This window comes from Oncorhynchus masou, chromosome 25 (genome assembly GCF_036934945.1).
Source record: "Oncorhynchus masou masou isolate Uvic2021 chromosome 25, UVic_Omas_1.1, whole genome shotgun sequence".
NCBI classification, from domain to species: Eukaryota; Metazoa; Chordata; class Actinopteri; order Salmoniformes; family Salmonidae; genus Oncorhynchus; species Oncorhynchus masou.
This window is the reverse complement of record NC_088236.1, coordinates 41,704,153-41,930,568: the sequence shown is the minus strand read 5'-3', so window position 1 is coordinate 41,930,568 and position 226,416 is coordinate 41,704,153. Positions and strand designations below refer to the sequence as shown.

At 42.2% G+C, this 226,416-nt stretch overlaps 13 protein-coding genes across 17 annotated transcripts; 3 read left to right on the top strand and 10 right to left on the bottom strand.

The window, feature by feature from the left end:
* Window positions 1-21,793: 21,793 nt before the first annotated feature.
* On the bottom strand, window positions 21,794-27,341 carry LOC135514371 (caspase recruitment domain-containing protein 9-like). Of its 2 annotated transcripts, none has more exons than XM_064937812.1 (11): window positions 27,050-27,341; window positions 26,685-26,822; window positions 26,012-26,337; window positions 25,653-25,823; window positions 25,113-25,265; window positions 24,652-24,777; window positions 23,666-23,854; window positions 23,092-23,137; window positions 22,795-22,904; window positions 22,541-22,614; window positions 21,794-22,374 (listed from the first exon to the last, which is right to left on the bottom strand). In XM_064937812.1, exons 1-11 carry the CDS (start codon window positions 27,219-27,221, stop codon window positions 22,275-22,277), a joined length of 1,605 nt encoding a protein of 534 aa, XP_064793884.1. In that variant the 5' UTR covers window positions 27,222-27,341; the 3' UTR covers window positions 21,794-22,274. The 2 variants fall into 2 exon arrangements, with proteins under 2 accessions (XP_064793884.1, XP_064793885.1); XM_064937813.1 differs by having other exon boundaries at window positions 26,685-26,836; window positions 27,054-27,111.
* A 2,724-nt stretch (window positions 27,342-30,065) lies between these two features.
* LOC135514370 (snRNA-activating protein complex subunit 4-like) lies at window positions 30,066-50,737 on the bottom strand. Of its 2 annotated transcripts, none has more exons than XM_064937811.1 (25): window positions 50,681-50,737; window positions 49,889-50,023; window positions 47,770-47,810; window positions 47,583-47,688; window positions 47,433-47,464; window positions 47,161-47,301; window positions 46,932-47,057; window positions 45,215-45,293; window positions 45,008-45,089; window positions 43,272-43,373; window positions 42,985-43,057; window positions 42,729-42,893; window positions 42,305-42,455; window positions 41,903-42,009; window positions 38,434-38,528; window positions 38,184-38,275; window positions 37,992-38,077; window positions 37,440-37,901; window positions 36,990-37,079; window positions 36,402-36,582; window positions 36,186-36,256; window positions 34,020-34,076; window positions 33,828-33,867; window positions 31,709-33,351; window positions 30,066-31,612 (listed from the first exon to the last, which is right to left on the bottom strand). In XM_064937811.1, the coding sequence occupies exons 2-25, from the start codon at window positions 50,007-50,009 to the stop codon at window positions 31,511-31,513; spliced, it is 4,245 nt and encodes a 1,414-aa protein (XP_064793883.1). In that variant the 5' UTR covers window positions 50,010-50,023; window positions 50,681-50,737; the 3' UTR covers window positions 30,066-31,510. The 2 variants fall into 2 exon arrangements, with proteins under 2 accessions (XP_064793883.1, XP_064793882.1); XM_064937810.1 differs by lacking the exon at window positions 50,681-50,737 and adding an exon at window positions 50,369-50,530.
* Window positions 50,738-61,216: 10,479 nt separating this feature from the next.
* Window positions 61,217-65,853, bottom strand: entr1 (endosome associated trafficking regulator 1). The gene is made up of 8 exons (XM_064937809.1): window positions 65,533-65,853; window positions 64,834-64,955; window positions 64,205-64,630; window positions 64,027-64,100; window positions 62,259-62,370; window positions 62,011-62,073; window positions 61,784-61,923; window positions 61,217-61,608 (listed from the first exon to the last, which is right to left on the bottom strand). Exons 1-8 carry the CDS (start codon window positions 65,576-65,578, stop codon window positions 61,518-61,520), a joined length of 1,074 nt encoding a protein of 357 aa, XP_064793881.1. The 5' UTR covers window positions 65,579-65,853; the 3' UTR covers window positions 61,217-61,517.
* Window positions 65,854-65,907: 54 nt separating this feature from the next.
* chek2 (checkpoint kinase 2) lies at window positions 65,908-74,917 on the top strand. Its single transcript, XM_064937807.1, has 15 exons — window positions 65,908-65,978; window positions 67,536-67,781; window positions 69,356-69,480; window positions 69,593-69,725; window positions 69,921-70,011; window positions 70,145-70,244; window positions 70,327-70,380; window positions 71,143-71,207; window positions 71,392-71,491; window positions 71,690-71,776; window positions 71,962-72,125; window positions 72,358-72,476; window positions 72,656-72,741; window positions 72,887-72,979; window positions 73,193-74,917. The coding sequence occupies exons 2-15, from the start codon at window positions 67,562-67,564 to the stop codon at window positions 73,280-73,282; spliced, it is 1,527 nt and encodes a 508-aa protein (XP_064793879.1). The 5' UTR covers window positions 65,908-65,978; window positions 67,536-67,561; the 3' UTR covers window positions 73,283-74,917.
* On the bottom strand, window positions 74,892-77,456 carry LOC135514368 (glutathione S-transferase theta-1-like). Its single transcript, XM_064937808.1, has 5 exons — window positions 77,267-77,456; window positions 76,200-76,287; window positions 75,955-76,105; window positions 75,599-75,775; window positions 74,892-75,399 (listed from the first exon to the last, which is right to left on the bottom strand). The coding sequence occupies exons 1-5, from the start codon at window positions 77,394-77,396 to the stop codon at window positions 75,253-75,255; spliced, it is 693 nt and encodes a 230-aa protein (XP_064793880.1). The 5' UTR covers window positions 77,397-77,456; the 3' UTR covers window positions 74,892-75,252.
* Window positions 77,457-80,564: 3,108 nt separating this feature from the next.
* On the bottom strand, window positions 80,565-99,297 carry LOC135514365 (solute carrier family 2, facilitated glucose transporter member 11-like). The gene is made up of 12 exons (XM_064937806.1): window positions 99,101-99,297; window positions 98,459-98,557; window positions 97,511-97,671; window positions 97,216-97,340; window positions 96,925-97,054; window positions 96,663-96,811; window positions 95,917-96,104; window positions 85,468-85,578; window positions 82,344-82,445; window positions 81,614-81,689; window positions 81,355-81,482; window positions 80,565-80,937 (listed from the first exon to the last, which is right to left on the bottom strand). The coding sequence occupies exons 1-12, from the start codon at window positions 99,167-99,169 to the stop codon at window positions 80,740-80,742; spliced, it is 1,536 nt and encodes a 511-aa protein (XP_064793878.1). The 5' UTR covers window positions 99,170-99,297; the 3' UTR covers window positions 80,565-80,739.
* A 3,057-nt stretch (window positions 99,298-102,354) lies between these two features.
* si:dkey-98f17.5 (uncharacterized protein LOC569123 homolog) lies at window positions 102,355-120,319 on the top strand. Its single transcript, XM_064937805.1, has 12 exons — window positions 102,355-102,499; window positions 103,801-103,912; window positions 104,473-104,566; window positions 106,970-107,024; window positions 112,497-112,637; window positions 113,107-113,267; window positions 115,862-115,960; window positions 116,958-117,103; window positions 117,345-117,516; window positions 117,748-117,860; window positions 118,014-118,101; window positions 118,251-120,319. Exons 1-12 carry the CDS (start codon window positions 102,358-102,360, stop codon window positions 118,302-118,304), a joined length of 1,377 nt encoding a protein of 458 aa, XP_064793877.1. The 5' UTR covers window positions 102,355-102,357; the 3' UTR covers window positions 118,305-120,319.
* Window positions 120,320-122,229: 1,910 nt separating this feature from the next.
* Window positions 122,230-166,662, bottom strand: LOC135514362 (apoptosis-inducing factor 3). Of its 3 annotated transcripts, XM_064937803.1 has the most exons (21): window positions 156,342-156,647; window positions 136,464-136,687; window positions 131,108-131,324; window positions 130,859-130,968; window positions 130,614-130,723; window positions 130,459-130,503; window positions 130,270-130,366; window positions 128,756-128,868; window positions 128,177-128,263; window positions 127,879-127,970; window positions 127,610-127,740; window positions 127,318-127,433; window positions 126,717-126,788; window positions 126,161-126,224; window positions 125,905-125,981; window positions 125,534-125,651; window positions 125,049-125,147; window positions 124,562-124,637; window positions 124,255-124,359; window positions 124,012-124,032; window positions 122,230-123,769 (listed from the first exon to the last, which is right to left on the bottom strand). In XM_064937803.1, the coding sequence occupies exons 2-21, from the start codon at window positions 136,492-136,494 to the stop codon at window positions 123,727-123,729; spliced, it is 1,824 nt and encodes a 607-aa protein (XP_064793875.1). In that variant the 5' UTR covers window positions 136,495-136,687; window positions 156,342-156,647; the 3' UTR covers window positions 122,230-123,726. The 3 variants fall into 3 exon arrangements, with proteins under 3 accessions (XP_064793875.1, XP_064793874.1, XP_064793876.1); XM_064937802.1 differs by lacking the exons at window positions 124,012-124,032; window positions 136,464-136,687; window positions 156,342-156,647 and adding exons at window positions 166,361-166,431; window positions 166,577-166,662; XM_064937804.1 differs by lacking the exons at window positions 124,012-124,032; window positions 156,342-156,647 and adding an exon at window positions 166,361-166,450.
* Window positions 166,663-167,620: 958 nt separating this feature from the next.
* Window positions 167,621-168,205, bottom strand: cldn26 (claudin 26). The gene is given in 6 exon segments (XM_064936511.1): window positions 167,621-167,804; window positions 167,806-167,885; window positions 167,887-167,950; window positions 167,952-168,018; window positions 168,021-168,177; window positions 168,179-168,205. Coding segments are annotated over 6 exon segments (579 nt in total).
* Window positions 168,206-170,982: 2,777 nt separating this feature from the next.
* Window positions 170,983-182,949, bottom strand: lztr1 (leucine zipper like post translational regulator 1). Its single transcript, XM_064937801.1, is given in 21 exon segments — window positions 170,983-172,239; window positions 172,737-172,817; window positions 172,931-173,036; window positions 173,214-173,363; window positions 173,652-173,935; window positions 174,059-174,228; window positions 174,551-174,701; window positions 174,703-174,750; window positions 175,158-175,253; window positions 175,592-175,684; window positions 175,883-175,993; window positions 176,771-176,815; window positions 177,812-178,013; window positions 178,175-178,314; window positions 179,371-179,428; window positions 179,522-179,605; window positions 179,722-179,830; window positions 179,921-180,000; window positions 181,972-182,028; window positions 182,130-182,192; window positions 182,333-182,949. Coding segments are annotated over 21 exon segments (2,535 nt in total). The 5' UTR covers window positions 182,623-182,949; the 3' UTR covers window positions 170,983-172,122.
* Window positions 182,950-184,608: 1,659 nt separating this feature from the next.
* On the bottom strand, window positions 184,609-197,591 carry LOC135514360 (galactosylceramide sulfotransferase-like). Its single transcript, XM_064937800.1, has 3 exons — window positions 197,260-197,591; window positions 190,268-190,415; window positions 184,609-188,653 (listed from the first exon to the last, which is right to left on the bottom strand). Exons 2-3 carry the CDS (start codon window positions 190,393-190,395, stop codon window positions 187,498-187,500), a joined length of 1,284 nt encoding a protein of 427 aa, XP_064793872.1. The 5' UTR covers window positions 190,396-190,415; window positions 197,260-197,591; the 3' UTR covers window positions 184,609-187,497.
* A 3,079-nt stretch (window positions 197,592-200,670) lies between these two features.
* On the bottom strand, window positions 200,671-217,252 carry pes (pescadillo). The gene is made up of 15 exons (XM_064937797.1): window positions 217,099-217,252; window positions 216,453-216,532; window positions 216,045-216,198; window positions 215,790-215,899; window positions 214,126-214,297; window positions 211,425-211,514; window positions 206,922-207,038; window positions 206,527-206,604; window positions 206,243-206,332; window positions 205,618-205,748; window positions 205,321-205,446; window positions 204,379-204,563; window positions 203,161-203,303; window positions 202,489-202,674; window positions 200,671-201,255 (listed from the first exon to the last, which is right to left on the bottom strand). Exons 1-15 carry the CDS (start codon window positions 217,120-217,122, stop codon window positions 201,172-201,174), a joined length of 1,770 nt encoding a protein of 589 aa, XP_064793869.1. The 5' UTR covers window positions 217,123-217,252; the 3' UTR covers window positions 200,671-201,171.
* A 2,058-nt stretch (window positions 217,253-219,310) lies between these two features.
* On the top strand, window positions 219,311-223,660 carry p2rx2 (purinergic receptor P2X, ligand-gated ion channel, 2). Its single transcript, XM_064937798.1, has 12 exons — window positions 219,311-219,563; window positions 220,328-220,463; window positions 220,779-220,850; window positions 221,132-221,207; window positions 221,321-221,417; window positions 221,547-221,627; window positions 221,747-221,894; window positions 222,173-222,303; window positions 222,575-222,665; window positions 222,800-222,865; window positions 222,975-223,052; window positions 223,476-223,660. The coding sequence occupies exons 1-12, from the start codon at window positions 219,424-219,426 to the stop codon at window positions 223,578-223,580; spliced, it is 1,221 nt and encodes a 406-aa protein (XP_064793870.1). The 5' UTR covers window positions 219,311-219,423; the 3' UTR covers window positions 223,581-223,660.
* The last annotated feature ends 2,756 nt before the right edge of the window (window positions 223,661-226,416 follow it).

The window sequence follows — 226,416 nt, the reverse complement described above, 5'->3', positions numbered from 1 at the left end:
AGACAGATAATGAGAAGAAAATGTGCCTCCAAATATGCCTCAACTGTTACCCATCAATGGAAATGCATTGAAAAAGTCAAACTTGACAAAGTGCTACAAAAGTTCATGCTAACCTTGCAGACAGTTGTGGTAGTCCTGAGCTTGGCTTTGGTAGATGAGCAGCCTTTTGTTCATCTCATCTGCACATTGTTCAAATGTTTCCTGGGAGGTACTGAGGCCTTGTGATAGAACTTATAGAACTCCTGCTCATCACACACATTCAAACTAGTGTTACTGGCAATTACTTTGGAAAGATTTAGAAAATTATGAATATTAGACTTTACTACAAATAATATATGATCAAATGGCACATCACAATATTGGGTTTAACTGCAGATCAGAAATAAGAAGCTGTTACCTCAGGAACCAGGAGAAGAATACCATTGGTCTTCCACAGAATGCTGGCTATCAAACTTTGGAAGGCAGTCCTGAAAGAACGACAGAACTTATCTTGCTGTCAGAGGGAATGAATGAAATGTTATTTTTGTGTCAAATCACCAATTGGCAACTCATCCCTTATGGGATTAAGTTCAGTCAGACTCTTGAAAAAGGTTGGACATTTCAGTTGTCCAGGCTCCCCGTATGGATAGATCCCATAGCAAAACTTGACTAGCTATTCTGTCAGTTGGCATTTCCAACAGTCTATTCCAAAGTCTCACCAGACACGCCTTCCATCTCACCTCACAGGCTCCCAGCCCATATCCCCAGTTATTGCAATTATAAGTGCAAACTTGTGGACACCTAAAAAGTAACGTACTGCTCCGTTATGGACATGTTCGTTTTTAAAATACCTCTTAGTACCCCACACTCCTGCTGAATCGTCCAGAACAGGACACACACGTCTGATAAAGTTTGGAATACGTAGCAAAACCAATATCTTTGAGTGTTTTTGTTTTCCCTATAACTCCTTCAAGAGCTCTACTTGCTGAGTCAGCCAGGGCAGATGTTCCGTATCGAAAGGTCATAGGTTCAATAAAAATACCCACATTTTTATATTTGCTAGTAAAACTCAAGATTGTCTTCACCAAAACAAAACTGAAAACCACTTCTCTTAGTAGCTGGTTTTCTAAAAATGCGTTATCTGTGTTCTTGTCTAGTTGATGATGTGTCTCCATCTTTTACACCAATTGACAGCACATAATAACATGTTCTGCAGATCTTGTTCAGTTGATACCATCAAAATAATATAATCCGCATATAAAATGATACTTAGATACTTATTGTCATCATATCCTACGCCAATATTTAACTGTTTAAATGATTTTGCCAGATCATTCATAAACAAAGCAAACAAAGTCGGTGATAAGGTGTCTCCTTGTTTTACACCCGAGGGTGTCGGAAACCAATCTATACAATATTCATTAACACGCACTCAAGCAATTGGTACTTTATAAAGAGACTGGATTGGGTGATCAAATTTCATATCAAAGAAAAGTAAGAGAAGTGTCTTTAACAAACTACAGGCTAAAATATCCCTATTTATGCAATCAAAAGCTTTCTGGAAATCAATAAAACAAAAGTTGGCTTCACAGAGAATTGAAATCAGTATTGATAGGCAAATCATAGATCTCAGTAAGGCTGGTTTTTGTGCTGTTAAGGGTTCTATAAGGGGGTACTCACACCCTGCTCCTCTGGTTTGGGACCAAACCGCTGGAATCTCTTGTCAAACGAGTGGGTTTGGAAAACTTCACAGCAATACTAATCTATTCATAAGCTATACAGTAACTTTACTGTTACTACAAGTGATGTCTGCGTGATTGTGCACCACTGATAAAGATAAGAAAAGGTGTCCTCTGACCTTTGCGCACTGACAGATTCAGCAGATGAGCTTTTCTGACTTTTTCCCAATAGGAAATTACAATTTAAGTAGAGAGAGCACAGACTAGACAAAACACTACATCTTACTGGAGCCAGCACAAGTTTTTCTTGCATTTGTTCTTGGCTAGCCTGGGAGACAGACAGATCACATGGTACGTTAGCTTAGCTAAGAACAAACCGCAAAATGGCTCAGAGACTGAGCACCAGGCTAGTCCTGATCAGTGGTGGAAAAAGTACACAATTGTCATACTTGAGTAAAAGTATAGATACCTTAATAGAAAGTTACTCAAGTAAAGGTGAAAGTCACCCAGTAAAATAGTATTTGAGTAAAAGTCTAAAAGTATTTGGTTTTAAATATACTTAAGTATCAAAAGTAAAAGTATAAATCATTTCAAATTCCTTATATTAAGCAAAGCAGACGGCACCATTTTATTGTTTTTAAAATGTATGGATAGCCAGGGGCACACTTCAACCCTCATGAATCTTTTGTAAATCATGTCTTTGTATTTAGTGAGTCCGCCAGACCACAGGCAGTAGGAATGTTATCTTGATAAGTGTGTGAATTTCACCCTGTTGTGCTAAGCATTCCAAATGTAATGAGTACTTTAGTTGTCAAGTGAAAGTACAATATTTTCTTTAGGAATGTAGTGAAGTAAAAGTTGTCAAAAATATAAACAGTAAAGTACAGATACGCCCAAAAAAACTACTTAAGTAGTACTAAAGTGTTTTTACTTAAGTACTTTACAGCACTGGTCCTAATAGGCTAGATTGAATTCCGTTTTCTTCTGAAGTGGATGAAATCATTGTAAGCCAACACGACCAGTCATTGTGACTGCCGCTGAGCACCTGTCTGTTGACTGAATGGGTCTGAGCAATTTTAGGCTTGCTTAACCTGAGGAATCAGAGAATATCAGTTCTACTTTTTACTCCATTTATCAAGTTAAAGGTTAGTCATTATTTTTGGACTTCTACAGAATAAATCTCCTCTTTGACCAGGGAGTTCTGACAACTAATATCATACATGGATAATGTATGAACAAGATTATCTTTGGCCATATAAACAGATATTTGGATTGCATTATCAGAGACTATGTGTGAGTTTCTCACTGACCTCAGCAATCCCCTGATGACCCGCACAGCCACGTCATTCATGAAGGGCACCCACATGCGGCTAGGCTGAAGCAGACGGTCTGTGGCCGGGCTGCCCGTCTTGTCCATGGAAGGGTCCTGCAAACAAAACCCGCTGCATTGAACCCCAGCTGAACTTCAGTCATTGTCAATGCAACCATATAAACAAATGATCAACATAGTAAAAATCGACTACAGTCCATTTAACATACAATATGTAGGTCTCACCAGTAATCAAAAGAGGTCCATCTCTCTCTCAAGAGTTTGTTTGCTGCATAAAACCCATAAGCAACAAACAAAAAAAGTGTGAAGCGGCGGCACTTAAAAATATCTCTTTATTTTTGGTTAAGTTGTTCAGGTCTGTCTGTATGTTTATATAGAAGAGAGTGTTTAAATCCACTGCAACAGACTTACCAAAAAGCATGCAAGGTAATGTCATTGTGCCCCCAATTGCGCGAGTATAGACCATGTAAAAGTGAAAATATAATCTGTCGTCACTGTCTACGAGAGGGGAAATGAATGAACTTCATTTGGATTGAGTTTATAACCTTTTCTGGATTGCTTCTGGCACAAATATCTACTATACTTTTTAACCCGGTCAGGAGGCTGTTGATGGTTTCTCTTGTGCATGTTGCTCTTTGTTGCCTGTAGAGAGGCACATTTTGATCTGTGGGTGCAAATTAAGATATGAGCAATGGCAAGAGGGGCATGCAAGAGAACCATCATGAGATTCAGGCTGACCAGATATATTAATGTACCTCTGTTTTTATCTGAACCTGTATATTTGTGAGCATTGTTTGGATTTTGTCCAGAAACATAAATTCGACTGAAATTTCTCCTTCAATAATGTTTCACATCCTTCGCCTAAGGGGGAAATGCCATACCAATTTTGCTCCCTGTTGCAACACTCAGCACAAATATGCAACACTGAAATAATTCATCTGGGTCAAAACAAAATCAAGTAATGTGACTACTCCTTGGGTTTCAGTTACAGAACTGTTCATTGAATCAATGTGCATACAATCTGAGGAAACATAGAAATGTAAAACGCTGTACAAGAACAGAACGTAGGAAAACAAACAATAGTAAGAAACAGTATAGAATGTGCGTTTGCTCACCAATTTACTAATTGACAGATGAGAGTTATGGAACTCAAGGATAAGAACCTTACTGCATCTTGGAGGTATCAAGGTACTACAGATACACCCAAACATATCAATACTGTAATGTATCCCTAACTAAATGTGACACCCTGACTTGTCCGCTCATACTGTCTCTGCCTGGCCGGTTCCCCTCTTTCCACTGGGATTCTCTGCCTCTAACCCTATTACAGGGGCTGAGTCACTGGCTTACTGGGGCTCTCTCATACCGTCCCTGGGAGGGGTGTGTCACCTGAGTGGGTTGAGTCACTGATGTGGTCATCCTGTCTGGGTTGGCCCCCCCCCCCCTTGGGTTGTGCCGTGGCGGAGATCTTTGTGGGCTATACTCAGCCTTGTCTCAGGATGGTAAGTTGATGGTTGAAGATATCCCTCTCGTGGTGTGGGGGCTGTGCTTTGGCAAAGTGGGTGGGGTTATATCCTTCCTGTTTGGCCCTGTCCGGGGGTGTCCTCAGATGGTGCCACAGTGTCTCCTGACCCCTCCTGTCTCAGCCTCCAGTATTTATGCTGCAGTAGTTTATGTGTCGGGGGGCTAGGGTCAGTTTGTTATATCTGGAGTACTTCTCCTGTCCTATTCGGTGTCCTGTGTGAATTTAAGTGTGCTCTCTCTAATTCTCTCTTTCTCTCTTTCTTTCTCTCTCTCGGAGGACCTGGGACCATGCCTCAGGAATACCTGACATGATGACTCCTTGCTGTCCCCAGTCCACCTGGCCGTGCTGCTGCTCCAGTTTCAAATGTTCTGCCTTATTATTATTGGACCATGCTGGTCATTTATGAACATTTGAACATCTTGCCCATGTTCTGTTATAATCTCCACCCGGCACAGCCAGAAGAGGACTGGCCACCCCACATAGCCTGGTTCCTCTCTAGGTTTCTTCCTAGGTTTTGGCCTTTCTAGGGAGTTTTTCCTAGCCACCGTGCTTCTACACCTGCATTGCTTGCTGTTTGGGGTTTTAGGCTGGGTTTCTGTACAGCACTTTGAGATATCAGCTGATGTACAAAGGGCTATATAAATACATTTGATTTGATTTGTCACACAATAGGGGAAATCAACTGAAGAATTTTGAAGCTTCATTCTCGAAAAGACTGCTGAGCGGCACATGTTGTCCAGAGTAGCTTGTACATCCTTGGGACATTGATTGGAGGGCTTCCCAGGAAATCTCTAATGTCAAAAGGTTAATGGGATTTAGAAGTTGGTCAGCAATTATCACGGGCGGGCAGACTGGCCATCAGGCAATTCTGGCAAATGGCAGATGTGCCCAACCATCATTTTGTTGGGTTGGCTGGTCAAAATTGACAACAACAAAAAATCTATTCACAAAAAACATTTTTTTTCTCTTTTGTCATTATGTACAGCTCCAAAAGTATTGTCACAGTGACAAATGTTTTGTTGTTTGGGCTCTGTACCCCAGCACATTGAATTTGAAATGATACAATGACTGTGGTTAGTGCAGACTGTCAGCTATAATTTAAGGGTATTTTCATCCATATCGGGTGAACTGTTTAGAAATTGCAGCCCCTTTTGTACATAGCCCCCCCCCCCCCCATTTTAGGGGACCAACAGTATTGGGACAAATTTGTAAGAAGTTAGGTATTTGGTCCCATATTTAAAGCACACAATCAACAAGCTTGATGTTGTCACTCTACAAATTTGTTGGATGCATTTGCTTGTTTGTTGTGGTTGTTTCAGATTATTGAAAGGTAAATAATGAATTGTGTCCTTGGAGGCATTTTTATTGTAAATAAGAAGTGTTTCTGAACACTTCTACATTAATGTGGATGCTACCATCATTACGGATAATCCTGAATGAATTGTGAATAACAATGAGGGAGAAAATTAGACGCACAAATATCATACCCCCAAGACATGCTGCTAACCTCTCACCATTACAATAACAGGGGAGGTTAGCATTTTGGGGGGGTATGATATTTGTGCATCTGTAACTTTCTCACTTATTATTCACATTTAAATACATCCAACAAATGTGTAGTCAAAAGCTTGATGTAGTCATTGCGTGCTATAAATATGGGAACAAATTATTAACTTTTGACTACTTTAATTAATACACAAGTGAATTTTGTCCCAATACTTTTGGTCATATAAATTGGGGGGGACTATGTACACAAATTTCTGTAATTTCTAAACCGTTCACAAAATATGGATGAAAATACACTCAGATTAAAGCTGAGTCTGCATTTTGACCGCAGTCTATCATTTCAAAGAGAAAAAAAAAAGAAAAAAATTTGACTGTCCCAATACTTTTAAGTTCATTGTATATTTCAACGTTTGCCTGATCAGTGAACAACGGCCCGCCCCGTTTTCTGATTGGCTGAGGTTGTGCAAAAATGCACATTCACATTCAAACACGCATCAGCAAACAGACCTGCATTGACTCAATGTCATTAGTCAGCCCAGATCAAGGATTGTAAAAAACTGAAAAGGTGGTACCAAAATGGTTAGAGACGAAAAATAAAGGATCTTGATACCAATGCTGCTAAGTGTGTGAAATTAACCAACTCCTTTGGTAAAAGTTCTGATTCTGCTGGTCCAAGTGATGTGACTGACTGTGCTGAGAAATGATGCTAGGCTTAGCACCGATAGATCAGCAGTTGCTGCAGAAGACAGTGTAGTCGAGGTAGGGAGAAAATCAGGGGCGCAACTTCGGTTTTAGAAGTGGTGGGGGATGTAATAAAAAAATATATATACACAGTTTAAGTCGGAAGTTTTACATACACCTTAGCCAAATACATTTATACTCAGTTTCACAATTCCTGACATTTAATCCTAGTAACAATTCCCGGTTTTAGGTCAGTTAGGATCACCAGTTTATTTTAAGAATGTGAAATGTCAGAATAATAATAAAGTACATGATAATCTTTTTCAAGTTTGTTTACTTGGTTACCATGGACATGAATAGTGACAGTGGAGCACATGGATGTCATGAGGGGAATTCCAATTTTGATGCCAGGAAATTATAGAAATATAAAGATAAATATGACTTGAGAACACAATATTGTTATTGTATGTGATTGGCAAATAGGCTATAATTTCAAAATAAGTTAGATTTTTTAAATTGTGTTTTAATTATGTGTATTTTAGGATACATTGTATGCTAGCACTTCAACTGGAGTTAGCACGCTAGAATCCCTGCTTATGACCAAATACTGTTCAAATATCATTCCCACCAGATGTCATTACCACCACATAATGAGCTGTGATGTAAGGGCAGAATGTGGTGGTTAATGACAAAATGTACTAGTTCATACATTTTTACTTACCTTAAGACCTGAAAAAAGACCTGAAAAAAAATTGTCTGTCCTACTGTCCTACCTGTCCTACCTTGTAACACTCACTACCGTTGCTGCCTCTGGAACCAACGTCGGAGGCTTTATGAAATGGGTTTCCATGGCCGAACACAAGCATAAGATCACCATGCACAATGAGTGGTGTAAAGCTAGCCGCCATTGGACTCTGGAGTAGTGGTAACGCATTCTCTAGAGTGATGAATCACCGCTTCACCATCTTGGCAGTCCGACCGACAAATCTGGGTTTGGCGGATGCCAGGAGAACGCTACCTGCCCCAATGCAGAGTGCAAACTATAAAGTTTGGTGGAGGAGGAGTAATGGTCTGAGGCTGTTTTTCATGGTTCTGTCTAGGCCCCTTAGTTCCAGTGAAGGGAAAGCTTAACACTACAGCGTACAATGACATTCTAGATGATTCTGTGCTTCCAACTTTGTGGCAATAGTTTGAGGAAGGCCCTTTTCTGTTTCAACATGACAATGCCCCCGTGCAAAAAAGCGAGGTCCACACAGAAATGGTTGTTGAGATAGGCGTTATCACATCTACTCTCACTCCTCCCCTCCAGCGTTCGACATCGCCGGTTTACTAACCACCGGTCCTGGCATTCATCATTAGGCACACCTGTACTCCATCACTTCACTGATTACCTCCCCTATATCTGTCACTCCCTTAGTCAATACTGCCTGGGGAATGGAACTGTGTGTTTTATGTCTAGACACTACGCATGTTTGTTGTATTGGTCCGTTTATGATTAAACTCACCACTTGCATTCCAACTCCCAGCGTATACGTTACAGGTGTGGAAGTTGTTGACTGGCCTGCACAGAGAGCCCTGACCTCAACCCCATCGAACACCTTTGGGATGAATAGGAACAAATGGTCTGTTCTAGATCTTTAATCAAATGAAACATGTATAACTGTGACAAAATGTTTAAAGATATTTTTCAACAGTTTTATATGAAATGTAATTTCCACCACACTCAGTTATTACCACAATGCTTAGTCATTGCTGTCACAGTACATATTTTTGAGGCAAAGGTGTATTAAATTCTAATTGATATTAATTGTTTTTCACATGTGCACCTTATAATATTGTTCTTAAGATAATTTCAAAAGTCATGTTAAATACATGTTTCTGAGTATCATCAAGGCATATGTGGACATTTAGACATGACAATGATGAATATGTATAATTAAGAACAACAACAAAAAAGACTTAATGTGAAATGTTATATAAAATAGCTTTGGTGTAAGAACTGACGCTGGAGATGAGCAGGTACAGGGAGTGATTTTATTTTTGTTTAAAAAATATATATATATCCCCCCTTTTCTCCCCAATTTCCTGGTATCCAATTGTTAGTAGTTACTATCTTGTCTTATCGCTACAACTCCCGTACGGGCTTGGGAGAGATGAAGGTCGAAAGCCATGTGTCCTCCGAAACACAACCCAACCAAGCCGCACTGCTTCTTAACACAGCGCGCATCCAACCCGGAAGCCAGCCGCACCAATGTGTCGGGGGAAACACTGTGGACCTGGTTAGCGTGCACTGCGCCCGGCCCGCCACAGGAGTCGCTAGTGCGCGATGAGACAAGGATATCCCAACCGGCCAAACCCTCCCTAACCCGGACGACGAGGGAGTGAACATTTAATGAACGGACATGTGCCAGAACAGGGGGGAACAAAACGACATGACGACAATGTGCTGAAGCGGGGAACAACCTCGTGAACAGACAGACTTAGGGGAGGTAATGAAAGCTGGTGATTGAGTCCAGGTGAGTCCACACTGATGCGTGTGACGAGGGAAACAGGTATGTGTAAGGTGTGTAAGGATGGTGGCAGGAGTACGTAATGCTGGGCAGCCTGGCGCTCGGTGTGACATTTGCACAATTTATGTAATTTCCATTTCAACAATAATAGCAAATTTTATAATGTTGTGGTAATGACATTTCCTCTCTGGTATTTGGGAAAACCAATAAAAATCTTGATATTCTTAAATTATATGGTCTCAGCCACTATTAGGATCTTGTTTCCAGACAGAGTGAAGAAAAGTGAAGAAAATATTGATATAGATAAAAAGCAGTTTCAAGAGGTTTCATTTTCCAAAACATTTGCCCGTATTTGTAAAATCAACCAAACTATATACATTTTACAGACACAGTATATTTTACAATAGTTATCTTATGTTTGTTTTTAGTTCCATCCTTCAGCTCCACTCAACCCCTCCCATCTATCTCTGAACACCATCCAGTTTTGATATCAATTTGCCATATAATTTTCAACTGTGCTGTGACGTTTCACAAACATTCTGAACCATTCTATTCTCATAGATTCTACATATTGTACATTAAAAAAAACAAATGTTTGCTAAGACTGTCATATTATTGATTGATTGTCTATGACTTTTTAAATCACCCAGCAGCGCTATTTGCAAAGGGGGACATAACTTGACAGGGGGGCCGTCCCATATTTCGGGGCATCTAAAGCACATTTCCTGAATTTCTACACAATCTAATATGACGGCCCTTCTAGCAGTCTCTATGTAGAACAACAAGAAGTAAGCAAAAATGCCCACAGTCATCAAGCTAGGTAAGAGATTATTAAATATGTTAAAGTGATTGATAAGACTGAAACAGATCCATGATAATTCAATAATCAATAGTGTTGCATCTTTAACCAATAGCCTAACAAATGAACAACTCTTACAAATAAAGTACAAAGACAACTTTTGATTGTCTTTAAGACATCCTCTATAGCAAATTGCAGCCAGACCGCCCAGCCAATCTGAGCCACCTACACGCCTGACCCCCACCAGTCAAGTCAATAACTCAACTCTCTCCCAACACAACTTCCTTCCCTTGAGCCCCACATTAAAAAATAATAATAATAATACAAAAAATGTGTGTGGGGGGGGGGCTTGCCTGTTTTGCATGTTATTTTGGCATTAAGACCTGGTGTCCCATATCAGTTTGCAAACAATGTTAAAAATATATATATCATTGAGTTAATAAAGCCGCATACGAACATGGTCTCTTTTTTATTTTCTTGAGTAAGGCAGCTCCAAAATGCAGGTGTTTCAGCCCAGCTCAGTACTTTCTGTGGTGGTGGGGCAAGCCAGCAGAAAATACAGTGTTGCACCGTGATTGGCTCAGTGTTCTGTCAGTCATGGGGAAACAATGTCACCGCAAAGTCTAAGGGGTGACCGCGAGAATTTGAGTCCTTTGGGTATTGACATAGAGATACATAAGAAGTGCCCATCCAAGATGGCTCAAGGTCATTGGCCACAGATAAAATGACGTCAAATCACATATGTACAGTAGCTTTGATTGAACTGATCATGTCAACATCATACTTTCAAAATCTTAGCTAGCGGTCATCATCATGTCGACAATCTACTGGCAAATCCTTTTCAATCCTTGTCATATGAAGAGAAATAATGAAGAGAAATTATAGATAAAACGCATCGGTGCTCATCGGCCATAAACTTTGTTGTCCCTCTCTGTGGTCGCAGGTCCGTCTGCTGGATAGTAGTTCATCAGAGAGTCTCTGGTTGCGTTCTCCATAAGTCCCAAGGTCTTTCGTGGTTTTAGTTGTTATAATGGATACTTCAGAATACCATTTGGAAATGTTCTTAGATCGACTGCGTTTACCAGACTAAAGTATTTAAACAGCTGCAGTTTGAATAATTGTGCTTTAGTTTGTAGATTTCTTAGCCATTTCAACGCTTCATGGTTTCTGATCTCTTTAACCATTCAAGACGTCCGGCTTACCGTGGGTCTCTTTGGCATAAAATGTCAATTTTGTCACGATGGTTTTAAAAGGGGGCTTTCGATGAAAATGTCTGTGCTCACGGGGGCGTGGTCACTGACTTGTTAAACTTTATTTTTATTTTTTTATTTTACCTTTATTTAACCAGGTTGGCTAGTTGAGAACAAGTTCTCATTTGCAACTGCGACCTGGCCAAGATAAAGCTTAGCAGTGTGAACAGACAACACAGAGTTACACATGGAGTAAACAATTAACAAGTCAATAACACAGTACAAAAAAAGCGAGTCTATATACATTGTGTGCAAAAGGCATGAGGAGGTAGGCGAATAATTACAATTTTGCAGATTAGCACTGGAGTGATAAATGATCAGATGGTCATGTACAGGTAGAGATACTGGTGTGCAAAAGAGCAGAAAAGTAAATAAATAAAAACAGTGTGGGGATGAGGTAGGTGAAAATGGGTGGGTTATTTACCAATAGACTATGTACAGCTGCAGCGATCGGTTAGCTGCTCAGATAGCACATGTTTGAAGTTGGTGAGGGAGATAAAAGTCTCCAACTTCAGGGATTTTTGCAATTCGTTCCAGTCACAGGCAGCAGAGTACTGGAACGAAAGTCGGCCAAATGAGGTGTTGGCTTTAGGGATGATCAGTGAGATACACCTGCTGGAGCGCGTGCTATGGATGGGTGTTGCCATCGTGACCAGTGAACTGAGATAAGGCGGAGCTTTACCTAGCATGGATTTGTAGATGACCTGGAGCCAGTGGGTCTGGCAACGAATATGTAGCGAGGGCCAGCCGACTAGAGCATACAAGTCGCAGTGGTGGGTGGTATAAGGTGCTTTAGTGACAAAACGGATGGCACTGTGATAAACTGCATCCAGTTTGCTGAGTAGAGTGTTGGAGGCAATTTTGTAGATGACGTCGCCGAAGTCGAGGATCGGTAGGATAGTCAGTTTTACTAGGGTAAGTTTGGCGGCGTGAGTGAAGGAGGCTTTGTTGCGGAATAGAAAGCCGACTCTTGATTTGATTTTCGATTGGAGATGTTTGATATGAGTCTGGAAGGAGAGTTTACAGTCTAGCCAGACACCTAGGTACTTATAGGTGTCCACATATTCAAGGTCGGAACCATCCAGGGTGGTGATGCTCGTCGGGCATGCGGGTGCAGGCAACGATCGGTTGAAAAGCATGCATTTGGTTTTACTAGCGTTTAAGAGCAGTTGGAGGCCACGGAAGGAGTGTTGTATGGCATTGAAGCTCGTTTGGAGGTTAGATAGCACAGTGTCCAAGGACGGGCCGGAAGTATATAGAATGGTGTCGTCTGCGTAGAGGTGGATCAGGGAATCGCCCGCAGCAAGAGCAACATCATTGATATATACAGAGAAAAGAGTCAGCCCGAGAATTGAACCCTGTGGCACCCCCATAGAGACTGCCAGAGGACCGGACAGCATGCCCTCCGATTTGACACACTGAACTCTGTCTGCAAAGTAATTGGTGAACCAGGCAAGGCAATCATCCGAAAAACCGAGGCTACTGAGTCTGCCGATAAGAATATGGTGATTGACAGAGTCGAAAGCCTTGGCAAGGTCGATGAAGATGGCTGCACAGTACTGTCTTTTATCGATGGCGGTTATGATATCGTTTAGTACCTTGAGTGTGGCTGAGTTGCACCCGTGACCGGCTCGGAAACCAGATTGCACAGCGGAGAAGGTACGGTGGGATTCGAGATGGTCAGTGACCTGTTTGTTGACTTGGCTTTCGAAGACCTTAGATAGGCAGGGCAGGATGGATATAGGTCTGTAACAGTTTGGGTCCAGGGTGTCTCCACCTTTGAAGAGGGGGATGACTGCGGCAGCTTTCCAATCCTTGGGGATCTCAGACGATATGAGAGAGAGGTTGAACAGGCTGGTAATAGGGGTTGCGACAATGGCGGCGGATAGTTTCAGAAATAGAGGGTCCAGATTGTCAAGCCCAGCTGATTTGTACGGGTCCAGGTTTTGCAGCTCTTTCAGAACATCTGCTATCTGGATTTGGGTAAAGGAGAACCTGGAAGGGCTTGGGCGAGGAGCTGCAGTGTGGGCGGAGCTGTTGGCCGAGGTTGGAGTAGCCAGGCGGAAGGCATGGCCAGCCGTTGAGAAATGCTTGTTGAAGTTTTCGATAATCATGGATTTATCGGTGGTGACCGTGTTATCTAGCCTCAATGCAGTAGGCAGCTGGGAGGAGGTGCTCTTGTTCTCCATGGACTTCACAGTGTCCCAGAACTTTTTGGAGTTGGAGCTACAGGATGCAAACTTCTGCCTGAAGAAGCTGGCCTTAGCTTTCCTGACTGACTGCGTGTATTGGTTCCTGACTTCCCTGAACAGTTGCATATCGCGGGGACTATTCGATGCTATTGCAGTCCGCCACAGGATGTTTTTGTGCTGGTCGAGGGCAGTCAGGTCTGGAGTGAACCAAGGGCTGTATCTGTTCTTGGTTCTGCATTTTTGAACGGAGCATGCTTATCTAAAATGGTGAGGAAGTTACTTTTAAAGAATGACCAGGCATACTCAACTGACGGGATGAGGTCAATGTCCTTCCAGGATACCCGGGCCAGGTCGATTAGGAAGGCCTGCTCACAGAAGTGTTATATGAAAATCCATACTCTCATTTTGAAGGCACATCACATTTAATCTTTTCACAAATAGTTTCACATGTAATCATATACGTTTCATAGCATTTAGATGTAAACCCCATAATTGAGAAGTGGACACAACCAGAGACACAGTAATGTGTGTTTCCTGTCCTTCATGAGATCGCCAAATGAAACACACTCGACATGACTGTCCCTTTAAGTGTCCACGGACCACTCCCACATTCTCAAAAATAGAAATACCGTTTAATTATTCAAACTTTTGATGTCCAATGGTCTCTCTGTGTTCCACAGTTTACCTTCCAATCTCGAACACTACAGAGCATAGAGGCAGCGTCTTTTACGACCGCCATAAAACAACAGACTTCCCTCTCTCCCCCTCTACGAGAGAGAGCACGCTGTAGAGCGGACCCACTGTAACCTGATCCTTCAGATCGTCACGGGAGAGTTATGACAGTGTACAGGGAGAATACTGTTAGAACGGCCAATGTTCTGAGTTCTATCGCCGTACATTTCAAAAGTGCTGAACAAATAGTTATATTGACAACGTCCGTCCAAGCTCGCTCATTAATGTCTTATCAAAATGACGGATTGCCTCTTATCCGCTCGTCGTTCCCTTATGCCATAGTTTGTACATTCAATTGTCATTAGAAACCACATTTGTTTAAATAATTCAGCCATATCAGCTATGTTTTTTAAAAAGGCAGTAAAATGAGGCTGAATTAAATGTTTCGCTGCCAGACAAGGCTCCGCTGAAAGCCAGGTGTAACAGTGGTAAGGTGTTGGGACTGCTGTTGGGACTCAGCTGTTGGGACAGCTTTATGTAGGCTCTAGCAGTTTGTGGGCACCGTTTGTCACCGTTATAGTGCAATTAAATGTATTGTTTTGTGTTGTGGCTTTGCTGGCATGCATAATCATGTTTTGTATTTTTTTGGCCCCAACAAGATTTGCATGCTAAAATCGCAACTGATAGCTTGACATTTCTTCTGTACATTGTGGGAGGATAACCAACCTTTCAATTAATGGTAATGCATGTATTAGACACTATAAAACGCTAGGTTACACAAGTTACACAACATGTTTGGTGTACTTAGACGACATCATAGTGTTTGGTCGTACATTCCTAGAGCATGTGAAGCGTTTAGACAAGGTTTTCAGCGGACACATCATCTCGGGCTGAGGGAGGGTCCACTGACCCCATGAAAACAGAGACAGTCAGGTCATGGCCTAGCCTCGAGTCACTCACAGAGGCAAGAAGCTTTTTAGGCCTGGCGTCATAATACAGGAGGTTCACACCAGCTTTTGCAGCCATGGCGGGGGGCCGTTGTACAGATTGACAGATAAGGGGAACATTTTTGAGTGGAAAGCAGCGTGTGAAAGGGCTTTAAATCACTTAAAGTCTGAGCTTACCACATCCCCCATCCTTGATTTCCGGACCCAAATCTAGATTTCGTAATAGATACTGAGGCATGTGATACAGGCATAGAGAATAGTAGCATATGCTAGTCGGGCACTGTCAAAACAGAAGAGGAAGTATTCAACTACCAAGAAGGAGCTTCTTGCTGTGGTAGCATTTCTTCCTCTCCACACTTTTTGCTGGAGAGGACATTTCTACTGAGAACTGATCCAAGCTCACTGAGGTGGCTAAGTAATTTCAAACAGCCCGAGGGACAGTTGACTACATGGTTAGAGAAACTGGATCAGTTCGACTATGATATTGTCCACAGGCCAGGGAGACTGCACAGTATTGCAGATGGTGTATCACGCCGGCACACATATACAGAGAGTGTAGACACAGCCGTCTCACAGGAGGCCACTGTCAATCTGAGAGCCGTCGTCAACAAGCCTCAGGATGTCACTACTTAGCCATTAGTTGGAGCTCAAACAAGCCCAGGCAGTACCCAAAAGTGCAGCTTTCCTTCTGGAAGCACAGGATAGAGACCCAGTGGTCTCCCAGCTAAAGAAATCAGAGCCAAAGTTCAGGCCTTTCAAACAAGTGTGGGGGGCATTACATGTGAAGAATGGGGTGTTATACCTTAAGAGTCAAAACTATGAGACAGATGACACCATCTAGAGAGGAGTTGTACCAGATGAGCGCATACATGAGATATTCACATTAACACAACAGGACGCCATTTGGGAATTGAAAAACTCACCAGTAAAATCAGAGCAAGATTGTATTGGCCAGGCTGGCAGAGGGCCATAAAGCGGTTGTGTAAGGGCTGTGTTGTGCACTGCATACAAGTTACAGGGCCCAGCCCCCAGAGAGCCCATGACAAGTTCTGTCACAGGCCGCCCTTTTGAAAGGATAGCTGTAGACTTAATGGGTCCGTTTACAGAGATGGCTTTACTAGGTGGTCAGAGGCATATACCATACCCATTCAGGAAGCAGTAACAGTGCCCAAGAAGCTAGTAGAGGAATTTGTGTTGAAGCTAGGCGTTCCTCGCTCTATCCATAGCGACCAGGGGCGACATTTTGATTGTAGTATTTTTTCTAGAAATGTGCAACCTTTTACAAATGAACTAAACACGAACCACTCCGTACAACCCACAATCAGGTGGTTTAGTGGGAAAAAAACAATTAAAAGAACTTTGATCAACATGCTGTCACTTTTTCTTGATGACAATCAAAGAAATTGGGATGAGATACTCCCATATGTGTTGATGGCATACAGGAGCAGTGTTCAATCTTCCACGGGGTTCACACCATACATGGTGCTGTTCGGCAGGGAAATTACTTTATCGGTTGATGTTGTTATGGGAACACAATATGAAAGAAACAGTATGTTTCTCAGTATGTGCAAAAGGTGCAAGGGTATTTAAGCTGTAAAGAGAAATTGCCTAAAAGCCACAGGTAAACAAAAGCTATACTTTGATCTTAAGGTGACACCCCAGAGGTATGAGGAAGATGAGTGTGTGTGGTTTCGAGACTACCAGAGGAAAAAGGGGTTGTCACCCAAACATGAGAAAGAAATTCAAGGGTCCTTTGAAAATTGCAAAAGAACTGTCAGAGGTGCTGTATGAAGTAGTACAGTGTAATGGACTGGTGCCGTGGTGCACTACAACAGGCTCAAACCTTACTTTGGGGTTGTTTCAGAGCATGAGGTCACTGGCACGGGACCAGAGACTGAGTTGAGCACTGACTCATTTATGCCTAGTAAGACATTACTACACCCCCCCCCCCCCTCCCCCCGAGGAAAAAGCAACCAATGCTTCCTAGGTTACCCTTCAGGAGAAGGCTGGGGGACATTGTGACACTGTGGGCTCCAGGGGATGTTAATGCCTCAGTGGAATGGGAACTGGACACTGTCAGGACTGAAAGCTCAGTCAAAGACACAGACTCGTACCACGCAAACGGATGTGAACACTGAGGTTCCCTGTGCACCTGAAGAGAATGTGTCTCCTTTGAGACGGGTCAAGCACCTGAGTCAATTGCAGCAGGAGATCACATGGGTCAAATAACTATTAGGAGGCCTGTTTGGCAAGAGGGTTTTGTGTTGAACTTGGTCAATGCATTCTGAATGTGTTTGGTTACTGTACACTTCTCAGCGGTTATTTTTTTGTGTGTTTATCCAGTTTAAAAAGCGGGTAAGGTTTTACACATTCTAAAGTCTCTCAGCCTATCACACAATGTTATGCAAATGAATTACTGTATGTGAGGATGCGGAGATATGCTGGGGGAGTTATTGGGAAGGCGTTTTGTGCGGTGGGTCTGTTCTTCCAAATAAAATACAACTTGATTATTTCGTGGGAAATCAGTCTCCTCGACTGTTTACGCTAGTCAACAAACAATGTGCGAATTTCGGTGGCTTTACAGTTTAGTTACAATAATAGTAATAGCCACTCCATTTTGCTATCTGCCAGATAACTAGAGGCTAGAGCTGACCTGGCTGTGGTAGCTACTCAGTAGCTTATTCATTCACGTTGGTCGAGAGCTAACTCTGCTAACTAGTTCAGCATTACGAATAAACACACATTTTCTTTCAGTTAAGTTAAATAGCAGTTGCCTTGCCAGCTACATCAGTCAACTAAAGATTAGCCCGTTTCTGTTCCTGTTTCAACTCGGTGGTGAAAGAGCTTATCGAGTACAGTGATCTATGCTCAGCTCTCACTGCTGGTCCAACCAGCCTTCCAGAAGCTTAGCCGTCACACAGCCTGTCAGCCCGCTCTGTGGTGTCCACATGGTCCTAAATCCAGTCGAATTGACACTCCAAAACAACCTATCCGACGCTCTGAGTCGTTCGCATGGCCCTAAAGCACACCGCTGCCTTGGTTTGTAATCACATTATAATGATAAAACTATGGGGGACAAAAATGCAATTTCAGAATGTCCCCAGTGAAAGTTGCATCCCTGGAGAAAACATAGAAAGACACACACAATGGCACATATTAAGCCTACTGATGCCAGTTAATATTTGGGCTGTATTTTATGTGTAGGCTAACTAATTAGGGAAGGGGGAATTCAGGGGAACACGTATGACAGGCACTAACTTGCAATAGCTTAAAAAGTTGTTAGATTGACTTTTAGAACACATAAGCGAATAGCCATCTATTAGACTTTAAATACAGTGCTACTGCTTTTTATTAAATGCAAGTCATCATGTTTTTACAAGAAAACGTCCATATATTTAGCAACAAAAAAAAGACAACGAATGGGTCGCATCTCTGGCAACCGAACCGATAGAATGAACGACCAGACGGCTTGGGTAGCAACCCTAGATTTGTGTTGGGACTATATCTCGTAAAGTATTTTTGCAGTCCCTAATCACAAAGTGAGTGCTATTTATACTCTGTTGTTTTGAGTGACCAGTGTAATTCCTCACAAAAAGATGTGCACGCCATTGATAGATATTCCTGCTGTACCTGGTAAAAGAATAAGCACACCACACAGGATGTTTAAGGTAATATCCCGCTTTAAATGACATGCAGCTCATAAAGCCTTCATAAACACTACATAAATGTGTTATAAATCTATAACCATATGTCATGGTTTATAAAAGGTTCATAAATCTGGCATAACTGTGTGACATAACTACCAATGTCAAATGTGACAACCCACTATGTCAAATATAACTTAAACCTGTGCTTTATAAAGGATGGCATAAGCACTTCTTAATAAAGGCAATATAAATAATACTAAATTGAGGCTTCACAAAGCATTTATAACCCTGTCATGCATCTTGCATTGCATTGCCAGGATATTGGGTCCGATTCCCAGCCATAAGTAAAAATGCTTTGGATAAAAGAGTCTACTAAATTGTATATATTATATTACATGTCACTAAAATATTTCTAGGATGGCCCAACCTATCTTCACTCTTGGGTGCATTTTCAATATTGGCACTCAACTTGCCCCAAAATGCTGTCCTGCAAGATGACACTTTCTAAAGTGCTGTCATGCACAGCAAAAAAACATACTTTTTTTTTTTTTGCCTATTTATGTTTTCTTCCCAAATTCAATTTTCTTAATTTTTCCAGGTTTCAGATGTCCCCCATTTTTTTCTGGGTTATCAAATTTTTTTCACACGTTTCTCTATAGAAAAATGCTTAAACCACATCAGGGGATGACTTTTGAGGTCTGTGAAACCACATCTGTGGATGACTTTTGAGGTCTGTGAAAAATCGAAGAAACTTCGATTTTTGAGTGTAGTTGCCTTATAATTCAGTGAGCCCTGCACTGTTGTTTGGTTAGCAGATTTTCTGTAGTGCAGTAAGCACATGTGATGTGATTCTGCTGCCAATGGAATGGGTGGCGTAAAAGGGGGCTCCTGAGTGGCAGGACACCTTACCCAAACCGGTCGTGCACGTGCGCCATCTTGCACAAATTGATTTCGTCCCCCCACACCAAATGCGATCACGACGCGCAGGTTGAAATATCGAAACAAACTCTGAACCAATTATACTAATTTGGAGACAGGTCGAAAAGCGTTAAACAATTATGGCAATATAGCTAGCTAGCTTGCAGTTGCTGGCTAATTTGTCCTATTTAGCTAGCTTGCTGTTGCTAGCTAATTTGTCCTGGGATATAAACGTTGAGTTGTTATTTTACCTGAAATGCACAAGGTCCTCTACTCCGACAATTATTCCACACATAAAAGAGCCAACCGAATCGTTTCTAGTCATCACTCCTCCTTTCAGGATTTTTCTTCTCTGGACTTTATATGGCGATTGGCATCTAATAGTATTACCATGACCACGACCGACCTCAGTTCGTCTTTCAATCACCCGCGTAACCAATGAGGAGATGAGGAGATGGCACGTGGTTATTAGCTTCTATAAACATGCACCGCGATCAGTGTCACAAATAGAACGGACTTCTATTTTAGCCCTTGACAACGCAGACGCTCGTTGGCATGAGCGAACAGTGTGGGTGTAATAATTGAATAACATGTATGTTTAACTTTATTTTGCAACGCTCGTACACACGACGTGAGCGGTGCGGTCAGTATGTGAGGCAGTGGATCTCAGTGCTAGAGGCGTCAATACAGAGCCTGGTTCGATTCCAGGCGGTATCATAATCGGCCGTGATTGGGTCCCATAGGGAAGCGCAAAATTGGTCCAGTAATGTCCAGGTTAGGGTTTGTCCGGGGTAGGCCGTCATTGTAAATAAGAATTTGTTCTTAACTGACTTGCCTAGTTAAATAAAAGGTTAAACACATTTTTAAAAATGACACCATATAATATTCAGTGTATACAGTGTTTTCGGAAAGTATTCAGACCCCTTGACTTTTTTCCACATTTTGTTACATTACAGCCTTATTCTTATAAAATTGTGAGTGAGCCCACTCCCTTGACTGAGAAGCAACCCCACACATGAATGGTCTCAGTACGCTTTACTGTTGGCATGACATAGGACTGATGGTAGCGCTCACCTTGTCTTCTCCGGACAAGCTTTTTTCCGGATGCCCCAAACAATCGGAAAGGGAATTCATCAGAGAAAATGACTTTACCCAGTCCTCAGCAGTCCAATCCCTGTACCTTTTGCAGAATATCAGTCTGTCCCTGATGTTTTTCCTGGAGAGAAGTGGCTTCTTTGCTGCCCTTCTTGACATCAGGCCATCCTCCCAAAGTCTTCGCCTCACTGTGCGTGCAGATGCACTCACACCTGCCTGCTGCCATTCCTGAGCAAGCTCTGTACTGGTGGTGCCCCGATCCCGCAGCTGAATCAACTTTAGGAGACGGTCCTGGTGCTTGCTGGACTTTCTTGGGCGACCTGAAGCATTCAAAACAACAATTGAACCGCTCTCCTTAAAGTTCTTGATGATCCGATAAATGGCTGATTTAGATGCAATCTTACTGGCAGCAATATCCTTGCCTGTAAAGCCCTTTTTGTGCAAAGCAATGATGACGGCATGTGTTTCCTTGCAGGTCACCATGGCTGACAGAGGAAGAACAATGATTCCAAGCACCACCCTCCTTTTGAAGCTCCCAGTCTGTTATTTGAACTCAATCAGCATGACAGAGTGATCTCCAGCCTTGTCCTCATCAACACTCACACCTGTGTTAACGAGAGAATCACTGACATGTCAGCTGGTCCATTTGTGTCAGGGCTGAAATGCAGTGGAAATGTTTTGGGGGGATTCAGTTCATTTGCATGGCAAAGAGGGACTGCAATTAATTGCAATTTATCTGATCACTCTTCATAACATTCTGGAGTAAATGCAAATTGCCATCATACAAACTAAGGCAGCAGACTTTGTGAAAATTAATATTTGTCATTCTCAAAACTTTTGGCCACGACTGTAGAATTGCAGGAAATTAACCACTAAAATGGATTGGGCAACAAAATTATTTGGGCCCCTAAATGGCTAGTGCCGGCTCTGACTGCATATGTGTGGGTATGGATGTGGGTTCGCAGACCCACGAGCCACTGCAGCCCCTCATGATGAGTTCAGCCCCTACCCCCATCAAAGTTGCTCATCCCTGCTCCAAGTTATCCATTTGCAACATGTAACATTTTGTGAAAACATTTTATTCCGTGACACAAAATGCAAAGATTGTAACTTCTTGTGTCCATAAATTCCAAACAGTGTCTGCATTTTGTGGACAATGTGCAAGTGTGCCTCTTTATCAAAGATTTCTATACAAATTGTATCTTTACTTTTCTTTGCCATTCATTATCCCCACTTTCCTCTGCTTTTGCATTTCTTCTAAAATGCACATGAAGAGATACAAGAAAAGACATCAGAGGAAGGTGTTGATACCGTCTCTCGTACAAATAACTTGAATACAGAAACACATTCATCATGCAATCACAGTTCAAAATATAAAAATATTATTGGAAAAATATAAAGATTAAATGTATTCATGATACCAACAAAATGATTATTTCAATTGATTTAATAATGAAACATGTTTTGTTTAAGAATGTAAACTAGCCTGTGTCTCAAGGTCCTTGCCATGTCACCCAGCCCCTCCTCTGTTCCCCCTCTCTCAGTCACATCCCATCCGTGTCAGTGTTGTCACTTCCACTGCTGTTGTCCAGGTGACAAGGTGTGTGTTCCTTCCATGTGGGCTTTGACCTAAGGACACGTTTCCTGTTGTTGAAGAATTCAATTATTATTTTTAAAAATTCTAAAAACAAGCAGCATAAAACAAGCCTCTTTGCCATACCAAAATCACTCCCATGGATAACCCCTATGGAGACTATGACAAAATACAGATTTCAAACAAATGTTCTCTAAAACATATGAACTTGCCAACCTTCTGTAGTAGATGTTACACCTCGATCTGGGCTTGCTACAACCTAAGACCTCATCCACTGATGGAGCTCTTTCCTGGCACAAAGAAAAATACATTTACAATACACATTAACTTCACATCGGTTTCCTTTTAAACTGAAACAACATTTGACATGTGTTCCATCCAGATGGAGAGAAGTGAGTTCAGTTGGCGCGACTACTGATAAGTGGTCAAGACCTCAACTCGTCAGCAGATAAACAATTGAAAGTACTTACTGCTGAGATATTCTCCTCCCTGGGCCCTCCTGCACACAACTGGTGGTCTTGCGAAGCAATGCACACATCATACTCCCCTGATGTCGGACTTTGCAGCTCCACGCTACTAGCTGTGATAAAAAAATAAAAAATGTAAATAGCTAACATAGAATGCTAGGATTTCAAAAAAGCACAGTCAAATCACATCTTAAGCTAAGCTCATGATTAGCCAGAGCACAATAACTAGAACTAGACTGTTATTGAATATCTTTTTTTTGTGCTGTGATGGTTATTTGTCACTTGTCATAGATTTCTTGCCTTTGGTTAATTTATTTTTGCAGTCTTCCTCACTGGTCTGGCTTTTCTGTGGCAGAGAACACACAGGGGAAAAAACACACTCAAATCTAAAGTGGGTTGCAGAGACAGGAAAACACATGAGTTGCCAAAGCAGAAAAACAGAGTTCAAAAGTAATAATACCACATTGTTATAAATCAGGAAGCACATTACATTTAGTCTCTGCAAGGAACCATCCTCAAAGTCTGACGTCTGAGAGCGAAAGACGTTATTTCATGTAAATATGTTTCCAAAATCAAAAGGCTAACCGAGGCTATCCTTTCCCCAAAATCAAAAGGCTAACTGAGGCTATCCTGTCCCCAAAATCAAAAGGCTAACCGAGGCTATCCTTTCCCCAAAATCAAATGGCTAACCGAGGCTATTCTTTCCCCAAAATCAAAAGGCTAACTGAGGCTATCCTTTCCCCAAAAACTTTTTATGGAAACAATTAACGGAGAGAGAATCTGAGAAGCTTGCAATTCAGTGAATCCAGTAACATTCTAGGTTTTGAATTAAAACAGATCTGAATGGAAGCGGTGTGGTGGAACCCATTCTCACATCATGTTGGGAGCAGGTGTGTCTGTGAAGCCTGGTCTGTAGCGCAATAACCTCTCCCTCTGTCCGGAACAACTGGACCTGCAGCTCATCACAGCGCTCACCCAGCTCCCGAATCTGTTTCCGGTACTGGTCCTTCTCCTGGAGGCCCCGGCAATTGTCCTGGTGGTACTCCTCTCGTGAGGCGATGGCCTACCGCAACAATAGATGAAAGACGAAACAGGGGCTTTGGTTTGCTTTGCTGTAGTGGTTTATATGAAACAGATGGCAAGTGCGGTTGGATGAACATCTGATCACAACCAAAGCAGATAGTTCAATTCTTTCATTTTGATCAAAATAGAAGTAAACTCCTTTCCGGATCAAATTAAAATAAGCACTATGGGACGAATCTTTTATTTATTTTATTTAAAAAAAAAATTTTTTTACCCCCTTTTCTCCCCAATTGTTAGTAGCTACTATCTTGTCTCATCACTACAATTCCCATATGGGCTCGGGAGAGACGAAGGTTGAAAGTCATGCGTCCTCCGATACACAACCCAACCAAGCCGCACTGCTTCTTAACACAGCGCGCATCCAACCCGGAAGCCAGCCGCACCAATGTGTCGGAGGAAACACCGTGCACCTGGCAACCTTGGTTAGCGTGCACTGCGCCCGGCCCGCCACAGGAGTCGCTGAGCGATGAGACAAGGATATCCCTACCGGCCAAACCCTCCCTAACCTGGCCGACACTAGGCCAATTGTGCGTCGCCCCACGGACCTCCCAGTCGCGGCCGGTTACGACAGAGCCTGGGCGCGAACCCAGAGTCTCTGGTGGCACAGCTGGCGCTGCAGTACAGCGCCCTTAACCACTGTGCCACCCAGGAGGCATGGGACGAATCTTAACCATCGCTTGAATGTTCACTTAGTCTTGCATTGATGCCAATGGGAGACAAAGTGAAAGGGGAAGTTAGTCCTAGTATGACACGGTCCTAGAATCACACCATGTTCACCTTGTCTCTCTCCCTGATAACCTCATCCATCTGTTTCAGGATGCCCTCCATTCGGTCACGATACATTTTGGCATCCTTCTTCAATGTCGTGCATTTCAAGTCAAGAACCTCGTTCGCCTCCAAGTACTGCAAGAATAAATCAAACCTACTTGTTACAATTGGAACAACAGAACTTGCTCCATCATGGGAAAACCCAACTTGCACAATTTAACACAGCTATTCCAATGAATGAGGAACAAGCCAGGGCAGATGACAAAAAAATAAGGACATTTATGAATTCCGATGGTGAGGATCAGCATTCTGAGGAAATAACGTGATTTGTGATATACATTTTGCACCTGTGTTGAAAAATCAGTTGAATAACTTATATTTTAAAGATGCTAATATAATCAGTAGTCTTCGCTACAACTAACCCTAAACAGTGCTCATTGTTGTGGAAAATATCAGGCTGTGATGTATACCCTATCCCGCAGTGCCTCAGCATCGTGCAGATCTCTACGCAGGGTGTAGATGTTGTTGACCAGCTCCTGGTGCTGAGCCTGAGAGTGCTGCTTGTAGTCTTCCAGACTTTCAGCGCTCAGCCTCTCTTGATCCAAGGGGGCTGGAGCTGTCCCCTGTTGGAACATAGATGAATCCTGTCACACTACTCAAGACAATACTTTTACCACACTACTGTACCGGCCTGAATCACACTGTGCAGATTCAGATATTTTCTTTTCATTTTGTCCTTTTCAGCAGAGTTCCCTCAAAGTATAGTGGATGCGTAACCAAGCCAGCACAGTACAGCTCAGCTCAGCTCAGCACGACTTGGCTCAGAAGTGCAAAAAGGGTACAATTGTGCATCTGAAAAATCACTTGTACTTTATTTGCAAATACATTTTTCTTGCGGCGCACAAAATGGCACTCCTAGCTGTTATTCCAAAATGTGTCCAGTGCAGCGCATTGTCTTTTTTATTTCACTGCATATCCAAACATTTGTTGAGAAATGATCACAAACGTACCTGAGCAGACGCCTCCAGTTCCTGGATGCGTGCTGCGAGCAGATGATTGTGTCTCTGGAGCTGCAACATCCTGTCCTGGCTGGGTCTCTGCTCCATGGCGTTCTTCAGTTTCACAGTTCTGATTTTTGAGTCGCTCTCCGCGTTCATCAGGCAGTGCTTCAGCTTCTCTATCTATTGATCAATAAAAATCCCATAGAAACTGTATTCGCTGTTGCTGATTGAGTTTGTGCTGTCCTCTAACAAAATCTGTCAACATGTATGACTGCAGAGGTCTTTTTATATAAAAACATTGTTAATCATTTGTCATAAGTTGTTGTGTTTGGGTTTGCCAGAGCTGTAACCCCCCCCTCCCTTCTCACCTCCAGCTGCAGATCACGGTTGGACATGAGGGCACTGTTCTTCTCTTCGCTCAGCTTGGTAACATTGTGCATCAGGCTGTAGTTTTCGTCCTTCAGGTGGCGTACCTCCTCCCACAGCCGGTCTTTCTCTTCCCGCATACGATGTACGCGCTCCTGCTGCTTGCGCAGCTCCCTCTCCCTAACCTGGTGCTGGCGGACAGTGTCCTCCTGTGTGGCTGCAGCCGCAGCGGCCTCTTGTCTGCGCCGGCGTTCCTCCTGCAGTCCCTTCTGCAGACGTGTGACCTCATTCATCAAGAACTGAGTCAGTCCTGACTCACCCACCGTGTCTATGATGTCAGAGAGAGTATGTTATGCAGTGGAGGCTGCTGAAGGGAGGACGGCTCATAATAATGGCTGGAAAGGAGTAAATGGAATGTCATCAAACACATGGAAACCATGCGTATGATGTGTTTGATACCATTCTGCTACAGCCACTACCACGAGTCCGTCCTCCCCAATTAAGGCGCCACCAACCTCTTGTGATGTTATATTATGGACAAATCCATTGTCACAGTCAGACATTGGCACTTTGAAGGATCTTAGCAATACATTTAACTCGTAACTTACAAAAATGCATAAAAGCTTGAATGGAAAACACAACTATTCTACAGAAAGATGGTTCATAGCTACTCACCAACTAGTATGGAGAAGACCCGGGCAGGTTCTTTGCCAGTAATTTTGTGATACAGTCGAGGATAGTCCAGCTCCAAGCTCTCAAGGAATGCTACATAGCCTTTGTGTCCAGTTCTTTGAAGAATATCCAATAGTGCACCTGTGAGCATGAATCTGAGGTTTAAAAGTAAGGTATGGACATTCATTTCAGGTCATCGTTATTTAGCAGATTATCACATCTCTTGATATATATAGCAATCGTCTGAGATGCGCAGTGCAATTGCAATAAGGATGACCTGGAATGCAACTTAATTATTGTAGTTCAAAGTAAAAAGTGGAACACTTGACCGTTTTCTCAATAACCTGAAATAGAAGAGAGTGCCTTACCTACTTTGCGTCGGCGGACGACCAGATTGGGGTCATTGAATATCTGCTCCTCATCATCACAGCTTAGCACCTTGCACTGCCGCAGGTAGGGAGTGATTTGCGACGGCTCAATGGTCTTTGTCAGCAGCAGTCTGTATTCCTCCAGCTGGACCCAGCACTCATCATCCTCCATATCTGACACACTCTGACTGTCAGTCCCAATTGTCTCTGGGTCCTGCTGGTCTAATAACTCCTTCACTGAGGGTTTATCAACTTGGAGCGAACTCTAGTTGTTAAAGTGGCTACAATCCAAATGTGGAACTGTTATGTGGAACTGCTGTTTTATGATGCAAGAGTCAAGTTCCTTTTTTTTGTAGGAGTTATTTCAGTTTTTCCATTTCCCCCATTTCACAAGTATTTGTGCTGAGACAAACTCTTCAAGAAAATGTTTAATAGTGGAAATGTAACAACAGTGGTGACTTCTTGAAAAGTTGTGAATAATCGACCTACCAACATACAGCATGTTCCTTTTTTCCTAATAAGCCAACACAGACTTATGGAGTGATTAGAGTGATAGAGTATTGGCAGTAGTACGGACATCTGCAGTTACTCACTCTCTTCTTTAATGACTTTGAGGCAATGGCTGACTGACTCCCTCAATCCTTTTCTTCCATCTTGTTTGTTGCTAAAAACAGTTGTGGTGATAAAACGACTTAATTACACTAGTTTTGAAAGTTAAGGTAAAAACATGGATTTTCTTCATTGCAAAAGATATTCAAAACAAGTTCCTCATTAAGTATTGTCTAGTTTATATACACACAATATATAATATTAATACATTTATTAACTATGATTACAAAATTCCCAGGTTTTCCCAGAAATCCTGAATAGAGAATGTCAGATTTCCTGCTTATTCCCTCCTGATCCCGGGAATATTTCAGCCAGGATTTTTGGGAAAGTTACCAGAATTTTGCATCACTATTAGCTCATGAAAGTGCACAATTGTTAGTTTTAGGCTAATAAACGTTTGCATCCTGGATAAAAATAAAATAATTGTTCACAGGCAGAGAGGTGTGGCCCTTTGAGGATATTTCTGGCCAAACTTTGACCACAATTAAACCAACCTGCCAGATGATTGGTTTAATGAGTGTTATAAACCAGGTGATTTGAGCCCTGAATGTAGATTGCCTGAATGCCCTATTATTTTAGACCATATAATGGTTGTGGGAAACAATTACTATTTACTTGTCTAATTACAATGGTAACCAGTTTATAATAGCAATAAGGCACCTTGGGGGGGGATATGGCCAATATTCAGTGCATTCAGAAAGTATTCAGACCCCTTAACTTTTTCCACATTTTGTTACGTTACTGCCTTATTCTAAAATGTATTAAATAAAAAAAATCCTCAGCAACGCAAAGTACCTGCCCAATCAATTGAATTTACCACAAGTGGACTCCAATCAAGTTGTAGAAACATCTCAGAGATGATCAATGACAATAGGATGCACCTGAGATACATTTCCAGTCTCATAGCAAAGGTTCTGAACACGTATGTAAATAAGGTATTTTTGTTTTAAAAAATGTCTAACAACCTGTTTGATCAATGGAAACAGGATGCACCGGAGATACATTTCCAGTCTGAGTGTTCAGAACCTTTGCTATGAAACTGGAAATGTATCTTTGGTGCATCCTATTTTCATTGATCATCTTTGAGATGTTTCTACAACTTGGAGTCCACCTGTGGTAAATTCAATTGATTGGACATGATTTGGAAAGGCACACACCTGTCTACAGTACCATGGCTAAGGGCAGAATCCAGGTACTTTGGGTTGCATGGTGCCCAGGAAGAGGACTTATCCGTGGTATATTGGCCATATATACACCACACCTGTTCGGGCTTTATTGCTTAATGAAAGTCTTTTTTGCAGACTTATACTACACTGAACAAAAATATGAATGCAACATGTAAAGTGTTGGCCCATGTTTCATGAGTTGAAATAAAAGATCCCAGATATGTTCCATACATACAAAATCTTATTTCTGTCAAATGTTGTGTTTACATCCCTGTTAGTGAGCATTTCTGCTTTGCCAAGATAATCCATCCACCTGACAGGTGTGGCATATCAAGAAGCTGATTAAATCGCATGATCATTACACAAGTGCACCTTGTGCTGGGGACAACAAAAGGCCACACTAAAATGTGCAGTTGTCACACAATGCCACAGATGTCTCAAGTTTTGAAGGCGTGTGCAATTGGCATGCTGACTGCAGGAATGTCCACCAGAGCTGTTGCCAGAGAATCGAATGTTAATTTCTCAACAACAATCCGCCTCCAACGTCATTTTAGAGAATTTGGCAGTAAGTCCAACAGGCCTCACAACCGCAGACCATGTGTATTGCGCCGCGTGGGCGAGTGGTTTGCTGATGTTAACGTTTTCAACAGGTTGCCCCATGGTGGCGGTGGGCTTATGGTATGGGTAGGCATAAGCTATGGACAACAAACACAATTGCATTTTATCGATAGCAATTTAAATACAGAGATACCGTAAAGAGATCCTGAGGCCCATTGTCACGCCATCCATCTGCTGCAATCACCTCGTGTTTCACGACAATGCCCCGTGTCGTAAGGATCTGTACACAATTCCGGGAAGCTGACAATGTCCTAGTTTTTCCATGGCCTGCATACTCAGCATGTTTGAGATGCTCTCGATCGATGTGTACGACCGCGTGTTTCAGTTCCCGCCAATATCCAGCAATTTGGCATAGCAATTGAAGAGGAGTGGGACATTCCACAATCAACAGCCTGATCAACTCTATGCGAAGGAGAGTTGCATGAGGCAAATGCTGCATGAGGCAAAGGGTGGTCACACCAGATACTGACTGGTTTTCTGATCCACGCCCCTACTTTCTTTGAAAGGTATCTGTGAAATACATAGATTAGGGCCTAATAAATGTAAATTTACACCATTTCCTTATATGAACTTTGACCTTTTTGCATGTTGTGTTTATTTTTGTTCAGTATATTATGGACCATGAAAATGGGTAAATGGACTGTGATATGCAAATACATTGACGGTCAACCTGAGCCAAGTGCTCTGAAGACCCATCCAGATATTTATTTTTTAAACAAGTAGAATGATATTACAAAATATGTACAGGTCAACATAACTTTCTCTTTTCACAATATGTATAAGAAAATTTCAATTATGAACAAAAACAAGTACAAATATGAACCATTAGTTTAGTGCAGTGGTCACCAACAGGTCGATTGTTAAAAACTAAGCCATGCTATTTGTTTTTTTCCCCCACTGTTGAAAGTAGGTGCACTTGATTCAGCAGCCCTAGCACAGGGAAGACTGTGTTCCCATTTTTAACAATTGAATGTGTCTGAAGGTAGAGCAAATCAAGTGAACCAATAGGCCTGCCACTGACCAATCATAGCTCAGACCGCCATGTCTGCAGTTTCCTTGTGCCTGAGACTTCTTTTTACAGTCTTGAACTCACAGCAAAGTTGATACTGTCAGATTTAAAAACCATGACTAGAGACTCAACGAGTACAGCAAAGAGCTGCAGTTTTTATAAGTTCATGTTCAAGTTATTCAGCCCTGTCAACACTTTTATAAGCCATCATAGAATGCACATTCCCCCTACTTCCAATCTCGCCACAATCAGCACTGCAGCTGCAATGAATGAGTATAGAAAAGCATTCCGATAAGCTTGTGTTATTATTAGCTGCTTGTCTTTAATATTGAGGAATATTTCACTTTCTCTGGTCATAGGAGTAACATTAATTTGTGCACGAGGCAGAAATAATGCAGTGCAACTTGACTTTTGCCATCAGCTGGAAGACTGTGTCCCCCTTTCTCAGCAGAGGGATGGCGAGTCAGGTGAGAGGAAGCTTCAAGAGCTGCTCCTTCTCCTCAGATTGACCATCGGATGCAGGCCATCAGTCCAGTAAAAAAATAAAAGCAAATTTTGCTCACTCAGCTGTGCCTCACAAACAAATTATCTATTACCAGTGGGATTATATACCAAATGTGTGTTTTATATATATTTATTTATTTTCAAAATGGTCTGAGAAGAACATAGCCAGGGCAATTCAAGCAGAACAAATATGCAGTGATAATGTATTGGGGCCTATAGCCTACTGCACTAACTTCATGGCTACAGATCTGTTTTTAACTGGCTAATGTTGCGTAGGCTTACATTTCTTAAGTCACGTTTATTTAAAATATGAGCGGTAGATCGGCTTGCATTTGGACTCAGTGATCTTGACTCAGAACAGGTTGGTGACCACTGGTTTAGTGCAAATTCGACAGCTTAAAATTCGTCTGAACTATTCTGTACTGAGTGACATAGAATACAGCTATCCACTGCCATCTTCTATCAATTCCAGTAACATCACAAAATTGGCAAGAACTTTCAAACACAAAACCTGGTTAACCCGTAAGACCACACGTCACTCCAAAACGACTCCATTTACTCTGTGTCCGTGTTGAGGTAGCGACTTTTATTTCTTGTGGTGATTCCAGAGTAGGAGGTGGCAGGAGGTCCTTTTCCGTCTGTGCTTAGCAGAGGGGCCTGAGAAAAGAGCATAACACAAGCGCAGCGGTTCAAGTGAGAGGAGGAGGACGGCATGGCAGTGTTTACGAACACATGGTTTGAGACTGAACTCACCTGGAGTGTTGTTGGCTGTTCATACCCGGTATCCGTCTGCTCCACTGGACAGTTCCTGAAAGGTTCCTCCTCCACCTCACCGTGGTCCGGGGAGGGAAACTTGGAGACTTTCACCGGATTGATAGTAGCCAAAAGAGCAGGCATGGTGAAACAGGACAAGAACCGAGCCTTCAGGAGCAGGTAGCCTGGGTTATGGCTGAAGCGCTCTGCCACAAAGCTCCGCACTGCAGCTACCTGCTGCTGTTCTTCCTGGTTCTCTTTCTCCTCTGGAGGTAGGAGCTGCATTGCACGAACTGCCAATGTCTTTTTACATTTCAGGAGACCCGATAGGGTATTAAGACTGCTGACAAAAGGGGGTAAGTAGGGCAGAGTGACACCCAAATCCGGAAGCGCAACTCCTCGCTTGCCGCTCAACCACTCTCTCACTTGTGCCGGGTCCTCCATGAACATCAGGTTGGGATCAAACTGCATTAGCTCCGGATTGCGGGGTGGAGGGACACTTTTAGGGTGGTTAAGCTGCACGATTCGGAGGGCTCCCTGTGGGAATGAGGCTGGAAGGGAGCCTGGAGGGACGTTAAGGACTAAAGCCTGTGGAGGGCCAGTCTGCGGTCTGATGGGAGCCGAGATGACCGTGTTCATGGAAATAGGTGAAACTGCATTGAGCTGAGGACAAGTGGTTGCCACAGCCTGCATGACTGGGTTAGTTATTCTCATGCGTTTTACTGGGTTGGCCATTCTTAGAGCAGTGTTGCTTGTGATGGTAATGGAGGTGGAGAGAGAGTTTACAGATGGGGAGGCAGTTCCCTGTGCTACAGATGAGGCAGGAGATACCATGAGGGCAGATGGTTCTTTAGGGGTAGAGGGAGATGGGCAGACATAGGTCATATTGGGAGAGGCTTGTGTTGCAGCAGCATTTAGTGTTAGAGGGACTTGCTGGTTGATAATAATAGGAGATGGACAAGAAGGTGCAAGAGTATTTCGTGGTAGAATCTGAGGTGTCATCTGGATGCCAATGCCACTGATTGGCACAAGTCCAATGGGCGTCAGGACCCAGGCAGTTTGTGGAGGGGACATAACCACGTTAGAAGGCTGGACAACTAGGCTCTCTTTGGTACGGGCTTTCTTGCGTTTGGGTGACTCTTCCACTGACTTTTTAGCAATCGCAGCATCCTTGAGGGCCTGTGCTTTCTCAGTAGGTTTACGATTGCGTTTTCTCCCTAAATTATTCTCATTAGCCTCCTCATTCACCCGGTCTATTGTAGTTGAGGATTGGATGGAAAGGGGAGCAGGGAGTATAGGTTGGTTGGGGGTCGAGGGTATAAGTTGACCAGGTGTGGAGGGTATGGGTAGGCTGGGGGTAGAGAGTACAGGTTGACCAGGTGTGGAGGGTATAGGTCGGCTGGGGGTAGAGGGTCTGAGTTGGGTAAGTGCGGAAGGAACGAGTTGTTGTCTGGAAGTTGGAGTGGAGGGGACCGCAGGACGTGGGATGGACTGTACTACAGGCGGTGCAATGACAAAGGTCTGAGGGATCATCATCACAAGTTGACTGTTCTGCTTCCTCTTCTGCTGCTCGTTTCCCTTCTGGTTTAGCATACTGGCCACAGTTCTGGGACCATGGCATTGCTTTGGGATTTTCAATGAAGCTAGAAAAAGTAAATAAAACAGGGGTATTTACATTAAACTCACATAAAATGTAATATTGATGAATAGATGTATTTAAGACAAATAGAAAAATACTGTGCAGTTGACCATCACTGATCTGAGTACTGAGTCTCTTAGCTAATGTATAAGTTATTTTGGGTGGTATAAATACACTGAAAGTAACCAGGAAGTGACTGCCCCTAAGCACTGTAGTTTTTAAACGTTTAAAAACAATTTTTCAAATGTTCTTCAATGCCCAAAGACGTAGCGCACTGGTCTTCATAAAAGGCATCTTGTAGAAGTATGTTCCTCTACAAACACACAGCATTTTATAACTGACATTGTTAACATGAATTTCATTACACAATCACGAAGCCAATTCAAAACAGCATGGTAAACGATACGGAAGTACAGCGGAAGTGACCGTCACTTTCACAGGGTATGACATATTCAAGGCCATATACAAATATAATGTTACCCTGTTTCGCTTCCCAAGATATATTTCCCAGGTGTACAGCCTGAAACAGATAAATTGACGTCACAATTGTTACAATAAGCACTGTTCAAATTGATTATAAGTAGAAATGACTTTAGATGCAAAAATGTAAAACCGTATGAAGGTTGTAAAGTACGAGAACCTTTTGTTTATAGTGTAGTAAATTATACTCACTTGGTTGTTACGCATTTTAATGATCTGCTTACAGCCTTCTGCATCTAAACGGAGGACCTGTTTCAGATCACAACATTAGAAAATGAGCAATGCATTATATATTGGTCATACTATCAGGATCGCTGACAACGGCTTCAAAATATGGTATTATAATCAGTTAACCTTTTTCAGAAATTCTGGGCTGATGTTATGACGCATTAATTGTGTACCATAATAACTAGTCATTTTCTCTTGATATGCCAATAAAGAAAAAAAAGTGTTCAATCTTTCAAAAGTTTGGGGTCACATAGAAATGTCCTCGTTTTTGAGAAGAAAAAACATGGCAAAATGTTTTGAGAATGACACAAATATTAATTTCCACAAAGTTTGCTGCTTCAGTTGTCTTTAGATATTTTTGTCAAATGTTACTATGGAATACTGGAGTATAATTACAAGCATTTCAAAGTGTCAAAGGTTTTTATTGACAATTGCATCAATTGATGCAAAGAGTCAATATTTGCAGTGTTGACGCTTTTTTTTCAAGACATCTGCAATCCGCTCCTGGCATGCTGTCAATTAACTTCTGGGCCACATTATGACTGATGGCAGCCCATTCTTGCATAATAAATGCTTGGAGTTTGTCAGACTTTGTGGGTTTCTGTTTGTCCACCCGCCTCTTGAGGATTGACCACAAATTCTTAATGGGATTAAGGTCTGGGGAGTGTCCTGGCCATGGACCCAAAATAGATGTTTTGTTCCCCGAGAAACACTTGGTTATCACTTTTCCTTATGGCAAGGTGCTCCATCATGCTGGAAAAGGCATTGTTCGTCACCAAAAACTGTTCCTGGATGGTTGGGAGAAGTTGCCCTCGGAGGATGTGTTGGTAGAAGGCCAGCATCCCGGAGTAGCCGCTTCACTGTTGCCGTTGAGACTGGTGTTTTGCGGGTACTATTTAATGAAGCTGAAGACTTGTGAGGCGTCTTTCTCAAAAACAAGGACATTTCTAAGCAACGCCAAACTGTTGAACGTTAGTGTATGTTACTATACTGGCCAGAATATCTGCATAGGCCTACATCAGGGGTTCGCAAACCTTTTTGGCCCACGACACCATTTGAATATAAAAAAGTGAATGTAATCAACAGCGAAAGTTTACTTTTTAATTCTATTCAGTCTATTACAAATCAGTCTGACACTACTTTTGACAGTACAGTATTTCAATACGAAGGTAGTATGGTTTAAATGACTGAAATACATCAGAAAGGTATTGGGAATTACAGACGATCATCAGGCAAGAATTTATAATGATCTTTTGTGTAGAAAAGAACATAATTTATGTTATTTTTCCCCCCAGTCCGAGTTAGTGCCTGGTCTGTTCACTCTGTCCTAATGAGTCCTGCTTGGCTTGTGGGTAAATATACACTGTGTACAAAAAACACTAAGGACACCGTCCTAATATTTGAATTGCACCCCCCCCCCCTCCCTTTTGCCCTCAGAACAGCCTCAATTTGTCGGGGCATGGACTCTACAAGGTGTCGAAAGCGTTCCACAGGGATGCTGGCCCATGTTTACTACAATGCTTCCCACAGTTGTGTCAAGTTGGCTGGATGTCCTTTGAGTGGTGGACCATTCTTGATGCACACAGGAAACTGTTGAGGGTAAAGAAAAAACAGCAGCGTTGCAGTTCTTGACACAAACCGGTGTGCCTGGCATCTACTAACATACCTCGTTCAAAGGCACTTACATATTTTGTCTTGCCCATTCACCCTCTGAATGGCGCACATACACAATCCATGTCAACAATTGTTTCAAGGATTAAAAATCTTTCTTTAACCCATCTTCGCTCCTTCATCTACACTGATTGAAGTGGATTTAACAAGTGACATCTATAAGGGATCAGTTTCCACAGTCAGTCTATAGCATGGATAGAGCAGGTGTCCTTAATGTTTTGTACACTCAGTGAATGTGTTCCTGAAAGTCTTTCAGTGTTGGGGTCATAATATGAACCAAGCACAATTTTATTTATTTATTATTTTATTTATATCTATTTTCAAATCAGGCAATCTCGACCACTGGTTTGGGAAACGCTGGCCTAGGAGCTTGCATCCTTAAGTAAAACCTGACTGGCATAATATGAAATAATTGTGGACATTCATAGAAAGTGTTATATTTGTGGGTTCATTCCCTACCTGCAGAAAGAACAAGAACACTGGGCTATTGGTGAGTCCAATGCTCTCTGCTCTCTCTCGCACCATGTCCGCTAAAAAAAAACAACAAGAGATCATAGGATCAAGTCATCGGTTCAGTCCTGAAAGAACCATTATGAAACCACGAAAATGCAAATTGTCGTTTTCTACAAGTGAGAGAGGAGTTGTGACTTATTGCCTTGACATCTTGTAAAGTACCTTCACGGCGCTTGTTTGAAGAGGGTGGTGGGGGCATAAGCACATTGCCCACCCAGGGAGTGACTGCCAACTGAAGGGAATAGTTGAGAGTGACGCAGGTTTCACTGTTGGCAGAGGACTCCTTTTGTCTTGAGGACTTGTGGGCTGTCCCCTGGTCACCACTGATAGGCCCACTGTTTTTCTGCAGAGACAAATGCATGGGACAGAAAACAGAAGACCTGTAATCACAGACTTCACAAGGAGAAGACCTCTGTATAAAAAAAGCTCAATATGTGTCATAGATAGAGCTGGATGGGCCATGCAACTAAAGCGTTGAGCACACAACTATGACAACATATTTTGTTCACTCCCTTCTAACCTTGATTCAACAGTTTATATCTACGTATTTGTATGAAACGGTCAGATGCATTGATGGATTGTAATAATAATAATAATAAATAAATAATAATAATGCAACATATTTTTATTATAATGTATACAGACAAATTAATAAAAATGTACCCACTGGAAACAACTTTGTTTTGGATTTGTTTTAAAGCAATTGAAACACCTGTTTCAACACAAGGAGAGTGTCACCTGGCGACTTACGTGTTTTCTGGCATTGGTTTTCTTCCAAGCGATCAGGTTTCTCACCTCTCCGTAGCACACCTTCAGCATGGCCAGGTCACTGTTGTAATCCTTTAGAAGGAACACATACAGAGAATGTCACATGCTACTTTATGTCACAAAGCCGGCTCAATGGGTTAGCTTGCTAACTTTCCAACATATTCTAAAATCATCATCTTATTTCAGGAGGTCATAAACAGTGACACCCACTTCAAAATGAGCACTGTGTAATTGACGCCACACTCCAAACCGCTGATTAAAGTTAACTGCCTCGCTTAATGATCCTTTTCTGTGATACACTGATTAAGTAAATATTTATGGTTACCGATGCAGGTCCACAGTATGCGTTATGATGAGTGCTATTTAGGAACAAAATGACAATAGGGACAGGTGTTGAAAATGTGCATAAGGGAAATAAATAAATGCCGGTACCTTCTTTGCTAGGATTGGGGGGTTTTGTCCGATGACAGTGGCAGCAGGCTTGCCGAAGCGGTCCAGGATAGTGGAACGTACCACTATGACCTTGCGTGCCGCATCCTGGCTGTCCGTCGTTGCCTGCTCTTGCGTTGTGTTCTTGCTGGGCCGTTCAACCATCATGCTCCTCACCTTCCCCAGCCCTTCAAACTCCTTCTCTAGCACGGGGATCCATTGCTCCATGTCTGGTTGGGTGTAGTCTTTGATAATGTCACTTTCCTGATCAGACCAGTGCGGTTCAATGAACGTCTGTTTCTTCTCGTCGTCACTGTCCATAAACTCAATCTCGACGTTCTCCTCCTCATCGGAGCTTGAGTGCTCATCATCGTCTAGCCTCATCAGCTTACTCTTGATGCTCCTCACAGCCGCGATCTTTCTCCTTCGCTGCAATGCTCTTTTACTATTGTCCCTCTGTCTGGGCTGTTTACAAAAACAAAGAGAAGAATTAACTGTGTCCAGTGTCACAGATTGAGTTGAGAGAGACGTGAACGCTACATAGTCAACACTGACCTTGTACCCGGTCATTCTCCTCCACTGATGAAGGACCTGGCAGTCAATTCTGTTGGGAATCTCGGCAGCTATCTTAGACCATTTACCTATAAAAAAGGACAAAATGAACCGTTAGACGATTAATATCAAGAAAGACGATGGATTATTTTGATATAGTTTCTGTGCGAGACAGCTTTATATAACAGTTCCTACGTCCATATTTCTCCACCAATCGTTTGAGCTGTGCCTTTTCCTTCTCGTCAAAGGGCCCCTTCTTCACGTTCCCAACCAGGACGTCCACGTACCTACAGGGTAAAACAGAGTTTGTCAGTGACAGTATGTTCTAACACTTTTTAAGTTTGAATTAACTAAAATGGGTTGGCCAACAGGGAAATGGTCAGGGAATGTGGTGAGAGTTTGGTCAATGTATTAGCTCTATCGATCAGTCCATATTAGTCCTCACCTGTCCCGACACTGGCCATCATTTCTGCCAGGCACATCCTGACGGATCTTCCACCACTTCCCCGCCCCGTGTTTAGCCACTGCGCTCAGCAGCATCTGCAACAACCAAAAATCGGAGCACAACTTATATTATCAAATAACTATACACTACCGTTCAAAAGTTTTGGCGTCACTTAGAAACGTCCTTGTTTTTGAAAGAAAAGCACATTCAAATAACATCAAATTGTCCATTAAAATAACATCAAATTGATTAGACATACAGTGTAGACATTAATGTTGTAAATGACTATTGTTGCAGGAAACGGCAGATTTTTTATGGAATATCTACATAGGTGTACAGAGGTCCATTATCAGCAACCATCACACTTGTGTTCTAATGGCACGTTGTGTTAGCTAATCCAAGTTTATCATTTTAAAAGGCTAATTGATCATTAGAAAACCCTTTTCCAATTATGTTAGCTGAAAACTGTTGCCCTGATTAAAGAAGCAATAAAACTGGCCTTTAGACTAGTTGAGTATCTGGAGCATCAGCATTTGAGAGTTCGATTACAGGCTCAAAATGGCCAGAAACAAATAACTTTCTTCTGAAACTTGTCAGTCTATTCTTGTTCTGAGAAATGCCAAGAACATTGCTAAGAAACTGAAGATCTCGTACAATGCTGTGTTCTACTCCCTTCATAGAAAGCGCAAACTGGCTCTAACCAGGATAGAAAGAGGAGCGGGAGGCCCCGGTGCACAACTGAGCAAGAGGACAAGTACATTAGTGTCTAGTTTCAGAAACAGACGCCTCACAAGTCCTCGACTGGCAGCTTCATTAAATAGTATCCGCAAAAAAACACCAGTCTCAACGTCAACAGCGAAGACGCGACTCCGGGATGCTGGCCTTCTAGGCAAAGTTGCAAAGAAATAGCCATATCTCAGACTGTCCAATAAAAAGAAAAGATTAAGATGGGCAAAAGAACAGACACAGGACGATTGGAAAAAAAGTGTTATGGACAGACAAATCTAAGTTTGAGGTGTTCGGATCACAAAGAAGAACATTCGTGAGATGCAGAAAAAATGAAAAGATGCTGGAGGAGTGCTTGACGCCATCTGTCAAGCATGGAGGCAATGTGATGTTCTGGGGGTGCTTTGGTTGTGGTAAAGTGGGAGATTTGTACAGGGTAAAAAGGATCTTGAAGAAGGAAGGCTATCACTCCATTTTGCAACAAAATGCCATAACCTGTGGACGGCGCTTAAATTGGAGCCAATTTCCTCCTTTTATTTATTTATTTATTTTATTTCACCTTTATTTAACCAGGTAGGCAAGTTGAGAACAAGTGCTCATTTACAATTGCGACCTGGCCAAGATAAAGCAAAGCAGTTCGACACATACAACGACACAGAGTTACACATGGAGCAAAACAAACATACAGTCAATAATACAGTATAAACAAGTCTATATACGATGTGAGCAAATGAGGTGATATAAGAGAGGTAAAGGCAAAAAAAGGCCATGGTGGCAAAGTAAATACAATATAGCAAGTAAAACACTGGAATGGTAGATTTGCAATGGAAGAATGTGCAAAGTAGAAATAAAAATAATGGGGTGCAAAGGAGCAAAATAAATAAATTAATTAAATACAGTAGGGAAAGAGGTAGTTGTTTGGGCTAAAATATAGGTGGGCTATGTACAGGTGCAGTAATCTGTGAGTTGCTCTGACAGTTGGTGCTTATTAAAGCTAGTGAGGGAGATAAGTGTTTCCAGTTTCAGTGCTTTTTGTAGTTCTTTCCAGTCATTGGCAGCAGAGAACTGGAAGGAGAGGCTGCCAAAGAAAGAATTGGTTTTGGGGGTGACTAGAGAGATATACCTGCTAGAGCATGTGCTACAGGTGGGAGATGCTATGGTGACCAGCGAGCTGAGATAAGGGGGGACTTTACCTAGCAGGGTCTTGTAGATGACATGGAGCCAGTGGGTTTGGCGACGAGTATGAAGCGAGGGCCAGCCAACGAGAGCGTACAGGTCGCAATGGTGGGTAGTATATGGGGCTTTGGTGACAAAACGGATTGCACTGTGATAGACTGCATCCAATTTGTCGAGTAGGGTATTGGAGGCTATTTTGTAAATGACATCGCCAAAGTCGAGGATTGGAAGGATGGTCAGTTTTACAAGGGTATGTTTGGCAGCATGAGTGAAGGATGCTTTGTTGTGAAATAGGAAGCCAATTCTAGATTTAACTTTGGATTGGAGATATTTGATATGGGTCTGGAAGGAGAGTTTACAGTCTAACCAGACACCTAAGTAGTTGTCCACAAATTCTAAATCAGAGCCGTCCAGAGTAGTGATGTTGGACAGGCGGGTAGGTGCGGGTAGCGATCGGTTGAAGAGCATGCATTTAGTTTTACTTGTATTTATGAGCAATTGGAGGCCATGGAAGGAGAGTTGTATGGCATTGAAGCTTGCCTGGAGGGTTAACACAGTGTCCAAAGAAGGGCCAGAAGTATACAGAATGGTGTCGTCTGCGTAGAGGTGGATCAGAGACTCACCAGCAGCAAGAGCGACCTCATTGATGTATACAGAGAAGAGAGTCGGTCCAAGAATTGAACCCTGTGGCACCCCCATAGAGACTGCCAGAGGTCCGGACAGCAGACCCTCCGATTTGACACACTGAACTCTGTCAGAGAAGTAGTTGGTGAACCAGGCGAGGCAATCATTTGAGAAACCAAGGCTGTCGACTCTGCCGATGAGGATGTGGTGATTGACAGAGTCGAAAGCTTTGGCCAGATAAATGAACACGGCTGCACAGTAATGTTTCTTATCGATGGCGGTTAAGATATCGTTTAGGACCTTGAGTGTGGCTTGAGGTGCACCCATGACCAGCTCTGAAACCAGATTGCAGATTGCACTCCTACAACAGGACAATGACCCAAAGCACAGCTCCAAACTATGCAATAACTATTTAGGGATGAAGCAGTCAGCTGGTATTCTGTCTATAATGGAGTGGTCAGTACAGTCACCGGATCTCAACCCTATTGAGCTGTTGTGGGAGCTTGACAGCAGCTTGACCGTATGGTATGTAAGAAGTGCCCATCAAGCCAATCCAACTTGTGGGAGGTGCTTCAGGAAGAATGGGGTGAAATCACTTTAGGTTACCTCAACAAATGGACAACTAGAATTCCAAAAGGTCGGCAAGGCTGTAATTGCTGCAAATGGAGGATTCTTTGACGAAAGCAAAGTTTGAAGGAGACAATTATTATTTTAACTAAATGTTTTATTTATTTATAACCTTGTCAACATCTTGACTATATTTCCTATTCATTTTGCAACTCCTTGCATGTATGTTTTCATGGAAAACAAGAGCATTTCTAAGTGGCCCAAAAACTTTTGAACGGTAGTGTACATATCGGCACATCTCAAACTGCCCTTGTAACAGATTCGATGAATCAAATCAATTTCCCTACAAAAAATCCACAAACCCTCCTGACCATACCTCATCTTCTTCTTTAGACCAATAGCCTTTTTTGAGGGTGGGGTCCAGAACCTGAGTCCACCGATACATCAGCTGGCATGAATCCCGGCCCTCCATGAAATAGGAGACTGGAGTAAAACAGAAAATCACAGAAAAGGCAAGTGAAATTTCCAAAACCAAACACACAACGCACTACAACGACAAGCTACAGTATCTTGTATTGAACAAGCACCTTGTCTAGAGAAACGAGTTAGTAGACTTGAACAGTGGACAGTAAGTAGTATCCCGAGAGCTTCTCGCCCCACTGGAGCATAACAGTGAAGGGGACATCAATAATAACAACCGTCATCGATGTGCACAAACAATAAAAAAATATGTTCACGCGTAAAACCCCAGGGTGTACACTGGGAGGCGGGAACTTACTCTGGGTGTACGGGATGTAGTTCCCGATACGCATCTTCTCCACCAGCTCTCGAAGGATCTCGTCCTCCACGCCGCCCCACTTCCTCCTCCTGAAGTCGGTACAGATGTAGCGCTGGTACGTCTGGAGACACATGAAGGCTGTCCTGTTGGTCTGTGTGTGACAGACAGAGGGGGGGGGGGCATGAGTTCAGAATGGATAACGCTGAATCGTTTACACATTCAAATAAATGGTTTGTGTTAAGACGTTCGGGGAATTACACTTGATCTACCTACTACCGAGAAACTTTAACCGTTCACTTATCTCTAAGCAAAGCCCAATCAAACTGTGCAAATCAGGCCTGGAAATCACGCCTCTGGATCCCACTGATAGGAAGGGGTAATGACCATGATTCATGATTGGCCAATACTATACATCTGCTCTTACCCCAAGTTTATCAGCAATCAGATCCCAGTTGTGGTGCCCATGTTTTAAAGCGACTTTCTTGAGCATTTCAATTTCGTTTTCCTTCCAACTGGCTTTGTTAATGGAGGGATGCAGGTAGTTCTGCCAAAAGCTTTTTATGTGTTCAGCTTCACGGATGCCTTCAAACTGGATAGGAATACGATTTCAGAGTCAACACTTAAGCCTTTTTAACAATAGGAAAACAAACGGGGGAGATGACCGAAGTTACACAACCCACATCAATATTGGAAATCTTTTGCCAATCATGGTCATCATAACGGCCACCCATCAGCTCATCCTCCTTCAGTGCGCTGCAAGGTAAAGCAGATCCGGAAACAGTCATACAGCAATGGTTTGACTCAGGGATGAACGTGACAGTACATATTGATTAAACAATTCAAATCCATTTAACCGCTTTGCGTTAAGTGAGAACAAAACAGACCTGTCTGACAAGATAACCTGACGCATCTTGGAATTAATAGGCAAGGTCATTATTTCCCATTAAAGAGTTATGACGGTAATCACCTGATGGCCTCAATGTCCTTTTCAATTTCAGTGATTTGTTTCCGCAGGATTTGCTTTTCCACATTTTCAGAGCTGACCATTTTCTGTGTAAGGTATTCCACCCTATGAGACAAAAGAAACTTCATGTCATTCATGAAGGCCATTGGGTTAATAATCCTAATCTATTCAACTTCTACAGCGCTTTTCTTTACAGAAATAATCTCAAAGTGCTTGAAAACACAAAACAAAGAGAAATAAAATACAACAGCTATCATAGTAGGTCTACACTACTATTTTCAGCCAGAGTAGAACGTTTTCAGTTGTGAAAGCCTCCAGATGGGCCGACACCAATCCTCAATAAATGTTAAGCTACATTTCATACACCCTGTGTAAAAATCAGAAGTTTTGCTACATTTTGAAAAGCACAGGAGCGAATAACACATTACCATTTCAAAATCCATCTACACTTTGACATTTTGTTGCTTTACAAAGGAAGATTGATATTTGCAGATTATTATTTTCTAAATTCTTCAAGCTTTGTCAAGATGTTGGGGATCATGACTAGACGTACATTTTCCTGTCTTGCTATAGATTTTCAAGATTTAAGTCAAAACTGTAACGAAGCCACTCAGGAACATTCACTGTCTTCTTGGTAAGCAAGTCCAGTGTAGGTGCGGCTTTGTGTCGTAGTTTATCGTCCTGCTGAAAGGTGAATTTCTCTCCCAGTGTCTGGGGTAAAGCAGACTGAAGCAGATTTTCCTTTAGGATTTTTGCCTGTCTTTGTTGATGTCAAGCATACCCATACCATGATGCAGCCACCACCATTCCCTAAACATTACGCTTTGCATTTAGGCAAAGCGTTATTTTGTGCCTTGTTAAATACACATTCATGTTTTGGCATATTTTTTAAATTCTGCATATTTTTCTTTTTGTATTTTAGGTCATTATTTTTGAGTCACTACAATGTTGTTGATCCATCCTCAATTCCCCCATCACAGCCACAATCTGTAGCCTTTTTAAAATCACCTAATTCCCTCATGGGTGATATCCCTAAGAAAATATCCTTCCTGTCCTGAAGCTCAGTTCAGAAGAACTGTATGTGTCTGGGTGGTTTAATATATCATCCACAACATCATTATTATTAACTTGACCATGCTTAAAGATATATTCAAATGTCTGATTTGTTATTGTTACCAATCTACCAATCACTGCCGTTCTTTATGAGGCTTTCGCAAATCTCCCTGGTCTTTGTAGTTGAATGTGTGCTTGAAACTCAATACTTGACTGAGGGACCTTACAGATGTTGGATTTATGGAGGACAGAGGTAGTCATTCAATAATAGGGGTTAACATGATTTTTTCACACAGAATCCATATAACTTTTGTGATTTAAGCCAAATTTGACTTCTGAACTAATTTAGTCTTGCCTAAACAAGGTGGGTGACACTTATACAACAACTATAGTTGAGTTATTTATGTTTAAAAAAAATATGCATTTTATTTTCGCTTTGACACTATGGTGTGTTTTATGTAGATCAATGCCAAAAAAAGAAAAAGAAAATCACATCTATTTCAAGCCGACTTTAAAAAGCAAAAAAATGTGAAAAATGTTCAAATGTTGCAGTTGAAATTTGTGTTATCGATTCTGCTTCCATAGGCTCAAGTGGGTGTCGACTTTCTACAGGCACTGTACATGATGAATTAAAAAAATATATAAAATACTCTTCAGGGGAAAACAACCCTTTACTCTTTACTTACTTGGACAGCTTGGGCTGTATCATGCGTTTCGTGCTGTCTTTCATGACAGCATTTATCAGCAGAGTCTTCTGCCAGCCTTCCCCTGAAAATAAAAACTGTCAATTTAAAAAGTAATCAAGACGTCACGTCACATTCTGATAGTGGTGATGTCACATAACAAGGGTGCAAGAAGCACTAAGGTCTAACAATTATTATTTTTGTACTCACATCTTTTCATCTTGACGTCGTCAGTCGGTCCGATCCTTTTACTCATCTTCTCTCTGGCTTCTGGATTAGCAGGTGGGCCCTGTGGGAATCGGAGAGGCAATGTAAAAACATGGAGATATACAGTACCAGTCAAAAATTTGGACACACCTACTCATTCCTGGATTTTCTTTATTTTTACTATTTTCTACACTGTAGAATAATAGTGAATACATCACAACTATGAAATAACACATATGGAATCATTGTTGTAAACCAAAAAATTATGTTAAACAAATCAAAACACAGTTTATATTTGAGATTCTTCAAAGTAGCCACCCTTTGCCTTGATGACAGCTTTGCACATTTGGCATTCTCTCAACCAGCTTCACTTGGAATGCTTTTCCAACAGTCTAGAAGTAGTTCCCACATATGCTGAGCACTTGCTGGCTGCTTTTCCTTCATTCTGCAGACCAACACATCCCAAACCATCTCAATTGGGTTGCAGTCCGGTGATTGTGAAGGCCAGGTTATCTGATATAGCACTCATCACTCTCCTTCTTGGTCAAATGGCCATTACACAGCCTGGAGGTGTGTTTGGTAATTGTCCTGTTGAAAAACAAATGATAGTGGGACTCAGCGCAAACCAGATGGGATGGTGTACCGCTGCACAATGCTGTGGTAGCCATGCTGGTTAGGTGTGCCTTGAATTCTAAATAAATCACTGACAGGGTCACCAGCAAAGCACCCCACACCTCCATGGTGGGAACCACACATGCAGCGAACATCCGTTCACCTACTCTGCATCTCACAAACACACGGCTGTTGGAACCAAAAATCTCTGATTTGGACTCATCAGACCAAATAATAGATTTCCACCGGTTTAATGTCCATTGCTCGTGTTTTTTGGCCCAAGCAAGTCTCTTTTTCTTATTGGTGTCGTTTAGTAGTAGTTTCTTTGTAGCAATTCGATCATGAATGCTTAAGTCACACAGTCTCCTCTGAACAGTTGATGTGAAGATGTGTCTGTTACTTGAACACTGAAAAGCATTTATTTGGGCTGGAATTTCTGAGGCTGTTAACGCCAATGAACTTATCCTCTGCAGCAGACGTAACTCTGGTTCTTCTTTTCCTGTGGCGGTCGTCATTAGAGCCAGTTTCTTCATAGCGCTTGATAGTTTTTGCGACTGCACTTGAAGAAACTTTCAAAGTTCCTGAAATTTTCCAGATTGACTGACCTTCATGTCTTTAAATAATGGTGGACTTTTCTCGTTGCTTATTTGAGCTGTGCCATAATATGGATGTCGTCTTTTACAAATTACGACTATCTTGTCACAACTGATTGGCTCAAACACATTAAGGAAAGACATTTGACAAATTAACTTTTAACAAGGCACACCTGCTAAATAAAATGCATTCCAGGTGACTACCTCATGAAGCTGGTTGAGAGAATGCCAAGAGTGTGCAAACCTGTCATCAAGGCAAAGGGTGGCTACTTTGAAGAATCTGAAATATAAATATATTACAATATATAACACTTTTTTGGTTACTACATGATTCCATGTGTTATTTCATAGTTTTTATGTCTTCACTATTATAATACAATATAGAAAATAGTCAAAAAGAAAAACCCTTCAATGAATAGGTGTGTCCAAACCTTTGACTGGTACTGTATCTTTGACCAAGGCTATATCCGCCTGACCCTGCTCATATTGTATTGAATCTGCAGTCTGATACCTACCAGACATGTGACTTTATCTCTGAAATAGGGCTTCAGAAAGCTCCCCAAGAAAAGCTTCAGTGTGGGTTGTCCAGATGTGGTAGCCTGGGGAGTTCCTGTGGCAGACAGCTGAGTCATAATCTCTTTCTGTAGGGAAAGACGGACATTATTACATCGCACAGCTTCATTTAACAGATTCCATATGGCACCTTTAAGAATAGCTGTATGCTTTTAGTTGTTGGCCTCTTACTTGTTGGTGTTGATTGTCTGATAACAGTCGCTCCAGCTCCTCTAATTTCTCTTTCAACACTTCCTGGTAAACAAGGTTCATTTGCAGACATGATTCTGTGTTCTGGGGTAGATCCAGCTCCTCAGCACTGTCCTCTTTGCTCTACCAGATGTGGGAGATAGGAGAGGGCAGGCATTTTACATACACCTTACTTTACATACTGTATTATTTAAATCATGTGATAAACTGAAAACTGGAGTCATAGAATAGTGAAAATGGTAATCAATACGAACCGATTCTGTTTCACTTCCTTGGACATCCTCATCTGTTTCAACACATTATAAAAGAAGTCACATGTGGTAGAACTGCATATTAGCAGGAAAACGTATTCATGAAACAATGCATAACCTGTTTAAAGAACACAAGGCAAGGGCAATGGCTACCTGACAGAATCTCAGCATTAGATGCATTTGGGCCAAGAGTGCACTCCAACTCTTCAATCTCTCTCTGTATTTGCTCCCGCTCTGCCTCCAGGTCCCCCGGAGGACCCTAGAAGAGCAGGTTAAGATTATTTCTCAATTCATCTGAGATAAATCACACGGTACTATTGGTGATGTCAATGAGTCTTACCAAATCTTCTGGTTGAGATGCATTATCATCTGATCCATCATCTGACAACAGTAAAAAATACAAATGTTAAAGTACATTTAGGAAGCACTTAGCCAAGCAAACACAGCCAAGGAGTTGTGGAAACTAAATTGCATTCTATGATTAGACTAAGGTCCAGGTTTTCAAGTTATCAATAGGATTAAAAGAATAGAAATAGAATTCATAGAATTGAAGTTCCCATTCATGTCAATGATTTGTAATTGCTATAGATTTAATACTACCTATAGACGAAACCTACATTGATAACTTCTGAAAAACTGGGGGTCAGGGTCTCTTTCTGCACGCTCACTGCAACAATAACGCAGAAACAACCCCCCGCCCCCCCTCCCAAAAAATAATAAATAAACATAATAGTTCTGTGTTTCATAATTTTCCTTCAATTCGCAAGAGGCTGAATGTACTTCACAAGAGAAAGCATCCAAGCGAGTGAAACAGCGCCCCTCTGTCTCTCTACGTGAAAGCCATCTATCTGATACGGTCTGGTCCAAACGAGTATGACATTGTTGTCGCCCTTAACATTGAAGGCATGGGAAGCCAGCGAGCACCTGGCCTCCCTTGATCAAAAATGTATTACAGAATGTGACAATCAGCGTTGAGCTAATCTGAGCGAGCACAACAGTGAATGGTCCTGGCACACCAAAAAAGTGTCAAGGGAATCCAGCTTGGATTTGGCATCACTCCTATCAAATCCCAATGAGAGCATACCTCATTGACAGAAAACCATGAATAGTTGCATCATTGTGTTGTTGTGCTCCGGTGGCTAGCTGGCTAGAATTGACCCTTTCCTAAATTAGCCATGGGGATAGGGATTTGGACTTGTGGTTTTACTTAATTCTCCGTACTGGTCAATGATTATAATGGCGATTCGGATCCAACCATTAATTCATACATTGTTGTTACATTGTTGTTGCCCTGGCCTTAGAGGATGGAAGTTCAATCTGTAGAAGGCTAATGTTAACTAGCTAACGTTGACCATGAATAGAAGTTCGGCTAGTGAGCAAGCACTAGCTAGTGAGCAAGCTGACAATAATTGGACTAAATAGTCACTATATTAGACTAAGCAGAGGAGATTTTATGATGTTGAAATTTGCAACTTGCGGTAACTCGGTGGTTCTAAATCAATAGTTATTTAGTGGTCCAAAGATTTCGTTAACATTAACTTGCTAGGTCATGTAACTGTCAATATGCTGTGTGGACTTCACAGGACAGAGGTGGCTACCGGTTTTGTAATAAACAAAGGTGTGGTTGAATTTATTCTGCAACTGTCTTCTTATAGTCTCGCCCAGCCCTATATATATTGTAACGACCCTGGGTTTATAAGCGTGGATATCGACTCCGCCGCTTGAGCATTATTTTGGGGCACAGTCGATAGCTCGCTGGACTTCGGGCTAGAAGGTTGAGGGTTCGAGACCTGCTCCCTACCGGTTTCATTACTAGATATTGTAATGGAACAGCAGGGAGCATGTCTCTAACCCCTGACCTTCTAGCCCGAAGTCCAGCACGCTATCGGCTGTGCCCCAAAATAATGCTCAAGCGGCGGAGTCGATATCAGAGCTTATAAACCCAGGGTCCTTACACTACTCCCTCCTTTCAAATGACATTCTATTTCACTTAAGATCTACGTGCTACAAACGACACTGCTGGAATATTAACTTAGGTTGCGACTAAGTCTTACAGGAACTCGCTCACCGGCCAAGCACACGCACTGTCGTGGATGCAAGGTCCGATCACTTCTGACACCAATATAATGAAACAGGCAGGGGGAAGGTCTCCAACCCTCAACCTTCTAGCCCAGCGAGCTATCGACTGTGCCACAAAAGCATGCTCGAGCGACAAAGTCAATATCCGCACTGGACTTCGGGCTAGAAGGTCAAGGGTTCGAGACCTGCTCCCTGCCTGTTTCATTACATTGGTGTGTGTGTGTGTAATATATATATATCATGGTCGCAAGGCATATGAATTAACAGGGTTATAGAGCAAACAACGCAGTTATCACAACACATAGGTTGTAATATGGCTTCCCTAATGATTTTACACACGCACCCCTAACTTCCTGCTTTAATATACTTCAGATACCCACCAGATGAACAACTGTCTGAAGATAGTTCAATGGAGTTGCTTTCGGGACCAAGGCTGCGCTCGAGCACCAAAATCTGGCGTTCGACTTTCTCCCTCTGTGCAAGAAGGTCATCCGAGGACATAATGGATGAGACACCTTTTAAAAAAAACAATGTAAAATGAATGATAACAAAACCAGGGATCAATTTATTATAGGACAATATGCATTGAAAATACAGGACGTTACAGTAGCTAGCTGACAACATTGAAAGGAATCAGGGGGAGTGTACTGGAATCCAAACCCATTCGCGAGCAGCAACACAACATTTGCAGGTAGCTAACGTAACTTAGTAACTAGCAAACAACACCTGAACTAAACCCAACGTGCAAAAAAAGCAAAGTCCCTCAACTTCAGCATCAGTCAAAAGTGTTCTAATGTAGCTAGCTAGCCATGCTGTCTTGACCAGGAGGAGCATCTGAAAGCTTGCTCAACGCTTCTTACCAAGACTGTCATCCAAGTTAACAGATGTGTCTTCTTATGTTATACATAAAATATTATGTAGAAACAAATATATTTAACTAGCTAAGTCCCAATGAAATTGTCTGACATTCTATTTCACTTAAGATCTCTACGTGCTACAAACGACACTACTGGAATATTAACATATTTCCCAGAATGCAACTGTGAAAGAATCAACGTTTATGTTGTTTTTAAAATTATATTATTGTTTATCATGCATAAACAATTTAGACACATATTCACCGAATATTCCTACTCAAATACTATTACTTGATTAAAATAATCAAATGGTACCTTGCAATATTCAAATACCCACAATGCAACGCGGGTATCACAGTAAACGTCACAACCTTGTACAGAGTCGCTCCGTTGTTGAAGACAAAGATTATCGATATACTGACAAGATCACATGTCTCTTCGCTATAACAATGGGAGTCGTTGTCCACAGAGGCACAGTGGGCTGTCCAGCTCCCGCCTTTCCTTTATTTGGATTGGTGAATGCATCTCATAATTGTAATCAGTTCTTGATTATTCGATAACGGTTTTTGACGCATGTATTCAATGGGAGAGATGATAGTATGCTACTAGCCTCAATTCATGAATACACATAGACAACTCGAATATACATGTTTTTTTTCCTCAAAGTTGCCGGGATATCACGTGTCGTACTTATGTCAGTAAACTCATAACGTAAGCATTACGAAACTTCTATTACTGCAAATAAACCTCAGGTAGCAAATAAGCCATTCATTACTTTGTTGACCAATTCGACTCTCGTTGGCCTCCATACAAACATCTAGGGAGTGTTCTGCCTTGTGGGAAATCTGTCGACGTGCCCTTGAGCAAGGCATTGGCCGTAGATGTTTCTGTGTGTCGCTCTGAATGGGAGTCTGTTGAATGACTGGTGTTGTGTAGTTGTTGAGCGGCTTCACTGCAAGTATACTGTATGTTTTGGATATTCAATAAAATAAAAAAATTAAAAGGAATGCTTCGGTGGGCGAAATGCTGAAAAAACGCCACATGCTAGAGAGAGACAGCCTCTCTCTTCCTCTTCCTCTCTGTTGCAGCACAAGCTTATCAAAGCCACCACAGGACTGTGACAAATTCCTAGAGCAGTTCAACCTTATTGGGCACAGGGGAGGGTAGTGTGATTTTTCCCTGGTTTACATTCACTCTTTTGCAGTTTTTACTACACCATATCTTCCATTCTAGCCAAATTCCTCATCTGCTTGCATGCGCCTCCCCTATATAGAAGAGGTTTGGTACTTCCCTTATGCGCTATGCTTTTCATTGTGCTAACTTTTATTGTAAACTGGGGGATTCGAGGCCTGAATGCTGATTGGCTGACAGCCGTGGTATATCAGATCGTATACCACAGGTATGACAAAACATTTAGTTTAACTGCTCTAATTACGTTGCTAACCAGTTTATAATAGCAATAATGCACCTCGGGGGTTTGTGATATATGGCCAACATACCACGGCTAAGGGCTGTGTCCAGGCACTCCGCGTTGCGTCGTACAAGGAACAGCCCTTAGTCGTGGTGCAGTGCCTTCGGAAAGTATTCAGACCCCCTTTACTTTTCCCACATTTTGTTACGTTACAGCCTTATTCTAAAATGGATTAAATGAAAACATCGCTATAACAATTCAATTAACTCAACATTCTCCACACAATACCCTATAATGACAAAGCAAAAACCGGTTGTCATTTTTGCACCTAAAAAACAACAACATATATAGATATATATATCTTATTTACATAAGTATTCAGACCCTTTGCTTTGACACTCAAAATTGAGCTCATGTGCACCCTGTTTCCATTGATTATCCTTGAGATGTTTCTACAACTTGATTGGAGTCCACCTGTGGTAAATACAATGAATTGGACATGTTTTGGAAAGGCAAACACCTGTCAATATAAGGTCCCACAGTTGAGTGCATTTCAGAGCAAAAACCAAGCCATGAGGTCGAAGGAATTGTATGTACTGCTCCGAGACAAGATTGTGTCGATACACAGATCTTCTGTATTGTTGTATGACGTTGGATTAACTTTCTAACGTTTTGTGAAGGCCTTTGCTGTGATGGCCGAGAACATCCTGACAAAGATGGAGTTTTTTTGTTTATTATTCTCGAGTTGTGAGGTGGACGGAATACTCTCCTCAAGTGGAGCCTTGACAGCTTTTGGCACTATTTGGCCTGCTAGATACAGAAAATCATCCGGGAACTTCTGTAGGCCTACAAAGATGTAATGTTTTTATGTTTCGTGTTCATCAAACATTTTTCTTACATGAACACGTTGCTAATGTTGAGGCACTGGAAAATATATAAAAGTGACAACATTATTGATTAGCTGATAGACTTGTATGTGTGCAATGCTCCTCCTCACAGGGAACCATAATGTGGTCTTGTGTTTCCTTTTCATGGCTGGACCTCCCTTTATGTTGCTCCACTTGAAGCACTAATTGTTTCAAAAGAAAAACAATGTAAATAATCACAAATGGAATTTTTAAAACACCATAACTTTTTCAACAAGAATTCAAAGGGTTGTTCATTGAAAACTAGTACAAAGTTTGATACGTTTCATAGTGTGGAGCAACATAACAAATAGGCCTACCTTCAACAATACTTAATAATGAAACTTAAACCAGAAACATTTCTGGTGTACATTGAGGTTGATTCTGAAAGTGGTGATCTTTGATAGAAATCTGAACCTCCCTTTGCCTTGTTTCACTGCCTGTGGAGACGTGGAATCACTCCAGGCCTGCTCCTCAGACCCAGTGGCTATGACAAATGCCTCTCTGTCAAGGATGTTGTCAGTCATTTTAACTGTGAGAACTTCAGCTGGGAAAGTCACTTTTCCATGGTGTTCGGCCTCCATTGTGGGACTAGAGGTCCCAGATACGTTTTCGGTCAGTGACAGATCGCCCTTGTGAACAGATCACGGTATTATTGTAAATCTGCGAGAAACTGCCAGACACTAGAGAGCTACAACCGTCAAGAACAGTCACGTGAGAGGTAGTGAAACTTGAGCTACAGTGGCTTGATGCTCTGGATGGAAAATCATGAAGATCTCTGCTTGTGGTGGCCAAAAGTTGAGAGTAAATTCCCTCAGCATATTCTGTGACCTTTTAGCAAGCCTAAGGGTAGAGATTTCACTTTTGTAAAAACTGATCGTGCGATACACTTCATATGGCTCACAAAGGAATCCATAATGCCAGAGGCTTCAGAACCCACATTAACTGTAGTAGTTAAATGTTCCTCGAGCATAGCTGGCAGATTTGTTTGACTGGCCAGATAACTTGTGGGAGGCTCAGGTGTGCACGCAGAAATTTGTGCAGGTAGACATCTGCTAGACCTAATGAGCACCTCGATAACTGCTTCACTGGCTTCTGACTTCAGGTCAACACTTAAGTTCCTTAATGGTTGACATTACAGTGTCACGTCCTGATCTGTTTCACCTGTCCTTGTGATTGTCTCCACCGCCCCCCCCCCCCCAGGTGTCACTTATTTTCCCCAGTGTATTTATCGCTGTGTTTCCTGCCTCTCTGTGCCAGTTTGTCTTGTATGTTCAAGTCAACCAGCGTGTTTTTTTCCAGTGCGCCTGCGTTTCTATTCGCTTTTACTAGTCCTCCCGGTTTTGACCTTTGCCTGTTTTTCTGGACTGCATTCCCGCCTGCCTGACCATTTTGCCTGCCCTGACCTCGAGCCTGCCTGCCATTCTGTACCTCTGAACTGGTTTTGACCTTTTGCCTGTCCATGACCATTCTCTTGCCTACCTCTTTTGGATTGTTAATAAACATCTTGGACTCTAACCATCTGCCTCCTGTGTCTGCATCTGGGTCTCGCCTTGTGCCCTTATATAGAAGAGATCCAATCCTTGTGTCAGAGGGTGATGGTATGAGCATGTTTAGACTCACCATGCTGCCAGAGGATACTGTCTCTTTTCGAAGATGTTTTTCTCTGATGCAGAGTCTACCAGATTAAGACCACCAACACAATCCCTTGATGCTAAAATAAATGTGTGTGCGAATCATGAAACCCATCCATTGTTCCTTGCTCTCTTCCTTGGAATTCTCCTGAGTCCAAAATGGCAGCAATGACTTCCCCTGTCAATGGTGTAAGGCAGGCCTCAATGTCCCTATCCTCTTTAGATGCAGTGATCTTGGTTTGAGGTGCAGTCTGGCCAGTGACTTCAAACTGCTGCAGAGACAACAGACGCCATCTTTTCAGTGGCTTGTATGGCATATTGCCTCCCAGTGTCACAACACACAGGGCTTGATTTACCTGAGCTGGAACAGGAGATGATCAGTGAGATGTCAAAGTTAACCCGACCCACGACATCTCTGTCCACAGTTCTGGACAATCCAGGTGAGCCAGAAGAGCTGGATTGATCACCCAGTGCCTGAAGAATTGTGTCCTCGGTGATCCCAAAGAGGGCATTCAAAGGATTTGCCAGGGGAGCCTCTCCTCCATGTACCGTCTGCAACGAGGTCTGGGAACTTGATCAGTCTTGTCTGATGTTTACATATTGATCTCTAACAATTGTTACTTTGAATTAACCAATACTTCATTATCTAACCAATATGTAATAGTTTGTTCTCAAGTGTTTATACACTGAGTGTACAAAACATTAAGAACACCTGTTCTCTCCATGACATTGAGTGACCAGGTGAAAGTTATGATCCCTTACTGATGTCATGTGTTAAATCCCCTTCAGTCAGTGTAGATGAAGAGGAGGAGACAGGTTAAAGAAGGATTTTTAAGTCTTGAGACAATTGAGACATGGATTGTGTGCCATTCAGAGGGTAAAAGGGCAAGACAAAATATTTAAGTGCCTTTGAACGGGGTATGGTAGTAGATGCCAGATGTACCAGTTTGTGTCAACAACTGCAACGCTGCTGGGTTCTTCACACTCAACAGTTTCCCGTGTTTATCAAGAATGGTCCACCACCCAAAGGACATCCAGTCAACTTGACACAACTGTGGAAAGCGTTGGAGTCAACATGGGCCAGCATCCCTGTAGAATGCTTTTGACACCTTGTAGAGTCCATGCTCCGATGATTTGAGGCTGTGCTGAAGGCAAAAGGGGAGGTGCAACTCAATATTAGGAAGGTGTTCCTAATGTGTGGTATACTCAGTGTATGTGGTGTCTGCATTCTTTACAATAAACATTTTAGTTTCTTCGCTTTGTAACCTTAACTGTCAAATGCTGTGTAATGTGTGAAAAAGTTCACCTGAATGGAGTACTGGGGAAAGGGGGATACCTAGTCAGTTGTACAAATGAATGCCTTCAACTGAAATGTGTCTTCCGCATTTAACCCAACCCCTCTGAATCAGAGAGGTGCAGGGGGCTGCTTTAATCAACATCCACGTCTTCAGCGCCCGAGGAACAGTGGGTTAACTGCTTTGCTCATGGGCAGAACGACAGATTTTTACCTTTCGATTACTGGCCCAACGCTCTAACCATTAGGTTACCTGCCGCCCATTTGGGTCAGGCACACCGTCGAGGTGTGGTTGGTGAACATACAGTCCCTTCTAGAAGAAGAATGTAGGGTGGGTGTGCGGGAGCTAAAATAATGTCTGCCGCTGCTGCCCTTCCTCAATTCTTTGCTGTGGTAACTGTGTTCACGGATCAACACCAAGCTCTGTTCAAATTCAGTGGATGAGGAGTAGGGAGTCTTGATCTCTTGACGGCACAGAAACTTTCCACTGCTAGGCTGTGTGGGTAGAGCTTTGTCATTAAACGTCACCATGCGTGACTGCTTCAAGTGAGTGGATGAGGAGTGGGGAGTCTTGATCCCTTGACTGCACAGAGACTTTCCACTGCTAGGCCTTGTGGGTAGATCTTTGCCATTAAACTTCACCATGCGTGACTGCTTAAAGTGAGTGGTGGAGGGGTAGGTAGTCTTGACCCATTGGCAGCACAGAGACTTTTCATTGCCAAGCCTCTTTGGTAGACCTTCTTCATTAAACCTCACCACACATTCCTGAATGCTTGTAATGGTGCAGCACTCTGATCCAAAAAGATAGCCCTTGATGCCGCTTGCTTAGCAGCGTCAAGCTTTAATATGTGTGCAATGTAATGAGGATCTCAATCATCATATGGGAAACAATGTTCGCTATCACATTTTGGTAAGGTGTACTTTGGTCATCTGTTTCAATACAAAACATATTTATTTTTGAGAGATTGTGGTGTCAAGTGCTTAGTAATCAACGTGATACACTTTGTCCAACTTTCTATGAAATTATCACAGATAAACTTACCCGATCTCTCATGCCCTCTTGAATCACCTTCCACTGCCTGATAAAGAAAACAAAAGTAAACATGTTCCGTTGTTTTGTCGTGATTAGCCAGGTTGTTGTATATAGAATGCATAGTACTGAAAGATTTTGACTCTTGCGTAATTCCTCCTCTAAGAGTTAAATTACTGTCACTCTGTTTTGGTATTGATCCAAAGACTGAGCTCTGGATGAACAGAATACTACATGGGGACCTAAAGGTCAACAAGCAAAATGACTGAGGTCTAATCCAAATACCTATACAAAGTTAACCATGATCTCAATACTCCCACTACTACTAGACCAAATCAATTTGACATTTTTGTCATTGGCTAAACTAGGATATTAATTGCATTAATGAAAGCCACCTGCCCTTTTATCAAATGAATCTTCCTTTGAATTGATTGTGTGACTTTTAAGTGGTTTTGATTGAAATACTGAATCTGCATAAGAAATGGCACACTAATCATACTAAACAGAGTAACATCAAGTCAAAGCAGCCCATTATTTAGCAAATCCATAGACAGATAGATTAAAACCTAGCAAATAACCCAAATGACCATAAAACCAATCTTACCTTCCCAGACTTCTCCTTCTTCTCTTATTTTAGCTGAGCAACTGGCTCTTTTTACTTTACCTCCTTCTCCATCTGTTTCTCCTGGTGACTATCTTCCAAGTCCTTTTATAATCAAGTGTTGTAACAATCATCATAGCCTATACAAAATGAAGCTTTTTTACAATGTTTGTAGACATTGTAGACCATTTTTGTTGAAAACACAAACTCCAAGCTGCCAAAATAGACCTACCTTCTTTTTCGTCTGACATTAAATCATGTTTATAAAACAAAACCAACAAGTGCAGATGTGTGCTAGTGCTAGTCCAGCTAAACATGTGCTGTATATACCGTGGACACAGCAGAGGGTCTGAACGGCAGAAACCAAAGTAGCCTAAGGATAAACCCATGTTGTTGACCTTGACATCATAATGATTGATGTCATAGTGGACATTGTCATAGTGGACAATAGTGGCCCTTGACAGGAACTTGCATGCATGCAACCATGTCCCATTAAATTAGCCTAATAATGTTGTAACAACTCAGCCTGTTGTAGGCATAGGCCCAATAACTGGTTCTACACAGTTAGGCCTATGTGACAATATTTCCTTCATCACTCGCAAGTCAACCTATTCTTAAAAGTTAAACTTGGTCATTGATTTTTTTTTTACTTATGCTATTCCTCACTCACCATTTTGTACATTCTGTCTTCATCCATGTTCATGCACTATTTTGAAGACCTGTGTGGTGACTTTGTCACAGGACTATGCTTAAAACAACAAATAGCCACGATCAGAGATTCAGCACCATTCTACCGGACAGCGACTGAATCAGAATGTCACGATCTGACTTTCAGCACCACAGTGCAGAGGACAGCGGCCCTCTCAAGCGCAGTCCAATTCCTGTTACAGCAAAAAAACAAAAAAGTGTGCTGGGGCTCCCGTGACCTTTGGCTGAAATAAGCATTGTAGCTTTAAGTCAAATGTGGGCAAAACAAAACAAGGACATGTGCCGTCCAGAGTAGGCTACAAAATCTGTAAGTTCTTATTCTTGGGCTACTTTTTACGAATATACAATAAATGGTAACGTGGGTAGGCTAACTTACTGGGTAACATGGGTTATAGGCGATTCCATAGCAAGACGAACCTACCAAGATATCAATGCACAGTTCAGTCATAAGCTAACCAAATTGGTATAGTTGTATTCAGGGGTGGAAATGGGAAGAAATCACCCCTGAAACCCTCCAATGTAAAATCCACGAATTCAACATAAAAAAACAATAATAATAATATATTTTAAAATTTAAACAATTATTCCACTCACAGAACCTAGAACTTCCTGTGGTTGGATGTATTAGATCAGGTAGTGATGGGGGGTACGCCAAATACAATGCCGTCGGGGGTACGCCAAATTCAAATGTGATTTTTTATTGTAAAAAAAAATATTCTTCACATTTTCAAACAGTCCGTTTATATTTTCCAACGGGTCTATACATTTGGGTGAGTTTTTTTCTCTCGTCTGATTAGCCTGGTTTTACTGCCAAAAATAAAATTAAACCATCTAGTGTTCAGCGAAATAACACCTCAATGTCAAATACAGGTTGCTCTCGAGGGAAACCTTAACTCTTGCGCAGACAATTTGAAATATAAGCCAGTATTTTGAGCGTGAATAAAGACGACTTTCAAGTAGTAAGACATGTATAAAAGCAACAGCTCCCATTAATAAGAAGGGGCTAGAAGCGTCTTATTTGGTGAGCTACCGAGTGTCTAGGACAGGCAAGCCCCATACTATTGTAGAGGTCTTAATTCTTCCTGCTGCCGCGGGGATATGGCTGGGACAATGCTGGGGGAAAAGGCCCAAAAAAACTATACAGACAATGTCTTCATCAAACAACACTGTTTCATGACACATCAATGACATGGCAGGAGATGTTTTGAAACAATTACTGCTTTGCATACAAGCCGTGAATTGTATGCGTTACAGCTGGATGAGTCAACAGATGTGGCGGGCCTGGCACAGCTCCTGGTATATGTCCGTTACTTTTAAGGGGGGTCAATTAAGGAAGACATCCTCTTCTGTAAAACCACTGGAAACCAGGACAACATGAGAGGATATTTTTTAAGTACTGGACAGCCTTGTGACATCAAATGACTTTGGTGGTCAAGATGTGTTGGTATTTTTACTGATGGCACAAACGCCATGGCAGGGAGACATAGTGGAGTGGTAACGCGCATGCAAGCAGTTGCTCCCGACACCACTTGGGTACACTGCTGCAGCATCCACCGAGAGGCTCTTGCTGCCAAGGGAAAGGCTGACAGCTTGACACTACATTGCAAATGATTAACTTTGTTAAAGCAAGGCCCCTGAACTCTTGTGTATTTTCTGCATTATGCAATGATATGGGCAGCAACCATGTAACGCTTTTACAACATACAGAAGTGCGCTGCTTATCAAGGGGCAAAGTATTGACATGTTTATTTGAATTGAGAGAGCAACTTAAAGTTATTTTTCTCACCTGAATAATCTGAATTACAGGGACTCTGCGCAACTATATTCAATGTGCGGGACAAAATTAAGGCTTTGATTAAGTTGGAGCTCTTTTCTGTCTGCATTAAGGACAACACACAGGTCTTTCCATCATTTTATGATTTTTTTGTGTGCAAATGAACTCAAGCTTACAGACAATGTCAAATGTGATATAGTGAAGCACCTGAGTGAGCTGGATGTGCAATTACGCAGGTACTTTTCCAGAAAAAAAAACAACACAAACTACTGGATTCGTTATCCCTTTCAAGCCTGCCTCCAGTCCACTTACTGATATCTGAACAAGACAGCCTCAACGAAATTGAAACAAGCAGTTCTGTGAAAATTCTATTAAATCAGAATCCACTGCCAGATTTCTTGATAGGACTGTACTCACGAGTATCATGCCTTGGCAAATTGCGCTGCTTAGACACTGATTACCTTTGCAACCACATACCTATGTGAGAGTGGATTCTCGGCCTGTGTGTGGAAAATGATTTAAGACTGAGACTCTCTCCAATACAACCCAACATTGCAGAGTTATGTCCATCCTTTCAAACACACCCTTCTCATTAACCTGTGGTGAGTTATTCACAATTTTTGATTAACAAATAAGGTTTTATATGTAAGATGGCTAAATAAAGAGCTACATTTATTATTATTATATTATTTGTGCCCTGGTCCTATAAGTGCTTCCCACAAGCCAGGGTGACACAAAAACTCACACTAATTCTTATGTTTAATAAATATATCGTATAGTGTGTGTGGTAGAATTACAACGATGGCAAAAAAAACAACATTTGAGAGTGCGCTGACCCTGGTGCTCGAGGGGGTAGGTACGCAGCTGGAGGTTGTATGTTTGAAGGGGTACAGGACTATAAAAAGTTTGGGAACCACTGTATTAGATGATGGAAAGTACAAAGCCAAACGTTTCCTTGTCATGTTACTGTAATACATCAGAGCAGAGGAGGCTGGTGGGTGGAGATTTGATACCATTCCAGCCATTACAATGAGCCTGTCCTCCTATAGCTCCTCCCACCAGCCTCCTCTGTATATGTGTTGGGGGTGGGGGACACAGAGCTACAGTAATAAGATCGAGGATTGAGATGTATGACCGTTTCTTGTTTTGCTCTCTGCCTCCCTCCAGTGGTTAAAATAATACATGATACCAGAGATGGTTTAGAGAAGCAGTATTCAACTCTAACCAGCAGGATCCGGACCTCGTAGGGTTTCTGTATCAAAGTCACTCATCGCAAATACGCTCATTGCTAACCAGACTTTCTGACAGTCTCAGGAAAAAGTTGATGAAATACAAATACATTAAAAGGGGATCAGTGGTCGGAAAACTTGGCCAGTAATTGAGCTAGCAACAAACGATCTCTGCTCGCATAGAATGGCTATGTTCAAGCAAAGTTTGTGGAACAAATGCAGTGTAAAATGCTCACAAAATAAAAATGACCAACTTTGAAGGATATCTAGTTTCACATGTTTATTAATCACAATATTTGAGTCATATTTGCCTCAGTGGTAAATACATCTGTTAGTATATATTGTTTTCAAATCACCTGTTAAAGTGATTTAAAACTAAACATTTTATGATGTACAAGTAAAAAAAAAATGTGCACTATTTTTTTTTTGGGGGGGGGGTCACAAATCAGTGCACCCACCACAACTTAAAATTCTTGTTTGAGTGTTGTGACACACCATAATTGCTTTCCAGTTCCTTGTTGCTGGATGGTACTAGATCTGAAATCTCTAGTGTCCTTTAAACGCCATCAGCCTTCATTATGAATCTCAGATAGGTTGTCGATGGACTGCAGCAGTTGAGATACTAGACAAAGACTCTCTGCACTTGTAAGTAATTGCCTGTGGACAGAATCAAACGGATAGCCTGAACTTGGAGCAAATACCACAATGTTTAATTAGGGCTTATGTAGAAAACACTGTGAAATTGCACATTACCCAATACCCACACAATCAATATGAGGGATTGTTTTTATCCCACCTGTATGTAGATGACACTATGGGAGAGAGAACTCACTTGATGGAAGTCTCTGCATTGAGTGCTGCTTTGTTGAGGTACTCTGAGGCCACTTGCGCATTATGTTTCATTGTATTTAAGGCAGCTGTCTCTCCGGCTCGAAGTCTCTCATTCTCATACCGGTACCCCGCTACTTGGCCCTGCAATATAAAGAGTCACATTATGCAATCATATGTCACTGAAGCTCACCATCCCAGTAACGCCAGCAACACCAGTAAAGGTCAAACCTGTAATTGATGCAGCTCCTGTTTGAGTTTTGATACAATGTTTTCAGCCTTAACTGCTCGTTTCTGTCAAGAAGAAAAAGGTCAAAATAATGAATTAAGACTTCATATCTCAACACACTTCTGTTTAGTAACCGATCATGACAATTTGCTTGAAATCCTATTGAGACATATTTCAGATAATCAGTGAACAAAAATGATTCTTCATCTTTGTCGAACAGATGAACTAGGAGAAAGGGACAGGTGCGCACGGTCATTAACTGCAGGTTCTGCTCGACGGAGTGGACCATGGTCTCTAAAGCCTGAGCCTCCCTCTCCTCCTGCACTCTTCTCTTGTGCAACTCATCTGTGACGTGGCGAATTCTATGGGGCAGTCAGAGAGACATGACGATGAGCATAGGTGAAACACTCTTTAAACAGCATTAACATACGGTCCCAGTCAAAGGTTTGGACACACCTAAACACTCAAGGGTTATTCTTAACTTTTTAAAACTATTTTCTACATTGTAGAATAAAAGTGAAGACATCGAAACGATGAAATAACACATATGGAATCATGTAGTAACCCCCCCCCCCCCCCAAAAAAAGTGTTAAATCAAAATATAGTTTATATTTTAGATTCTTTAAAGTAGCCACCACTTGCCTTGATGACAACTTTGCACACGCTTGGCATTCTCTCAACCAGCTTCACCTGGAATGATTTTCAACAGTCTTGAAGGAGTTCCCACATATGCTGAGCATTTGTTGGCTGCTTTTCCTTCACTCTGCGGTCCAACTCATCCCAAACCATCTCAATTGGGTGGGGGTCAGGTGATGGTGGAGGCCAGGTCACCTGATGCAGCACTCATCACTCTCCTTCTTGGTCAAATAGCCCTTACACAGCCTGGAAGTGTGTTTTGGGTCATTGTCCTGTTGAAAAACAAATGATCATCCCATCTGGTTTGGGCTTAGTGAGACTGTGTCACCAGCAAAGCACCCCCACACCAGGCTTCATGGTGGGAACCACACATGCGGCGATCATTCGTTCACCTACTCTGCGTCTCACGAAGACACGGCTGTTGGAACCAAAAATCTAAAATTTAGACTCATCAGACCAAAGGATAGATTTCTAATGTCTATAGCTCGTGTCTCTTGGCCCAAACACGTATTTTCTTCTTATTGGTGTCCTTTAGTAGTCGTTTCTTTGCAGCAATTTGACCATGAAGGCCTGATTCACGTAGTCTCCTCTGAAGAGGTGATGTTGAGATGTATCTGAAGCTTTTATTTGGGCTGCAATTTCTGAGGTCTGGGATTTCTGGGTCTTCCTCTCCTGTGGCGGTCCTCATGAGAGCCAGTTTCATCATAGCGCTTGATGGTTTTTGTGACTGCACTTATTTGTGACTGCACTCACAGTTATTGAAATTTTCCATATCAACTGACCTTCATGTCTTAAAGTAATGATGGACCGTCATTTCTCTTTGCTTATTTGGGGCTGTGCTTGCCATAATATGGACTTGATCTTTTACCAAATAGGGCTATCTTCTGTATACCACCACTACCTTGTCACAACACAACTGATTGGTTCAAATGCACTAAGGAAAGAAATTCAACAAATTAACAAGGCAAACCTGTTAATTGTAATGCATTCCAGGTGACTACCTCATGAAGCTGGTTGAGAGAATGCCAAGAGCGTAAAAGCTGTCATCAAGGCAAAGGGTAGCTACTTTGAAGAAACTCAAATATAAAATATGTTGATTTGTTTGACATGTTTCCATGTGTTATTTCAGTCTCCACTATTATTCTACAATGTAGAAAATAGTACAAATAAAGAAAATCCCTGGAATGAGTAGGTGTGTCCAGACTTTAGACTGTATGTGTACAGTTGACATCTTAAACGTACATCTAAAAAGTAATATTCAAAGCATTACTCCCATGCCATAACATAATATAGGCTTTAACACCGTCCCTTAAACAACTTCTCATGCACCGGGTAGGTCTGTACTCTGCAGACCATATCAACTGGCAATTCTATCCACCTACCTTCGATCATCATATTCAGACTTTTTCACAAGATCTTTAATGTGCTTCCTGAGCTGCGCATTTTCCTCCCTCAGCTTAAAAAGAGAAACAGAAATAATCAAAATAAAGGACTTGTGACTAATCCCACGTGATATCCAATCACACATCTGTAAGCAAAGCCTTGAGAGAGGAAAATGACCTTTTGTTGATCCCTATTGCCATTCTCGGTACTACTCTTCTTGGTCTTGTAGGTGAGCTCTGCCATTGATGTCTCGTCATCTCCCTCATAATTCACTGGGGCCCGTTTGGACTGATGGGCCTCTGGTGAGAATTCTTCATCCACCTGCCATAGGGAGGATGAAGTCTCCTCTTCTTCCTCTGTGCACAGGGAGGACTGACCAGAGTACGTGCTGCTGTCTGCTGCTGCAGTGCCACACAGTCCAAACTCATGTGCCTCCTCAATGGCTGATGGCTGGTAACTCCCAGCCCACTCCTCCTTAGTGTCATTTTCCAGAAATTGAGGAAACGGTGTGTGGTCCATGTAAAACTGACCCTGGAAGTCTTGATCGAAGCTCTTCGGGGCAGTATATTCCCCCTCTGCCAGGAATGTGCTCCCATATGCCTTCTACAACACAAGAAGCAGCAGTAAGGTAAGTCACATTCACACCAAAATTCCACCAAAAGTAATATTCTTAACAGTCTGACCAGGCCTTGTATATCATGCTGTGACATTTTCCAAGGACATAACACCTCATTTCATGCATAGGCTTTGCAACAGTTAATCTCTGGGGTTTAATGTAAGACTGGTTCATTTTAAATGTTCAGCACCTTTCTCGTTGAGTAATTCTTCTCATCTGGATCCCCTTTCATATCTGGGTACTGGTTTTTACTGCGGATGAACTCTTTGAAGGAGAAAGGATTCATCTCCTCTCCATCTTCTCTGACTTCATCTATGAAATAAGACATGTCGGTAAATATTTGGATGATAGTTATTTTCAAACTGTCTGGCTGACATTATTGGAGAAATACACGAGTTGGATTTTGTTGTTGATGTGTAGGGGCCAATACACCATCCTACTCCAGCAACAAGTGCCATGGAATTTGTAAATCCAGATTGTCTCACTTAAAGGGCAGCACTGTGCCAGGGCAGGGTGCCTGGGTCATGGAGTTCTTAGACCAGAGGTAAGAGTGCCTCACTAATGGCCCTCCAACACCATGCCAGCAGAAATAACTCTGATCCTGGTACCAACCATGCCAAACCCAGCACTAGACACTTGTAACACAAATTAATTAACCATTGCACCATCACTTGCTGATCACTCTTCGATGGTGCTGAACAGATGTGCCCCTGTCTCAGGTAGATGATGAGATGTGTGTTATTGCATCCAATTATGTGAATATCAAGTAGCCTATGTCTATGGTTGCATGCATCATGTCATTTGAATACTGGATCAGCTAGATATAGCTAGTCTATAACCTAGAACTGAATATTGGACAGATGGATTTGCTGTGGAAGTAACAACTTACCAACTTCGATTATATTGTTTTTTTCAGAGGTTTTATGCTTTGCCATGTTGACGGTGAACCAGTCAATCGGTGATGGTATGAGCGGTTGTCAGCTAACTTCAGCGGCTAACGCGTTGTTAGCTAGCTAACACGGACCGTTTACGTTACCTAGCTAGCTTGCTGAAAACAATGAAATAATGTACTAGCAAATTACTGGATGTAGACGAAATGACTAGTCATACGAAAGATAATTGATCAAAATGACATTTTAGATGTGGTTGTTGTTCGTCAGCTGTGTGCGTCGATGCGCCAAAGGTTTGCTAGCTGCTGAAAATCACGTGGACAATCCTAAACTTCTCACTGGCTACGATTCAGATGACGTTTTAGGGAAAATAAACAACATTTCCCAGGAGTCGATCCGATTTCCCGGCAAATTTTACACGTGCCGCGATTCATTCGAAATCCCGGTAAGTGTAAAAGTGTATTTGATTAAATTGTCATTCTCATACATGTTTAAAATATTGTCCTGATCAGTTGCACACGTCATAGTCTGCGAGTCGTCACCTTTATTCGGTTAGTAAACAACCACTTAATTTCGCTGTCGTGCTAGCTAGACTAGCTAGCTAACTACAACGGAAATAATTAGGGCACTTGTGAAACTGATTTTGATTTGCTTTATTTGGGCTTGGTGAGGATAAAAATACAGTTAACTCGCATGACAGGTTAGTCAATAACACTATGCACTGTTGGCAAGAAACGATAGACGTATTTGTAAATAGATGGAGCATGTTGAATGAATTACACACAGCTAGCTAGGTAGCCAGAAGATTCGGACCCTTCCTTTATGCTTGTTTACACTTAGCTGCACTACTGGGGTCGGAACGCCATCATGGTTATGAGTAAGACGTTACAGAGCTGGTGCGAGATATTTTCGGAAAATGTATTTCAATGCAGGGGTTGGATATGCCAATGTACTCCCAATTGGACCTTTATCCAAACTGATACTTAAGAGAAGATTGAAATACTGCTAGTTTTTCTGGAAAACGGACCTTTATCATCTTCAAGCTAGCTAACAGTAGCCACAGCAGCCATTATGGAATGGCATGTCACCTTGAACAACAAAGGAGCTGACTGGCTGAAACTGCCATTCCAAGATTGTTGTGGTGGCTACTAGCTGGCATGAGGACGAAAAGGACACTATTTTCCGTAAAAACTAGAAATATCTATCTGGGGCGGCAGGTAGCCTGGAGCGATTAAAAAAAAAAAAAAAAAATTATGATTATTTTTTAATTATTATTATTTGTATTTTTTTTACCTTGTCAGCTCGGGGATTTGATCTTGCAACCTTTCGGTTACTAGTCCAACGCTCAACCGAAAGGTTGCAAGATCAAATCCCCGAGCCGACGAGGTAAAAAATCTGTAGTTCTGCCCCTGAACAAGGCAGTTAACCCACTATTCCTAGGCCGTCATTGAAAATAAGAATTTGTTCTTAACTTACTTGCCTAGTTAAATAAAGGTTTATAAAAAAAAAACTTACTTGCCTAGTTAAATAAAGGTTTAAAAAAAAACATATATATATATATATATATATATATTCTCGATGTATCAGTTTGGATAAAGGTACAATTTGGAGGACAGTGGCATAGGGTTAGAAAATTCTGGCTAGCTACAAGTGTTGCCACGATTAGGGATTTTCCAGACTCAGTGTGTTTTAGAAATTTTATTTGACCTTTATTTAACTAGGCATGTCAGTTAAGAACAAATTCTTATTTTCAATGACGGCTTAGGAACAGTGGATTAACTGCCTGTAGTCCAACGCTCTAACCACTAGGCTACCCTGCCGCATGATAAATACATGGGCAGATCATTCATATCAATCAATCTTTCATTCATATTCATAATGCACAGGGGGGCTAGGATTCTCCGATGCAAGTTATACATGAGGACTTTGCTTAGTTTACGGATGTGGAAAATTGAAAGATGTCATGATAACCTGAATGATGTGTTATTATTTACTTTGATAGACTCAGACTGAGGAGAAATATTGACCATGTCCCAGGAGAAGCCAGATGCTGGCAGCCAGACGCAGTCGCAGCCCCAGACTCAGTCCCAGACTCAGTCCCAGAGTGGCTCCAGCTCCTCCTCTGGGTCAGGCACTGTCAGCTCAGTGGACACCATCCCTGTTCGGGACCTTGGCTCCATACCAGAAGAGCCTGAGCCACAGCCATGGGGTCGCCTGCTGCCTATGCAGAGAGGCTTCAGAGCCCACGGTGAGTGCAACCACAAGACATGCCCTGGTTTTCTGGGTAGATAGCCCAAACTGAAGGTATCCTGTGACAGTCATGGAATTTTGGATGACAGATATTGGGTCAGCCAAATGATCGGGGTCACCGTTTTAATCGTTTGAATAGCCAAAAGAATAGACGCACATTTTCGCCTCTGCTCTGCTCCTGACTGTATGTGCTACTGCAGCAGTAGGGATGGGGGCGTAGCCCAAGGAAACCGAAGACTGTTTGTTACGACACCTTGCTGTTTCAGCCATAGAGATTCATTCTAATTCCTAATTCTATGGTTTCAGCAAGGGGCAACTAGGTTTGATCACGTTGTAGAGTCCATGTTACAGCAGAAACGGACTCAACTGCATAAATGTTCGGCTGGCAATTTTTTTTTTAAGCCATTATGACTGTTCTTTAATTTTCATTAAGGTCTTCATCCATAACGGTTGGTTATACAGTGATTGTGCCAGTCTTACCTTCAGCATTAGCTACGGAATTGTAACACGATATGTGATGGCTCCATATCTATCTGGCGTTATGGCTTAGCTTCTGGAAAATGCTGCTCCACATTTTTCAACTAACCTGGTCTTGGAAATACTTTTTTCATTTTGATTCAGAAGAAAGGTGTATCTTATAAATGTCTGTGTCTAGTTACAGGTGGTTTTACCAACAAACACAAAAACGGGAAAATTCTGGAAGCTGTAAAAATCCATGTTTTTGTACTGTGCAAAGAGGTGAGCCGCTGCACATCTAGCGTTTCCCAGCATCTTTGCGCTAGTCGGTTCTATGCGGCCAACGTGTAGAAGTAGATGACCGTGCGTCACACAGTGCAGCCAAAACAAAGATCTACACACATGCCATTTTTCACTCGATACAAAACATGGATTTGAAAATCTTTCCGAATTTTCTCTGGTTTTTTTGAAGAACCACTTGCAACTGGACACGGACATTTCTAAGATACTTTCTTAGTTATCGATTTAGAAGAGAAGTGTATCAACAAGACTAGGTAAAGAAAAACACACAAAAAACATGTAGCAGTGTTTTCTATTAGCTAAGCTGTCAACCCAGATATGGAGCTGTCGCATATCGCGTTACAATTCCGTCGCTACTGTAGGCAGTGAATACAGGGGCACGTTTAGTTATTGAACGTTTTGCTACAGTTTGTACTGAACGAAACGTTTTCCCACCACGGTGCGCACCATTCCTCAACATTCTTTGAGGTATATTTGATCCCGTTTGGGTGTGGCAGGGTGGGATCTGCTCAATATGGGTGTGACCATTTGAAATGTCAAACTACTGCAGCAGCACACTGTACAAAATCGCCCTCTGAGCCGCCGTAATCAGTCATCAAAATGTTCTTCAACTGGTCATTCAGAACAGCACTGTTTCCGTTCAATTGAACAACGTTGTGTCCTGCTGAACGTGGTCCATGTGGGAACTGTGCGCGCCTGTGTGCGGTTTGCTTTGTTTGTGTGAGATTCTTTGTATTTCTCAACTAGCAGCATTAGCATCTGTGTATTCTCTTCTCTATTGAAGTGATGGTGTTTAGTTTGACATTTCTTTTTCAGACTGTGTTGAGGACGACACTTGGTTTGGCCGGGACAGTAAATGTAACTATTGCTTTGATGACCCCATACTGAAGAAATCGCCCAGATTTGCTACGTACAGCAAAAAACACTTCCGAATATTCCGAGTAGGTCTATTCATTTTGACAAAATGATGTATTTCATTTTGAGTTTAACAGTAGTAAAATAGTTTTGTTCAATGTTTGCTCAAGTGATGACGGTCAGATCGTTACCTTGCAGGAGCAGAACATTGTCTATGTCTTTGACAACAGTGGCAATGGCACGTTTGTTGACGGTACAATTCTTGGGAAAGGAAAAACTTTGCCTCTTGCAAACAATGCGGTGCTGTCCCTAGCTGAGGAACGCCATAAAGGTAACCTTGTTACAGAGTTTTATTTTCAAGTCAATTCTGTTTTAGGTCACTGATACTCAAAAGTCTTAGCATTCCACTATATTTATTCCCTGTCGCTCTCAGCATTAAGTATACAGCATCATTCCCTTATTGGTGATGCCAGTTTTAGTTTTTGCATTTACAATCCATGAGATTGATAGTTTCTTCCCTCATTAGTGTTTGTATTCATTGATCTCATGGCGGATGAACAGTCTAACCTCCCCAAAGAGTTCAGTGAGAAATACCTGATTACCAGAAAGATTGGAGCGTAAGTGAGCATTTTGATTCATTTCAACTTGTGTATTTTCTGCAAAAATCCAGATTTTCGTTTTGAATTACAGAGTGACATTCTAGTATGATCAATGTGTGTAAACGTGGCTGATAACGATTTGTTGTACCAGTGGTGTGTGCGGGGAAGTGAAGCTGGCCTTTGAGAGGGCCACTTGCAAAAAGGTGGCTGTGAAGACCATCAACAAGAAGGACTTCCCAGCATCTGTCGGCGTAAGACTTTTCGCCATTTTCCCCGTTTTCTAGTTGATGAATGTTACTGCAATAAAAGGAACTCTTCTTTGTGCAATTCTAGACTGCCACACGAAATGCGGAACGAGAGATCCAGATCCTCCGAAGGATAGACCATGTAAGTAAGTAATCATTGTCGTTTTTAATAGCCTGTTTATACACTGAGTTGTACCAAACATTATGAGCACCTGCTCTTTCCATGACTGATCAGGTAAATCCAGGTGAATGCCTTGATCCCTTATTGGTGTCACCTGTTAAATCTACTTCAATCAGTGTCGATGAAGAGGAGGAGACTGGTTAGGGAAGGATTTTTAATTTTAAGCCTTGAGACGTGGATTGTGTACGTGTGCCATTCGGAGGGTAAATGGGCGAGACAAAATATTTAAGTGCTGTTGAACGGGGTATGGTAGTAAGTGTCAAGAACTGCAACGCTGCTGGGTTTTTCACCGTCAACTGTTTCTTGTGTGTATCGAGAATGGTCCACCACCCAAAGGACATCCAGCCAAATTGACACAACTGTGGGAAGCATTGGAGTCAACATGGGCCAACATCCCTGTGGAACGACATCTTGTAGAGTCCATGCCCGGACGAATTGATGCTGCTCTGAGGGCAAAAGGGGGGGTGCAACTCAATATTAGGAAGGTCTTCATAATGATTTTTACACTCAGTGTACATCTATAATATATTATGCTGTAATGACTGCCAAGGAAAGGAGCCGAGTAAATGTTTTTTTGGGGGGGTAGTCATTTTCAACTTGTGTTTTCTACTGGACAAAGCCACAGTCATAACACTTAAAAAAATGTATTCAAAATGTATCAAAAACACCTGTAGTATTTGGCTGCAATTTTTCTGTGTAACTTTTTCCTCCTGTCTATTCCAGCCATGTCTGATCAAAACAGAAGACTTCTTCCAAACAGACGACTCGTACTACATTGTTTTAGAGCTGTGAGTTTAGTATTTCATTCAAGCAGACACTTTTTAATATATTTTTATCAATGGCAAACCAGTATCGTTACATTGCATGTAATATTTTCTGTAGCCCATCTCAGAAGTACAATTTTCACAAGCATCGTATTTCCTTTCCCCTTCGATTTATTCTGTTTCAACTGACCGCATGTATGTGTTTCAGCATGGAGGGTGGGGAACTCTTTGACAGGGTCAAAAGCAAGAACCAGATAGAGGAGTCAATTGCCAAGCTCTATTTCTACCAGATGTTGAAAGCAGTAGAGGTGGGTGGATTGATGTATTTCTCCATTTTTTTTTCCCCATTTGAATTTCTAGAAAAGTGGTAGGCTTTATTAAATAGGCTCTGCTGTGATGTCAAAATACGCCATAATTATCTTGTTTTATCCTGGAGATAGTTACTGTCACTTGAGTAGTTTTACACTGCTTCCTTATGCTGGTTTATTTCACATTCCTTCCACTAGTATCTTCACAACAATGGCATCATCCACAGAGACCTCAAACCTGAAAATGTGCTGCTTTCGTCTCAGGATGATGTTTGTGTCATCAAGGTAAGATTTGTCAAGTCATCATGTGGGTAATTTTCCCACAATATTTGAACATGGTAGATGAAGTGTAAGTGAGGGTAGATAGTTATCCACCTGGAAACTCATTGTCTTCCTGAAGTGGGGGTGGGGGGGACTGAAAGTTTGGTTGAAGAGTGACAGGCCTCTCTCGCTCTCTCTCTATGTGACAGATCACAGATTTTAATCAGTCCAAGATACTGGAGGAGTCTGCCCTGATGAGGACCCTTTGTGGAACACCCACATACCTTGCACCTGAGGTGTTCACCGACGCAGTCACCGTGGGCTACAGCAGAGCCGTAGACGCCTGGAGTTTAGGGGTCGTCCTGTTTGTGTGGTAGGGATCCATACTACTGATGACAGGGAACGACAGTGCTGCGTGCTCTGACTAGTAGGAAGTGCCATGTAACTTGTTTCTGTCAACATTTAAAGGGAATTGTAATGCAATTATTTCAATTAATTTGCAAATAACTTGGGCCAAGATTACTTTTCAACAGCACGCAAGGTTTTCCTGTTCACAGATTCACATAATTTATTAAACTGGAGCTTACTTCCTGTCTCCCTCACAGCTTGGCAGGCTATCCCCCGTTCCACCCTAATGAACAAACTGGTTTGTCAGTCAGGGATCAGATCACGCAGGGAATTTATACATTTATTCCATCCAAATGGGACTGCATCTCGGACGATGGTAAGAGACTACTGTCAATCCTGTTTGGCTCTGTCATGTGTGTTAGAGCACATAGAAATTCAAAAACAGATTCTTCCTGTCTCAGGTTGGGAAAGAACGTTGGGTACTTTACTACAGTCGTATTGATAATTCCGTAAATGCTGTCTCAATAGTTATTTTACTCATCCAATCATGTCTAGCGAAAGACGTCGTGAAGAGGCTGCTTGTAGTGGACCCCAATGCCCGCCTCACCATTGAGGAGGCTTTACACCATCCCTGGCTGATGGTAAGAGCTTTATTTCCGTCTCTCATTGCCTGGTCCTACTGCCATCAAGGCGGGTACGTTTACTGGATGGAGGGGTATTTGGGGCTAGGTGGTGTTGTAAGTGGCAACAGTGAATAATCTCTGGTCCCATCAATCTCCGTCTCAGGATGAGGCCATGAAGGAGACTGCAGAATGCATCATGTACCCCAAGGACTCCGGAGATGCCACAGCAGCTGATGCCACAGTAGACACCACAGTAGTGAGAAACAATGTCATTCTACTGCAGCAGTGTTTCCCACCCCTCTCCTGGGGGGGACCACTAGACAGTTTTTCTTGTAGCACTGCACCGACACAGCTGATTTAACAAAGGTCTTGGTGATTAGTGATTCCGTGTAGGGCTAGAACAAGCACACACAGAGAGAGAGAGAGGGGTGTTGCTAACAAAATTGAACTATGTCTCTTGTTACTTTAGGCTCCAACTACAAAGAGGTCAAGAGAAGATGATGATGATGAGCAGCAGCTGGCAAAGAGGAGACCAGGCCCATCCACAGAGGCAACATGAGTCACATTTCATCCTCATCACCACATTGGAGACCCCCCCCCAGGTAGTTTTCCACCGGCAATTTGGCCCCCTGGAAATCTACCAGTATATTGTATTTTATCACACTTCTATAGCTACATTTTCATTAACTTGTCAAATGATTTTAGAACGTTCGAATAGAAAAATAGATGTGACAATTGCCTGCTGCGGTGCGTTTCCATTGAACTCTTTTGACGATAGAAACAGCTATATGTAATGGTCACACACACATTTTTTTTTGCAAAAAAATAAGTTTATAATAAAACATTAGGTGGTTGAAGTGTTTCCATTAATAAATTGGCCACAGCCTGTATGCCCTCCCACCTATATGTTTTATGTCTCAGGTAGCCCGCAAAAGCCAGCATGGATAGAATGCAAGAATTGCCATATTTTTTATAATTCTCATGTGCCAACATATCGCCATGGTGAAACTTGCATCCAGCCAACCAGAATAGCAAGGCGAAGCAATTCAGGCTTTCTTGAAAGTACAGACAATTGTCCTGCAAAGAAACATCATTTTTATAGTTGAAAAACAGATTGAGCAAGCAGTAGGCATTTAGAATTAAATGTGAAGTGGAGCTTCCAAATTCAGCAATGGTCATTCATTCGAAAAACAACTTTTCCATCAAGTACGAGAAATGTCAAATCCACCCGTCGAAACAGATAAAAAGGTTGATCTTTAGAAGATGTCATCTATAGCTGCCGTTTCCATTACTTCATGGTGTAATCATCTGAAATGTACTTGATTAACGTTACTATACACTGAACAAAAATATAAACGCAACCATTTGATTTTACTGAGTTACAGTTCATATAAGGAAATCAGTCAATTGAAATGAGGTTATAATCTGGATTTCACATGACTGGGAATAGAGATATGCATCTGTTGGTCACAGATACCTTTAGAAATGTGGGCCTCAGGATCTTGTCACAGTGTCTCTGTGCATTCAAATTGCTATCAATACAATTTGATTTTGTTTGTTGTCCGTAACTTATGTCTGCACATACCATAACCCCACCGCCACCATGGGGCACTGTTCACAACCGCTCGCCCAGACACGTGGTCTACGGTTGTGAGGCCGGGTGGACGTACTGCAAAATTGTCTAAAACGGAGGTGGCTTTTGGTAGAGAAATTCATATTCAATTCTCTGGCAACAGCTCTGGTATACATTCCTGCAGTCAACATGCAAATTGCGCGCTCCCTCAACGGCATTGTGTTGTGTGACAAAACTGCACATTTTGGAGTGGCCTTTTATTGTCCCCAGAACAAGGTGCACCTGTGTAATGATCATGCTGTTTAATCAGCTTCTTGATAATCCACCCACCTGACAGTTGTGGTATATCTTGGCAAAGGAGGAATGCTCACTAACAGGGATGTAAACACCTTTTGAGGGAAATAATATTTTTGTGCATATGGAACATTTCTGGGATCTTTTATTTCAGCTCATGAAACATGGGACCAACACTTTACATGTTGCGTTTATATTTTTGTTCAGTGTACATGTTGATTCCCAACTTGTGGGCACATACTGAGCTATGTCTACTGGAAATGTCCTCCTGTTTTGTAAATAATTGTCTTTGTACAGCTACTGTTGAATAAACAATTTTCTACTGTTTTTTATTGTTATGCATCCATTCATTCTAGGCAGTTGTATGTCATTGAAAATATATTACTCTTCTAGATAATATAAAATATTATCTTACTCTATTCAACATTTCCCATCTCCACTCCAGATCAAGGTTCATAATGCTGAACCATCTAGCTAGTAATTTTGTAGCATATCACACAGAGGTTACTGTAAGGCACGGCTCACTCTCCCATTGAGCCTATAAACAACCTCAATCTCGAGGTCAACATGGACAGCACAAACATAATCAGTAAAGACATCTGGTAGTAGTGTTGCTTTCAAGCATTGTGCAAGCTTTTATATCAAACCATATTGAGATTATTTCATAGCTTTGCTTTGGACCTGTCCCGGAGACTGTACAGCACTGTGTGTGCCTTGCCAAAGGAATCACCCAGCGCAGACTGGACACGACTTTTCCAGCTCAACAGCTTGGGACGATCCTTCAGGATGTCTCTGCCGCCACCTAGGGGCTGAGAGCAAAGCAGTCAATTCATTTAGTAGGCTGAAATGGGTAGCAACCCATACATCAAAATGTATTGTAAGTGGTCAAACAGACAGTCTGAGATTTGACATATTACTGACTACATTGTAGGACCATTTTCTCAGCAGAGGTGGCTGGTTCGCCCAGTGGCTAAACTCTGATGGACCAGTTGACCCACTGCTCCTCACCTGCATGAGTTCACACATGGCCAGCAGGTCAGCCAGGCTGATGTCATCTCCACAGAGGAAGGGCTGTCTCTTGAGGAACATGTTCTCCAGCTTCTCCAGAGTGTCACTCAGGTCTGCCAACGCCCTCTCCAACTTCAGTGGGTCTGCTGGCTGCCCTGTCATATGGGGCAGTAAAACCTACAGCACAAAGCAGCAATGTGTGCCATCAACAACAACCACAGAACATGAGATATGACATGTTTCATTACAGTAAAATTATATTGCATAAACGTGCAATACCCTGCAAAAATATGGCTGTGGGGCTAGACTATATTTCACCTGCCAAATGACAGTAGTGCTCCATGAGCAAGCCGTACCTCCATGAGAAAGACCTTGGCCGCATGTGGCCGGGTGTTGGTATGGTGCCAGGCTGTGTATTCATCCACTCTCGCCCTCCTCTCTGGGTGGCGTGGGTACCAGTTACCTGGGACATCATATTTGGTGGCCAGGTATTTTAATATGGCATCACTGCAACAAGATGAGGGAGGGGAAATGCCCCTTTTATTTTATTTTCATTTTCATCATTTTGTTTTTAAACTACAGAGTGAATGAAGAGTGTTACCTCTCAGTCAGAACAAAGTCATTGTCGACCATCACAGGGACCTTCTGCATGGGATTGAGTTTTGTATACTCTGGTGTCCTATTCTCCCCTATATATAAACAAAGGTATTAAGATACAGTATGTTAATTACATTTCTTTGAGGTATTGGTTTATGCATGGAGCTATATTGAACAAAAATAAATGCAATATGCAACAATTTCAACGTTTTTAAGAAGCCGGATGTGGAGGTCCTGGTCCTGGCTGGTGTCGTTACACATGGTCTGCCATTGTGAAGCGGGTTAGACGTACTGCCAAATTCTCTAAAATGACGGATGCGGTTTATGGTAGAGAAATTAACATTAAATTCTCTGGCAACAGCTCTGGTGGACATTCATGCAGTAAGCATGCCAATTGCATGTTCTTTCAACTTGAGACACATGTGGCATTGTGTTGTGTGACAAAACCTAAACATTGTAAAGTGGTCTGTTATTGTCCCAGCACAAGGTGCACCTGTCAAGTGGATGGATTATTTTGGCAAAGGAGAAACACTCATTAACAGGGATGTAAACAAATGTGTGCACATAATTTGAGAGAAATAAGCTTTTTGTGCATCTGGAACATTTCTGGGATTTCTATTTTAGCTCATGAAACATGGGACCAACACTTTACATGTTGGGTTTCTATTTTTGTTCAGTGTATTTGTCCAAATTTGAAGGCATGGACGATTGTGAAATAATAGCATACTGGTGTCATTCTGAATAGATAGTTAGCTAGCTAGTACACATTCGGGACAACTATCAACAGAAAACACGCATTTTGCTGTGCAGAGTAGGACAAAGTTCAAGGTACAGTAGGTCTAAGTTCAATGCAGGACAGAGCAGATACATTTAGCTTTTTAAACAATGTGGCGCTCAGTCTGTTTATAAATATATCAAACCTATATATGCATTTCCAATTAACATTAACAATCTTGCTTTAGTAGAAACCAAAACGATAGATATATTGATTGCATGTTTAACGTTAGCTCGATGATGTTGGTAACTAATGTTAAACGTTAGCTCACATTCGCCCAGCCGCTTGAAACTCACCTTTTCGTATTGCAACTGTTTTCACCTTGTGTGGAATTTTATTGCAGTTAAGAAATATATGTATTGCTCTACATGGTTGAGACAATAAATCTAAATACACTTCTAGTTCTACGCCCTTTCTACCAGCCATGATAAATGTATTTGTATTGCTTGCCTGCGTACGCTAGGCACTGTAGACTAGTAGCACAAATTATGTCACTTTGTAGGGTAATGACGAAACCTTCCAAGTAAAAGCCCCCGTTTCAAACCATTGCAATGTGGATAACAAATTCAAATTGTATTGAATTTTAATCAATGGCCACTTTAATTGTGCCAACATGAAAATGCAAGAAGTAATTTATGAAAACAAATCAAAAATGTGCCTTGCGGTTAAGAGCGTTAGGCCAGTAACCAAAAGGTTGCTGGTCCGAGTCCCCAAGCCGACTAAGTACAAAATATCTCCCTGTGCCCTTGAGTAAGGCACTTAATGCTAATTGGTCCTGTAAGTCGCTCTGGATAAGAGTGTCATGTAAAAAAAACTATGTTGACACTGGTATGTTGAGAATATTGGGCTGTAGCGAGATAACTTTTCTACCTGTCAGCTAAAGTGGGGTGGAAAATACTCAGTAGGGTCTCTACTAAACAAATATGGTTAGTTTTGGATGGGGACTGTGTCGCACGGCCTGCTGCTGGCTTTTCACTCTGCCCATCCATAGCTCCCAATGCAATACACGGTAATAGACTGTACATGGGATACATACTGGCTTGTAGAGAGAACTGTTCTTCCTGTCTCAGCTAAAGTAAGGTGGGAAATACTCAGTTGGGTCTCTACTAAACAAATATGTGTCCCCCTCCAAAACTAACCATATTTGGTTAGTAAAAGACCCTACTGAGTATTTCCCACCTTACTTTAGCTGAGACAGGGAGAAACAATGTCTCTCTACAAGCCAACAAGTATCCCATATACCGTGTATTGCATTGCAGTAAATGGAGTGGGTGGAGTTAGGAGTCACCAGTACTCTGTATTCAACCTGTTGCCCAGCACAATTGACCCATTTAAGTTTTGCAGACTCCATTGAGTAATTCCAATAACAAATATTAGTATTTTATTAAAGTGTATTTCTTTAAATATACACTGAGTGTACAAAACATTAAGGACACATTCTTAGTATTGAGTTGCACCCCCTTTTCCCACCAGAACAGCCTCAATTCGTCAGGACATGGACTCTACGAGGTGTCGAAAGCGTTCCACATGAATGCTGGCCCATGTCGACTCCAATGCTTCCGACAGTTGTGTCACGTTGGCTGGATGTCCTTTGGGTGGTGGACCATTCTTGATGCACACGGGAAACTGTTGAGAATGAAAAACTCAGCAGTGTTGCAGTATTTGACACAAACCGGTGCACCTGGCACCTACTACCATACCTCAAAGGCACTTAAATATTTTGTCTTGCCCATTCACCCTCTGAATGGCACACACACACAATCCATGTCTCAATTGTCACAAGGCTTAAAACCCTTCTTTATCCTGTCTCCTCCCTTTCATCTACACTGATTGAAGTGGATTTAACAAGTGACATCAATAAGGGATCATAGCTTTCACCTGGATTCACCTGATCAGTTTAATGTTTTGTAAACTCTGTGTAGTCTACACAGTAGCTTTCAACATATAATTATGTGTAAACTTTCAAAATAAATGATTGCATAAATAATCCAATATACAATAAAATAGGTCAAATTATATATTTTTCAAAGGTGGTTGCAGTGCTGTTCAAAAACAGTTCTACTGCACTAGACTGCAAAAAAATAGATATTCCCAATTTAGTGTGTCTTTGCAGGTGACTCTTGTTTTGAAAAGAAACAACCGCGATCATGCTACCAGCACAATATTCTATTGCTTTGAGAACGGTAATCTGTAGGCTACATAGTCACCAACTGAGTCAAAACAAAAGTCGTGCCAGGGCGTGATCAATGGATGGTCGAGCGGCAGATTTCCCACAACTCTTTTTTTACATTTTAGCTTAGGGTTTAAGAAATTTTTTCTAGTATAAAAGAACGCTTAAAATTTATTTTGCAAGTAAATGTTTGTAGTTCATGCTCCGTTTTTTAAAGTTTACATTATGGCTGTAAAAACAACAACATTCTTAAAGTTATACACCGTCAATTAAAATTGTATATTTACTTTAACCTAGATAATGAATTTACGTGATAACGTCATGCGAATATTACAAAGGCGTGATTACGAGGCTTCTAAATGAGAACTAAGTTTCTTCCAGGACCGACCTAGGGGAGAGTTTCCGGCACATGGCAAAAAGTACCCTGCCGACTGGTAGTCATTCAGCTTGTGCTTTACCATCTTTAGCTGTGACGTACTTGCAGGTTGACTTTTGTCAGTGCGATAGGTATGCATGAATAGGACGGGGCTCATTCTCAGAATGTACTTTTACGAAAATTGACCATTAGTTTGTGAGATATCAGTTGAGATCACAGCTTTGCAAATGTCTGTATATATAGCAGCAAGCATGAAGCACAGACTGAGCATGGGGTGCATCAGTTTCTTGTTTTAATTGACAAGGAATATATTAGGTTTCGTGTTTTAATTCACATGGAATATATATCTCCCATCTGTGTTTTCAATATAAAATTGATCCCTCAATTTCTGTAGTAACTTATTTTATTTGTATCTATACCTGTTATGGCATTTTCCTTCCTCTTTACCCTGAGTTATTTGAACATCATAGTGTGGAAAAATATGTAAAACACAGGAAAATCACATTTTTGACTACTGGGCCTAATAGAATAATACGTATTTTCCACCATAATTTGCAAATAAATTCATAAAAAATCCTACCATGTGATTTTCTGGATTTCTTTTCTCATTTTGTCTGTCATAGTTGAAGTGTACCTATGGTGAAAATTACAGGCCTCTCTCATCTTTTTAAGTGGGAGAACTTGCACAATTGGTGGCTGACTAAATACTTTTTTGCACCACTGTATATAAATCATTGATCTGGACTTATCAGCAACATTAAAGGGATACTTAAGGATTTTGGCTTTGAGACCTTTTATCTACTTCCCCAGAGTCAGATTAGCATAATGTCTGGATTAGCATAATGTCTGTAAGTCTATGGTATCTGCTAGGAGATAAGTCATTGCGTTATTTAGCAATTACGCTAGCACTTGTTAGCAATTTCCGTTAAACTGCACACAGACACATAAAAATGGTACCCCCGAGTTCATCTGACTCTGGGGAAGTAGATAAACGGCCTTATTGCCAACATCCCAGAGTATCCCTTAAATGAACTAGGTACTGTTAAGTTGTTTCCTGTGTTCCAATTACTATGTCTACACTTCACAATCCCTGACAAAGAACACACATTCTGGAACTTTGTATCAATATGACAATGAGATATTCATAGCACTGCCAGTTGTTGAATAATAAGTAATGTGGTACAGGTTTGACAAGTCCTTTCAGCAAACACTGGAGCTGTGTTTCACAGAGGGGTTGACAACAATGTTGTCCTTGGGCCGTCATCTGCTTTTGAAGCCTTCCTCTTATCTCCGGACTGGAACTCAGTATGGATCTCCAGGAAGGTTTTGTTCTTGGTCTCAGGGACTACCAGGAATATGTATACAGCCACCAAGACAGATATCACCAAGAACACCAGGAAACAGTACTGCTGCAACTTAGTCTGTGGAGGTAAAAAAGCAGACCAAACCCATCTAGAAACAGCTCTCAAAACAGCCATCTCTCCTAATTTTATATCAATCGACAGTATGGATCAAACTACTCTAGTATTCTATAACCTACTGTTACACAATTTATTTTTATTTTTTATTTAACCTTTATTTAACTAGGCAAGTCAGTTAAGAACAAATTCTTATATACAATGACAGCCTACTCTGGCCATACCCGGATGACGCTGGGCCAATTGTGCGCCGCCCTATGGGACTCCTAATCATGGCCGGGTGTGATACAGCCTGGATTCGAACCAGGGACTGTAGTGACGCCTCTTGCACTGAGATGCAGTGCCTTAGACCGCTGCGACACTAACCATACTCCTTCATTTAAAGGTTAAGTACCACGGATGTAAACACTTGGAACCTACCACAATAAATGGAAACACCATGCCAATGACGAAGAAGCTGAGCCAGTTCACGGACCCTCCGATCATGTACGCGGCAGGCCGACTGGTTTGTGTGAATAACTCTGTGGTCAAGATGTTTGTCACCCCACCTCCAAGGACAAAGCAAAGGTATAGTGTTAGTTTCAAATACATTTATAATCAGATAATAATATTGTTGCCAGATCACACAAAGTTTGGCAATAATGGCATGAATGAGCGATAAGTAAGTTCTGTCGGTTACCTGGCCCCAAGCCAAAGCTGAGTATGAAAGCAAAGACGCATCCCATGCTAAGATAAGGCATCCATACGCCTGCTCCCTGCGTTCAACGAAAGAAGACAACAATTCGATCATAGAAAACTAGTGCTCTCAAAGTGGCCAGCCAAAGGCCCAATGCAGCCATTTTTATCTCAATATCAAATAATTTATGGGTAACAATTAAGAACCTTACTGTGATTGTTTTCAATTACAATTGTCAAAAAGAAACAAAAATAGCTTCTTAGCATAGAGCAATTTCTAAAGCAAGAATTTTGCTAGGACTGTCTGAGAGTGTGGAGTGGAAAACTGAAAACTATCTGTTATTGGCAGAGAGGTTTTGAACTTTCTTTTTATTGGTCTATTAACTAATTTACTGCAGGGTGATGTGACCAGGCAGGCTCCATCCCACCAAAACAGCCTAACATTTCAGGCGGTCTTTTCAAATGACTCTTACACCAAAAGGGCATTCATTATCCTCATTTTTCAAATGTCACCGTATTATTCCAACCTCATAGTGTGGAAATATATATAAAACGCAGGAAAATCACATTTTTGACTGCACTGGGGCTTGTTACCCAGAAATGATTGGATATTGAGATACAAATGGTGACATTGGACCTTTTGGTTTAAACAACCATAACTTAAGTACAACACGAGTCTCTTATTCTGATTAATAAGAGACCGAAATGGAATTGTTAGATCAAAGATACTTTACTTGGAAGGTGAGGGTCAGAGTGAAGCAAATGCACCAGAAAGCCATTAGGGTGTACCCTCCGATGATAAGCACTTTTCGTCCCAGAGTTTCGATCAGCACGCCCTGAAAGACACATCATCTCATATGGCATACCAGCAGAAGAATAAGATCGTGGAGAAATATAAGATCGGAGTTAAAATAACCTACAGATGTAGGATATTAATTTGATTAACCTGTTGCAAGAGAATTTTCCTTTAATGCAGGATTTTTAAAACGTAGTGTATTTGAGGGTTAAAAGGTCCTAATCCAGGCACTTGTCATCTCCCGTCTGGATTACTGCAACTCGCTGTTGGCTGGGCTCCCTGCCTGTGCCATTAAACCCCTACAACTCATCCAGAACGCCGCAGCCCGTCTGGTGTTCAACCTTCCCAAGTTCTCTCACATCACCCCGCTCCTCCGCTCTCTCCACTGGCTTCCAGTTGAAGCTCGCATCCGCTACAAGACCATGGTGCTTGCCTACGGAGCTGTGAGGGGAACGGCACCGCAGTACCTCCAGGCTCTGATCAGGCCCTACACCCAAGCAAGGGCACTGCGTTCATCCACCTCTGGCCTGCTCGCCTCCCTACCATTGAGGAAGTACAGTTCCCGCTCAGCCCAGTCAAAACTGTTCGCTGCTCTGGCCCCCAATGGTGGAACAAACTCCTCACGACGCCAGGACAGCGGAGTCAATCACCACCTTCCGGAGACACCTGAAACCCCACCTCTTCAAGGAATACCTAGGATAGGATAAGTAATCCTTCTCACCCCCCCCCTTAATGATTTAGATGCACTATTGTAAAGTGGCTGTTCCACTGGATGTCAGAAGGTGAATTCACCAATTTGTAAGTCGCTCTGGATAAGAGCGTCTGCTAAATGACTTAAATGTAAATGTAAATGTAAAAAGGCTTCTGAAGGTGGTAATTTCGACTTTAAAATTTCAAACTGGATTTTCCCTTACGAAAAATGTATCAACTCCTACAAAAATGGCCATTAATTATAAATCCAAATTTCCTGTTGCTGCAGGATTAAGATCCTACAGCTTTAGTCAACACATCTTAAATATGTTAATCCACTCTATGAATAGTAACATAAATCATAGCAGAGCATTCAATGAGAACAGTACTGTCATTCCAGCATAACATGATGAAATTAGCGATCAGTCATTAACGAAGATTCTAAAAGACTCATAAATCCATGCAAAGAGGCATGGGGTTGTATGACATTTCCGCTCTACGATGGACTCCATGCATGCTACTAAATACTTGGAAATATACAGTACCAGTCAAAAGTTGACACACCTACTCAATCCAGGATTCTTCTTTATTTTGACTATTTTCTACATTGTAGAATAGTAGTGAAGACATCAAAACTATGAAATAACACATATGGAATCATGTAATAACCCCCAAAAAGTGTTAAAAAAATCTAAATATATTTTATATTTGAAACTCTTCAAAGTAGACACCCTTTGCCTTGATGACAGCTTTGCACACTTGACATTCTCTCAACCAGCTTCATGAAGTAGTGTGACGAGTGCGCTGAGTCGCGAAGCAATTACAGGGACTGAATATTTAATAAATGGAACATAATACAAAACAAGAAACACGAACAGCACACAGACATGAAACTGAAATAATAACGCCTGGGGAAGGAACCAAAGGGAGTGACATATGTAGGGAAGGTAATCAAGGAGGTGATGGAGTCCAGGTGAGTCTGATGATGCGCTGGTGAGTGTAACGATGGTGACAGGTGTGCGCCATCATGAGCATGAGTGACAGTATATGTGACAAGAAGTCACCTGGAATGCATTTAAATTAACAGTTGTGCTTTGTTTAAAAGTTAATTAAGTAATGCGTTTGAGCCAATCAGTTGTGACAAGGTAGGGGTGGTATACAGAAGATAGCCCTATTTGGTAACAGACCAAGTCCATATTGGAGCAAGAACAGCTCAAATAAGCAAAGAGAAACAACAGTCCATCATTACTTTAAGACATGAAGGTCAGTCAATCTGAAAGTTTCTTCAAGTGCAGTCACAAAAACATCAAGCACTATGATGAAACTGGCTCTCATGAGGACCACCACAGGAAAGGAAGACCCACAGGATAAGTTCAGTAGAGTTACCAGCCTCAGAAATTGCAGCCCAAATAAATGCTTCACAGAGTTCAAGTAACAGACACATCTCAACATCAACTGTTCAGTGGAGACTGCGTGAATCAGGCCTTCATGGTTGACTTTCTGCAAAGAAACCACTACTAAAGGATACCAATAATAAGAAGAGACTTGCTCGGGCCAAGAAACACAAGCAATGGACATTAGACCGGTGGAAATTTGTCCTTTGGTCTGATGAGTCCAAATTTGAGATTTTTGGTTCCAACTGCCGTGTCTTTCTGAGACGCAAAGTAGGTGAATGGATGATCTCTGCATGTGTGCTTCCACCATGAAGCATGGAGGAGGAGGTGTGATGGTGTGGGGGTGCTTTGCTAGTGACACTGTCTGTGATTTATTTAGAATTCAAGGCACACAAAACCAGCAAGGCTACCACAGCATTCTGCAGCGATACACCATCCAATCTGGTTTGCACTTAGTTGGACTATCATTTGTTTTTCAACAGGACAATGACCCAAACACAACTCCAGGCTGTGTAAGGGCTATTTGACCACGAAGGAGAGTGATGGAGTGCTGCATCAGATGACCTGGCCTCCACAATCACCCAACCTCAACCCAATTGAGATGGTTTGGGATGAGTTGGACCGCAGAGTGAATGAAAAGCAGCCAACAAGTGCTCAGCATGTGGGAACTCCTTCAAGACTGTTGGAAAAGCATTCCAGGTGAATACCTCATCAAGCTGGTTGAGAGAATGCAAAGAGTGTGCAAAGCTGCCATCAAGGCAAAAGGTGGCTACTTTGAAGAATCTAAAATCCCAAATATATTTTGATTTGTTTAACACTTTTTTGGTTACTACATGATTCCATATGTGTTATTTCACAGTTTTGATGTCTTCACTATTATAATACAATATAGAAAATAGTAAAAATAAAGAAAAACTATGAAAAACGACCTACTGTTGAATGGTACTGTATGTACTATGACCAATAGTTGACACTCACACAGGTAAGGGCAGTGAGGCATTCACAGGCTCCTGTGCCCACAGTTACGTAGGGTATGTTGACATCTGGAATTCCGGCCTCCTCAAACACATAATCTGTATAAAAATAAATCTGCAAGAGAGAGAGAGTTATAGAAAACAAATGAAACACCGGTCCTTCACACTATACCCTATAGTGTATAACAGGGATGGACAAGTTTGATGGGGGTGAGCTCAAATCTGAACTCATCATGCAGTCAGAACGAGCCCTAGCCTTTTGGGGCCCTAAGAAAAATTTTGTTGGGGGGAGTTGATCCGCAAGCCTACAAAAGGGGGGCGGCAGCCAGTTGCCTATACCTGGTGTATTACATATCATACCACAGTTGAAGTCGGAAGTTTACATACACCTTAGCCAAATACATTTAAACTCAGTCTTTCACAATTCCTGACATTTAATCCTAGTAAAAATTCCCTGTCTTAGGTCAGTTAGGATCACCACTTTATATTAAGAATGTGAAATGTCAGAATAATAGTAGAGAGAATGGTTTATTTCAGCTTTTATGTCTTTCATCACATTCCCAGTGGGTCAGAAGTTTACATACAGTCAATTAGTATTTTGTAGCATTGCCTTTAAATTGTTTAACTTGGGTCAAATGTTTCAAGTGGCCTTCCATAATTTCCCACAATAAGTTTGGTGATTTTTGTCCCATTCCTCCTGACAGAGCTGGTGTAACAGAGTCAGGTTTATAGGCCTCCTTGCTCGCACACTCTTTTTCAGTTCCGCCCACACATTTTCTATAGGATTGAGGTCAGGGCTTTGTGATGGCCACTCCAATACCTTGACTTTGTTGTCCTTAAGCCATTTTGCCACAACTTTGGAAGTATGCTTGGGGTCATTGTCCATTTGGAAGACCCATTTGCAACCAAGCTTTAACTTCCTGACTGATGTCTTGAGATGTTTCTTCAATAAATCTACATCATTTTCCATTCCTCATGATGCCATCTCGAATCCCACCGTACCTTCTCCGCTATGCAATCTGGTTTCCGAGCCGGTCACGGGTGCACCTCAGCCACACTCAAGGTACTAAACGACATCATAACCGCCATCGATAAAAGACAGTACTGTGCAGCCATCTTCATCGACCTTGCCAAGGCTTTCGACTCTGTCAATCACCATATTCTTATCGGCAGACTCAGTAGCCTCGGTTTTTCGGATGACTGCCTTGCCTGGTTCACCAATTACTTTGCAGACAGAGTTTAGTGTGTCAAATCGGAGGGCATGTTGTCCGGTCCTCTGGCAGTCTCTATGGGGGTGCCACAGGGTTCAATTCTCGGGCCGACTCTTTTCTCTGTATATATCAATGATGTTGCTCTTGCTGCGAGCGATTCCCTGATCCACCTCTACGCAGACGACACCATTCTATATACTTTCGGCCCGTCATTGGACACTGTGCTATCTAACCTCCAAACGAGCTTCAATGCCATACAACACTCCTTCCGTGGCCTCCAACTGCTCTTAAACGCTAGTAAAACCAAATGCATGCTTTTCAACCGATCGCTGCCTGCACCCGCATGCCCGACTAGCATCACCACACTGGATGGTTCCGACCTTGAATATGTGGACACCTATAAGTACCTAGGTGTCTGGCTAGACTGCAAACTCTCCTTCCAGACCCATATCAAACATCTCCAATCGAAAATCAAATCAAGAGTCGGCTTTCTATTCCGTAACAAAGCCTCCTTCACACACGCTGCCAAGCTTACCCTAGTAAAACTGACTATCCTACCGATCCTCGACTTCGGCGATGTCATCTACAAAATTGCTTCCAACACTCTTCTCAGCAAACTGGATGCAGTTTATCACAGTGCCATCCGTTTTGTCACTAAAGCACCTTATACTACCCACCACTGCGACTTGTATGCTCTAGTCGGCTGGCCCTCGCTACATATTCGTCGCAAGACCCACTGGCTCCAGGTCGTCTACAAGGCCATGCTAGGTAAAGCTCCGCCTTATCTCAGTTCACTGGTCACGATGGCAACACCCATCCGTAGCACGCGCTCCAGCAGGTGTATCTCACTGATCATCCCTAAAGCCAACACCTCATTCGGCCGCCTTTCGTTCCAGTACTCTGCTGCCTGTGACTGGAACGAATTGCAAAAATCGCTGAAGTTGGAGACCTTTATCTCCCTCACCAACTTCAAACATCAGCTATCTGAGCAGCTAACTGATCGCTGCAGCTGTACATAATCTATTGGTAAATAGCCCACCCATTTTCACCTACCTCATCCCCACAGTTATTATTTATTTACTTTTCTACTCTTTTGCACACCAATATCTCTACCTGTATATGATCATTTATCAATCCAGTGTTAATCTGCAATATTGTAATTATTCGCCTACCTCCTCATGCCTTTTGTACACATTGTATATAGACTCCCCTTTTTTTCTACTGTGTTATTGACTTGTTAATTGTTTACTCCATGTGTAACTCTGTGTTGTCTGTTCACACTGCTATGCTTTATCTTGGCCAGGTCGCAGTTGTAAATGAGAACTTGTTCTCAACTAGCCTACCTGGTTAAATAAAGGTGAAATACATTTTTTTTTTTTTAAATCTATTACGTGAAGTGCACCAGTCCCTCCTGCAGCAAAGCACCCCCACAACATGATGCTGCCACCGCCGTGCTTCACGTTTGGGATGGTGTTCTTCGGCTTGCAAGCCTCCCCCTTTTTCCTCCAAACATAGCGATGATCATTATGGCCAAACAGTTCTATTTTTGTTTCATCAGACCAGAGGACATTTCACCAAAGATCATAATCTTTGTCCCCATGTGCAGTTGCAAACCATAGCCTGTTTTTTATGGCCGTTTTGGAGCAGTGGCTTCTTCCTTGCTGAGCGGCCTATCAGGTTATGTCGATATAGGACTCATTTTACTGTGGATATAGATACGTTTGTACCTATTTCCTCCAGCATCTTCACAAGGTCCTTTGCTGTTGTTCTGGGATTGATTTGCACTTTTCGTACGCTCGTCTCTAGGAGACAGAACGTGTCTCCTTCCTGAGCGGTATGACGGCTGCGTGGTCCAATGGTGTTTATACTTGCGTACTATTGTTTGTACAGATGAACGTGGTACCTTCAGGCGTTTGGAAATTGCTCCCAAGGATGAACCAGACTTGTGGAGGTCTACAATTTTTTTCTGAGGTCTTGGCTGATTTCTTTTGATTTTCCCATGATTTCAAGCAAAGAGGCACTGAGTTTGAAGGTAGGCTTTGAAATACATACACATATACTCCTCCAATTGACTCAAATGATGTCAATTAGCCTATCAGAAGCTTCTAAAGCCATGACATAATTTTCTGGAATTTTCCAAGCAGTTTAAAGTCAGTCAACTTAGTGTATGTAAACTTCTGACCCACTGGAATTGTGATAGAGAGAATGATGTGAAAAAATTAAGTGAAATAATCTACTTTGTGTGTCATAATCTACTTTGTGTGACATCTACTTTGTGTGTCATGCACAAAGTAGATGTCCAAACCAACTTTTTTTTCCACCTTTATTTAACCAGGTAGGCTAGTTGAGAACAAGTTCTCATTTACAACTGTGACCTGGCAAAGCAGCGCGACACAAACAACAACAGAGTTACACATGGAATAAACCAGCATACAGTCAATAATAGAATAGAGAAAGTCTATATACAGTGTGTGCAAATGAGATGAGTAAGGCAATAAATAGGCCATAGTGGCAAAATTATTACAGTATGGCAAAATAAACACTGGGGTGATAGATGTAAAAAAAATATGAGTGTGCAAGTAGCGGTACTGGGGGCGCAAAGGAGCAAAATAAATGAAATATATAACAATATCAAATCAAATGTATTTTATAGACCTTCTTACATCAGCTGATATCTCAAAGTGCTGTACAGAAACCCAGCCTAAAACCCCAAACAGCAAGCAATGCAGGTGTAGAAGCACTATGGTGATTGATAGGCTAGTTGGATTGGCTATGTACAGGTGCAGTGATCTGTGAGCTGCTCTGACAGCTGGTGCTTAAAGCTAGAGAGGGAGATATGTCTCCAGCTTCAGTGATTTTTGCAGTTCGTTCCGGTCATTGGCAGCAGAACACTGAAAGGAAAGGCGGCCGAAGGAGGAATTGGCTTTGGGGGTGACCAGGGAGTTATACCTGCTGGAGCGCGTGCTGAGGTTGGGTTCTGCTATGGTGACCAGTGAGCTGAGATAAGACAGGGCTTTACCTAGCAACGACTTATAGATGACCTGGAGCCAGTGAGTTTGGCGACGGATATGAAGCAAGGGCCAGCAAACCAGAGCATACAGGTCGCAGTGTAGTATATGGGATTTTGGTGACAATACGGATGGCACTGTGATAGACTGCATCCAATTTACTGAGTAGAGTGTTGGAGGCTATTTTGTAAATGACATCGCCGAAGTCAAGGATCGGTAGGATAGTCAGTTTTACTAGGGTATGTTTGGCAGCATGAGTGAAGGATGCTTTGTTACGAAATAGGAAGCTGATTCTAGATTTAATTTTGGATTGGAGATGCTTAATGTGAGTCTGGAAGGAGAGTTTACAGTCCAACCAGACACCTAGGTATTTGTAGTTGTCTACATATTCTAAGTCAGAACCGTCCAGAGTAGTGATGCTGGATGGCTGGGTAGGTGTGGACAGCGATCGGTTGAAGAGCATGCATGTAGTTTTGCTTGCATTTAAGAGCAGTGGGAGGCCACGGAAGGAGAGTTGTATGGCATTGAAGCTTGTCTGGAGGTTAGTTAACACAGTGTCCAAAGAAGGGCCAGAACTATACAGAGTGGTGTCGTCTGCGTAGAGGTGGATCAGAGAATCACCAGCAGCGAGAGCAATATCATTGATGTATACAGAGAAAAGAGTTGGCCTGAGAATTGAACCCTGTGGCACCCCCATAGAGACTGCCAGAGGTCCGGACACCAGGCCCTGACACACTGAACTCTGTCAGAGAAGGAGTTGGTGAACCAGGCGAGGCAGTCATTTGAGAAACCAAGGCTGTTGAGTCTGTCGATAAGAATGTGGTGATTGACAGAATCGAAAGCCTTGGCCAGGTCGATGAATACAGCTGCACAGTATTGTCTCTTGGTGGTTATGATATCGTTTAGGACCTTGAGCATGGCTTGAGGTGCACCCATGACCAGCTCTGAAACCAGATTGCATAGTGGAGAAGGTACGGTGGGATTCTAAATGGTCGGTGAACTCTCTGCTTTCGAAGAACTTAGAAAGGCAGGGTAGGATAGATATAGGTCTGTAGCAGTTTGGGTCAAGAGGGTCTCCCCCTTTGTAGAGGGGGATGACCGCGGCAGCTTTCCAATCTTTGGGGATCTCAGACGATAGGTTGAATAAGCTAGTAATAGGGATTACAACAATTTCAGCTTGTCTAGCCCTTACTGAATATAAGAGCAGCGTCAACTCACCATCAGTACGACCAAGAATAGGACTTTCGCGAAGCGGATCCTGTGTTCTGCCTTTCACCCAGGACAACGGAATGGATCCCAGCCGGCGACCCAAAACAACGACTTTGTAAAAGAGGGAAACGAAGCGGTCTTCTGGTCAGACTCCGGAGACGGGCACATCGCGCACCACTCCCTAGCATACTTCTCGCTAATGTTCAGTCTGTTGACAACAAGGTTGATGAAATCCGAGCAAGGGTAGCATTCCAGAGGGACATCAGAGACTGTAACGTTCTTTGCTTCACGGAAACATGGCTCACTCGAGAGACGCTATCAGAGTTGGTGCAGCCAGCTGGTTTCTCCACGCATCGCGCCGACAGAAACAAACATCTTTCTGGTAAGAAGAGGGGCGGGGGCGTATGCTTTATGGTTAACGAGACGTGGTGTGGTCACAACAACATACAGGAACTCAAGTCCTTCTGTTCACCTGATTTAGAATTCCTCACAATCAAATGTTGACCGCATTATCTACCAAGGGAATTCTCTTCGATTATAATCACAGCCATATATATTCCCCCCCAAGCAGACACATCGATGGCTCTGAACAAACTTTATTTGACTCTTTGCAAACTGGAATCCACATATCCTGAGGCTGCATTCATTGTAGCTGGGGATTTTAACAAGGCTAATCTGAAAACAAGACTCCCTAAATTGTATCAGCATATCGATTGCGCAACCAGGGCTGGTAAAACCTTGGATCATTGCTATTCTAACTTCCGCAACGCATATATGGCCCTTCCCCGCCCTCCTTTCGGAAAAGCTGACCACAACTCCATTTTGTTGCTCCCTGCCTGCAGACAGAAGCTAAAACAAGAAGCTCCCGCGCTGAGGTCTGTTCAACGCTGGTCCGACCAATCTGATTCCACGCTCCAAGACTGCTTCCATCACGTGGACTGGGTAATGTTTCGTATTGCGTCAAACAACAACATTGACGAATACGCTGATTCGGTGAGCGAGGTCATTAGAATGTGCGTTGAAGATGTTGTTCCCATAGCAGCGATTAAAACATTCCCAAACCAGAAACCGTGGATTGATGGCAGCATTCGCGTGAAACTGAAAGCGTGAACCACTGCTTTTAATCAGGGCAAGGTGACCGGAAACATGACCGAATACAAACAGTGTAGCTATTCCCTCCGCAAGGCAATCAAACAAGCTAAGCGTCAGTATAGAGACAAAGTAGAATCGCAATTCAACGGCTCAGACACAAGAGGTATGTGGCAGGGTCTACAGTCAATCACGGATTACAAAAAGAAAACCAGCCCAGTCACGGACCAGGATGTCTTGCTCCCAGGCAGACTAAATAACTTATTTTGCCCACTTTGAGGACAATACAGTGCCACTGACACGGCCCGCAACCAAAACATGCGGACTCTCCTTCACTGCAGCCGAGGTGAGTAAAACATTGAAACGTGTTAACCCTCGCAAGGCTGCAGGCCCAGACGGCATCCCCAGCCGCGCCCTCAGAGCATGCGCAGACCAGCTGGCTGGTGTGTTTACAGACATATTCAATCAATCCTTATCCCAGTCTGCTGTTCCCTCATGCTTCAAGAGGGTCACCATTGTTCCTGTTCCCAAGAAATCTAAGGTAACTGAGCTAAACGACTACCGCCCCGGAGCTCTAACTTCCGTCATCATGAAGTGCTTTGAGAGACTAGTCAAGGACCATATCACCTCCACCCTACCTGACACCCTAGACCCACTCCAATTTGCTTACCGCCCAAATAGGTCCACAGACGATGAAATCTCAACCACACTGCACACTGCCTTAACCCATCTGGACAAGAGGAATACCTATGTGAGAATTCTGTTCATCTACAGCTCAGCATTTAACACCATAGTACCCTCCAAACTCGTCATCAAGCTCGAGACCCTGGGTCTCGACCCCGCCCTGTGCAACTGGGTACTGGACTTCCTGACGGGCCACCCCCAGGTGGTGAGGGTAGGCAACAACATCTCCACCCCGCTGATCCTCAACACTGGGGCCCCACAAGGATGCGTTCTGAGCCCTCTCCTGTACTCCTTGTTCACCCACGACTGCGTGGCCACGCACGCCTCCAACTCAATCATCAAGTTTGCGGACGACACAACAGTGGTAGGCTTGATTACCAACAACGACGAGACGGCCTACAGGGAGGAGGTGAGGGCCCTCGGAGTGTGGTGTCAGGAAAATAACCTCACACTCAATGTCAACAAAACTAAGGAGATGATTGTGGACTTCAGGAAACAGCAGAGGGAACACCCACCTATCCACATCGATGAGACAGTGGTGGAGAGGGTAGTAAGTTTTAAGTTCCTCGGCGTACACATCACAGACAAACTGAATTGGTCCACCCACACAGACAGCATCATGAAGAAGACGCAGCAGCGCCTCTTCAACCTCAGGAGGCTGAAGAAATTTGGCTTGTCACCAAAAGCACTCACAAACTTCTACAGATGCACAATCGAGAGCATCCTGTCGGGCTGTATCACTGCCTGGTACGGCAACTGCTCCGCCCACAAACGTAAGGCTCTCCAGAGGGTAGTGAGGTCTGCACAACACATCACCTGGGGCAAACTACCTGCCCTCCAGGACACCTACACCACCCGATGTCACAGGAAGGCCATAAAGATCATCAAGGACAACAACCACCCGAGCCACTGCCTGTTCACCCCGTGATCATCCAGAAGGCGAGGTCAGTACAGGTGCATCAAAGCTGGGACCGAGAGACTGAAAAACAGCTTCTATCTCAAGGCCATCAGACTGTTAAACAGCCACCACTAACATTGGGTGGCTGCTGCCAACACACTGACTCAACTCCAGCCACTTTAATAATGGGAATGGATGGGAATGGATGGGAATTGATGTAAAATATATCACTAGCCACTTTAAACAATGCTACTTAATATAATGTTTACATACCCTACATTATTCATCTCATATGTATACGTATATACTGTACTCTATATCATCTACTGCATCTTTATGTAATACATTTATCACTAGCCACTTTAAACTATGCCACTTTGTTTACATACTCATCTCATATGTATATACTGTACTCGATACCATCTACTGCATCTTGCCTATGCCGCTCTGTACCATCACTCATTCATATATCTTTATGTACATATTCTTTATCCCTTTACACTTGTGTGTATAAGGTAGTAGATTTGGAATTGTTAGTTAGATTACTCGTTGGTTATTACTGCATTGTCGGAACTAGAAGCACAAGCATTTCGCTACACTCACATTAACATCTGCTAACCATGTGTATGTGACAAATAAATGTGATTTGATTTGATTTGTAGGGGTCCAGATTTTGCAGCTCTATCAGAACATCAGCTTTCTGGTTTTGGGTGAAGGAGAAATGGGGGAGGCTTGGGCAAGTTGCAGTGAGTGGTGCAGGGCTGTTGACCGGGGTAGGGTTAGCCAGGTGGAAAGCATGGCCAGCCGTGTAAAAATGCTTATTGAAATTCTCAATTATCGCGGATTTATCGTTGGTGACAGTGTTTCCTAGCTTCAGTGCAGTGGGCAGCTGGGAGGAGGTGCTCTTATTCTCCATGGACTTTACAGTGTCCCATACATTTTTGGAGTTAGTGCTACAGGATGCAAATTTCTGTTTGATAAAGCTGGCCTTTGCTTTCCTAACTGCCTGTGTATATTGGTTCCTAACTTCCCTGAAAAGTTGCATATCGCGGGGGCTATTCGATGCTACTGCAGTACGCCACAGGATGTTTTTGTGCTGGTCAAGGGCAGTCAGGTCTAGATTGAAACCAGGCGCTATATCTGTTCCTGGTTCTACATTTTTTGAATGGGGCATGCTTATTTAAGATGGTGAGGAAAGCACTTTTAAATAATAACCAGGCATCCTCCTATACTGACGGAATGAGGTCTATATCCTTCCAGGATACCCGGGTCAGGTCGATTAGAAAGGCCTGCACGCTGAAGTGTTTTAGGGAGCGTTTGACAGTGGTGAGGGGTAGTTGCTTGACCGCAGACCCATTACGGACGCAGGCAATGAGGCAGTGATCGCTGAGATCCTGGTTGAAGACAGCAGAGGTGTATTTGGAGGGCAGGTTGGTTAGGATGATATCTATGAGGGTGCCCGTGTTTACAGATTTGGGGTTGTACCTGGTGGGTTCATTGATAATTTGTGTGAGATTGAGAGCATCAATCTTAGATTGTAGGATGGCCGGAGTGTTAAGCATGTCCTAGTTTAGGTCACCTAACTGCACGAGCTCTGAAGATAGATGGGGGGCAATCAATTCACATATGGTGTCCAGGGCACAGCTGGGGGCAGGTGGTCTATAGCAAGCGGCAACGGTAAGAGACTTGTTTCTGGAGAGGTGGACTTTTAAAAGTAGAAGCTCAAATTGTTTGGGCACTGACCTGGATAGTAAGACAGAACTCGCCCCCTTTGGCAGTTCTATCTTGTCAGAAAATGTTATAGTTAGAGATGGAAAGTTCAGGGTTTTTGGTGGTCTTCCTAAGCCAGGATTCAGACACGGCTAGGACATCCGGGTTGGCAGAGTGTGCTAGGGCAGTGAATAAAACAAACTTAGGGAGGAGGCTTCTAATGTTAACATGCATGAAACCAAGGCTTTTACGGTTACAGAAGTCAAGAAATGAGAGCGCCTGGGGAACGGAAGTGGAGCTAGGCACTGCAGGGCCTGGATTAACCTACACATCACCAAAGGAACAGAGGAGGAGTAGGATAAGGGTACGGCTAAAGGCTAAAAGAACTGGTTGTCCAGTACGTTCAGAACAGAGAATAAAAGAGGGGGGGGCGCCCAGGGAGCCATACAAGCTAGATCCGTCAACGTGTATGCCCTATAACAATCTGTATGTCCTGCAGGTATATTAATTTAACATGAGAGTTCTGTGAATGGAATATTGTACATTTAAACCAACTTCTTCTGATTTGAGTTCATACTGATAAACATTGCACCCCCGAGGGGACATAGGGTCATGTGTGGAAATGTGGTCTGTTGCTAACATACAGCGTTGATGCCGTTGAGCTGCTGGGCAGCGTTGAGCAGGATGATGGTGAGGACTTGCCAGCGGAGGCTGCGGTCCATGAACAGCTGCCACGGCTTCTTGGGTTTAATGCCAATGGCGCTGACCCTCTCCCTCTCCATGTCCTCCCGCTCGCGATCAAAGTTATCCGTGCCGTGGAGTTGCTTCATCGCTGTCCACAGGAAACACAAGACACAGCTCACATGGTCTCTTTCCACTCCACGCTTCATTTATTATCCCTCACACTCATAACAGGAATCCACCCAGCCAGCGTAACCAAACCGGACAGACACAGTGGGATACACAGAGGTATTTATTTGATTAGCAAGGATTGTGTGACTAATGAGAGACATTGCCTATTCGCAGTGTAACTTGCTGTTACAGTATGCATTGCAGTCATGTGCTTGACCCAGTATGTCTCTCAAGGGGAAAGATTTGTATAATTTATGTTTCCCGTCCCTTCTGATCTCAGATAAAGGAAGAATCATCACCCCCTCTAAACTTTCCATCATGTCAAATCAATGTTCAGGTACGGAGTGACACAGGTCGGCTCTCTTTTTTTTAGATGAATGATCGTAGGTTACGTTACAATTTAGGTTTGCAGACTTGGATCCTGATTTTTCGCTAAAACAACTGTTTTCTGTCCCAATAGTTTTCAGCACGATGACTGTTGTCAGTCCTTATGTGGTAGATATTATGGTAGATATTTTGACATGTGATTGGAACATACCTTTTCTACATCCAACGTCATCCCCTCTGTCGATCAACAGGTAGCGAGGGCTCTCTGGGAACCAGGGCAGTATGAGGAGCTGCAGGAACGCTGGGATACAGGTGGTGCAGAGCAGGATGGGCCAGTGTTCTTCTTTACCGAGGAGCTCCCTGCAGGATCATAGACACTCATTATAGGAACGCACACAAGACGTTATGCACAGTCTTCATTTCAAAGTACTCTGGAAGTTAGTAGGCAATAGTCCAGGATGATCTAAACTTACTTAAGCCCAATCACCTGTCCAGTAAGGATGCCCCCGGTGATGAAAATGGAAGTCCCCATTGCCATGGCACCACGAAGTGCCCTTGGGGCGATTTCCCCCAGATACAGTGGCTGAACGCATATGCCGATACCTGGCAATCAGCATATTATTAGAACAAAGTGTGGCACATTAACTTACAGACAAGACAAAACCTTCAATAAATATACATTTTTCAACACATCCAGCTAAGAAATAAAGACCGCAAACTGCTGATGTCAACACTTCCCTTGACTAACACACTGACATATTTACCCGCATTTACTCCTGTGAGAAATCGTCCAACGATGAGCAGTTCAAATAATCCAGTGGGGTAGCTCAGGCCCATCAACAGAGCAGCCAGTAAGGCAAATGCGTTGTTCATCATTAGTGTCCCCTTTCTTTGACACAGAATAATTGCCGTTAATTAAACTTGTATTGAAAGTGCCTTGTTTGGCGGGAAAAAATGCATGCAGTCTAATGGCTATTGCCAAAACAGTAATAGCCTATGTGTAAACACAAATATCCAAATGAGGATTCAAGCCACTATTAACAAAACACTACTTTATACCTCCCAAATCGAATGGCCAGTGTTCCACCTATAGTTGCTCCAATGAATCCTCCTATTGTGAAAATGGACACGATGCTGGACCACAGGAGAGTGAGGTTTTGCTCTGAGATGTCCTCATCATAGCGCTCCTGCCAGGTTTGGTTGATGAAATTCTGCACAGACTGGAGAAAAAGCACCCCTAACTCAACATAGCCTTGAAAAGCTGCTGTGCACTGCTCACAGCTGAAATGGAATTGTAATTTGCATGACTTAAGAACGTATTATACCTCTGAATGTGTGTGAGAAATGTACCAACACGCAGCAGTTGCACAATACTGAAATGACACAGTAGAATTCATCTCTTTTTACTCAAAAGGGTTACATGTTACATGCTCGTAAGTGTTATTTTTTGTTGTTGTCATGATTCCCTTGTAAATGTGCCCTAATATTTACATGGAGCCTCCAGAGCTGTGTGTGACTGCTACAAATGATTATCCAATGTCAGTATCACCTTCTCATGAATTCAATAACACCAAAACATGTTCTATTTAGCCATCTAAGTATATTAAACTTAAAGGAGCAATCTGCGGTTGAAACAATGACAAAATGTAATCCCCTCCACTGTTTCAGTAAAAAGCTGAGGGAGGGGTCTGGATAAATGTAACCAAGCTCAAGTTCATAGACAGAGCTATTGATGCAAGGGCTGACCATCCACGACATACAAATGATAGTTTAAACCATGTTTCAAGGCTATACAGTGTTTACATTTACTTTGTTTACAAACATTGGAATAAAATGATCTCACATTTTGGGTTGTGACGGGGTACAGCAGTTGAACTAAGGGGCATTTACAAGTTACATTCTTAAGGAATAAGTAGGTCCATATCCTTAATTAAGTCCCAAAATGGATGTAGCAACTTCAGCCCCCCCCCCTTTTTAAGTAGACACATATTGACCATAATGTCTTACCTTGGTGGGGGCATTGATGATTGAAATATTATAACCATATTGAAAGGTTCCTCCAATGCAAGCTGCACAAACTGCCAGTAGAAGGGATTTGTTCGGACGCTGAAACCAATAACACACATAATTGGTGGTTTAGCATCAGATGATATGTTCAGATTCTGTGCTGTACTTTTCAACTTTCAGCATTGAACAGAAAAAGGAGAACTCTCACGGGTGTAGCCCATTACAATAGCCAAGTGTAGACAATGAAATAGGCTATTGGTTTCTTTAAATAACTTTGTAATAATTTGAGTCCCTGTTTGCAGGTGAAGGACACCAAAAACAGTGGGCTTAGTTAGTTTAAAACAAGATATGCATTATAATACATGTATTTATTATTTATCATTGATTAAATATAACTTATAATTCTCACTAATGATAATAATAATAACAACAACACCAATAATAATAATAACAATACATGTGAATTCGGGTCAGAGAAGATGGATGTCAGAAGGTGAATTCACCAATTTGTAAGTCGCTCTGGATAAGAGCGTCTGCTAAATGACTTAAATGTAAATGTAATGTGTTATTACTGTTGTTATTATTACTAATATAGCAATAACACTTCTTCTTCATAATTATTATTATTATTATTGTGCATACCTTAATTTTCTCTTTTGTTTCTTTGCTGCTTTCAAGCAAAAATTGATATTCCGTGTCTCCTTTAGTCATTTTGAGTCCTGCTTTTTGTTTTTATCTTACAGTATGTCCAACTTCAGATTGTACACAGGTTTTTCTGTCTAGCCAAAGGCAAAGTGCAAAAGTCGCTCTCTCCTAGGTTAATGTAGACCACTCATCCTCAAGTGGAATGCCTTTCGAGGATGTGGTCGGGCTGCCCCATAAATATGGTGAGGATAATACAATTGATCAGTTGTTCCTTGGATGACCCAGTGTCCCCTCATCGGAGCATAACATTGCATTACAGACTTCTCTATTTTTTACGAGTGGGAAACTCTGCACTCTTTAGACACAGTAACTATTAAATATGCCATGAAACACATTTCTCTGTCACACATCAGTTACAGATAATACATTTTGTGCAGATATCTTCATTAAGCAGTAGGCTATTTTTACCTTTCTCATGAATAAAAGGCCTACCTCTTTCTTTAAATCTGCAGACACTTCATTGCTTTCCATTTTGAATTTTGTTCATTGAGCCCAACAAATAAAAAGGCACTATTTATTCAAGTAAAGCAACTGCAGCCTACTTATGGATTAAACCTAGGCTATTTATGGTCTGGTCACACCCATACTAGTTGTAGGTGTGATGATTCCATTGTAGCCTAGGCTGTGTTATTATCACTTGTATGAAGGTGTTTAATGAACTCATGACAGCATTCCTTTAGGCTACTCTGTGCTATCAGTAGGCCTATGAAAGGTGCAATTTCAAAGGTATAGCCCAGATCTTATTTGAAAACCATGCACGAAAACGAAGAAGAGGTATATTGAGTTATTGGATTTGACCTATTTTATGGTCATCAGTGTGGCAATTTTCCTTTTTGATTATAAAGACCTCATTGTTTGTGAAGTCAAGTGACCAGAAAAGCTCATAAGCCCCTTCTTGGTCAGCAGGATGGTCATTCCACTGTTTCCAGATAGGCTACATGCCTTTGCTATAATTTCAATGATTTCCATTTCTACATTAATTTTCACAATGGAAAAAAACTGAAACCTCTTTCTTCAGTTTATTGACTATAGCCTATAGAGCCTAGCTAGCCCTAGGGACTACAGACCTTTCACTAGTCCTACAGTATACAGTGGGGCAAAAAAGTATTTAGTCAGCCACCAATTGTGCAAGTTCTCCCACTTAAAAAGATGAGAGAGGCCTGTAATTTTCATCATAGGTACACTTTAACTATGACAGACCAAATGAGAAAACAAATCCAGAAAATCACATTGTAGGATTTTGAATTAATTAATTTGCTAATTCTGGTGGAAAATAAGTATTTGGTCACCTACAAACAAGCAAGATTTCTGGCTCTCACAGACCTGTAACTTCTTTAAGAGGCTCCTCTGTCCTCTACTCGTTACCTGTATTAATGGCACCTGTTTGAACTTGTTATCAGTATAAAAGACACCTGTCCACAACCTCAAACAGTCACACTCCAAACTCCACTATGGCCAAGATCAAAGAGCTGTCAAAGGACACCAGAAACAAAATTGTAGATCTGCACTAGGCTGGGAAGACTGAATCTGCAATAGGTAAGCAGCTTGGTTTGAAGAAATCAACTGTGGGAGCAATTATTAGGAAATGGAAGACATACAAGACCACTGATAATCTCCCTCGATCTGGGGCTCCACGCAAGATCTCACCCCGTGGGGTCAAAATTATCACAAGAACGGTGAGCAAAAATCCCAGAACCACACGGGGGGACCTAGTGAATGACCTGCAGAGAGTTGGGACCAAAGTAGCAAAGCCTACCATCAGTAACACACTACGCCGCCAGGGACTCAAATCCTGCAGTGCCAGACGTGTCCCCCTGCTTAAGCCAGTACATGTCCAGGCCCGTCTGAAGTTTGCTAGAGAGCATTTGGATGATCCAGAAGAAGATTGGGAGAATGTCATATGGTCAGATGAAACCAAAATATAACTTTTTGGTAAAAACTCAACTCGTCGTGTTTGGAGGACAAAGAATGCTGAGTTGCATCCAACGAACACCATACCTACTGTGAAGCATGGGGGTGGAAACATCATGCTTTAGGGGTGTTTTTCTGCAAAGGGACCAGGACGACTGATCCATGTAAAGAAAAGAATGAATGGGGCCATGTATCATGAGATTTTGAGTGGAAACCTCCTTCCATCAGCAAGGGCATTGAATATGAAACGTGGCTAGGTCTTTCAGCGTGACAATGATCCCAAACACACCTCCCGGGCAACAAAGGAGTGGCTTCGTAAGAAGCATTTCAAGGTCCTGGTGTGGCCAAGCCAGTCTCCAGATCTCAACCCCATAGAAAATCTTTGGAGGGAGTTGAAAGTCCGTGTTGCCAAGCAACAGCCCCAAAACATCACTGCTCCAGAGGAGATCTGCATGGAGGGATAGGCCAAAATACCAGCAACAGTGTGTGAAAACCTTGTGAAGACTTAAAGAAAACGTTTGACCTCTGTCATTGCCAACAAAGGGTATATAACAAAGTATTGAGATAAACTTTGTTATTGACCAAATACTTATTTTCCACCATAATTTGCAAATAAATTCATAAAAAATCCTACAATGTGATTTTCTGGATATTTTTCTCATTTTGTCTGAAGTGTACCAATGATGAAAATTACAGGCCTCTCTCATCTTTTTAAGTGGGAGAACTGGTACAATTGGTGGCTGCCTAATACTTTTTTGCCCCACTGTATAGTAGCCTAACCTTACAAGTTTACACAAACATATTGGACTTGGAATGTCAAAATGCCTAAATTCTTACCCAATTTGTAGACAAAAGAGACCCTTCTATTTACTTATATTATGTGATGTATAGTCTACTAAATTAATACTACTGTAAACAGTGCTACTGACATAGGCCTCCTTGTTCTTTTGAGTTGTACTTCTACATTTTAGTCTCAGGGCGGCGCTGTCAAGCCTAGATGGGATACGGTTTATGTCAGATTCGCACAGAATATATTTTTTACGTAGTCGGTTCGAATTTATGCAGCAGGTTAGGATAATTAACGTAGCAGGTTAGGATAATTCAATTATGGTTCGGAAAACTGTTGAGTTAGCTAAAATCCGCACAAAACAAATCTACTTTAGACGTCAATTTGACAACTGTATTCAATCTAGCCGTAACCTCATATAAAACGCAAATGGCTCTATGTGAGCAAATCATAGACACTGTGCATCACCGTAAACGTTCCCCCTGTCATTTTAAAGATGGTGGAAGGGAGTTCTATAACTGTCATGTCGGGCGGTAGAAAGCCCCGTTCTGTGGCAAACCCTCTGGAATCCGCGATCACCACACCCAGTGAACGAATCTTGAGAGAATGCCACAATTTATATATCGACAGCGAAAACGGTAAATAGCAAGCTATTTCTGCACACATAGCCTATATGATCAATATAACAGCCGTGCATATTCGCCATGCCTGCTGCTCAACAAAGTAGCAATTCATTTAAAAGTTAATGCCTGTGTTTACACTTGCTCGAATATTCTACTCTGATCATCAAGCGTTGTCTGTCACTATCCACTAATATGTCAAACACCCCATACTAACAGGGTCTTTAACAGTGGCAAACTTCTTTGTATTGTTGTTTTAACAAGGTCTTTAACCAAGTGTTTGGGTGTGTATTTGGCATTAAAAAAAATACAATATTGGTCTTGTCATATTTTAAATAAGAAATATAGCATACAGTTTGTCAAGTGGTGGAAAACGTACTCATTTGTCATACTTGAGTAAAAGTAAAGATACCTTAATAGAAAATGACTCGAGTAAAAGTGAAAGTCACCCAGTAAAACACTACTTGAGTAAAGTCTAAGTATTTGGTTTTGAATATACTTAAGTGTCAAACGTAAATGGAATTGCTAAAATGTACTTAAGTATCAAAAGTAAAAGTATAAACCATTTCAAATTCCTTATATTAAGCAAACCAGACGGCATCATTTTCTCTTTATTTATTTATTGGCAAATAGCCAGGGTCACAATCCAACACGCAGACAATTTAAAAATTAAGCGTTTGTGTTTATTGAATCCGCCAGATTCAAGGCAGTAGGGATGACCGTTAAGTGTGTTAATAGGACCATTTTCCTGTCAAAATGTAACGAGTACTGTTGGTTGTCAGGGGAAATGTATCGAGTTAAAAGTACATTATTTTCTTTAGGAATATAGTGAAGTAATAGTTGGCAAAAATATAAATAGTAAAGTACAGATACCCTTAAAAACAATGTAAGTAGTACTTTGAAGTATTTTTAATGAAATACTTTACACCACTGCAGTTTGTTGGCCAGATCATGCTCTCAGGGCCTACTCTATGTTCATGGCCTATTCCCTGCGCTAGATAACATCATATGTTCATTTTTGGGAAATGAAGGCATAGATACATTTTTCAACCATTTTTTTTCTTTCTTAAAAATGTGGCATAAGTAAATGTTGTGATATCTGGATCAAGATGGAAAAAGGGGTCTTAGAAAAACATTGTTTGGTAAAGGACCCATAATAAGTAAGCATTTCACTGTTAGTCTACACCTGTTGTCAGCGAAGCATGTGGCAAATCAAATTTGATTAGATTTGATAGCACGGCTTACCTGACCCATACTGAAACGGTAGTGTCAGAAAGAAAGGAAAGCCACCTGACCTGTGTATGTTTGTGTGTGTTCAGGGCTGGTGAAGATAGCAAGCCGACTGGGTCTCCGGCTCCTTCCTCCACGGAAGAAGATCATTGTGATGATAATGGGGAACCACTCTGCGGGAAAAAGCTCATTTATTAATTGGTAATACAGCTCCCTAGTATCACTGCTAAGGATCGGCACAGGCTAGGCCACAAATCAAGAGCCGAGTCGAGTGTAGGAAGGAAGGAAAGAGGGCAAGAGAAAGGAAGAGGCAAATATGTTTGTTAAAATGTGGCTGACGAATGTGCACACAGGGACATGGATTGGAGGTGCTGCAAGATACAGTATTAGCCTCAACGTTGTGGTCTAACAATCCGGTGATTTATTTACCCGAGACCTTTCCTAATGGAAAGAAAGGAATCTAGCAATTTAGTGAGGATGTGAAATACCTAAGAATGTAGATGTATGAGTCTGTTTAATGAATATGACATGTAAAGATTCTGTTTTTGTTTTGCATTTGCTTTGTGTAAAGTTTTCATTATCACACGGTATCCTAAAGGATATCATGAATACACACATACATTTGAAATTAATAATAACTGTCAAGTTTGATTCTGTGATTTAAATATATATATTTTTAAAAAATCCCTAGTGATGGAATTTGTCAATGTGCAGTGCATTTCACACAATTGTTGACTCAATTTCACTTGCTGCCATTTCAGGTATGTGGAAGAACATATACAGAAAACAGGCGTTGCCATAGAAACGCAGGGATTCACGTTTATAACAAGTGGTCGGAAAAGAGAATCGCTGACGGTAAGTTCGTAGCACCACGCCACCGCTGCCGTGAATGTCTCTCAATGCTCTTTTAACCATGTTGTCAACAACTTGCTTCGTATTCAGCCAGTGGCGATTGAATACCATAACAGTAAGCCTTGTGGTATGCTAATAATTGCTTACCAATGGTTTCCTGTCGCTGGCGCCATGAATCTCATTCATTGCAGCCATAACTATGATCACTGGAGCCTGTTGTTGGTCACCGCTGATACATATTCAGGAAATCTTTACAGCGTTGTACACTCATTTGGGATTTAGGCATATAGCTGGATCTACACGTTGATGTACAGTGCCCTCCGTAAGTATTGAGACAGTGACACACTTGTTGTTGTTTTGACTCTGTACTGCAGCACTTTCAAGTATAAATGATATAATGACTATGAGGTTAAAGACTGTCAGCTTTAATTTGAGAGTATTTTCATCCATACCGGGTGAACCGTTTTATAAATTACATTACAGCACTTTTTGTACATAGTCCCCCTGTTTTAGGGGACCAAAAGTATTAGTAGAAATGAACCTATACCGTATATATTAAAGTAGTCAAAAGTTTAGTATTTGGTCTCATTCCTAGCATGTAATGATTACACCAAGCTTGTAACTCTACACACTTGTTGGATGCATTGGCTGTTTGTTTTGTTTGTGTTTCAGACTATTTTGTGCCCAATAGAAATGAATGGTAAATAATGTATTGTGTTTTGGATTCCCTTTTTTATTGTAAATAAGAATAGAATATGTTTCTTAACACTTCTACATCAATGTGGATGCTACCATGATTACAGATAGTCCTGAATTAATCGTGAATAATGACTTGTCAAAGTTAAGAAATGCTAACCACTCACTATAACAATAACAGGGGAGGTTAGCATTTTTGGGGGTATGATATTTGTGTCTTAACTTTCTCATTAGCATTATTCACAATTAATTCAGGACTAATATTATATTATGTTCTTATTTACAATAATTTACAAAAATTTCACTACATTATTTACCATTTATATTTATTGACTTTTGTATTTGTATTAATTAGGGATCCCCATTAGCTGTTGCCAAGGCAGCAGCTACTCTTCCTGGGGTCCAAACACATTAAGGCACTTACATTACATATAAAACAGCACATCATATAACATTATTACACCACTACATATCTACAATACTAAATGTATAATACCACCATACTACAATGTACGTGTGTGTGCTAGCGCTTGTGTGCGTTTGCAATGTTTCTGTACTTTGTGTGTGTCTCTTCACAGTCCCCACTGTTCCATAAGGTGTATTTTTATCAATTAATTTCTATTGGGCACAAAATAATCTAAAACACAACCAAAACAAACAGCAAATTCATCCAAGAAGCTTATAGGTTAACAAGCTTGATGTATTCATTGTGTGCTAGGAATATGGGACCAAATACTAAACTTTTGACTACTTTAATACACATAAGTGAATTTGTCCCAATACCTTTGGTCCCCTAAAATGGGGTTGACTATGTATTAAAAGTGCTGTAATTTCTAAACCGTTCCCCCCGATATGGATGATGCTTCACTATCCCAATAATTATTGAGAGCACTGTATTCACGTATGAATGTAAGTCGCTTTGGATAAAAGCTTCTGCTGAATTACATATGATATATATTCTGTATATTACATTGGGACGTGGTTGCATCTTGATATATTACTCTACTTTTGAGGTCTGAAAAAAAATCGAACAAACTTTCATTTTATGACTTGAATAATGTCACTGCAGTGAAATTGCGCTCGTGTGAGTTAGGTTAGTTTAAAAAAACAAGCGTGCAGGTACCATGTAACACGCAGATAATGCTTCACGCATTCAATCTAGTTTTGACATAATTTTAACTCTGTGTAGTTTTACAATGAGAGGCCACTTTTCTTGCTTGCTTAAGCGATGCATGTATGGCTGTGTAAACGTAATGGTACGTACAGTGCTGATGGCTCACTCTGCATGCTGCTCCATCCCCAGAGGGCCTGGGCTGCATGCAGAGAGAGAGAGAGAGAGCCGGGAGAGAGCAGAGAGAGAGCAGTGAGAGCGATTGGCATATTTGCAGTATCATCAGGCTAGGCAACAAGCTTCTCTCTTTCTTTCTCTCTCTCTCCCTCCCCTACCTTGGTGAAGGAGATGAAGATGAATAATGTAATTATAGTGAAGGACTGTAAGGATTATCTGCTTTATATACAGGAAGGGCTTAAAGCCATGCGCAAGCTGCAGCAAAGCCCCTGGCATTGAGACCAAGAATATCGCCTCGCCTGGCTACTCCAGGAGGAAGACATCTTTCTGACCAGCTGGGCTCCCAACAAGTCTATACGTAGCTAGACATTTTCTGTCTCTTCCTACCACCTCTCTCACTATCTGCTTTTAATCTTCCACAGGGAAATGCCACGCTCCATCTCTACCCCCATTTCCGACCACTCCTGGAGTTTAAAGGTAGGGTTTCCCCTGTCGTCGGAAATTCTTTCCAGTGTGCCTGGTTTACGAGTCCGTTTGTGGCACAATTTTATGTTTTTCTCTTGCGTGAGTAATTACGGCGTAAAATTGATTGCCGTCTAACTTCCACAGCTTTATATTCTGCCTATTTCACAGTTGTTGTTTTTTATGCTGTCTTCCTATTTTGAACCCATTGTCATTTTCACAGCGGCAGGAAAGTCTGCACACCTGTAACTTAATGGCACGTTTGTGTTCTTCTGTCCATTATTCTTATGGTAGGCACATTTTGGTGCACCTCAGAACCACCTAAAAGTGTTTAGTCTGGAGTAGATTTTGCTCCTTAAGTTTTCATCTATTCTGTTCAGGGAGGACTAAAACACACATGTTGGTAAATACAGAAGAAAATACATTTCACGGTAAACTGTTTTAATTGAATTAATGCAAACTTTACACTGGTGTAAAGGCTTAAAAGGGCAGTGCAGTCAAAAACATGATTTCCCTGTGTTTTATATATATTTTCACACTGAGGATGGAATGATTCTATGAAATTGTGAAAATTATGATAATGAACTTTTAATATAAGAGCTGTTTGAAAATAAGTTTTTAATAGACCAATAACAAACAACAGATAGTTTTCAGGTGACACGTCCCTCCCATTTGGCTCCTCCAATTAGGCCCCTCTCTCAGAGCACTCCCAGATAGTCCTAGCACAATTGTTGCTTGAGAAATTCCCTTTTTGCTAAGGAGTAATTTTGTAATAATTTTTTACACTTTTAATTGAAAACAATCACATTAATTGTTACCCAGAAATTATTTGAAATTGAGATAAAAATGGCTGCATTAGACCTTTTTTTAAAAAAAGTTGTAAATCTGATCCAAGTGACTTTGTCCACGGTATCAGAACATTGCATCAAATCTACTTGAAATGCATTGATTTCTTAATGAAGTCTTGGTTCAAACATGACCAGTGTAACCTACTGCTGCTTGGTTCCCTCCACAAGGTGTGTCTGTCTGATGGGAGCTAGACGCTAACGCTAACTCTCAATTCTGAGTCATCATAGTCTGGTTGCGTCTCAGATGTCTATAATAGTGCACACTACTTTTGACGAGAGCCCCATTCCCTATATAGCGAACGACTTTTGACCAGAGCCCTATGGGGCCCTGGTCAGAAGTAGTGCACTATATAGGGTGCCATTTGGGACATCAGTGTGGTTTATCACTTCATCTGTGCTGCAGACTCTGTGTGGTTGCTTCTCACTGTCATTTATATCTCGGAGAGGTGGAGATGAGACTGGGATTACATAGGACCATCAGACAAAGTCGTGCTGTCATCTTAGGAAAAGTGCCTGTTGAGTAGCTGCAGTAGGTTGGAGCTCCAATTTGATGGCTACAAGGTAGCTGGCAACATGAATGTAGATACGGTCTTGGTGGGTGTGTCTAAGGCCAGGGGCGGGCCTGTGCAGTGCGGATTCAGTGTGTCTCCACATTGACAGCGAGACGTGTACACAGAGAGAGAGGGGGGGGGTTCACCGGGTGCAGAGTGCACACTGCACTGTATGGAGCTGTGAGTCACACGCCCCGTCTACGGCAGTGCGGTGGAGTCAGAAGGACAGGAGGAGGAGCAGCTGAGAAATGTCACAGCCGTGAGAGATGGATTAGCCAAGGCACCAGCAGCAGCCACTGCCACTGACTGAGGAGCCACAGGCCGCCCGCTGAGGCGCTGGAGAATCATCATGGATCTGTTCTGGATACAGCTAGCTATTTATGTCCACATCACCACCGACACCAACGCCGTACTCCAACGACATGTTGAGATGTTATTAAGCGGTGGAGGATGACTCATCGAAATCTGTCCTCCGTGTGATTATTGCCATTTGTTTGCTGGTTTACACTGACTTTCAAGTCTAATTTCTCTATTTGCTTGATACTCTTGTCAGAACAAGAGTGTGTGCTCTTGAGGAACAGGTGTTTAATCAAGTAATGTGTTTAGTGTCATTTCCACAGTCTTTGAACAACAGTCTTTAATCAAAGTCTTGTCAAGAGGTTACATGTTCAGATCTCAAATTTGATGTACAGCATCAAAATTGCATGTCAAGTTATCCATTTTGACAGCCGTCAGTTTGGTCCAACTCTGGTTGGGCATACTATACTACAGTACTTGAGTTTGCCTGGATTGGGTTTAACACAGGCGGCTCTGGAGCCATATATCAAAACTAGTTCAGTGCCCCCTGTCCCTACAATCGTATTAATTGTGACCTAAAAGGCAAAACTGATCCTAAATCGGCACTTCTACTTCGAGACACTTGATCTAAACACCCCCCTGCCCTTTGCTGCCCCGCAGGGTCACGTTGTCTTGCAGCCTTTGACCTTATCCTGGTGCACCGGATATGCCGGGTATCTATCCCTCTGTCTGAGGTGGCAAGCCCAGCGCTAGCAGGGCCGGAATAGATTATCGTTCTCTTTACCTTTTCTCCTTTCAATAAGCTTATTGGGGGGGGGGGGGGCTCTTGCAATGAAGGAATCTATCCCATACTGGGGCAGCATGTCTGTATCTAATCTATTTGATTTGACTATTTTTAGATGTTCTTCTTGCATAATGACAATGGTAAAAGCACAAGTTGTCTTCTGTCTGTCAACCCCTATAGGGACGGGCACAGGAGTCTGCGCTGCACCCTTAATGTCTTAGAACCGAACCCAACTGGAGCGCAGTAATGGGTGCTGGACCTCATTAACTGTGTTTGACATGCCCCTCTGTTGTGCCTGCCGTGAAAGGGACCTTGTCCTTGAGTCTTGGTTGTGTTGTGATTGGAGACGGGGCTGTGTGGGTGGAAATCTATGGAGACGTCTCGTCTCGAGCCGCTAGGGAGATTGACGCATAAGGGAAGCGAGCAGCCGCGTTGATATAGGAGAATGTTGGGAATGCTAATGTGCACCAACAGCAAGAGCAGCACAAGGCTGTGATTTGTACTGGCTGGTAACACCTGCCTCTTGCAATGATAAAGCCCCAGTGTCATCCCAAGTGGGGGAGGAAGGTGGGTATGTGACTCAACAGTCATCCTGTTCTGATTCTGAGAGGGAAGGGGTTGGCGGAGGGGGAGGGTCAGTCATAGCTGCAGTGCATGGTGTGTTTGTGTGTGTGTCATGTAACCCCCACTGTGCGTTGCGTCACAGTCGTTCTTCACTGGCTAGCTTTATGTCTCACTCCCCTCTGTAAAGCTGCCAGTTGAAGAGCTGTTGTGGGTAACTATGACTACAGACCTCTCTACAGAAGGGGATGGTAAAGGCATAATTCAGACCTTACGATTCAAATTGAGTGTTGATCTGAGGCCGTGTTTAGTTTTTGTCTGAGTAGAGGGTTTTTAGTGAAGTAGCCTATTGCACTGTACTACTTGCTCTGGATCCAATCAAAATGTTATTGAAATTGTTTACAAATGGTTCATCCTAATTGTCTCTGCAGGCGTATGCAAAATCGTAGAGAAATGTAGAATAGACAGTCCTTGCAGACTAGCGCTGCGGGCATCGTCCTCAGCTTTCCATGTATTGACCGCACTGAAGTTTATGGGCAACAAATAAAACAGATTTTGGTGCCGACAGCCTTCAACGACTCCTCTTCTTATTTATCACCCACAAGTTCTCCAGAAGGGCCATACTTTAGTCCAGCCTCCTTTACAGCGCCTTCAGAAAGCATTCATACCCTTTGACCTTTTGCACATTTTATTATGTTACATCCTGAATTGAAAATTAATTAAATTTAGATTTTTTTTTGTCACTGGTCTACACACAATACCACATCATGTCAAAGTGGAATCATGTTTTACATTTTTTTAAACAACTTAATTACAAATGAAAAGCTGAAATGTCTTGAGTCAATAAGTATTCAACCCCTTTGTTATTGGCAAGCCTAATTAAGCTAGGAGTAAAAATGTGCTTAACAAGTCACATAATAAGTTGCATGGACTCACTCTGCATGCAATAATAGTGTTTAACATGATTTTTGATTGACTACCTCATCTCTGTACCCAAATTATCTTTAAGGTCCCTTAGTCGAGCAGTGAATTTCAAACACAGATTCAACCGCAAAGACCAGAGAGGTTTTCCAATGCCTCGCAAAGAAGGGCACCCATTGGTAGATGGGTAAAACATGAAAAGCCATTTGAGCCATTTGAGCATGGTGAAGTTAATAATTACAATTAGTGTCTCAATACACCCAGTCACTACAAAGATACAGGTGTCCTTCCTAACTCAATTGCCGGAGAGGAAGGAAACCGCTCAGGGCTTTTCACCATACCAACGGTGACATTAAAACAGTTACAGAGTTTAATGGCTGTGATAGAAAACTGAGGATAGATCAACAGCATTGAAGTTATGCCACAATATTAACCTAATTGACTGAGTGAAAAGAAAGAAGCCTGTGCAGAATTTTAAAAAAGATTTTAGAACATGCATCCTGTTTGCAACAAGGCACTAAAGTAATACTGCAAAGCAATTCACTTTTAGTCTAGAATACAAAGTGTTATGTTTGGGGCAAATCCAATACAACCCATTACTGAGTACCACTCTCCATATTTTCAAGCAAAGTGGTGGCTGCATCATGTTATGGGTATGCTTGGAATCATTAAGGACTGGGGAGTTTTTCAGGATTAAAAAGAAACGGAAAGGAGCTAAAAACAGGCAAAATCTTAGAGGAAAACCTGGTTGTCTGCTTTCCACCAGATACTAGGAGATGAATGCACCTCTCAGCAGGACAATAACCTGAAACTTAAGGCCAAATCTACACTGGAGTTGCTTTCTAAGAAGACGGTGAATGTTCCTGAGTGGCCGAGTTACATTTTTGACTCAAATCTACTTGGAAAATCTATGGCAAGACCTGAAAATGGTTGTCCAGCAATGATCAACAACCATTTTGACAGAGCTTGAAGAATTTTTAAAAGAATAATGGACAAATGTTGCACAATCCAGGTGTGGAAAGCTCTTAGAGACTTACCCAGAAAGACTCACAGCTGTAATCGCTGCCAAAGATGCTTCCACAAAGTATTGACACAGTGAATAATTATGTAAATGAGATATTTTAGGTATTTAATTTGCAAACTTAAAAAAACAACATGTTTTCAGTTTGTCATTATGGGGTATTGTGTGTAGATGGCTGAGGGAAAAAAATATATTTAATCAAATTTGAATTCAGGCTGTAACCCAACAAAATGTGGAATATGTCAAAGGGTATGAATACGGTATGAATACTTTCTGAAGGCACTGTATGCACACAGACAGTCCCAATTCACTCATTACCTCTTCCTCTTGGCCCGTTCAATGTTTGCAGATATGGAAGGCAGAAGCAATATGGTGGAAGCTCCACCATTACACTGCTTACACCTATCCAGACCTTACAGATCTGATCAAGTTACAGGGTTCGGGCCAAGGGGGAGGGGCCGGGAGCAAATTGGGTCCGGCTGACTTTGTCGGCGTGTGTTGTAGGTGTTACGGACTATCTGTCGGCTGAGATCTCCACCTCCAAGCAGAAGAAGTTTAGTCTGGTGACGTTCGTGGACACACCGGGCCTGGTGGATGGGGACATGATCTATCCCTTTGATGTCAACCGCGCGATCACCTCGTTTGGTATGACTCATTCCCTTCGCTGGTGTGGTTTGATATGCAGTTAACGCACACATTCTCACCCACGCACACACCCTGATCCCGTCACATAGGCAGGACTGCATCACCTTGTGTAATCATTCTGATATGTTGGTGCGTGGGGGAGGATGGGACAGCACAAAGAGGATCTTTTGTAATCACTCTGATGCCTAGTCACTTTACCCTGCTTTCATGTACATATCAACCTCAAATATCTCCTACCCCTTCACATTGATCTGGTACTGCTACTCCCTGTATATAGCTAAATGTTTGTGTATTTTATTCCTCGTGTCGCTATTTCTAAACTCTGCAATGTTGGGAAGGGCTCGTAAGCAAGCATTTCACAGTAAAGTCTACACACCAGTTGTATTCGGCGCATGTGACAAATATTCTTTGGGGGGACTTGATTGTATCTTTTTATAAACGCATTCTACGTGGGGGTGCCTCTTTCCAGGGGAGCAGGCGGACCTGGTCTTTGTGTTCTTCGACCCTATGGGCCAGGCGCTGTGCAAGCGCACGCTCAACATTGTGGAGAAGCTGAGCGATAAGGTTGCGGACAAGCTGCGCTTCTACCTCAGCAAGGCAGATGAAGCCGGGAGGGAGACGGACAGACAGGTCAGTTACTCTTTGACGATGTACTTTCCATTTAACCTCCATCTAGATCCCTCTGCTGTCCATGCAGTGACTGGATCGATGTCTGTGGAGAACAATGTGTGTTGGTTTATGCTTGTTGGTTCAGAATGGATTAGATTTTAAAGCACGTTATGGCAGTTGCTGTGTGGTATAACAATTTCATTTAACTTGGCAATTTTAATTACATCTACTATTTTTATCACATAATTAAGCAATAAGGCCCGAGGAGGTGTGGTATATGGCCAATATACAACGGCTAAGGGCTGTGTCCAGGCACTCTGCCTATGCCACAGTCCTTAGCCATGATATATTGGCCATATTCACAAACCCCCAAGGTGCCTTATTGCTGTTATAAACTGGTTACCAACGTAATTAAAGCAGTAAAAATAAATGTTTTGTCATACCCGTAGCATACAATCTGATACAGTGCATTCAAAAAGTATTCAGACCCCTCCCCCCTTTCCACATTTTGTTACGTTACAGCCTTATTCTAAAATGGATTACATTTTAAATTAAAGTCCTCATCAATCGACACACAATACCCCACAATGAGGATTTTAGAAATGTTTGCACATTTATTAAAAATTAAAAATATACATAAGTATTCAGACCGTTTGCTATGAGACTCGAAATTTGAGCTCAGGTGCATTCTGTTTCCATTGATCATTCTTGAGATGCTTCTACAACTTGATTGGAGTCCACCTGTGGTAAATTAAATTGATTGGACAGGATTTGAAAAGGCACAAACCTGACTATATAAGGTCCCACAGTTGACAGTGCATGTCAGAGCAAAAACCAAGTCATTATGTCCAAGGAACGTAGAGCTCCGAGACAAGATTGTGTCGAGGCACAAATCTGGGGAAGGGTACCAAAACATTTCTGCAGCATTGAAGGTCCCCAAGAATACAGTGGCCTCCATCATTCTTAAATGGAGAACGTTTTGAACTACCAAAACTCTTTCTAGAGCTGGCTGCCCGGCCAAACTGAGCAATTGGGGGAGAAGGGCCTTAGTCGGGGTGACCAAGAACATGATGGTGACTCTGACAAGCCTCCAGAGTTCCTCTTTGGAGAACCTTCCAGAAGGACAACCATCTCTGCAACACTCCACCAATTGGGCCTTTATGGTAGAATGGCAAGACGGAAGCCACTCCTCAATAAAAGACACATGACAGCCCTTTTGGAGTTTGCTAAAAGGCACCTGAAGGACTCTGAGAAACAAGATTTTCTGGTCTGATGAAACCAATATTGAACTCTTTGAATGCCAAGTGTCACGTCTGGAGGAAACCTGGCACCATCACTACGGTGAAGCATGGTGGTCGCAGCTTCATGCTGTGGAGATGTTTTTCAGCGGCAGGGACTGGGAGACTAGTCAGGATCGAGGGAAAGAGAGATCCTTAATGAAAACCTGCTCCAGAGCACTCAGGACCTCAGACTTGGGGTGAAGGTTCACCTTCCAACAGGACAACGACCCTAAGCACACAGCCAAGACAACGCAGGAGTGGCTTCAGGACAAGTCTCTGACAGTTTTTGAGTGGCCCGGGCTGTGCTCGGACTTGAACCGGATCGAACATTTTCTGGAGAGACCTGAAAATAGCTGTGCAGCAACACTCCCCATCCAACCTGACAGAGCTTGACAAGATTTGCTGAGAAGAATGGGACAAACTCCCCAAATACAGGTGTGCCAAGCTTGTAGCGTCATACCCAAGAAGACTCGAGACTGTAATCGCTGCCAAAGGTGCTTCAACAAAGTGCTGAGTAAAGGAAGTCTGATATTTCAGTTTTTGCCTTGTCATCATGGGGTATTGTGTGTAGAGTGATGAGGGGGGAAAAAACAATTTAATCCATTTTAGAATAAGGCTGCAACGTACCAAAATGTGTAAAAAGTCAAGGGGTCTGAATACTTTCCGAATGCACTGTATTCCACGGCTGTCAGCCAAGCAGCATTCAGGGCTCAAACCAACCAGCTTATAATATGTGTTATAGCACATGTTACTTCCCAAACTTAGAATATTGCATACATGAAATCTCTCTAGAATACCTTTGTTCTGGCCGTGCTGCTGCTCCAGTTTCAACTGTTCTGCCTGCGGCTATGGAATCCTGACCTGTTCACCGGACGTGCTACCTGTCCCAGACCTGCTGTTTTCAACTCGCTAGAGACAGCAGGAGCGGGAGAGATACTCTTAATGATCGGCTATGAAAAGCCAACTGACATTTACTCCTGAGGTGCTGACTTGCTGCACCCTCGACAACTACTGTGATTATTATTATTTCACCATGCTGGTCATTTATGAACATTTGTACATCTTGGCCGTGTTCTGTTATAATCTCCACCCTGCACAGCCAGAAGAGGACAGGCCGCCCCTCATAGCCTGGTTCCTCTCTAGGTTTCTTCCTAGGTTTTGGCCTTTCTAGGGAGTTTTTCCTAGCCGCCGTGCTTCTACACCTGCATTGCTTGCTGTTTGAGGTTTTAGGCTGGGTTTCTGTACAGCACTTTGAGATATCAGCTGGTGAAAGAAGAGCTATATAAATAAATGTGATTTGATTAGAGTTTTCATTTGTTGTTTTCCCATGAACAGCGTGTCATGATGCAGATAGTTCAGGAACTGTGTCGCCGACCGGGGCTGAACAAGTGTGGCTTTGAGATGCCCACCATATACATCCCTAACCCCCAGAAGGTAAGACACCACGGACTAAGGCTAGACAAGTCTGTCTCAGAGACCTTGTTCGATATATAGAGACCTCGTTCAATATAAAACTCTGCACAAAGTCACAAATGTAGGTTGAGAAGTATTCTCAAAGCATTTCCTGATATTTCAATGTGTACAATGAGAACAAAATGTCTTGGTGTTTTTTCACAGGATATTTCGGCCCTACCGCCCTCTACCCCGTTTAGCTTGCCTCACAGTTAATTTGACAAAGTCAATCAAGTAGTGGTAAAGCTGAAGAGTTCCTTTTCAGCTACTACTTTACCAGGTTTTTTTATATACATTTCTACTGAACTGATAATTAATAGGGCAAGTAGGATATACATGAGGCTTTTATGTGCAAAATAATTATATTTTGAAACCATGTGGATGGGATGTGAATAAATAAAAATGTTTTATTAAAATATTAAACCCATGACACTGTCCTCTGGAGGGAGGCTATGGAGTTGTTTCAGAGCATTTCCGTCAAGTGTAGCCTACTCCCTGGAATCGATCTTCAGCTGTTGAACGTAGTTTGGTTAGGTGTGGATTTAAGGCACTCTTGCTGTGGAAGGTAAATCCTCCTGATCAGGAGATCTGATGGCTGTGGATCGCTGAGAACAGGATGAATCACGTGTTATGACAGCTGGGAGAGTTACATTCCGTCTCAGTGGGACTAGGGGTTATAAACCACCAGGTCTGATCAGCCACCTTTAGCAGCTTCAGACCTGAGTAATCGCTCCCTCATCGGGTAATCAATGGTCGTCAGGCTGTGCGATGGATGGTCGGTGGATTTTTGCATTCGTCCTGCACCAATGAATTACTGCTGAGAGAGGGAGGCCAAACTTTCCAGTCTTTCCTTCTCAAAACTCCAAAACGCATACAGTAAATCAACATCAGAAGTGATCAAAATGCATTGTGTACTTTATGAAGGAGGATGTTGTGTGACCAAGAGGTTGGCTGCTTATTCCTCTGTCCTGTTGTCCAGCCGAGCCGGTGTGTGAACCAGATCGACGGAGTGTGTCAGACGATAGAGAAGACCATCAACCAGGCCGTCCAGAAGACACTGGACCAGCTGGAGAAGGACTGTGACCTCATCTCCTCCACAATCGACAGCAAATTGTCCCAGGACAGGTAAGAGAAGGAAACAGTAGGTATCCTAGTGGTTTGAGAGGTGGACCAGTAACCGAAAGGTTGCTCGTTCAAGTCCCGGGCCGGGTGACGGAAAAGTAGGGCTTGAACTGGCCACTGGAGAGCTGCTGGTGTCATTCTACCCTTGTAACCTTGAGCAAGGCACTGAACCCCAAAAATAGGGGACCAGGCTATTTTTCTCAAAGCTCCATTAACCCCTGGGCCTCTGTCTGTGTTCCTGCAGGGCGGATGTGAGTTTCAACAGCAGTGTCCGTCTGCACTCCTTCCTGTGTGGGGCACTGGGCATCCTACTGCCGTGCCTTTTCCTCCTCAGCTTCGTCGTCAACACCCTGACTCCAGAGGAGCTGCAGGAGCTGCTGGGAGATGGGCTGGCCAAAGCCCTTGGGCTCTCCATGGTAGGTAACCTCTGACTCCTAACCCCTGACTCAAACATTCAGACCCTGAATTTCAAATCGCCCCCTAGCCCCTCTTCCCTAGGCACTCCTGTAGATGCATTACGACGCAGCTCTAATGCATTTAAAAACTTGTCATGAGCATGACCAACCAAGACTCAGAATAAGAATTGATATCCCGTTTGCCTCAAAATACTGTTCTAAATACTGCTGTTGTTATGCTCGTCTCAACAGGGTGTCGTTGTCTTTCTGTGGACCTGGATACCAGAGGATTTCCAGATATTGTTTTTGATCATATTTGGTGTTCTCTGCTACTTTTTCTTTTGTCTTGCCAAGTATTTTGCCCGGTAAGCAGAATCACTGTTTCTCTCTTTTTCTCACGCACAAAAAACACACTTATCCATTGCTTACTCCAGTTTACCCCCCCCCCCCCTCCCCTCCCCCATGGAAAACATTTCCCACTTTGATTAACAGCCGTTGTCATGTGATTGTGTCCTCAGCCAAGGGAATAGGACTCTTACCAAGAAGGAGAAGAGAAGCCTCACAGAGTACAGCGATTACGTCCAGGATGTCGTCAAAGCCAAGAAGGTGCGATTTCATTGCAATAGTTCTCATTCGGCAATTCGGTCGAAGAAGTTGTGTATATCAAGTGTGTCGATTTTAGATATATTTCTGAGGCATGAAATGCGCTACTGGGTACATATCATCTGTATTCCATTCTCAACTTATTTCAACAGGGAAAACTATACGAGGAGTATCTCGCGCAGTGTGCTGCTGAATATGACTTCTGATAAGGGGCGGGCGGATCCATCGGGAATCTACATGCCGGACTTTCTCGTCGATTAATTGTTTTGTAGGACGTCTTCGTAAGTCTTTTCCTAATCACACCAATCAAGGGCTCACATGCCTAGAATTGCACAATTTGGGAAGCTTTCTGGTACATTTATATGCCACTGGGCGAAGGGAGAAGTATTTCTTTCTGTAATAAAACTAGTTCTGATTGGTTGGGCCTGGCTCCACAGTGTGTGGGCCTATGCCCTCCCAGGCCCACCCATGGCAGTGCCCATGCCCAGTCCTGTGAAATCTGTAGATTATGGCCTAATTTATTTATTTCTATTGACTGATGTCCTTATACCAACTGTAACTGAGTCAAATCTTTGAAATTGTTGCATTTTGCTTTCATATTTTTGTTCAGTGTATAACTCAATTTGTGAGATACAGTATATAACTGTGAGAGAAATATAAAGTGCCTTTTCTATTTGGAAAACTGTGATTTAAGAAGTATCTCAATCTGAAATTTCTCGTGACTTTTTCAGGATGTGTATGTATTTACATCTGAAAGCATGTATGGGACTGTTTACTTGTTTATAGGCTACCTTTCTTAAATGACTCTCTAAGCTAAAAAGCAAACAATTTGCTGGCAAGGTGTTTCTTGATGTCTTTTTGAAACATCTTAGATTCTAATGTTTGAACGTGCTTGGGGGATCCTTTGACATTTTGTAATGAATATGTTGTATTACAAACTACAGTATCAATAGAAGTGTCTGTATTCTGGACAAGAAATCAAAAATCTCCGTAATGCTGATTTACATTAACGTGTGTCCCGACTATGGCAATGCAAAGCTAGAGATGATCATGACGTGAGAACACTGTGTGTGTGGCAGGGAATGCTATTTTATGGCAATATATGGAGACACACCAACTCTATTTTAAAAGGCCAGACTTTTTTTACCAGACTGCTTCAACATGGATAGCAAATTAAATAGAACAGTCAGTTCGGTCAGTGCTTTCTCCTGCCTCCTATTTCCTTTCATGAGAAAGATTCCCAATACAGAATGTAGAATGGTTCACACAGCACAGTATAGTAGAAGTGAAAAGTGTGAGAAGTATTTTTAAGCAATAAGGCCTAAGGTGTGACATATTGCCTATATAGCAGGGCTAAGGGCTGTTCTTAAGCACGACGCAACTTGGAGTGCCTGGACACAGCCCTTAGCTGTGGTATATTGGCCCTATATCACAACCCCCTCCCCCAGGTGCATTATTGCTATTATAAACTGATTACGAATGTAATTAGAGCAGCACGAATAAATGTTTTGTCATACCCGTGGTATACAGACTGATATACCACAGCTGTCAGCCAATCAGCATTCAGGGCTCGGCCCACCCAGTTTATAATCCTGCTTGTGAAGTGAAGCCCTGACTAAGCACTGATGTGTATTTCACCTTCTGAATGTCTCATGTTGTTTGGTAGTACATGGTTATAATACTCATTATATGGATTAGTATGCCGTTTGTCTTACTGCTAGTCTTTGGATCAGTGAAACGTAAAATAACTTACCATTTAATGCCTTCAATGAATACAGTATATAGAATATATATATATATTTATTGGCCTCATAAGGTGCCTGTTTTGGGGTCATTTATACTTGTACAATGAAGAATACCTCCACTGTGTGCTGTTTGCAATAATGTTTCAAACTGTAAACACAAAGTTTGGGTATGTCTTCGATGTAGCTTTAGGGAATAATCACAACTGAAGTTCTTGTGAAATGGTGCTGGTTCCACATGTATTAGAGTTCTTGTTTCCGATGTTATTTATTTTTCAATATAATACACTTAAATTATGTAAATGTATCCTGTTTTTTGCTTTTTGCTTGTATAACTTCTAGAATGTTTTTCTTCAACCGTCTGATAAAGCTAGTTTACGTGTTGCATTTCCTCAAAGGAGGAGGTCTCTTATACATTAAGCTACACTCTGTAACAACAATGTAATATAAGGTAATTAAATGTTTTCTGATTAATCCTGTGTATTGTTCTGTGTATTTTCTACCACGATCACAAACCAGGGATCAGTTTGAGAACTAGAAAGTTGTATTTAAAACTGGTCCAGTGTCTGTATAGGTTCACACACTGCTTTGTATAAAGCCTTATTTGCATATTTCCCAGTGTGCCTTGCCTTTTGGGTGAAGTGTAGTTACTACCCATAACTGTATCCATTTTCAGTCTTGTAGCCTTGAAGTGAGATCCTAAGCAAGTTCAGAACAATACAAGTATTTCGTAAGGTGTAGTTGAGTGACGGGAAACTGAGGCTCTGTCCACAATGCACATTAGTGACATCAGGTCAGCGATATGGCAGTGTGATTTTAAAAATAAATAAAAATATCCACTGCTTTAATTAGAACTCCGTGGTGCAGTGGTAAATTGTCTTTAGTAGCCTGTAACCAGGTTCGCATCATGCTTCCCCTTTTTGCCTTCAAGTTACCTATTTTTCAAAAATGTATATCGATGGCATTATTTGGGATGCTTTAATTAAGCTATAAGGCACGAGGGGTTTGGTATATGGCCAATATACCACGACTAAGGGATGTTCTTAGTCACAGCCCTTAGCCATGTCGTATTGTCCATATACCAAACTCCCGAGGTGCCTTATTGCTATTATAAACTTGTTAGCAATGTAATTAGAGCAGTAAAAATGTTGTCATATCTGTGGTATATGGTCTGATATACCACGGCTGTTAGCCAATCAGCATTCAGGGCTTGAACTACCCAGTTTGTAAGACTAAATTAAATGAACAACAGTGCTGAATGTGTTTCGCATAAAACAATTTTCAAAATAGTTTGCCTTCAACTGGATCTGACCTCATACCGTCACATCCCTGAATTTCCATAGTTCCCTACGCTACCTTTTTGTACAAAATCCTAACTATATTTGTAAGTACGGTGTCCAGTAGCAGCTTGGACTCTAAGCGCCTGAACCAATCAGTGCAAAACATGGTTTGAAGAAGCACGTGATCAAATGAAGCGTCGGACGTCATTGATGACGTACATCTGATAAAGTGATACACGCTTCTTCGAATTAATGCCTTGATCACACCGACAGTGACCTTGCATTTTGGTACACCAGAAGTACATTCATTTCCAATGGGACATTGCATTTGGCTTGCTGCTGTGCATTCTGTGTGGCGCGTACGTTTGATTTATCGAAGTATGAGTCAAATTGTATGCGTAGACAGAAATGGTAGCAGAAGGTAAATGTTTAACTTTTGTTACACATATCCAGATGATGCTGCGTACCTTTCTGTGCAATGACACTGTGGGTGTGATCAAGGCGTTAGCAATTTTGACGCATGCCTCGGAGCTCTGGTATCAACCATAACATCACAAGTTTACAGGCCACGTTATGCTGGCTTGCAAAGTGATGTGTAATTCCTATTGGAATCCAGCCCGAGTTGGGATAGGCAACAATAAGAATTTGTATTACCCACAACCTGCATTTAGAATGAATGACTGGGTTGATTAGACTAAGGTAACCCACAAGGCTTAACAGGAAACCATCTTAATAACAGGAACAACCATTTCAGTAACGGTTGCAAAAGTCCAAGTAACCGATTGTATTAGTTTAGAAAAACATTTAAGTAGCATAAAATTAATGAATCAAATACAAGTAAGTACATTTAAATTGTACTTACGTGCAATAGAGCATGCTGGGAAATATAATGATGGTCATGGTTTTGGTTTAACACCACACAGAGTGAATGAAACACCTGAATCAACACTGGAAGTGTTACACTGAAAAATCAGCACTAGGTGTCTCTGGCCAATTTGCTGTGTAAAAAGAGCCTCTTTTGTAATTCTTGTAAAGGGCTTTGTGTCATTGTCTTTAATAAAATGTAATATAGCTTTAATTCCAATACATACTGATAGCAGAACAGGAAACATTATTGAAGACTTTTATTTCAAAGTTTCCATTATTAAAAAAAAAAAAAAATACCATTTAAGCTTCTCTGTATGAAGAATGTCTTTTAAAATGCGGTCTTGTTTTTTTTTTGGAATCTTCAACATGCCAAAATGGAGATGGAAATACTTCCTCCTCTACATATTTAAGGAAATTATAAACAAGACCTCTTCAAATACAGATAACCAATATATGGTAAGAAAATAAAAGCAACAAGTTAATTTTTTATTTTTTTGCAACAGGACCAACCCCAATGTGACCAGGCCTCAAACTTCAGTTCCCTGAGTTAGTAACAAAGAGCATTCATAGCCTTCAGCAAATATTACATGACCATATCTAAAAGAACAACAGTCATTTAAATTTTGTTAGAAAGCACAGACATACCTTTTCTATTGCGCAAGCATTAAGAAAGATTAAAGTACATTTCAATTTCTCGTTTGTGCAATCCACAGATGTAGTATCTTAATTTGATCACCCGATGCAGGAAATGCAAACTTGTAGCTAGTGTATTCCATTTTTTAAAAAGGCTTCTAAAAGTTTGACATTTCCACTTAAACGTTTCAGACTTGATTTGCCCTAACTAAAAATGTATCAAATTAAGATCCTGCATCTGTATGAGCAAGGCAACATAGGTCACCACCAATAAGAAGGGATGCATTGTATTCCATAAAAGAATGATTTGTAATCATATTGTGAGGATTTCATGTGCGCGTCAGGTGGGGAAAGGTACATTCAATTGCTGCAACTACGGATTATGTGCATTATGTGAAATTTATAGTTGAGGCAAACATTGCAGTTGAAGGTCTAATTGCAACGCTGACAAACCTAAGCGTCGTTTTTGTGTGGCTTCGATGGGTAACACTGTCTTTGCTTCTATAAAATTGGGGCTGAACAATCTATAAGAAATCCTATTATTTCAACTACCAGATACTGTACCTGGTCTGTTTTAGCCCACATGAGCATACTCAACTAAATTAGTTTGATCTCAACCTTAGAAAACTCCAGTTTAAAATTGTACAGCCCGGTTTTGTTACAGTGTATTGAGGATTATAACTATATACAAAGTTGCATATACAAAAAAAATGCAATACCCCTCTCCGGCCCTTTATAAACAAAGTGTACAGGTAGATGCATCATGCAGAAGCACAGAGACTGCATCCAGGATTGCTTTAACTGTGAAATCGCAGAACATAGCCATGAGCACACAGTTCTGCCATTACGGCATTGGAGCGTGTTAAAACCGTGTATGGCTCAGGTTATTGGTAAGAATACAGTATGTAATCCATCACCGTAGACGTTCTCTGTCGAAACATCTCAGTCTCGATTCCAAGGGGAGTGACTCCAACAGTCCCAGACAGGGGTCTGCTGCTGTATGTCCACAGTATGGCTGCACGGCATCTCACCAGCACCAAACGTGTCCATATTCTAGTGTCCAACAGACCCCAGACGCACGGAGAGCCTGAGACGTGGAGGTTCGCTCACTGCGACCCTTTGTCTATCAACCAAGACATGTCCCCTGTCCTGCAATGCAGAGGAAACAAAAACAACAACAAAAAACATCACTCAGAGTGCATATTATGCATGGAATGACATGGATAATGTAGTCTTGGCTCTGAACAACCGAAAACAAGAGTGTACGGCTGGAACTGAACTGCATGTATAGAATAAGCATGCCGAGGCAGATTTGTGTGGTCCAACAGTGTTTCACATGAGGGGATTGTTCGTGGAGGGATTGAGAAAGGCATGCGTCTTAGATTTCGTACTTGCGTTGTCGGGTTAACAGCCTTCATTTTGTGTGAGTGCACAATTAAAAAATGAAAGATCAACATTAGAGAAAGTAAGACAGTGTTTACAGTAAAGCATTGCAGTACACATCTTCAAACGGACAGACACCCACTGGCAAATGTATGTAAACCCTCCTCTGCTTATTAAAATAGGAAAATATCTTTCACAGTTATCACACATCATTTGGTAACAGTTGTAGAGGAGCATAGACATGCACTTACTCCACATCTCGCTTTCTAATCGTCTTTCCGGACCCTAAGACCTCTGCCACACGGGATACAATGGGGTCATAGTTCATGCTGGCAACAGCAACCACTTCCTCACTCCTATAGGCGGGAGAGATACCCCGAACAACTTTTAGACAACAAACTAGGTTTAATGGAGTTCATTCTATGGTAAGGATGAACTCTACTGGATTATATAAGAACTAAACATAACAACAACAAAGAGGATTTACTTTACAAAACAACCAGGATTGATGGCTGAAAGCATCTCAGTAGATAGCCACGATGGTGTTTGGACACATACCTGGTGTAAAAGGCCACAAACTTTAGTTCGTCCACGTCCCCTTGGATGACGACATCGTCAAAGCCCTCCCCGTAACCTTGGTGATAGAATAGATACACTTTAGGTTTGTAAACAGAGTGCCACACCACCACCATACATATCACAAATGGCCTACTTCTGAATCCTAAAATGACTGAAAAGCCTCAGTGTCTGACCTCACAGCTAGGTGGCAGTACTGGCGCTACAATCTCAGAGGCATTTGGAGGAAAGCATTGGTAGTAGTCTTACCAACTCACTATTTGCAGATTACTTCCTGGATTACTTACTTACAGATTACTTACTTGCTGGCAACACTATGGTTGAGGTTTTGAAACATGCACAGGCCACATATACTAAGTAGATGTGTCACTGTCACATTTGACAGTTCTGCCATGTGCTTTGGATAAAATCTGCTAAATGACTCTACCTGTATTAAATGATATTACTTGTGGAATGAGGCTCTGTTTACCTGCGTAGCGTAGGCTTTTCCCAAACATGGCTGACCAGAAATAGGGCACCGTTTTGATCTCAGTGGGTCTTCCCATCATGCCGAGCGCTGCCACTCTCCCTGTCAATCATAAACAAATAGAAAAAGGTCCCAGAAAAACAATCCCCTGCAAATCCAGCCCCATATACGCAGCAGAGTGTTTGACCCTTTAGGGCAGGGCAACTCCAGTCCTCCAGGGCCTGATTGGTGTCACACTTCTTCTCCATCCCTAGTGAACACAGCTGATTAGAATGTAATTTGATTAAACTGAAGATCATGATTAGGTGATTATTGGAGTCAGGTGTGTTAACTGGGGCAAAACTGTGACACCAATCAGGCCCTCAAGGACTGGAGTTGCCTTTAGGGGGAAATGTGAAAATTCTACCTCAAAATTATCTTTTGGTATTTGTTTCATTATGATGCATTGTTTCCTTTAACACTTTATTAACACAACAATGAACACTTACCGTGCACATGGGCCATTTGCCAGTGTGGGATGTTCACCTTCTTATTGCTCCGCCCCGGAAAAGGAAACGTCACAATGTCTCCTCCGGCATAGACACCATCAATGTTAGTCTGCATTGTCTGAGGGTTAGAGGGTTATCCAGAAGAATACAGGAGCCAATGTGGAAATCAGGAGGATCTCGTACTAGACAAGCCACCTGACATATTAGGCAACTGATGAAAAACTCACGGCTCTAGCGCTACAAATGACCCAGCAACACTTGTGCATCATTGCAATAGAGTGGCACTGAAATTAATTGCTTGACTGAAATGAGTGCATTCAAAGTATTTGTGCATCATTAGAGTTGTTGTGCGTCATCATTGTCGTTTCTACCTTGTTGACGGGGACGAAACCCTTGGAGTCCATGTGAACTCCGCTCTGTTTCAGGAATCCAGTGGCTGGGCCTGACCCTGCAGGTTGAAGAGACATCGACCGCCATGAATTCACCACCGGGAATCAGAGTAACATTAGTGGTTGAGTTTGTTGAACTCTACATTTACACTCCTGCACGGCCACTGAAATGAGCGAGTGTGCTAAAGTTGAGGCTATCGCGGAACGAGCGTTGGTGTCTCTGAGCTGGCCACCTCACCTGTGCCAATAATACACACGTCCGCCCTTAGTACTTTTCCACTCTTCAGAACCACCTCTTTCAACTGTGGAACATAAAACAAAAAAAAACATTGACAAAAACAGTGAGGCAACACACACGTAATATTACCACTAGATTACCCGCAGTTCTGCTACTTTACTGCTTGAGTACAAAGTATATATTTTTTGTTGCAAAACCAGTATTGGCACACGCTTCTTTTACTTAGTCACACTTCAAATGGAGGTTGTAACTGGTTGTTATCTGGGCTGCCTATCCTTTGCTTGCTGGCACTCTGTGGTCTACTTGGGTCAAATCACACCCATTCATCAGCGTTTAATGGCTGGATACCATTCTCCTCTTCTCCCCAAGTGTATACTTGCACACTTCCTCTCATAGATTTGTGTGTCATTCGCAAAGAGGGAGTTTCCACCATAGCGAAATCCATGGTAGAGAATCTAGGCGAAGCCTGAGAATGGTCTTGACTGGCCAGCAGTGCGAAGGAAGGAGAGAGCCAACTGTGCATAATGTCATGCTGTTTCTCTCACTTTCGGAATACCTGTCCATGATGGCCAACCATCTCCGACACTTCATTCAACATGTAGAACTTCACCCTGTTCGTCTCAAACAGCTGAAAAGACAGACAGAGCCAGAGAGAGCACTGGGTTAAGGTTCATAAGATCAAAGCTACTTCTCAAAGAGTTAAGCTTAACTGGCGGTGAGGCGGCAACCCTCCCTATAAATAGCCTCTTCATAACGGATTATTAACACGATGTATTATGGTACAAGGCATGACTGTTTCCACAGTCTCCCTCTGCTGTGTCTTATCAGCAGGGAACATGCAGTGTTACATCAACAACATGGTATACGGAGGCCCTACACACACATGGCCGTGCATGCATGCACACACCAGGGATACACCCGGTATACCCTCCCCTGAAAAAAAACAGGATTAAAATGGACAATATAGACCTGATTGACTAAATAAGTGCATGAGCACTGATAAGAATATACTGTACTAGACATATTCCCTTTTGGTGCCTGGTGCATTGAGCCCAAGGAACATGATTCACATTTATAGTATATGTTTCTATGTGTAGAAATGCTGATGAGGGTGTTCTAGAGGTATCAGGGCCATTTTCCCAGGGGCGGGTCCCTACCTTCATTATGGCTTTCCCTACTTTCTCCCCCAGAGCTTTCCGGAAAGGGACTGCTTCTATCCCAATGATGGAGACAGAGTGGGCCTTGTCAGTGAGAGCGGCAGCCACCTCCATACCTAATGCAGAACACTGATGATTACTCATTCACACATAGAAGTGCTACAGTACTACTATAAATACAAAAGATTCCACAAGCTACAACTTTTAAGGCTTAACGTAGCCTTCATGAACCCTTTATAACTATTGGACATATGTGAATTTACATCTACTGCATGGCTGTCATCTCTCTCACCAACAAATGATGTTCCCACAATCACAGCATTCTTGTTGTTGGCCAACCTGGCTACGTTATTAGCATCTTCAGGGGTCCTGAGGTGAAACACATTCCTAACGTCCTGGCCTTTATAGTTCAATGGCTTGGGTCTGGCAAAAGACACAGAGCAGTGGTATACCAGTGTCAATAGAACAATGACTCATGTCAAAACTGGTTATATCAATTACAACAGAATTTAATTCCATTTGATTGCATTCAACCAAAGACTATTTCCGGTCACTCCTCACTTGCTTCCTGTAGCAATGAAAAGCCTCTTGTATTCCATCCTAAAGCCGTCTTGAAAAGTCACAGCCTTCGCCTTGACGTCCACTGCCACAACCTATATGGCATCCAAACATCACAGTTAGAAAGAGAACATGGGCGTCACCAAGGGGATGCGTTCATTAGGGACACCGAACTAAACGTTTTGCAACGGAAAACTCAAATCTTCTATTTGGAAGATGTTCAGGTAGCCACTCCATTTCAAAACTCCCTACTTTACCTGGATTCAAATGTAGCCTATATAATCCGTGTTTCAGGTCTCACCTCCTTCTCCGTGAGAAGCTCGATGTCATGGGCTTGGAGGAAGTCTATGGAGCGCAGCTGGAGTTGCTCTGCTGTGCTCTCTAAGGACTGAGGGGGAGACAGTTAGTTACAGTACACCACAGACTGGATTTTACGGGGTGACGTTTGTTAAGTTGAAATGCTATAGGTGAAGTTCATTGAAGAAATAGCACTTTTATGATGCTAACGCAACGTTAAATTGGTTGGTTTCGCTTTCAACATTATCCCAATTTAAATCGCAACGTCAGCAAACCGTTTTCCCATAGATATCACGGCCAAATGTCAACATTGACCAGGACCAATATTATCCCAAGATTACAGGCTAAAGATGGGTTCAGGATGGGTTAATACTAGCAATAACAAAACGGTAAGTATTTTGGAGCATGACATCTCTGGGAAGAATATATAATCTGCTGTGAAACACAGTAGGGCATAACTGGTAGACCGTCGATCAGCAATTTCAACTATGTTTTTATCCAGAAGATCCCTCATGGACACTAAGTCTTTATGGGGATAGTCCTTGTGTAGTCTCTGTGGTGTGCTCTGGATCTCTGTACAAACCTTACTCAGTTTAGGCCTGTCATAGGGTGGGTATTTGTCCATGGTGCACATGACAATGCGATCAGTGAAGCCCTCCTGTCTCAACGTCTCAGCGCACACCAGCCCTGCTGGACCTGGAGGCACAAGACACTGGTTTAACGTCTATGTAGGATCTTAGATCCTTGCTATCCGAACTGAACCCATGCTCCGTTTACCAGAACTATTTGATAGGAAAAAATAATAGTGGATTCAGTTTAGATACCAGACACAATCTTAGAGCGGTGTAAACAAACAAAACTTGGCCAAAGAGCATACAGTAAAATATGTTGAATTTTTTTTTTAAAGAGCACCATGAATAGGGTTGCAAAGGGAGGGTATATTACTGGAAACTTTCTACGTTTGGTATTGCACCCCCTTTTGCCATCAGAACAGCCTCAATTGGTCGGGGCATGGACTCTAGGAGGTGTCGAAAGCTTTCCACAGGGATGCTGGTCCATGTTGACTCCAATGATTCCCACAATTGTGCCAAATTGGCTGGATGTCCTTTAAATGGTGGGCCATTCTTGATACACATGGGAAACTGTTGTGTGGAAAAACCCAGCTGTGTTGCAATTCTTGACACACTCAAACCTGGCTGGCACCTACGACCATACCTTGTTGAAAGGCACTTAAATATTTTGTCTTGCCAATTCACCCTCTGAATGGCACACATACACAATCCATGTCTCAAGTCATAAAACAAATCATTCTTTAACCCGTGTCCTCCCATTCATCGACACTGATTGAAGTGGATCATCAATAAGGGATCATAGCCTTCACCTGGATTCACCTGGTCAGTCATGGAAAGATGTCTTAATGTTTTGTACACTCAGAGTATATTAAATAATTTAACAAGAGGATTTTAAAATAAAAAACAGAATGACAATGCTGCAAAATATTATCCCAAATATAAACCATTAACTTAGTGAATACCAATGGTGTTTAATATGAGGGTTTCAGCATGACATATAATTTATATATTGTTTTATAAACTTGTATTTATTTTACTATGTCAATACGTATTTGTTGTCACTGTTTTGGCGTCAACCTGGTGGCAGTTGTGAAAAACGTCGATAGTTGGAAGAGTTGCAGAGTTAATTGAAAATAATGCCATTGTTGATGCTTTTTTCATTAATTAGGCTATCTACTAGAAACTCATGGACAATATTGACACAGATATAATAAATTAATACTGTATATGAATACCCTTTTGTAAAGATTTTTGTATAAATGATCAAAGTTACAATAAATTGCCATATATTTTCTGTTAATTACCAAAAATGTTGGTAAATTACCAGTAGCTTTGCAACACTAACCATCACCTAAAAACCTGGCTGTTGCGGTAATGTTTGGGAGCTGCCATCTATCCTTTTTTAGAATACTCAGGACCTATAATGAACCAAACACAGATGGTTCCAGTCCTAGTCGACAGTTTAAACAGACGTCTATTCACCAGCTGTGTGTGAGTGCAAGGAGATGCTCAATGGCCAACTCACCTGATCCAACGATGAGGATGTGGCTGAAGCCAGTGCTGGAGTTAACGACTGCTGAACATCGGGCCATGGCCTTTGACCTCTTCTGTGACTGAAGATCCTGGAAGATGAAAATGTTTGCCAGGTCAACAAAGGGGAATCAGTTGATTTAGAGCAAATGATCTGTTCTAGATCGTCCCAGAATATCTTTACCTGTTTATTAGCGCGAATTATCACCTTGTCCTTTTCAACTCGGACCTGAAGCAAACAGACATGAGCGATGTGTACACGGTTTTTGACGATGCTTAGAGACAGTATGTGAAGGCAGGGAATGTGAATGGCACGGCGAACCGAACGAGGAAGGTCACCTGGAATGTGGGCAGGCTGTCCAGCCCAGGAAAGTCCTCAATGTCTCCTGTAGCGATGTTGAAACAAGCTCCGTGCCAGGGGCAACGCACGTGCCCTTTGGACAAGACACCTGCAACACACAAAGATATGTATTCCACTGTATCATACACCAATCCATCTCAGAGCTTGTTTATAACAGAAGACAGCAAAAAGATACCATACCAATATTACATCAAACAAGCAAACAATGCAGAACCGGATTCACCTTTGACCAGCGGTGCCCCATAATGTGGACACTTGTGCCCAATGGCAGAAAACTCTCCATGTTCTTTGATGAGCAGCGCTCTGCCACTTCCCAAATCAACCTCTCGCATCCTATGCAGGGATGAGCACACACACACACACACACACACACACAGGAAGAGAGAAAATATCTGAGTGAAAAAAAGGACTGGTTACAGCCATAACAATTCCAGGTGATTGACTTTATATGTTGTCTTTTGTTTGGCCTTACTGTCCATTTTCCATGTCCTTGACATGACACACTGAGGCCTCCACGTAGTCGCGGGGTTTGTAGAGCCTCAGGGGTGCGGCAGCAGCATCCTCGTCGGAGCAGTGTCCCAGCGCTCCGTTTGGCCTGCAGTCAGAGAAGGGGCTTGCCTTTCCATTGGGTGACATCACATCTGCTTCCTTGTCTTTCTCCAAGAGGGTAAGCTCCACTTTCACCTCAACTGCAGGACAGACCATTAGAAATATGACACACTTTTCAGGCTGATCTTCGCCCAGTCACTTGTTTTTAACCTTATCATACGGTACTGTTCATCATTTTCACCCACATCCTCCTCCTCAACTTTTAAGCCACCAGCCACCCCTGATATTCTTATTCATTTTCCCTTTGATTACCATTCCCAGCAGACTCCAAATGGAGAAGGGGTTCTGTATCGAATGAAACCGACTTGACCATGAAAATGATTTTGCTGTGTGACAACCTGCTGTGTGACAACAGGTTCAGCACAGTCATTCTGGATTCACTGTAAAATACCCTTTTGAGTGACTAAAATGCACTACATACAAAAGTATGTGGACACCTGCTCGTCGAACAGCTCATTGCAAAATCATGAGCATTATAATGGAGTTGGACACCCCCCTGCAATAACAGCCTCCACTCTTCTGGGAAGGCTCTCCATTAGATGTTGGAACATTGCTGCGGGGACTTGCTTCCATTCGGCCACAAGAGCATTAATGAGGTCGGGCACTGATGTTGGGCGATTAGGCCTGGCTCACAGTCGGCGTTCCAATTCATCCCAAAAGTGTTTGATAGGGTTGAGGTCAGGGCTCTGTGCAGGCCAGTCATGTTGGAAGCACACCAATCGACAAAACATTTCTGTGTGAACCTCGCTTTGTGCACGGGGGCATTGTATTGCTGAAACAGGAAAGGGGCCTTCCCCAAACTGTTGCCACAAAGTTGAAAGCACAGAATCATCTAGAATTGAATTGTATGCTGTAGTGTTAAGATTTCCCTTCACTGGAACTAAGGGGACTAGCCATAACTGAGAAAAACAGCTTCTCCTGGCATCTGCCAAACGGTGAAGCGGGATTCATCACTCCAGAGTCCAATGGTGGCGAGCTTTACACCACTCCAGCCGATGCTTGGCATTGCACATGGTGATCTTAGGCTTGTGTGCAGCTGCTCGGCCATGGAAACACATTTCATGAAGCTCCCGACAAACAGTTCTTGTGCTGACGTTGCTTCCAGAGGACAGCAGATTTCTACTCACTAAGCGCTTCAGCACTCGGCAGTATGCTTGATTTTATACACCTGTCAGCAATGGGTGTGGCTGAAATAGCCAAATCCACTCATTTGAAGGGGTGTCCACATTCTGTTTGCCATGTAGTGAATCACCCATAATATTTTTGGGGAATAGAAATGCTCAAAATGTGAGAAAAATTTCTCTCTCTCTTATAGTTAATTACCAGGAAGTACTACCAGAAAAGACAGGCTGAGTGGGAGGAGAGCTTATATTTATGAGCTCGCTTGAATGACAGCTCCATGTCAAGCAACTTGGAAGCAGAGACCAGTGTTGCAGTAAAATCATCTCAAGCAAATTTGGTGATGCACAAAGCAACTCAAACAACATTTAAATTGCATCGATGATGTCAATTTGTTATATACATCTCCAGTTTGGCATGTCTGTTACGGTCGGTTCACAGCAGCACTGACGGCTGCGTTGACATGACAACTGCGTCAGAGTTTTGAATGACCCCCCCCCTTTTTATTCCATGCTGGCTGAAGACCTAGCTAGCCAACACCAGACACCGATGAAAAAGGAAACAGAAGTATCTTTGCCATAGACAAATAGTGTAAACTTTTCATTATATTTGCAGATAGCTATATAAACCACACCTCTCTGCAAACACACCTTCTCTGACATTGGTTAAAAGGCTGTACTCATTTAAATTAGGTAAGAGAATATCATGTTTCCATTGGTGTATTAACAAAAAAAAAGAGTTTGAGTGATGTCACTATCCCCTTAATAAACCCGCCTCCTGAATCCAAGTGTTGGACATGGGGGAGGGGACCAGTAACTTTATGATGACACTTTATCAAACGTAGAGGCAACAGTCACTGTTCATACTTTGGTCATCATACTTTGATCTGGTTTCATCCAAATATCATCCAATTTCATGAAAAACATGATTTTGACCGTTCAGATACAGTATATATTTAGGATCACTACACTATACATTAGATATGTTCCTGAATAACATACAAGCCGATGTGGATGTGTGGGTTTATTTGTTGTGAGGTGCCCAAGAGGCATTTGATGACAGTTGCCTCTGGGGTTTGTATTTCTTCATTCGAAGAAATGGTTTTGTGACCCGTTTTCACTGCAGCTAACTTTATCTCTTCGGCTGGAGAAATGTGCTGACCATCCGGTTCTTACATGGTAATCTGGCAGGAATGTTCACCTGCTGAGCGAGTCTTAATTAAAATCACTGGAAAATCATGAGAGTGACTGCAATCGCAGGAGAGGAAAGGGGAGAGGCTCCATCCCCAGACTAATATGAGATCTTTATTTTTGCGAGAGATATTATAGAATCTTACATAAGAGGAATTCACAATTTGTACATTAGAATTGCGGTAGAGATATATATTTTTGATGATCTTTCTTTTGATTTTAAATAGCATAAAATCACATCCACAGATCAGGACCATTCTGAATCCATAAGTTGATCCTCAACCATATGCTCCATGCTGAAGTCAGAATCTCTCCTAAAACATCATATTTGATAAGAGATATACAGTATAGAAATACAATGAAGAGTAACACCATAATTTAACATGAAATAACAAACTCAATCATTATTTCATTAAATCAATCTAATGTAAGCCGGCACAACCCATTCATGTGCATTAGCAATTTTGAAAAATATTTTAAAATTATCATTAAAATCATATAGAACGTGTATATTATGGTCCTCTGCTCATCTTCTCCTGGACAGGGGTTTATTTGTCAATGATTAGCAAACGATGTCAGATGACTCTGTCCTAAAACCTGTTACCTTTAACTGAGTCTTTGGCGATCTGCCCATGATGTGTAGCTGTGGAACCAAGCCATTGTTTTCATACTGTAAATAACATGCATGAAGTGTCATTTTTACCATCATACACATTGCTAAAAAAAAATATGGCTGCTTTGCAGTTCTATATATGACCTTTTCTTCTAGCAATGCAAACTGCTTTGTTTTTGGATTCTACCTGCTTAGTTAAGGGACCTTTCTCTCCACTGAGATTCTCCAATGCATCAACGAGGAAAACTGAGCGAATTGTACACCTCGGGACAAACATACCCTTTCTTGTCATTGAAGGAAGAGATACTCCTACCTAGAATGCAGTATAATCTCCCCTATCCCTCTCCTCTATCCCACACACTCACCCCTTCTGCTATTCTTTTCATTCAGAAGCAACATGTGCTGCATCTTTTTGAGTGGGCACTGATGGACTTTCCAGTCTTAGAAACAATTCCCCGTTTACAATATGTTGCTGAAATATTCTATTGGACCTAATTGAGGGGCCACGTGCATGACATCTCAGCTCCCACTAACACATCTGCTTTTCACTGATTCTGCAGAAACTCAGTGTTCTGGAATATTTTGACTAAGCCCACGTTTTTTTTCTGGCATTTGCAGCATCATGACAATACACTTAGAGAATCACCATCATCTTCAATGTTCCTCTTCACGATTGAATGTTTAACCCGAAATAGAGTGTAACAATAAATACAGGAGTCATTACAATACATGTTAATCTGTACTAACAGGAATAACTACAGAGTAAGGGCACTAATGTAAAGTTTTACAGATTGAGTGATACTGTGTTTTACAGATTGAAAACATGTATTTATCTCACATTGTGTAAAATCCGTTTTTGTCTGGTTCAGTGTCTGATTTTGTTGACTATACTGGTGCTCATCACTGCTGTGTCCAAGGTTCCATTCAGGGGCCCATTTGTTTCCTACAGACTCTGACTAATTAGACTTTCACAGTGAGGGGCATCTATTCCAACACACCACCCTCAAAACAATCTCCCTATAGTACTGGAGACAAGTCCCCTACACATTATATATTGCGGTGGTTGATTTTGTGAAAATTATGCTTAAAAAAACAACAACACAAAAACAAATTAAAAATCGCTCTCCCTATGCACTGTTGAAAGTCAAAGATTTAAGAACAACCAGAGATTGAAAAAAATAATAATAATAAAGTAATGCGTTTGATTTCAGCACTTACTGCCCCCCTCCAACAAGCTTGACTGCATTTAAACAGCGACGTGTTTGCTTTGAAACAGCCATACATCCGCAATCCTACATTTTCAGTTTCACTGCTACAGTATGCAGCCAAATCAGACGCGGTGACTGAGATAGTGTAGCTACCCTTCATAAGTGTCTTAAATGACATCAAATGTGGGATGTCGGACAAATTTCAATGATAAGAAATCAGAGGTCGTTCTTTTCGCCTGCCACCTTGCTCGAACCCATACTGTAAATAACCTTGCTCATTTGTCCACCGATGTAAAGCCTAGGGCCAGAAACGTTGACGTCTTCTTTAACCCTGACCTGAAGCTCGAGTTGCATGTAAAAAAAAAAATGAAATGCTGCAGCTCGGCGTTTAACAGGCACCAGGAAATGTAACCATGGCACATCTATTTTGGATTCTCTACATTCTCTACGTTGAGAATAGATTTTAAAATTGTATTAAAATGACATTTAAGGCTTTATTAGCTCCTTCCTATAACTCTGATCTTTTATCTCCCTACCAGCCAGGACACAGCCTGAGATCCTCTTTAAGGGCATTGTGGACCATTCTAAAGTCTAGGTTGAAAACGAAAGGAGACCAGGAATTTGCCATGAGGGGCCCTAGACTTTGGAATGGTCTGCCAGAGGACATCAGGCTTGCAGATTCAGCATCTCTTTTGAAATCCCTACTGAAGACACACTTCTATAAAGATGCATTTGAAATCCTACATTAAAAGTATGATTTTAACTAGCTATCTTTTTTTCATTCTCCTTCCTCCGGTCTTTGTTTGTACTTTTCATTTTATGATGTGAAGCACTTAATTACTTGTATTACACAAATAAAGTTCTTATTATTACATTGTGCCGTACATTTGAAACTCATGTTTGACTATGCAATCCTTTTGAAGGCAATGCAATTGAGAGCATAAGAATTCATCCTCCACAAAATGCCATGCTACAAAAGGCAGTCGGGAGGGGAGTTTGTATGACCTATATATATATAGCTGGAGAACAAGTGGCAATTATTCCAGGATTTTGAAGGAGGGAAGGAAAACAGGATGGGAAGGTGGGCACCTGGTTTGCTTTTGGAGAGGCATCCTCCCATGATGGGCCCAAGGTAGAGCCAGGAGGTCTGGCTGGAGGAAGCCCAGGGGAGGTGAGGGGGAGACAGGGTCAGATCCTGGGGTTGGGTTGCTGGGTTGGGAGGTAACGATGACAACGTTGAAATGGGGGTATCAGCACGTGCAGGTGTAGGTCCAGGCCAGCCATCGTAGACCTCAGCTCCTCCACATCACCACCTGGGAAGAGGGTGAGTGATAAACAACAGAGTGTCCGAAAATCCCAGTGTCGGCTGGGGCCGAAGTATCCAATCACATAGCGTCTGTTGGAGATAGACAGGTCGAGTGGCGAATGAGGTGAGCCACTCTCGAGTTTCAAGTTTTAATGTCACATGCACAAGTACAGTGAAATGCCTTTCTTGCAAGCTCTAACCCCAACAATGCAGTAATCAATAACCATGTAATACTAAAAATAACAAGGTAGAACAAAAACACATGAGATAAAAAGAAGAACACGATAATGTAAGTAAACATACTATGTACAGGGTCAGCACCATATTTACAATGTGCAGGGATACTGGATCAATGTAAGGTGTATAAGATAAACAGAGTAACAGCAGTGTACTCTATATGATGATTGTATATGAGTGGGTGTGTAGAGACAGTATACATGTATGTGCATATTATGTGTGTGTGTGAGTAAATGATGGAGTGAGTATGTGTGTTGGATTGTCAGTGTGCGTAAGTGTGTAGAGCCCTGTGAGTGTGCATAGAGACAGATAGTCCGTGTAGCCAAACTGGTCAATCTGGCCTCTCTTTGCTACAGCGCACCTTAGCAAGGGTAGCTGCTAGCTAGCTAACGCAGCACTAGCCTCGCGGCTGTAGCGTTCCCACTGTGCACATCCTAGCTAGCTTTAGCAAGGCTTCTACGAAGTATCTTACACCTAACTAAAGCCAGAACTTACACATTGTTTTTACAACAGGCATTTTCAGCATAGCCCTATTCTACACAATGGCCACTGCTGCCCCAACCCTAGACGAGCCTACCACAGCACTCAAACAACCACATTCTTGTGCTTGTGGCTAGTTGGAAGGATTTTATGCAACAATTGTCTGTTAAGGGAGCATGCTCAAGAAGCACTCGACAACCCAATGTCCTGTAAGCATGGTAAATTTCTCTCTAGAGTGTGTTTGAAAAGGAGGCTAAAATGCGCCACAATTTCTACCCCTCTCCCCCCCTCTCAGCCAGCGGCCGAGGCTCAACTCTCCACAACCCACCACAACGTCGAGTGGCCAGCTCCCTTGGGGGCCCAGGATCCCGGAAGGGACCAATACGATGGGAAAAGACTACCATCCCCCTAAGCAACTGCTTCCCGCATTCCCAGCCTGCATCAGAGAGGCTAGGAGCTCATGGGATAAGCCCCTTGCCAGTAATATCCTGGCTAGGGGTTTCCCGAGAATGGACATGAACAATATGGAAGAATCTGGGTTTTCCGACCCTCCCGTGGTGGAGCCGTCACTGGCTTACCACTTCCAACCAACACTACTGGAAGTTCCCTCCCTAGAAAGACAGAGCGTTTTTTCTGCCTCCATTTACCATAAGACGTACAAAGCCCTGGCCTTGTCAATCAGAGCACTTAACCTGACCTCTTTATTGTTGGCTTTCCAAGCAGAGTTAGTGAAGGATGTGTGGAAGCAACTGGATTCGGGAACCCTGAATAAGGGTGCTTGGGATGGGATCTGTATGATTACGGATCTAAACCTCCGGGCTTCACGTAATGCCATCCCTGGCTGTGGTCATACCGTAAGCCTGGCGGTGTTGGAAGAAAGGGCACTTTGGCTAAGCTTTTCCAGCTTAACAGACAAAGAAACAGCGGACCTCTTGGATGCCCTTGACACCCAAGGAGTTGAGATCTGTATGATTACGGATCTAAACCTCCGGGCTTCACGTAATGCCATCCCTGGCTGTGGTCATACCGTAAGCCTGGCGGTGTTGGAAGAAAGGGCACTTTGGCTAAGCTTTTCCAGCTTAACAGACAAAAAAACAGCGGACCTCTTGGATGCCCTTGACACCCAAGGAGTTGTCTGGCCCGCTGTTGACTCCATGCAGATGTGTGAAATGCGTATGAAAGAAGGCGAAGTCTCCCAGGCCCCGTGGCAACCTGTTGGTCACTGCAACTCGCCATAGTCTCACAGCAGGGAGGAGGCAACACGCCGTCTTTGGGGGCCTAAGACCCCTGGCGACTCAGCAGACTGCCAATGTCTTTGCTCACATGGGAAAATGGGGGGTGTGCACTCTTACCCCCAAGTGCTATCCCCTAGTCACCTTCTCATGTTTTAAGCCGGGACGACAGTCAGCATGTCCTGTCAACCTCCAGTCTCTTCTGACTGACGGAGCTGAATGACAGATTGCCATAACCACGGCTCCCCTTGCCTTGCGGCATTTTTGCCTCTTACCGTCTATTGTGCCAGCAACACGGTTTAAACAGGCTCACGAGTTCCGGGGTTCACATCAAAGATCGCCGTAACCCACTGGGTTTCTCTGGATCTTTTTGGGGAAATCCTATGGCAACTTAGCTCTATTGATTGAAAACTCTATCGAACTATAGGACAGTCAGTAAGGTTTTCCATTACTCATATTTTCTGGTCCGAGGAGATCTGGTACACCAAGTCCATTTTTCACTCATCTCGTTCCTACCTGCGCTTGATCACGCAGTCGGGGATTTGTCAGCTCTACTCTACCTTTGGGGAAATGTTTTGCTCTAATTAGCCCTCCTCTCCGAGGTAGGGCCAAGACAGACCAGACACATAGCTGATCTATTGCTTAGGATTGGGACATCTGGGTTACAAGCATGTTTCCTTCCACCTTTAAGCTACGCCGGTTGAAGCATTGTGTCATTTCATTGGCTGCTCTCTCGCGCAAAACCCCAATTCGGTGACACGGTATAGCCATACCAATTGCCACCTGCTAGGGACACAGTCCAAGAGGATCAGGCATGTTGTTTCGGATAAAACGTTATGCCCATATGCCTGGGACGCATTACGAGGATATCCCAGCAATGGAACACCCTCTGCCCTCCCCTGCAATGTTATCATGTCCTGGGGTGCGCATGACACGCTCTCGCTGGCACTTTAAACCAGTTCCTGAGAGGCAGCCCTCTGCATCTATCCAGACTGACTTGAAAGACAGACTGTAAAAAGCGACAACCCTATGGAGGGTTTTGGAGAACCCGTCCCTCTTTAGTGTTTTTGCACCAGTAGGAGTGGAAGCACTGGCACAGCCTCTCAATGGTAATGCCCTAAGCTTTTTTCTCTCTCCTCGGCCTGCCACAGGCTTATCCCTCATCTTCGAGCCCTTCAAATGACCAAGGATATCCTGGTTGGTGGAGATCACTCTCCCGCATTTAACCAGTCCTGGTAGTTACCGTTATGCAGGGATCTGCGGACCCAAATTACGTTTGCCTGCGACAAGCCGACAAGTCAAGACCTTTCACCAGAGTGACAGTGCCCCTCCCACACGCCCACTGTCTGGTAAAACAGGAGATGCGTTTTTGGAGAAGTGGTGTGACCTACACAGATCATCCCTTGGAATCAGAGGGACGATCTCCTAAAGGTCCAGTTAACTGCCAAGTTACCTGTCACACAGGCCTGGACATTTACAGTAGGGTAACACCCTCTGTAGTTGAGGGTGCATGTCACTTACATAAAACCAGTCTTCAAGCATTTAGCCCGTCACATGGGACTAGAGGTCTTCAAGGGTCCACCCGAGACGGGTCCTGTTTGATTGTCATCGGATCTACGTAACTACAGCTGATAGACTCGGTTGGAACCGAATGAACCGACCACAGCTCTGCATAGCCTATAGCATACTTTTTTTACGCTAGTTAGTTGACTTTATTGACTTGTAAAGGCTTAGCCAACATATAAAGATCTATTTGTTAACCAGAAGAGCAACTTGGCTGATAACCATCCTTTTTTTGTCACTCTGATCCAATTTGGTCTGATTGTCCTTGGGTCCGTTCGGGTCCTCTACATGGGACATGTTGTGCTTGAGGCTTTCCCATCGTGGCCTGTTGTGCCGCTGGAAAGCGGGGAAATGTCATGTTTCTTTTTCTAACCTGCTTTTCCGTCTACCCTATGGCTGCAAAGCGACCATTCCTGCCTTCAGTTTGCCACGGGGTCCTCCTGGGTACTCAAACCCACTCTTTTATGCCTATGCCCAGTGGCAATTGTGTTGTAGCACCCTGGAGGTTGTGGTTACACCCACCGCTCTTCCCGTTTATGGAAGTAGAATGTCTCCACCATTTGTGGCAATGACCCCTGCATTTTTTGGGCACCTCCCTGCAAGGGCAGGCCCCCCTACCTCATTAACAGCTATCTTTGGATGGTGGAGACTGTTGTATTGGAAAATATAATAGCAAAGGCTACAGCCCGGAAGGGCTCATTACACCAGAGGTATGGCTACCTCTTGGGCTCTGTTCAATGGCATCTCATTATAGGAGATTTGCATTTTGGCACGTACAGCCACACCTTATACTTTAATAAGGTCTTTACCAACTGGATGTCTCTGCACCTTTTTTTGTGGCATACTTGTGGCATCTGAGGGATGATGCTGTTGGAACTACACTGGCTTCGGAGAGCATGTCTGCATTATGGGAGTTGTCCCATAGTGAGACATCAAAACAAGTATTTGAAATAGAACTCAAGATTTCTTACGTAACCCCGATTCTATATGAATATGAGTGAGATCGCAAGGAAGATGTGCAAGGAGGAGAGGCATGCAGTTTGGCGGGTTAAAGGCTCTCTTTATGGAAAGGGGCTCTCATTCGCCACTCGACTTGTCAGTCTCCAACAGCTCTGTGATTGGATATTTTGAGCTTATGGACACACCCAGGCGCATCCTGTAAGTAACCTAGAGTTTTCGCAAGCCCTTCTCCTGTAGTGTGTGGTGTGTTTGCATGTATGTGAACCACTGCCCATTTTGGAAATTGAAATACAATACTTACAGTATATCAACCATGGCTCAACATTTTTACAACGAACCAATACGCTTTTCGAGCTATTCATGATGCTGAGAAACATGGACAAAGTCCTGGAAAGGCCACTGTGGTAGTTAAGACTAGCCTAACACTAACAGCCATTAGCATTCACCACACCATCCACAGTCCTCTCAGTGGCATTGTTAAAACATATTTGTTTTCCACCAACAACAAAAAACAGCCTCATCAACCACATATTTGAAAAGGAAAGGGTATGTAGTTGTCCGTCAACCTGCCCGTCTGTATATATTGGATCAGAGAAGAGAACTCCATATTTTAGCGATTTCATTAATACAGTATGTTCTGTGAGGCCCAAACTTGGTTCTATGAGGTTGTATAGAGCAGCTATTACTATTCCTGTGTGCTCTGCCCTCCAGCAACACTTGGCAACAATGTAAGGCTGAGAAAAGGTTGTCACTTGTTTTCAACCCTTCTCGCTCTACCATGAAGCTAGTGTGTGTGTGTGTGTGTAGGTGTGTGTGTGTAGGTGTGTGTGTGTGTGTGTGTGTGTGTAGGTGTCCAAATGCCCTTAAAGTGGAATAGGTGTTAATTGGTAACATTTTTCCACGTACATTGTTACTTAATAAATGACATGTTGCATACATAAGTGTTAACCATTAACAGCCTTTGCACCTATTCACTTTAAATGTCACTCTGTAGTGAAGGGAAGCAGAGGCCCCATGAGTTTCAAAACCACCTTTGTTTTGCTGCCAAACGCTGCCCACACACCCCTGCCAGAACTTGTGGTATTTCAACCCACTTGCTGTTACAATACAGCGGTTGATAGGAATACGAGTGCGGTACTACAGTAAGAAGCATAAGAACAGTATGATTCATCGTCAATAGCAAAAACATCCTTTGGGTGGTGCAACTGAAGGGAGTACTTAATATTCAGAGCACAGCTTAATGTCCATGAGGTAAAAAAAAGAAAAAAAAAGAAGAACAAAATAAAGCTAGAACCTGTTGAATGGAGCAGTGGTTAAAGTATTAGAGACCAAGTGAGACGTGGAAAGCTCGCTCTTCTGAGTGACAAAACACATTTTACGCAGTAAAAGGTTTGTGCCGTGTCATCACTCTCAAACTGTTTAAGACAAGTATTTACGCACACATATACTTCGCAATACATTCACCTCAAAAGGATCACAAAAGAAACATTGGAGTTGAAGGATATTTCCATTTCACTTATTTTGCAGCATAGAATTAAATGATCAAGAGTCAGTTTTCGTCGTCTTTAAAAAAAAAAGGTAATATACAAGCTGAGCATGATAAACAACTGGGTAAGCCTGGTTCTTTTTGGGAAGAATGTGGGCGTTTGTTTTTCCCTACACAATTTGTGAAAATCTCCATGGCAACGGTTCATAATTTCCACTCTCAATGACGCACAAACAAACAAACACACCTCAAAATGTTACCTCAAAATGTAATTTCGTATTAGAACGATGTTTCCCTATGAAGAAATCAACAACAGTCAAAAACTGTATTAAGACTGAACCCTTACAACAACAAAAAAATGCAATTTCACGTTTGAAAATTGTATTTTCACACATGAAATAGCTGTTTTCACATGCTGAGCTTAAGATGTCACGTGTACTAAATTATAGTTCACATGGTAACACCACCTTTTCACATGTGAGAAGAACAACATGTTGTTTTCCCCACACATGTGAAATGCAGTTTCACATTTGAATTTTTCATTTTCACATTAGAATACTCCAACTGTGAAAATCTCACTTCCACACGTGGAATTGCAGACTCACATGTGGGATTGAAATAATGTTATTCTCCTCAAATGTGAAAAGATGGTGTTCACATGTTACAGTAGCAATGTTTCCACCGGTGGTATTAGGGTGACAAAATCTAAAAAGCCCAAATGCAGGACAAGGGAACGATTTTGCAAGACATTTGCAAAACAGTGGACAGAATAATTGTTTTTGGGGCAGGTTAATGGATCACATTCAAATGGCGATATAGTTCTGCTGTCTGAAGGTCACTGCCTGTAAAAAGGGGCAATCTTTAGTTGCTACATCAGTTTTTGGACTTATAAATATGAACCCATAAATTCTTGAAGAATACACTGATTATACAAAACATTAAGAACAACTGCTCTTTCCATGACATAGACTGACCAGGTGAATCCAGGTGAAAGCGATGATCCCTTATTGATGTCACCTGTTATATCCACTTCAAATCAGTGTAGATGATGGGGAGGAGACAGGTTAATGAGGGAGTTTTAAGCTTTGAGACAATGAAGACATGGATTGTGTATGTGTGCAATTTCGAGGGTGAATGGGCAAGGCAAAAAAATGTAAATGCCTTTTGAACAGGGTATAGTAGTAGGTGCCAAGCGCACCGGTTTGTCTCAAGAACTGCAACGCTGCTGGGTTTCACGCTCAACAGTTTCCCGTGTGTATCAAAAACGGTCCACCACCCAAAGGACATCCAGCCAAGTTGACATAACAGTGGGAAGCATTGGAGTCAACATAGGCCAGCATCCCTGTGTAATGCTTTTGACACCTTGTAGAGTCCATGCCCCGACAAATTCAGGTTGTTCTGAGGGCAAAATGGGAGGTGTACAACGTATAAATGCCTCATGAGCTTAGCTTAACTCATACCCCATCAGAACACAAAACATAAGCTTGTTTACACCAATGCTTGTAAACAAAGTAGATGTAAACAACCACTATAAAGCTGGTCGGTCCCTGGATGGGAGACCAGCTGTAGCTGGAAGTAAGAAAAAATAAACATCACATGGGGATTTATTTTTTCACAAGGGAAAATTTCACAGGTGTCCAAAAACCACACCTGAAATTTCAACAACAACAAATTATATATATATATATACACACACACATACAAACAAATATGTGTGTGTGTGTGTGTGTGTGTGTGTCTAAGGGAAGAGCACTATATCTTCCATGTGTCCATATCAATAATTCCATGCAAATTCATATTTTATGAACATCAAAACTGCACGAGAAAGGCTGCTATTGTGAGGTTCAAGCAAGCCCGAGATATTTAGTGCTAACCCAAAGTAGGTTAAGCAGATTTGGTCCTCACAACATGATGCAGATCCCAGTCACTCACCATTGGGCCTGTCCCCAAGCAGTGCTAATGATCCGTCCTGCAAACAAGCTGTCAGTTTCACTCACTTCTCCCCACAAATGTAATATTTTTCACTGGAATGTAGCTGGGAATAAGCCATTATGGCTCAAACCTTAGGCAGTACCCCCCCCCCCCCCCCCCAAAAAATGTAAAAATGGATTTTTATTTTATTTTAATTAAATCGACAATAATGTTAAACAGAGGGCCAAATTCAAATCGATGGCCACCTCTATCTCTTAGAAAAGTGACTTTACTTTTTTTGAGCAGCCCAAGTAAACATACTTCACTTCTAAACGGACTCCAGTTAAGGACTCCAACTGCATGAACATTTGGGGCGGCAGGGTAGCCTAGTGGTTAGAGCGTTGGACTAGTAACCGAAAGGTTCAAATCTGTCGTTCAAATCTGTCGTTCTGCCCCTGAACAGGCAGTTAACCCACTGTTCCTAGGCCGTCATTGAAAATAAGAATTTGTTCTTAACTGACTTGCCTAGTAAAATAAAGGTAAAAAAACAAAACTGCACCACAGCCAATAGCACCTTACTTGATCACCGATGTGGCACTCCTGAGGGGTTGGTATCACACACACACCAGGTAAAATAAGGGGGGAAAAACATGATTCCCAGATATAACAACTTTCCACACCTGCACCTCCACCTTATACTACCAGGAGAATGTTGACCCATCCAGGTCATGATGAAGCCCACACACAAACAGATACAGCAGGCCAGGTAGTAAGTGACCCTTTTCCCTAAAGAGACAATAACAAACTCCACACAGACTATAGCTGCACTGAACTGCCTTGGGCATTCAGTGACATCAAGAGTCAGATGTACAGTAGCTTTAGTAAATCTGTATCAGAAATGATTTTGGTTCCTCAAGCAACCATACAGTAGTGTGCCATTTTCACCTTAAAGGCCCAGTGCAGTCAAAATGCAGTTTCCCCTGTGCTTTGTATCATATTGTACAACAGCTGATGAAAATAACACTGTAAAAGTTAGAAGAAAAATAATATTAGTGCTATTTCCAGCTGGTTGAAATTACAATTGAAACAGGATCATCTAAACAGCAGGTTTTGCATGGGTGGAGTTCTGGCTTGCCTGCTGACATCACCAGGCGGTATACGTCAACAGACCAATAACAAAGAGAGTTCCAAACCTCTTTGCCAATAACAGCTAGTTTTCAGGTTACATAGCCGTCCAATTGGGTCCTTCACTCAGACCACCTCCAGACAGTCCTCGAAAAATTATAAAATATTTAAAGGAAAACTATTCCAGTAAGGTACTTAATTGTTACCCAAAAATGATTTAACATTGAGATTCACTGCGTGCTCATAGAACAGGGCTGTGGAAAGCTGAACAAAAATGGAGGAAATCTAAACTTCCGGAGGACCTTTCCTCCTTCCACTCCTTCTCTACATCTGCTGCTATAGCTGCTTTCTACCACTCTAAATTCCAAGCCTCTGTCTCCTACTCTGGGCAAGTCTTTTCCTCCCCTCCTCCATCTCTTTGGAAAAAAAAGGTTGACGACATGAGCTCCTTATTTACACAGCCTACGGAGTCCACTGGTCCCACTTACACAAAACTACCCTAAAAATTGTATTCGTTGCGTACACAGATTAGCAGATGTTAAAGCAGATGCAGCGAAAAGCTTATGTTTCTAGCTCCAGCGGTGCAGTAAGTGTCTAACAGTAGAATACCAATACACAAATAATCCCAACCCACCCCCAAATGTAAAAAAAATTCTAAAAAATTCAGAACGAGCAATGTCAGAGTCCGGAATATAAATATGTATAGACAGTATGGACGATATAAAAGTAGGAAAATATACGTACAGCAGTAGTTCAGTAGGATGAGCTATGTCGAGAATACAGTGTGTACAGCGCCTTCAGAATGTATTCAAACCCCTTGACTTATTCCACATTGTTGTTATAGCCTGAATTCAAAATGGATTTAAAAAAAATTCCCCTTCACCCATCTATACAAAATATCCCATAATTAAAGTGAAAACAGGTTTTTAGACATTTTTGCAAATGTATTGAAAATGAAACACCAGTGTCTGGTGGAAAGCAGGTTTTCCTCTAGGATTTTGCCTGTGCTTAGCTCCATTGTGTTGTATTGGATTTGCCCCAAACATTTGTATTCAGGACAAAAAGTTAACAGCTTTACCACTGTTTTTGCAGTATTACTTTAGTACCTTGTTACAAACAGGATACATGTTTTTGAATATTTTTTTATTCTGTACAGGCTTCCTTCTTTTCATGGTGACATGCCTGAGCAGTTTCCTTCCTCTCTGGCAACTGAGTTAAGGAATCCTGTATATTTGTAGTGACAGTGTATTGATGCACCATCCAAACTGTAATTAATAATGTCACCATACTCAAAGGGATATTCAATGTCTGTTTATACCCATCTACCCCAATAGGTGCCCTTCCTCACGAGGCATTGGAAAACCTCCCTGGTCTTTGTGGTTGAATCTGTGCTTGAAATTCACTGCTTGACTGAGAGACCTTGCAGATAATTGTATGAGTGGGGTACAGAGAAGAGGTAGTCATTCAAAAATCATGTTAAACACTATTATTGTCGACGCAACCTATGTGACTTGTTAACCACATTCTTACGACTGAACTTATTTAGGCTTGCCATAACAAAGGGGTTGAATACTTACTGATTCAAGACATTTCAGCTTTTCATTTTTTATACATTTTTAAGAAATTCAAAAAACTATAATTCCACTTTGTGTAGGCCAGTTCCAAAACTCAATTCCATCTAAAGTCAGGCTGTAACAACAAAATGTGGAAAAATTCAAGGGGTGGGAATACTTAATACATAAACTCAGCAAAAAAAGTAACGTCTTCACAGTCAACTGCGTTAATTTTAAGCAAACTTAACATGTCTAAATATTTGTATGAACATAAAAAGATTCAACAACATACAAACTGAACAAGTTCCACAGACATGTGACTAACAGATATGGAATAATGGATCCCTGAACAAAAAAAGGGGGTCAAAATCAAAAGTAAGTCAGTCAGTCCACCACCAAATCGATCCCGCTCCAGAGTACAGGCCTTGGTGTAACGCTCATTCCTTCAACAATAAATGCAAATCCGACCATCACCCCTGGTGAAACAAAACCGCAACTCATCAGTGAAGAGCACTTTTGGCAAGTCCTGTCTGGTCCCTCAACGGTGGGTTTGTGGCCATAGGCGACGTTGTTGCCGGTGATGTCTGGTGAGGACCTGCCTTAGAACAGGCCTCCAATCCCTCAATCCAGCCTCTCTCAGCCTATTGCGGACAGTCTGAGCACAGATGTGCGTTCCTGGTGTAACACGGACAGTTGTTGTTGCCATCCTATACCTGTCCCGCAGGTGTGATGTTCGGATGTACAGATCCTGTGCAGGTGTTGTTACACGTGGTCTGTCACTGCGAGGATGATCAGCTGTCCGCCCTGTCTCCCTGTAGCACTGTCTTAGGCATCTCACAGTACGGACATTGCAATTTATTTCCTCGCAGCATGCCTAAGGCACGTTCACGCAGATGAGCAGGTACCCTGGGCATCTTTCTTTTGGTGATTTTCAGAGTCAGTAGAAAGGCCTCTTTAGTGTCTTAAGTTTTCATAACTGTGATCTTAATTGTCTACCGTCTGTAAGCGGTTAGTGTCTTAGTGTCTTAACAACCGTTCCACAGGTACATGTTCATTACTTGTTTATGGTTCATTGAACAAGCATGGGAAACAGTGTTTAAAGCCTTTACAATGAAGATCTTTGAAGTTATTTGGATTTTTATGAATTATCTTCAAAAGGTCCTGAAAAAGGGACATTTCTTTTTTTGCTGAGTTTATGAAGTCAGTAATTGATTAGCTTAATTTCTCAGATATCAAATAAAATTAACAAAATAATGTTGCAGGAATGCTAATCTTAACTGTTTTTAACTACAGAAACAATTTGTGACCAGTGTTCAATGAGTATATATACTGTGCATATGGCAGCAGTCTACAGTCGTGGCAAAAAGTTTTGAGAATGACAAATATTAATTTCCACAAAGTTTGCTGCTTCAGTGTCTTTAGATATTTTTGTCAGATGTTACTATGGAATACTGAAGTATAATTACAAGTTTTTCATAAGTTTCAAATGCTTTTATTGACATGAAGTTCATGCAAAGAGTAAATATTTGCAGTGTTGACCCTTCTTTTTCAAGACCTCCGCAATCCGCCCTGGCATGCTGTCAATTTACTTCTGGGCCACATCCTGACTGATGGCAGCCTGCAGCTGAATCAACTTTAGGAGACAGCCCTGGCGCTTGCTGGACTTTCTTGGGCGCCCTTGAAGCCTTCTTCACAACAATTGAACAGCTCTCCTTGAAGTTCTTGATGATCCAATAAATGGTTAATTTAGGTGCAAAATTAATGGTAGCAATATCCTTGCCTGTGAAGCCCTTTTTGTGCAAAGCAAAGATGACGGCACGTGTTTCCTTGCAGGTAACCATGGTTGACAGAGGAAGAACAATGACTCCAAGCACCACCCTCCTTGTGAAGCTTCCAGTCTGTTATTCGAAATCAATCAGCATGACAGAGTGACCTCCAGCCTTGTCCTCGTCAACACTCACACCTGTGTTAACGAGAGAATCACTGACGTGATGTCAGCTGGTCCTTTTGCGGCAGGGCTGAAATGCAGTGGAAATGTTTTTGGGGATTTCAGTTCATTTGCATGGCATAGAGGGACTTTGCAATTAATTGCAATTCATCTGATCACTCTTCATACCATTCTGGAGTATATGCAAATTGCCATCATACAAACTGAGGCAGCAGACTTTGTGAAAATTCATATTTGTGTCATTCTCAAAACTTTTGGCCATAACTGTACAAGATGCAGAGTAGAGTACTAGGCGGTAGCCAACTAGTAGTGATGACTGTCCAATCAATCAATCAAATGTATTTATGAAGCCCTTCTTACATCAGCTGATGTCACAAAGTGCTGTACAGTAACCCAGCCTAAACAGTTTGATGCCCTGGAGATAGAAGCTAAGGGTCTTAGGGACACAGCTGAATTTCTTCACAGTGTCGGTGTGGAGGGATCATTTCAGGTCCTCAGTGATTTGCACGTTGAGGAACTGCTTTTGACCCTCTACACTGTGACCCGTCGATGTGGGTCGGGTTGTGCTCTCTCTGCTGTTTCCTGTAGTCCACGATCATCTTCTTCATTTTGTTAACTTTGAGGTAGAGGTTATTTTCCTAGCACCACTCCACCAGGGCTCTCACCTCCCTGTAGGCTGTCCCGTCGTTATTGGTAGTCAGGACTACCACTGATGTGTTGTCAGCAAACTTGATGATTGAGTTGGAGATGTGCATAGCCACGCAGTCATGGGTTAACAGAGAGTACAAGAGGGGGCTGAACACACACCCCTGTGGGACTCCCATGTTGAGGATCAGCGTGGCGGAAGTGTTGTTGCCTACCTTCACCACCTGGGGTCGGCCGTCAGGAAGTCTTGGACCCAGTTGCACAGGGAGGAGTACAAACCGAGGGCCCTGAGCTTAGTGATGAGCTTGGAGGGCAATGTTGTTGTTGAAGGCTGAGCTGTAGTCGATGAACAGCATTCTCACATAGGTATTCCTCTTGTCCAGGTGGAATAGGGCAGTGTGCAGGGCAATGGCAATGAGGCATCCGTGGATCTGTTGGGGCGATATGCAAAGTGGAGTGGGTCTTAACTAGCCTTTCAAAGCACTTTATGATGACAGAAGTCAGCGCTACGAGGTGCTAGACATTTAGTTTAGTCACCTTCGCTTTCTTGGGTACATGAACAATGATGGACATCTTGAAGCAAGTGGGGACAACAGACTGGGATAGGGAGAGATCGAATATGTCCGTAAACACTCCATATCATGTCTGGCTTTCCCTTCATCTCCGGAAAAGTCTGGAGTCCCTGCCACATGCGTCTCATCACAGGAGTCACATCCCCTCGCTCTCCAGATGAAATCCTGCGACTAGTGAATTCCAGCCGCCCGACAACTTGCCCACTCGACCCCATATCCTCGTTACGACTCTCTCTGTAGACCTTCTTCCATCAGCAATTGACCACTGGCTGCATCCCCCTGACTTCAAGATGGCCAAAATCACTCCCTTCCTCAAGAAACCAAAACTCAAACCCTCTGATGTCAAAAATAGCAACTATCCCTTCTTTCTTTTCTTTACAAAACACTTGAGCATGCTGTCTCTCTCGTTATCACTCTGAGAATGATCTTCTTGAGCCCAACCAATCAGGTTTCAAGAAGGGTCACTCAACTGAGACTGCTCTCCTCTCCGCTCTGCCAAAGCCGACTCTCTCATCTATTCTCAGCCTCCAAAGATCTGCTGCATTAGCCAACGTGAACCATTAGATCCTCCTCTCCACCCTCTCAGGGCTGGGCATCTCAAGCTCTGCACACTGCTGGATTGCATCCTACCTGGCAGTTTGATCCTACCAGGTGGCGTGGAGAGGATCTGTGTCTGCAGTACGTGCTTTCATTACTGGTATCCCCCAGGGCTCGGTTCTTGCTCCTTTCCTCTATACACCAAGTCACATCCTCTCATGGTCTCTCTTATCATTGCTATGCAGATGACACTCAACTACTTTATCATTCCCCTCTGACACCCAGGTGGCGACACACATCTCTGCTTGGATGTCGGCCCACCACCTCAAGCTCATCTTGATAAGATGGAGCTGCTCTTCCTCTCATCACGGTTGACCACTCCAGTGCCCCCCCCCAAAAAAAGAGTGCAAAGAACCTAGGAAAGACCCTGGACAGTTCTCTGCAAAAAAGTGACTCGCTCTTGCAGGTTCAAGCTCTACAACATCTATATAGTATGGACTTTCCTCACACAGGAAGCAGCATAAATCCTAATCCAGGCACTCCTCATATTCCGTCTGGCCTACTGCAACTCTCTGTTGGCTGGGCTCCCTGCTTGTGCCATTAAACCCCTGCAACTTATCCAAAACTCCGCAGCCCGTCTGCTGCTGCAACCTTCCCAAGATCTCCCACGTCACCCCGCTCCTACGTACACTCCACTGGCTTCCAGTCAAAGCACACATCCACTACAAGACCATGGTGCTTGCCTAGAGAGCAGCAAGGGGAATTGCCCCTCCCCACCTTCAGGCTATGCTCAAACCCTACATCCCAAATCTGAGCACTTTGTTCTGCCACGCCTGGTCTCTTGGCTGTCCCACCTCTACAGCACGTCAGCTCCTGCTCAGGCTAGTCAAAGCTTTTCTCTGTCCTGGCATCCCAATGGTCCCTGCCCATCTTCCGAAAACTGATAAATGACTAAAATGTCAAATGCAAATGTAGATTTTAAAAACTGCTGCATTGGGCCTTTAAAGTCCTCGGTTCAAGTCAGATCTTCACCAGTAATTCTATGGCAAGAGTGTCTAACCTCGTTGTCTAACCTTGTAAAATAAAAAATACATTTTATTACATTTATTGAATGCAGTCACTCCCCTTAATGTATTCTACAGATTTTATGACTCTCGGAGAGCATTTATTCAAAATAGCTTCAGAAGTTTCCTAATTCTATGTTCGTTAATTGGAAAATGTACATTTTTTCCATTTCCTGAAAAGATTTTGGAGATGGTTTTCATCAGACAGCGATGGTATGTTTTCCTTCTGTAAGGATGTGGTTTCTCGATGCTGTAGATGAAGGAACAGGATCAATTGTCCCCCAAGCGCTGGTTATTTAACATATCAGTTGGTTACTATATTAATATGACTATATTAATATTTCATTCATCTAACACCTGTTCCAAAAGGTAAAAATCAGGCCTTGGTTAAAGATTAGGCCTCTCGCTTTCATCCATGGCTGATAAGGGCAGATGATCATGACAAAGTAACACCACACCTCATGTTTGACCACACCTCCCCTATTACTCCAGGTTTGTGAGATACAAGAATACCTAATCAAGCCTGTGAAGTTCTAATTTTGAACATTCTTGATATATTATAAAACCTGCACGACTGATTGAATACTTAGCTTGTTGCGCAACTTTGATTGATTTTTTTTTTGTTAAGCTGATGAAATAATAACAATTGTTTACACATAACAGTCTAAGCCGGGGAAGGGGGACTCTACTAAGCTACACGGAATTGTTAAGGTCATAACCAAGGATAATTTTGCTATTTTAAATCGATAAATCTTTTTATGTTTTGAGGAAACATTTATTAGCCCATACAAACGCATGAAATAATAAGGTCCCCTATCTGGAACAGAAGGGTTTTTCTTAAAATTGTAGTAATAGTAAAGACATCAAAACTATGAAATAACACATATGAAATCATGTAGTAACCTAAAAAGGAGTTAAACAAATAGCCTCCCTTTGCCTTGATGACAGCTTTCCACACTCTTGGCATTCTCTCAACCAGCTTCATGAGGTATTCACCTGGAATGAATTTCATATAACAGGTGTGCCTTGTTAAAAGTTAATTTGTGGAATTTCTTTCCTTCTTAATGTGTCTGAGCCAATCAGTTGTGTTGTGACAAGGTAGGGGTGGGAAACAGAAGATAGCCCTATTTGGTAAAAAAGCAAGTCCATATTATGTCAAGAACAGCTCAAATAAGCAAAGAGAAACGTCTGACGACGAGTATGAAATATAGGACCAATATGCAGCGTGGTAAGTGTCCGTCATACTGTATTGACTGAACGCACAAAACAAAATAACGAAATGAAATGGAAGAAACAAAACAGTTCTGTAAGGTGACACACTAAACAGACAACAAACACCCACAACCAAAATGGGGAAAACAGGCTACCTAAGTATGATTCTCAATCAGAGACAACGAACGACACCTGCCTCTGATTGAGAACCATACTAGGCCAAACACATAGAAAAAGGAAGATAGACTACCCACCCTAACTCACGCCCTGACCAACCTAACACAAAGAAATAAAAAAGGAACTAAGGTCAGAACGTGACACCATCATTACTTTAAGACATGGTCAGTCAACCCGGAAAATTTCAAGAACTTTGAAAGTTTCTTCAAGTTCAGCCACAAAAACCATCAAGCACTATGACGAAACTGGCTCTCATGACAACCGCCACAGGAAAGAAAGACCCAGGCTTACCTCTGCTGCAGAGGTTAAGTTCATTATAGTTACCAGCCTCAGAAATTGCAGCCCAAATAAAAGCTTCACAGAGTTCAAGTAACAGACATGTCTCAACATCAACTGTTCAGATGAGACTGCGTGAATCAGGCTTTCATGGTCGAATTGCTACAAAGAAACCAGTACTAACGGACACCAATAGGAAGAGACTTGCTTGGGCCAAGAAATACAAGCAATGGATGTTTGACCGGTGGAAATCTGTCCTTTGGTCTGATGAGTCCAAATTTGAGATTTTTGGTTCCAACAGTGTTGGAGCGAACCATTAAGGAAAGCTCAGCTTTACATATAGATAGGTTTGGTTGCTAGGCTGAAGTAGCAAGGACATGCACATTAAGAGAAGATGATACCCAGGCCATATGACACCCAGACCATACTCTATTTAAGAAAGAATACATTAACCAAGACCATACGTGCATTTATGACAGCTGAACATGCTATGGTTAGCAGGATACAAGAAGAAAGATGTAGGCAAGATAACTGATGACTAACACGTAAAACATAAGCATGCAATACATACATTATTTTTAGAACATGGAAAGAGTTCCTTCATCGTTGTAACCTAACCAAAAGCAGATATGAGCGTTAGTGGGCGTAAACAAGCAAAGAACTCAGAATAGGAATTTAATGGTGGCAGACGAACTAAGGGGGAGTAACTTTATTTACATATGTGATGTACACAAATACTATGTATGTATAAAAGCAGAGCCAGTGCTAAGAAGGGGCGGCTGTTCCGCGGACCAACACGGCTCTTAATAACTTGTATTAAAGTCTACATTGAATTCACAAAGTTCTTCTGAGAGTATTATATTTCTGAAACAATTATCCACGACAACAGTCGTGTCTTTGTGAGATGCAGAGTAGGTCACTCGGATGATCTCCGCATGTGTGCTTCCCACCGTGAAGCATGGAGGAGGTGGTGTGATGGTGTGGTGGTGCTTTGCTGGGGACACTGTCTGTGATACATTGAGAATTCAAGGCACACTTAACCAGCAAGGCTACTATAGTAGTGTGCAGCGCTACGCCATCCCATGTGATTTGCACTTAGTGTGACTATCTCTAGTTTCAATTGACCCATTTTTTAATGGGGATTTGTGTCTTATGCTAATTAGATTTACGAGGGGGCGTGGACATCGACTCTAGGTTAAAGGATGGAAAGAAGCTTGAGTGACTTTGTTTATTTCCAGAGGCTACCAGTTTTACACTGGGTGTATTATAAAACATTGCATTGGAGCTAATCAGATTCCCCAATGAGAGGCTCTAGAAGCATGGGAAACAATCCTACATTTGTGACTAAGTGCATTCACCCTTCGTCTTGCATATGCTGGCATGCTTGTTTAAGTTTGTTGTCCAAAAACTATAGTTATTTAAGGTCAGATCAAAATCTAACGTTTCTTTTTACGTGTAAAATGTGTCTTCGGTCTTGGCAGTCCCATGGAAACAGAAGGTTCATAATTGTACAGTTACGTTTCCTCCATCACAGTTAAATCATGTAATCATGCATATGTCCAAGATGAACAAGGTTCCATGTAGATACTACGCCTAAAAGACAGTTAAGTTGCCATTCAATAGATGCTGAAAGTTGTTAAGTCTGGAATGTAACATATGATCTCTGAAATGCGTTTTTTCCATGATCAGGCTGCAGAGGTCAGGTTGTTGAACTTGTTGTGGAAATCAGAGGGTAACCATTAGTACACTTGGTGAGATAAGGCAGGAATACCATGTGGTATACTACAATTAGTTGTGTTAACCATGTAACTTCACACCAAACTTGAAACTGAACGGAATTTACTTCAATTAAAAAAAAGACCCCTATCTGGGAAAAAAACATGCACATTAACATTGAGTCTGATGTTGAAGTTGGCAGATAAACAAAAAATAATGAAGAATTAAAGACATATATAACGTGGAGTAGCTGGCAGCGGCACTATAGAGATGGAGTGTCAGGGCATTTGTGCTACTTTCAGCATTTGCCTCCAAATTAGGCCAAAGGAGTTGTGATGTCATGGAAAACCAGAATAGAATTTTACAGAGGGGTGTCCACTCCTGCAGGGGACCAGTTTCCATGGTCAGAAACAACGATTGAAACAACCAATTTCTCAGGCATTTCACACATTCAGCACCTAGGTACACATGAATTGCACACGCTCACGTGAGCGCACACACACACACACACACAATATCAAAATGAAACGAAGCAATTGTTATCTCCCTCAGTGGACCTTTCATTGTGTTGAGGGCAGAATATCCCTCAATGAAAGACTTCCTAATTGAGGCAATATTCCTGTAATTTCCCGAACATAAACACACACTTGCCACTGTATAAGTGAACATATTTGTGAAGTGCCTTGTGTTTATTGGTGTACTGTGTGTCAGAGTATTTGATATATCACTGCACCACATTTCTCCACTTCTTTTAGCAGGACTGCAGAAATATGTGGAACTGGCCCAGAAACAAGGTACTTCCTTGGCTCTATAATGCTGAATGGACATAGTGCTGTACCACATGCTGAACACAGAATGTAGTATAGTCCATTTGATATACTAAGCACCACACTAAGATATATCAGCAGTAACAAGTACAATCCTAAAATCAGCCCTTGCCTACTGTAAAAGAGGAAAATAATTTTACCCAACAATCCAGTGTGGAGCAGGTGCACTGTCGAGTGCCTGTCTGTCAAACGTCCCAATGTTCAGCCTTCCCTGTGGAGCACGGTAGCATGCTATCAAACCAGTCCTCCGAGAATCCTGTCCCTCCTCCGGGATTGTCTCGCTCTTCTAGAGTATTCCCACTCCGTATCTCCCGTTCAGCTCTCCTCCTGTCCCCACTTCCTCCTCTGCAGCAGTAACGGCCGGTGCTCTAGTGGATGTGCTATCACTGAGAGAAACCTCTCGAGCAGCACAGTGATTGGGGGGGGGGGGGTCGTGGAAGCTGCTCTCTCTCACTGACGGAGCCTGCGAATGCAGCACCCAGGGACCTCTGCCAGTTTCCAAGCCGTATGCAGTATTGACGGAGTTGCTGGGTGGATGCTAACATGGCACAAATTCTCACAGTGCTCGGCTCTCTTCCCCCCCTTCCTCTTTCACTCTCTCCCACACACGCACACACACGCACACACACACACACACTCCCCCTCCTGCTTAGATCCTTTCAGCATCGCCTTCAGATGCTAAAGACCTGACTGCCAGTTAAGCCTGTTTAAAGACTGGCTGGGCTCCCCCCTGCACTGGCTGGTCTGCCTGGGCTCCCCCCTGCACTGCCTGCTTGCTCTGCCTGGTCAGACTGGTCTCATAAACTAAACATAACATAGTAAATGTAAATCCAGGACAGTGAAATGAGCATGATGTTTAATTTTTGTTATTTTTTGAAAACTTTTCACCCCTTTGTCGTGATATCTAAATTGGAATTATAGTCTTGTCCCATCACTGCAACTCCCATACGGACTCGGGAGAGGCAAAGGTTGAGAGCCATGCGTCCTCCGAAACATGACCGTGCCAAGCCGCACTGATTCTTGACACACTGCTCGCTTAACCTGGAAGACAGCCGCACCAATGTGTCGGAGGAAACATTGTACAACTGGCAATCGTGTCAGCATGCATGCACCCGGCCCGCCTGATGGGACAAGGACATCCCAACCGGCCAAACCCTACCCTAACCAAGACGATGCTGGGCCAATTGTGCGCCGCCTCCCAGTCTCGTCCAGCTGCAGCACAGCCCGTGACACCTCAGCACTGCGATACAGTGCCTTAAACCGCTGCGCCATTCGGGAGGCCCTAGCATGATATGTTGGTTACGTCCTCAAATCTCATCACTGAAAACTTTAGCATTATAGCTATTAGCAACTAGTTAGCATGTTAGCTAACCCTTCCCCTAACCGTAACCCTAACCTACAGTGGCAAGAAAAAGTATATGAACCCTTTGGAAATAGCTGGATTTCTGCATAAATTGGTCATAAAATTTGATCTGATCTTCATCTAGGACACAACAATAGACAAACACAGTCTGCTTAAACTAATAAGACAAACAATTATACATTTTCATGTCTTTGTTGAACACACCGTGTAAACATTTACAGCGCAGCGTGGTTAAAGTATGTGAACACTTGGATGTAATAACTGGTTGACCCTCCTTTGGCAGCAATGACCTCAACCAAATGTTTTCTGTCATTGCGGATCAGACCTGCACAACGGTCAGGAGGAATTTTGGACCATTCCTCTTTACATAACTGTTTAAACTGCAATATTCTTGGGATGTCTGGTGTGAACTGCTCTTGAGGTCGTGCATCTCAATCGGGTTGAGGTCAGGACTCTGACTGGGGTACTCCAGAAGGCGTATTTTCTTCTGTTGAAGCCATTCTATTATCTATTTACTTCTGCGTTTTGGGTCGTTGTCCTGTTGCATCACCCAACTTATGTTGAGCTTCAATTGGTGGACAGATTGCCTAACATTTTCCTGCAAAATGTCTTGATAAACATGGGAATTCATTTTTCCGTTGATGATAACAAGCTGTCCAGGCCAAGAGGCAGCCCAAAAACCATGATGCTGCCTCCACCATACTTTACAGTTGGGATGAGGTTAATGTTGGTGTGCTGTGCCTTTTTTTCTGCACACACAGTGTTGTGTTGTCCAAACAACTCAACTTTGGTTTCATCTGTCCACGGGCTATTTTGCCAGTAGCGCTGTGGAACATCCAGGTGCACTTTAGCAAACTTCAGAAATGCAGCAATGTTTTTTGGGGGACAGCAGTGGCTTCTTCCGTGATGTCCTCCCATGAACACCATTCTTATTTTGTGTTTTACATATCGTAGACTCGTCAGAGATGTTAGCATGTTCCAGAAATTTCTGTAAGTCTTTCGCTGATACTCTAGGATTCTTCTTAATGTCATTGAGCATTCTGTGCTGTGCTCTTGCAGTCATCTTTGCAGGACGGCTACTCCTAAGGAGAGTAGCAACAGTGCTGAACTTTCTTCATTTATAGACAATTTGTCTTACTGTGGACTGATGAACATCAAGGCTTTTAGAGATACTTTTGTAACCCTTTCCAGCTTTAGGGCATGGCAGCTCTAACAAACATATCCAATCTAATCTCGTTGATTGGATTCCAGGTTAGCTGACTCCTGACTCCAATTAGCTTTTGGAGAAGTCATTAGCCTAGGGGTTCACATACAGTTGAAGTCGGAATTTGCATACACTTAGGTTGGATTCATTAAAACTCGTTTTCAAACCACTCCACACATTTCTTGTTAACAAACTATAGTTTTAGCAAGTCGGTTAGGACATCTACTTTGTGCATGACACAAGTAATTTTTCACACAATTGTTTACAGACAGATTATTTCACTTATAACTCACTATATTAGCTTCTGATAAGCTAATTGACATAATTTGAGTCAATTGGAGGTGTACCTGTGGATGTATTAAGACCTACCTTCAAACTCAGTGCTTCTTTGCTTGACATCAAGGGGAAATCAAAAGAAATCAGCCAAGACCTCAGAAAAATAATGGAGACTTCCACAAGTCTGGTTAATCCTTGGGAGCAATTTCCAAACACATGAAGGTACCACGTTCATCTGTACAAACAATAGTACGCAAGTATAAACACCATGGGATCACGCAGCCGTCATACCGCTCAGGAAGGAGACGCGTTCAGTCTCCTAGAGATGAACGTACTTTGGTGCGAAAAGTGCAAATCAGCCCAGGACAACAGCAAAGGACCTTGTGAAGATGCTGGAGGAAACAGGTACAAAAGTAACTATATTCACAGTAAAACAAGTCCTATATCGACACAACCTGAAAGGCCGCTCAGCAAGGAAGAAGCCACTGCTCCAAAACCGCAATAAAAATGCCAGACTACGGTTTGCAACTGCACATGGTGACAAAGATCGTACTTTTTGGAGAAATGTCCTCTGGTCTGATGAAACAAAAATAGAACTGTTTGGCCATACTGACCATCATTATGTTTGGAGGAAAAAGGGGAAGGCTTGTAAGCCGAAGAACACCATCCCAACCGTGAAGTATGGGGGTGGCAGTATCATGTTGTGGGGGTGCTTTGCTGCTGGAGGCATTGTTGCACTTCACAAAATAGATGGCATCATGAGGCAGGACAATAATGTGGATATATTGAAGTAACATCTCAAGACATCAGTCAGGAGGTTAAAGCTTGGTCGCAAATGGGTAATCCAAATGGACAATGACCCCAGGCATACTTCCAAAGTTGTGGCAAAATGGCCTAAGGACAACAAAGTCAGGGTATTGGAGTAGCCATCAAAGCCCTGACCTCAATCCCATAGAAAATTTGTGGGCAGAACTGAAAAACCATGTGCAAACAAGGAGGCCTACAAACCTGACTCATTTACACCAGCTCTGTCAAGAGGAATGGGCCAAAATTCACACAACTTAATGTGGATGGCTACCCGAAATGTTTGACCCAAGTTAAACAATTTAAAGGCAATGCTACCAAATACGAAATGAGTGTACGTAAATTTCTGACCCACTGGGAATGTGATGAAAGAAAAGCTGAAATAAATCATTACTATTATTCGGACATTTTACATTCTTAAATTAATTGACCTAAAACAGGGAATGTTAACTAGGATTAAATGTCAGGAATTGTGAAAAACTGAGTTTAAATGTATTTGGCCAAGGTGTATGTAAACTTCCGACTTCAACTGTACTTTTTCCAACCTACACTGTGAATGTTTAAATTATGTATTCAATATAGACAAGAAAAATAAAATAATTTGTGTGTTATTAGTTGAAACACAATATGTTTTGACTTAGATGAAGATCAGATCAAATTTGGAAACCAATTTGAAAACCAACCAATTTATGCAGAAATCCAGGTAATTCCAAAGGGTTCACATGCTTTTTCTTGCCACTTTACATGCCTGTCTGTGTGGAAATTTTCTGCCCACTGTAAATACCTATGTGACTGCAACATGTAACGTGTTGGTCCCATGTTTCATGAGCTGAAATAACATATCCCAGAAATGTTTCATACACACAAGAAGCTTATTTCTCAAAAATGTCAACTAATTTGCTTACATCCCTGTTAGTGAGCATTTCTACTTTGCCAAGATAATACATCTGCCTGACAGGTGTGGCATATCAAGAAGCTGATTAAACAGCATGATCATCATTACACAAGTGCACCTTGTGTTGGGGACAATAAAAGGCCACTATAAAACGTGCAGATTTGTCACACAACACAATGCCACTAAATGTCTCAAGTTCAGGGAGCGTGCAATTGCATGCTGACTGCAGGAATGTCCACCAGAGCTGTTGCCGGATAATTTAAATGTTACTTTCTCTACCATAAGCCGCCTCCGTCATTTTTGACGATTTGGCAATACTTCCAACCGGCCTCACAACCGCAGACCATGTGTAACCACGCCAGCCCAGGACCTCCACATCCGGCTTTTTAACCTGCGGGGTGTTCTCAGACAAGCCTCCTGGACAGTTGTTGAAATTATGGGTTTGCACAACCGAAGAAGTTCTGCACAAATTGTCAGAAACTGTCTCAGGGAAGCTCATCTGCATGCTCGTCAAGCTCACCAGAGTCTTGACTTGACTGCAGTTCGGCGTCGTAACCGACTTCATCAAAGGTGAGCATTTGCCCACTGAACACTGGCATGCTGGAGAAGTGTGGTCTTCAAGGATGAATCCTGCTTTCAACTGTACCGGGCAGAGAGCAGTAATATGAGCAAGTGGTTTACTGACGTCAACATTATGAACAGAGTGCCCCATGTTGGCGGTGGGGTTATGTATGGGCAGGGATAAGCTACAGACAATGAACCCAATTGCATTTTATCAAAGGAAATTTGAATGCACATTAGATAGCGTGACGAGATCCTGAGCCACATTGTCGCGCCAGTCACCCGCCGCCATCACCTCATGTTTCAGCATGATTATGCACGGCCTCATGTCACAAGGAACTGTTCACAATTCCTTAAAGCTAAAAATGTACCATTTCTTCCATGACCTGCATACTCACCGGACATGTCACCCATTGAGCATGTTTGGGATGCTCTGGATCGATGTGTACGATAGCATGTTCCAGTTCCTGTCAACATCCAGCAATTTTGCACAGCCATTGGAGAGGCGTGGGACACAATCAACAGCCTGCTCAACTCTATGTGAAGGAGATGTGTCACGCAGTATGAGGCAAATGGTGGTCACACGTACTTTAAAAAAAAGTATTTGTGACCAACAGATGCATATCTGTATTCCCAGTCATGTTAAAGCCACAGATTAGGGCCCCAATTTATTTATTTCAATTGACTGATTTCCTTATATGAACTGTAACTCAGTAAAAACTTTGAAAATGTTGCCTGTTGCGTTTATATTTCAGTTCAGGAAGCGACCAGAAGACATTTCTTACTGGTTGTAAATCTGACCAGTTAATAACCAAAATATGAAATATTCCCAAGACGTTAGGGAAAAAGACATATTTGCTTGGTTGTAATCTTATGTATTTATCAACAGAAAACCCGTTTGCAACCAGAAAAGTATAGTTTTCCCCTGCTTGCTGGATAGAGTGGGAAAAGGGAACACTGAAGCAGTCCTTGTTATCCTCGACAAGCTCTTGGGGGAGGGGGCATAGCTGTGCTGGTTTCTCTGATTGAATTGTTCATTTACAATGATTTATTATCATCCAGGTGGATTGTCAGATCCCCTCTGTAATTTATGACAACGGCAAGGCCTCATATCATAATTCATGTAAAGTGATTGATTTTATGGAAATACTGCACCAACAACACACAGCTGGGTTATTCTTGAATTGCGTAGGCATTTGAGCCTCTTTGCAACATGAACAACACTTAAAATTGACAAATAGTTACACATCATACATGATTTTGTTTATATGGAACTGTTTATTAATGCTAAAACATAATTCAAGTCCTTTATACTGCTAGTCTTTAAAGTACTACGGGCAAGAAAATTGGCTTGTCCCAGTGAGTTGTATTGACAGGTTTTGGGGAATTAAAAGATAGCTTTCTATTATTTTGAATGCTAGAAAGTAAACAAAAAGTATTTAAAATATTATATAGGTCATTAAAAACAAAGACTATTAAAATACCTGGACCCAGAGGTGACAGCTGAACCATAACGTTGCAAATGAAATGTTTCGATTTGCCTGTCATGCTCAGCCACTGCAAACAAGCAATCACTTGGGCTCTTGTGTATTGTTGCTCTGCTAAAAAATACCCTCTGCTGGTCACATAGAGAAAGAACAGCAACACTGGGTGTGTGAATGTGTGTGTGTGTGCATGCACATGTGTGTCTGTCAAGTGTTATTGTTACTATAAGGTAAGCAAGATGACCGATCATCTCTCGACCCGACGGCAGGAAGAGGGTCACAACATGCCATTACTGGCACATCACTCAGTTTCAGTTATTTCTGGTAGTACTCCTATCTGCACACTTGCCCAGGGACAGCCAGCCACACACTCCAAAAACACAGATTAAAGTACTACAGGCTAGCAAATGGGTGACTCATTTACGAGCTACGATCTCCAAATGTTAATGTCAGCAGCTTTAAGTGTAGGCTTAACCCCTGCCACTCTCTGGGCAATACTAGGCTGTGTAAATACAAAAACATCTGATTTAACTGACTTTGACACAGAGAGTGACTCATTTTACTTTACTTGGTATTAAATGATTGTTTGATCTTTCTCCCTTTTACATTTACAGTAGACGACGTAGTCTTTCCTCAAACAAACTTTTTTTTGTCTAGCTCCTTGTTTCTGAGCCAAAATGTGCATTAAGAACTCAGGCTGCCTTGTGTGGCCAAGTGCACAAAAAAACATTGGAAGTATCTATTGAGGCTTACAATTCATTTATCTTCCCTGTCGCAATGAATCTCAGCAATTGCCATACTTAAAGGGGAAGTTCCGTATTTTACAACACTTTTTGTTTGACGGTCCCTCACGCTGAAAGTAGTCTTTGGGCCCAGACTAACTGTAATCCATGGTTCGGTTTTCTTTAAACAGCCCGTAGAAACTTCAGCTAACTTTAGCCACCACTAGCTAAAAATCAATGGGAGTAGTAAAGGCATGCGGCATGGCCAAATCAACTCAATCATTTAGCTTGATGTTACTTAAAGGTGATATGGCAACCAAATAAATTAACAGCTACCACATGACCCCACCCCTCCCACCCCTCCCATAGATGTTTAGGTAGCAGTGGCTAAGGTAGCTGGAGTTAGCCTAGCTCTGCCACAACTATCCAAAGTCAAACTATATCTAGAGATCGTTAGGGATCGTCAATATATTACATTAAAGAAATAACTGCAGAGTTTGCATTAGAAAATAAATAGCTCCCCCTTATGTTATGTAATATTGATCAGGGACCCTAAAAAATAAGATACCATTTCAAATTGTATGACATTTTATTTGTCACACGCGCCAAATACAACAGGTTACCTTACACACCCCTTGACTTTTTTTGTTTTGTCACTGGTCAACAAACAATACCACATAATGTCAATGTGGAATTATGTTTTTAGAAATGTTTACAAATTAATTAAAAATGAAAAGTTGAAATGTCTTGAGTCAAGCATAAATAAGTATGAGTATGGTAAAGTTATTAATTACACTTTGGATGGTGCATCACTACACCCAGTCACTGCAAATATACAGCCATCCTTCCTAACTCAGTTGCCGGAGGGGAAGGAAATCGCTCAGGGATTCCACCATGTAGACAATGGTGGCTTTAAAACAGTTTAATGTCTGTGATTGGAGAAAACGGAGGATGGTTCAACAACATTTTAGTTACTCAACAATATTGACCTAACTGACAGAGTGAAAAGAAGGAAGCCTGTACAGAAGAACAAATATTTCAAAGCATGCATTCTGTTTGCAACAAGGAGCTAAAGTAATACTGCAAAAAAATGTGGCAAAGCAATTCACTTTTTGTCCTGAAAACAAAGGTGTTATGTTTGGGGCAAATCCAGTCATTACTGAGTACCACTCTTCATATTTTCAAGTATAGTGTTGTCTGCATCATGTTATGGGTATGCTTGTAATTGTTAAGGACTGGGGAGTTTTTCCTGGATAAAAAATAAACAGAATTGAGCTAAGCACAGGAAAAATCCTAGAGGAAAACCTGGTTCAATCTGCTTTCCACCAGACACTGGGAGATGAATTCACCTTTCAGCAGGACAATAACCTAAAAACACAAGGCCAAATCTACCCCGGAATAGCTTACCAAGAAGACAGTGAATGTTCCTGAGTGGCCGAGTTACAGTTTTGACTTAAATCTGCTTAAAATTCTCAGTCAAGACTTGAAAATGCGTGTCTATCAATGACACGTTTTACAGAGCTTGAAGAATTTGGAAAATAATAAAAAAATAAAAATCGGCAAATATTGTACAATCCATTTATTTTTTTTTTACTTGTTAAGTTATATGGTATGTTCAACTGCGAAATCAATGGTTTTAGTTTGGAATACATTTTAAACAGTTCTCAGCGTAATCCCGTTACCCTGGAATTGTCCATATCAAGAGACCAGACATACAGGAACCAAGCAGGTACATGAATTAAAATGACCAGAGGCTCATGCAATTAATAAAATGAGTGCAAACGGGTTAGGGTTACCGACAAAAGCTTTCATTGCACTTTTCCATCAGAAATACAGGGACTTTATCCATGTCAAACAATAACAAAATATACAAATGGTGGCTATCAAATATTTCATTTCACGGTTGCAAAGGGAGGGTATATTCCTGGAAACGTTCAGAATGTACCAGTAAACTACCAAGGATTTGATGTAATCTTTCACAAAACATCTAGTGGCCCTTTTGGGTACTTGAGATTATCACAGGCGTCTTTAATAACCTCTGGCCCTCTATGTGGCTTTATCAAGGTCAAATATATTGAATAAAATGAGAAAAATAGTGACAATGCTGTAAACATTATCCTAAATAACTTCAGTTTAGTGAATACCATTGTGTTTCATCATGAACTATGGTCTATATGTTTTTGCTGTCAATGTTCATTCTGTGGTGAAACTGGTGGCAGTTGTGAAAAAAAGTCACTAGTTGGAAGAGTTGCAGAGTTAATTGAAATAATGCCATTGTTCATTAGATGCTTTTTTCATTAATTAGGCAATTCTCTCTTGAACCATACGGTCTATCTACTAGAAGCTAATGGACAATATAGACAGATATAAATGATTCTATTTCTTTACTATTCAAGTATAAATGACCAAGGTTATGATTGATTGCCATATATTTTCTATTAATTACCAAATGTACTGAAGATTACTGTAACATTGGTAAATTACCAGTAGCTTTGCAACCCTAGTTTTAATATCTCAAAATAGACCCAGGTGATCACAGTCTGAAGTCAACTTCACACAGTCAACTGGAGCTTCTCTTACCGTTCTCATTCAAATAATCAAATTAGGCATTCAAAGCTGCGGCTCCAGATAGCAGGTGTTTGTGTTACACTTCCTGTTACTATGTTGTTTGTAAAGTCCCAAGTAAGTCTGTTTTTGTCCAGTTAGATGTGGCAAATGTTCTAAATGTTTGAGATCATTCGTAAAATGGAGATACTTTTTTCACTCGTTTGGTTGATTATAACGTTACTGAATCTCTCCATTGGCCTTCATGAACTCTTGCCACTCCCAAACAAACAAAACGATACTCACTGGAGTTCCTGCTGCAGTGGGATCGCCCGGCTTCGGTGGATAAACTCCTTAACAAGTCTGTGGACTCTCTTCTGAAACACATGCAATGTGTTGGCAATCGATGAATAGATTTAATGCTCTGAACCGTGGAAAGGATGGCCGTGTTCACAAACGGGGGAGGAGAGGTGGCGTTCGATTACGGATTAAACATCAGCAGCAGGCTATGCATCCCCTTACCTTATAGTATCCTGGCAAATGTGCAATCCTTGAGGAATAAAACAGACGAGTTGCAGGCAAAGGTCAATCATCTTCAGGAGTGCAGAGGCACCTGTTTTATGGCTTTTAATGAGTCTTGGCTGACTGACTCGTCTTTGGAGATAAAAATGATTCGGGTGTCTGTTCCTACTGGATGGGGACAGCAGTTCGACTGGGAAATCATAGGGGCAGAGTCTGCTTGTGCATAGATCACCGATGGTGCAACAATGTAACTGTCCTGCGAGACTATGTCTACCTGATATTGAGCTGCTGTTGCCTTTCTATTTCCCCAAATATTTATAATGGTCGTTTACATTCACCGTAATGCCAATGCGAAGAATGATGCTAATCTTATTTATACTGTGACACAAAATGCAATCCCGGTCTCCTGATTCCCCCAATATTATTTTAGGACATTTTAAATCGCTGTAACATGAAGAAAACTCAGAATAACACATATTAATGTCACCTTCCCAACACACCTCAACAAGACCCTGAACCTATGTTATGGCTCCATCAGAGGGGCCTACAAGTCTACAGCGAGAGTTCATCTGACCACAACACAGTGCATCTTCTGCCTCTCTACAGGACTGGGAGAACTGTGGTTGGGCTACAAGGCAAGGGAAACAAGATGATACCGTTTAAACACAAAGGACTGGCTGATGAGCTAAATGGTTTTATCTCAGATCTGACAATCAGAACGTTAGTGGAGGAATTACTGAGATGCGTATGAGGACAATTGCTACTCCCAAAATGGAATTTTGCATCCAGTGTCACCAGCCTATTCAGACAGACCAAAGTTAAAAAAGAGCCCAGGACCAGACATTGGTGGACAGGTACTTAAGTCATGTGCAGAACAACTCAGTGGATTTTTTCAGCACATTTTCATTTCCCCGACTGCACAACAAATTTCCCAATTGGGACAATAAAGATAACTTGATCAACTGAAAGTTTGACTATGAAACCTGTCTTTAAGTAGTACTGTCCCCTTTGCTTCTCCTGGGGGGTGTTTGGGAGGCTGGCCACTCACTGCTGCAGGTTGTGGTCTGCCATGTACACAGCCACAAAGAAGAGGGAGTCTCCAATGACCAAGAAGAGGCCCGAGAACCAACCAGAGAACATTGCCTCTCCAAACTCCCAGCATGAAACCACGTCGGGCAGGTTCTCGTCCCAGAACTCTACCACAGTCATGTAGGCCACCAGGGGGACAGGCCAGGGTGGTGAGCCCCGACACCCAGGACAGCACACCGCTGACAATGAGGAGGCCCCTCTTCAAACCCTGCTGCCTCCCGAGAGCCCAGCTCCACTCCCTCCAGGCCTGGGAAGGCCACCACCATGGTCAGGGCCCTGGTGCCCAGACAACAGCATGAGCACCATGGAGGCCAGCAAGTCCACAGCCAGGGCCATGAGGGATTCAAAGGCAATATCCCAACCTCCTCTGTGAAGATGCAGGTGTGCCACAGGCCTGACTACTAGTTCTCCGCTTAGTTCAGGTCCGAGTTCAAGGTCTTCCACAGGGGGATGAAGGTGGTTACAAGAGTAGTGACCAGACCCCCGACTGTGACAAAGAGCGCAGTTCTCTGCCATGATTTTGGCAGTCAGGAGCACCATCTTCTGTCAGTCGTCGTCGCTTATACTCCTCACACTCTCTCTGTCCCTCTCTTTGTATTGGCCGAAGAACAGCTAGTGAGCGACAGGGTGACGGGGTGCCCAATCCCGTGGTAGCACTTGGACCGACTCAAGCCAGCCCGCCTCATCCAGCATCTTAATAAAATACACCTGATAACCAGGAGATAATCCCAGGTCATGAGGCAATACAACAGACATACTGTTTTGTTGTATTGATACAAATCATTGTAGGGAACAATGAGCACTGTTCTGAGATGAAACCAGATATGTCCAGTGTGATCATGGGGATGGAACGTGTGCACAGGAAGGAAACATGAGCAAGTTGGGCATGGAGGTACAAACACAAAGAGGAAAGGCCAGAAACTCTCGCAAGGGTGTCCAGAGTGGCCCGATTCAATAGACTCCGAGTGGCTACTGCTGCCTCATGTATAACTCATTATTTCAAATGAAACCATGTGTTGATGTTACTGATATGAGGTTTTGAGATTGGCTCTTTGAGTCAAGTTTTTTTTCATCTAGAGAAAATCAGTTGATTTGCCAAAATGTCTCAAGTGTCAAGACTACTAATAGCACCTCGTGCTCAAAGCAATACTACTTAGGCTAAACAAGAGCCCAACACTTGGTGAGGTCCTCATTTAGGTTTTAGAGCTCTGGGTTTGTAGCTGGCAGGGAACATGAAATCCTATCTGGCCACTAAGCCCTCGACTCTTTCATTCATTGACTTTAGGGAAAGCGTTTTATTTTAAATGTTACATGAAATCAATTGGGATCAGATGAAAAGGAGTCACATTCCACAGAAAATCAACGCAGCCTTAAAACGGATATTAAACTCCAATCAAAGTTTATCAGATGTTTTCAGATCTCAAAAGTGGCCTTTTGTCAAAATCAGTCCACATCCTAGGCCATGTTTTGTAGATCCAGCTATACGCAGATCCAAAAATCCAAAATGAATGGTAAGGTTAAGGTTGCAAAGCTACCTGTAATTTACCAGAATCTTCAGTAATTATCAGAAAGTCTATGGCAATCTGTCAGAATTTTGATAATTTACACTTAACTTTTTAAAAATGTATTCATATTTAGTATTCATTTAATGTGTCCATGAGTTTCTAGTAGAAAGACCACATGTCAAACTCATTCCACAGAGGGCTTGGTGTCTGTGGGTTTTCACTCTATCCTTGTACTTGATTAATGAATTAAGATGACTAATTAGTAAGGAACTCCCTTCACCTGTTCGTCTAGGTCTTAAGTGAAAGGAAAAACCCGCAGACACTCGGCCCTCCATGAAATAAGTTTGACACCCCTAAAATAGACCATAAGGTTCAAGAGAAAATAGCCTAATTAATGAAAGAAATCAACAATGGCATTATTTTCAATTAACTCCAACTCTTCCAACAATTGCCTTTTTTCACAACTGCCACCACCAAAAGGTTGCTGGATCAAATCCCCGAGCTAACAAGGTAAAAATCTGTCATTCTGCCCCTGAGCAAGGCAGTTAACCCACTGTTCCCTGGGCGCTGAAGGGGTGGATGCCGAGGTGGATGTCAATTAAGGCAGCCCCCCCACACCTCTCTGATTCAGTTGAAGGCATTCAGTTGAAACAACTAACTAGGTATCCCCCTTTCCCAGTTTGATGCTAAAACATTAAACATATTGACATAGTTTGCAAAAAAAAAAGACATTTCATGCTGAAACACTCCTATGAAACACGTATGGTATTCTCTAAATTGGTTTATATTGAGGATAATGTTATCATTTTATAATCATCTTATTCAATATATTTTATATATACCCTCCCTTCGCAACCTTAGGTAAGGTCGACTTCCGGTATACAGAAATATCAAAATATAATTTAGTATGTCATACAGTTTTTGGGGGTGCAAGCTTATCTTCCACATATCATTGGAACCTGACACTACTGGAATACACTGGTAATTTGTTTAGACAAAGGTCAAGGGTTAACCTGCGCAGACTTGAAGGTCTCCTTCAGCATTGGTGTGCTCCATTGCCCTCAAGTGGTCCCTTGATTCAATGTCTGTTGGATTTCAAAAAGTCTAATATTTCAAGTTTCTAAACGCCAGCTTGCTGCAGCCCAACAGCTAAAGCATAGCGACAGTTAGAGGGCGCAATATTTCTGTGAGCGCACGGGCAGCGCCATTGAGGCCATCTCAATTTTGAAGTAGACTATTTTCTTCTATTACCTCTATGAGTTGGTAAACAAACTGGAATGGTGCATACTGCCACCTGGAGTGTGTTGTTTGAACAGGTATAAAGCCTGGGTTGGCAATTTACTGCCACCTGCAGTTATGGAAAGTTTGCTCATGAGTCTAATTCATTGGCTAATGACCTGGATAGAATCATGTGAACCTTAACCCAGAAGACCCATCCAGTTGACTACTTGAAAATGATGCGTCCTCAATGGCTCTGCCCATGCTAAAACAGGGTTTTGGGCACTTGGGTTCTGTATCTCCCTTTGGGCTAAAGGCAATGTTGATTGCACACTACTGGCAGCTGGTGAGCAAGAGATACATTGTTAGAATCAAGTCAGTCTCTTTTCTACTATTAGTTAAACCTAGTAGTTAAACTGTATAAATGTTTTTCTTCAAAAAGTGTTCTCTTTTAGATCGTTGCTTATTGGGAATTTGGGAGCCTTCACAAAATTTGCTGATAATCTCCCTCACAGCAAAACATCAATTGAAACAAAGCTAACCTATTATGGGTGACAAGATGGGGTGTATGCTAAGTACACATAGACTAATTGATGAACTTCATATAGGTCATTTATTAAAGCTTTGTGTACACGAAACCAACGTGAACAAACATTTGACTTAGCAGCATGTCGTCATAACTAAAACAGAGTATTTGAGTGGGCTTATTTCTGCAAACTGTACAGCCGCTGCTGGTTCAGAGACTTAGAAATATAGGTCCTGTGTTTGCCAATGTTAAATATCCATTCAATTCCAATGTCAATGTTAAACTAAACATGGTTCTCCCAAGCTTAGATAAACACCACTCAAGTACTAGACATGCCATAGCTAATCTGAAACCATCTTGACCGCGAAGCAGAGGTTGAAAATACTTAGCCATTCAATGAACACACTGAATTAGTTGCTAAGGGAAACCGAATCCCCTCGGAATAATGACCACGTACTGCAACTATGTCTTAAATACTTCGTAAAATGTATTTTGTAATAGTGCAACCATAAATAATTATTCTATGATAGATACATATACAGTATGTACCAGTGGAGGCTGCAAAGGGGAGGATGGCTCATAATAAATGGCTGGAACGTAGCGAATGGAATTGAATCAAAGACATGGAATCCATGTTTGATGAATTTGATACCGCTCCAGTCATTACCACAAGCTCGTTCTCCCCAATTAAGGTGCCACCAACCTCCTGTGGTATGTACTCTTTCTATGCAGGAGAATTCAACGTTCTTTCTTTTTTACACAATTTCTGATATTAGAAGATGAATATATGAGGAAATAAGTAGATGAAAAAGGGTACTTATAAACCATGCTAACTGAAATCAGGCTAACTGAACAAGGATGAACGGAAGGTTACTTCATGCTAGCGCAATCGTGAAGGTCAGCATTCTCAAGCCTGGCCCAGATGTACACATTCAGGTGATCATTTTCCAATAAGAGAGCTGATACAAGGCAACCCAGCATAGATACAAATTGACATTTAGGACAAGGATGAAGAAATGCTATGTAAGGCCCACAGTAACGTATAAGGCAGTGGCTGCTAGTGGAAGGAGAAATGTGGAGTGCAGGGGAGTCCATCCACCCCACTTCTCCTTCCGCCAGCCTCCACTGGTGTAAGGGAATGACTAAAGAGGGAGGGAGCAGACACGGAGGGCTTCGGTAGGCGGTAGCGAGAAGTGAGCAGCCTGGTCCTAGATGTCGGAGCCCATCTCTGCACACTGCTTGTCTGATATGTGTGAGGCAAGAGACTCGATGATGTCCAGCAGCAGCAGCTGGCTGAGGGACCTCAGGTTGGGGAGCTTGGACACCTTCAGAGGGGGGAAGGGGGGGGGGGGGGGAGCAACAAATAAAAAAAACTGTCACGATCAAACAAAGACTCAGGAAGAGCAAAGTTGTTGAGCAAAGCCAAAAGAGGGAGTGAAAAAAAATAGCGGATCAAAGTGCAAAACTGAAAACCCTGACGAGTAAGACAATACCAAGACAACTGGGGCCGCATGAAAATCTGGCTCGAGGGTGGCAAGTTTGAGCCCCTGGCGTAGAAAAAGAGGTACGTAGCATTTTGCTTGGTTTGTTAAGACAAAAATATATTCCCGAATGGCACTGTAAGGAGAGCCGACAAGCGTGAAGGATAAGGTGCTTGGCTGTAAACTGTCTCTTCTCTAACCACTGTGTAGAGGAAGACTGGGGTAATCCATTTGGGCAACAGGGTGGGACTCCCCACATAGTTTCCCCTCAGGGGCTTAGTTTAGCTGTGGAGTGGGAGGCAACACCCCCCCAGGACTCCGGACACCAGTAGCCCACCCACCTTGATGAACTGGTGGACAATGATGTGCAGGCAGTGCTTCTTCATGTCCCAGGCCTGGGTCTTGTCCGCCGCCTCCAGGATCTGAAAAGATGGACACGGAACTGAAGGGGGGTGAATGCTGCACACACTAACAGGATACAGCTACAGGCTAGATTAGAACATGTGAGCGGGGATTAACGGTGGGTGCAGTATACCTGGAGGACGTTCTCCACCGTCACATTCATCTCCAGGTTCTGCTTGCAGTAGGCCTGTAGCCTGTTGTTGGAGAAACCATAGTAATATGGCGCTGCGAACAGGTAGCTGTTATCAAGAGTCAAGGCCGTCATTGCACGCAAAGATCAGTATTGCCAAGTGATAGTGCTGCCACTTCTAATGACCCAATATGCATGCATGTAGCATTATACAAAATGGCTCCCCCATAGTATTGGACACAATAACAAATGAATGTGGAAGATGCTAGCCGAGTGGGGAGGATACAGAGAGTCTTCGGGAGGCATGTTAACGTCGCCGTAGTAGATATAGCGGAGCATGGACTCAAAGGCCTGCTTGCTGGGTACCATCTCCCCGATGGAGATGTTCACCTGGCCGTCCTCGGGCATGAAGGAACGGAACATCGCCTCAAAGTAGCTGCCCAGAGAAAGAGAGACACATCAACCCCATATACAAGCCTGGACACATACAGAACGGACACACAAGCAGTCAGGGAAAGTAACTCAACACGAGTAATCAACCCCAACTTCTGATCAAGAGGTTGTGGTAGTCCACTTGTGGGATTCAAATAGACCTGGGTCGTGTTCAGTAGGGCACGAGACCTTACCACAACAAAGTCTTGCATTGGGGGGGGGGGGAATCAGTTAGGACATCCATGTCAAGACGTTTCTCCCCACTGATCACAGCCAGGTACAGTGACAGTACCTTGAGCGGGCGGCTAGTATAGCTTTATGGGCGGGCCGCGGGTGTCCGTCCAATAACAGGACGATGTCACAGAAGTCCAGGCCGCCGCCCTCCAAGTAGGCCTTCATGTCCTGCACCAGGGAGGTGCCGATGTCCACGGGCTGATCCGAGTACACCCTGGGGGGAGGCTGCTGCTTCCGCCGGACTATCTCCACGATCAGAGGGGTGGACAGGTGCTCAAACTCCTTGGTCATGATCACCTGGTTAAAGTGAGTCTCCTTCACCACAAAGTTAAGACAGTGCTCCTATGGTGGGACAGAAGAACAGGTCGTGTGAGCGATAGATTGACAGAATCATTTTTTATTTTTTTGCTAATGCTTGATTTTACAACCTGGAATTAGCAAAAACCCTCTTTTGGGTCGTCCTACCTTGAGCTGATCCAGCTGCAGCTTGTTGGCTTGTTCGCACACGCTCAGAACGTTCTGAAGGTCCACCGACGCCTCGATGTACTGCACACACAGCTGCTCCAGCCGCGACAGCTTGAAGCTCAGCGCCAGCTTGTAGACATCCATGATTAGCAGAACGTCCTGGACGTGACCTGAGGGGAGTCCAGGAAAACATTGACATTTTAGTCATTTGCAGAGGATCTTAAAAATCGCCACTATCCAAGAAAGACAAGTACAATGTATGTGCTCTTTTGAAGAGGTTTCATATGCAGTATGTGTGGGGGTAAATATTTCCCTAATCGAACCCCTAGCCCTTACCCCCTGTGGACTCCTGTTGACCTGAGAGGAGTGGCTGGGTTCAAGCAATATGATAATTTATCCACCTTGCCTTCTGATAGGGGTGCCCTGGGGGCTGGGAGCTAAGGGTTGATTTGGTTATGAATAGGTATGAGGAAGCGGTGGGTGAACTCTGACCTCTGCGCGGGTACTGGATCTTGTCTGTGTACAGGAACTGCATCAACACCTCGAAGGGCTGGGCCTCGGCCTCTCTGATGTGCACCTCCAGCATGGGCTGGTTCCCGGAAGCCCTGGTGCCCCCTGGGATATCCCTGGGACCTCCAGCCCCCCGCCCCCTCCTCACCCCCCTCCTCACTGTTCTCCTGTTGTTTAATCCTCTGCACACAGATATAGGACACTTACTAACAGTCACTATTTCATGGGCCAGTTTCCCAGACATATTAACCCTAGTCCTGGACAACAACAAAAAGACCTTTCAATGGAGCTCCTCCATTGAAAGGTCTTTTTAGTCCAGAGCTAGGCTCAATCTGAGTCACGGAAATCAGCCCCATGTGGGTTACATTCAAATAATTAGGAAATGGTCGTTCCATTGGGTCAGTGGGTTAAGGGCATGGTGCTGGCAAAACCAGCAATGTGGGTTCGATTCCTGCACGGACCATATTATACTGAATAATGTTGACAGTTCTGTAAGTGTGTCTCTGCTCCACTACGTCATTTATACATGGGAGACTGACGACTAAAGCGTGACAAAGGTGAGAAGAGGACCCAAGCTCTCTCCACTTACCTGTCTCTGTCTATCCCGGGCCTGCAGGATCTTCTTTCTCAGCCACTGGCATCTTGCAGTCACGATGGCAATATGACCAAGGACTCTCTCCTCCCTCTGCAGTCGGAGAAAGAATAGGGAGTGAGAAAGAGAGCGGAGGTCAAAATAAAGAGGGACAAAAAGAGGAAGGGAAGCAAAAAGCTGGACAATCCCTTAATTATTAAAAGGCAGCTGATCCACTTTTGTCCTCTACGAGGCAGGGTCGTGCTCATTAGGGCATGCGACAGGAAACGTTTAGCAAAGGAAGACGAAAATGAGCGTTTCTTATAAGACCCTTAAGTCCCTGTTCCAGTCCGTTACAAAAATAAATAAAATATATTTGGTGCCTATTTAAAAAAAAAAAAAAATCTCAGCTCAGTCTCCCAGCAGCACGTCGATTAGCTGTGAGGACCCACCTCTCCCAGGATGAACTCCACATCGCAAAACTGACGGTTCTCAAACAGCTTGCCGTAGTCCTCGTGGAGCGTGCACTTTGGGTAGCAAGAAAACTGATGGAAAAGAATAACAAAAGTTCATAAGGGTTAATATGGGTAGTGAGCGACTAAATGGTCCTATTTAACCCATTTCATTTTCTTCCATCAATACGTCGACTGTTCCCACCAATGCAGAGCAACACAGTGACACGTAGGGTAGCGGATTGTGTGTTTTGACCTTGAAAATGCTTTTCAACTCCCATAGACACCCACCTGGAATCTGTACATCTCCCCGCTGCGCACATTATTGTCCACCGTTCCCCCAAAGATGTACATGGCATCCTGGATCACAGCGGCCGCGTGGAAAAGTCTTCCACTGGGCATCTGGAGGGAGAGAGAGGATGGGAGAGAAACAGGGAGTGATTCGGGCAACGTGGACAAACGAGACCCCCACTGGTTTAGCAGAAGATCCCTTCAAAATGACTAGAAAGAGAGGAAAGCGGATGAGGTCAGTTCGTGATACAAGAGGCAAGAGCTGCAATGGCTTTTTCCTCCTCGGCCATGTTTTAGAAATCCCCTAGGTCATGTTCATTAGGCAACAAACAGAAGACAACTAAATGAAACAAGGAGGGACTACCTGACCTGAACATTTTTTTTCCCCCTGTGCACAACGATTTAAAGGATTTTTGTGACTATGTGCCCTAATGAATATGACCCAGCAGTTTGTGGCTCATACCGCAAAGACACAGGTCTATAGGCAAAGGAAGATCCAAGGTGGACAATCAATTCGTCTATGTGGTCTTTGGCCATACCTTATTATTTTGCTCCCCAATTATGCGCATGCCTAACCAGTGGCTTGTTGAGCTATTCCATTCTGACTAAATACACAATGATGTTCTTAAAGCTGCACTCTGTAGCTTATTTTATATTTCCTCTGGAGATTGTTTGTTTCTGTAGTACTCAGAAGGGAGGGTATGTGCGAGGAGGAGAAGAACCACCCAGATTGGCTTAAATCAAACAGCGGTTGTTTTTTGTGTTTGTTTTGAGCTGTAACTGTATGGAGAAGAAAAGCTACGGCGGGGGCAGCTTACCAGATGAGAGAGAGAGCAAACAAAGAGAGACATTTTTCTATTTGATTAAAGATTATTATTTTTTTTTTACCAGGATTGACCCTTGAGATGAGGTCATCTCGTTTCCAAGGGGATCCTGGAAAAGGTAGAGAGCAGTGGGACTTCAAAACATATACGTGTAAATCAAATGGCACAAATGTAATGGATCGCATGCAAAAATATGCACATATCTTAGTGGGAAAACTCCACCCAAAAACTATCTTTTGGTATTTGTTTTATTTGTGCATTGTTGATATAGTACCAAAATGTTTTGTATGTCAGCAATCAAGTTTTGAAGATATTTAACTTTTAATATAGAGAAATACAGCCAGTATGATGCATTTTGCACAATATGATGCTGCGTTTTGCATCATACAGGCTGTATTTCTGTATTTTGATAGTTATATACATCTTGAAAACTTGATTGCTGATGTACAAAACATTTTGTTCACTATATCAACAAGTAACTAATGAAACAAATACCAAAAGATCATGTTGGGGTGGAATTTTCCTTTAAGGTGCTGGATGAAAATAAGAAAAAAAGAATCTGAAGTTATGTCTGCAACGCTGATACACTCCCACCGTGATTTATTGGGACGCACACAAAGTTGTATGTTAGGTGTCTCAATAAATCACTGTGGGAGCTTATTAAAGTCACCGTCTTTTGTCATGCTTGCTACGCAACTCATCTCTCTAATGTTCTGTAGTATTGGCAGCCCGATCAACACAGACACATGGCATCAAATTAGGGCTACGCCCAAAAATATGACAGTGCACCCGACAACGCAAACATGCCACGTTTTCACTTCTTTTCGGGTATAGAGAATACATTACAACCCAAAAGCCCTTCCACTCTAGGCACTTCTGGGCATCTGAGATTATTTGATAGGTTGAAGCAATATGGAGAAAATTCCACCTAGCCCCTATCAGAGGGCAAAGTGGAACTAATCCCAAATTGCTTACACCAATCACATTCTCTTCAACTGCACAGGGGTAGAGGCTAGGAGTAGATTTGGGAATGGGTTTAAGACTAATCAGTACTAATAACTAGGGGCCCTACTCGGTGACCAGTGGACACCTGCTGAGCACATACCTCGCTGTCCAGGCTGGGCTGGATCACCTCCCAGGTCTGGGAGTCCACGTCGTAGGAGTGCAGCTCGTTGGGCAGCGTGTTGTCGGCCGCGCCTCCAAACACGTACAGGTGACGGTCGAAGGCCACCATGGTGTGGCCATAGCGCCTCTGGGGGGGCGGGGGGGAGCCCCGCAGCAGGTGTTCAGTCGGGATGCGCGTCCACCTGGGCGTGACGGGAGGATCGACAAGACAGAATCTCGGTCATCTGACCCTCGGACATCAGCAGCACAAGCACTCCCTTCGTAGTGTCATAAAATGCCTCTCTTTTGTGTCTACTCGTTCAGAATGGCTTTATTAACATTCAGTCTGATCTGGCTTTCTCACATGTGGCCCTTGAACTCAAACTGGAAGAGGTTGTTGGTGATCTTGGCTCCACTCTGGCCGGAGAACACAAACATCTTGTCCCTGCACACGGCTACAGGGAAGTTGCAGCAGGAGGGAGGGATCTCACCGCTCTGTTCGATCTGAGACACCACAAAAACAGAAATGACATTCCTATGCATTATTTTGTTGTTGCCATGTACAGTGCCTTCGGAACATAATCAGACCCCTTGACTTTTCACAGATTTTGTAACGTTACAGCCTTATTCTAAAATGGATTATATATTTTTTTTTAATCCTCACACACACAATATCCCATAAAGACAAAGCGAAAACAAGTTAATAGAAATTTTTGCAAATGTATTAAAAATAAAAAACAGAAATACATCATTTACATAAGTATTCAGACCCTTTGCTATGAGACTTGACATTGAGCTCAGGTGCATCCTGTTTCCATTGATCATCCTTGATGTTTTTACAACATGATTGCAGTCCACCTGTGGTAAATTAAATTGGACATGATTTGGAAAGGCACATACCTGCCTATTTAAAGGTCCCACAGTTGACAGTGCATGACAGAGCAAAAACCAAGCCATGAGGTCGAAGAAAGTGTCCGTAGAGCTCAGAGACAGGATTGTGTCGAGGCACAGATCTGGGGAAGGGTACCAAACATTTCTGCAGCATTGAAGATCCCCAAGAACACAATGGCCACCATCATTATTAAATAGAAGAATTATAGAACCACCAACTCTTCCTGGAGCTGGCCACCCAGCCAAACAGAGGAATCAGGGGAAACGGGCCTTGGTCAGTGAGGTAACCAAGAACCTGAAGGTCACTCTGACAGAGCTCCAGAGTTCCTCTATTGAGATTTGAGAACCTTCCAGAAGGACAACCATCTCTGCAACACTTCACCAAAACACGCCTTTATGGTAGAGTGGCCAAACGGAAGCCTCTCCTCAGTAAAGAGGCACATGACAGCCCTATGTGTGTGTAGATTGAGGGAAAAAATGTTTAAATAAATTTTAGAGTAAGGCTGTAAACGTAACAAAATGTGGAAAAAGTCAAGGGGTCTGAATACTTTCCAAAGGCACTGTATGTATATGCATTATGTGTGGTTGGTTGCATGTCTATAAACTTGAGTGTGCTTGAAGATTCTCCTGTGTATGTCCCTTCGTTAAGAGAAGGTTCTGCATAATGACCTCCTCCCAACAGGCATGCTCTCGATCCTGAAGACTGATGGTCCACATGTCATTTAACCTGCAGGTAGGGCAAACCATCAAATCAGTTTTATTTTTATGTAAACATCAGGACATTGTCAATAAATATGACACAATTGTCAAACAAACCTACCTGGCATTTCCATCGTAGCCAGCAAATATCCATAGCTTATCACTGTACACTGTGGCACCATGTGCTGACCTGGCCACAGGCAAACTGAAATATAAACAAAGACATGATTATACCACTGCTTGAAGCAATATGACAGACTAAGAGGTGATATCTTTTGGTAAGCACATGTATATATTGTACTTCCCTATATCACAAATTACCTGCCCTCCACTTTCCACTCCGTCCACTGTCCTGTTGCAAACTTGTACTCAAAAAGGTCATTTTTGTTTTTAAGATTGGAGTTTGAGTAGATATCGCCAGTGTAGCCCCCTGAAAAGTTAAAATACAAGATTAAAGCTATTACGGACCACACGTGAAGTTAGATGAACATAAACTAGCAGGCATTGAAGAAAAACTCACCAAACACAAACATGCTGCTGCCATACACCACGGCAGAATGGTGATACCTGGGTGCTGGTGGCGTGCCGGTGGTGAAGGCTCTGGAACACATTCAGTTTGTCAGCCTTCAGTTCAAGTATGATGGATCTTATAGAACAGTGTTGTCAGTGTCATGTACAGTGCCATCAGAAAGTATTCATACCCCTTGACTTATTCCACATTTGTTGTGTTACAGCCTGAATTCAAAATGGATTAAACCTCCCCCCTCCTCACCCATCTACACACAATACCCCACGACGACATACGACAACAAAGTCAAAACATGTGTTTTTAAATGTTTGCAAATGTTATGAAAACGAAATACAGAAATCTAATTTACCTAAGTATTCACATCCCTGAGTCAATACTTTGTAGCAGCACCATTGGCAGTGATTACAGCTGTGAGTCTTTCTGGGCAAGTCTCTAAGGGTGCGTTGCACCAACATGGATTAAGACTTAAACTGGGTTAAAGCAAGGTGAATCTATTAATCTTGTTGCACCAAATTTTAAACCTAGTTTAAAATTAAATCATTCCTCTAATCTAAGTTTAGTTTTCATTTTAAACCTAGATTAAATTAAAGCCTGTTGCTCAAAGAATTTTTGTAAAAATATCAACTTAGATTGAAGATTAATTCTAAACTACCTACCACTTGAGGTGGTTTAACTGATAGAATGGCAGCATATCTACTGTGGAGAGACCAACACAAGAGAGAATAATTAGAGACAGGTTGAATCCTGTTGAGTACACCTGGATTGTGCAACATTTGCCCATTATTCTTTTCAAAATTCTTCAAGCTCTGTCCAATTGGTTGTTGATCATTGCTATACAACCATTATCACATCTTGCCATAGATTTTCAACTAGATTTAAGTCAAAACTGTTACTCAGCCACTCAGGATTTGCCCCAAACATAAGACTTTGTATTCAGGACAAAAAGTGAATTGCTTTGCCACCGTCTTTGCAGTATTACTTTAGTGCCATGTTCCAAACAGAACACATTTTTATGAAATATTTGTATTCTGCACAGACTTCCTTCTTTCCACTCGGTCAATTAGGTTAGTATTTTGGAATAGCTTCATGGTTGTTGATCCATCCTCAGTTCTCTCTTTAAAGCCATTAAACTCTGGAACTGTTTTAAAGTCACCATTGGCCTCATGGTGAAATCCCTGAGCGGTTTCCTTCCCTTGAGTTAAAGAAGGACGCATGTTTATTTGTAGTGACTGGGTGTATTGATGCACCATCCGAAGTGTAATTAATAACTTCACCATGCTCAAATTAATATATATATTTTTTCCCATAGGTGCACTTTGCAAGGCATTTGAAAAGCTCATTGTGGTTGAATCTGTGTTTGAAATTCACAGCTCGACCGAGGGACCTTAAAAATAATTGTATGTGTAAGGTACAGAGATGAGATTCAAAAATGATGTTAAACACTTATTGCACAAGAGTGAGTCCATGCAACTTGTCAAATCAAATTTTATTGGCCACATACCTGTGCTTAGCAGATGTTATTGCAGGTGTAGAGCAATGCTTGTAAAAATGTCCTGGCTGTATGTAGTAACACAAAACATTCTCTGGGCTAATAATGTGAGAAATAAAACAGAAAAAAATAATACTGCAAAGTTTCCTAAGAGCTGGAAGAAAGGCAGCCCTCTCTGTTGGCACCATCCCCCTGTGACTTGTTAAGCAAATGTTATCTCCAGAACTTATTTAGGCTTGCCATAACGAAGGGGTTGAATACTTATTGACTCAAGACATTTAAGCTTTTCATTTTTAATTAATTTGAGAAAACAAATCTAAAAACATAAAACCACTTTGACATTATATATATAAAATAATAATAAAGTGGCATTTAGCAACCGCTTTTATCCAAAACGACATACAGTCGTGCGCGCATACATTGTGTGCAGGCCATTGAGAAAAAAAATTCTCAATTCAAACCATTTTCAATTTAGCACAACAAAATGTGGAGGGTTGTGAATACTTCCAGAAGGCGCGGTATATTTAAAGGAATGTGTGAAGGTGATTCTTACCGGCACCATGAGCAGTCCTTCACATCGAAGCGCAACAAGTCATTCAGCATGTTTTTCCTGTCAGAAGTTAATAGGGGCTTAAGTTAGATCACTGAGGATTTCCACACGACCTCAACATTGCAATGCAACCACATGAATGTGACTCAAACATGTCTTACCCATTATCTCCCCCGAATACATATATGGCATCCCTGTATGCCACAACGGTGTGCTTGCTGCGTCTGCAGAATTGAAAATGTTTTACATTTGCAACTGTCACAATGGTCACACCAGCAATCACAAGAATAGCCTAACAACATTGTCGTAGGCACCGCAGCACTAGCTACAAAGAAATGTATAATGACATTAGTTGTCAACTCACCTGGCACCGACAAACTCATCACACGGTGGGAGCCTTCTCCAGCGATGGACAGTCTCGAATGGGCCGAAATTAAGTGTCAAATATTCCACACTGTCCGAGCAGCTATGGTCGAAATCAACACTTGGTGCAACTTTGGTGGATTTACAAGACATGGTTACATGACCATCACATCCAACCAATCTCTTCTTAGCTGTCCATAGCAAGACCGTGCCCTCTAGGTCAAAAGCCACCCACCCTGGGATTATGCTGATACAGTTACTAGATGAATTTGCAGATACACTGTTTGTCATTCAGTTAGCTAAGCTTTCCTTTCATCTTAAAATCGTCCTTTTTACTGGCGAAAGGGCAACCAAGAATAGGCGATGTGACTTAGCTAACGTTACCCGAACCGGCTAGCTAGCCAAGCTAGCTAGTGAACGGCCACGGAATAGCCAGCTAGTTACAAATAAATACATCGGGATGATACATCTTTAATATGTTCCCCTCTATCTAAAAAAAAAAAGAATACTAAAACAATGTATATACCATTAATATCTATGTTACCAAAAAGTGGCATTTACGAGCTACAACAATCGTAATGTTTTTCTTGCTGCAAAACAAAAAGTGTCACAAATCGCCCACGCCCCTGAAATTGTTGCTGGAAGTTGTAGTTTATACAATAGAGTTTCTTATAGTTCTCAATATATATTGCAATGTATTAGAACATCATTTCCCATGAACAACAAATAGTCTCATCCATTGGCTCTCAATGGGGAATATTTAGCCAATCACAGTAAGAAAGTGAGTTGCTCGCTTTTCTCTTCGATTTATCCGCACGTCATCGTGTGTGGTCGCCAGAAAATGAAACGTTTTTTTCCCCCAAGTACTGTACTGTACATACAGTATGTTCCTCTGGTCTTTGCCTTCAGAAAGTATTCCTACCCCTTGACATATTCCACATTTTGTTGTGTTACAACCTAAATTCAAAAATATTAAATATATGTTTTTCTCACCCATCTACACACAATACCTCCTAAAGACAAAAACATGTTGTTTTTTTAAAACATTTTTGCAAATGTATTTAAAAGGAACAAAAATAAATCTAATTTATATAAGTATCCCCCCTACATGGTAGTATCACCTATGGCAGTGATTACAGCTGTGAGTCTTTCTGGATAAGTCTTTAAGAGCTTTACACACCGGGATTGTACAATATTTGCACCTTTTTCTTTTTCAAGCTCTGTCAAATTGGTTGTTGACCATTGCTAAACAGCCATTTTCATGTCTTTCCATAGATTTTCAAGACTAACTAATTTAAAACTGTAACCAGGCTACTCAGGAACATTCAATGTCTTCTTAGTAAGCATCTCAGTGCTACAGGACACCCCTGTTCAAATCCAGGCTGTTTCATAACCAGCCCACATTGTTTGGGTTTGTCCAGTGTAGGCCGGCATTGTAAATAAGAATTCTTAACTGACTTGCCGAGATAAATAATATTTAATGTCAGATTATTTTTTATTTGTACCCATCTACCAATGGGTGCCCTTCTTTGTGAGGCCTTGGAAAACCTTCCTGGTCTTTGTGGTTGATTCAGGTGTTTGAAATTCACTGGTCAACTGAGGGACCTTACAGATAATTGTATGTGTACAGAGATGAGGTGGTCATTCAAAAATAATGTTAAACACTATTATTGCACACAGAGTGAGTCCATGCAATTCCTTAGGTGACTTGATAAGCACATTTTACTCCTGAACGTATTTCTACCTGCCATAACAAAGAGGTTGAAAACGTATTGATTCAAGACATTCCAGCATTTCATTTTGAATTCATTTGTAAACTATTTCGAAAAACATAATTGCACCTTGACGTTATGGGGTAGGCCAGTGACACGAAATCTCAGTTTAATCCATTTTAAATTCAGGGTCTCAAGGAGTGTGAATACTTTCTGAAGGCACTGTAAATCCCACACTGATTACCGCTCACGAAAAATCTTTGTACTCAAGAGACACTGAACTACGTTAATGTGTAGCTACACACTTACAGACAAAATGACACACACGCATGTGTGTTTACACATTATCCGTTGTTACTATCATGACTTTACCGTAAAGTGGATGTAAAATAGAGATGATAAAATGGCTTGAAAAGAAAAGCAGAATGCTGCACATCAAGATATCATTTTAGAAATATTAACATAGGGAACAACGTTCATAATAAAGCAATGCAACAGACACCTTTTTCATTTGGTCTTTATTTCGAAAATACAAGAGTAACACTTTCTAAAATTGGCATTTATTGTCCTAAATTTGCCCTCAATATGTTCTTGAATATGTGTCTTTCACAAAGGGGAATCTGAACTTGTTGTCATTGAAACCAACCAAATAGACAAATGGGGAAATGGTTCGGGTCAGTTTTCAATAGTATTCAATTTCACCATAAATAAATAGAGGGGAAATAAAAGGGACAATTTGCCCCCTATAAACACAAAACACACTTTAAAGCGGGAGAGTGACGTTTGTTACAATGGTATGCATATCTTCGGATTGTAACTGAAAACGTTGCCGTTCTCAAGCACCTACCGGGTACATTACATTTTGCAAACATGCACTGTATTTATGGGAAAATAAATGTAGGTATTTGTTTCATTGGTCAATTGCTGCAGTGCTTAATTTGAGCCGGGTCCTGTTGGAACAGGTTTGGCACCTCTCCGTTTTTGACATTTTCGTTCCAGAACCCATTTGCCAGGATCCAGTACATCTTGTGGCATGAACAATTATTTTCACTGTTTACAATGTAAAAAATATAATAAAAGCAATCTGAGTTCATTCAACTTTGACTCCTCTGTAATTCTCCTGCCCCGTAAAACAACGTAATGAGAAAACGTGCCTGATATTCTAAGAATGTGTCCAGGTTGGGCTGGCCCGGGTTTATGGTTTGCCCAACATTGTGCCCTATACCAACGCGTGACCATTGCTGTGGTGAGAGAAGGAAGCAAGTATCCTTTACATAACTAAAATGAGATTCACTTTCTATGATCTCTCTCTCCCTCTTTCTACTCTGATAGACATGAACCTTCAACTCTCTTCTATCCAGCTTTGCGCTTCATAATTTATTTCCTTATATAATCATAGCCACATGAAGGTTGCTGAAGGTGCCGCAGCAACACTGATAGATTGAAATAGTCTACATTTGCCAACGCTGAAGAATTACCGCTGTCTGTTTAGGACGAAATTAAACAATTCTGTATACTACATCAGGAGTAAAACTATAATTCACCCACAGAGGATCAATAGCTTATAAAAAAATACTGGCTAGGTGTGGATTGTGTGTAGCCGAACCGCAAGGCATGCCTACAGTCCGGAACGCGCGGGAAATCTTTCAGTGAACAAACAGCATGCAGGCAAAACAGACATTTCGCAATATTTAAAATATAATCGCGGGAAAACACAGTTTGGAAAGAAAATGGATCCTGTTGAAAAGAAGGCTAACCTGTTATCAACTTCCGAATAGGCCTATTGAGACAACAGCATTGTTTTACAAAGTAAAGCAAGAGAGAGATACGCTTTTTGGCCACGAGCGCATCGGCCATCACCGGCGAGTGAGCAGTACACCATTGGGAAAGTCAGTGAAACTGCAAAGCCTTTTTAGGACTATAATTTCCTCCTCATATTGTATACCATGTGTCTCCCCGCGCACACAGGCCTAGGCTATTGATTAATTCAAGACAAACTCATTTCTAGTGATCTCAGATTCTCAGTTTGTCCGTGTCAAAGTAGCCTGTCATTTCGATCATTCGTGAGGTATTAAAAATAGTATGCTAAAGTCTCCATTAATCTAATATGATGTAGAATTAATTTCATTCAATGTTTTAATAAAAGGCCACATTTTTCACGGACACTAAGCTCCATTCCCCCTCCATATGTAGAAATTATGCAAGCGCTTCTTCTCTTCCGCTCTATGCCAGTAACAAAAGCTATGATAATGCTGCATGGAATTTATTATTAAGGTGATTTTTTTTTCATGTATTCTGGTACATCAGAGCCCCGCAAGTCACCCCCCTCTCTGGCACACTGTTCTGGCACCTACCAATTTACAAATTAAGCACTGCATTGTTGATATAGTCCCAAAATGTTTTGCTGGTCAGCTATCAAGTTTTCAAGATATATAACTTTCAAAATACAGAAATACAGCTGGTAGGATGCATTTTGCATCATATTCTGCAAAACACAGCATCATATGATTCAAAATGCATCATACTAGCTGTAATTCTGAAAACTTGACTGCTGACATGCAAAACGTTTTGGGACAATATCAACAATGGACTAATGAAACAAATACCAGAAGATAGTCTTGGGGTGGAGTTTTCCATTTAGGCAAACAAGTCAATACTGCTGACACATAGGAAGAGTTCATCATACCATGATTGAGGAGGCTGTGCTAAACAAACCCCCTTATGACCTTATGCAGGCCACGGATATGCCTCTCTCTCTCTCTCTCTCTCTCTCTCTCTCTCTCTCTCTCAGGCCACGGATATGCCCCCCCTCTCTCTCTCACACTCTCTCTCAGGCCACGGATATGCCTCTCTCTCTCTCTCTCTCTCTCTCTCTCTCTCTCTCTCAGGCCACGGATATGCCCCCCCCCCCTCTCTCTCTCTCTCTCTCTCTCTCAGGCCATGGATATGCCCCTCTCTCGCTCTCTCTGTCTCAGGCCACAGATATGCCTCTCTCTCTCTCTCTCTTTCTCTCTCAGGCCACATATGCCTCTCTCTCTCTCTCTCTCTCTCTCTGTCTCTCTCAGGCCATGGATATGCCTCTCTCTCTCTCTCTCTCTCTCAGGCCACGGATATGCCTCTCTCTCTCTCTCTCTCTCTCTCTCTCTCTCAGGCCATGGATATGCCCCTCTCTCGCTCTCTCTCTCTCAGGCCACAGATATGACTCTCTTTCTCTCTCTCTCTCTCTCTCTCTCAGGCCACATATGCCTCTCTCTCTCTCTCTCTCTCTCAGGCCACATATGCCTCTCTCTCTCTCTCTCTCTCTCTCTCTCTCTCTCTCTCTCTCAGGCCACGGATATGCCTCTCTCTCTCTCTCAGGCCACGGATATGCCTCTCTCTCTCTCTCTCTCTCTCTCAGGCCACGGATATGCCTCTGTCTCTCTCTCTCTCAAATCACCCTTCAGTCACCCGCTTGTCACCAGTTGATCATGTCTCTCACATGTCCCCACAGCTTAGTGATCCACAGGTTGACCCCCAGCTCTGTCAGGTATTGCAGCTCGGGTGTGAGCATCTTACGGCACAGCTTGAGGTGGGCCTTGTCCACGTTCTTTTTCAGGTTGTAGCCCATGATGGACTTCTCCCCGATGGGCTGCCAGGGCTGCATGACTGTCTCCTGGATGTTATCTGCATCCACAGCATGCCCTCCCTCAATACAGACGGCCGCCATCTCTGCATTCCTCCGCCGGAGCTCTGTCACGTCGTCAGCCATCCGCTGGTGCCCGTATGCCTCCACCTTCCTCCAAAAGGTGGCATTGAAGTGTTGGTAAAGCCTCCAGTCCACGGCGTTCCACTCCAGGGCCTTGGCCCTCAACTCTGGGGTCAGTTTGGACACGGTGGAGCCCTTCCGGGCGTTGAGCTTGAAGAAGAGCAGGTCGTCCATCTCCCAACAGAGGGCGTCCATGAGCAGGATGAGGGACTCCTCAAAGTGCTCCACCAGCATGACTAGCTGGAAGCAGCCTGCGATGGCCCGGATGCCTTCCTCCACCCTCGGGTCGCCCAGCTCCAGAGTGTTGTCCTGCCCGAAGTCGAAGAACAGAAGATTCTTGAGGTAGAAGGAGTTGAAGCCATCAGGGTCAAAGTAGTGGCGGGGGTCACGCAGGAACTCCCCCACCTTGTCCTTGCCTGGTATTTTCCAGGTCATGGGAACCAGGCGGCCAAAGTAATGGAAGGAGGATTCAAAGAGCTCAGCCGGGTCTCTGAGGACGGTGATGTAGGAGGTGTCTGTGGGGAGCACCTTGGCCACCTCCGGTGCATTGAAGCGCATGTGGTTGCATATGATATTGAAGCACATGCCAGGCCTGTAGTCCTTGACCTGGGAGCGTTGGAATGAGGATGGGTAGAAGAAGTCGTTACGGCTGTCTGGAAAGGCAAACTTGAGCCTGTGCTTTTCTCCGAAGCGGAAGAGGATGTTGAGGAGCGTGCTGCTGGCCGTCTTGTGGGTCTTCATGAACATGACATCCACTTTGGGTGTGCAGAGGCCCGTCTGTCCCGTGGCATACTGGGAGCCATTTCTGAGTGGTGAGGCGTGGACTTGAGCCGGCCGATGAGCGCAGGAGTAAGGCACTGGCACCCTATGGAGAGCAAGCGTACACATACAGTAACAGTCAAAAGTTTGGACACATCTACTCATTCAAGGGTTTTTCTTTATTTTTTACTCTTTTCTACATTGTAGAATAATAGTGAAGACATCAAAACTATGAAATAACACATATGGAATCATGCAGTAACCAAAAAAGTGTTAAACAAATCTAAATATATTTTATATTTGCGATTATTCAAATAGCCACCCTTTGCCTTGATGACAGCTTTGCACACTCATTCTCTCAACCAGCTTCATGTGGAACTCACATGGAAGGCATTTCAATTAACAGGTGTGACTTGTAAAAACTTAATTTGTGGAACTTCTTTCCGACTTAATGCATTTGAGCCAATCAGCTGTGTTGTGACAAGGTAAGGGTGGTATACAGAAGATAGCCCTATTTAGTAAAATACCAAGTCCATATTTTGGCAAGAACAGCTCAAATAAGCAAAGAAAAACAACAGTTCATCATTACTTTATGACTTTAAGGATAAGTTTATTATAATAAATGCTTCACAGAGTTCGTGACACATCTCAACACTCAGAGGAGACAGCATGAATTAGGCCTTCATGGTTGAATTGCTACAAAGACATAACTACTAAAGGACACAAATAAGAAGAAGAGACTTGCTTGGGACAAGAAACACAAGCAATGGACATTAGACCGGTGGAAATCTGTCCTTTGGTCTGATGAGTCCAAATTTGAGATTTTTGGTTCCAACCGCCGTGTCTTTGTGAGACGCAGTGTAGGTGAACGGATGATCTCTACATGTGTGGTTCCCACCGTGAAGCATGGAGGAGGAGGTTTGATGGTGTGGGTGTGCTTAGCTGGTGATTTATTTAGAATTCAAGGCACACATAACCAGCATGGCTACCACAGCATTCTGCAGCTATACGCCATCCAATCTGGTTTGCGCTTAGTGGGACTATCATTTGTTTTTTAGCAGTACACTGACTCAAAACACACCTCCAAGCTGTGTAAGTGCTATTTTACCAAGAAGGAGAATGTTGGAGTGCTGCATCAGATGACCTGGCCTCCACAATCACCGAACCTCAACCCAATTGAGATGGTTTGGGGTGAGTTGGACCGCAGAGTTAAGGAGAAGCAGCCAACAAGTGCTCAGAATAGCTGGTTGAGAGAATGCCAAGAGTATGCAAAGCTGTAATCACAGCAAGGTTGGCTAATTAGAAGAAGCTCAAATATAAAATATATTTTTCTTTGTTTAACTCTTTTTTGGTTACTACATGATTCCATGTGTTATTTCATAGTTTTGATGTCTTCACTATTATTCTACAATGTAGAAAATAGTCTAAATAAAGAAAAAACCCTTGAACGAGTAGGTGTGTCCAAAATTTTGACAAGTAGTGTACAACACAACACATCAAATCATAAATATGATCTGATTTACCATTATGCAATGACGTAGAGGACCCAAAACTCATTTTGCCTCTCATAGTAGCCTATTACCATCATTCATATGGCAAATAAAGCAATCTGTATCATCCTAATACCATATATATTGCTACTGAATGTTGTTGATGCAATATTTACTGCAAAGGATGCCCAACAACTTCCCCGGGTAAAAAGTGTCTACAAGGTGCTTACTCGTGCAGGTTGAAGTGGACCTGTGGAGCAGATAGGCAGTAGAGCAGGATCATACAGCTGGTAAGTAGGGTACCCAGGACAAGGCCTTTGCACATCGACCTCCATTGCCTCCCCTGTTTGACAACCATGGTCCCAAATTGAGGGCTATCTGAAACAAAAAAAAGCAGTGTAAGTTTTCTACAGTGTACAAAAACAATAGGCTGACAGTCCTGAAATCAACAAACTCCCTTTTTTTTCATTGACATGGAGTCTGTTTGTCACTTGGATCCACTGTCTCCTGTTCCTAATTATTTGGGAACACACGTCTCAGCTCAGTCAAATGGTTGTTTCCAATGAGCACATTGTGTGCCTTTGGTAATGAAACAACTACTAGGTTTATGTTGAGCGAATGGCAAGAAATGTACATTCCTTGATCATTTGAACACACACACTGCATCCTTCATACAATTCCTTGAAAAAGGTGCAATGGGGAATTGTTCAAAGAAGAAACATGTCCCAGCACCAAATCATTAAACCTGTACTCAAGAATTTATCCTCATTTAAGTTGACATTCCGATACATAAGACAGGCTTAACAATGTATAAGTCTTATTGTAAGACATTGTGAGGGATCACACCTATTCTTCCAATTATAAAGCGTTGTACCTGCATTCTTTGGAAAGTGCTGCAGCTACACCTTTACTCTGAACACGGGCACGGTGTAGCCACACAACAGCATGGACTGATATACCCTGTGGTTCTGTGTCATCTGTCCCTTAGATGAATAATGCACGAGGCTGGAAAGTGATCCAGTACGGATCTGCAGCCTGAAATCAGATCGGACTACACAGTGACCCAGAACAAACTGGCAGCATTAAGTACGTAACGTGGGCCACCCAGTTGCAACCTAGAGCGTGCTCGAGCAACTATACCAAAGACAAACCAAGTCAAGGGAAATCTGTATCAAAATGCTCTTTATTTGACAGAAAGCTCCCACGTCTTTGTTGAAGTTTGACGTTTCCTCAATACTGAAATTGTCCATGAACAATTAGGTCTAACATCAGCTAGAATCACCATCCCCATTTTGCAGACATTTGTGTGATAAATGGTTGTTTTTTTGGTGGAAAAGATAACGTTCTGTAGCTGCTGGTCACTCAGTGATGGAGTTGAAAATGGGGCTATGTCTTCTGCTCCTTTGTCTGGGAGTTCCATGACGGGGCCATTATAGAGGCATGTGAGGGTGCATTCTGCCTGCCCTTAGAGTCAGCCCAGGCACTGGGATATATGGGAGACATTTAAGCGCTCGTCCCCCTGAATCATCATGTTTAACCTGCCAATGGACCTTGGTATAGATGTGTGCTTCGTTAGGCTGAGCTCTTACTCTGGCTCTGGGAAGGATGCACACCTTTGTTGGGAAGGTGTCTGTTATTTGCGTAATGTTACATGTGGTATATTGCATCTACCAAGTATTGTCTGATATGGGTAGGAGCTAAGAAGTAACAGTGACTTGAGAAAGTATTCACACCCCTTGACTTGTTCTACGTTATGTTGTGTTACAGCCTGAATTTAAAATGGATTCAATTGAGATGTTTTTGTAACTGGCCTACACACAATACCCCATAATGTCAAAGTTGGAATTTATACTAATTATTTAAAAATGAAAAGCTGAAATGTCTTGAGTCAATAAGTACTCAATCATTTGTTATGGCAAGCCTAAATAAATTCAGGAGTGAAAATTTGCTTAACAAGTCACATAATAAGTTGCATGGACTCTGTGGGCAATAATAGTGTTTAACATGATTTTTTTATGTGTAACTCGTCTCTGTACCCCACACAACAATTATCTTTAAGGTCCCTCAGTTTAGCAGTGAATTTCAAACAGGGAGGTTTGCCAATACCTCGCAAAGAAGGACACCTATTGGTAGATGGGAGAAAAAAAAGCAGACATTGCATATCCCTTTGAGCATGGTGCAGTTATTAATTACACTTTGGCTGGTGTATCAATACACCCAGTCACTACAAAGATACAGACATCCTTCCTAACTCAGTTGCCGGAGAGAAAGGAAACCGCTCAGGGATTTCACCATGAGTCCAACGATGACTTTAAAACAGTTACAGAGTTTAATGGCTGTGATAGGAGAAAACTGAAGATGGATCAACAACATTGTAGTTACTCCACAATACTAACCTAATTGACAGAGTGAAAGGAAGTAAGACTGCACAGAAGAAAAATATTCCAAAACATGCTTCCTGTTTGCAACAAGGCACTAAAGTAATACAGAAAGAAATGTGGCAAAGCAATTACCTTTTTGTCCTGAATACAAAGTGTTACGTTTGGGTCAAATCCAATGCAGCACATTACTGAGTACCACTCTCCATATCTTCAAGCATAGTGGTGGCTGCATCATGCTATGGGTATGCTTGTAATCGTTAAGGACTGGGGAGTTTTTCAGGATAATTATTGGCAAATGTTTGCAAAATCCAGGTGTGGAAAGCTCTTAGAGACTTACCCAGAAAGTCTCACACCTGTAATCGCTGTATTGACTCAGGGGGTTGAGTACTTACCTAATCAAGATATCTAATCACGATAGATTAGTGTTTTATTTTTCATGATTTAAAAACAAACAAATGTTCACATTTTTCTTCCACTTTGACATTACAGAGTATTTTGTGCAGAGGGTTGACAAACAATGACATTGACATCCAATCCCACTTTGTAGTAACAGCATGTGGATAAAGGAGTGTGAATACTTTCTGTTTTGTCTACAACCCCATTCAAATGGAATTGTATGGTGAAGGGCAATGGTAAAAGTTACTCTCTCCACAAATCGTATTAGCAGTAATGTATCCATTATCTAATGATATCATAATCTTCAGTCACCTAAGCACATATTGACATACTGTGCAAGAAAACATTCATGGCAATGAACCCCAAACAGAGACATTCAGGAAAACATTCAATGTGAGGGCTAAGTTGCTATGCACACCACCACAGTCATTGCCAATGCCCAAATAACTTATGTCTGAATGAAACCTGGGGTAGGTTAGGTCTGAGGAGCATGATTAGACACTAGCACAACCACTTCCACACTCCAATTCCAGGGGGCAGCAGCAACCAGGTCCAAATGCTCTGTCAACCCTTGGTAAAGTGTGCAGGTGTGGGCAATTAGGAGTTTAGTCAATCCTTGAGAGAGAGGTGGCTATAGAGCCTCTCGGCGTGACAGTTCTTGTTTTTTTAGTTCAATTCTTCAGTTTCCACAATGTACAGTTGTATTCAGAAGTTCACATACACCTTAGCCAAATACATTTAAACTCAGTTTTTCACAATTCCTGACATTTAATCCTAGTACAAATTCCCTGACTTAGGTCAGTTAGGATCACCACTTTATTTTAAGAATGTGAAATGTCAGAATAATAGTAGAGAGAAAGATTTATTTCAGCTTTTATTTCTTTCATCACATTCCCAGTGGGTCAGAAGTTTACATACAGTCAATTAGTATTTGGTAGCATTGCCTTTAAATTGTTGAACTTGGGTCAAACGTGTCGGGTAGCCTTAAACAAGCTTCCCACAATAAGTTGGGTGAATTTTGGCCTCCTTGCACGCACACGCTTTTTTCAGTTCTGCCCACACATTGTCTATGGGATTGAGGTCAGGGCTTTGTGATGACCACTCCAATACCTTGACTTTGTTGTCCTTAAGCCATTTTGCCACAACTTTGGAAGTATGCTTGGGGTCATTGTCCCAAAGTATACAATACTTCCAAAGTTGTGGCAAAATGGCTTAAGGACAACAAAGTCAATGTATTGGAGTGGCTATCACAAAGCCCTGACCTCAATCCTATAGAACATTTGTGGGAAGAACTGAAAAAGCATGTGTGAATAAGGAGGGCTACAAACCTGACTCAGTTACACCAGCTCTGTCAGGTGGAATGGGTCAAAATTCACCCAACTTATTGTGGGAGGCTTGTGGAAGGCTACCCTAAATGTGTGACCCAAGTTAAACAATTTAAAGACAATGCTACCAAATACTAATTGAGTATTTGTAAACTTCTGACCCACTGGGAATGTGATGAAAGAAACAAAAGCTGAAATAAATCATTCTCTCTCCTATTATTCTAATGTTTTACATTCTTAAAATAAAGTGGTGATCCTAAATGACCTAAAACAGGGATTTTTACTAGGATTAAATGTCAGGAATTGTGAAAAACTGAGTTTAAATGTATTTGGCTAAAGTGTTATGTGAACTTCAACTGTATCTTCTGAACTTAGAACTATAAGGTTCTATCTGAAAAAATATTATTCCAAGATAATTGGCTTTAGTGTTCCAAACCCTCATTTAGTTTGAATGTATTCTGTCAGCATTTTTTAAAACTTAACAACACGAATTGTGGGATTTGCAAACCACACCCCCCAAATATTCTAATGAGTCCCTGCCTCTACATTATGAAGTAACTGGGCTTGGTGTGGGCTATCCCTTGCCCATGTTTGGTTTGGTGTGGGCTGGCCCTTGTTGGATTTGGTGGGGTCCTGGCCCATGTTGGGCTGGTTCCCACTTGGCCAGTAGTTCCTAGCAGGTGGTATTTGGCCTTTCCACAGGGGGTACTTGAGCAGACTCATGAGACTGTAGGCTTAAAATGCACGAAAGGGTTTGATTAGATTTATTAGGATCCCTGTTTGCTGATGCCTATAGAGTACCACAGTATGAGTCTTAATACCCATAAAACCTAGCGGTCAAACAGGGAAATGGTTCCAATCGTATTTTCAACCATTCATTTTCCCATAAAGGATTTTAGAAACACTTAAAATAAGGACTGTGTTTCGTGAAGGCTAACCATGGAGTTGTGATAACTGTGTAAATCTCTCTAGGACAAGGTGACCTTTATCAATGTATTCACCTGTATTTACCCCCAAATGCTAATTAGCTCTTAATTTGTCTATCGTAAAGAACTACAAATGCCATGATGATCTGGGCGAGATTGCCGAATCGAGGCTGTTAGGTTCTAATTATCAGAGTAAGAACTCGGCGGACACTACGAAAGCTTTTAGCAAGTTTATCGTCCCCCAAAGGATCGAACAGCTGAACCGAAAAGAAAAAAATGTTCACAATAGCGGTGGTATATGTACCCCAATTTGAGGTGGAATCTCCTCCTTCTCTCCAAACACTACATCTCTGTTACTAGGCAGGAAATTAAGTGACGCGAGCTAAAAACTGTTCCTTCTCCCTTAACGTGACCTGACCTGCCCTCGACCCCCCTCATCACTAATCCATGGCTCTCTCCCTTTATCAATGCCTGACACGTGATCGTTTTCCCTACACTCGGTACATTCCAAGCTTAATTGCCCCCACCATATACTTTCCTCCTACAGATAAGCATTAACTTCTGGTGTAGCCCCTCTAAACCTAAGCACTCAGTATCTCAACAGGATACCTGATAATTAACCCTATTCCAAGTTTAGGAGTTAGAACCCAGAATCCATCAAGGTTTAGGTAAGAATTTCTGGATTAACTATCTAATGTTAGCTAAATGTAGTAATTAATAAATTGGCTACGTTTCTTTAAATGGACAATTCTGTGAACTGTCTTGTGAACTGTCTCTGTGAACTGTCTTGTTTAAATTGACACAATACCTGTTAGCGAAGGTGTCCGTTAGAGATGACGTGCAGGAGCTTGCAGTGATTTGATGCCTACTTTGATGCTTTTTAGTATTTTTGAATATGAGAGTAAATAGAGCCAAATATATTGATATAAGTCACCTTGTCCGAGAGAGATTTACATGGTTATCAAAATGTCACGCCAGGGTAAGCCTATATGAGACAAAGCCCTTACTTTAAGTGTTTCTAAAATGGGAAAAATGAATGGTGGAAAACCATTTGGAATCATTTTCCTGTTTGACCGCTCGTTTTGATGGGTATTATGACACCTCCACTGTGGGGCTCTATGGCGACAACTAGTCTTCAAGGATACTAATCGGCAGAGCAAAATGTACTTGGCGGTACAGTAACTGAAAAAGTTTGGGAACCACTGCGCTAGCCTGTGTTGTACTGGTGTGGGCTTGGTAAGGGGAAAGCCCATGAAGGGCTAGCCCATGTTGGGCTGATGGGGTTGTTGTGGGCTAGCCCATGTTAAGCCCATGCTAAGCCCCTGCCCACCAAATACCCAAACGGGGCCAATAGGGCCATGTTTGCTGGGTAGTCAGGTTACAGAACAATTAGGCAAGCCTGGGCCCCCTAGAACCAGTGAGTATAGTGTAACAGTATTATCAGTTCTGTAACAGGCCATATTGGCTGCTCTATCATTTGAAACAATTTTCTTCAACCCAAATTTCAGAACTCAAACTTGAGATAAGATATTTTAGTTGCACATTATGATCATTCTATTATACCTATGTCAAAGAATAAGACAAAAAAAATAGGTATTTAGAACCAGTGGTGGAAAAAGTACTAAATTGTCATACTTGAGTAAAAGTAAAGACACTTTAATAGAAAATGATTCAAGTAAAAGTGAAAGTCACCCAGTAAAATACTACTTGAGTAAAAGTCTAAAAGTATCTGGTTTAAAAAGTACTTATGTACAGTTGTGAAAAAAGTAATCAATTGTCATACTGCTATAGATCAAATTCCTTATATTAAGCAAACCAGATGGCACAATTTTTTACATATGCAGTATTTGTGTTTAGTGAGTCTGCCTGATCAGAGGCAGTAGAGATGACAACGCATTATATTGATAGGTGTGAATTGGACCATTTTGCTGTCCAGCCTTTGAAATGTAACGAGTACTTTTGGGTGCCAGGAAAAATGTAATGGAATAAAAAGTACATATTTGATTGTTGAATGTAGTGGAGTAAAAGTAAAATTGTCAACAATGTAAATAGTAAAGTGCAGATACCCCCCAAAACTACTTAAGTAGTATTTTTACTGAAGTACTTTACATCACTGTTTAGAACCATAAATCGGTCTGTAGTATACATTTCAATATACAAATCTGTGATTCTCTTTGTGAAAAATAACACTTACCCTTTTGTGCATAAATCCAGCAACTGCAGTTAGATTAAAAATGCCACTGAAGTTGAAACCTAGGACGGTTGTTTCTCCTCAGAGTGTATAGCAGTGAGTATAAGAAGAGCTGTCCGGTCCACTGGTGCCTTTTTCCTGCTCCCGTTGGATCGCACATGCTGTCACAACCCCACCACATAGTCCAGTACTTTCCTTATCATTACATATGACAGCCCAACGCTCCGAAGCCCATTCACCTGGCAGGTGCTCTCTCTCTCTCTGTATATTATGCAAACCTGATGTATCTGGCACCCTCCTCCTCCACTTTCAATTCTCAAAGTGATCAGGCTCCCTGTCAGGGGACTTGACACAGTGTGTGAAAGAGAGAGAGGCACATAGAGAAAGAGAGAGGGAGTGAGAGAGAGAGAGTGGGTAGAGGGACAGGGGAAGGGCTCTTTTCTGTCTCTATACAGAAGGCTATTGAGAGCAGACACTGGACTCAAGTCTGACATGCAAGCTGATAGGAGGGCTAGCAAATTGTTTAAAAATAACATGCAGAGAGCCAATGCACAAAGCCCACGATTGTGCCAACTTATCAAGCCTGCTCTGTTTCACGACCGTATTGTTCTGAAGACTACTTTAGCAAGCTGTGCATATAGATCATTTGAAAACAAAATGAAAATAGGATTAATAACATAATGAAGTCAGCAATAAGGCATGAGAACCCATGGATTATCATAAATACACACGGCTAAGGGATGTTCTTTGGCACAACATGAACAATAGGTTATAAATACACTGAAAAGACATGGGTATTGCATTTCATGTACACTTTGTTTTGTGGTGAACCCAGTTACATTACAGAACAATAGCCATAATTCATTTTTCAACTAAACAGCTGAACTTGAGGGATGGGCTTGAAAAATGTTCTGCTGTTCTCAACTGAAGGACCAACAGCTTATGTGTATTTTGAAACTATACATTGTTTGGGTTATGATATATGGATTCTGTACTAAGTTTGTAAGTTATATTACTTAAGAATCAAAGGTATATGTAATACATTAATAAGACCAAGTTATGCTGCAGCTGGCCCAGAACAGAGCGGCATGTCTTGCTCTTCATTGTACTCAAGAGGGCTAATATTAATACTATGCTGCCAATCTCTCCTGGCGAAGAGTTGAGGAAAGACTTCTTGTTTTTGTAAGAAACATTCATTTGTTGGAAATTCTAAAGTGTTTGCATAGTCAACTTACACACAGCACTGTCACAAGCACTTACCCCACCAGACATGACACCAGTGGTCTTTTCACAGTCCCCAGGTCCAGAACAAATTCAAGGAAAAGTACAGTATTATACAGAGCCATAGGTGCATGAAACTCCCTTCCACCTCATAAAGCGCAAGTGAAAAGCAAACCCTGGTTTCAAAAAACAAATAAAGCAACACCTCTCCCACACGTGACCTACAGTACTTGTGTGTATGTACTGACATGTATGTGTAACTGATAGATGCAAACACACGACATGTTAATGTTTTAAATGTATGTCAATTGTAGTCTTTGGTCTGTAATGTCTTGGTATCCCAGTAAAACTAGCTGTCGCCCATTGGCGTCAGCTAACGGGGATCCTAGTTCATCTAATTGTGAGGAACAGCAGGAAATCTTACGTAAAAAGCTGATTTGATTCATTCTGCATTTTCAGTTTCATAATAAAGGCGTGTTACTGGACTCAGATTAAGCCTACTCCTGGTCCAAAATGCACTTTCAATGGAGATTTGCCGACTTCTTTGGACTCGTGAGAATATGGACAACTGTATTTGGTACCACTACCGTCCATTTAACGGCAGTATAACGGTGTCAATAGAGAATGATCCAGACATACGAGCCAAAGATTGATTAGTCCATTTTACTCTGGGAAGCGGGATGTGACAATATGTTGTCATACAGCACTGACTATTACAGTAAAGGGAGGTGGGCACTGTCCCTCACTTTCCACACACTAAAGCCTTTCAATCCAGGAGAAAGCATAGGGATCACGCTGATCATCCCACCCTGCCTCTAACCCTTCCCCCCCTCAACACTCAGTCTTTTGTTGAACGGGGTGAGTCCTGGCGAGTGCCAGGCTGAGACTCAGACTAGGCGGGCATGTGTGGAATGCAGATATGGCATGCTGGTAGGGTGGGGCAACCCAAACCGTTGTGCTTTCACATCACAGTTCCAGCAGCAAAGGTGGATGGGTAGCTCGGTTCACGTGTGTGGAAAAGCGAACAGTGAAACCATGGCAACCTCCACGCCACGATCCTCATGTGGCGGCATCAGATTCCACATCTCTGGTATCAGTTGGCCCAACTGCACATCTGAAACCAAGAAGGCTACCATCTGCTATTTACAGACAGAGACAGTGTTATGACACTGATGACTTGTCGAGATCAGGGGAGAACAACTCTCCGCTCTCATTGAAGCCATGAAGGTCAAAGCGGGCCGCGGTACTGCTGGCATTGTTTTTTTTTAAACAGCATCCCCATTCTAGTGAACGGGGAAAAATCTTTGGGGTCAATATCTTCATGTAAGAAGAAAATCAGGGTACCAATAATTGCTTCTATTACACCAGATGTATGTCCTTGAACCAGTTCTTTCAAAATAACACACAGAAGTTAAGCATTATTCAGTTGCTACTGGCAGCACCACGGTCAACCATCAACTGGAGATACTCAAGGAGAGGGCAGCACCAAACTAGCCTGCAACGTCACTTCCTGGACGGTGCATGTTGTCTTGAAAATCTACCCCATGAAACACCATCTTAGCTGCTAAAACTGACATCCTTGCCTTCAAAAGGCACCATCTTCACATAGCAATGAATGGGGCCACGTGATCGATGGGTTTGTCCATTCATATACAGTCATTGGTCGAAACTGATGCTTTGTATGGTTGTGGCTACCAGTACAGCGCCATCTAGTTGTCGCGTCGGAAATAACGCTGACAACTTTAGAGCCTAACCCTTTTCCATTTTCCTAAACTGCTATGTAGTCACTTCTGTCCATAGCTGGGTGAGGCTTAGCTAACATGCTACGGTTGTCAACAAACCATCATTCCAGACAAACCATCAGTGTCACACGGCACCAAGAAATTACTCAAGCCCCGCCAACCCTAGCAGAATTTGACTCCCAGTCAGTGGCAGTGACTAGAAGTAATGGTAAGTAATTCATCACAATGGACAGTGATGCAGGAATCTTAATCCAAAGGAACCGCACCACTGAAACTTTCTTGAAGGAAAGTCTTGAGAATAAGCCCTAACGCGTAAAGCAAAGAAAGATCGGACATAAATGGCAGGTAGCGCTAGGTTGACAGGGGTAACTAAGCACTACCGTGTGCATTGCTGCCACACCTTACCCACCGCCCTCAAGTTAAAAGAAGTGGGACAATTTGAACCGAAAACAAAAGTCCATAAACAATTTATTTGAAGTACATATCAAGCAAAGAGTCACCTTCTTTAAACATACAAAATGTTCTCATGGGGAAATTTCATACAAATTTAAATTTGTCTGATGACACCAACAAGTTATTCTACTAAAGTATTCAGAACCACATTTAATTATATGTCATAGATTAAAATAGGGTGAATCATTGGGGGGGGGTTCAGGTACAGAGTACCGACCAGAATATCTGAGTTCACACAAATAAGAACAAAGCAAAGTCACCTCACGATGGTTGAGGCAGGGTGGATAATATCTCACCACAATGTGACTCCTCCAGCTTTTCCACCTGCCAAGATGCGTGATCACATGGTTTTAACACTCATCATATTCAATGGGACCAACTTTTTCTGAATAAACCTATGGAGTTTCATGGGACTTCAACCGTGTATGATTGACGACCATACAACAGAAAAAACACAAGTATATCCACAGTAGAACTGTGAATATCCACAGTTTAGTGACTACTGCTTCTTGGCTTTTTTCTGCTTCTTCTGAGACTTGCTGGCGTCTTCGTGGGCCTTTCTCTTGGCCGTCAGTTTGTTAACCTGCGAGGCGGAAGTAAAGTCAATGAGTTAATGAACAGTGGAGTAAAATTGAGAATTCATGGGTGTGCAACCAAGGTCACATGCTCTCTAAAAGGGCTATTGTTTTAGCGTGCAAGGTTTCCAGGGCCTGGCTATTCAAACCCTGTTAATCATTATCCCTACAGCTCAATAGGTAGGTACTAGGTAAAAAGATAGCAGCCCAGTGGAAAGTACACTGCCAGTTATCCCAAAATGTCAGGCCTGATCCTCTACCTCCATGTATATTAATAAGGCTGTGAGACTAGCTGTTCCCGGGGATAATGTACTGATGGGTCTAACACAGTAATGTGCTGCGTCTATCTATCTATCCATCGGGCCGTTAAGACTATTTGTCCCCTTTCGGACTTTCTCCATTTTTGACACCAATTGTTAGACCTTCAACTAAAACCTAATATTAGATAGGAAATATGAGTGAACATGAACAAATAACAAAATGTGATACTTATTTGATTTATTCAGTAAACAAATTTTAAAAGGAACCAATGCCCATGTGAACAGGTAATTGCCCCCTTACACATGTGGTTCCGGAGTTAATCAGTTTTTTTGTTGTTGCATAAACTACTCATTTCAGGTCCTGCCACAACATCTCAAAATCAGGTTTAGGTCTGGGCTTTGACTTGGCCATTCAAACTTGAAATGTGTAGCTTTACAGCCATTCTGATGTAGACTTGCTTGTGTGTTTTGGATCATTGTCTTGATTAAAGATGTGGCAGGACCTGAAAGTGCAGTTTCTGCTCGAAAACCCCCAAATGTCACTGAGTTAAAGAAGCTCTGCATGGAAGAGTGGGACAAAATTGCTCCACAGCGACGTGAGAGACTGATCAACAACTAGAGGAAGTGTTTGTTTGGAGTCATTGCAGCTAAAGGTGGCACAACCAGTTATTGAGTATAAGGGGGCAATTACTTTTTCACACAGGTTTTCATTGGGTATTACATCACTTTAAAACAACAAAACCAAAAACTTAAATGTTTGTGTTATTCCCTCAGGTTTATCTAATATTAGGTTTTGGTTGAAGATCTGACAACTCAAGGTAAAACATTACACGAAAACAGAGAAAATTCAGAAAGGGGGAAATACTTTTTCACAGCCCTGTATCTATGTAAATATCTATCTCCATCGACAGGCAAAGGGACGCAGTGATGGCATGTGAAGTGCCTTGTTGGTTTTGCCGGTGCGCAGCGGAGGGAACTCACCTCTCGGGTCGTCCTCTTCTTGCCAAACATGATCTTGTCGTACAGGTACTTCTCCTTCTTCTTCATCATCATGATGGCCAGACGCTTCTCCTCTGCCTTCTCCTCCTGCTCAAGGCGCACCTTGTTCCCCACGGAACCAGTTTCCCAGGGTTTCACTTTGCCGGGGGTCACCTTCACCGCCAAAGTCTGCGGGGATAGGAGAGAAAAGAGATGTCTAAGGGTGTGTCCAAAATGGCACTCTATAGTGTACTACGCCCTACGATAATGTTTTATGTTAGATGAAACAGGCCATTCAGATGGCAAAACTGGAGAGCAAGGGTCATCTAGATTCAGCCACGGGAAGATTTTTGAGCGGAAGGTCAAGAACATAATTCTAAATAACTTGTAGACTGCAAATTGACCGGAAGAAACCCAAACTGATATAATATTTGACTAAAACAAGTTCAAAACCTTGCTTAAAATTTCTATACAAGCAAAAACCTCCCTCCATAATGCGAGAGAATACTATTTATTATTGTTTTCCTCAAAATTAAAACTACTTGTAGCGGACTTTAAATTTATATATTTTGTTGAAAACTTGGGAGTGGGCAGATCAAATCACCCGAGGCCAAATTTGGCCCGTGGGCCACCAGTTGTGGAACCCTGGTGTTGAGACTGCTAGGATTCTCTCACCTTGCCCTGGGCTCGCGTACCCTCCATCTTCTTCAGATTCTTCTCCTCTGTCAACTCTTCATCGTCCACATCATCCTCCTCTTCATCATCATCATCATCCTCCTCCTCTTCATCCTCATCCTCCTCTTCTTCATCCTCTTGTACTGATATTTAAAGAAAAAAAATGGTTGAACGTTTTAGTTCAACGCAACATACATCATGCAGGTGCAGAAACATGTGAAGCAGAGAAGGACACAAAGTATATTGAAAGCAGGCACTTCCACACAGGTGTGGTTCCTGAGTTAATTAAGGAATTACAATCCCATCATGCTTAGGGTCATGTATAAAAATGCTCAGCAGGCCATTATTTTAACCACCATGGCTATGCCCCTATAGGATGACAATGCCCCCATCCACAAAATTGGATGTTCCAAGTCCACAACAATGCTTAAACCACATCAGAAGACCGAGGGTAAAAATCGAAGAGACCGTTGGTTAGTGGTGTTTCTGTGGCGCTCATGTGATTGCAGAGTTTGCTAAACAAATGGCCACTGAATTGATGCAAATAATCATATTCTGCCAAGTAGGCATACGCTACTTTGTAGTAAACATTTAATTGAGAAGGTTTTTCCATCTACCAGAAGACGGTTGTCATTACATTAAGACTCATCGCTAACGGCTACAAATAGTGGCAGACAAACACGCACAGACAGATGGGCAGAATATTCAGAAAGGAAAATACAAATCAGATGCATTTTGTTAATGTCTTATGATAATAATATTGGGCAAATTAATCAATTTCCTAATAAGTTCAATACATTTTAGATGTTTTTTTTTGTTCAAACAATTTATTCCATTTTAAAATCTGGGTTCGATCTGGCCCCTACGAGTAGTCACTGAATTGTTTGAGGAGCATGAAAATGATGTAAACCATATGCCATTGCTGCCTCAGTCATCAGATCTCAACCCAATTGAACACTTATGGGAGATTCTAGAGCGGCACCGGAGACAGGTTTCCACTTCAAAACACCAAATGATGTAATCTCTTGTGGAAGAACGGCGTCGCATCCCTCCCATAGAGTTCCAGATACTTTGAGAATCTATGCCAAGGTGCATTGAAGCAATGAGCCCAAAGCCCTATTAAGACACTATGTTAAAATGTCTTTATTTTAGCGGTTAACTGTAGGTTGCATAGGAAAATGGCACCCTATTCCCTTCTACAGTGCACTCGGCTCTTACCGGGCTTCTCCCCCCGCTGCAGGGCCATGAGCTTTAACTTCTCCGGGGGCACGTAGTCACCGTCTTTCTCCTCCACGAAGGGCGAGAGGTGGGGAGGCAGCGTCGTCCCCAGGAAGTAGTCCTCAACGGGCAGGCGCATCTGGGCGTTGACGGAGTCAAACACCCACTGGGGCTGGATGTAGTACCTGGAGCAGGACACGACCACCAGGCACAAGGTTACAGTTACACACCTGCCTGCCTCCTTTACGACCAAGGTTTCTACACAGATATGGATCAAACTGGGTTCAAATAATAGCCGTCTTTCAAATACTTTAAGTGTTTGATCCAGACGGTCTGGAGAGCCAGATGGGCAGAGTTTGCACCTTTGGGACTACAGTCAGTCAACCCAACCCACCGTTGAATGTAACATTTAAACATTCCAAAAATATTTGAGACCATTCACACATTGGCAAGTTGAATTGGCAACAGCTGAAGACAAAGGTCTGGACAGGGTTAGTAGGCCCATAGTGTCGGCATTATGTACCCTGTTTAAAGCTAAGCTCTACGAAGAGCGATAAAGGGGACAAGAAGTGTCACACGTGGCTCTGCCCACAGACTCCACCCCCTGGAAGCCCTGGATAACAGGGGCCTTTGAGCGGCCAGAGCAGGAAGAGGCCCTTTGAAAGGGAGCATTGTGGGGATGAGCTGAGCCCATCTCGGAGGGGGGACTGAAGGAGAAGGAAACCCCCCCCAACCAGAGCAACAGTTAGCAGCCGGGCAACAAAACACTTGGGTCTGTAAAATAGCCCTGGCTGAAATAAAATTGTGATTTGAACGAGGGGCGGGGGCTGTATTCTTTTTTTCAAAGATCATTCATGCAAAGATTGTGAATGAATGGCAAGACATTGGCAACGACTGCAATGAGTGCAGATAAAGTGATATGAACCGTCGGGTTCCCTTCACCTGTTAATGTACTGCTTGTCCATGTCAGGCCTGTCTACAATCTGATGAGTGATTGTCTCGTCTGTGACTTCATAGGTGCCACCGATGCAGAGGGACTTGTCCCAGGACACCTCGGCACCAAAACACCTGGCAGACAGAGAGGGATGGAGATTTTTTTTTTTACTTTCAAAAACAATGTTTTACTTCATGGTGGATCAAAGCTCCCCTTTGAGGTGCGGTGTGGCATGGAAACAATCCCCAAAAGCTTTGGCTTGCTTTTACTTCCCAGGGTGCCATAATGTCTGTGGCAGCTCTCACCTCAGGATAAAAGCCAGTGACTCTCTGGGAACTTCCCTGTTCAAGAAGAACTTGAGCCCTTCAAAAAGCCTTTTCTGGGCCTCCTGCTCTTTCTGCTCCTTCTCTCTGGCCTGCATATTCTCCTGGTCCTCCTGAAGAAAGACAGAAGGGGTGGGTGAAAGGAGACAGGAAAAGCTTTTAGAAGGGTACACAAACAGTTAGTGGGGTGGTTTGGTTGCATCATGTTGTTTATAAAACAGCGTGTAGCCATCGAGGAGTGCTGCCCTGTCTAACACTGCTAATGAGGTGAATCCATCGGGGAATAACATGAGCCTCTCTCTGTAGACCCACTGATTTTCAGAGTGTGGTCTTTCTGTGAGCAATTAGTTTTATCAGTTATTTTTATCCCATCTTCAAATCGCTTAACAGTGATTTAGAAAGAACATCAACGTCAAATACCGAGGACGACTTTTGTATCAGAAATATCAATTTACGATGAGGGTGCGCTACAAATAGTTCCTCCAACCACAAAGATCTGGAAAAGAAAGGGCTTTCTAAATGGAAGGAATGAAAGGTGAATGTGGGAGGCATTGGTCATAACACACTCCTGACCGCCTGGTAGCTAATTTGCTCAGTGTCTCCTTACCCCCTCGGTAGGGAAAAGGTCCAGCTGGTTCTCCTCCTCCTCTGCGGTGGCGACCACCCGTGCCAGGCTGGCACTCAGGGCTGACAGTTTCTGTTGAGCGCATGAAACTCACAGGTTCAGTTTAAAAACACATTTCTACTGCTAGAGTACCATCAAGGACGGGCCGGTAGCCCAGATCAATAAAGAGGGATGTCGTCCTGTCCGACATATACAGGAATCCTCAAGTTAATATTTAGTTTACTCATTGATTTGTATCAATCCATAACAGTGATGAAAAGGCCCACCTCCAAGTAGCTCTCTGAGTCCATAGCGTAGTCCTCCTCGTGCTCTGCCTTCAGCTCCGACTCAGCTTTGCTGTCCAGCTGGAGAGATGGGTAGAGTTAGCCACAGCGCAGACAGACAACAAATAGCAGGCCAATGATCTCTGTATACTACAAGACAATGTTCATCTACAAAAAGAACATGGTTACGAAAAAGGCACCGCTTGTGACGCGAGATGGCTGAAATGGTTCTACAGGATCGTATTCATTAGGGCACACTGTAGCAAAATGTTTTGCAACGGAAACCAACAACAAGCATTTCTTATTTGACTTCCGGTAGCCCCTCTCCGCTGCCGTCCGTTTTCTTCCGCTTGTTGCATAATGAACACGATGCAAGTTAAGTCCAGGTACTGGGTTACCTTGGGCGGGTAGACCAGGTTGAGGGTCTGGTAGAGGCGGAAGTTAATGAAGCCAAAGAGGGTCGTGTACATCTCTGTGAAGGTGGCCATTACTCTGTAGTCCACATCTGTCGGGTGCTGGGGGAGAAAGGATAGATAATTAAGCCTGAAAGGTTGCATTGTAGAGTCAATGTTGAGGAGAGCCATTGCCACGTACGCTTATCAAGTTCCTCTAATTTACCCACAATTAACAGATCAACTTAAATTTGACATCAAGCAATGTTTCTCACTCCATTCTCAGATTGATTATTTTTTTATAAGCACAGTGTGAAGGAATGTGTGTTTGGGATATCTGATGTATCAGACCATAGTATAATTTCTATGGTCATACATCTAAAACATCTAAGATGGCCTTGTTCAAAATTCTCACATTCAATGGTAAACCAAATAAAAACAAGGAGATGTATAGAGGAAAACAATAGGTTGAATCCTAATATTCTATGGGATGCAGTGAAGGTTGTCCTTTGTGCAAAACTAAATCACACTCACAACATTCCAGAAGAAAGCTAGATTGGCTATATCAGAATTAAGGAGTTGAAAGGTATGGAACAAAAAGAAAAGATCACTTGATCCACAACAAATTAAAGAAACAAGGAGAAAAATAGATTATATTCTTAGTAACAATAATTTAAACAGAATTCATGAGGGGAGGCCGTAAATCTACAAGACTGCTAGATAGACGAATACACAGATATATTTTGTATTTGGTAAGATAAGAGATCCACAAAGTAGACAAATTAAACACTGACCCATGACCATAACCACGAGTCCGACGCAAAGGATATACTGCTTTGTCAAGACCAGGCAGTGTCAGAGGAAGGCCACAATTATTATTATTTTATAGACGCCAGTCACCCAAACCATACACTGTTCTCTCTGCTACCGCACGGCAAGAGGTACCGAAGCAACAAGTCTAGGTCCAAATGGCTTCTTAACAGCTTCTACCCAAGCCATAATACTGCTGAATAATTAATCAAATGGCCACCTGGACAATTTACATTAACCCACCCACATCACCAGCAAACTATCATGGTCCAAACACACCAAGACCTTTGTGAAGAGGAAACGATAACATCTATTCCCCTCAGGAGACTGAAAAGATTTGGCATAGGTCCTCAGATCCTCAAAAAGTTTTACAGCTGCACCAGAGAGTTGCGTCACCGTCTGGTATGGCAACTGCTCGGCCCATGACCGCAAGGCACTAGGAGGGTAGTGCATACGGCCCAGTACATCACTGGGCCCAAGCTTCCTGCCATCCAGGACCTCTATACCAGGCAGTGTCAGAAGGAGGTCCAAAAAAAATTGCCGAGGGCTCCAGCCACCCAAGTCATAGACTGCTGTGCGGTAGCAGGGAGAACAAGCGGTACCGGAGTGCCAAGTCTAGGTCAAAAAGGCTTGTTAACAGCTTCTACCCCCAAGCTATTGAACAGTTAATCAAATGGCTACCCGGAACTATTTGCATTGTCCCCACGCCACCCCCCATTTTTACACTGCTGCGACACTGTTTATTATCCCTGCATATAGTCACTTTACCTCTACCTGCACATACATAATACCTCAATTACCTCGACTAACCGGAGCCCCCGCACATTGTACCAGAACCCCCTGTATATAGCCTCGCTACTGTTATTTTATTGTTGCTCCATCATTATGTTATATATGTAATCAAGCATTTCACTGTAAGGTGTTGTGTTCAGCGCATGTGACAATTTGATTTGATTTAGTTTTTACACTGCTGCTAGTCGCTGCTTATTATCTAGGCATAGTCACTTTACCCCTACCAACACATACAAATAACATTGACTAACCTGTACCCCCGCACATTGACTCTGTATATAGACTTGTTATTGTTGTTATGTAATTTTCTTGTGTTAAAATATATTTTCTAAACTATTTCTTGAACTGCATTGTTGGTTAAGGGTTTGTAAGTAAGCAATTCATGGAAAGGTCTACACCCGTTGTATTCGGTGCATGTGCCAAATACAATTTGATAGCCCTCAAATATATATATGCGCTATTACAAAAACATGTATACTCAAACACCCACAGCAGATGAGGATATAATGAAGTAGATTCTCAATTCTTAAAATTTTCCATTTATTGGGGGAAAAACTGAATGATGCGCTCACGACACCCAAATATAGAGGAAGAGATAGTGAGTGCAGTTACTAGAGTTAAAAACAACATCTTCTGGTAGCGACATATTCCTATCAGAGTGGTACAGAACCTTTGCGGAATTGACCCCATTGCTTAGATCACCTTTCAATTGGACCTTGAATGAGGGCCTTACTCCACCATCGTGGAAGGAAGCTATTATTTCAATAACCAAAGGTAAAGAAGTAATGTAATAGCTACTGCCGTGTCAATTTTAAATGTATATTATAAACTCTATACTTCAATTATATCCAAGAGATTTGAGAAGTTCATGCCAGATATGATTGATTAAGACTAAACTGGATTCATTAAGGGTTGTCAAACACAAGACAATATTAGAAGGACTTTACATTTTATCAATGCTATTCAAAAATTGGAGAAAAGTGAAGCTTTGGTTAGCCTAGATACAGAGAAGGCGTTTGATTGTGTGAATAGGACATTTCTATGAATCAAAGTAATTTATCAGAATCCAAAAGCTGGAATAAAAGGTGAATGGGAATTTGACAAACAAGATTAACCTCAAAGGGGCACACGACAGGGTTGTTGCTTGTCGCGCACACCTTTCACCCTGTATATGGAGCCTCTAGCGCAGGCAATTAGAGAGAACCTAGGGGTTTTCACTGTGGGAGAAGAACATCATTGGACTATTTGCAGATAATGTCATAGTGTATTTGAATAACCCAGAGCCAAGCTTCCCTAAGCTGATGAATCTATTACAGGAACATGGTCATTACTCTGGATATAAATTGAATGTGCTTAAAAACGCAGATCCTGACATTTAACTTCTCCTTCTCCAGAAATGAACACCAAATTTGGTTTGAAGTGGAATTCCCTCGAAGATATATAAAGCGAACTACAACCATATAAAATGTAGATCGAGAGAGGTGTTTTTGGGATAGTACAAATGGATTTCAACTCCAGAATAGAAGTATGAACATTGTACTTATTTCAATCTCTTCCAATTATAATACCTCAAAGTCAATATAGAGTATGGGACAAACTGATATCGAGATTTATCTGGGATGGTAAAAAAACCTAGGATTAGATACTGCACAATATGGAAGGATATAGAGAGGAGCATAACGGGAAAGCCAACCCAAACGTTGGTGGGAGATAGGGAACTATTTAAGACCATGGAGGACATACTGGACCCAATAACAACATTCGCGTTAGATATTTGGTTTGATATGGTCTGGAAACACAAAATGGGAAAGAATTATTATTATTATGATGAGATGTGCATATGGCAAATTTAAATCTGGCACATATGATCAGAGTTTTGGGTTAATCAGGGTTTAACAGCATTGTGTACCACTGTTGAGAATGGGAAGATTGTGTTTTCAGAATCTAAAGGCAACATACAGAACCAGGATTTTTTAGATACTAAACAGTTAAGTGGATTACTATCTCAAAGGAGCTAAAGCATATAAACTCAACCATGGACTAAAATTAAGTTGAGAGCGATTAAGTAAAGCATATAAGGCAAGTAGGGTAATCTCAGTATTGTACCAAGGCTTGATAGAAAGTAAAGAAAACTCTGTTGTAGAGCAAGGACATTTTTGAAAAATGAATCCACTTTAAATCTCAGAAGATGAAGAGTGGAAGAGCGTGTACAACACAACCACTAACTCAAAAATATGGACAGAGTTACATTGGAATAATCTGAATTGATCCTTTATTACAGCTAAAATTATGAGTGAACTTTGTACGCAACAAATGTGTTGGAGAATGTGTGGACACATGGGAGCTAACCACTATCATATCTTCTGGAAATGCAAAAAATGTGTGTTCTGGGATAACGTGTGTTCTACTATTAAAGACATCCTGGGCTAGGATGGTGTGCCTAGGACTTGCTCTGGTTGTCTACCTAGGAAATGTACAGGATGAAATAAGGGCATGTGAATAGTATATGATTAGGAACCTTCTTGCAGCTAGTAAGCAAGCTATAACAAAGAATGGTATAAATCAGATCCTCCCAAACTAGATGATTGGTTAGCCATTATACAATAAGTTGATATGGAAAAGATATCTTATTTGTTAAGAAATAAGGGAAAACAAGTTTGAGACCAGAGGCTCAGTAATGGGACATTACCTACTAAATGTGGTTAAGACATAACTGTATGTACGTTGGTGATGTGAATATTGTACAACGTATCCCTGAACCCCGGTCTTTTGCATGTATTTTTTTGTATACATTTTACTATGGTGAATTTCTGTACATAGTGGCAAAATCTATAAAAATTCAAAGTATATAAATAAATAAAATACAAAATGTCTCTTTGAACTGCTGTGATGTGACTCAACACTTACATCATGGGCAAACTGGTAGGGCACGAGCCAGGTGATGAGCTGTCCAAGGACCTCTGCCTGATAGTAAATCCCCTTGATGGAGAGGAAAACCTGCCAGGGAAAGCAAAACCATGTCAAGTGTACTGCGGAATATCAGTTATTCTCTTTGCTATAGAGCATGCATCTCATTCAGACGAATTCAATGTGAACTAACCCCTCCAAAACTGCTTTCACAACACTTAAATAGACTTCTAACACTGCTAAGTGCACTGAACAAAAACGGCAAGTGTTGGTCCAATGTGTCATGAGCTAAAAAAATAAATATTTTGGGCACAAATTTGTTTACGTCGCCATTAGTGGGCATTTCTCCTCTGCCATGATAATCCATCCACCTGACAGGTGTGGCATATCAAGAAGCTGACTGAACATGATCATTACACAGGTGCACCTTGCGCCCTGGACAATAAAAGGCCACTTTAAAATGTGCAGTTGTGTCAACCAACACAATGGCACAGATGTCTCAAGTTGAGGGAGCGTGCAATTGGCATGCTGACTGCAGGAATGTCCACCAGCGCCAATAACCTAATGTTCATTTCTCTACCATAAGCTGCCGCCACTATTATTTTAGAGAATTTGGCAACCAGCCTCACAACCGCAGACCACGTGTAAGCACGCGAGCCCAGGACCTCCACATCTGGCTTCCTCACCTGCAGGATCATTTGAGGAGGCGTTGGAGAGGTCCTGAGGAGTGTGTGTGTGTATTTAATGAAGACCTTGTGTGTAAAAACAAATTCTGATTGGGGAGCCAGGCCCAGCCAGTGGGTGGGCCTAAGCCCAGCCAGTGGGTGGGCCTAAGCCCAGCCAGTGGGTAGGCCTAAGCCCTCCCAGGCCCACCCATGTTAAATCCACAGATTAGGCCTAATACATTTCTTTAAATTGACTGATTTCCTTATATGAACTGTAACTCCGTAAAATCTTTGAAATTGTTGCATGTTGCATTTATATTATTGTTCAGTGCATACGGAAAGTATTCAGACCCCTTGAATTTCTCAACATTTTGTTACATTACAGCCCCATTCAAAAATGTTTCTCAATCTACACACAATACCCCATAATGACAAAGCATAAGCAGGTTTTTTTTTTTTTGCAAATGTATTAAAAATAAAAAACAGAGATACCTCATTTATACAAGTACTCAGACCCTTTGCTATGAGACTCGAAATTGAGCTCCGGTACATCCTTTTTCCACTGATCATCCTTGAGATGTTTCTACAACTTGATTGGAGTCCACCTGTGGTAAATTCAATTGATTGGACATGATTTGGAAAGGCACACACCAGTCTGTCTATATAAAGTCCCACAGTTTACAGTGCATGTCAGAGAAAAAAACAAACCATGAGGTTGAAGGAATTACCTGTAGAGCTCTGAGACAGGACTGTGTCAAGGCACCAATCTGGGGAAAGACACCCCAAAGAATTCTACAGCACTGAAAGTCCAAGAACACAGTGGCCCCCATCATTCTTAAACAAAAGAAGTTTGGAACCACCAAGACTATTCCTAGAGCTGGCCGCCCGGCAAAACTGAGCAAACGGGGGAGAAGGGCCTTGGTCAGGGAGGTGACCAAGAACCCAATGGTCACTCTGACAGAGCTCCAGAGTTCCTTTGTAGAGATAGGAAAACCTTCCAGAAGGACAATCATCTCTGCAGCACTCCACCAAATCACTCCTTTATGGTAGAGTGGCCAGACTGAAGCCACTCCTCAGTAAAAGGCACACGACAGCCAGCTTGGAGTTTGCCAAAAGGCACCTAAAGACTCTCAGACCATGAGATATAAACAAGATTATATGGTCTGATGAAACCAAGATTGAACTCTCTGGTCTGAATGCCAAGCGTCACATCTGGAAGAAACCTGGCACCAACCCTACGGTGAAGCATGGTGGTGGCAGCATCATGCTATGGGGATGTTTTTCAGCGGCAGGGACTGGGAGACTAGTCATGATTGAGGGAAAGATGAACGGAGCAAAGTACAGTGAGATCCTTGATGAAAACCTGCTCCAGAACGCACAGGACCTCAGACTGGGGGCAAAGGTTCACCTTCAAACAAGACAACGACCCTAAGCACACAGCCAAAACAATACAGGAGTGGCTTCGGGACAAGTCTCTGAATGTCCTTGAGTGGCCTAGCCAAAGCCTGGACTTGAACCAAATCGAATATCTCTGGAGACAACTGAAAATAGCGGTCCTATCCAACCTGACAGAGCTTGAGAGGATCTGCAGAGAAGAGTGGGAGAAACTCCCCAAATACTGGTGTGCCAAGCTTGTAGCTTCATACCCAAGAAGACTCGAGGCCGTAATCGCTGCCAAAGGTGTTTCAACAAAGTACTGAGTAAAGGACCTGAATGTGATATTTCCGTGTTTAATTTTTTGATAAAAATATATTTGCTGTGTCATTATGGGGTACTGTGTATAGATTGATGAGGGGGAAAAAAATATTTAAGCAATTTTAGAATAAGGCTGTAACTGAAATGTTTTGCCAAAGTCAAGGGGTCTGAAAACTTTGAATGCACTGTATACACAATTGTCATGACTTAAATCCATTTCAGAGACTATTGTACATGTAGCAGTCAGTATCATTAATTAATCAATCACGCCCACACTCATTTTTATTGAGGACCAACTATTTATGCTAGCGAGGACACATCTGCAGTCTCGTCCTTCCTACCTTCCTGAGAGAGCGAGATGTGACTACGTAGTTCATCCACTCCACAGTGAGGCGTCGGCACAGCGTGATGGTCTGGACGTGGCACTTCCCCGTGCGGGCAAAGGTGGAGAACAGGAAGCACATAGAGAGGGCGTCGTCGATGTCACGGAGGGCATCGATGAAAGTGGGGTACCTGGCACACAAATAGACCCGAACATAACGCTCAGCAGAATTGCAGGACATCCTTTACAAATCTTATGTGTTGACATGAGCCGTAAACAGGGCTCAACACCGTAGAGATCTTATGACTTGCCATGGCTATTGATATGGAGATCTCTGTGCATGTGCAGGATTTTTATTGTTACGTAGCTGCTGCCCACTCTGCTGCATTCATAGCTTCTGCTCAGTGCTCCAAGTGCTGCTTCCCTATAATTTTTGTTGTTGTTGAATTTTACCCCTTTTTCTCCCCAATTTTGTGGTATTCAATTGTTTAGTAGCTACTATCTTGTCTCATCGCTACAAATCCCGTACGGGCTCGGGAGAGACGAAGGTTGAAAGTCATGCATCCTCCGATACACAACCCAACCAAGCCGCACTGCTTCTTAACACAGCGCAAAAAAAAAATCTAAGCCATATTTTTAACCAAATGTTTCAATTGCGATTTAGATCAAAACACTTGGGTGAACTGTTGGAAGCATGGGGAAAAAATATAATTATTATAATTCTACAGTTAGAAGATAAGTGGGCACTTTGAATACAAAGTTATTGTGACAGGGTAGGAACCAAAGTGTTGGTTAGCGCTTCCAAGGGGACCCTATAATCTTTGGCAACATTCAAATGTAATCTTCACTACTTCATGTAGCTAACATGTTTATGCTGTGCGTACTCCTCTTTCATTTAGAAGATACTGTTGCACAATCAACATGCTGATTTAGGCCTACACCGTCACTGGTATTATCAGGCTCTATAGCTAGCTCTGTTTAGTCTGACTCAGTACATTTAGCCAGCTTACTAGCGATTAGCAGCTAACACGACTTAGCCACAATGTGCTAAGAAATAACAAACTAGCGTTTTTTGCAGATAAAGAATTTAATCGTGCAAATATAGGATGCTTATGGATTTGTATTAAAAAGCATTGTAGTCATCAACATCGCTGCATTGGCCAGGCAAACTGAACGCAAGTGCCTCGTACTCGACCAACAAAAAGGGCACTTCTTGAGTGACAGTGGGCAAGGCAAGTTCTGTGTGGTAAGTAGCATTGGGGCGGCAGGGTAGCCTTGTGGTTAGAGCGTTGGACTAGTAACCGGAAGGTTGGTTCAAACCCCCGACCTGACAAGGTACAAAATCTGTCGTTCTGCCCCTGAACAGGCAGTTAACCCACTGTTCCTAGGCCGTCATTGAAAATAAGAATTTGTTCTTAACTGACTTGCCTTGTTAAATAAAGGTAAAATGTTTGTTTTTTTAAATCACCCTCTGAATGGCAGTTTTAACCTGTCTCTTCATCTACACTGATTGAAGTGGATTTTACAGGTGACATCAATATGGGATCAGAGCTCATACCTGGATTCACGGTCATGGAAAGAGCCAAATGTTCCTAACATTTTGAACATTCAGTGTATGTAATTGTCTGCTCAACATTGCCATCTCCTGTTTGCAGTTGGCACTGCAGTGGATTGAGACGTCACCTCTCCTTGATGATGTGGTCCAGTTTGTAGCCAGGCTTGTTATCTCTCAGTCTCTCCACCCCTGTCCATTCCGCCTTTCCATATGCCTTCCTCAGTTTACGCACAAACACCTACCAGAGACAGAACAGGGCAAGGCAGCCTTACTAGATCTGCCCCTTGATTTGAAAATAGTGGACTGAAAATTTAGTCTGGTACAAAAATGTTTATAAACAAAGATGTCTGTATAGTAGTCAAAACGCTTGTATAAAACATTACCTTGTACTCTCTGAACTTTCGAACGATGGGCTCGTGCAGGAGGAACCGGATGTCTTTGAACAGGTAGAATGTGCGGGGGGCCGTGGAACCCTTGTTCACCTTCTTCTTGTGCTTAGGCTCATGAGGGTAGATGCCTTTCAGAATACACAGGCGTCTGTGGAACACAGGACAAAGATGCAGACTCAATTTGGCATAACAGAAACTAATAACAGAGGCAACCATGCAATTACATTCACAATCAGAGGACAAGGCTGTTTACACTAGACACTATAGGGAAGAAAACAGACTGGAATAAGGAGGGCCTACAACTCACAAAACACGTATTTTCCATTGTAAAACTTTTGCGACAGTGTGTACTAATGAATACCACCCAAGTTGTGGTGGGTCAGTAGTAACGTTACCCAGTACCTGAAATCTGCCAGGCTTAGCTGCAGCTTCTTGCGGGCTTTGTTCCGTGTGATGTAGTTGGTGGCAGAGCCCCTCTCATACTGAATACAAATGGGTTTACAGTTACTCACAAGACATTAAGACAGTAAAAGATGTGGGGTATTGGAGAAACCTGGCTTTTAGGGAGGATGTCATTCTTAGATTGTTACTACAACACGTGTAACCATACTAATTCGCAAAAAGCATGATGCTGACAATGTTCTGCGCATCTTTTATCACTATTTAGTACTATTGTCTTTTTTAATTCCCCAGGTGAAGATGTACCGTACTAACGTTAATGTTAGCAGCTAGGCCAACGTTAACTAGCTAGTATAGAAGTGTTGAAAACAATCTGCATTAACGGCCTATAACAAGACTAGACCGACGTAAACTACAATAGTTGAGTACAAAAGACGTGTTTCATGCAAGCAATCTATTACAAAAATGTTATTATTAGCAAGATTATAGTTTTACAGCTAACTAGTAACAGCTACCTAAACATGTTAGGCCTACAGTAAAATCATAGCGATGTAATGCTATGCTCAGATAAACTACTGTAGCCAACTTTAGCTTTACGTAGCTAGCAAAATCGTTGGACAATTAATTTGACAGACAATGACAACCTTACCTTCTTTTTCTGTAGACCCCCCATTTACAACAGATATTTTCGTGTTATTCTAATAAAATACTTTTTTTGGCTTTACTTCTCTCGACAATCATGTAAACACAACCACCACGAAAAAATACCGAGGCTGATGCACGTGTTGTGTAACATGCGCGGAATAAACTCGCAGGACCCAGACACCTCAAGCTGTCCATTTTAAGGCCTGAATATATAAGACCGAAAACATAAAAGAAAATCAGTCAAATTTAGATGACCCATGTGTGTCTATCTATTCATTGGAAGTAAGTTGGATTTTGAAGAATTCATTCATAATTAATTCAAATACACACAACCAGTCAAAAGGGTTTTTCTTTATTTTTTACTGTATTCTACATTGTAGAATAATAGTGAAGACATCAAAACTATGAAACAACGCATATGGAATCATGTAATAACCCAAAAAAGTGTTAAACAAATCAATATATATTTTATATTCTTCAAAGTAGCCACACTTTGCCTTGATGACAAGTTTGGAAACTCTTGACCATCTCTCAACCAGCTTCATGAGGTAGTCCCCTAGAATGCATTTCAATTAACAGGTGTGCCTTGCTAAAAGTTAATTTGTAGAATTTCTATCCTTAATGCATTTGAGCCAATCAGTTGTGTTGTGACAAGGTAGGGGTGGTATACAGAAGGTGGCCCTATTTGGTAAAAGACCAAGCCCATATTATGGCAAGAACAGCTCAAATAAGCAATGAGAAATTACAGTCCATTATTATTTTAAGACATGAAGGTCAGTCAATACGGAACATTTCAAGAACTTTTCCTCAAGTGCAGTCGTAAAACCCATCAAGCGCTATGATGAAACTGGCTCTCATGAAAACCGCCACAGGAAAGGAAGACCAAGAGTTACCTCTACTGCAGAGGATAAGTTCATTATAGTTACCTGCCTCGGAAATTGCAGCCCAAATGAATGCTTCACAGAGTTCAAGTAACAGACACATCTCAACATCAACTGTTCAGAGGAGACTGGTTGAATCAGGCCTTCATTGTCAAATTGTTGCAAAGAAACCAATACTGAAGGACACCTATAATAAGAAGAGACTGTCTTGGGCCAAGAAACACGAGCAATGGACATTAGACCGGTGGAAATTTGTCCTTTGGTCTGATGAGTCCAAATTTGAGATTTTTGGTTCCAACCGCCTCGTGTTTGTGAGATGCAAAGTAGGTGAATGGATGATCTCTGCATGTGTGTTTCCCACCGTGAAGCATGGAGAAGGAGGTGCGATGGTGTGGGGTGTTCTGCTGGTAACAGTGATATATTTAGAAATCAAGGCACACATAACCAGCATGGTTATCACAGCATTCTGCAGCGATATACCATCCCATCTGGATTGCGCTTAGTGGCACTATCATTTGTTTTTAGACAGGACAATGACCCAACACACCTCCAAGCTGTGTAAGGGCTATTTGACCAAGAAAGAGAGTGATGTAGTGCTGCATCAGATGACCTGGCCTCCACAATCACCCAACCTCAACCCAATTGAGATGGTTTTGGATGAGTTGGACTGCATAGTGAAGGAAAAGCCGCCAACAAGTGCTCAGCATATGTGGGAACTCTTTCAAGACTGTTGGAAAAGCATTCCAGGTGAAGCTGGTTGACAGAATGCCAAGAGTGTGCAAAGCTGTCATCAAGGCAAAGGGTGGCTATTTGAAGAATCTAAAATGTAAAATCAAATTTTACTTTTGGTTACTACATGATTCCATATGTGTTATTTCCTCGTTTTGATGTCTTCACTATTATTCTACAATGTAGAAAATAGTAAAAATAAAGAAAAACCCTCGAATGAGTAGGTGTTTCCAAACTTTTGACTGGTACTGCACACACACGCACGCACGCCCGCACGCCCGCACGCACACACACACACACACACACACACACACACACACACACACACACACACACACACACACACACACACACACACACACACACACACACACACACACACACACACACACACACACACACACACACACACACACACACACACACACACACACACACACACACACAAACCATCAGGAATAATTCTGTGCCGCCTAATCAATTTTATGCTATGTATTATTGAGAACAGTACCACAGGGGGTGAGGCAGAGAGAGAGAGAGGGAGAGAGAGAGAGAGAGAGAGAGAGAGAGAGAGAGAGAGAGAGAAAGAATGCGAGAGAGAATGCGAGGCAGAGACAGAGTGAGACTGACTGACTCATTACATAAACTTGGAAGTATCTGGGAACAAGTCACTCAGGACCTCATATCTGAACAGACAGCTAATAAACTCAGAAATCACAATGGGACTGCTTGAGTTTATTAAGGATTATTTTCTTGGTTTCTGGGACTATGAGACCCCCAAGGTAATGGTGGTTAAAAACAAAAAACTTGGAGTCATATATAGGGGGGTTCAGTTTCTTGTGATCACCTATTTCATCTGGTAAGTACTGGCCTCCTCTTTATGCATGCATAAAAATATACAATTTGAAATAGTATTGTCTTGGTGTGTAACTATCCTGTTTCTTGTTGTTGTGATTGAGTATTTATGTTGCATTATCTATGACCTGCCTTGGATATTGCAGATACTGTGCCTAACAAGGCAATGTTAAGTCTGGTATTGGAAAGCATAAGAAGTAAAGAATAATAACTTAAACAAAAACATTGGTTGATTTTCAAGCTCAGATCAAATGTTCTGTCAGTGGACCCATATTTTTTGCTTTCAATAGCTATACTACCCATAACACTGATGTGAAATGAATCATTTGCTGAGAATAGCCACTTGGTGGTGAGGAAATGCCTTTCACTCACAATTAAATCTCCAAACAAATATACAGCATAATTGATGGTAAGCACATAACGATTGCTGTGGTCAAGACGGACAGCTGTAGTCTCACTGACCATCATTGTGTAATGTGATCCAAATGGACCAATTTTCATCGATTTTCATTTTCCTGATGGTCCTTGACGGAGATTTGTGTCTGTCTACTCATAAACATCATATCTCAGCTTTTTCAAACATTTTCAAACATTTAAAATCAAGTTTCAAATTGTTAAGTATGCCACAAAGTCATCAGCATGTCACGAAGCCCAAAAGAAATGAACTGAGATTAAAGTGCATTAAAGTGCAATTCAAATCACTTGGAAAGACTGGATTTGTCCACAGAACAGAAGGTACTCTGTGGCTGTCATATCACCCTTCTACAGGTATGTCTTTATCAGTCAGAAAGCCTATCAGGACAGTGAGACGAGGCCAGAGAGCTCAGTCTACACTAAGATGAAAGGCACAGCACTGCAGGGGGACCACATCCTGGACATGGTGGAATACGTCCGACCCTCAGAGGTGAGCCCACACTTTTGACTGGTACTGTACATTTTGCTCAGTCGCACGATCACTGATTAAGAAAACGGACTGATTTACAAATAATAATGAGTCCTTCAGGAAACAAGATGATTTGTAGATCAGTCCGTTTGCGGTCACCGACTGCAATGCAGTCGATCCTGAACATGCACGTTTGGCTCTATTCATCAAGCAAGGATCATAGGTAAAAATAGGTGTCAAAAAGATGATGCAATACTGTATGTTTTCTACATGTAGCCTATGTGATTAGTTACCATTGTGTTCTGTACTTTTTTCCCTGTGGCATTTCACCTCTAGGGCGGTGACGTGATCAGCACAATATTGAGACGAGAGGTCACACACAATCAGAGGCAAGGCACGTGTGCTGAGGTGAGAGGTCTCAACCATTGTCCACACTCATGTGTTCTCCTGAAACCAAAAAAAAAACAACTCAATAAAAATACTGCAGTCATTTTACATGGATCAATTCTAGGGCTTTAAATTAAGTTGTGTGCCTCGCTCCATACTCTACTATTGCAACTCGCACTGTCTCCTGGAAAAGCTCTGTAAGATAATGTGATAAAGATATATCATTACCACTTCCACCCCACAGCAGGACAGCTGGGAAAAGCTGATAATGTCTAAACAATGATACTTTCCTCTTTTCTTAGCATTTCACTGTTCCCAGTGCCAACTGCTCAAAGGATGCTGACTGCACCTCAAGGGAAGTGAACTTTGATGGCAATGGTACGGACTGAAAAAGAGGCAACTAAGTGAAAAGTCCCACTAAGCCAGTTCTAAGAATCTGTCTGTCAGTAGATGGTCCAGCTAATGCATTCAGTCTGATGTGTTTCCTGTAGGACAGAGAACTGGGCGCTGTGTTCCCTACTACAACCAGACTTTCAAGACCTGTGAGATTCAGACCTGGTGTCCTATTGAGGACTATGCCGCAATATGGTGAGGGTCAATATCAATATGACATTTTAGATAGTAGGCAGTCACAAACAAAACGACTGTCTGCCCAGTCTGGAATAAGTCACTTGTAAAATCATAAAATAAAGAGAAATATGTTGTTGTGTCCTTCAGGGAGCCGGCATTGGCAGAGGCCATCAATTTCACTGTTTACATCAAGAATGCCATCCATTTCCCCAAATTTAAAGTGCTGAGGTATAGTATGAAGCCCCTCAACAACCCACATGCACGCACGGCTGTAAAGGGAACTATTTCCCTGTTAATGTGCAGCCTCAACTGTTTCTGCAAGCAATTCTCTCTTATCTCTTTCGCAGAGGAAACATCAAACCAAACAAACGAAATGGGCAGAAATATCTGAATAAGTGTCATTACAATGAGAAGGAACACCCCTACTGCCCAATCTTCCGGCTGGGCTACATCGCAGAACAGGCCAGGGAGAAGTTCAGCGAGCTCTGCAGGACTGTACGTTTACACCCGCAATCTACATCCAGACAGTGACACTGTATATATCATTTTACAAATCATATTAAGCATAGAGAACCCTTATTATTCGGGGCTCACATGAACGACAGAACACATGATCTCGGTCTAGCATCTCTAACAATATGTGTGCGTGTGTGATGTTTCAAAATCAGACGGTGTTTACAGATCATGGAAATAAGTAGCTAAATAGATAATGGCAATCAAAACGAATAGAAACAATGGTTCAGTTAGATAGCTCATCAATTGTGTCCTGTCAGGGGGGAGTGATTGGAGTGTTCATCAACTGGAAGTGTGACCTTGATCTGGACCCCTCAGAGTGTACCCCCACGTACTCCTTCCGTCGCCTGGATCTTCGGAAGAACCTGCCCAGCTCTGGCTACAACTTCAGGTGAGCCTCTTCATAGCATCTTGTGAACGCCTGGGTTGTATTCATTAGTGCACACGATAGCAAAATGTTTCGCAACAGAAACGTGTGTCTTATTCGCCAGGTTAGTTTCTCTCTGTTTTAGTCCATTTTGTTCAGTTTGGTGCCTAGTGCATACGACCATGTCTTTACTATTGCCATCTCATTGACATGACCTACTGTAACGTTTAAGACGATCTCTACTGTAACTTGGTTATGAAGAGGCATACAGGTCTTGACTTATAAAATGGTCTAGGTTTGCCAAGTATTACAGTAAGGACGGAGAAGAGTTCCGGACACTTATCAAGGCCTTCGGGATTCGTCTGGACGTCATAGTTCATGGACATGTATGTAGTTCCTCCTTCAACATCCTTCATCAGTACTCAATTAAACCATTAACCAGTTGTTAAGAACGATTACTCGGTGACATAAAGCGATATGGACTCTGTCAATCTCATTTTCTGCAATAATTCCTCTCCAGGCTGGACGATTCAGCATCATCCCAACTATCATCAACACAGTGACAGCCATGACATCTGTTGGAATAGTGAGTTTGATTCTCAGCTCTCCCGTGATATGTGTGGATGTCGTCTGTTTGTACCAGTTTCCTACCATCTCCTAGTTATTCATTGATATATTACTTTTTTTCATTCCAGTGTTCCATTATCTGTGACTGGATCATGCTCACGTTCATTGACAAGAACGATATCTACAGTGACAGAAAGTTTGATGACGTAAGACAATAACAAGTTGATTCCATGCATTCATGATCGTATTTTCTTTTGCTAACCATTTTCTACTACAGCACTTATCATTGCACACCCAGTTAGGTCATTTAGTTCCCAAAGAATATGGTAGTGTGTAAAAGTATGTGTATTGTGTAAAAGTATTCATATAATATTGTAATAGTTCAGCCTTAGTCCCTACCTGTGTGTTAAAATTGTTTTAGCGTGGTTTCCTGAACTCAGTCCTGGGGCCCATCCTGGGTGCACTATACAGCTGATTCAAATAACCAACTCATCATCAAGCTTTGATTATTTGAATAGTGTAGTGCTAGGGCAAAAACCAAAACATGCACCCAGGGGGCCCCCAGGACCGAGTTTGGGAAACCCTGGTCTAAAGTAATGTTATGCTATTCTGACTGTATATTTCTTCAGGACAGTAAAGTGCCCAGCCCCAGCCAGCTCCTCACAGTTCCCACAGAATTCACCATCAGCTATGGCTCCAACCACTCAGACCTGTCAGAGGGAGTGGCCCTGTGATGTCCTGCTGCTACAGTGCTATTTGGCCACATGCATGGAGGATGCTATTCCTCAGACACCTGACTGTTGGATGGACAGACACACAGGACAGACAGACAGACAGACAGACAGACAGACAGACAGACAGACAGACAGACAGACAGACAGACAGACAGACAGGACGGCCTTTCCCACAATCGGTCTCAGACGTCCGCAGAGAGGCCTCTGATGGGTCCACCTCTGCGGAATTGAACTGAAAGACAGCCAAGAGTTGATGGGTTAGTGTCAATTCCATGTCAATTCCTGTTGGTTCAGGAATTGAATTATACACCAATAAATAAATTCCATTTCCAGTTCAATTGACAGGGACTGAAATTATACTGTTAAATCCAATCTCAAATGATTGCAAATTGTTTGAATTGAACACAAGAAAAATAAACCAAATCATTTACAGCAATCAGCTAAACATGTTGGAGTAAATTTTTACTGAGAACCCTCTTTCCACAGTCTAACCCGAACCAAGTCTATAACTGTATACTGTATCTATATATGCAAACATAACAATAAATGTCTAACCAACTTGTAACGTGATCTCTGCCAGTCAATCATATACATGTCAGATTGGAAGGAATAAGAAAACAGGATTTTTCTGGTTTGAAAACACAGAACTATGCATTTCAAAAGGCTGACCATTTTAGTATATATATACACACACATATATATACACACACACAGACATCTTTTTAAAATACATTTTCCTTTATTATTTCCCACAAAACCTACCACCCCTCCCCTAATTGGAGTAAACTAATAAACAAGAACACTTAGGCTTCTAATTCCAATTTATACATACTATATACATTTTACGGACACAATCTATTTTACAATAGTTATATTTAGTTTGTTTTTAGTCCTGGCCTTCCTCTAACATCTATTTCTGGTGTCCATCCAGTTTGATTTTTGATTTTGCCATATATTTTTATTAACTGCTATTTCACAAAAGTTCTGAACCGAAATACATTTTACAGACACAGTATATTTTACATGAGTTGTCTTCTTATTTGTCCCAACCAGCTCCATTCACCTCCTCCCATCGCCATTCATCTTGGATTTCTATTTGCCATATATTTTTCCAACTGTGCAGTGATGCTTCTCTAAAGTTCAGAACCTTTTTGTTCTCATCGTTTCTACAGATTGCGAATGAAAGATAAACATCATTGCTAAAAGTATTATTATAATATTGATCGATTGTCTAGGACTTTTCAAATAACCCAGCAGTGCTATCTGCAGCGTTAAGCTCCAGGTAAATGTTGCAATTAATCATGACTTTTAATAATTGGATCAATCAAACAAGATGACACAGTATACTATAATCAGGGAGACAATATTCTCTGGGATTCATATTGCCTCCTTCAATGTTCATGTAGACTACTGATGCTGAGCATATACAGGAATAAAAAGGCACAGAGGTCCAAGAGGAGAGCTCCACTCAAGAGTTCAGAGAGAGTAATCAAATAATGATTACATTTCCCACAAAATGGTTTCTATAACAAGATTGTGGGACATCCATCTGGACTCGTGGAGAGTAATAGAAACATCGATAGTGAAAAGGACTGACGTCTGAGGTCTAATGGTCCAGTATTTTACGCAGTCGATGGATTGCTGTTGTCTGTCGACAGCCACAATGACACTTTGGAACTAGGTGATATGAACACAGAGTCAGATACCATGGACGCAACAAGAAAAAGCCAGACAACGCTATTAATGCTGTTTTAATGCAGAGTTCTATATTTATTTCATTTTGGAACATTCAAAGTAGACACCCTTCTCCGTTCAATTGCATTGGCATTTTTTTCCCCTGCAACATTCCATAGGAAAAAAAGCGTAAAAAGTGAAATTGTAAATATCTTGAGCTCTGTATTTGAATCCATCGTTTAAAACTGTCGGTCGGCAGGGAACCAACCCAATGCAACCAATCTAATTGTGAGACTCAGCTCCAGTGTAGCTGTGAAATTAGATTACTGGTCTGAGAGAAATGCCCATCAGCAAAGTGAGTTTTCTGGAACAATGAGGTTATCGTGATGGAGGTAGATGGGTTAACATAATTTTCATCTAGACTGGGATATGCCATAACGAGTAGATGTTTTCTTTACAGATGACAACAAAGGGAGCCAGGGATGAATGTGCACTCTTCCTCATCATCCTCACTCCAGATAGGCCAAACCAACAAATGCTAAAGCCAAGCACTTCTGCACGAAACTGGCATTTCAATTCCAGGCAAATCATCCTCACAATATCAGCAGTATAGTAATAATACAACGTTGGTATTGGAGCAGCAGGCTCCGATAGCCTTCTGTGTTCTGGTTACACTGAAACTCACATCGAATGGATCTCCCCTAATTGTCTATGGCCCCGAAGACTGGGGTTCAATCCCTGTGTCCACCCCACATAATTGTATTTTAATCTCCTTTAAATAAAAACCCTGACTATTCCTCTGAGCCACATTAGCATCCAATTACAGAGGAAGGAGAGTCACCATGTTAAGTTTAGGAATGGTGGGGTTTCCTGATCTGGGCAGCACCACTCAATGAGTGTTTAACTGCGAACTAATAATTCGATATTGAACAGATTATTGCAGAGTATGCAATTGTCATGTCAACACTTTACTCGGTTTATTTTAAATCGGCGTAAGGTCAAAATCAAATAAGCATACGCCGATTATAACACCTGGTTTTCTGAGCAATCTTTTGAATTATTAGGACAAGTAATCACTTTAAAAATTGGCGTTCCAGCGGTATATTTGATCTGCGCATATGCCAGCACCGGACGAGAGCCTCCCTCTTTAGTGTGAGTGAAG

Excerpts from the sequence above, each read along its gene's own strand:
- LOC135514371 (XM_064937812.1), bottom strand. The coding sequence starts at position 27,221 with ATGGAGGATGATGAGTGCTGGGTCCAGCTGGAGGAATACAGACTGCTG. Across the intron at positions 23,855-24,651 it reads TTATCAGGGAGAGAGACAAG|GCCATCGCCTCACGAGAGGA; the intron begins GTGAACATGGTG and ends TTGTTGCGGTAG. Across the intron at positions 23,138-23,665 it reads ACACCTGCTCCCAACATGAT|AAAAGCCAGACCAGTGAGGA; the intron begins GTGAGAATGGGT and ends TCTCTGCCACAG.
- LOC135514370 (XM_064937811.1), bottom strand. The coding sequence starts at position 50,009 with ATGTCCTCGGATGACCTTCTTGCACAGAGGGAGAAAGTCGAACGCCAG. Across the intron at positions 47,689-47,769 it reads CATCTCAACCAGAAGATTTG|GGTCCTCCGGGGGACCTGGA; the intron begins GTAAGACTCATT and ends CTGCTCTTCTAG. Across the intron at positions 37,902-37,991 it reads GGAGAATGACCGGGTACAAG|CCCAGACAGAGGGACAATAG; the intron begins GTCAGTGTTGAC and ends TTTTGTAAACAG.
- entr1 (XM_064937809.1), bottom strand. The coding sequence starts at position 65,578 with ATGGCAAAGCATAAAACCTCTGAAAAAAACAATATAATCGAAGTTG. Across the intron at positions 62,074-62,258 it reads AGAACCTGCAGTTAATGACC|AAACGAGCAGTTAAGGCTGA; the intron begins GTGCGCACCTGT and ends TCTTCTTGACAG. Across the intron at positions 61,924-62,010 it reads AGGAGCTGCATCAATTACAG|GGCCAAGTAGCGGGGTACCG; the intron begins GTTTGACCTTTA and ends TTTATATTGCAG.
- chek2 (XM_064937807.1), top strand. The coding sequence starts at position 67,562 with ATGTCCCAGGAGAAGCCAGATGCTGGCAGCCAGACGCAGTCGCAGCCC. Across the intron at positions 72,126-72,357 it reads GGGGTCGTCCTGTTTGTGTG|CTTGGCAGGCTATCCCCCGT; the intron begins GTAGGGATCCAT and ends TCTCCCTCACAG. Across the intron at positions 72,477-72,655 it reads GGACTGCATCTCGGACGATG|CGAAAGACGTCGTGAAGAGG; the intron begins GTAAGAGACTAC and ends AATCATGTCTAG.
- LOC135514368 (XM_064937808.1), bottom strand. The coding sequence starts at position 77,396 with ATGGCTGGTAGAAAGGGCGTAGAACTAGAAGTGTATTTAGATTTATTG. Across the intron at positions 76,288-77,266 it reads AACAGTTGCAATACGAAAAG|GGGAGAATAGGACACCAGAG; the intron begins GTGAGTTTCAAG and ends GTTTATATATAG. Across the intron at positions 75,400-75,598 it reads CCATGTGTGAACTCATGCAG|CCCCTAGGTGGCGGCAGAGA; the intron begins GTGAGGAGCAGT and ends CTTTGCTCTCAG.
- LOC135514365 (XM_064937806.1), bottom strand. The coding sequence starts at position 99,169 with ATGACTAAAGGAGACACGGAATATCAATTTTTGCTTGAAAGCAGCAAA. Across the intron at positions 96,812-96,924 it reads GGACAGGTGATTGGGCTTAA|GGAGCTCCTCGGTAAAGAAG; the intron begins GTAAGTTTAGAT and ends ATGATCCTGCAG. Across the intron at positions 81,690-82,343 it reads CTCTGACCCTCACCTTCCAA|GGAGCAGGCGTATGGATGCC; the intron begins GTAAAGTATCTT and ends CGTTGAACGCAG.
- si:dkey-98f17.5 (XM_064937805.1), top strand. The coding sequence starts at position 102,358 with ATGGTGGAAGGGAGTTCTATAACTGTCATGTCGGGCGGTAGAAAGCCC. Across the intron at positions 102,500-103,800 it reads ATATATCGACAGCGAAAACG|GGCTGGTGAAGATAGCAAGC; the intron begins GTAAATAGCAAG and ends GTGTGTGTTCAG. Across the intron at positions 117,861-118,013 it reads CTTGCCAAGTATTTTGCCCG|CCAAGGGAATAGGACTCTTA; the intron begins GTAAGCAGAATC and ends TTGTGTCCTCAG.
- LOC135514362 (XM_064937802.1), bottom strand. The coding sequence starts at position 166,647 with ATGATTGACCTTTGCCTGCAACTCGTCTGTTTTATTCCTCAAGGATTG. Across the intron at positions 130,504-130,613 it reads ACAGCCTGCCCACATTCCAG|GTCCGAGTTGAAAAGGACAA; the intron begins GTGACCTTCCTC and ends TGTTTGCTTCAG. Across the intron at positions 127,741-127,878 it reads TTCATTGCTACAGGAAGCAA|ACCCAAGCCATTGAACTATA; the intron begins GTGAGGAGTGAC and ends GTCTTTTGCCAG.
- LOC135514360 (XM_064937800.1), bottom strand. The coding sequence starts at position 190,395 with ATGGTTGTCAAACAGGGGAGGCAATGGAGGTCGATGTGCAAAGGCCTT. Across the intron at positions 188,654-190,267 it reads GTCCACTTCAACCTGCACGA|GGTGCCAGTGCCTTACTCCT; the intron begins GTAAGCACCTTG and ends TGCTCTCCATAG.
- pes (XM_064937797.1), bottom strand. The coding sequence starts at position 217,122 with ATGGGGGGTCTACAGAAAAAGAAG. Across the intron at positions 206,333-206,526 it reads ACTCAGAGAGCTACTTGGAG|AAACTGTCAGCCCTGAGTGC; the intron begins GTGGGCCTTTTC and ends TGCGCTCAACAG. Across the intron at positions 201,256-202,488 it reads AGAAGAGGACGACCCGAGAG|GTTAACAAACTGACGGCCAA; the intron begins GTGAGTTCCCTC and ends TCCGCCTCGCAG.
- p2rx2 (XM_064937798.1), top strand. The coding sequence starts at position 219,424 with ATGGGACTGCTTGAGTTTATTAAGGATTATTTTCTTGGTTTCTGGGAC. Across the intron at positions 219,564-220,327 it reads GTGATCACCTATTTCATCTG|GTATGTCTTTATCAGTCAGA; the intron begins GTAAGTACTGGC and ends ACCCTTCTACAG. Across the intron at positions 220,464-220,778 it reads AATACGTCCGACCCTCAGAG|GGCGGTGACGTGATCAGCAC; the intron begins GTGAGCCCACAC and ends TTTCACCTCTAG.